We start from the raw sequence: 248,646 nt of genomic DNA on the forward strand, positions 1-248,646 counted from the left end.
AGTCCTATTTTAATGGCAATTCAAATAAACATCGGAGTCTCGGAAGTTATTCCGCCAGCTCTAACAAAAGACAGTCTTTCCAAAGGGCCAATTTCCCTTTGGGTACCATAGTGTTTATTTAACTGGTCTTATAATTTAATGCACGATTCTATGTCAAATCTCACACCGATAACTACGAGTGAGAAGGGTACATTAGACCAGCACTCAGATAGTGCAGGGTTGTTGCCAACATACATTGATAAATTACAGTGAGTCAATGTCTCCATTGTTACACTTAGTAGACTTTGACCACTAATTAATCGTTTCCAAGATGACGCCATCCGCCATTGGTAAATGCGTCTGTGTCAAACATTATAAAGACCCAAGAAACATTTGGGTCACTAGACTATGTATGGAAACAATGACATTACTGTTAAAAGAAGCTGCAGAGTATATCTGTAAAGCCTCTTCTAACGACGGTACTTCGATTCTCACTTTTCATCGTCGCTAGTTCAGCACGACAAGGCCACAGCTTGTTGGTCCTAAATTTGATATTCAGCCATTACCGCATCCAGTATCAAAACGGAATACTTGTGCCGGCGTTTAATCCCTTTAGACTTCAGTTTTTCAAGGCGGTGGTACAAAACACTCACGCCTTGTAACGACAGGACGCTACGGTCAGCAAGCCAGTAGTTTGATGATCTCTTTTCCAATTGTGGAAGCGCGTCTTTACATGTTACTTTTGCGGGGTTTCCAGACTTCAACTCATGGAGGTCTCAGCTAGTTACAAATTAAAGGACATAACTGCCTCAGTCGAACGGTTTGGCAGGTAGTCATTTGGTCTCTGCTGGGTTTTCAGCTGTCTTTATAATACAGGCAGTAGTACAACAACAGAGTCAGGGTTGCTTATTCCCCTCTGTTTGGGGTAACAAAACCATACAGCTACGTCGCAGTTTCAATCAGCAAGTCACTTACTGCAGTTTGAAAATAGATTTGCTGCGGTTAGTATTGGCAGATTGGAGCCACAAAATTGCATACTTGCACTTGATCTGCACAATGCAGATATACCCATTCCGGTTTGTTCATCACAGGTTTTAGCGTTTGCAAATCGCCACAACCATTAACCATTTCAGGTCTACCGTTTCTTATACTCTGGTATTTACCAAAGTGATGTTGGAAGATGATAGTTCATCTCACATAAGAACTCTGTCGCAACAGAGTTTCTCTATCTTAGATGATCTGCTCATAAGAACTCTGTATCAACAAAGTTCCTCTAACTTGCGCTACTAATGTATACTGCGGTGGCAGATCACGTTCACAATTCCTAGGTAAGATTATAAATACGGTAATTCAAAGCATTTACCTACTACACCAGCAAGAACAAATGTACATCTAGTAATTAGTGCAATTCACGCACACTAACGGTACATTGGTGTATTCACCTAGTTAAGATAATAATGCGTTTTAAGCGATTTAGTTCGCCGCCCTTCACTCGCGGTTCCCACAGAGGGGCGAGGGTGTCTGGACGAGAGTCGCAGAGGTTCAGGAGTTGTAGTTTACAAAAAATCAGCGACAGAGGTTCTAAAACACGATAGATTGCTGTCGATAAATGTCCTGGAACTACGTGAATTTTACAATGCACTACATGCTTCGCTTTCAGTCTGACCACGGGCAGTCAGACAACGCAACGGCAGTTGCATACAGAGAACAAAAAAGCCGCATGGCAATGCGGCAGGTAACTCCAATCCTCAATGGCTCAGAACACCATTATGTGAAAATGTCAAGAGATTATTCCGTGAGTGGACATCTGTTAGACAGATGATCTCACCCGTCAGAATTTGGATCCTGAAAACTGGACATTAAATCCAGAGGTGTTTCATATGTGAGTCCACAGAAGGGGGTTACCCTCAGGTATACATGATGGTATCTCGCCACAATTACAAAAGCTCAGTATGTGTACAAAACAACAGATCACAAGGGCAGTGGCGGTGGAGTCTCTCACATTCATGTGGTCATTCAGCATCGTGTATCTGGCTCCACCATTTTCCGCTGCTCTCTCTCTCTCTCTCCGTTGTCAAAACGGATCATAAGACAGTTCGTCACAGTCATACTGATGGTATCTCATGTGTGTCAGAGAAGTTGCTTCTCGAATTTCCAAGGAATACTTGCACACGATCTTGGGCCGCTCATAATACGTCCAACCTGGTACATCAGGGAACGTTTTTTTACCCATAGTTACCTATGTACTTGTTACCTATGTACCGCAGCTGCGGTTGATGGGGTGAGGGTTCAAACCGCCCTCTTAAGAAATAGAGCATTACAGTGTCGGTTATACCAACCAGGTTACGAGCTAGTAGACCGCTTAAGGCAGCTCATTATTACAAAATTTCGTGTGCTTACATAAGTCGTAAACCTCGGAAGTTTCCGACATCATCCTTCAAGTTATCCGTATTCTGTTAAACGGGGTGGTATGGAAAACTGCGTTTACTTGCACGGAGGGTGCAGGTATCTGTGTAGTAAACTTATCTTCAAAGACGTTTGTCTTTATTGCGTCTGTACACACCGTTATACAAGGTGTCACCAAAGTTCAGATTCTATTTATCTCACCTACAGCGCCAGGTGGCTTGAGGTTGGGTTCAGATTTCTTACAGTTTTCATATTTTGAACCCTTACAACAAATGGGGATTAAGTTTCTCACTTTGGAAAACATTTTTATTCTAGCCTTGGCTTCGGCAAGGGTTTTGTTTTCATATTTGGGTGCCTTGTATTCCAAGCCACCGTATTTGAGTTTTCTCATGACAAAGCAGATCTTCGGACGAATTCCGCTTTCGTATTCTTCACATCAATATACCAATAGTGGTTCCTGTGTGGACAGCACATTCTAGAATTCTGAATGTGGTACACGCATTACGCGTTTATATATGTCCCGAATGTCTACAGTACGTGATATCAATACGTTGTTTGTTCTCTATGATTCTGCCAACTGGGGTTAGCCAGTTTCTCAGCAGACATTATCCAGTGGGATAATAATAATGACTACAAGTCAGGCTTACTTTAAGGCTAAGTTACAATCGCCTACGTCAGTAATAGCTCATCCCACAGGTTCTGTGGGAATGTCAGACCCAGCGGGTCGTGGAGCGTCTACGACGCGGCTACATAGCCGTGCACGTTTACACGTTATGAATGGTGGCGCCATCAGCATCTAGCTTTGGCCTGCCTACTGTTACAAGTATCAAACAGCTCTCCCGCCCACGAGGGAAGCTTTGGTACGTCCCAAGAGTACTCCAGTGACCCCTAGTGGATGATAAAGAAAATAGGATTTTGGTACTTACCAGGTAAATCCTTTTCTTTGAATCCATAGGGGGCACTGGACGCCCACCCAGAGCAGTTTTACCTGGGTTGTTTTAAGCTCAAGGGAGCTTAGGGTAACAAGTTTTACTTGATTGATATTATGCTCAGAGGAGCTTATGGTAACACATTTTCACCGATTGGTTCAAATTTTAAAGTTCTATCGGTTATGGTGTCAACTGTTTAGTTGACCGTAAGGTTATGGGTCAACATTGTTGTTGTCCGTTATGTTATGGTTATGGTGTCAACTGTTTAGTTGACAGTAAGGTTATGGGTCAACATTGTGGTTGTCCGTTATGTTATAGGTATTCTCCATTGTCAACCTCTCTATATAGTTCCTGTTCGCTCAGTAAAAAACACTGAGAGAGTACACTGAGGTACTCGGGGATATGGAGGGGGGGGAGAGTCCTAAATTTAAATATTCAGTGCCTTTGTTCGGCTACGCCCGTCCATATCCCAAGAGTACTCCAGTGCCCCCTATGGATTCAAAGAAAAGGATTTACCTGGTAAGTACCAAAATCCTATTTTTTGTATGTCATTTTCACCATATATAGTGCACGTAAAGTACGTCTATATAGTTAGTCAGATCGCCATGGTCTATTATAAAATACAACCACTCTGTAGGCAGCGTCGGGCAACTTTTATGGCACATGTACAGTCCTTAATTAGTGATTAACGCGTTTCATCGTCCTCCGCAGATATCTGAACAGGGTCTCATAGAAATATTGGAGAAAGTGAGTCAGCAGATGGAGAAGAAGACAACGGTGAAGGTTAGATACGTGACATTACTTCCCTATTACAGGATTGCTGATGCTGCCTCACCTGTACCCCTGCCGTGAGAACTAGGGGTTACATATATAATGTGTGTCGGTGCCCAAAGCTTCATGCCAAACTGTGCTTACGGTGGTGCACTTGTGAATACGGACACAGGTCAAGATGGTCTCCACTATGTCAAGTAGTACAGTAATCAATTATTTGAAATGTTAGCTTAGACTACTTAGTTGTCTCCTCCTGTAATTAATCAGCCAATATATTTTTTAATTAAGGATGTTCCCTTGACACTGAGGTCATGTGATCATTCTGAGCCAATGTGTTGAGAGCTGGCAGCTGAATGATATCACACAATGTCTTTTGCTCCTCCCATTATACTTATAGCTGCCCCGAGGATGGATTATGGGCAGCACGGATGGTGCAGTGGTTAGCATTACAGCCTCACAGCACTGAGGTCAAGGGTTCAATTCCCACCTTGGTCCTAACTGTGTGGAGTTTGTATATTCTCCCCGTACATGCGTGGGTTTCCTCCGGGTACTCCAGTTTCCTCCCACAATCCAAAAATATAACTGGTAGGTTAATTGGTTCCCAACAAAATTAACTAACCCTAGCGTGAATGTGTCTGTATGTGTGTGTACGTGTGATAGGGAATATAGAGTGTAAGCTCCACTGGGGAATGGACTGATGTGAATGGGCAAATATTCTCTGTACAGCACTGCGGAATATGTGTGCGCTATATAAATAACTGGTAAGAATAATGCTATGTTGGCATGTAATAGGTGCGATGACTGACAATGATATTGCTTTTTCCAGTTTAACAGGAGAAAAGTGATGGACTCGGATGAAGAAGACGACTGATGGAGACTCCGCCATAGAGCGCTTGTGTTGCAATGCATGCATTTACCCAGAGAGGCACTGAATTAAGTTATACACTCACCTGAAAAAGACATGGTCTGCTTTTATGTGAAGATATTTTTTTTGTTTTAAGTGAGCAGCGAGTACGCTTACCCCGATAGTAAATAATCTGACTTGCTCATCTTCTCTGAGACCCTTCGTAAGCGTTCACTGACCCACAACCATGAAACTTTTGTACAAGAAGTGTAATTGTGCACAGAGCTGTGAGGATTGTGTATTGAATAATAAAATGTCTTTTTGTGCTGTACTAGCGTACTTGTAACTCTCTCGGACGTTGCTGTCTATTAGGACCATGTTCTTCTGTCCGGTTGTATCCTCCGTACCTTCTGCTGCTTCTGGGTGGAGATCTCAGATTTCACAGCAGAGAAATTCACTATTTGGGGTGGCAGGAGGTTGACAGTGAGCAGCAAGTGGCTGGGCCACGGAGGGTAGCAGTGAGACCTCCTCTGTGGCCCCGGGAAGACACGAGGTAGACTCTATGGTAGATATAATGTATTACAGAGTAGAATTATTAGCGAGGTATCTGTAGAAATGGGATACCTGAGCCGATTCGTCCACCCTGGGCTGCTGTAGTCATAATCGTCATACAAGTTTATTTTATAAAGACCTGTTCTAACTATTTTAGGCAAGTTGCACAGGGTAGAAGTAAGTACCCATTTCTTTTAGCCCCTTTGTGTTCAGGTTGAGCCAATAGTAAAGTAGCCAATCAGATCTTTAAGAGCAAAATTTACTTGAAAGATTGAGCATCTGAACGTCCTTATTGCTACTTCACTATGATATACTCACCTGGGCTCCGTAAGGTGTAGCTAAAGCCAACAATTGTTTCTCTGACGTCCTAGTGGATGCTGGGAACTCCGTAAGGACCATGGGGAATAGCGAGCTCCGCAGGAGACTGGGCACTCTACGAAAGAATTAGGACTACTGGTGTGCACTGGCTCCTCCCTCTATGCCCCTCCTCCAGACCTCAGTTAGAATCTGTGCCCTGCTCGAGCTGGTTGCACACTAGGGGCTCTCCTGAGCTTCTAGTAAAGAAAGTATATTTTAGGTTTTTTATTTTCTTTTTCATCCACTAGGGGTCACTGGAGTACTCTTGGGATATGGACGGGCTTCCGTAGGAACAGCACTGAATATTTAAATTTAGTAACACTCCACCCCTCCATATCCCCGAGCACATCTCAGTGTTTTTTCTGTGCTGAACGTGGCAACACCTGAATAACTGAAGTCACGGTTTTTTGAAGAAACTTTTATTTTTTATTTTTCTTTTTATTTTTTCTACTATTTGGACACATCCCTTTCCCCCTTCCAAAAGGCAGGGTCAGGGATAGTGCAGCTGCTGATAGCAGCACGGGCGTGTCGGGCCTCTCTGAAAGAGCTCCCTCACAGCCCACACATCCTCCTGCACAGGCTGGCCGGCGCTTGTTTAAGAAGCCCCGTCGGAGCCTCCGCACGTCTGCAGGAGTAAGGTATGTGAAACGGGGCGGTCAGCTCCCGCTGCCGCCCCGACGTGGGGGTACATAGTGCTTGGTGACGCCGCTGATCTCCCCTCTCAGGCGCCGCACGTTCGGCCACAGACCTCCGTGCAGGCACCGCGGCTCTCCCCTCTCAGGCGCCCGCACGTTCGGCCACAGACCTCCGTGCAGGCACCGCGGCTCTCCCCGCTCAGGCGCCCGCACGTTCGGCCACAGACCTCCGTGCAGGCACCTCTGATCGACTCTCACAGGCCGCCGGCCGCCGCAGCGCTAGCTTGATTAGCTGACGCTATTATACAGGAGCCCACCGCTGGGAAACACGAGGCACATAGCGCTCTACGATACCCGCTGGGGGCCCACACGCTGCGCTGCCGCTGTACTAAGTTAAAAGAGCAGGCAGCCATTACAGGGGGGACAAATAATAATGAAGCAGAGAAATACTGCAGCAGCAGATAAGAGGCTGCAGGGATTGTTACAGTATAATCAGTGAATGTAACCAGCACTAGGATTATATGTATAAGTTAGCAGGGCAGCCATTTTTAACCATGCTTCCTGTGTCTTCCTGCTGTGATTCCAGAACGTTCCAGTACTACATCTCTACTCCACCGGAGGCGCAGGGGTGTTAGTGGGAATTTGGGATCACATTTCATAGTACTGGCCACGTGTACTGCACTGGGCCAGATATATATACAGAGACACCTTATTGCTATTTTACTGAGTCGTGCAGGTGTCTGTTTTTTGTGTATTGTATTGTCTGTCGCCATAATGAGTAAGGCACCAGCAAAAACTAAAAAGCATATTTGCAAAGTATGTGGCAGTGTGTTACCGGTGCATCTACCACATGTAAAGTATGTTTTGTGGATTCCGTTCAGAATACCATTTCTGCTCCGGTTTTACAACCAATTTCCTCACCGGACCCTCCGTGGGGTATGTTAGTAAATGTACTGGAGAGATTTCAGACAGAAATGACCGCGGCTCGTCTGGAGCGAGAAACGTTAAGATCTGAGTCTAGGGTGAGACCGCCAGATCTACCGGAGGCGTCTCAGCCTTGCGTAAGGTCCAAATCCATTTTGGGCAAACGGGATAATTTTCATATGTCTTATGATTTTCCAGTGTCTGCTATGTTGCATTCTGACGATTCCATGCCAGACCTCACGGAACACGATGAGGGTGAGGAAGGCGAAGTGGAGTCAGATAACGAGGATGTTAACAGTTCCGGCATTGATGATCTCATCAGAGCGGTACGGCAGTCTCTAAGGTTTCCTGAAGCTGAGCAGCCTCTCACCAATGATCAGGTCGTATTTACTAAACGACGGAAGACGCCAGTAAGTTTTCCTGTGTCGGATTCTCTAAATCAGATGTTAGTAGAAACACGACAGAATCCAGATAAACGGTTTTCTATACCTCGCAGATTTAAGTCTAGTTATCCGTTTCCAGACTCGGTAACGTGTACATGGGAGAATCCACCAATAGTTGATTCTTCAGTGTCAAAGCTTACCAAGAAATTAACCATACCAGTGCCAGCAGCTACTACGCTTAAAGATCCTTCAGATCGCAAGATAGAAACTATGCTAAAAACCATGTATGTAGCAGCAGGTGTGATGCTAAGACCTGGATTGGTTGGCATTTGGGTAACTAAGGCGCTCATAATATGGCTTACAGAACTCAAATCTGCTTTACAGGACGAAAACCTGATAGTTCTGGTAAATCAAATGATTGAGGCTGTAGAGTATCTCTGTACAGCGTCTACTGACGTCTGTCAGCTCACTTCTCGTATTTCATCTTCGCTAGTTACGGCACGAAGAGCACTCTACCTGCGTACTTATCAAGCGGAGGCAGAGGTCAAACGAAGTATAGAGGCGTTGCCTTACGATGGCAAGAAGTTGTTTGGTCCAGAATTGGACGCATGGATTAAGGAGGCTACGGGAGGTAAGTCTGTTTTCTTACCATTGCCTCCACCTGCGCCAAGAAGAAGGTACGCTGGACCTTCGTTCAAATCCTTTAGACCTCAGCCCTTTCGAGGACGTGGCAGAGGATCAGCCACGCCTGCTAGACGTGGTCGAGGACGTGGTTTCCATCAAACCAACACAACTCGCCAAGACGCTAAGGTTACCGACAAGCCAGTGGCATGACGGGTTACCAGCCCATCTCGGTTCTCCAATTGTGGGAGCACGCCTTCAGACGTTCCATGGGGCGTGGTTCCACACATCCGCGGAGGGCTGGATTCGCAATTTAGTGTTAAAAGGTTACAAAATAGAGTTCGACTGTCTGCCGCCTCTGCGGTTTTTCAAGACAGGATTGCCTCTGTCGGACGACAAGAGGAGAGTTTTGCAAATTGCCATTCAGTCCTTACTGGATTCGGCAGTGTTGATTCCGGTCCCTGTACACCAACAGGGTCAGGGTTATTATTCAAGCCTGTTTGTGGTCCCGAAGCCGGATGGCTCAGTCAGACCAATATTGAACTTAAAGGGCCTCAATCAGTACGTAACTTACTACAGATTCAAAATGGAGTCTCTACGTTCGGTGATTGCGGGGTTAGAGACCAAGGAGTTTATGATTGCCTTAGACCTCAAGGATGCGTACTTACACATTCCAATTTGGCAGCCTCATCAGAAATTCTTACGGTTTGCAATACGCCAGAACCATTACCAGTTTCAGGCTCTGCCGTTTGGCCTGTCATCAGCGCCTCGGGTATTCACCAAAGTAATGTCTGTGATGATAGCTCACCTCAGATCCCTGGGAGTGACAATAGTTCCGTATTTAGACGATCTGCTCATCAAAGCTCCGTCTCAACAGATACTTACCCAACATGCGCTGCTAACATACAATGTACTGGTTCACCACGGTTGGATTGTAAATTTCAAGAAATCACATCTAATTCCGTCTCAACGCCTTCAGTTCCTAGGTATGATTCTCGATACGGTCAATCAAAGGATTTACCTACCACAACAGAAAGTACAAATGCTACGCCATCTAGTACAATTAGTGCTCAAGCCACGCACAGTGTCGGTACACTTGTGCATTCGCCTGTTAGGCACAATGGTGGCAGCGTTCGAGGCGCTTCAGTTCGGAAGATTTCACTCTCGTCCATTTCAGCTGAACGTGCTTGCCCAGTAGTCGGGCTCGCATCTGCAGATTCACCACAGGGTGAGGTTGTCACCAATAGCAAGAGTATCTCTGCTATGGTGGCTCAAGGAACACAATTTAACCGCAGGAAGACGGTTCGGAGTTTGCAATTGGATAATTCTAACTACGGACGCCAGTCTCAGAGGTTGGGGAGCGGTAATTCAAAATTGTCAGCTCCAGGGTCTCTGGGCGGATCACGAGAAATTGCTGTCTATAAATGTTCTAGAACTCCGCGCAATTTTCAATGCGCTACGACAAGCAGTGCACATGATTCGCTCTCAGCCTGTCCAAGTGCAGTCGGACAATGCGACAGCGGTCGCATACATCAACAAACAAGGAGGAACGAGAAGCCGCATGGCAATGCGGGAAGTAGCTCGAATCCTCAATTGGGCGGAATGCCACCAGGTGATATTGTCGGCCGTGTTCATTCCGGGAGTGGACAACTGGGAAGCGGATTATCTCAGTCGTCGGGATTTTCACCCAGGCGAATGGTCATTAAATCCAGAAGTGTTTCACATGTTGGTTCAGCGATGGGGTTATCCTCAGGTGGACCTGATGGCATCTCGACACAATCATCAAACGCCCCAGTATGTGTCCAGAACAAGAGATCCAAAGGCAGTCGCGGTGGATGCTCTCACTGTCGCGTGGCCGTACAGTCTTGTGTATCTGTTTCCACCGTTTCCGCTGCTCCCTCTGGTGCTAAAACGGATCAAAAGAGAGTCGCTCACAGTCATACTAGTGGCGCCTCATTGGCCTCGGAGAGCTTGGTTCTCGGATCTTCGAGGATTACTCGCAGACGATCCGTGGCCGCTCCCAATACGTCCAGACCTGTTACAACAGGGTCCGTTTCTTTACCCCGATTTAGCGCGGCTGCGTTTGACGGGGTGGCTGTTGAGACCGCCCTCTTAAGAAGAGAGGGCATTCCAGATTCAGTTATACCAACCATGTTACGAGCTAGGAAGCCGGTTACGGCAGCTCATTATTACAGAATATGGCGTGCATATATAGGTTGGTGTGAAGCTCGGCAATTTCCGACATCAGCTTTCAAAGTATGCCGCCTGTTGTTGTTTCTACAAACAGGGTTAGATGGAGGATTGCGTTTATCTACACTAAAGGTGCAGGTATCTGCTTTGTCAATTTACTTTCAAAGACGATTGGCTCTATTGCCGTCTATACGCACTTTTCTCCAAGGTGTACTCAGGGTACAGCCTCCATTCATTCCACCTACAGCGCCATGGGACTTGAATCTGGTTTTGGAGTTCTTACAGTCTTCATATTTTGAACCCTTACAACAAGTGGATATAAAGTTTCTCACTTGGAAAACAATTTTTCTCTTAGCCTTAGCTTCGGCAAGGCGTGTTTCGGATTTGGGTGCCTTCTCATGCAAGCCACCGTATTTGGTGTTTCATGATGACAGAGCGGAACTTCGGACGAATCCCGCCTTCTTACCAAAGGTAGTGTCATCTTTTCACATCAATCAACCAATAGTAGTTCCTGTGTTGACAGCACATTCTGGAACTCTGGATGTGGTTCGCGCATTACGCGTTTATGTATCCCGAACGTCTTCAGTTCGTAAGACGGATACGTTATTTGTTCTTTATGATGCTGCCAAGATTGGTTGGCCAGCATCTAAACAAACTTTATCCAGAGGGATAAAACTGACCATACGTCAGGCTTACCTTCATGCTAGGTTACAACCGCCTACGTCAGTAACCGCTCATTCCACACGTTCTGTGGGAACTTCATGGGCAGCTGGTTGTGGGGCTTCTGCGACGCAGCTTTGCCGGGCGGCTACATGGTCTTCAGTGCACACGTTTGTGCGCTTTTACAAGTTTGATACTTTTGCGGCATCAGCATCTAGCTTTGGCCGCCTAGTGTTACAAGTGCCAAACAGCTCTCCCGCCCACGGGGGAAGCTTTGGTACGTCCCAAGAGTACTCCAGTGACCCCTAGTGGATGAAAAAGAAAATAGGATTTTGGTACTTACCAGGTAAATCCTTTTCTTTGAATCCATAGGGGGCACTGGACGCCCACCCAGAGCAGTTTTACCTACTTGTGGTTAGTTCTGAGGATCTTATGGTAACACACTTTCACCGACTGGTTCAAGTTACAAGTGCTGGTTAGGGTGTCAACTGTTTAGTTGTCAGTAACGTTATGTGTTAACAACGTTAGTGTCAGTTATGTTATATGTAATACTCCATTATCAACCTCTCTTAATTCCTGTTCGGCTCAGTAAAAAACACTGAGATGTGCTCGGGGATATGGAGGGGTGGAGTGTTACTAAATTTAAATATTCAGTGCTGTTCCTACGGAAGCCCGTCCATATCCCAAGAGTACTCCAGTGCCCCCTATGGATTCAAAGAAAAGGATTTACCTGGTAAGTACCAAAATCCTATTTTCAGTGAGATCTGCTGGCAACAGACTCACTGCTACGAGGGACTTAGGGGAGAGAAGCGAACCTACCTGCTTGCAGCTAGCTTGGGCTTCTAGGCTACTGGACACCATTAGCTCCAGAGGGATCGAACACAGGCCCAGCCTCGGTCGTCCGGTCCCGGAGCCGCGCCGCCGTCCCCCTTGCAGAGCCAGAAGCAAGAAGAACGTCCTGGAAATCGGCGGCTGAAGGAAGTACGCGACAGTGTCAACTCCTTACATAAAAGGTTTGATGACATAGCAGATGTGGGACAGCCGGCTTCTCAGCCCGTGCCTGCCCAGGCGTCTCAAAAGCCATCAGGGGCTCAAAAACGCCCGCTACCTCAGATGGCAGACAGATGTCGACACGGATACTGACTCCAGTGTCGACAACGACGAGACTAGTGTACATTCCAAAAGAGCCACCCGTTGCATTATTACGGCAATGAAAAATGTATTGCACATTTCTGACATTAACCCTGGTACCACAAAAAAGGGTATTATGTTTGGGGAGAAAAAGCAACCAGTGGTTTTTCCCCCTTCAGATGAGTTAAATGAAGTGTGTGAAGAAGCGTGGGCTTCTCCTGATAAAAAATTAGTGATTTCTAAAAAATTACTGATGGCGTACCCTTTCCCGCCAGAGGACAGGCTACGTTGGGAGACATCCCCTAGGGTGGATAAAGCGCTCACACGCTTGTCAAAAAAGGTGGCACTACCGTCTCAGGATACGGCCGCCTTAAAGGAGCCTGCGGATAGAAAGCAGGAGGCTATCCTGAAGTCTGTATATACACACTCGGGTACTATACTGAGACCTGCTATTGCTTCAGCATGGATGTACAGTGCTGCAGCTGCGTGGTCGGATTCCCTGTCTGATAATATTGATTCCCTTGACAGGGACACTATATTGCTAACTATAGAGCACATAAAAGACGTAGTCTTATACATGAGAGATGCACAGAGTGATATTTGCCGGCTGGCATCTAGAATAAATGCAATGTCCATTTCTGCCAGGAGAGTATTATGGACTCGGCAGTGGACAGGTGACGCTGATTCTAAAAGGCACATGGAGGTTCTGCCTTACAAGGGTGAGGAATTGTTTGGGGATGGTCTCTCGGACCTCGTTTCCACAGCGACAGCTGGGAAGTCGACATTTTTACCCCAGGTTCCCTCACAGCCAAAGAAAGCACCGTATTATCAGGTACAGTCCTTTCGGTCCCAGAAAGGCAAGCGGGTTAAAGGCGCGTCCTTTCTGCCCAGAGGCAGGGGTAGAGGGAAAAAGCTGCACCATACAGCCAGTTCCCAAGAACAGAAATCCTCCCCTGCTTCCACTAAATCCACCGCATGACGCTGGGACTCCACTGGTGGAGCCAGGTACGGTGGGGGCCCGTCTCCGGAACTTCAGCGACCGGTGGGTTCGCTCACAGGTGGATCCCTGGGTTCTACAAGTGGTATCTCAGGGATACAAGCTGGAATTCGAGACGTCTCCCCCTCGCTGTTTCCTCAATTCGGCCTTGCCAGCTACTTCTCCGGACAGGGAGGTAGTGCTGGCAGCAATTCACAAGCTGTACCTCCAGCAGGTGATAATAAAAGTTCCCCTCCTTCAACAAGGACGGGGTTACTATTCCACAATGTTTGTGGTACCGAAACCGGATGGTTCGGTGAGACCCATTTTAAATTTAAAATCCTTGAACACTTATATAAGAAGGTTCAAGTTCAAAATGGAATCGCTCAGGGCGGTTATTGCAAGCCTGGAAGAAGGGGATTACATGGTATCACTGGACATCAAGGATGCTTACCTGCATGTCCCCATTTACCCACCTCACCAGGAGTACCTCAGATTTGTGGTACAGGACTGTCATTACTAATTCCAGACGTTGCCGTTTGGTCTGTCCACGGCACCGAGGGTATATACCAAGGTAATGGCCGAAATGATGATACTCCTTCGAAAAAAGGGAGTCATAGTTATCCCGTACTTGGACGATCTCCTTATAAAGGCGAGGCCAGGGAGCAGTTGTTGGTCGGAGTAGCACTCTCTCAGGAAGTGCTACAACAGCACGGCTGGATTCTGAATATTCCAAAGTCTCAGCTGGTTCCTACGACACGTCTGCTGTTCCTGGGTATGATTCTGGACACAGAACAGAAGAAGGTGTTTCTCCCGGAGGAGAAGGCCAAGGAGTTGTCATCTCTGGTCAGAGACCTCCTAAAACCAAAACAGGTGTCTGTGCATCACTGCACGTGAGTCCTGGGAAAGATGGTAGCTTCTTACGAAGCAATTCCATTCGGCAGGTTCCATGCAAGGATCTTTCAGTGGGATCTGCTAGACAAGTGGTCCGGATCGCATCTTCAGATGCATCGGCTGATCACCCTGTCCCCGAGGGCCAGGGTGTCTCTGCTGTGGTGGCTGCAGAGTGCTCATCTTCTCGAGGGCCGCAGATTCGGCATACAGGACTGGGTCCTGGTGACCACGGATGCAAGCCTCCGAGGTTGGGGGGCAGTCACACAGGGAAGAAACTTCCAAGGACAATGGTCGAGTCAGGAAACTTCCCTACACATAAATATCCTGGAACTAAGGGCCATTTACAATGCCCTAAGTCAGGCAAGACCCCTGCTTCAAAACCAGCCGGTGCTGATTCAGACAACATCACGGCGGTCGCCCCATGTAAACCGTCAGGGCGGCACAAGAAGCAGGATGGCGATGGCAGAAGCCACAAGGATTCTCCGATGGGCGGAAAATCACGTGTTGGCACTGTCAGCAGTGTTCATTCCGGGAGTGGACAACTGGGAAGCAGACTTCCTCAGCAGGCACGACCTCCACCCGGGAGAGTGGGGACTTCATCCAGAAGTCTTCCGAATGATTGTAAACCGTTGGGAAAAGCCACAGGTGGACATGATGGCGTCCCGCCTAAACAAAAAGCTAAACAGATATTGCGCCAGGTCAAGGGACCCTCAGGCGATAGTTATGGACGCTCTAGTGACACCGTGGGTGTACCAGTCGGTGTATGTGTTCCCTCCTCTTCCTCTCATACCAAAGGTGCTGAGGATAATAAGAAAGAGGAGTAAGAACTATACTCATTGTTCCGGATTGGCCAAGAAGGACTTGGTACCCGGAACTTCAAGAAATGATCTCAGAGGACCCTTGGCCTCTACCTCTCAGACTGGACCTGCTACAACAGGGGCCCTGTCTGTTCCAAGACTTACCGCGGCTGCGTTTGACGGCATGGCGGTTGAACGCCGGATCCTGATGAAAAAGGGCATTCCGGTTGAGGTCATTCCTACGCTAATAAAGGCTAGGAAAGATGTGACAGCAAAACATTATCACCGCATATGGCGGAAATATGTTGCTTGGTGTGAGACTAGGAGGGCCCCCACAGAAGAATTTCAGCTGGGTCGCTTGCTGCACTTCCTACAGTCAGGAGTGACTATGGGCCTAAAATTGGGATCCATTAAAGTCCAGATTTCGGCCCTGTCTATTTTCTTTCAAAAAGAACTGGCTTCACTGCCTGAAGTTCAGACGTTTGTTAAGGGAGTGCTGCATATTCAGCCCCCTCTTGTGCCCCCAGTGGCATCTTAACGTTGTGTTGGATTTCCTAAAATCACATTGGTTTGAGCCACTTCAGACCGTGGAATTAAAATATCTCCCGTGGAAAGTGGTCATGCTTTTGGCCTTGGCTTCGGCTAGGCGGGTGTCAGAATTGGCGGCTTTGTCCTGTAAAAGCCCCTATCTGATCTTCCATATGGACAGAGCAGAATTGAGGACGCGTCCCCAATTCCTCCCTAAGGTGGTATCAGCATTTCTCTTGAACCAACCTATTGTGGTGCCTGCGGCTACTAGGGACTTGGAGGCTTCCAAGTTGCTGGACGTAGTCCGGGCCCTGAAAATATGTTTCCAGGACGGCTGGAGTCAGAAAGACTGACTCGCTGTTTATCCTGCATGCACCAACAAGTTGGGTGCTCCTGCTTCTAAGCAGACTATTGCTCGCTGGATCTGCTCCACGATTCAACTTGCACATTCTGCGGCTGGACTGCCGCATCCTAAATCGGTAAAAGCCCACTCCACGAGGAAGGTGGGCTCTTCTTGGGCGGCTGCCCGAGGGGTCTCGGCTTTACAACTTTGCCGAGCTGCTACCTGGTCGGGTTCAAACACTTTTGCAAGATTCTACAAGTTTGATACCCTGGCTGAGGAGGACCTTGAGTTTGCTCATTCGGTGCTGCAGAGTCATCCGCACTCTCCCGCCCGTTTGGGAGCTTTGGTATAATCCCCATGGTCCTTACGGAGTTCCCAGCATCCACTAGGACGTCAGAGAAAATAAGAATTTACTCACCGGTAATTCTATTTCTCGTAGTCCGTAGTGGATGCTGGGAGCCCATCCCAAGTGCGGATTGTCTGCAATACTTGTATATAGTTATTGCTTAACTAAAGGATTATTGTTATGAGCCATCTGTTCGTGAGGCTCAGTTGTTATTCATACTGTTAACTGGATATAGTATCACAAGTTGTACGGTGTGGCTGGTATGAGTCTTACCCGGGATTCCAAATCCCTTCCTTATTGTGTCAGCTCTTCCGGGCACAGTTTCCCTAACTGAGGTCTGGAGGAGGGGCATAGAGGGAGGAGCCAGTGCACACCAGTAGTCCTAATTCTTTCTTAGAGTGCCCAGTCTCCTGCGGAGCCCGCTATTCCCCATGGTTCTTACGGAGTTCCCAGCATCCACTACGGACTACGAGAAATAGAATTACCGGTGAGTAAATTCTTATTTTTTTCCTAGTAGCCAAGGAGCGATAGAGCAGCAGAAAATGAATCCATAGTTGCTCAATGCATGCTTCCGAGTGCATGCATCGTTCTTTGAACATCGACCTCATGTCATTCAACAACTCATCAATGAGTGTTATCAGGAATATTCTTCACACAAAATAGGAATGGGAGTAAGGCAGAGATGGGGAACCTTCGGCCCTCCAGCTGGTGTTGAACTACACATCCCAGCATGCCCTGCAACTGTTTTAGCACAGCCAAATAGCAAAACTGTAGCAAGGCATGCTGGTATGTGTAGTTCAACAACAGCTGGAGGGCTGAAGGCTCCCCGTCCCTGGAGTAAGGTGTTCCCTTTATAGAATTTTCTTTGCTCTTTATCTATAGGTAACAGGTCACCCACGGAGCTAGCTCATTATTACAGCTCACTAATGTGGTTTATTGCAGGAACTGTTTTAAGTGACTGTAAACATAATTATTACATGTAAGGAGTGATGTGCACCAAAAGCATCTCCAAAGCAAAGGCTGGCAACAATTGTGCCAATAACAAACCGGCAAGATCAGGGTTTAATATAAAAATGCTGGACTACCCAGGCTGTCTGCAAGAAGGGGAACTCATCCCCCATACATCTCCAATCAATTGTTGCAATTCCCTGGTTCTCCAAAGCCTAGGTCGGGGAATCAGGTAAATTCAGTATGTTGAATTTTTCCGATTTATCAATCTCGACCCAAAAAAATTGAGATCAGAAAACTTGGGAATTTTAAGATGGAGCATTTTCCAGCCAGGTCACCAATCAGCAAAACGGATCAGATTGGGGAAAGCCATCGCAAATGTATGTGGCCCTTGAGAAACAGGTGGGATCAGTGAGGTGCACTCAATAGGCATTTTATACAGCTCAACTTGTTAATGTTTTACAAGCAGGGTGACCTCACACGGTTGCAACACGGAAAAAAATGTCTTCTGCCAAGAGTAACAGTGTGGACCCCATGAATGTGCATTATAGGGAAGCGCACACGTCGCAGGTGCATTATAGGGAAGTGCACACGTCGCAGGTGCATTATACGGAAGCGCACACGTCGCAGGTGCATTATACGGAAGCGCACACGTCGCAGGTGCATTATACGGAAGCGCACACGTCGCAGGTGCATTATACGGAAGCGCACACGTCGCAGGTGCATTATACGGAAGCGCACACGTCGCAGGTGCATTATACGGAAGCGCACACGTCGCAGGTGCATTATACGGAAGCGCACACGTCGCAGGTGCATTATACGGAAGCGCACACGTCGCAGGTGCATTATACGGAAGCGCACACGTCGCAGGTGCATTATACGGAAGCGCACACGTCGCAGGTGCATTATACGGAAGTGCACACGTCGCAGGTGCTCATTACAACCAGTCTATAATTGAAATAACAGACTTGGCCAAATTACTCCTTCACCATCTCAGCAGACAGACAATGATGTCTGTGAAGCACCAGTCTAATGTACTATACAGATCAGAGTGCTTGTTCCCAACAGTGACGCTTCTAGTATAGTGGCAGGAGGGGTGTCTTCTAGGATGACCGTGCCTCAGCTAGCACATGTGTAATGATTTGATGAGAATGACACCATTGTTGTTGCCTTCTCAGACACCAGATCCAATTCCACTCAAGGACTATGCTGGAACGACACTGGAGTCAGCAATTTACCATCACCAGAAGCATTAGGTTTTTTTAATGCTGCATCCTTCCTGCACACCGCCATACACCGGTGATCTCAGTGCCCCAGAGCGTACCGGCCACATCCCCTGGCCAGCAATCTAATGCTGCTTCCTTCCTGCACACCGCCATACACTGGTGATCTCAGTGCCCCAGAGCGTACCGGCCACAGCCCCTGGCCAGCAATCTAATGCTGCTTCCTTCCTGCACACCGCCATACACTGGTGATCTCAGTGCCCCAGAGTGTACCGGCCACAGCCCCTGGCCAGCAATCTCCTAATGCTGCATCCTTCCTGCACACCGCCATACACCGGTGATCTCAGTGCCCCAGAGCGTACCGGCCACAGCCCCCAGCCAGCAATCTCCTAATGCTGCATGTTTCCTGCACACCGCCATACACTGGTGATCTCAGTGCCCCAGAGTGTACCGGCCACAGCCCCCAGCCAGCAATATCCTAATGCTGCATTCTTCCTGCACACCGCCATACACCGGTGATCTCAGTGCCCCAGAGTGTACCGGCCACAGCCCCTGGCCAGCAATCTCCTAATGCTGCTTCCTTCCTGCACACCGCCATACACTGGTGATCTCAGTGCCCCAGAGCGTACCGGCCACATCCCCTGGCCAGCAATCTAATGCTGCTTCCTTCCTGCACACCGCCATACACTGGTGATCTCAGTGCCCCAGAGCGTACCGGCCACAGCCCCTGGCCAGCAATCTAATGCTGCTTCCTTCCTGCACACCGCCATACACTGGTGATCTCAGTGCCCCAGAGTGTACCGGCCACAGCCCCCAGCCAGCAATCTCCTAATGCTGCATGTTTCCTGCACACCGCCATACACTGGTGATCTCAGTGCCCCAGAGTGTACCGGCCACAACCCCTGGCCAGCAATCTAATGCGGCTTCCTTCCTGCACACCGCCATACACCGGTAATCTCAGTGCCCAAGAGCGTACCGGCCACAGCCCCCAGCCAGCAATCTCCTAATGCTGCATCCTTCCTGCACACCGCCATACACCGGTGATCTCAGTGCCCCAGAGCGTACCGGCCACAGCCCCTGGCCAGCAGTCTAATGCTGCATGTTTCCTGCACACCGCCATACACCGGTGATCTCAGTGCCCCAGAGCGTACCGGCCACAGCCCCTGGCCAGCAATCTAATGCGGCTTCCTTGCTGCACACCGCCATACACTGGTGATCTCAGTGCCCCAGAGCGTACCGGCCACAGCCCCTGGCCAGCAATCTAATGCTGCTTCCTTCCTGCACACCGCCATACACTGGTGATCTCAGTGTACCGGCCACAGCCCCTGGCCAGCAATCTAATGCTGCTTCCTTCCTGCACACCGCCATACACCGGTGATCTCAGTGCCCCAGAGTGTACCGGCCACAGCCCCTGGCCAGCAATCTAATGCTGCTTCCTTCCTGCACACCGCCATACACTGGTGATCTCAGTGCCCCAGAGCGTACCGGCCACAGCCCCCAGCCAGCAATCTCCTAATGCTGCATCCTTCCTGCACACCGCCATACACCGGTGATCTCAGTGCCCCAGAGCGTACCGGCCACAGCCCCTGGCCAGCAATCTAATGCTGCTTCCTTCCTGCACACCGCCATACACTGGTGATCTCAGTGTACCGGCCACAGCCCCTGGCCAGCAATCTAATGCTGCTTCTTCCCTGCACACCGCCATACACCGGTGATCTCAGTGCCCCAGAGTGTACCGGCCACAGCCCCTGGCCAGCAATCTAATGCTGCATCCTTCCTGCACACCGCCATACACTGGTGATCTCAGTGCCCCAGAGCGTACCAGCCACAGCCCCTGGCCAGCAGTCTAATGCTGCATGTTTCCTGCACACCGCCATACACCGGTGATCTCAGTGCCCCAGAGCGTACCGGCCACAGCCCCTGGCCAGCAAACTAATGCTGCTTCCTTCCTGCACACCGCCATACACCGGTGATCTCAGTGCCCCAGAGTGTACCGGCCACAGCCCCTGGCCAGCAATCTCCTAATGCTGCATCCTTCCTGCACACCGCCATACACCGGTGATCTCAGTGCCCCAGAGCGTACCGGCCACAGCCCCCAGCCAGCAATCTCCTAATGCTGCATCCTTCCTGCACACCGCCATACACCGGTGATCTCAGTGCCCCAGAGCGTACCGGCCACAGCCCCTGGCCAGCAATCTAATGCTGCTTCCTTCCTGCACACCGCCATACACTGGTGATCTCAGTGCCCCAGAGTGTACCGGCCACAGCCCCTGGCCAGCAATCTAATGCTGCTTCCTTCCTGCACACCGCCATACACCGGTGATCTCAGTGCCCCAGAGTGTACCGGCCACAGCCCCTGGCCAGCAATCTCCTAATGCTGCATCCTTCCTGCACACCGCCATACACCGGTGATCTCAGTGCCCCAGAGTGTACCGGCCACAGCCCCTGGCCAGCAATCTCCTAATGCTGCTTCCTTCCTGCACACCGCCATACACTGGTGATCTCAGTGCCCCAGAGTGTACCGGCCACAGCCCCCAGCCAGCAATCTCCTAATGCTGCATCCTTCCTGCACACTGCCATACACTGGTGATCTCAGTGCCCCAGAGCGTACCGGCCACAGCTCCTGGCCAGCAATCTAATGCTGCTTCCTTCCTGCACACCGCCATACACCGGTGATCTCAGTGCCCCAGAGTGTACCGGCCACAGCCCCTGGCCAGCAATCTCCTAATGCTGCTTCCTTCCTGCACACCGCCATACACTGGTGATCTCAGTGCCCCAGAGTGTACCGGCCACAGCCCCCAGCCAGCAATCTCCTAATGCTGCATCCTTCCTGCACACTGCCATACACTGGTGATCTCAGTGCCCCAGAGCGTACCGGCCACAGCTCCTGGCCAGCAATCTAATGCTGCTTCCTTCCTGCACACCGCCATACACCGGTGATCTCAGTGCCCCAGAGTGTACCGGCCACAGCCCCTGGCCAGCATTCTCCTAATGCTGCATCCTTCCTGCACACCGCCATACACTGGTGATCTCAATGGATATGACATTGTATGATGGAGAGAAGGTACAGAGGGTGGATTGGACACTGGGGCAGATGTATTAACCTGGAGATGGCATAAGAAAGTGATAAACCAGTGATAAATTCAAGGTGATAAACACACCAGCCAATCAGCTCCCATATGTGAATTAAAAGATAGGAGCTGATTGGCTGGTGTGTTTATCACCTTGCATTTATCACTGGTTTATCACTTTCTTATGCCATCTCCAGGCTTAATACATCTGCCAAATGAGCCAATTAGGAAAATTCAGTACAGGCGCTATGAATGTAGAAAAACCACACTAGTATATTTAACTTATTTTTGCAGCTTTCACACAGTGATCTGAAACAACTGGGAAGATAAAAATAAAAAACATATAGACTAGACTATATAAGAGAGCGCAAAAATAATGTAGTATAGAAACAATTTATTATCATAAAAAAACAATTGGTAAATAAATCAAGCTTTGTTATAAGAATAAAAACCACATCACATCACTTGAACCATTATATATAGCAGTGAACTTATATCCATGACCAGTCTCAATTCAAACGTATTTGTAAATGTCCAATAGTTCTTACATGGACAGGGATGTAAATAATTTTCCCGGACCAGTCAATAGCTCCCTGTATTTGGAGAATAGAATGAATGTAAACCCTATTAAGGATACTGGCCTTTTTAATGTATTAGAGATATGTGCCGAAGTGAAGCTAAACACTTCAGCGGAGTATCCTTAATAAGGTTTACATTCATACTATTCTCCAAATACAGGGAGCTATTGACTGGTCCGGGAAAATTATTTACATCCCTGTCCATGTAAGAACTATTGGACATTTACAAATACGTTTGAATTGAGACTGGTCATGGATATAAGTACACTGCTATATATAATGGTTCAAGTGATGTGATGTGGTTTTTATTCTTATAACAAAGCTTGATTTATTTACCAATTGTTTTTTTATGATAATAAATTGTTTCTATACTACATTATTTTTGCGCTCTCTTATATAGTCTAGTCTATATGTTTTTTATTAATACATCTGCCCCAGTGTCCAATCCACCCTCAGTTCCTTCTCTCATCCATCTCCACTGTTCCGTATGATGGAGAGAAGGAACAGAGGGTGGATTGGGCACCGTATGATGGAGAGAAGGAACAGGGGGTGGATTGGGCAGCGTATGATGGAGAGAGAAGGAACAGAGGTTGGATTAGGCAGCGTATGATGGAGAGAGAAGGAACAGAGGTTGGATTAGGCAGCGTATGATGGAGAGAGAAGGAACAGAGGTTGGATTAGGCAGCGTATGATGGAGAGAGAAGGAACAGGGGGTGGATTGGGCAGCGTATGATGGAGAGAGAAGGAACAGAGGATGGATTGGGCAGCGTATGATGGAGAGAGAAGGAACAGAGGATGGATTGGGCAGCTTATGATGGAGAGAGAAGGAACAGAGGTTGGATTGGGCAGCGTATGATGGAGAGAGAAGGAACAGAGGTTGGATTGGGCAGCGTATTATGGAGAGAAGGAACAGAGGGTGGATTGGGCAGCGTATAATGATGGAGAGAGAAGGAACAGAGGTTGGATTAGGCAGCGTATTATGGAGAGAAGGAACAGAGGTTGGATTGGGCAGCGTATGATGGAGAGAGAAGGAACAGAGGATGGATTGGGCAGCGTATGATGGAGAGAGAAGGAACAGAGGTTGGATTGGGCAGCGTAAGATGGAGAGAGAAGGAACAGAGGTTGGATTGGGCAGCGTATGATGGAGAGAGAAGGAACAGAGGTTGGATTGGGCAGCGTATGATGGAGAGAGAAGGAACAGAGGATGGATTGGGCAGCGTATGATGGAGAGAGAAGGAACAGAGGTTAGATTGGGCAGCGTATGATGGAGAGAGAAGGAACAGAGGTTGGATTGGGCAGCGTATGATGGAGAGAGAAGGAACAGAGGTTGGATTGGGCAGCGTATTATGGAGAGAAGGAACAGAGGTTGGATTGGGCAGCGTATGATGGAGAGAGAAGGAACAGAGGTTGGATTGGGCAGCGTATGATGGAGAGAGAAGGAACAGAGGTTGGATTGGGCAGCGTATGATGGAGAGAGAAGGAACAGAGGATGGATTAGGCAGCGTATGATGGAGAGAGAAGGAACAGAGGTTGGATTGGGCAGCGTATGATGGAGAGAGAAGGAACAGAGGTTGGATTGGGCAGCGTATGATGGAGAGAGAAGGAACAGAGGTTGGATTGGGCAGCGTATGATGGAGAGAGAAGGAACAGAGGATGGATTGGGCAGCGTATGATGGAGAGAGAAGGAACAGAGGTTGGATTGGGCAGCGTATGATGGAGAGAGAAGGAACAGAGGTTGGATTGGGCAGCGTATGATGGAGAGAGAAGGAACAGAGGTTGGATTAGGCAGCGTATGATGGAGAGAGAAGGAACAGAGGATGGATTGGGCAGCGTATGATGGAGAGAGAAGGAACAGAGGTTGGATTGGGCAGCGTATGATGGAGGAAGAAGGAACAGAGGGTGGATTGGACACTGATGGAGAGAAGGAACAGAAGGTGGATTGGACACTGATGGAGAGAAGGAACAGAGGGTGGATTGGACACTGATGGAGAGAAGGAACAGAGGGTGGATTGGACACTGATGGAGAGAAGGAACAGAGGGTGGATTGGACACTGTATGATGGAGTGAAGGAACAGAGGGTGGATTGGGCACCAAGAGAATGAACAGAGGGTGGATTCAAGATTCATCAGATTGCTAAACTACGCAGGATTGGCCTGTTTTATCACAGTGTTCCAGTATCTCTGTGGGCCCCACAACTCACTCATACAGCGGGAGAGGCATTCTTCCAACAAATGGACATGCTTTAGTCCTTACTGTAGACAAGAGGCAAAATGTCTCCTCTCTAGGCTGAATCCTGGTTCTGCCTCACTGTGAGCAGATGTTGTGAGACAGTGTCACACCCAAAGCTCAAAGTAACACAGTCACATGCGTTATACGGTCCCTTTGTTATTATTATGTTGAACGATTAGTATTTGGCATATTAGAAAAATTCAGAAAACATAAACTTAGAAAAATACTTGTATTTATTTAGTGCAGTAAAATACAGCCACTTACCAACAGTCTAAGTAAGTTTTGCTAATATAATATCCCTAACCAGAAATAGCCACAGGTACTAGTCGCTCTTAATCAAAGATTCTTTCCACCTGCAGGTGAATTTAATGTACCGGCTTGTACATACTCTTTACTATTTACAGCCATTACTTTCAAGATAGTATTCCAATCATGGAGGAGATCCACAGAGTACGTCGTATCTCAGGGTAACAAAATACACAGCTTTGTGCGACAGGAAGACCGGATGGAAAACCACAAGAGGAGGCCACAAAGCTAAAACAATCTATGTTTTATACGATAAAAGTAGTTGGTATAAACAAGCCAATACATTAAAGTCATCTTCTGGCGGACAACTTTAAAAGTGTCAAGTAAACCATAGAAAGCTAGGGAAAATCTATTTTCACCATTTCTCCAGATCAGCCACGTGTTTTATAGACATGAGAAAATATATACCTGTGCAACACTGATGAGGACACGGAAATAGGGACAGCAAATGTTGATTCTTAAGCGTGATTACTATCGGATCAGTATTGCATATTCCTAGCTCAGCAATAATATTAAATATCAGGACTAGTCTGTGCTACTATCACTATTCTTCTATATAAATTCACAAACCCCTTAAATGTGAACAGTCGTGGGCGTGAGGCTGTGTAAATGTGCAAATTTAGTATTCAAGATTGGTTACCCCGTAAAACAGTGTTTGGCCTAGTGATACAATCATCTGATATGAAAACTCCACAATGACAACAGACATTGGTTACAGGGATTACTGGTTGTACACCAGCAATTTCCTGATCTCCCACACTTATCAAATTCGGTAACGGCATTTCCTGGATAGGATACGGTTAAACCACAGCAGCATGGTTAATGTGTCAGCAAAACCCTAAAAGTATAGTTAGCGAGCAGGTGGGGACAGGCACAGCTAAGCACTGACGCCACTGAGGTCCTCCTGTTCGGATCCATCACAGCAAATCGGACTCGAAGAGTCAACCAAGGACCACGGAGATTCTAGAGCTAAAGTACAAGCCACGCAGCAACATTCCGGCTTTCCAGAACACTCCAGGTCGTCAAGTTTCTGGAGATTATTTCTGGAGTTCATGTCAGACAGTTCTTGGTTGCAGACTTCTTTCTCCAAGTCGTCACAGGTTTCGGACAGTGGAGAGCTTGTGTTTGTCCCATTAAGTGTGTCACTGAGGGTATCCTCGCTGTCCACAACACAAGCTACATTTAGGCTGTGCCTTCTGGCTGTAAACTTCGTCTTTAGCACAGAGTCCAGTTCATCGGCCTTTGAACCTTCCTTGAATTCAGCAGCGCTTCTGGCAGTATCGAGGTTGACATTCCCATCTTCCAGTCTATTTATGGAGAGCTGAAAGTGAAGGGGGAGGTTTAAAGACATAAAATGCGCAATAAAAAAAAAAAGGGGACAACGGCATCAAAGGTCCCATTGCTTAATTGAGTTTAGTGCAGATTAAAGCATATTAGATGTAATTTATTAATGTCCTACGCAGGTTGCGAGATCAGGGATATGGATATGGGGGAGGGAGGGAGGCTGTGACAATAGATAATAGGATTTTGGTACTTGCCAGATAAATCCTTTTCTTGGAATCCACAGGGGGCACTGGAGTACTCACTGTATTGCGTCATGCACACAGACAGACAATAATACAGTAAGTACTCCAATGACCCCTAGTGGATGAAAAAGAAAAAGGCAATGTGGGAAAGAAAAAGCGTGTAAGTGTTCATACTGAATTGGGGGCTCGTCCAGTGCAGTTCTTCAGAAAATAGTTTAAAACAGCAATATTGGCTACGTGGTTACAATCTTGCACCAACAAACACTGGGATCCTTGTCCTGTACTAGAAGCCCAAAATTCTGGTCATTTCTTTCAATGATCTTAATAAACTTCTGTCAGGAAATGGAGGAACATGGGTTGTGAAATGCATCAACAAGGCCCGACAACTGGCGAAAGATGCCAAAAATAGCGCCATTGTGCAAAGGGGGCAGTGCCATGACCATGTGAGTCACGTCATGGTCTCTGCACAAGCCACTTAGATATCCCCTCTGGGATCTCCCAAAAGTAGGCAAGTATGCCTAAGTGCAATGCCAGTGAATGAGCTGAGTCAGGCGCCCACACATCCTATTCATTATATTGATAACAAAATTATACTTTAGCTACATGGACCGTGAAGCAGATCCAAACCTAATTTTTCTACTAAGACGCAAATTATGGCCCCAGCTTTGCTACAAAGAGAAAATACAGAGCTGTGGTTTCAAAAGACAATCTGAAAAATCGTGTTTTTTAAATGAAGAGAAAAAACAACAACCAGTTTTCTATCCAAATCACCAAGTGCAGACTGAGAGGCAATCATCAATAAACTGACTCTCACCTGATTTATTAAATTCTCATCAAAGTTTGGCATGCTCTGATCTCTTCGGATTGATCTTTTCTCATTTGTGACTCTACAAAAAAAGCATAAAAAAAAAAAAATGAGCTCCCACAAATGCAACAACTTTTATAAATGTTAATAACTTATGTTACCAGATCTAGAGAAACAATAAATTTGGTAAAGACTTTCAGCTGAACACGTATTTATAATCTGGAGTCGCTACAACCAGCTCCGATTACGCGTAATTTACTTTTACGGGGGGAAATGTTACAACTGAATCTTTCTGCTGGGTAGATGGATACATATAAATGTGTCGCAGATTTGCAAATTGCCATCATCGCAGCTATTCTCAGTAATACCGCACTTACTTAGTATATGTAACGTCCGCTTTTCCCGGTGTCAGAGCCGTCACTGAGCCAATCGGACTGGAGTTGGCTGCTTTAAAAAAAACAAAACACCATGTCCAATTTAAGCCACATACATGGATACATTAAAGTTCATAAGTTACAATAAAACCGGTTAATAGTGAAGACACCTTGCACATAGACTTAAAATATAGTATTAAGCCTTTTGTTATCATGAACACAGATAATGAAATGAATCCTAAGATTATGGATGGGTAAGATGCTGGGTTTATGAACATGAAGCATATAAGTCTACCACACGCTACAATAACGGTTAGCCGGAACCCGTTTTTTCCCACATTCTTTAGAACCCTTGGAAGCTTTGTTACTGACAGGAACAGGTAAATGGGATGACACTTCTGTGTCCAACAGGACAGAAAAAAAGGGTATAATAGGAAAAAAAAGGAGAGGTGTAGAACACAAACATGAAGGAATGATAGTGACCCTACTAGGGTTGGCTATGAGTTGTCCGGGGTCCGTTAGCAAAAGGTCTTTGCAGTTCCTGAAGGTTCAGGAATCCTGAGCTGGTTTTTAAACGACAAAAACTAGAGCGCTCTGGTCTGACAGGAAGGTAACTAAAAGTCCACCGTCAACCACCTGTACACCTGACGCGTTCCGTCACGATTCTTCTGCAACTTCCTCCGAGGTGAGGACACTTTGTTAACCTAAGGCCACAATACCACCCCAACCTATTACCGCTATCAGAGATGTTTAGAAGGGTAGTTCTGAAGATCTCTGCATGGCTGTCCAATCTGGTTGGCTTATCACAGGGAATGAATGTACAACCAAGGAGCAGCGACTGGCTGTGAGGGGTAAGACATCTCCCCCCAGGGCCCAGCTCAGACCTGGCAGACTTCTCCCTCCTGGTAAGTCCTTTACTCTTGGTGTCTGTGTCACCCGATGACAGGCGTGAGAATAGGTTTTATTAGTAGCCAGTTGTGTCCATTCTTACCGCCCCATAGTAATATTCTTTGGTCAACAACTGTAACTTGGATAATAATTATTTTTCTAATTAGACAAAAGCTCTGACAATATGGAGTAAAACCCTCTTCATCCTAATCTAAAGACATTGAGAAGGGGATGATAGGGTTAAAGCGAAACAAGATGGACATTTGGAGAGCACCGGGTCTAATCCATATACAGTACATAGGCCCAAATGTATTAAGCCTTAAAAAGTGATAGACTGATAAAGAGAAATAAAGGGGGTAATTCAGACCTGATCACACGCTAGTTTTTTCCGCTGCGCTGCGATCAGGTCAGAACTGCGCATGCATATGCACCGCAATGCGCAGGCGCGTCGCTCGGGTGCAAAGCGGATCGTTGCTGTGCGATAGGTTTTACGAAGAATCCATTCACAGCCGATTGCAAGGAGATTGACAGGAAGAGGGCATTTGTGGGTGGCAACTGACCATTTTCAGGGAGTGGTTGGAAAAACGCAGGCGTGTCCAAACGTTTGCATGGCGGGTGTCTGACGTCAATTCTGGGACCGGACAGGCTGAAGTGTTTGCAGCGGCTGAGTAAGTCCTGGGCTGCTCAGAAACTACAAAAGATCTTTTTGTACCGCTCGGCTGCACATGTGTTCGCACACTTGCACACTAAAATACACTCCCCTGTAGGCGGCGACTATCTGATCGTAGATCTGCAAAAAAAACCCTAGCGAGCGATCAAGTCTGAATTAGGCCCGAAGTACCGGACAATCAGCTCCCAACTGTCAATTTTCAAACACAGCCTGTGACATGTTAGGAAGGGATTAGATGGTACTTTATCTCTCTTTATCAGTCTCCACTTTGTCACTTTTTAAGGCTAAATACATTTGGCCCATAGACTTTAGAAAGCATACGCTATGGCGTTATAATCCCATCTTACATTTCTTCCTGATGCAGCCGGGAAGCTCGTCCGATGTCACAGACCCATCGTCTGTAGTCGTGTTGGCGGCAGAGAGGAGGAACTGTTTGATTCTGCTGTTCTGAAAACACAATGAACTCGCTGAATGGGAAATTCATATAAGGCCCAGGAGGGAATACAGAATCACACTGGATACTGTAAGGAATACAGAATCACACTGGATACTGTAAGGAATACAGAATCACACTGGATACTGTAAGGAATACAGAATCACACTGGATACTGTAAGGAATACAGAATCACACTGGATATTGTAAGGAATACAGAATCACACTGGATACTGTAAGGAGTACAGAATCACACTGGATATTGTAAGGAATACAGAATCACACTGGATATTGTAAGGAATACAGAATCACACTGGATATTGTAGGGAATACAGAATCACACTGGATAATAAGAATTTACTTACCGATAATTCTATTTCTCATAGTCCGTAGTGGATGCTGGGAACTCCGTAAGGACCATGGGGAATAGCGGCTCCGCAGGAGACTGGGCACAAAAAGTAAAAGCTTTAGACTAGCTGGTGTGCACTGGCTCCTCCCCCTATGACCCTCCTCCAAGCCTCAGTTAAGATACTGTGCCCGGACGAGCGTACATAATAAGGAAGGATCTTGAATCCCGGGTAAGACTCATACCAGCCACACCAATCACACCGTACAACTCGTGATCTGAACCCAGTTAACAGTATGATAACCGTAGGAGCCTCTGAAAAGATGGCTTCCAACAATAAACAACCCGATTTGTTTGTAACAATAACTATATACAAGTATTGCAGACAATCCGCACTTGGGATGGGCGCCCAGCATCCACTACGGACTATGAGAAATAGAATTATCGGTAAGTAAATTCTTATTTTCTCTGACGTCCTAGTGGATGCTGGGAACTCCGTAAGGACCATGGAGATTATACCAAAGCTCCCAAACGGGCGGGAGAGTGCGGATGACTCTGCAGCACCGAATGAGAGAACTCCAGGTCCTCCTCAGCCAGGGTATCAAATTTGTAGAATTTAGCAAACGTGTTTGCCCCTGACCAAGTAGCTGCTCGGCAAAGTTGTAAAGCCGAGACCCCTCGGGCAGCCGCCCAAGATGAGCCCACCTTCCTTGTGGAATGGGCTTTTACAGATTTTGGCTGTGGCAGGCCTGCCACAGAATGTGCAAGTTGAATTGTACTACAAATCCAACGAGCAATCGTCTGCTTAGAAGCAGGAGCACCCAGCTTGTTGGGTGCATACAGTATAAACAGCGAGTCAGATTTTCTGACTCCAGCCGTCCTGGAAACATATATTTTCAGGGCCCTGACTACGTCCAGCAACTTGGAGTCCTCCAAGTCCCTAGTAGCCACAGGTACCACAATAGGTTGATTCATGTGAAACGCTGAAACCACCTTAGGGAGAAATTGAGGACGAGTCCTCAATTCCGCCCTATCCGAATGAAATATCAGGTAAGGGCTTTTATAGGATAAAGCCGCCAATTCTGATACGCGCCTGGCTGAAGCCAGGGCCAACAGCATTACCACTTTCCATGTGAGATATTTCAAATCCACTGTGGCAAGTGGTTCAAACCAATGTGATTTTAGGAACCCTAAAACTACATTGAGATCCCAAGGTGCCACTGGAGGCACAAAAGGAGGCTGTATATGCAGTACCCCTTTGACAAACGTCTGAACTTCAGGCACTGAAGCCAGTTCTTTCTGGAAGAAGATCGACAGGGCCGAAATTTGAACCTTAATGGATCCTAATTTTAGGCCCATAGACAATCCTGCTTGCAGGAAATGTAGGAAACGACCCAGTTGAAATTCCTCTGTAGGGGCCTTCTTGGCCTCACACCACGCAACATATTTTCGCCAAATGCGATGATAATGTTTTGCAGTTACATCCTTCCTGGCCTTGATCAGGGTAGGGATGACTTCATCTGGAATGCCTTTTTCCTTCAGGATCCGGCGTTCAACCGCCATGCCGTCAAACGCAGCCGCGGTAAGTCTTGGAACAGACAAGGTCCCTGCTGGAGCAGGTCCTTCCTTAGAGGTAGAGGCCACGGGTCCTCCGTGAGCATCTCTTGCAGCTCCGGGTACCAAGTTCTTCTTGGCCAATCCGGAGCCACGAGTATCGTTCTTACTCCTCTCCTTCTTATGATTCTCAGTACTTTTGGTATGAGAGGAAGAGGAGGGAACACATATACCGACTGGAACACCCACGGAGTTACCAGAGCGTCCACCGCTATTGCCTGAGGGTCCCTTGACCTGGCGCAATATCTGTCCAGTTTCTTGTTGAGACGGGACATCATCATGTCCACCTTTGGTTTTTCCCAACGGTTTACAATCACTTGGAAGACTTCTGGATGAAGTCCCCACTCCCCCGGGTGGAGGTCGTGTCTGCTGAGGAAGTCTGCTTCCCAGTTGTCCACTCCCGGAATGAACACTGCTGACAGTGCTATCACATGATTTTCCGCCCAGCGGAGAATCCTTGCAGCTTCTGCCATTGCCCTCCTGCTTCTTGTGCCGCCCTGTCTGTTTACGTGGGCGACAGCCGTGATGTTGTCCGACTGGATCAATACCGGTTGACCCTGAAGCAGAGGCCTTGCTTGACTTAGGGCATTGTAAATGGCCCTTAGCTCTAGGATATTTATGTGAAGAGACGTTTCCATGCTTGACCACAAGCCCTGGAAATTTCTTCCCTGTGTGACTGCTCCCCAGCCTCTCAGGCTGGCATCCGTGGTTACCAGTATCCAATCCTGAATGCCGAATCTGCGGCCCTCTAGAAGATGAGCCTTCTGTAACCACCACAGGAGAGATACCCTTGTCCTTGGAGATAAGGTTATCCGCTGATGCATCTGAAGATGCGATCCGGACCATTTGTCCAGCAGATCCCACTGAAAAGTTCTTGCATGGAATCTTCCGAATGGAATCGCTTCGTAAGAAGCCACCATTTTTCCCAGGACTCTCGTGCACTGATGCACTGACACTTGTCCTGGTTTTAGGAGGTTCCTGACTAGCTCGGATAACTCCCTGGCCTTCTCCTCCGGGAGAAACACCTTTTTCTGGACTGTGTCCAGAATCATCCCTAGGAACAGTAGACGTGTTGTTGGAATCAGCTGTGATTTTGGGATATTTAGAATCCACCCGTGCTGACGTAGCACTACCTGAGATAGTGCTACTCCGACCTCTAACTGTTCCCTGGACCTTGCCCTTATCAGGAGATCGTCCAAGTAAGGGATAATTAATACGCCTTTTCTTCGAAGAAGAATCATCATTTCGGCCATTACCTTGGTAAAGACCCGTGGGGTGCCGTAGACAATCCAAACGGCAGCGTCTGAAACTGATAATGACAGTTTTGTATCACAAACCTGAGGTACCCTTGGTGAGAAGGGTAGATTGGGACATGGAGATAAGCATCCTTGATGTCTAGAGATACCATATAGTCCCCTTCTTCCAGGTTCGCTATCACTGCTCTGAGTGACTCCATCTTGAATTTGAACCTTTTTATGTAAGTGTTCAAAGATTTTAGATTTAAAATTGGTCTCACTGAGCCGTCCGGCTTCGGTACCACAAACAGCGTGGAATAATACCCCTTTCCCTGTTGTAGGAGGGGTACCTTGATTATCACCTGCTGGGAATACAGCTTGTGAATAGCTTCCAATACTGCCTCCCTGTCGGAGGGAGACGTTGGTAGAGCAGACTTCAGGAACCGGCGAGGGGGAGACGTCTCGAATTCCAATTTGTACCCCTGTGATACTACCTGCAGGATCCAGGGGTCCACTTGCGAGTGAGCCCACTGCGCGCTGAAATTCTTGAGACGGCCCCCCACCGTGCCCGAGTCTGCTTGCAGAGCCCCAGCGTCATGCTGAGGACTTGGCAGAAGCGGGGGAGGGCTTCTGCTCCTGGGAAGAGGCTGCATGGTGCAGTCTTTTTCCCCTTCCTCTGCCCCGGGGCAGGAACGAGCGGCCTTTTTCCCTCTTGCCCTTATAGGGACGAAAGGACTGGGTTTGAAAAGACGGTTTCTTTTTCTGCTGAGAGGTGACCTGGGGTAAAAAGGTGGATTTTCCAGCCGTTGCTGTGGCCACCAGGTCCGATAGACCGACCCCAAATAACTCCTCCCCTTTATACGGCAATACTTCCATATGTCGTTTGGAATCCGCATCACCTGACCACTGTCGCGTCCATAACGTTCTTCTGGCAGAAATGGACATCGCACTTACTCTAGATGCCAGGGTGCAAATATCCCTCTGTGCATCTCGCATATATAGTAATGCATCCTTCAAATGCTCTATAGTTAATAATATACTGTCCCTATCCAGGGTATCAATATTTTCAGTCAGGGAATCCGACCAAGCCACTCCAGCGCTGCACATCCAGGCTGAGGCGATCGCTGGTCGCAGTATAACACCGGTATGTGTGTATATACCTTTTAAGATATTTTCCAGCCTTCTATCAGCTGGTTCCTTGAGAGCGGCCGTATCAGGAGACGGTAACGCCTTTTGATAAGCGTGAGCGCCTTATCTACCCTAGGGGGTGTTTCCCAACTTGCCCTAACCTCTGGCGGGAAAGGGTATAGTGCCAATAATTTATTAGAAATCAGCAGTTTTTTATCGGGGGAACCCACGCTTTATCACACACCTCATTTAATTCATCTGACTCAGGAAAAACCACTGGTAGTTTTTTCACACCCCACATAATACCCTTTTTTGTGGTACTTGTAGTGTCAGAAATGTTCAATGCCTCCTTCATTGCCGTGATCATGTAACGTGTGGCCCTACTGGACATTACGTTTGTCTCGTCACCGTCGACACTGGATTCAGTATCCGTGTCAGGGTCTGTGTCGACCATCTGAGGTAACGGGCGTTTTAGCGCCCCTGACGGTGTCTGAGACGCCTGAACAGGCACTAATTGATTTGTCGGCTGTCTCATGTCGTCAACAGTTTTTTGCAAAGTGCTGACATTGTCACGTAATTCTTTAATTACTACCATCCAGTCAGGTGTCGACTCCCTAGGGGGTGACATCACTAACACAGGCAATTGCTCTGCTTCCACATCATTTTCCTCCTCATACATGTCGACACAATCGTACCGACACCCAGCACACACACAGGGAATGCTCTGATAGAGGACAGGACCCCACTAGCCCTTTGGGGAGACAGAGGGAGTGTTTGTCAGCACACACCAGAGCGCTATATATATATATATACAGGGATAACCTTATATAAGTGTTACTCCCTGTTATAGCTGCTGTATTTATATATTAGCTGCCAATAGTGCCCCCCTCTCTGTTTTACCCTGTTTCTGTAGTGCAGGACTGCAGGGGAGAGTCAGGGAGCCGTCCTTCCAGCGGAGCTGTGAAAGAAAATGGCGCTTGTGTGCTGAGGAGAAAGGCGCTTTTTTCAGGAAACTGGCAGGGGATAAATGCATCCATATAGCCCAGGAGCTATATGTGATGCATTTTTTTTTTAGCCATATAAGGTTTTTATATCGTTTTTATTGCGTCTCAGGGCGCTCCCCCCCAGCGCCCTGCACCCTCAGTGACCGGAGTGTGAAGTGTGCTGAGAGCAATGGCGCACAGCTGCAGTGCTGTGCGCTACCTTATTTGAAGACAGGAACGTCTTCTGCCGCCGCTTTCTCCGGACCTCTTCGCTCTTCTGGCTCTGTAAGGGGGCCGGCGGCGCGGCTCCAGGACCCATCCAGGCTGAACCTGTGATCGTCCCTCTGGAGCTAATGTCCAGTAGCCAAGAAGCCCAATCCACTCTGCAGTCAGGTGAGTTCGCTTCTTCTCCCCTTAGTCCCACGATGCAGTGAGCCTGTTGCCAGCAGGACTCCCTGAAAATAAAAAACCTATTTAAACTTTTACTTCTAAGCAGCTCAGGAGAGCCACCTAGCTTGCACCCTTCTCGTTCGGGCACAAAAATCTAACTGAGGCTTGGAGGAGGGTCATAGGGGGAGGAGCCAGTGCACACCAGCTAGTCTAAAGCTTTTACTTTTTGTGCCCAGTCTCCTGCGGACCCGCTATTCCCCATGGTCCTTACGGAGTTCCCAGCATCCACTAGGACGTCAGAGAAATTGTAGGGAATACAGAATCACACTGGATATTGTAAGGAATACAGAATCACACTGGATATTGTAGGGAATACAGAATCACACTGGATATTGTAAAGAATACAGAATCACACTGGATATTGTAAGGAATACAGAATCACACTGGATATTGTAAGGAATACAGAATCACACTGTAGGGAATACAGAATCACACTGGATATTGTAGGGAATACAGAATCACACTGGATATTGTAAGGAATACAGAATCACACTGGATACTGTAAGGAATACAGAATCACACTGGATACTGTAAGGAATACAGAATCACACTGGATACTGTAAGGGATACAGAATCACACTGGATATTGTAAGGAATACAGAATCGCGCTGGATACTGTAGGGAATACAGAATCACGCTGGATACTGTAGGGAATACAGAATCACGCTGGATACTGTAAGGAATACAGAATCACACTGGATACTGTAAGGAATACAGAATCACACTGGATACTGTAAGGAATACAGAATCACACTGGATACTGTAAGGAATACAGAATCACACGGGATACTGTAAGGAATACAGAATCACACGGGATACTGTAGGGAATACAGAATCACGCTGGATACTGTAAGGAATACAGAATCACACTGGATATTGTAAGGAATACAGAATCACACTGGATATTTTAAGGAATACAGAATCACACTGGATACTGTAAGGAGTACAGAATCACACTGGATACTGTAAGGAATACAGAATCACACTGGATATTGTAAGGAATACAGAATCACACTGGATATTTTAAGGAATACAGAATCACACTGGATATTGTAAGGAAGACAGAATCACACTGGATATTGTAAGGAAGACAGAATCACACTGGATATTGTAAGGAAGACAGAATCACACTGGATATTGTAAGGAAGACAGAATCACACTGGATATTGTAGGGAATACAGAATCACACTGGATATTGTAGGGAATACAGAATCACACTGGATATTGTAGGGAATACAGAATCACACTGGATATTGTAAGGAATACAGAATCACACTGGATATTGTAAGGAATACAGAATCACACTGGATATTGTAAGGAATACAGAATCACACTGGATATTGTAGGGAATACAGAATAACACTGGATATTGTAAGGAATACAGAATCACACTGGATATTGTAAGGAATACAGAATCACACGGGATACTGTAGGGAATACAGAATCACGCTGGATACTGTAAGGAATACAGAATCACACTGGATATTGTAAGGAATACAGAATCACACTGGATATTTTAAGGAATACAGAATCACACTGGATATTGTAAGGAGTACAGAATCACACTGGATACTGTAAGGAATACAGAATCACACTGGATATTGTAAGGAATACAGAATCACACTGGATATTTTAAGGAATACAGAATCACACTGGATATTGTAGGGAAGACAGAATCACACTGGATATTGTAAGGAATACAGAATCACACTGGATATTGTAAGGAATACAGAATCACACTGGATATTGTAAGGAATACAGAATCACACTGTAGGGAATACAGAATCACACTGGATATTGTAGGGAATACAGAATCACACTGGATATTGTAAGGAATACAGCATCATACTGGATACTGTAAGGAATACAGAATCACACTGGATATTGTAAGGGATACAGAATCACACTGGATACTGTAAGGAATACAGAATCACACTGGATATTGTAAGGAATACAGAATCACGCTGGATACTGTAGGGAATACAGAATCACGCTGGATACTGTAAGGAATACAGAATCACACTGGATATTGTAAGGAGTACAGAATCACACTGGATACTGTAAGGAATACAGAATCACACTGGATATTGTAAGGAGTACACAATCACACTGGATATTGTAAGGAGTACAGAATCACACTGGATATTGTAAGGAGTACAGAATCACACTGGATATTGTGGGGAATACAGAATCACACTGGATATTGTAAGGAAGACAGAATCACACTGGATACTGTAAGGAATACAGAATCACACTGGATATTGTAAGGAATACAGAATCACACTGGATACTGTAGGGAATACAGAATCACGCTGGATACTGTAAGGAATACAAAATCACACTGGATATTGTAAGGAATACAGAATCACACTGGATACTGTAGGGAATACAGAATCACGCTGGATACTGTAAGGAATACAGAATCACACTGGATATTGTAAGGAATACAGAATCACACTGGATACTGTAGGGAATACAGAATCACGCTGGATACTGTAAGGAATACAGAATCACACTGGATACTGTAAGGAATACAGAATCACACTGGATATTGTAAGGAATACAGAATCACACGGGATACTGTAGGGAATACAGAATCACGCTGGATACTGTAAGGAATACAGAATCACGCTGGATACTGTAAGGAATACAGAATTACACTGGATATTGTAAGGAATACAGAATCACACTGGATATTTTAAGGAATACAGAATCACACTAGATATTGTAAGGAGTACAGAATCACACTGGATACTGTAAGGAGTACAGAATCACACTGGATATTGTAAGGAGTACAGAATCACACTGGATATTGTAAGGAGTACAGAATCACACTGGATATTGTAAGGAGTACAGAATCACACTGGATATTGTGGGGAATACAGAATCACACTGGATATTGTAAGGAAGACAGAATCACACTGGATACTGTAAGGAATACAGAATCACACTGGATATTGTAAGGAATACAGAATCACACTGGATACTGTAGGGAATACAGAATCACGCTGGATACTGTAAGGAATACAGAATCACACTGGATACTGTAAGGAATACAGAATCACACTGGATATTGTAAGGAATACAGAATCACACTGGATATTGTAAGGAGTACAGAATCACACTGGATACTGTAAGGAATACAGAATCACACTGGATATTGTAAGGAATACAGAATCACACTGGATATTGTAAGGAATACAGAATCACACTGGATATTTTAAGGAATACAGAATCACACTGGATATTTTAAGGAATACAGAATCACACTGGATATTGTAAGGAGTACAGAATCACACTGGATATTGTAGGGAATACAGAATCACACTGGATATTGTAAGGAAGACAGAATCACACTGGATATTGTAGGGAATACAGAATCACACTGGATATTGTAGGGAATATAGAATCACACTGGATATTGTAGGGAATACAGAATCACACTGGATATTGTAAGGAATACAGAATCACACGGGATACTGTAGGGAATACAGAATCACACTGGATATTGTAAGGAAGACAGAATCACACTGGATATTGTAAGGAAGACAGTCACACTGGATATTGTAAGGAATACAGAATCACACTGTAGGGAATACAGAATCACACTGGATATTGTAGGGAATACAGAATCACACTGGATATTGTAAGCAAGACAGAATCACACTGGATATTGTAAGGAATACAGAATCACACTGGATATTGTAAGGAATACAGAATCACACTGGATATTGTAAGGAATACAGAATCACACTGGATACTGTAAGGAATACAATCACACTGGATATTGTAAGGAATACAGAATCACACTGGATATTGTAGGGAATACAGAATCACACTGGATATTGTAAGGAATACAGAATCACACTGTAGGGAATACAGAATCACACTGGATATTGTAGGGAAAACAGAATCACACTGGATATTGTAAGGAAGACAGAATCACACTGGATATTGTAAGGAAGACAGAATCACACTGGATATTGTAAGGAAGACAGAATCACACTGGATATTGTAAGGAAGACAGAATCACACTGGATATTGTAAGGAAGACAGAATCACACTGGATATTGTAAGGAATACAGAATCACACTGGATATTGTAAGGAATACAGAATCACACTGGATACTGTAAGGAATACAGAATCACACTGGATATTGTAAGGAATACAGAATCACACTGGATATTGTAAGGAATACAGAATCACACTGGATATTGTAAGGAATACAGAATCACACTGTAGGGAATACAGAATCACACTGGATATTGTAAGGGATACAGAATCACACTGGATATTGTAAGGAATACAGAATCACGCTGGATACTGTAGGGAATACAGAATCACGCTGGATACTGTAAGGAATACAGAATCACAATGGATACTGTAGGGAATACAGAATCACGCTGGATACTGTAAGGAATACAGAATCACAATGGATACTGTAAGGAATACAGAATCACACTGGATACTGTAAGGAATACAGAATCACACTGGATACTGTAAGGAATACAGAATCACACTGGATACTGTAAGGAATACAGAATCACACTGGATATTGTAAGGAATACAGAATCACACGGGATACTGTAGGGAATACAGAATCACGCTGGATACTGTAAGGAATACAGAATCACACTGGATATTGTAAGGAATACAGAATCACACTGGATATTTTAAGGAATACAGAATCACACTAGATATTGTAAGGAGTACAGAATCACACTGGATACTGTAAGGAATACAGAATCACACTGGATATTGTAAGGAGTACAGAATCACACTGGATATTGTAAGGAGTACAGAATCACACTGGATATTGTAAGGAGTACAGAATCACACTGGATATTGTGGGGAATACAGAATCACACTGGATATTGTAAGGAAGACAGAATCACACTGGATACTGTAAGGAATACAGAATCACACTGGATACTGTAAGGAATACAGAATCACACTGGATACTGTAGGGAATACAGAATCACGCTGGATACTGTAAGGAATACAGAATCACACTGGATACTGTAAGGAATACAGAATCACACTGGATATTGTAAGGAATACAGAATCACACGGGATACTGTAGGGAATACAGAATCACGCTGGATACTGTAAGGAATACAATCACACTGGATATTGTAAGGAATACAGAATCACACTGGATACTGTAAGGAATACAATCACACTGGATATTGTAAGGAATACAGAATCACACTGGATATTGTAGGGAATACAGAATCACACTGGATATTGTAAGGAATACAGAATCACACTGTAGGGAATACAGAATCACACTGGATATTGTAGGGAAAACAGAATCACACTGGATATTGTAAGGAAGACAGAATCACACTGGATATTGTAAGGAAGACAGAATCACACTGGATATTGTAAGGAAGACAGAATCACACTGGATATTGTAAGGAATACAGAATCACACTGGATATTGTAAGGAATACAGAATCACACTGGATACTGTAAGGAATACAGAATCACACTGGATATTGTAAGGAATACAGAATCACACTGGATATTGTAAGGAATACAGAATCACACTGGATATTGTAAGGAATACAGAATCACACTGTAGGGAATACAGAATCACACTGGATATTGTAAGGGATACAGAATCACACTGGATATTGTAAGGAATACAGAATCACGCTGGATACTGTAGGGAATACAGAATCACGCTGGATACTGTAAGGAATACAGAATCACAATGGATACTGTAGGGAATACAGAATCACGCTGGATACTGTAAGGAATACAGAATCACACTGGATACTGTAAGGAATACAGAATCACACTGGATACTGTAAGGAATACAGAATCACACTGGATACTGTAAGGAATACAGAATCACACTGGATATTGTAAGGAATACAGAATCACACGGGATACTGTAGGGAATACAGAATCACGCTGGATACTGTAAGGAATACAGAATCACACTGGATATTGTAAGGAATACAGAATCACACTGGATATTTTAAGGAATACAGAATCACACTAGATATTGTAAGGAGTACAGAATCACACTGGATACTGTAAGGAATACAGAATCACACTGGATATTGTAAGGAGTACAGAATCACACTGGATATTGTAAGGAGTACAGAATCACACTGGATATTGTAAGGAGTACAGAATCACACTGGATATTGTGGGGAATACAGAATCACACTGGATATTGTGGGGAATACAGAATCACACTGGATATTGTAAGGAAGACAGAATCACACTGGATACTGTAAGGAATACAGAATCACACTGGATATTGTAAGGAATACAGAATCACACTGGATACTGTAGGGAATACAGAATCACGCTGGATACTGTAAGGAATACAGAATCACACTGGATACTGTAAGGAATACAGAATCACACTGGATATTGTAAGGAATACAGAATCACACGGGATACTGTAGGGAATACAGAATCACGCTGGATACTGTAAGGAATACAGAATTGCACTGGATATTGTAAGGAATACAGAATCACACTGGATATTTTAAGGAATACAGAATCACACTAGATATTATAAGGAGTACAGAATCACACTGGATACTGTAAGGAATACAGAATCACACTGGATATTGTAAGGAGTACAGAATCACACTGGATATTGTAAGGAGTACAGAATCACACTGGATATTGTGGGGAATACAGAATCACACTGGATATTGTAAGGAAGACAGAATCACACTGGATATTGTAAGGAAGACAGAATCACACTGGATATTGTAAGGAATACAGAATCACACGGGATACTGTAGGGAATACAGAATCACGCTGGATACTGTAAGGAATACAGAATCACACTGGATATTTTAAGGAATACAGAATCACACGGGATACTGTAGGGAATACAGAATCACGCTGGATACTGTAAGGAATACAGAATCACACTGGATACTGTAAGGAATACAGAATCACACTGGATATTGTAAGGAATACAGAATCACACTGGATACTGTAAGGAATACAGAGTCACACTGGATATTGTAAGGAATACAGAATCACACTGGATATTGTAGGGAATACAGAATCACACTGGATATTGTAAGGAAGACAGAATCACACTGGATATTGTAGGGAATACAGTATTAATATCTAAGAATATAGATGGTCTATAGTATAGGCTATATCAAACATTTAAATAATATAAAGAAATGGTCAGGAAAATGTTAAACATACCATAACCGCACCCCCCCCCCCCCCCTCCCTCCCCGCATTTGCCTATGACCTGAATTGGAAATTCAGACTCGGCAGGCTGTTCTACCTTTGTGCATGCAATCTAGGATTTAACAAATCGTATGTGGCTTCACTAAGAGACTTCATTATCTGCTATATTCATCATAAAATTGACATTTTTAAATTACTTTATCTGTAGGACCAAAATCCTTAAAAAAAAACCCCAATCACTTATAGCCAATTACCTAGTTACATTAATGCTAGTCTAAAGCAATCTCTTAGACCGAACAACACATACTTCCTTTGCAAAGTCCAGCGGAGAGTACTGGCGTTTGTTCCGCACGTCCACCAAAGCTCCGTACATCAGAAGCAGCTTCACTAAAGCCTCGTGGCTCCTGCGGACCGACTCGTGTAGCGCGGTGTTTCCTTTCGTATTGCAGAGGTTGACAGACGCTCCGTGCTAAGATCAGAGTAGAAAGGACTTAAGTCATTACTTATACCCTGATCAGCAATGCCGGAAGCAAACACGCGCCTTTGCACTGGGGTACAGCCACACGATGCTGATCCCCAGGATCACTCATCAGCTCTAAACTCCAAGATCTTCATCTAACACTTGAAGGAAATGTCTGCCTTTTTTTCATATATGATACAGACAAATTATTATAGGGCAAGATAGCTATAGACTACACATTATTGGATATCTGGCAGTTTGGGTCTAAGGGGGGTATTCAATTAGTTCTGTTTTTTCGACCAGTCGAACAAAAATTGCACTTTTCGCCCGTTTTTAGGTCGAATTTACATTCGAACTATTCAATGCCCCTGATGTTTTTTCAACTGGTCGAAAAATCTGGCATTGGCAAAAACCATGTGTATTGGCGAATTTGCTGCTGATACACTTGTTTTGGCAAATTCGCGGGGCGTTTTCACCCGTTTTTGGCGCAATTTTTGCCCATGCCGATTTGAGAGAGAAAAAAAAAAAAAAAAGAGAGAGAGAGAGAAAATAGGATTTTGGTACTTACCAGGTAAATTATTTTCTTTGAATCCATAGGGAGCACTGGAATACTCTTGGGATATGGACGGCTTCCGCAGGAACAGGGCACTGAATATTTAAATTTAGAACTCTCCACCCCTCCATATCCCAGAGTACCTCAGTGTTTTTTACTGAGCCGAACAGGAGCTAGAGAGGTTGACAATGGAGAATTACATATAACATAACAGACAACAATAAAGTTGACACATAACGTTACTGACAACTAAACAGTTGACACCATAACCAGCACTTGATAATTTGAACCAGTCGGTGAGAGTGTGTTACCATAAGATCCCCTGAACTTACCACAAACCAGGTAAAACTGCTCTGGGTGTGCGTCCAGTGCCCCCTATGGATTCAAAGAAAAGGATTTACCTGGTAGGTACCAAAATCCTATTTTCTTTTTCATCCACTAGGGGTCACTGGAGTACTCTTGGGACGTACCAAAGCTTCCCCCGTGGGCGGGAGAGCTGTTTGGCACCTGTAACACTAGGCGCCCAAAGCTAGATGCTGATGCCGCAAACGTATGAAACTGTTAAAAGCGCACAAACGTGTGCACTGAAGACCATGTAGCCGCACGGCAAAGCTGCGTCGTAGAAGCTCCACGACCAGCTGCCCATGAAGTTCCCACAGAATGTGTGGAATGAGCTGTTACTGATGTAGGCGGCTGTAACCTAGCATGAAGGTAAGCCTGACGTATGGTCAGTTTTATCCATCTGGATAAGGTCAGCTTAGAAGCTGGCCAACCCATCTTGGCAGCATCAGAGAGAACAAACAACGTATCCGTTTTACGAACAGTAGACGTTCGGGATACATAAACGTGCAGTGCGCGTACCACATCTAAAGTTCCTGAATCTCCTGTTAACACAGGAACTACTATTGGTTGATTGATGTGAAAAGATGACACGATCATTGGTAAGAAAGCGGGATTCGTCCGAAGTTCCGCTGTGTCATCATGAAACACCAAATACGGTGGCTTGCAGGACAAGACACCCAAATCTGAAACAAGCTAAGGCTTGGAGCAAAATTGTTTTCCAAGTGAGAAACTTAATATCCACTTGTTGTAAGGGTTCAAAAATAGGATTTTGGTACTTACCAGGTAAATCCTTTTCTTTGAATCCATAGGGGGCACTGGAGTACTCTTGGGATATGGACGGGCGTAGCCGAACAAAGGCACTGAATATTCAAATTTAGGACCCTCCCCCCCCTCCATATCCCCAAGTACCTCAGTGTACTTTGCCAGTGTTTTTTACTGAGCGAACAGGATATTTAGAGGTTGACAATGGAGAATCCCTATAACATAACGGACAACCACAAAGTTGATCCGTAACCTTATTGTCAACTAAACAGTTGACACCTTAACCGATAGAACTTTATAATTTGAGCCAATTGGTGAAAATGTGTTACCCTAAGCTCCTTCGAGCTTAATACCATCCAAGTTAAATTTGTTCACTAAGCTCCCTTGAGCTTACAACAACCCAGGTAAAACTGCTCTGGGTGGGCGTCCAGTGCCCCCTATGGATTCAAAGAAAAGGATTTACCTGGTAAGTACCAAAATCCTATTTTCTTTATCATCCACTAGGGGTCACTGGAGTACTCTTGGGACGTACCAAAGCTTCCCTCGTGGGCGGGAGAGCTGTTTGATACTTGTAACAGTAGGCAGCCAAAGCTAAATGCTGATGGCGCCACCATTCATAACGTGTAAACGTGCACAAACGTGGTGCACTAAAGGCTATGTAGCCGCGTCGTAGACGCTCCACGACCCGCTGGGTGTGACATTCCCACAGAACCTGTGGGATGCTATTACTGACGTAGGCGATTGTAACTTAGCCTTAAAGTAAGCCTGACTTGTAGTCATTATTATCCAACCGGATAAAATCTGCTGAGAAACTGGCTAACCCCAGTTTGCAGTATCATATAGAACAAACAACGTATTCATATCACGTACTACATATATAAACGCGTAACGCGTGTACCACATTCAGAATTTTAGAATGTGCTGTCCCCACAGGAACCACTATTGGTATATTGATGTGAAGAATACGAAAGCGGATTTCGTCGGAAGATCTGCTATGTAATGAGAAAACTCAAATACGGTGGCTTGGAATACAAGGCACCCAAATATGAAAACAAAATCCTTGCCGAAGCACCCTTGGCGAAGCCAAGGCTAGAAGAAAAATGTTTTCCAAAGTGAGAACTTAATACCCATTTGTTGTAAGGGTTCAAAAATATGAAACTTAATTCCCATTTGTTGAAAGGATTCCAAAATATGAAAACTAAGAAATCTGAACCCAACCTCAAATCGCCTGGCGCTGTAGGTGGGATAAATAGAGTCTGAACTTTGGTGACACCTTGTAGAAAGATGTTTACAGACGTAAATAGAGGCAAACGCTTTGAAAATAAGTTTACCACACAGATACCTGCACTCTTAGTGCAGATGAACGCAGTTTTCCATCCCATCCCGTTTAACAGAATACGGGTACTTGAAGTATGATGTTGGAAACTTCCGAGGTTTATAACCTATGTAAGCACACGAAATTTTTTTTTTTTTAATTATGAGCTGCCTTAAGCGGCTTACTATTTCGTAACATGGTTGGTATAACCGATACTGTAATTCTCTATTTTTTAAGAGAGCGGTCTGAACTCTCACCCCGTCAACCGCAGCTGCGGTACATAGATAATAGGTACATAGGTAACTATGGGTAAAAGAACGTTCCGTGATGTAACAGGTTGGCCGTATTATGAGCGGGCCAAGATCGTGTGCAAGTATTACTTGAAAATACGAGAAGCAAACTTCTCCGAAACCCATGAGATACCACCAGTATGACTGTGACGAACTGTCTTCTGATCCGTTTTGGCAACGAAGAGAGAAGCGGAAAATGGTGGAGCCAGATACACGATGCTGAATGACCCCATGAATGTGATGTACACATACTGAGCTTTTGTAATTGTGGCGAGATGCCATTATGTATACTTGGGGTAACCGCCTTCTGTGGACTCACATATGAAACACCTCTGGATTTAATGTCCAGTTTTCAAGATCCAAACCCTGACGGGTGAGATCTTTTGTCTAACAAATGTCCACTCACGGATTGATGTCTTGATATTTTCACATAATGGCGTTCTGAGCCATTGAAGATTTGAGTTACCTGCCGCATTGCCATGCGGCTTCTTGGTTCTCACTGGTTGTTGTGTATGCAACTGCCGTTGCTTTGTTTGACTGCTTAAGGGCAGCGTGAGCCAGGCATGAAAAAACAAATTTACATGAAACTCACGGTTGTTCCTGTCCACAGAAATCTTTAGTAAAAAGCGAAAGATTTATTCGTTCTGAAGAGAACCCAGAGTCTATCCCTGGTCAGACTGAAAACGAATCATTTATTGCATTGTAAAATGCACAGAGTTCTAGGACATTTATTGACAGCAATCTGTCGTGTTTTAGAACCTTTGCGTTGAAAACACATCTTTATTCTTAATAAGTGAATACACCAATGTACCGCTGTGCGTGTACCTTTGTTCTTGCTGGTGTAGTAGGTAAAAGTCTTTGATTTACCTTATTTATAATCTTACCTAGGAATTGACATCGTTTAGACCGACTTAGATGTGATTGTTTTCAAACTTAATCTGCTACCGCAGTATACCTTAGTAGCGCAAGCTAGAGGAACTTTGTTGATACATAGTTTTTATGTGAGATGAGCGATTATTCCAACATCACTTTGGTAAATACCGGAAGCGATAAGCAACGGTATAAATGAAATGGTTAATGGTTGTGGCTATTTGCAAACGCTAGAACCTGTGATGAAGAAACCGGACTGGGTAAATACGCATTGTGAAGATCAAATGCAATTATACAATTTTGTGGCTGCAATAAGCAAAAACTAACTGCAGAAAATCCATTTTCTAACTGTAGTAAATGACTTGCTGATTGATACTGCAACGGAGCTGTTTGATTTTGCTCAAACAGACGGGAATAAGTAATTTTGACTGTGTTGGCGTACTATTGCCTGGTTTATAACCCAGCAAAGACTAAATGACAACCTGCCAAACCGTTCGCCAGAAGCAGTTTTGTACTCTAAGCTGTAAATAGCTGAGACATATATGAGTTGAAGTCATGAAACCTCGCAAATGTAACCTGAAAAGACGCACTTCCACAATTGTAAAAGAGGTCATCAAACCACTGGCTTGCTGACTGTAACGTCCTGTCGTTACAAGGTCGTGAGTGATTTTTATAAAGGAATAAAACGCCGTTACAAGTATATTGTATGCGCTAATGGCAGAATATCGTAAAGGGATAAAATGTCGTTACACATATATCCAATTTAGGAGCAAACAAGCTCTGGCCTTGTCGCGCTTAACTAGCGACATTGAAAATAACCGGCGTTAGCAAAAGCTTTACAGATATACTCTGCAGCTTCTTTTAACCGTGATCGGCATGGTTTCATACATATATTCTAGTGACCCAAATGTATCTGTGGTTTTTATAATGTTTGACAGAAACGCATATACCAATGGCGGATCGCGTCCTTTTGGAAACGATTATGTATGGTTGTCCAAAACCCCGCACTATCTGAATGCTGGACTAATGTACCCTTCTCACTTGTAGTTATCGGTGTGAGATTTGACATAGAATCGTGCATTAAATTATAAGACTAGTGAAATAAACACTCTGGTACCCAAAGGAAAATTGTCACTTTGGAAAGATTGTCTTTTGTTAGCGCTGGCGGAGTTATTCTGAGACTCCGATTACCGCTGTTTTAATTTGAATTGCCAATGTTAACATTTTTAGTCTGCACTAGAGCCTTATTCGCTATGTAGACAGACATCATAAAAGGCAACAGACAGACACTTGCACGACTTAATAACATTATTATATGGCATATATATCTATATATATATGTTATTGCTGAACAGCATATGTATTAGGAAACTAAAGTCTTTATGTGAAAAGCAGTTCACATGGGCATGAAACCCGAACCAAATTCCTACTAACACCCCTGCGCCTTCTGGCATTGTTTAACGTGCTGCGCTGCTTGTGTATTTTGAACCCCTGCAGCCTTTGCTGCTGCTATGGGTATTATTCCCCCCCCCCCCCCCCCCTGCATCCCTTACCTGCAGCGTACGGAGATCGGGAGCAGGGAGAGCAGGAGAGCCTGAATCTAGCGCCGGGGAGCCGTCCGGCAGCTGCTCCTACAGCAGTACACAGTCTCCCTGTGTCTGCGGTGTCTCTCTGGAAGAGTGGCCTGCGTCCTTTAGTGACGTGCGGCCGCTCTCTTTAGTAGAGGAGCGTCTCGGCGGCGTGTAGCGGTGCCGGGCCATCAGAGCAGTGAGAGCGGCCGGCGTCTGAGTGACGTGCGGCCGCTCTGCTTAGTTGAGCGCCCGGAGAATGTCGGCGGCGTGTAACGGTGCCGCATCAGAGCAGTGAGAGCGGCCGGCGTCTGAGTGACGTGCGGCCGCTCTGCTTAGTTCAGCCCAGGAGAATGTCGGTGGCGTGTAGCGGTGCCGTGCCCTCAGAGCAGTGAGAGCGGCCGGCGTCTGAGTGACGTGCGGCCGCTCTGCTTAGTTCAGCCCAGGAGAATGTCGGTGGCGTGTAGCGGTGCCGTGCCCTCAGAGCAGTGAGAGCGGCCGGCGTCTGAGTGACGTGCGGCCGCTCTGCTTAGTACAGCGCACGGAGATTCTCGTACCGGGCCATCAGCGCAGTGAGAGCGGCCAACGTCTGAGTGACGTGCGGCCGCTCTGTTCAGCAAGACCTTCAGCGGCGTGCTCAGCGGCTATGGCATTTCTACAGTATAACACTCACACACAGCAGGGCGGCAGCGTGAGCTGACCGCCCTGACACTCATACCTTGTGCCGCCTTCTCTTCTCTCTGCAAGCTCCGTTTCAGCCTCATCTTGGCTGTGACGGAGCTTCTGTAAGCTCCTTGCAGCTGTAGATCCTTCCAGCTCTTTGTCTTATCCTGGCTGTGACGGAGCTTCTTTCTGTAAGCTCCGTTCAGTTTGCAGGAGACAGTGGCTGCCTGTGGCTGTGAGGGTGCTCTTTGTGAGGACCGACACGCCATGCGCTTGCCTATAGCGCCTGTGGCTGTGAGGGTGCTCTTTGTGAGGACCGACACGCCATCCGCTGCCTTGCAGCGGCACCATCCCGGACCCATGTTTTTCCATAAACTGAGACGGGAAGTGTAAAAATTAAAATAAAAATAAAAATCTGAAAAGTGGCCATTGCCACAAGCCGATGTTCATCTGTGAGCACCGAAAAAACACTGGCAAAGTACACTGAGGTACTTGGGGATATGGAGGGGGGGGAGGGTCCTAAATTTGAATATTCAGTGCCTTTGTTCGGCTACGCCCGTCCATATCCCAAGAGTACTCCAGTGACCCCTAGTGGATGATAAAGAAATATGAAGACACTAAGAAATCTAAAACCAGATTCAAGTCCCATGGCGCTGTAGGTGGAATGAATGGAGGCTGTACTCTTAGGACACCTTTGCAGAAACGTGTGTACAGACGGCAATAGAGCCAATCGTCTTTGAAAGTAAATTGACAAAGCAGATACCTGCACTTTTAGTGTAGATAAACGCAGTCCTCCATCTAACCCCGTCTGTAGAAATAACAAAAGACGGAATAACTTGAAAGATGATGTCGGAAACTTCCGAGCTTCACACCAACCTATATAGGCACGCCAAATACTGTAATAATGAGCTGCCGTAACCGGCTTCCTAGCTCGTAACATGGTTGGTATAACCGAATCTGGAATGCCCTCTCTTCTTAAGAGGGCGGTCTCAACAGCCACCCCGTCAAACGCAGCCGCGCTAAATCGGGGTAAAGGAACGGACCCTGTTTTAACCGGTCCGGACGTAGTGGGAGCGGCCAAGGATCTTCTGCGAGTAGTCCGCGGAGATCCGAGAACTAAGCTCTCCAAGGACAATGAGGCGCCACTAGTATGACTGTGACGGACTCTCTTTTGATTCGTTTTAGCAACAGAGGGAGCAGCAGAAACGGTGGAACCAGATACACGAGGCTGTGCGGCCACGCGATTGTGAGAGCATCCACCGCCACTGCCTTTGGATCTCGCGTTCTGGACACATACTGGGGCGTTTGGCGATTGTGGCGAGATGCCATCAGGTCCACTTGAGGGTAACCCCACCTCTGGACCAACATGTGAAACACCTCTGGATTCAATGCCCATTCTCCTGGATAAAAATCCCGACGGCTGAGATAATCTGCCTCCCAGTTGTCCACTCCCGGAATGAAGACTGCAGACAATATCACTTGGTGATGCTCGGCCCAATCGAGGATTCGAGCTACTTCCCGCATTGCCATGCGCCTTCTCTTTCCTCCTTGTTCGTAGAAGTACGCGACTGCCGTCGCGTTGTCTGACTGCACCTGGACAGGCTGAGACCGAAGTATGTGCACTGCTTGTCGCAGCGCATTGTAAATTGCCCGGAGTTCCAGGACATTTATAGACAGCAATCTTTCGTGATCCGCCCAGAGACCCTGGAGCTGATAATTTTGAACTACAGCTCCCCAACCTCTGAGACTCACGTCGGTCGTTAGAATTATCCAATTCCAGGCGCCGAACCGTTTCCCTGCAGTTAGATTGTGTACTTTGAGCCACCACAGTAGAGAGACTCTGGCCCGTGGCGACAACCGCACCCTGTGGTGAATCTGCAGATGCGAGCCCGACCACTGTGCGCGCACATCCAGTTGAAAAGGACGTGAGTGAAATCTTCCGAACTGAAGCGCTACGAAAGCCGCCACCATGGTGCCTAAGAGGCGAATGCACAAATGTACCGAGACTGTGCGTGGCTTGAGCACTAGTCCTACCAGATGACGAATGATCTGTACTTTCTGTTCTGGTAGGTAAGTTCTCTGATTTACCGCATGGAGGATCATACCTAGGAATTGCAGTCGTTGAGACGGAATCAGATGTGATTTCTTGAAGAGGACAATCCAACCGTGCTGAACTAGTATATCGTACGTCAACAACGCATGTTGGACGAACATCTGTTGAGACGGAGCTTTGATGAGCAGATTGTCCAAGTACGGAACTATTATCACTACCAGGGATCTGAGATGTTTGGTGAATACCCGAGGCGCTGACGAGAGGCCAAACGGTAGAGCCTGAAACTGGTAATGGTTTTGCCGTATTGCAAACCACAAGAACCTCTGATGAGGTGGCCAAATCGGAATGTGTAAGTACGCATCCTTGAGATCCAGCGCAATCATGAATTCCTGTGGCTCTCAACCTGCAATTACTGACGGCAGAGATTCCATCTTGAATCTGTAGTAAGTGACGTACTGATTGAGGCCCTTCAAGTTCAATATTGGCCTGACCGAGCCATCCGGCTTTGGTACCTACAAACAGACTGGAATAATAACCCTGACCTTGTTGGTGTACAGGGACCGGAATCAAAACTGCTGACTCCAGCAGGGACTGAATGGCAATTTGCAGAATCGCCCTCTTGTCGTCCGACACAGGCAGTCCGGTCTTGAAAAACCGCAGTGGCAGGGGTTTAAACACTAAATTGCGGATCCACCCATCTGTGGACGTCTGGAACCACGTCAAATGGAACGTCTGAAGGCCTGCTCCCACAATTGGAGATCCAAGATGGGCTGGGAGTCCGTCATGCCACTGGCTTGTCGGTGACCTTAGCGCCTTGACGACTGGCGTTGGTTTGTTGGAAACCACGCCCTCGACCTCGTCTACCGGGCATGGCTGGTCCTCTACCACGGCCTCAAAAGGGCTGAGGCCGAAAGGATTTGAACGCCGGGCCCAAGTATTTCCGTCTAGGTACCGTTGGAGGCAATGGTAAGAAAACCGACTTACCTCCCGTGGCCTCAGCAATCCATTTGTCCAATTCAGGACCAAACAACTTCTCGCCACTGTAAGGTAACGCCTCTATACCTCTTTTGACCTCTGCCTCCGCTTGCCAAGAGCGCAGCCAGAGTGCTCGTCGTGCTGTAACTAGCGACGATGAAAGGCGAGAAGTGAGCTGTCAGACGTCAGTAGAAGCTGTACATAGATAATCAGCAGCTTCCCAGATTTGATCAGCGAGAAGTATAAGGTGATCCATGTAGGGCAGACTTGAGTTCTGTTATCCATACCATCAGCGCCTTAGTAACCCAAATGCCAACCAACCCAGGTCTAAGCAACACTCCTGCTGCTATATACATGGATTTTAGCATAGCTTCTATTTTACGGTCTGAAGGGTCTTTAAGCGTAGTATCGTTGGTACTGGTATGGTTAATTTCTTAGTAAGTTTAGACACAGACGAATCCACCAATGGCGGATTCTCCCATGTAGCTGTCACAGCCTCTGGAAACGGGTAACTAGACTTAAATCTGCGAGGTATAGAAAACCGTTTATCCGGATTCTGTCGCGTTTCCAGTAACATCTTATTAAGAGATCCCGAAACAGGAAAACACATCGGAGTCCTCTGCCGTTTAGCAAAGACGACTTCATTATTTGTCAGAGGCTCCTCAGTTTCCGTAAACTTCAGAGACTGATGCACCGCTCGGATGAGATTATCAATGCCTGGGCTGTCAAAACAAATGAAATTTATCCCTACTACCCAAAATGAACTTGGACTTTTGGCAAGGCTGAGACCCCTCCGGTAGTTCTAGTGGTCTCACCCTAGACTCAGATCTTGCCGCTTCCAGCTCCTGTCGAGCGGCGGCCAATTCTGATTGCAATCCAGCCATGACATCCGCTAGCGTAGCCCATGGCGGGTCCGGGGATGAAACCGGTTTTGAAACCGGAGTAGAAATTGTATTCGTAGCTGAATCCACAAAACATACTGTACATGTGGTATTGTTACAGACATGGCAGGGAAACTGCTTTTTTTGGTTTTGCTGGTGCCTTACTCATTATGCAGACAGACAATACAATACAATACAATACAATACAATACACAAAGACAGACAACTTGCACGACTCAGTAAAATAGTACTAAGGTGTGTCTATATATATATCTGGCCAAGAGCAGTGCACGTGGCCACTACTATATGAAACCTGATCCCAAATTCCCACCAACACTCCTGCGCCTCTGGTGGAGTAGAGATGTAGGACAGGAACGTTCTGGAATCACAAAAGGAAGACAGGAAGCATGGTTAAAATGGCCCCCATGCTTCACAGCGCAGGGTATATTTAGCAAGTGCAGCAAACCCGTTAATATAGGCTTAACAGCCTATGTCATTAATGCTGTCACCCCCTTTTTGCAGCCCTCCGCTAAAGTGTACCTTCCCCCCCTTCTGCTCCCTCCCCTGTGGCCCGTGTACCGCTGTCTGAGCGGGAGTTACCGGGGAGCGGGTCCGCGATCGGGTGCAGGGAGCCGGGGAGCGCTGTAATGGAGAGCGGTCCTGCAGCGGCGGCCGGCAAGTGAGAGCGGCGGCCAGCTGGGTGAGAGCGGCGGCCGGCGGGGTCTTAGCGGCGGAGGAGCGCGGCGCTGATCGGAGCGGTTGCCGGGGCGGCCAGTTAGGAGAGGCGGGTGCGGGCGCAGCGGCGCCGGCTCTGAACATTGTCCCCACACAGCGGGGCGGCAGCGTGCGCTGACCGCCCCGTCCCCCCAGCATACCTGACTCCAGAAGAGATGGCTGTGACGGGGCTTCTATCTGCAAGCTCCGTCCAGCTGTAGCAGCAGGCTTGTGAGCTGTGTGTGGCTGTGAGGGTGCTCTTTGTGAGGACCGACACGCCATGCGCTGCTCCGTGCAGCGGCACTATCCCGGACCCACGTTTTTACAGAAGCTGGGAAGGGATGTGCTTAGGTTGTAAAAAATAAAAATAAAAATGAAAAATTAAATTAAAAAATATTCACTAAGTGTGGCAGCCCCACACCAGCCCTGTTGCTCCGATGAGCACAGAAAAAACACTGAGGTACTCTGGGATATGGAGGGGTGGAGAGTTCTAAATTTAAATATTCAGTGCCCTGTTCCTGCGGAAGCCGTCCATATCCCAAGAGTACTCCAGTGACCCCTAGTGGATGAAAAAGAAACAGCACAGGCGAAAATGTATTAAAAAACGGACGAAAATGCATACAATTGAATGTGTCGAATTAGTGCTGTTTATTCGCACTTAATTGAATACCCCCTAAGTGAAAACTGTGCAGTAACAAATGAAATATGAGTAGTTACAGTGGAAACCCCGGGAAAGCACCACCATTATATTGGACAGGAAGTGTTCAGCTTTGCCGTACCTCCAGTAAGAGTGAGGCTATTTCCAAATGCCCCCCCAGACACGCGTATATGAGTGGTGTATTCCCGTTCATATCCTTCTTATTTTTTCCTGTGCTATACTCCATCAAAAGCTTCACAACCTGGGAAAACAAAAAAGTGTCATCTTGTCAGTATGCACTGGGGTCTCCGAGTGTGCCCCCGTTACCTACGGAGGAGGGCATTTTCTGGACTAAATCAATAGTTGTGAGAGAATTAACTGCAAAGCACTTGGAGACCTCATCTACATGGATTTAAACACCTGTTTAGGCCTAGACTTATCAAGCCTTGGAGAGTGATGAATTGTACGGTAATAAAGTACCAACCAATCAGCTCCTGTCATGTTACAGGCTGTGATTGAAAAATGACACTTGGAGCTGATCGGTTGGTACTTTATCACCGTGCAATTTATCACTCGCCAAGGCTTGATAAGTCTGGGCATAAACTGGTGTTTAAATCCATGTAGGTGAGGCTGCTAAGTGTTTTGCCAATCTGGGCATTAGATTGCAAAATGGCTGCCTCCGTCCGCACTGTACCTCCCAAAGAGCCTCAATGATGTCTATACACCAGATGCATTCTCAGAACTGATGGCTCAGTTCACAAAATGGCTGCCTCCGTCCACACTGTACCTCACAAAGAGCCTCAATGATGTGTATACACCAGATGCATTCTCAGAACTGCTGGCTCAGCTCACAAAATGGCCGCCTCTGCTGTGTTTAGATGACAGGTATATTAAATAGCAAAGTAGCTGCGACCAACACAATACAGAAAGTAATTTAATAGGCTGCATTATGTGCCATCACTGAGACACGAGGTACAGAACGCCTCATGTCTCAGTGACGTACGATATTTTCCAGTGGCTACACAGGCTGCAGTGTAATGTATACTGGTTTAGCCCAGTAATGGCCGCTTTAACGGTGACCAGGTTATTGGTGCAGGGAGAGAAGTGAGATGTGTTCCCACCTAACACGCAAGGTCATTGCCTGACATATATATTTTTCCTCATGCATAAACAGAATGACCGAGCTGTACTGTAAGTGTTCAGGGCCCCCTATAGCAGACTCTAAGCTCACCTCAAGATGCCCCTTGAGGCACGCGAGGTGCAGAGGTAACGCACGGGTCCCGTTCTTCGCATCCACGTGAGCCCCGTGCTTCAGGAGCAGAGACACGAGGACAGAATGACCTTGCAGGGCCGAGACGTGGAGCGGCGTGAACCCATCCGAACTGGTGACATTCACCCCAAGGCCGCTGGCCGGAATCTTGCTGAACTTCTGCACACATGCAAAAAAGAGATAAACCCCAAAATCAGCTTGTACGTAGGAGTGAGAGTGATGCCATGAATTACATTTGCACATAGATTCTACCCATCAGGGTAAGTGCGTATGTTGGTAGACAGAAGAAGGGCAAATAATCCAGGGGTAACAACCAGTGGCACGGTACAGTACCCCCACTTTGGTTGGCGTTTTAGAAGCACAGAATACAAGGAGTTACTATTTAAAGATTGCAACTTGATTAGTCAAACTGGTCAACCATTGTTATACATGCGTCCACATCTAGAGAGTTCCAATCCAATCCGAATCTGTGGGGATACCTGCGCAATGCCTAGATGCGCCCATTACAGTTTTATATGGGAGGCAATCTTCACTCCTATACCCGCTCACCTCTATGTACGCTTGTGAACATTTATCTGTAAGTCCCAATGAGCACCCTGGACGGGCATCACCTGAAGCACAACGTACCTTTTGTACAGGGCCACACGTCCGACACTGGCACAAAGGGTGGCAGAACTCTTTATTTCCAGCCAGAGAATCTTCTGATTCATCCTCAAAGTCGTCCTCCACCCACTCTAACAGATAACGGACCTGCGGGGACAGCAGCCAGATGGTACAGTCAGTGAGAAACATTCGCTGATGTCAGGGTCTCATTGCCTTTATGTGGTAAATACATCGTACAGGAAATTGTACGGTAGCACTGACATTACGTGAAATCGTTACCCGGGACTAATACAATATAGATCATTGCTGTTTTATACACATGTTCCATTGGTTCCCAAGAATATCCCTCATATACACATGGGGACGGACAAGCAGCCCCCTCCCATGACCCATGGATTCAAACTGAAATTAAAATAATGTGAGAGGTGGTCAGTATTGCAAGTAAAACTTCCAGAGCGACGCACATAGCCACCTACCATTTCCAAGTCCCCATCAGAAACTGCCCGTAAAAGTTTTTCCACCTAAAGATAAAAAATAAATAGATAATGAATTAATTATCTCCAGGGACACAAATGTGATTGTGCAGTCAGACGAGGACGATTACACCAGCTTGTGCCATTGTGTCCTTCCAGCGCCATTCTCAGATTCCTGCCTATTGCAGACGGCATCTCGTCTCCGCGGTCAGTCGTCTGCAGGACCCTACAGCAGGCACTCTGCACCTGCAACGTCCTGACACCAAGTGTGACATTATCAATGGGGGCATTACTGTGTAACATAAATGATCAATTGGGGCGGTATAGAATGGTATATTATCAATGGAGCATAACTATGTGGCATTACTATGAAACGGGGGTCACAGATGTGTGGCATTACTATGAAACGGGGGTCACAGATGTGTGGCATTACTATGAAGGGGGGTCACAGATGTGTGGCATTACTATGAACGGGGGACACCGCTGCCGGGCCATATTATGAACGGGGGAAACACCTCTGCCGGGCCATATTATGAACGGGGGAAACACCGCTGCCGGGCCATATTATGAACGGGGGAAACACCGCTGCCGGGCCATATTATGAACGGGGGAAACACCGCTGCCGAGCCATATTATGAACGGGGGAAACACCGCTGCCGGGCCATATTATGAACGGGGGAAACACCGCTGCCGGGCCATATTATGAACGGGGGAAACACCGCTGCCGGGCCATATTATGAACGGGGGAAACACCGCTGCCGGGCCATATTATGAACGGGGGAAACACAGCTGCCGGGCCATATTATGAACGGGGGAAACACAGCTGCCGGGCCATATTATGAACGGGGGAAATACAGCTGCCGGGCCATATTATGAACGGGGGAAACACCGCTGCAGGGCCATATTATGAACGGGGGAAACACCGCTGCAGGGCCATATTATGAACGGGGGAAACACCGCTGCAGGGCCATATTATGAACGGGGGACACCGCTGCCGGGCCATTTTATGAACGGGGGACACCGCTGCCGGGCCATTTTATGAACGGGGGACACCGCTGCCGGGCCATTTTATGAACGGGGGACACCGCTGCCGGGCCATATTATGAACGGGGGACACCGCTGCCGGGCCATATTATGAACGGGGGACACCGCTGCCGGGCCATATTATGAACGGGGGACACCGCTGCCGGGCCATATTATGAACGGGGGACACCGCTGCCGGGCCATATTATAAACGGGGGACACCGCTGCCGGGCCATATTATAAACGGGGGACACCGCTGCCGGCCATATTATGAACGGGGGACACCGCAGCCGGCCATATTATGAACGGGGGACACCGCTGCCGGCCATATTATGAACGGGGGACACCGCTGCCGGCCATATTATGAACGGGGGACACCGCTGCCGGCCATATTATGAACTGGGTACACCGCTGCCGGCCATATTATGAACGGGGGACACCGCTGCCGGGCATATTATATATCATCACAGTCAATAAAACTGAAATCCAACATCATTAAAAATGTGTATGAGCAATGAGACAGAATTTACCTCTTTATATTTACCCCTCACGTCATCGTGTCTGGTGTTGGCCGATGAGGAGGATTGACTGGACTCTGAGGAATCTTGGCTAATCGTGTCCGCAGACCGCGGTGGGGACCGGCTGGGTGACTGCACCAAGACCCACAGTGAGAGAGACAACGCAGAAAATAAGAATTTACTTACCGATAATTCTATTTCTCATAGTCCGTAGTGGATGCTGGGGACTCCGTAAGGACCATGGGGAATAGCGGCTCCGCAGGAGACTGGGCACATCTAAAGAAAGCTTTAGGACTAACTGGTGTGCACTGGCTCCTCCCCCTATGACCCTCCTCCAAGCCTCAGTTAGGATACTGTGCCCGGACGAGCGTACACAATAAGGAAGGATTTTGAATCCCGGGTAAGACTCATACCAGCCACACCAATCACACCGTATAACCTGTGATCTGAACCCAGTTAACAGCATGATAACAGAGGAGCCTCTGAAAGATGGCTCACAACAATAATAACCCGATTTTTGTAACAATAACTATGTACAAGTATTGCAGACAATCCGCACTTGGGATGGGCGCCCAGCATCCACTACGGACTATGAGAAATAGAATTATCGGTAAGTAAATTCTTATTTTCTCTAACGTCCTAAGTGGATGCTGGGGACTCCGTAAGGACCATGGGGATTATACCAAAGCTCCCAAACGGGCGGGAGAGTGCGGATGACTCTGCAGCACCAAATGAGAGAACTCCAGGTCCTCCTCAGCCAGGATATCAATTTTGTAGAATTTTACAAACGTATTTGCTCCTGACCAAGTAGCTGCTCGGCAAAGTTGTAAAGCCGAGACCCCTCGGGCAGCCGCCCAAGATGAGCCCACCTTCCTTGTGGAGTGGGCATTTACAGATTTTTGGCTGTGGCAGGCCTGCCACAGAATGTGCAAGCTGAATTGTACTACAAATCCAACGAGCAATAGTCTGCTTAGAAGCAGGAGCACCCAGCTTGTTGGGTGCACACAGGATAAACAGCGAGTCAGATTTCCTGACTCCAGCCGTCCTGGAAACATATTTTCAGGGCACTGACAACGTCTAGCAACTTGGAGGCCTCCAAGTCCCTAGTAGCCGCAGGCACCACCAATAGGTTGGTTCAGGTGAGACGCTGAAACCACCTTGGGGAGAAACTGAGGACGAGTCCTCAATTCCGCCCTGTCCGAATGGAAAATCAGATAAGGGCTTTTCCAGGATAAAGCCGTCAATTCTGACACGCGCCTGGCCCAGGCCAGGGCCAACAGCATGACCACTTTCCATGTGAGATATTTTAACTCCACAGATTTAAGTGGTTCAAACCAATGTGACTTTTGGAACCCAAAACTACATTGAGATCCCAAAGTGCCACTGGAGGCACAAAAGGAGGCTGTATATGCAGTACCCCTTTTACAAACGTCTGAACTTCAGGGACTGAAGCTAGTTCTTTTTGGAAGAAAATTGACAGGGCCGAAATTTGAACCTTAATGGACCCCAATTTCAGGCCCATAGACACTCCTGTTTGCAGGAAATGTAGGAATCGACCCAGTTGAATTTCCTCCGTCGGGCCTTACTGGCCTCGCACCACGCAACATATTTTCGCCAATTGCGGTGATAATGTTTTTGCGGTTACATCCTTCCTGGCTTTGATCAGGATAGGGATGACTTCATCCGGAATGCCTTTTTTCCTTCAGGATCCGGCGTTCAACCGCCATGCCGTCAAACGCAGCCGCGGTAAGTCTTGGAACAGACAGGGTCCTTGCTGGAGCAGGTCCCTTCTTAGAGGTAGAGGCCACAGATCCTCCGTGAGCATCTCTTGAAGTTCCGGTTACCAAGTCCTTCTTTGCCAATCCGGAGCCACGAATATAGTGCTTTCTCCTCTCCATCTTATCAATCTCAGTACCTTGGGTATGAGAGGCAGAGGAGGGAACACATACACTGACTGGTACACCCACGGTGTTACCAGAGCGTCTACAACTATTGCCTGAGGGTCTCTTGACCTGGCGCAATACCTGTCGAGTTTTTTAATCATGTGGACGACTTCTGGGTGAAGTCCCCACTCTCCCGGGTGGAGGTCGTGCTGAGGAAGTCTGCTTCCCAGTTGTCCACTTCCGGAATGAATACTGTTGACAGTGCTATCACATGATTTTCCGCCCAGCGAAGAATCCCTGCAGCTTCTGCCATTGCCCTCCTGCTTCTTGTGCCACCCTGTCTGTTTACGTGGGTGACTGCCATGATGTTGTCCGACTGGATCAACACCGGCTGACCTTGAAGCAGAGGTCTTGCTAAGCTTAGAGCATTGTAAATGGCCCTTAGCTTCAGGATATTTATGTGAAGTGATGTATCCAGGCTTGACCCTAAGCCCTGGATATTCCTTCCCTGTGTGACTGCTCCCCAGCCTCGCAGGCTGGCATCCGTGGTCACCAGGACCCAGTCCTGAATGCCGAATCTGCGGCCCTATAGAAGATGAGCACTCTGCAACCACCACAGGATGGATACCCTTGTCCTTGGTGACAGGGTTATCCGCTGATGCATCTGAAAATGCGACCCGGACCATTTGTCCAGTAGGTTCCACTGGAAAGTTCTTGCGTGGAATCTAACGAATGGGATTGCTTCGTAGGAAGCCACCATTTTTACCCAGAACCCTTGTGCATTGATGCACTAAGACTTGGTTCGGTTTTAGGAGGTTCCTGACTAGCTCGGATAACTCCCTGGCTTTCTCTTCCGGGAGAAACACCTTTTTTCTGGACTGTGTCCAGGAACATCCCTAGGAAACAGAAGACAAGTCGTCGGAACCAGCTGCGATTTTGGAATATTGAGAATCCAATCGTGCTGCCGCAACACTACCTGAGATAGTGCTACACCGACTTCCAACTGTTCCCTGGATCTTACCCTTATCAGGGAATCGTCCAAGTAAGGGATAACTAAAATTCCCTTCCTTCGAAGGGATATCATTTCGGCCATTACCTTGGTAAAGACCCGGGGTGTCGTGGACCATCCCTACGGCAGCGTCTGAACCGATAGTGACAGTTCTGTACCATAACCTGAGGTACCCTTGGTGAGAAAGGTAAATTTTGACATGAAGGTAAGCATCCTGGATGTCCCGAGACATCATGTAGTCCCCTTCTTCCAGGTTCGCAATCACTGCTCTGAGTGACTCAATCTTGAATTTGAACCTCTGTATGTAAGTGTTCAAAGATTTTAGATTTAGAATCGGTCTCACCGAGCCGTCTGGCTTCGGTACCACAATAGTGTGGAATAATACCCCGTTCCCTGTTGCAGGAGGGGTACCTTGATTATCACCTGCTGGGAATACAGCTTGTGAATGGCTTCCAAAACTGCCTCCCTGTCAGAGGGAGACGTCGGTAAAGCCGACTTTTGGAAACGGCGAGGGGGAGACGTCTCGAATTTCAATATGTAACCTTGAGATATTACCTGAAGGATCCAGGGGTCTACTTGCGAGTGAGCCCACTGCGCACTGAAATTCATTGAGAACGGGCCCCCACAGTGCCTGAGCTTGTAAGGCCCTAGCGTCATACTGAGGGCTTTGCAGAGGCGGGAAAGGAGTTCTGTTCCTGGGAACTGGGTAATCTCTTCAGCCTTTTTCCTCTCCCTCTGTCACGAGCAGAAAAGAGGAACCTTTTGTCCGCTTGCCAACAAAGGACTGCGCCTGATAATACGGCGTCTTATTTTGAGAGGCGACCTGGGGTACAAACGTGGATTTCCCAGTTGTTGCCGTGGCCACCAGGTCTAAAAGACCGACCCCAAATGTCCCCTTTCAAAAGGCAATACTTCCAAATGCCGTTTGGAATCCGCATCACCTGACCATTTTACTGGTAGAATTGGACAACGCACTTATACTTGATGCCAGTCGGCAAATATTCCGCTGTGCATCCTGCATATATAGAAATGCATCTTTTAAATGCTCTATAGGCAATAATATACTATCCTTATCTAGGATATCAATATTTCCAGTCAGGGAATCCGACCATGCCAACCCAGCACTGCACCTCCAGGCTGAGGCGATTGCTGGTCACAGTATAACACCAGTATGTGTGTGAATACATTTTTGGATACCCTCCTGCTTTCTATCAGCAGGATCCTTAAGGGCGGCCATCTCATGAGAGGGTAGAGCCCTTGTTCTTACAAGCGTGTGAGCGCCTTATCCCCCCTAGGGGGTGTTTCCCAACGCACCCTAACCTCTGGCGGGAAAGGGTATACAGCCAATACTTTTTAAGAAATTATCAATTGTTATCGGGGGGAAACCCACGCATCATCACACACCTCATTTTATTTCTCAGATTCAGGAAAACTACAGGTAGTTTTTCCCTCACCGAACATAATACCCCTTTTTGGTGGTACTCGTATTATCAGAAATGTATAAAACATTTTCCATTGTCTCAATCATGTAACGTGTGGCCCTACTGGAAATCACGGTTGTCTCTTCACCGTCGACACAGGAGTCAGTATCCGTGTCGGCGTCTGTATCTGCCATCTGAGGTAACGGGCACTTTAGAGCCCCTGACGGCCTATGAGACGTCTGGACAGGCACAAGCTGAGTAGCCGGCTGTCTCATGTCAACCACTGTTTTTTTATACAGAGCTGACACTGTCACGTAATTTTCAACAGTACATCCACTCAGGTGTCGACCCCCTAGGTGGTGACATCACTGTTACAGACACTCTGCTCCGTCTCCACATCATTTTTCTCCTCATACATGTCGACACAAACGTACCGACACACAGCACACACACAGGGAATGCTCTGATAGAGGACAGGACCCCACTAGCCCTTTGGGGAGACAGAGGGAGAGTATGCCAGCACACACCAGAGCGCTATATATATATATACAGGGATAACCTTATATAAGTGTTTTTCCCCTTACAGCTGCTGTATGTTTTAATACTGCGCCTAATTAGTGCCCCCCTCTCTTTTTTTAACCCTTTCTGTAGTGTAGTGACTGCAGGGAAGAGCCAGGGAGCTTCCCTCCAACTGAGCTGTGAGGGAAAATGGCGCCAGTGTGCTGAGGAGATAAGGCCGCCAAAAAGGGGGCGGAGCCTATCACCCGTTTTTCTGTATTTTCTGGCAGGGGTTAAATGCATCCATATAGCCCAGGAGCTATATGTGATGTATTTTTTGCCATGTAAGGTATTTATATTATGTTTTATTGCGTCTCAGGGCGCCCCCCCCAGCGCCCTGCACCCTCAGTGACCGGAGTATGAAGTGTGCTGAGAGCAATGGCGCACAGCTGCAGTGCTGTGCGCTACCTTATTGAAGACAGGAACGTCTTCTGCCGCCGATTTTTCCGGACCTCTTCGCTCTTCTGGCTCTGTAAGGGGGCCGGCGGCGCGGTTCCGGGACCCATCCAGGCTGGGCCTGTGATCGTCCCTCTGGAACTAATGTCCAGTAGCCAAGAAGCCCAATCCACTCTGCACGCAGGTGAGTTCGCTTCTTCTCCCCTTAGTCCCTCGATGCAGTGAGCCTGTTGCCAGCAGGTCTCACTGAAAATAACAAACCTAAACTAAAACTTTCACTAAGAAGCTCAGGAGAGCCCCTAGTGTGCACCCTTCTCGTCGGGCACAGAAATCTAACTGAGGCTTGGAGGAGGGTCATAGGGGGAGGAGCCAGTGCACACCAGTTAGTCCTAAAGCTTTCTTTAGATGTGCCCAGTCTCCTGCGGAGCCGCTATTCCCCATGGTCCTTACGGAGTCCCCAGCATCCACTTAGGACGTTAGAGAAATATAAGTTACAGAGGAAGGGGGCAGATGTCTCATTCAGTACAGTACTCGGAGGCCGGCTGTTACCTCTGAATTACTCGCCATCCTCGTGTCTTCAACATGCGCAATTTCCATGATGGACAGGATCTAGGAGCAGAAGTAACGGATTAATCCACCGCTTCCTTCTATGCTCTCCGCACTGACATAGATGTAACATCCACAACCCACACAATGATACGGTGATTACTTTACCATCAAACCCTTATCTCCAAAGCCAAACATAGGACACAGACATCCCTAGCTGGATTCAAGCACCCAATTCCCCCCCCACAGGAGGCCGGACTTTTAACAGCAGAGCTCCTCCTCCAATGGTTTAGCCCAGAGGTTCTCAAACTCGGTCCTCGGGAGCCCACACAATGCATGTTTTGCAGGTAACTCAGCAGGTGCACAGGTGTATTAATTACTCACTGACACATTTTAAAAGGTTCACAGGTGGAGCTAATTATTTCACTTGCGATTCTGTGAGGAGACCTGCAAAACATGCACTGTGTGGGCCCCCGAGGACCGAGTTTGAGAACCTCTGGTTTAGCCCATCCCACTCCAAAATTCTGGTTAGTTCTCTGTCCATGTTTAGCAACAGGGACATTCCAGAAGAACAGAGGTCGGGTCCTTAATTATCTTCAAAGAAAGGGACTTGTACTTAACATAATTGTAATAATTGTAATTAAGTATTTTTTAAAAAACCCCGCTTCTTTAATCTGAAGTCATGTAGGAGACACAGTCACTATCCCTAGCTGGGGAGTCACAGAAGCAGCCTATTCTTGTGGCTGCAGCATACTGTCATTACTGCCCCCCCCTCGGTGGAAACGGACACTACCTAGTGTGTGTCACTCTACGGCTAAAGGAGACACGCACCCAATTAAAAAAAAGTAATTAACAAAACAGTTACCCTTTTTAAAATTGACTGAAGAGTCTGCAATTTCTTTCTTTTATTTCAGGTTAGTCTCTGGGTATTTACAGTTCCCAACACTTGATCGGACCTTATAATGCATGTAAATGATCCAATAACTGCACTATGTAATTTAAGGTTATATAATATTTGTAAAATTACTAGTGTTTTACTAGTGTAAAATTCAGTGGCGAGATAAAGACCAGAGTGTGCTAGAAGCACCAGAGCATAGAGACACTCCAAGCAGGAAAGAGGAACTGCACGGGTTGCGACAGGTGTAGGGTGCTAGAATGAGCAGTAGTTACAATATTTTGGGGATCCCACCCCTTGCACACACAATGAGCCAGCATTTACAGGTCTTACCGCCACGTCAGCGTTCACAGGACCCGTTACCTTGGAGTTGAGAGCACACTGCAGCGGGGTCTCCTTCCTCTTGTTCAGTATGCCGGTGCTAGCTCCATTCTGTAACAGTACTTCAATGACTCCTTGGTATCCCCAGCGGGCGGCTATGTGCAGCGCCGTGTCACCTTTCTCATTACCACAATCCATTCTACAAGAGTTTACATCGTAATAGACTAAAGCCTTCACGCACTGGAAGAAGAGGAGAGGCAACAAGTCACACAGGCCAAATATGTCCACACTATACAAGAGACAGATCACTTCTGTTCCTACAAAAGGGAATACTCAAATATTTATATTTTATAATGTTATTTCCCCTAAATAATCAGATAAACACAAAGTGCATACTACAAATATATATATATTTTTTTAATAAGATTTTAAACCTACCAGTAAATCTATTTCTCCTAGTCCGTAGAGGATGCTGGGGACTCCGTAAGGACCATGGGGTATAGACGGGCTCCGCAGGAGATAGGGCACCTAAAAAGAACTTTGACTATGGGTGTGCACTGGCTCCTCCCTCTATGCCCCTCCTCCAGACCTCAGCTAGAGAACTGTGCCCAGAGGAGATGGACAATACAAGGCAGGATTTAGAAATCCAAGGGCAAGATTCATACCAGCCCACACCAATCATACCATGTAACCTGGAACATACATAGCCAGTTAACCGTATGAACAACAACAGTAACGGTCCAAGACCGATGTCAACTGCAACATAACACTTATGTATGCAACAACTATATACAAGTCTTGCAGAGTTTCCGCACTGGGACGGGCGCCCAGCATCCTCTACGGACTAGGAGAAATAGATTTACCGGTAGGTTTAAAATCTTATTTTCTCTTACGTCCTAGAGGATGCTGGGGACTCCGTAAGGACCATGGGGTTTATACCAAAGCATCCAATCGGGCGGGAGAGTGCGTATGACTCTGCAGCACCGACTGAGCAAACGCTAGGTCCTCATCAGCCAGGGTATCAAACTTGTAGAATTTAGCAAAAGTGTTTGACCCCGACCTAGTCGCCGCTCGGCAAAGTTGTAATGCAGAGACGCCTCGGGCAGCCGCCCAAGAAGAGCCCACCTTCCTAGTGGAATGGGCCTGAACCGAATTTGGTACCGGCAATCCAGCCATAGAGTGAGCCTGCTGAATCGTATTACAGATCCAGCGAGCAATAGTTTGCTTCGAAGCAGGTGCGCCAATCTTATTGGCCGCATACAGGACAAACAGAGCCTCTGTTTTCCTAATTCAAGCCGTCCTGGCTACATAAATCTTTAAGGCCCTGACTACGTCCAGGGATCTGGAATCCTCCAGGTCACTTGTAGCCACAGGCACCACAATAGGTTGATTTACATGGAATGAAGAAACCACTTTAGGCAAAAATTGCGGACGTGTTCTCAATTCAGCTCGATCCACATGAAAAATCAAGTAGGGGCTTTTGTGTGACAAAGCCGCCAATTCTGATACTCTTTTTACTGATGCCAAGGCCAACAACATGACCACCTTCCAAGTAAGAAATTTCAACTCAACCTTGTTAAGCGGTTCAAACCAGTGTGATTTTAGGAACTGCACCACCACGTTGAGGTCCCACGGTGCCACTGTGATGTGTAGCACTCCCTTTACAAACGTCTGGACTTCTGAAAGAGAAGCCAATTCCTTCTAAAAGAAAATCGAGAGGGCCGAAATCTGTACCTTAACAGAGCCTAATTTCAGGCCCATATCCACTCCTGTCTGTAGGAAGTGGAGAAAACGACCCAGATGAAAATCTTCCGTAGGTGCATTCTTGGTCTCACACCAAGACACATACTTTCGCCAGCTACGGTGATAATGCTTAACCGTCACCTCCTTCCTAGCCTTTATTAAAGTAGGGATGACGTCTTCCGGAATCCCCTTTTTCGCTAGGTTTCGGCGTTCAACCGCCATGCCGTCAAACGTAACCGCGGTAAGTCCTGAAATACACAGGGCCCCTGTTGCAAAAGGTCTTCCCTCAGAGGAAGAGGCCAGGGATCTCCTGTGAGCATCTCTTGTAGATCTGAGTACCAGGCCCTTCGAGGCCAGTCTGGGACAACGAGTATCGTCTGTACTCTTCTTTGCCTTATGATCCTCAACACTTTTGTGATGAGAGGAAGAGGAGGAAACACGTAGACCAATTTGAACACCCACGGTGTTATCAGAGCGTCTACTGCCACTGCCTGAGGGTCCCGAGACCTGGCTCAATACCTCCGAAGCTTTTTGTTGAGGCGTGACGCCATCATGTCTATTTGAGGAGTTCCCCAAAGACGTGTTATGTCTGCAAAGACTTCTTGATGAAGTCCCCACTCTCCTGGATGGAGATCGTGTCTGCTGAGAAGTCTGCTTCCCAGCTGTCCACTCCCGGAATGAAGACAGCCGACAGAGCGCTTACATGATTTTCCGCCCAGAGAAGAATCCTGGTGGCTTCCGCCATTGCGACTCTGCTTCTTGTCCCGCCTTGGCAGTTCACATGAGCCACTGCTGTGACATTGTCTGATTGAATCAGAACCGGTAGGTTTCGAAGAAGACTCTCCGCTTGTCGAAGGCCGTTGTAAATGGCCCTTAGTTCCAACACATTGATGTGTAGACAGGACTCCTGTCTGACCAAAGTCCCTGAAAATTTTTTCCCTGTATGACCGCTCCCCATCCTCGGAGGCTCGCGTCCGTGGTAACCAGGATCCAGTCCTCAATTCCGAACCGGCGACCCTCCAGCAGGTGAGCACTTTGCAACCACCACAGGAGAGACACTCTGGCCCCTGGGGACAAAGTTATTTTCCGATGTAAGTGCAGATGGGACCCGGACCACTTGTCCAGAAGGTCCCATTGAAAAGTCCTTGCATGGAACCTTCCGAAGGGAATGGCCTCGCAGGCCGCCACCATTTTTCCCAGAACTCGAGTGCATTGGTGAACTGACACCCTTTTCAGTTTTAGCAGGTCTCTGACCATGTTCTGGATGTCCTGGGCTTTCTCTATTGGGAGGAAGACCTTCATTTGTTCCGTATCCAGTATCATACCCAGGAACACCAGTCGAGTTGTCGGAATCAACTGTGACTTTGGTAGATTTAGAATCCAACCGTGTTGCTGGAGCACTCCCAGAGAGAGCGCCACACTGCTCAGCAATTTCTCTCTTGATCTCGCTTTTATCAGGAAATCGTCCAAGTATGGGATAATTGTGACTCCATGCTTGCGCAGGACCACCATCATCTCCGCCATTATCTTGGTGAAAATCCTCGGGGCCGTGGAAAGTCCAAACGGCAACGTCTGAAATTGGTAATGACAATCCTGTACAGCGAATCTCAGGTATTCCTGATGGGGGGCATATATGGGGACATGAAGGTACGCATCCTTTATGTCCAGAGACACCATAAACTCCCCCTCCTCCATGTTGGCTATTATCGCTCTGAGTGATTCCATTTTGAATTTGAATCTTTTTATGTACAGGTTTAGGGATTTCAGATTCAAAACAGGTCTGACCGAACCATCCGGTTTCGGGACCACAAATAGGGTGGAGTAGTAACCTCTTCCCTGCTGGTGCAGGGGAACCTTGATTATCACTTGCTGTATACACAGCATTTGAATAGCAGCTAACACTACATCCCTTTCCGATGTGGAAGCTGGTAGGGCCGATTTGAAAAATCGGCGCGGGGGCACCTCCTCGAATTCCAGTTTGTAACCCTGGGAAACTATTTCCAAAACCCAGGGATTCAGGTCTGATCTGACCCAGGTCTGACTGAAAAGTCGAAGACGTGCCCCCACCGGTGCGGACTCCCTCAGGGGAGCCCCAGCGTCATGCTGTGGGTTTTGGAGCAGCCGGGGAGGACTTTTGGTCCTGGGCACCTGCCGAAGCAGGTGCTCTTTTGGCTCTGCCCTTACCTCTGGCGAGGAAAGAGGATCCCCGACCTCTTCTGGACTTGTGCGACCGAAAGGACTGCATCTGATAGGGTGTTACTTTCTTTTGCTGTTGGGGAATACATGGTAAAAAATTTGATTTACCTGCTGTAGCTGTGGAAACCAGGTCCGTCAGCCCATCCCCAAACAATACCTCACCCTTATAGGGTAGTACTTCCATATGTTTTTTGGAATCCGCATCACCCGTCCATCGGCGAGTCCATAAGGATCTTCTCGCCGAGATAGATATGGCATTGGCCCTAGAAGCTAGCAGTCCAATGTCCCTTTGAGCATCCCTCATAAATAAGACTGCGTTTTTAATATGGGCTAGAGTTAAGAAAATAGTATCCTTATCCATATTATCAAATTCATCTGTCAGCTCATCTGTCCAAGCTGCAATTGCGCTACACACCCATGCCGACGCAATTGTCGGTCTTAGCACAGCACCCGTATGAGAATAAATACACTTTAAGGTAGTTTCTTGCCTGCGATCTGCAGGGTTCTTAAGGGCCGCTGTGTCAGGAGACGGTAGCGCCACTTTCTTGGACAAGCGCGTCAGAGCCTTGTCCACAGTGGGAGATGATTCCCAAATCTCCCTGTCCTGCTTAGGGAAGGGGTATGCCATATAAATTCTTTTGGGGATCTGCGGTCTCTTTTCGGAGTCTCCCAAGCTATTCCAAAGAATTCATTTAATTCATGAGATGTGGGAAAATTAATAATCTGTTTCTTTTCCTTAAACATGTGTACCCTTGTGTCGGGGACTGAGGGTTCATCCTCAATATGTAGCACATCCCTTACTGCCATAATCATACACTGAATGGTTTGAGTCACCCTAGGGTGCAATTTTACTTCGTCATAGTCGACACTGGAATCAGAATCCGTGTCGGTAGTAGTGTCGTGTGTTAAGGGACGCTTTTGAGATCCCGACGGGCCCTGTGAGTCGGTCCAATCCGAGGATTGACCCCCTGATGTCCCCCCTAATTCAGCCTTATTAAGCCTTTTATGTAAAGATGCCACACTTGCATTCAACATATGCCACATGTCCATCCATTCCGGAGTCGGCACAACCGACGGGGACACACCACTCATTTGCTCCACCTCCTCCTTGGAGAAGCCTTCCGCTTCAGACATGTCTACACCACGTACTGACACCCCCCACACACAGAGATTAACCTACAAGGGGACAAAACCCCAACCAGGCCCTTAGGAGAGACAGAGAGAGAGTATGCCAGCACACACCCAGCGCTTAATAACACTGTGGAAAAATATGACCAGATAGCGCTTTTTTATATAATAATATTCCAATTCCCACTCACTGCGTCGCCAATGTGCACCCTCCTCCTTTTTCCAGCCTGTGAAGTTCAGCAGGGGAGAGACCAGGGAGCCAGCGTTCAGCATGCAGCTTCTGTGGAGAAAATGGCGCTGGTTAGTGCTGAGGATCAAGCACCGCCCACCCAACGGCAGGCTTCGGTCCCAGTGCTTTTTTTATTAAAATCGCGGGGGATTCTTGGATTTACTGCCTCTGCAGCCTAATCCATCTTAACATGCCCAGAAGTGAGGAATATTGCTGCCCAGGGCGCCCCCCCCAGCGCTCTGCACCCTTCAGTGCTGCTCTGTGTGTGTATATGTATAGTGGGAGCAATGGCGCGCAGCCTTACCTCATGAAGATCTGATGTCTTCTGCCTTCTCATACTCACCCGGCTTCTATCTTCGGCATCTGTGAGGAGGAGGGCGGCGCGGCTCCGGGACGAACCCCAGGTGAGACCTGTGTTCCGACACCCTCTGGAGCTAATGGTGTCCAGTAGCCTAGAAACAGAGCCCAACCGTAAAGCCAGCTCTGCTTCTCTCTCCTCAGTCCCACGGTGCAGGGAGCCTGTTGCCAACAGGACTCCCTGAAAATAAAAAACCTAACAAAATTCTTTTAAAACAGAAAACTCTGGAGCTCTCTGCAGTGCACCCTTTCTCCTCTGGGCACAGAATCTAACTGAGGTCTGGAGGAGGGGCATAGAGGGAGGAGCCAGTGCACACCCATAGTCAAAGTTCTTTTTAGGTGCCCTATCTCCTGCGGAGCCCATCTATACCCCATGGTCCGCACCTCCCACCACGCTGTCCGGCACCCTCCCCTGTCTGTCCCCAGAGTGCACTGGGCAGCACCCCCCGTGACCGGATCCCACTGGCCACACCACCTCCGGCTCTACATGGCGCAGTGTGTATGAGAGGCTCTACCTGGCGCAGTGTGTATGAGAGGCTCTACCTGGCGCAGTGTGTATGAGAGGCTCTACCTGGCGCAGTGTGTACGAGAGGCTCTACCTGGCGCAGTGTGTATAAGGGGCGCCAAAGGAAATGTTCGCCCTGGGCAGTGGGCACCACAAGGTCTAGAATTGGCCCGGTTTCTTGATTTATATATTAGTGCATACAATCACCAATGTGTTGTCCCCTGTATCTGTGCCGGTGTATATCCTATAAGTGTGTGTTACATTGCACTACATGTGCTGGTGAATGCAGCGGCTAGAAACACTGCACAGGCCCCATTCTGGCCATATCACCAGACTCTGCTGCGGAGAGAGGAGCGGCCAGGGCTTCCCCCAGGTGGAGGAGGGGCTGGCAGGGGCGCCGGCTGTGGGGGACAAATGACTTGTATGGAAGCAGCACTATAAAATTACCTCCTAGAATTGTTCCACCATGCGCTGAATGCTGTACAGTGTTCCATGCTCAGCATAGGTTTCCCCCCAGTGATCTCACTTATATATAGGTTACTTAAGTTTCACAAATCAACATATATGGAACCCTGTGATACTTACGTCTTCGTGTCCGTACGTGCAGGCAAGGTGCAGCGCGGTGTTCCCATTATTATCCTGTATGTCCCTGCTTGCCTTATAATGTAACAAGAGAAGCTTAACAGAGGAAGACAGAAAACATATTTAATAGGAACAGAGCCCCAGAAACAATGGGAGAAAGGCTTATGGACAATATACACTTTCACCATTAATACCCGTCAAACCCACATACACACAAGTATACAAAGTGTGCGGACATGACGGGTGTGAGCGGCGCAGTGTGGGGTCTCTGCACAGCGTCACACAGCTCACCCACAGAGACAGCTGCCGCAGCCGCCAGCAGACAGAGACACATAGGGCATTGCATCACCTTGCTATCCCCCCTGGGATTCATCACCTGGTCTGTGCCCCTCTCCTCCCGCTCATATAGCCAGGCTGCTGCACCCCCTTATTGTGTAGTGGGGGTGCCCCCCATCCGGGTGTGCCGCACCATAGTAGGATATGGGGGAGAGAACATTCATGTACAAATAAGATTTTACTTACCGATAAATCTATTTCTCGGAGTCCGTAGTGGATGCTGGGGTTCCTGAAAGGACCATGGGGAATAGCAGCTCCGCAGGAGACAGGGCACAAAAAGTAAAGCTTTTTCAGATCAGGTGGTGTGCACTGGCTCCTCCCCCTATGACCCTCCTCCAGACTCCAGTTAGGTACTGTGCCCGGACGAGCGTACACAATAAGGGAGGATTTTGAATCCCGGGTAAGACTCATACCAGCCACACCAATCACACCGTACAACTTGTGATCTAAACCCAGTTAACAGTATGATAACAGCGGAGCCTCTGAAAGATGGCTTCCTTCAACAATAACCCGAATTAGTTAACAATAACTATGTACAATTTATGCAGATAATCCGCACTTGGGATGGGCGCCCAGCATCCACTACGGACTCCGAGAAATAGATTTATCGGTAAGTAAAATCTTATTTTCTCTATCGTCCTAGTGGATGCTGGGGTTCCTGAAAGGACCATGGGGATTATACCAAAGCTCCCAAACGGGCGGGAGAGTGCGGATGACTCTGCAGCACCGAATGAGAGAACTCCAGGTCCTCCTTAGCCAGAGTATCAAATTTGTAAAATTTTACAAACGTGTTCTCCCCTGACCACGTAGCTGCTCGGCAAAGTTGTAATGCCGAGACCCCTCGGGCAGCCGCCCAAGATGAGCCCACCTTCCTTGTGGAGTGGGCCTTTACAGATTTAGGCTGTGGCAGGCCTGCCACAGAATGTGCAAGTTGGATTGTGCTACAGATCCAACGAGCAATCGTCTGCTTAGACGCAGGAGCACCCATCTTGTTGGGTGCATACAATATAAACAACGAGTCAGATTTTCTGACTCCAGCTGTCCTTGCAATATATATTTTTAATGCTCTGACAACGTCCAGTAACTTGGAGTCCTCCAAGTCACTTGTAGCCGCAGGCACTACAATAGGCTGGTTCAGATGAAATGCTGACACCACCTTAGGGAGAAAATGCGGACGAGTCCGCAGTTCTGCCCTGTCCGAATGGAAAATCAGATATGGGCTTTTGTAAGATAAAGCTGCCAATTCTGATACTCTCCTGGCAGAAGCCAGGGCTAGAAGCATGGTCACTTTCCAAGTGAGATATTTCAAATCCACCTTATTTAGTGGTTCAAACCAATGAGATTTTAGAAAGTCCAAAACCACATTGAGATCCCACGGTGCCACTGGAGGCACCACAGGAGGCTGTATATGCAGCACTCCCTTAACAAAGGTCTGGACTTCAGGGACTGAAGCCAATTCTTTTTGAAAGAAAATCGACAGGGCCGAAATTTGAACCTTAATAGATCCCAATTTGAGACCCATAGACAATCCTGATTGCAGGAAATGTAGGAATCGACCCAGTTGAAATTCCTCCGTCGGAGCACTCCGATCTTCGCACCACGCAACATATTTTCGCCAAATTCGGTGATAATGTTGCACGGTTACTTCCTTCCTTGCTTTAATCAAAGTAGGAATGACTTCTTCCGGCATGCCTTTTTCCTTTAGGATCCGGCGTTCAACCGCCATGCCGTCAAACGCAGCCGCGGTAAGTCTTGAAACAGACAGGGACCCTGCTGAAGCAAGTCCCTCCTTAGAGGTAGAGGCCACGGATCTTCCGTGATCATCTCTTGAAGTTCCGGGTACCAAGTCCTTCTTGGCCAATCCGGAACCACTAGTATCGTTCTTACGCCTCTTTGCCGTATAATTCTCAATACTTTTGGTATGAGAGGCAGAGGAGGAAACACATACACCGACTGGTACACCCAAGGCGTTACCAGCGCGTCCACAGCTATTGCCTGCGGATCTCTTGACCTGGCGCAATACCTGTCCAGTTTTTTGTTGAGGCGAGACGCCATCATGTCCACCATTGGTCTTTCCCAACGGGTTACCAGCATGTGGAAGACTTCTGGATGAAGTCCCCACTCTCCCGGGTGAAGATCGTGTCTGCTGAGGAAGTCTGCTTCCCAGTTGTCCACTCCCGGGATGAACACTGCTGACAGTGCTATCACATGATTCTCTGCCCAGCGAAGAATCCTTGCAGCTTCTGCCATTGCACTCCTGCTTCTTGTGCCGCCCTGTCTGTTCACATGGGCGACTGCCGTGATGTTGTCCGACTGGATCAATACCGGTTTTCCCTGAAGCAGAGGTTCTGCCTGGCTTAGAGCATTGTATATTGCTCTTAGTTCCAGAATGTTTATGTGAAGAGACGTTTCCAGGCTCGTCCATACTCCCTGGAAGTTTCTTCCTTGTGTGACTGCTCCCCCGCCTCTCAGGCTGGCGTCCGTGGTCACCAGGATCCAATCCTGTATGCCGAATCTGCGGCCCTCCAATAGATGAGGACTCTGCAACCACCACAGAAGAGACACCCTTGTCCTTGGAGACAGGGTTATCCGTAGGTGCATCTGAAGATGCGACCCTGACCATTTGTCCAACAGATCCCTTTGGAAAATTCTTGCGTGGAATCTGCCGAATGGAATTGCTTCGTAAGAAGCCACCATTTTTCCCAGGACTCTTGTGCATTGATGTACAGACACCTTTCCTGGTTTTAGGAGGTTCCTGACAAGGTCGGATAACTCCTTGGCTTTTTCCTCCGGGAGAAAAACCTTTTTCTGAACCGTGTCCAGAATCATCCCTAGGAACAGCAGACGAGTTGTCGGCATTAACTGGGATTTTGGAATATTCAGAATCCACCCGTGCTGTTTTAGCACTTCTTGAGACAGTGCTAATCCCATCTCTAGCTGTTCTCTGGACCTCGCCCTTATTAGGAGATCGTCCAAGTATGGGATAATTAATATGCCTTTTCTTCGAAGAAGAATCATCATCTCGGCCATTACCTTTGTAAAGATCCGAGGTGCCGTGGACAATCCGAACGGCAGCGTCTGAAACTGATAGTGACAGTTTTGTACAACGAACCTGAGGTACCCCTGGTGTGAGGGGTAAATTGGAACGTGGAGATACGCATCCTTGATGTCCAAGGATACCATAAAGTCCCCCTCTTCCAGGTTCGCTATCACTGCTCTGAGTGACTCCATCTTGAACTTGAACTTCTTTATGTACAGGTTCAAGGACTTCAGATTTAGAATAGGCCTTACCGAGCCATCCGGCTTCGGTACCACAAAAAGAGTGGAATAATACCCCTTCCCTTGTTGTAGAAGAGGTACCTTGACTATCACCTGCTGAGAGTACAGCTTGTGAATGGCTTCCAAAACCGTCTCCCTTTCGGAGGGGGACGTTGGTAAAGCAGACTTCAGGAAACGGCGAGGTGGATCTGTCTCTAATTCCAACCTGTACCCTTGAGATATTATCTGCAGGATCCAGGGATCTACCTGCGAGTGAGCCCACTGCGCGCTGTAATTTTTGAGACGACCGCCCACCGTCCCCGAGTCCGCTTGAGAAGCCCCAGCGTCATGCTGAGGCTTTTGTAGAAGCCGGGGAGGGCTTCTGTTCGTGGGAAGGAGCTGCGTGTTGCTGTCTCTTCCCTCGACCTCTGCCTCGTGGCAGATATGAATAGCCCTTTGCTCTCTTATTTTTAAAGGAACGAAAGGGCTGCGGTTGAAAAGTCGGTGCCTTTTTCTGTTGGGGAGTGACTTGAGGTAGAAAGGTGGATTTCCCGGCTGTAGCCGTGGCCACCAAATCTGATAGACCGACTCCAAATAACTCCTCCCCTTTATACGGCAAAACTTCCATATGCCGTTTTGAATCCGCATCGCCTGTCCACTGTCGCGTCCATAAAGCTCTTCTGACCGAAATGGACATAGCACTTACCCGTGATGCCAGTGTGCAGATATCCCTCTGTGCATCACGCATATAAAGAAATGCATCCTTTATTTGTTCTAACGACAGTAAAATATTGTCCCTGTCCAGGGTATCAATATTTTCAATCAGGGACTCTGACCAAACTACCCCAGCACTGCACATCCAGGCAGTCGCTATAGCTGGTCGTAGTATAACACCTGCATGTGTGTATATACTTTTTTGGATATTTTCCATCCTCCTATCTGATGGATCTTTAAGTGCGGCCGTCTCAGGAGAGGGTAACGCCACTTGTTTAGATAAGCGTGTTAGCGCCTTGTCCACCCTAGGAGGTGTTTCCCAGCGCTCCCTAACCTCTGGCGGGAAAGGGTATAATGCCAATAATTTCTTTGAAATTATCAGCTTTTTATCAGGGGCAACCCACGCTTCATTACACACGTCATTTAATTCTTCTGATTCAGGAAAAACTATAGGTAGTTTTTTCACACCCCACATAATACCCTGTTTAGTGGTACCTGTAGTATCCGCTAAATGTAACGCCTCCTTCATTGCCAAAATCATATAACGTGTGGCCCTACTGGAAAATACGGTTGAATCGTCACCGTCACCACTGGAGTCAGTGCCTGCGTCTGGGTCTGTGTCGACCGACCGAGGCAAAGGGCGTTTCACAGCCCCTGACGGTGTTTGAGTCGCCTGGACAGGCACTAATTGATTGTCCGGCCGCCTCATGTCGTCAAACGACTGCTTTAGCGTGTTGACACTATCCCGTAGTTCCATAAATAAAGGCATCCATTCTGGTGTCGACTCCCTAGGGGGTGACATCCTCATATTTGGCAATTGCTCCGCCTCCACACCAATATCGTCCTCATACATGTCGACACACACGTACCGACACACAGCAGACACACAGGGAATGCTCCTAACGAAGACAGGACCCACTAGCCCTTTGGGGAGACAGAGGGAGAGTTTGCCAGCACACACCAAAAGCGCTATATATATATCAGGGATAGCCTTATAATAAGTGCTCCCTTATAGCTGCTTTGTTATATCAAAATATCGCCATAAATTTGCCCCCCCCTCTCTGTTTTACCCTGTTTCTGTAGTGCAGTGCAGGGGAGAGACTTGGGAGCCGTCCTGACCAGCGGAGCTGTGAGAGGAAATGGCGCCGTGTGCTGAGGAGATAGGCCCCGCCCCTTTTCTGGCGGGCTCGTCTCCCGCTATTTAGAAAAATCAGGCAGGGGTTAAATATCTCCATATAGCCTCTAGGGGCTATATGTGAGGTATTTTTAGCCTTTATATGTATTCATTTGCCTCCCAGGGCGCCCCCCTCCCAGCGCCCTGCACCCTCAGTGACTGCCGTGTGAAGTGTGCTGAGAGGAAAATGGCGCACAGCTGCAGTGCTGTGCGCTACCTTTAGAAGACTGCAGGAGTCTTCAGCCGCCGATTCTGGACCTCTTCTGACTTCAGCATCTGCAAGGGGGCCGGCGGCGCGGCTCCGGTGACCATCCAGGCTGTACCTGTGATCGTCCCTCTGGAGCTTGATGTCCAGTAGCCAAGAAGCCAATCCATCCTGCACGCAGGTGAGTTGACTCCTTCTCCCCTCAGTCCCTCGCTGCAGTGATCCTGTTGCCAGCAGGAATCACTGTAAAATAAAAAACCTAGCTAAACTTTTTCCAAGCAGCTCTTTAGGAGAGCCACCTAGATTGCACCCTTCTCGGCCGGGCACAAAAATCTAACTGGAGTCTGGAGGAGGGTCATAGGGGGAGGAGCCAGTGCACACCACCTGATCTGAAAAAGCTTTACTTTTTGTGCCCTGTCTCCTGCGGAGCCGCTATTCCCCATGGTCCTTTCAGGAACCCCAGCATCCACTAGGACGATAGAGAAAATATGATACAGTTGTGCGGACGGGGAAATCATGGAAAACAAATCGAAAATGTTTTTTCTCATCTTTTTAACATACTGGGGGAAATGTACCAAACCTTGGAGAGAGAGAGAGAGAGAAAGTATAGCAGTTACCCAAAGCAAGCAATCAGCTTACAACTGTCATTTCAAAGACTCAAAGACTAGATACATGACAGATGCTGAATGCTTTGAGCAACTTCTCCACTTTGTCACTCTCCAAAGCTTGAAACATCTCCCCCAGAATCAACTAGACCAGCATAAACTCTGTCTCCCCATCACGTACGGATGGCAGTCGCACCATAGGCCGGGATTGGACACAAATTACACTTCTAGATGTTTCTAAAGCCACCACAAAGGACTGGGAGATAGTAGGAGAGTAGTACTCTCACGGTGCGGCATCCGTCCACAAGCAAAAAGGAACGGGAGTCTGATATAATGGGGCCGACGCAGCACTGAACGCATCCCCGAGCGGTGGGGCGTATATATTGCGCAGTTTTGCACTGTGCCCCAGGACTGGACATAGGGGAATGCAGTTGTATGTACGCATTGCAAGCACATCTCTACCTGGAAGTGGGTAACTGGGCTGTCATGGGGTGTGCTTGCGTAGATAAAGTTCAGCGAATGCGCTGCAACAACTGCGGGCGATGCAGAGTTGGGCGTTTGTGTAAATACACCTGTTTCCAGCTACATCCTTTTCACCATGTATGTAATTAGTGTTGGTCATCCTATATTGTCACTACGGCATGATTCCTCCCTATTCCCACCTCTACCTGCCCTGGTAGGTGCTAGGATCATACAGGACCCAGCTGTACAGGGAAGAGCAGAGACACAATCACCATCGTGTCTGATCAGCCATGCTCAGAGATTGTGGTAAGGCGGAGACAGGACACACATAAAGAGGTGACTGGATGAAGGTGTTATGTTACGTTTAGTAATAATCACAGTTAACGATTAATTATTAGAACTGAAGAACTGGACACGGCACTTTTATCAAAAAATAGACTACTAATATTTAATATAACATTGTTACTATGATCCCTAGGTCACCACCCCTTCATCCATTAAAAAAACGAGTTTTATGGTAAGAACTTACCCTTGTTAAAACTCTTTCTGCGAGGTACACTGGGCTCCACAAGTCTGGACAATGGGGTGTAGAGTAGGATCTTGATCCGAGGCACCAACAGGCTCAAAGCTTTGACTGTTCCAAGAATGCACAGCGCCGCCTCTTCTATAACCCCGCCTCCCAGCACAGCAGCTCAGTTTAGTTAACCAGGGCAATGCAGTAGCAGGAAAAGAGACGACAACGGTTAGCAGACACATACACCACACTCTCACGACAAGAGAAGTGTCAGCGGCTAATGCCATATCAACCCAAAGAAGCTAAGTGCGTCAGGGTGGGCGCCTTGTGGAGCCCAGTATACCTCGCAGAAAGAGTTTTAACAAGGGTAAGTTCTTACCACAAAACTCGTTTTCTGCTGCGGGGTACACTGGGCTCCACAAGTCTGGACAATGGGGATGTCCTAAAGCAGTTCCTTATGGGAGGGGACGCACTGTAGCGGGCACAAGAACCCGTTGTCCAAAAGGAAGCATCCTGGGAAGCGGCAGTATCGAAGGCATAGAACCTTATGAACGTATTCCCGGAGGACCACGTAGCCGCCTTGCACAATTGGTCAAGGGTCGCACCACGTTGGGCCGCCCAAGAAGGTCCAACAGACCGAGTAGAATGGGCCGTAATGTGAACAGGAGCTGACACACCAGCCTTCACATAAGCATGCGCAATCACCATTCTAATTCACCTGGCCAGGGTCTGCTTGTGAGCAGGCCAGCCACGTTTGTGAAATCCAAACAAAACAAAAAAAGAGAATCAGACTTTCTAATAGAAGCAGTTCTCTTCACATAGATTAGGAGAGCCCGTACCACATCCAAAGACCGCTCTTTGGGAGACAAATCAGGGGAAACAAAAGCTGGAACCACAATCTCCTGATTAAGGTGGAACGAAGAAACCACCTTAGGTAAATATCCGGGACGAGTCCTAAGAACCGCCAGGTAACGGTGAAAAATCAGATATGGGGAACTACAAGACAAGGCACCCAAATCCGACACTCTTCTAGCAGAGGCAATAGCCAGCAAGAACACCACCTTAAGGGAAAGCCACTTAAGGTCAGCTTGAACCAAGAGGTTCAAATGGAGGCTCCTGCAACGCCTCCAAAACCACCGACAAGTCCCAAGGAGCCACAGGCGGGACATAGGGAGAGGTTGAATACGCAACACACCCTGAGTGAAAGTATGAACATCAGGTAAAGTCGCAATTTTTCTCTGAAACCACACCGACAAGGCAGAAATATGAACCTTGAGGGAGGCCAGACGCAGGCCTAAATCTAGGCCCTGCTGTAGAAAAGCCAAAAGTTTGGCTGTACTAAACTTGGAAGCGTCATAATGGTTAGATGCGCACCAAACAAAGTAGGAATGCCAGACCCAATGGTAAATCCGAGCAGAGACCGGTTTCCGGGCCCGCAACATAGTTTTAATGACCTCTTCAGAAAAACCCTTAGCTCTTAAGACGGAAGCTTCAAGAGCCACGCTGTCAAAGACAGCCGGGCTAGGTCCTGGTAGACACAGGGGCCCTGAACGAGGAGGTCTGGGCGTTGTGGAAGTAGAAGTGGACGCTCTGACGATAGGTCTTGCAGGTCTGAGAACCAGTGCCGTCTGGGCCAAGCCGGAGCTATGAGAAGCAGATTTCCTTTTTCTTGCTTGAACTTCCGAATTACCCTGGGCAGGAGTGACACCGGAGGGAACACGTACGGCAGCCGAAACATCCACGGCACTGCCAGCACATCCACGAATGCTGCTTGAGGATCCCTTGTCCTTGCTCCGAAGACCGGAACCTTGTGATTGCGTCGAGACGCCATCAGATCCACATCTGGAAGACCCCACCTTTCCACGAGGAGTTGAAACACTTCTGGATGGAGGCCCCACTCGCCGGCATGCACGTCCTGACAACTGAGAAAGTCCGCTTCCCAATTCAGGACTCCCGGAATGAATATTGCCGTAGATGGCGTTCTGCCCAACGTAGAATCCGTGAGGCTTCCTTCATTGCCAAACGGCTTCGAGTGCCGCCTTGATGATTTATGTAAGCCACTGTGGTGGCGTTGTCCGACTGTACTTGAACAGGACGGTTCTGAATTAAATGCTGGGCCAGGTTCAACGCATTGAAGACCGCCCACAATTCCAGAATGTTGATCGAGAGGAGAGATTCCTCCTTGGTCCACCGACCCTGCAAGGAGTGCTGCTCCAGCACCGCGCCCCAACCTCTTAGACTGGCATCTGTCGTCAACAGGACCCAGCTGGATATCCAGAAGGGACAGCCTCTGCACAATTGTCGGTCCAGGAGCCACCAGAGCAGCGACAGACGGACCTCCGGAGTCAAAGAGATCATGTGAGACCTGATCCGGTGAGGCAGGCCGTCCCACTTGGCTAGAATCAGCTTCTGGAGGGGGCGAGAATGGAATTGAGCATACTCCACCATCTCGAATGCTGACACCATGAGGCCCAGCACATGCATTGCCGAATGTATCGACACTTGCGGACGAGAAAGGAAGCAACGAATCCTGTCCTGAAGTTTCAGGACTTTCTCCTGAGACAAGAACAACCTCTGGTTGTGAGTGTCCAACAGCGCTCCCAGATGCACCATGCTCTGAGCAGGGACCAGGGAGGATTTCTTCCAGTTGATGAGCCACCCGTGGGCTTGTAGAAACCGGACCGTCATATCCAGATGACGCAGGAGAAGATCTGGGGAATTTGCCAGGATTAACAAGTCGTCCAGATACGGCAGTATCCTGACCCCTTGACGGCGGAGTACCACCATCATCACCGCCATAACTTTGGTGAAGATTCGCGGAGTCGTTGTTAAACCAAAAGATAATGCCCGAAACTGGTAATGGAGGTTGCCAATAGCGAACCTCAGGTATTGTTGATGTGACACTGCTATAGGAATATGCAGGTAAGCATCCTGTATATCCAGGGAGACCATGTAGTCCCCATGTTCCAAGGCCAGAACTATAGAGCGAAGGGTTTCCATACAGAACTTGGAAACCTTCACAAATTTGTTCAGTGCCTTGAGGTTGAGAATGGGCCGGGAGGACCCATTCGGTTTCGGGACTAGAAACAGCGGAGAATAGTACCCCCGGCCCCTCTGAGCAAGAGGTACCTGTACTACGACTCCTGTATCCAGGAGGGTCTGTACCACCGAATGCAGCGTGTTTGCCTTTGTCTGGTCCGACGGGACGTCTGTCTGGCAAAATCGATGAGGGGGTCGGTTTTTGAAGGCTATGGCGTAACCTCGAGTGACGACTTCCCATACCCAGGCATCTGAAGTGGTCTTTAACCATTCCTGGGTATACCCTAGAAGCCGGCCCCCCACCCTGGGATCCCCCAGGGGGAGGCCCGCCCCGTCATGTGGCAGGCTTATCGGTCTTGGCTGCTGGCTAACTGGCAGCCCAGGCTCTTTTGGGCTTCGGCTTACCCGGTTTAGAAGTGCGGGCCTGCTTATGGTACGCCTGACCTTTTGCTTTACCTGAAGGACGAAAGGACAGGCAGTTTTGGCAGTAGCCAAGTCAGCCACTATCTTATTTAAGTCCTCTCCAAACAGAATATCCCCCTTGAAAGGGAGTACCTCCAGGGTTTTTCTAGAGTCCAGATCCACAGACCAGTATCTCAGCCACAATATCCTGCGAGCCAGGACTGACGTAGTAGAGGCCTTGGCTGCTAGGATACCGGCATCAGAAGCCGCCTCTTTAATATAGCGAGAAGCTGTGACAATATATGACAAGCATGGTCTAGCATGGTCAGAGGAGATTTCAGCCTTTAACTCCAAGGCCCATGCTTCAGTAGCCTCTGCTTCGCCCATGTTGCTGCAATAGTGGGTCTTTGTGCAGCACCCGTGAGGGTGTAAATCGCTTTTAGACAACCCTCCACACGTTTATCCGTAGGCTCTTTAAGAGACGTGACGGTAGTGACAGGTAGAGCTGAGGAAACCACCATCCTAGCCACATGTGAGTCCACTGGAGGAGGCGTTTCCCAATTATTAGACAGCTCTGGCGCGAGGGGATAGCGAGCCAGCATCTTCTTTTGAGGCACAAACTTCGTACCCGGGCTTTGCCAGGGTTCCTGACGTATATCCACTAGGTGGTCAGAGTGAGGTAAAAATAGGATTTTGGTACTTACCAGGTAAATCCTTTTCTTTGAATCCATAGGGGGCACTGGAGTACTCTTGGGATATGGACGGTTTCCGTAGGAACCAGGTACTGAATATTAAAATTTAGAACTCTCCTCCCCTCCCCTCCATATCCCAGAGTACCTCAGTGTTTTTTACTGAGCCGAACAGGAGCGATAGAGAGGTTAACAATGGAGAATTACATATAACAGAACGGACAACAATAAAGTTGACACATAACGTGACTGACAACTAAACAGTTGGCACAATAACCGATAGAACTTGAAACTTGAACCACTCTGTGAGAATGTGTTACCATACGATTCCCTGAACTTACCTCAAACCACGTAAAACTGCTCTGGGTGGGCGTCCAGTGCCCCCTATGGATTCAAAGAAAAGGATTTACCTGGTAAGTACCAAAATCCTATTTTCTTTTTCATCCACTAGGGGTCACTGGAGTACTCTTGGGACGTACCAAAGCTTCCCCCGTGGGCGGGAGAGCAGTTTGGCACCTGTAACACTGGGCGGCCAAAGCTAGATGCTGATGCCGCAAACGTATCAAACTTGTAAAAGCGCACAAACGTGTGCACTGATGACCAGGTAGCCGCACGGCAAAGCTGCGTCGTAGAAGCCCCACGACCAGCTGCCCATGACGTTCCCACAGAACGTGTGGAATGAGCTGTTACTGATGTAGGCGGCTGTAACCGAGCATGAAGGTAAGCCTGATGTATGGTCAGTTTAATCCATCTGGATAAGGTCTGCTTAGAAGCTGGTCAACCCATCTTGGCAGCATCATACAGAACAAACAACGTATCCGTCTTACGAACTGTAGACGTTCGGGACACAAACGCGTAATGCGCGTACCACATCCAAGGTTCCAGAATTTCTTGTCAACACGGAAACTACTATTGGTTGATTGATGTGAAAGGATGACACTACCTTTGGTAGGAAAGCTGGATTCGTCCGAAGTTCCGCTCTGTCATCATGAAACATCAAATACGGTGGCTTGCATGACAAGGCACCCAAATCGGAAACACGCCTTGCCGAAGCCAAGGCTAGTAGGAAAATTGTTTTCCAAGTTAGAAACTTAATATCCACTTGGTGTAAGGGTTCAAAATATGAAGACTGTAAGAAATCTAAAACCAGATTCAAGTCCCATGGCGCTGTAGGTGGAATGAATGGAGGCTGTACTCTGAGGAAACCTTGCAGAAAAGTGTGTACAGACGGCAATAGAGCCAATCGTCTTTGAAAGTAAATTGACAAAGCAGATACCTGCACCTTTAGTGTAGATAAACTCAGTCCTCCATCCAGCCCCGTCTGAAGAAATAACAAAAGACGGGATAACTTGAAAGATGACGACGGAAACTTCCGATCCTCCCACCAACCTATATAGGCACGCCAAATTCTGTAATAATGAGCTGCCGTAAGTGGCTTCCTAGCACGTAACATGGTTGGTATAACAGATTCTGGAATGCCCTCTCTCCTTAAGAGGGCGGTCTCAACAGCCACCCCGTCAAACGCAGCCGTGGTAAAGGAACGGACCCTGTTGTAACAGGTCCGGACGAAGTGGGAGCGGCCAAGGCTCGTCTGCGAGTAGTCCTCGGAGATCCGAGAACCAAGCTCTCCGAGGCCAATGAGGCGCCACTAGTATGACTGTGACGGACTCTCTTTTGATCCGTTTTAGCAACAGAGGGAGCAGCGGAAACGGTGGAAACAGGTACACGAGGCTGTACGGCCACGCGACGGTGAGAGCATCCACCGCCACTGCCTTTGGATCTCGCGTTCTGGACACATACTGGGGCGTTTGGCGATTGTGGCGAGATGCCATCAGGTCCACTTGAGGGTAACCCCACCTCTGGGCCAACATGTGAAACACTTCTGGATGTAATGCCCATTCTCCTGGATGAAAATCCCGACGGCTGAGATAATCCGCCTCCCAGTTGTCCACTCCCGGAATGAACACTGCCGACAACAGCACTTGGTGACGCTCGGCCCAATTGAGGATTCGAGCTACTTCTCGCATTGCCATGCGGCTGCTCGTTCCTCCTTGTTTGTTGATGTATGCGACCGCCGTCGCATTGTCCGACTGCACCTGGACAGGTTGAGACCGAAGAATGTGCACTGCTTGTCGTAGCGCATTGTAAATTGCCCGGAGTTCCAGGACATTAATAGGCCGCAATCTTTCGTGAGCCGCCCAGAGACCCTGGAGCTGACAATTTTGAACTACAGCTCCCCAACCTCTGAGACTCGCGTCCGTCGTTAGAATTATCCAATTCCAGGCGCCGAACCGTTTCCCTGCGGTCAGATTGTGTACATTGAGCCACCAGAGTAGAGATACCCTGGCCCGTGGCGACAACCTCACTCTGTGGTAAATCTGCAGATGCGAGCCCGACCACTGTGCGAGCACATCCAGTTGAAAAGGACGTGAGTGAAGTCTCCCGAACTGAAGCGCTTCGAAAGCCGCCACCATTGTGCCTAAGAGGCGAATGCACAAATGTACCGAGACTGTGCGTGGCTTGAGCACCAATCGAACCAGATGACGAATGATCTGTACTTTCTGTTGTGGTAGGAAAATTCTTTGATTTACCGTATCGAGAATCATACCTAGGAATTGCAGACGTTGAGACGGAATCAGATGTGATTTCTTGAAGCTGACAATCCAACCGTGCTGAACTAGGACATCGTACGTTAGCAACGCATGTTGGAGGAGCATCTGTTGAGACGGAGCTTTGATGAGCAGATCGTCCAAGTACGGAACTATTATCACTCCCAGGGATCTGAGATGAGCTATCATCACAGACATCACTTTGGTGAATACCCGAGGCGCTGACGAGAGGCCAAACGGTAGAGCCTGAAACTGGTAATGGTTCTGCCGGATTGCAAACCGCAAGAACCTCTGATGAGGTGGCCAAATCGGAATGTGTAAATACGCATCTTTGAGATCCAGCGCAATCATGAATTCCTGTGGCTCTAAACCTGCAATTAACGACCGCAGAGATTCCATCTTGAATCTGTAGTAAGTGACGTACTGATTGAGGCCCTTTAAGTTCAATATTGGCCTGACCGAGCCATCCGGCTTTGGTACCACAAACAGACTGGAATAATAACCCTGCCCCTGTTGGTGTACAGGGACCGGAATCAAAACTGCTGACTCCAGCAGAGACTGAATGGCAAGTTGCAAAACCGCCCGTTTGTCGTCCGACACAGGCAGTCCTGTCTTGAAAAACCGCAGTGGCGGGAGACAGTCGAACTCTATTTTGTAACCTTTGAGCACTAAATTGCGGATCCACCCATCTGTGGACGTCTGGAACCACGCCAAATGGAACGTCTGAAGGCGTGCTCCCACAACTGGAGATACAAGATGGGCTGGGAGTCCGTCATGCCACTGGCTTGTCGGTGACCTTCGCGTCTTGACGACTGGCGTTGGTTTGTTGGAAACCACACCCTCGACCTCGTCTACCGGCCGTGGCTGGTCCCCTACCACGGCCTCGAAAGGGCTGAGGCTGAAATGATTTGAACGCCGGGCCCGAGTATTTCCGCCTAGGCGCCGTTGGAGGCAATGGTAAGAAAACAGACTTACCACCCGTGGCCTCAGCAATCCATTTGTCCAATTCAGGACCAAACAACTTCTCGCCACCGTAAGGTAACGCCTCTATACCTCTTTTGACCTCCGCCTGCCAAGAGCGCAGCCAGAGTGCTCGTCGTGCTGCAACTAGCGACGATGAAAGGCGAGAAGTGAGCTGACAGACGTCAGTAGAAGCTGTACATAGATAATCAGCAGCTTCCCAGATTTGATCAGCGAGAAGTATAAGGTGATCGTCATGTAGACCAGACTTGAGCTCTGTTATCCATACCATGAGCGCCTTAGTTACGCAAATGCCTACCAACCCAGTTCTAAGCAACACTCCTGCTGCTACATACATGGATTTTAGCATAGCTTCAATTTTACGGTCTGAAGGGTCTTTAAGCGTAGTAGCAGTTGGTACTGGTATGGTTAATTTCTTTGTAAGTTTAGACACAGACGAATCCACCAATGGTGGATTCTCCCATGTAGCTGTCACAGACTCCGGAAACGGGTAACTAGACTTAAATCTGCGAGGTATAGAAAACCGTTTATCCGGATTCTTTCGTGTTTCCAGTAACATCTTATTAAGAGATTCCGAAACCGGAAAACACATCGGAGTCCTCTGTCGTTTAGCAAAGACGACTTCATCATTTGTCAGAGGCTCCTCAGATTCTGTAAACCTCAGAGACTGACGCACCGTTCTGATGAGATTATCAATGCCTGGGCTGTCAAAATCTTTACTATCGGACTCCAGGTCTACTTCGCCCTCCTCACCGTCATCTTGCGCAGTGAGGTCTGGCATAGAATCATCAGACTGTAACATAGCAGAAAATAAGAATTTACTTACCGATAATTCTATTTCTCATAGTCCGTAGTGGATGCTGGGGACTCCGAAAGGACCATGGGAATAGCGGCTCCGCAGGAGACTGGGCACAAAAGTAAAAAGCTTTAGGACTACCTGGTGTGCACTGGCTCCTCCCCCTATAACCCTCCTCCAAGCCTCAGTTAGGATACTGTGCCCGGACGAGCGTACACAATAAGGAAGGATTTTGAATCCCGGGTAAGACTCTTACCAGCCACACCAATCACACCGTACAACTTGTGATCTGAACCCAGTTAACAGCATGATAACAGAAAGAGCCTCTGAAACGATGGCTCACAACAACAATAACCCGATTTTTGTAACAATAACTATGTACAAGTAATGCAGACAATCCGCACTTGGGATGGGCGCCCAGCATCCACTACGGACTATGAGAAATAGAATTATCGGTAAGTAAATTCTTATTTTCTCTAACGTCCTAGTGGATGCTGGGGACTCCGAAAGGACCATGGGGATTATACCAAAGCTCCCAAACGGGCGGGAGAGTGCGGATGACTCTGCAGCACCGAATGAGAGAACTCCAGGTCCTCCTCAGCCAGGGTATCAAATTTGTAGAATTTAGCAAACGTGTTTTCCCCTGACCAAGTAGCTGCTCGGCAAAGTTGTAAAGCCGAGACCCCTCGGGCAGCCGCCCAAGATGAGCCCACCTTCCTTGTGGAATGGGCTTTTACAGATTTTGGCTGTGGCAGGCCTGCCACAGAATGTGCAAGCTGAATTGTACTACAAATCCAACGAGCAATAGTCTGCTTAGAAGCAGGAGCACCCAGCTTGTTGGGTGCATACAGGATAAACAGCGAGTCAGATTTTCTGACTCCAGCCGTCCTGGAAACATATTTTCAGGGCCCTGACTACGTCCAGTAACTTGGAATCCTCCAAGTCCCTAGTAGCCGCAGGCACCACAATAGGCTGGTTTAAGTGAAATGCTGAAACCACCTTAGGGAGAAATTGAGGACGAGTCCTCAATTCTGCCCTGTCCGTATGAAAAATTAGGTAAGGGCTTTTATAGGATAAAGCCGCCAATTCTGAAACAGGCCTGGCTGAAGCCAGGGCTAACAGCATTACCACTTTCCATGTGAGATATTTTAAGTCCACAGTGGTGAGTGGTTCAAACCAATGTGATTTTAGGAACCCCAAAACTACATTGAGATCCCAAGGTGCCACTGGAGGCACAAAAGGAGGCTGTATATGCAGTACTCCCTTGACAAACGTCTGAACTTCAGGAACAGAAGCTAGTTCTTTTTGGAAGAATATTGACAGGGCCGAAATTTGAACCTTAATGGACCCTAATTTGAGGCCCATAGACAGTCCTGTTTGCAGGAAATGCAGGAATCGACTCAGTTGAAATTCCTCTGTAGGGGCCTTCCTGGCCTCGCACCACGCAACATATTTTCGCCAAATACGGTGATAATGTTGTACGGTCACATCCTTCCTGGCTTTGATCAGGGTAGGGATGACTTCATCCGGAATGTCTTTTTCCTTCAGGATCCGGCGTTCAACCGCCATGCCGTCAAACGCAGCCGCGGTAAGTCTTGGAACAGACATGGTCCCTGCTGGAGCAGGTCCTTTCTTAGAGGTAGAGGCCACGGGTCTTCCGTGAGCATCTCTTGAATTTCCGGGTACCAAGTCCTTCTTGGCCAATCCGGAGCCACGAGTATAGTCTTTACTCCTCTCCTTCTTATGATTCTCAGTACTTTTGGTATGAGAGGAAGAGGAGGGAACACATACACTGACTGGTACACCCACGGTGTTACCAGAGCGTCCACAGCTATTGCCTGAGGGTCCCTTGACCTGGCGCAATATCTGTCCAGTTTTTTGTTGAGGCGGGACGCCATCATGTCCACCTTTGGTTTTTCCCAACGGTTCACAATCATGTGGAAGACTTCTGGGTGAAGTCCCCACTCCCCCGGGTGAAGATCGTGTCTGCTGAGGAAGTCTGCTTCCCAGTTGTCCACTCCCGGAATGAACACTGCTGACAGTGCTATCACATGATTTTCCGCCCAGCGAAGAATCCTTGCCACTTCCGTCATTGCCCTCCTGCTTCTTGTGCCGCCCTGTCTGTTTACGTGGGCGACTGCCGTGATGTTGTCCGACTGGATCAACACCGGCTGACCCTGAAGCAGAGGTCTTGCCTGACTTAGGGCATTGTAAATGGCCCTGAGTTCCAGGATATTTATGTGAAGTGACGTTTCCATGCTTGACCACAAGCCCTGGAAATTTCTTCCCTGTGTGACTGCTCCCCAGCCCCTCAGGCTGGCATCCGTGGTCACCAGGACCCAATCCTGAATGCCGAATCTGCGGCCCTCTAGGAGATGAGCACTCTGTAACTACCACAGGAGAGACACCCTTGTCCTTGGAGACAGGGTTATCCGCTGATGCATTTGAAGATGCGATCCGGACCATTTGTCCAGCAGATCCCACTGAAAAGTTCTTGCGTGGAATCTGCCGAATGGAATCGCTTCGTAAGAAGCCACCATCTTTCCCAGGACCCTTGTGCATTGATGTACTGACACTTGGCCTGGTCTTAGGAGGTTCCTGACTAGGTCGGATAACTCCCTGGCTTTCTCTTCCGGGAGAAACACCTTTTTCTGTACTGTGTCCAGAATCATTCCTAGGAACAGCAGACGTGTCGTCGGAATCAGCTGCGATTTTGGAATATTTAGAATCCATCCGTGCTGTCGTAGTACTACTTGAGATAGTGCTACTCCGACCTCTAACTGTTCTCTGGACCTTGCCCTTATCAGGAGATCGTCCAAGTAAGGGATAATTAAGACGCCTTTTCTTCGAAGAAGAATCATCATTTCGGCCATTACCTTGGTAAAGACCCGGGGTGCCGTGGACAATCCAAACGGCAGCGTCTGAAACTGATAGTGACAGTTCTGTACCACAAACCTGAGGTACCCTTGGTGAGAAGGGCAAATTGGGACATGGAGGTAAGCATCCTTGATGTCCAGAGACACCATATAGTCCCCTTCTTCCAGGTTCGCTATCACTGCTCTGAGTGACTCCATCTTGAACTTGAACCTTTTTATGTAAGTGTTCAAGGATTTCAGATTTAAAATGGGTCTCACCGAGCCGTCCGGCTTCGGTACCACAAACAGCGTGGAATAATACCCCTTTCCCTGTTGTAGGAGGGGTACCTTGATTATCACTTGCTGGGAATACAGCTTGTGAATGGCTTCCAATACCGCCTCCCTGTCGGGGGGAGACGTTGGTAAAGCAGACTTTAGGAACCGGCGAGGGGGAGACGTCTCGAATTCCAATTTGTACCCCTGAGATACTACCTGCAGGATCCAGGGGTCCACTTGCGAGTGAGCCCACTGCGCGCTGAAATACTTGAGACGGGCCCCCACCGTGCCTGAGTCCGCTTGTAAGGCCCCAGCGTCATGCTGAGGACTTGGCAGAAGCGGGGGAGGGCTTCTGTTCGTGGGAAGAGGCTGTCTGCTGCAGTCTTTTTCCCCTTCCTCTGCCCCGGGGCAGATATGAGTGGCCTTTTGCCCGCTTGCCCTTATGGGGACGAAAGGACTGAGCCTGAAAAGACGGTATCTTTTTCTGCTGTGAGGTGACTTGGGGTAAAAAGGTGGATTTCCCAGCCGTTGCCGTGGCCACCAGGTCCGATAGACCGACCCCAAATAACTCCTCCCCTTTATACGGCAATACTTCCATATGCCGTTTGGAATCCGCATCACCTGACCACTGTCGCGTCCATAACCCTCTTCTGGCAGAAATGGACATCGCACTTACTCTTGATGCCAGAGTGCAAATATCCCTCTGTGCATCACGCATATACAGAAATGCATCCTTTAAATGCTCTATAGTCAATAATATATTGTCCCTGTCCAGGGTATCAATATTTTCAGTCAGGGAATCCGACCAAGCCACCCCAGCACTGCACATCCAGGCTGAGGCGATTGCTGGTCGCAGTATAATACCAGTATGTGTGTATATACTTTTTAGGATATTTTCTAGCTTCCTATCAGCTGGTTCCTTGAGGGCGGCCGTATCAGGAGACGGTAACGCCACTTGTTTTGATAAGCGTGTGAGCGCCTTATCCACTCTAGGGGGTGTTTCCCAACGCGCCCTAACCTCTGGCGGGAAAGGGTATAATGCCAATAATTTTTTAGAAATTAGCAGTTTTTTATCGGGGGAAACCCACGCTTCATCACACACCTCATTTAATTCATCTGATTCAGGAAAAACTACGGGTAGTTTTTTCACACCCCACATAATACCCTTTTTTGTGGTACTTGTAGTATCAGAAATGTTCAAAACCTCCTTCATTGCCGTGATCATGTAACGTGTGGCCCTACTGGAAAATACGTTTGTTTCCTCACCGTCGACACTGGAGTCAGTGTCCGTGTCAGTGTCTGTATCGACCTGAGGTAACGGGCGTTTTATAGCCCCTGACGGTGTTTGAGACGCCTGTACAGGTATTAACTGATTTGCCGGCTGTCTCATGTCGTCAACAGTCTTTTGTAAAGTGCCGACACTATCACGTAATTCTTTCCATAAGACCATCCAGTCAGGTGTCGACTCCCTAGGGGGTGACATCACTAACACAGGCAATTGCTCCGCCTCCACACCATTTTCCTCCTCATACATGTCGACACAGCGTACCGACGCACAGCACACACACAGGGAATGCTCTGATAGAGGACAGGACCCCACTAGCCCTTTGGGGAGACAGAGGGAGAGTTTGCCAGCACACACCAGAGCGCTATATATATATATATATATATATATATATATATATATATATATATATATATATATATATATATATATATATATATATATATATATATATATATACATACACACAGGGATAACCTTATATAAGTGTTTTTCCCTAATATAGCTGCTGTATATATTAATATGCCAATTTATTGCCCCCCCTCTCTTGTTTTACCCTGTTTCTGTAGTGCAGGACTGCAGGGGAGAGTCAGGGAGCCTTCCTCCAACGGAGCTGTGAGGAAAAAATGGCGCCAGTGTGCTGAGGAGATAGGCTCCGCCCCCTTCTCGGCGGCCTTTCTCCCGCTTTTTAATGGAAAAATTGGCAGGGGTTAAATGCATCCATATAGCCCAGGAGCTATATGTGATGTATTTTTTGCCAAAAAAAGGTTTTTTATTGCGTCTCAGGGCGCCCCCCCCAGCGCCCTGCACCCTCAGTGACCGGAGTGTGAAGTGTGCTGAGAGCAATGGCGCACAGCTGCGGTGCTGTGCGCTACCTTATTGAAGACAGGAGTCTTCTGCCGCCGATTTTCCGGACCTCTTCACTCTTCTGGCTCTGTAAGGGGGCCGGCGGCGCGGCTCCGGGACCCATCCATGGCTGGGCCTGTGATCGTCCCTCTGGAGCTAATGTCCAGTAGCCTAAGAAGCCCAATCCACTCTGCACGCAGGTGAGTTCGCTTCTTCTCCCCTTAGTCCCTCGGTGCAGTGAGCCTGTTGCCAGCAGGTCTCACTGAAAATAAAAAACCTACTTTAAACTTTTACACTAAGCAGCTCAGGAGAGCCCCTTAGCCTGCACCCGTCTCGTTCGGGCACAAAAATCTAACTGAGGCTTGGAGGAGGGTCATAGGGGGAGGAGCCAGTGCACACCAGGTAGTCCTAAAGCTTTTTACTTTTGTGCCCAGTCTCCTGCGGAGCCGCTATTCCCATGGTCCTTTCGGAGTCCCCAGCATCCACTAGGACGTTAGAGAAACTGGTAAATCATAAGACAAAGTAAATTTATCCCTACTACCCAAAATGGACTTAGACCGTTGGCAAGGCTGAGACCCCTCCGGTAGTCCTAGCGGTCTCACCCTAGACTCAGATCTTGCCGCTTCCCGCTCCTGTCGAGCGGCGGCCAATTCTGATTGCAATCCAGCCATGACATCTGCCAGCATAGCCCATGGAGGGTCCGGGGATGAAACCGGCTTAGACAGCGGAGCAGAGATTGTATTCGTAGCTGAATCCACAAAACATACTGCGTATGTGGTAGAACCATCCGGTAACACACTGTCACAGACATGGCAGTGCTTTTTTGGTTTTGCCGATGCCTTACTCATTATGCAGACAGACAACCTGCACGACTCAGTAAATAGTACTAAGGTCTCTCTCTCTCTCATATATATATATATATAATATATATATATATATATATATATATATATATATATATATAATTATATATATATATATATATATATATATATATATATATATATATATATATATAAAGTAGTGTCCACACTCACGTGTTTAGAGAAGCTTGCTGGGGTGGCATCCAAATAGATAGGAACAAAGTCCCATTCCAACACAAATCCAATAGAAAAGCAGGAGCACTCACCAGTCTTCAAGGTAGCAAAAAGATTTTTATTCAGGTCATCAGTGCAGAATTCAGATCAACGTTTCGGTCTGTATGTTGACAAAGGTCTACATACAGACCGAAACGTTGATCTGAATTCTGCACTGATGACCTGAATAAAAATCTTTTTGCTACCTTGAAGACTGGTGAGTGCTCCTGCTTTTCTATTGGATAGATATATATATATCTGGCAACGTGTAGTGCACGTGGCCAGTACTATATGAAACTGATCCCAAATTCCCACCAACAGCCCTGCGCCTCCGGTGGAGTAGAGATGTAGTACAGGAACGTTCTGGAATCACAAACTGGAAGACAGGAAGCAAGATTAAAATGGCCACCATGCCTCACAGTGCAGGGTATATGTAACAAGCCAACCCTGTAATATAGGCTTAACAGCCTATTTCAGCAATGTCACCCCCCTCATCTAATGTCATCTCCCCCCCCCTTCTGCTCCCTCCCCCGTAGCCCGTGTACCGCTGTCTGAGCGGGAATTACCGGGCGCGGGTATTTCACTCGCAATCAGGGTGCAGGGAGCCGGGGAGCGCTGTAATGGAGCGCGGTCCTACAGTGGCAGCCGGCGGGTGTGAGCGGTGGAGGCGGCGCTGCTCGGAGCGGTTGCCGGGCGGCCTGTCAGGAGAGGCGGGTGCGGGCGCAGTGAGAGCTCAGTGAACCTTGTCCCCCCCCAGCATACCTGACTCCAGAGGCGAAGGCTGTGACGGGGCTTCTATCTGTAAGCTCCGTCCAGCTGTAGCAGCAGTCAGGGAATGAGCTGCGTGTGGCTGTGAGGGTGCTCTTTGTGAGGACCGACACACCATGCGCTGCTCCGTGCAGCGGCACTATCCCGGACCCAAGTTTTTACAGAAACTGGGAAGGGATGTGCTGTGAGCAAAAATGTAAAGGTAGAAAAAAAAAATTTTTTAAATAAAAATATTCAAAAGTAGTGTGGTTAAGCTCCACACAAGCCTGTTGCTACGAGAAGCACAGAAAAAACACTGAGGTACTCTGGGATATGGAGGGGAGGAGAGTTCTAAATTTTAATATTCAGTGCCTGGTTCCTACGGAAACCGTCCACATCCCAAGAGTACTCCAGTGACCCCTAGTGGATGAAAAAGAAACTTGTTTAATCACCTTCTGACGCTTGAACCTATCTGGTTTCTTAGGAGGAACGGATGGCTCGGGATCATCCGTAATCTGCAGAATTAATTTAATAGCCTCCAAAAGATCAGGAACATCCACATGTGAACTACCCTCCCCATCAGCCGTATCTGAGTCAGAACCTGTGGGGTCAGTGTAAGTGCCGTCTTCATCAGAAGAGGTGTCAGTGACAGCAGTGGATTGTGAGGAGACTAGCGCTCGCTTAGAGGACTTAGGCGAGCGATGGTCAGACTTTTTAGTAGTCGGGGACTGGTTCAACTTCTTTAATTGAGCAGATAAATCATCCGCCCACGGCGGGTTAGCTGCAGGGACCACATACGGTTGTACCGGCATTGGGGGTCCCATAGGAGGTGTTAGTTTATGAACTAGCGTATGCAGAAGCGTGGAAAAAGCGGCCCACGGAGGGTCAGTATGTGCCTCCGTTGCCACAGTCCCACTGGGGGGCAAGAAGCCCCCAGAACCAGAGCCCACAGCTGCTATATTCTCCCCATATGTGCCTGTGGCTTCAGCAACACCAGCAGTGTGTTCAGCCCCAGAACCGTTACCCTCAGAAGCAGATATGATATAACTTGCAGTATCAGGTAACACAGTACAATTATTAGCAGCACAATATCCCAAACCCAAACCCCTGCGCAGTGTAGTCAGCACCAGCAGAGATAAAGGAGAGATATGGTGACTAAATCACAGAGAAAAATACGTAATACAGTATATCTTTGTGAAAATCCTATATTAGATAACACCTGACGCACCAAGCCCCCTCAGGTTATAGAATATAGGGATAGCAAGTTGAGTGAAAGACACGAGATGGACACCACTCAGCTATCAATGCACACACAGATAGTCACAGTTTGTACAATGCAGAGGTTATTACTGACAATAATACTGCACTGGACTAGCTTACACAGATATATAACAATAGATATAACAGTACACAGTAAGAACTGGATGTATATCACAGGGTAATTGTACTATAAACCCTGACTAAATGCACTATTTCTTACCAACACTGACTAAAAAGGCAGGTAGAATACTTAAGTGTCATGTAAAGGCACAGCACTGACAACCAGGCGGCTTTACATAGGAGGATTTGCCCAAGCATTCCCAGGAACAGTGAGCTGAGGGATAATGGCGCCGCAGACACCGACAGGGAGTGAGGAAAAGACAGATATGCAGCTCCAGGGCGGGAACACTTGCTAGAAATGGCGCCCTGAGGCTGGGGGAGGGGCTTCAGGTCTAAGCCTTTTCCCCTCAGCTGGCAAAACCACCGGGTACTGTGGGCGATATTAAAATCAGTTTTAAGAGAAAACCTGACCTGCGCCCATACCCTGGTGATCTAGTGGGATCGCCTGTATCCACAGTGTCCACCGCCAGCGCGCGCGGCCCGTCTCCCACTGACCGCGCCGGATCGCGAGCTGGACCCACTTACCACCCCCCTAAGCGCGGCCATGTGATCCTGGAGAGCCCCAGCCGTGTGTGCCTAACGTGAAGTAAACCGGAGCCTCCGCTGTAGGTACCCGGCAACCAGGGCTCGGGAGTGTACAGCGCCGCTGGGGAGAGCTGGAGCTGCAGCAGTGAATGTCACAAGACATTTACCACCGCTGCTGCCCTTGAAGTCTTCACTTTTTACCTCATAAAAAGCTTTTCTCAGGGCTGCTTGGAGCAGCCCCTCTGTTATGTGCCTGCTTACTGCAGCACCAGCTGACAAACTGAGCTCCTGTGCTGGGAGGCGGGGTGATATAGGGGGCGGCGTTGTGCATTCTGGGAACAGTCAAAGCTTTGAGCCTGTTGGTGCCTCGGATCAAGATCCTACTCTACACCCCATTGTCCAGACTTGTGGAGCCCAGTGTACCCCGCAGCAGAAAAAAAAATCCTCGTAAAATACATAACGCCTTCATCCACTCGCCTCTACAAATATAAAATGATATTTCTTTCTGACACCAAGTAGCACAGAGCCCAGTGTTAGGGCCACACGGACAGATCATTAGAGAGATCTGTGTGTCTGAACGTCTAAGCCACTGTCTCACCGATATGTTCTGTTGGCCTTTCTGGCAAGCGAGGTGCAGAGGCGTGGACCCGTGGTAATCCGTGGCATTAACCAGCGCTCCTTTAGAGATCAGTAGATCAATGCACCGAGACTGACCTAGAGAAAGGAATACAAACAGGAGCTGTGACTGGGTGACCGCTGCCTGACCACAATACAAACAGGAGCTGTGACTGGGTGACCGCTGCCTGACCACAATACAAACAGGAGCTGTGACTGGACGACCGCTGCGTGACCACAATACAAACAGGAGCTGTGACTGGACGACCGCTGCCTGACCACAATACAAACAGGAGCTGTGACTGGGTGACCGCTGCCTGACTACAATACAAACAGGAGCTGTGACTGGACGACCGCTGCCTGACCACAATACAAACAGGAGCTGTGACTGGGTGACCGCTGCCTGACTACAATACACACAGGAGCTGTGACTGGACGACCGCTGCCTGACCACAATACAAACAGGAGCTGTGACTGGACGACCGCTGCGTGACCACAATACAAACAGGAGCTGTGACTGGACGACCGCTGCCTGACCACAATACAAACAGGAGCTGTGACTGGGCGACCGCTGCCTGACCACAATACACACAGGAGCTGTGACTGGACGACCGCTGCCTGACCACAATACAAACAGGAGCTGTGACTGGACGACCGCTGCCTGACCACAATACAAACAGGAGCTGTGACTGGACGACCGCTGCGTGACCACAATACAAACATGAGCTGTGACTGGACGACCGCTGCCTGACCACAATACAAACAGGAGCTGTGACTGGACGACCGCTGCCTGACCACAATACAAACAGGAGCTGTGACTGGGCGACCGCTGCCTGACCACAATACAAACAGGAGCTGTGACTGGACGACCGCTGCGTGACCACAATACAAACAGGAGCTGTGACCGGGCGGCCGCTGCGTGACCACAATACAAACAGGAGCTGTGACTGGGCGACCGCTGCGTGACCACAATACAAACAGGAGCTGTGACTGGACGACCTCTGCCTGAGCACAATAGAAACAGGAGCTGTGACTGGACGACCGCTGCCTGACCACAATACAAACAGGAGCTGTGACTGGACGACCGCTGCGTGACCACAATACAAACAGGAGCTGTGACTGGACGACCGCTGCGTGACCACAATACAAACAGGAGCTGTGACTGGGTGACCGCTGCGTGACCACAATACAAACAGGAGCTGTGACTGGGTGACCGCTGCGTGACCACAATACAAACAGGAGCTGTGACTGGGCGACCGCTGTCTGACCACAATACAAACAGGAGCTGTGACTGGACGACCTCTGCCTGAGCACAATACAAACAGGAGCTGTGACCGGGCGGCCGCTGCCTGACTACAATCCAAACAGGAGCTGTGACCGGGCGACCGCTGCCTGAGTACAATACAAACAGGAGCTGTGACCGGGCGGCCGCTGCCTGACTACAATCCAAACAGGAGCTGTGACCGGGCGACCGCTGCCTGACCACAATACAAACAGGAGCTGTGACTGGACGGCCGCTGCGTGACCACAATACAAACAGGAGCTGTGACTGGACGACCGCTGCGTGACCACAATACAAACAGGAGCTGTGACTGGACGACCGCTGCGTGACCACAATACAAACAGGAGCTGTGACTGGACGACCGCTGCGTGACCACAATACAAACAGGAGCTGTGACTGGACGACCGCTGCGTGACCACAATACAAACAGGAGCTGTGACTGGACGACCGCTGCCTGACCACAATACAAACAGGAGCTGTGACTGGACGACCGCTGCCTGACCACAATACAAACAGGAGCTGTGACCGGGCGACCGCTGCGTGACCACAATACAAACAGGAGCTGTGACTGGACGACCGCTGCCTGACCACAATACAAACAGGAGCTGTGACTGGACGACCGCTGCCTGACCACAATACAAACAGGAGCTGTGACCGGGCGACCGCTGCGTGACCACAATACAAACAGGAGCTGTGACTGGACGACCGCTGCCTGACCACAATACAAACAGGAGCTGTGACTGGACGACCGCTGCCTGACCACAATACAAACAGGAGCTGTGACTGGACGACCGCTGCCTGACCACAATACAAACAGGAGCTGTGACTGGACGACCGCTGCCTGACCACAATACAAACAGGAGCTGTGACTGGACGACCGCTGCGTGACCACAATACAAACAGGAGCTGTGACTGGACGACCGCTGCCTGACCACAATACAAACAGGAGCTGTGACTGGACGACCGCTGCGTGACCACAATACAAACAGGAGCTGTGACTGGACGACCGCTGCCTGACCACAATACAAACAGGAGCTGTGACTGGACGACCGCTGCCTGACCACAATACAAACAGGAGCTGTGACTGGACGACCTCTGCCTGACCACAATACAAACAGGAGCTGTGACTGGACGACCGCTGCGTGACCACAATACAAACAGGAGCTGTGACTGGGTGACCGCTGCCTGAGCACAATACAAACAGGAGCTGTGACTGGGCGACCGCTGCCTGACCACAATACAAACAGGAGCTGTGACTGGACGACCGCTGCCTGACCACAATACAAACAGGAGCTGTGACTGGACGACCGCTGCGTGACCACAATACAAACATGAGCTGTGACTGGACGACCGCTGCCTGACCACAATACAAACAGGAGCTGTGACTGGGCGACCTCTGCCTGACCACAATACAAACAGGAGCTGTGACTGGACGACCGCTGCCTGACTACAATACAAACAGGAGCTGTGACTGGACGGCCGCTGCGTGACCACAATACAAACAGGAGCTGTGACTGGACGACCGCTGCGTGACCACAATACAAACAGGAGCTGTGACTGGACGACCGCTGCATGACCACAATACAAACAGGAGCTGTGACTGGACGACCGCTGCCTGACCACAATACAAACAGGAGCTGTGACTGGACGACCGCTGCCTGACCACAATACAAACAGGAGCTGTGACTGGACGACCGCTGCCTGACCACAATACAAACAGGAGCTGTGACTGGACGACCGCTGCCTGACCACAATACAAACAGGAGCTGTGACTGGACGACCGCTGCCTGACCACAATACAAACAGGAGCTGTGACTGGACGACCGCTGCCTGACCACAATACAAACAGGAGCTGTGACTGGACGACCGCTGCCTGACCACAATACAAACAGGAGCTGTGACTGGACGACCGCTGCCTGAGCACAATACAAACAGGAGCTGTGACTGGACGACCGCTGCGTGACCACAATACAAACAGGAGCTGTGACTGGACGACCGCTGCGTGACCACAATACAAACAGGAGCTGTGACTGGACGACCGCTGCGTGACCACAATACAAACAGGAGCTGTGACTGGACGACCGCTGCCTGACCACAATACAAACAGGAGCTGTGACTGGGTGACCGCTGCGTGACCACAATACAAACAGGAGCTGTGACTGGGCGACCGCTGTCTGACCACAATACAAACAGGAGCTGTGACTGGACGACCGCTGCCTGACCACAATACAAACAGGAGCTGTGACTGGGCAACCGCTGCGTGACCACAATACAAACAGGAGCTGTGACTGGGCAACCGCTGCGTGACCACAATACAAACAGGAGCTGTGACTGGACGACCGCTGCGTGACCACAATACAAACAGGAGCTGTGACTGGGCGACCGCTGCCTGACCACAATACAAACAGGAGCTGTGACTGGGCGACCGCTGCCTGACCACAATACAAACAGGAGCTGTGACTGGACGACCGCTGCCTGACCACAATACAAACATGAGCTGTGACTGGACGACCGCTGCCTGACCACAATACAAACAGGAGCTGTGACTGGGCGACCGCTGCCTGACCAACACTGGCGTTCTCCCATCTCCAGGTCTTACCACAAATAGCTGCGATGTGTAGGGGAGTGTAACCTCGATCGTCCCGAGAGAATGGGGTGACAATAGAAGGGTCATTCAGCTTCCTGTAGAAGAAAAATATAAATATTTCTTTATATAAAAAAAAACCAAGCATATATATATATATATAGAAAAATAAGCGGGTAAGGGAAGTTTGTGTCTAATCTCCTGCAACCAGCAGATCCTAAGGGTGACTGTTGCAGAGCCTGGCGGAACGTCAGTGGACGTCACTGGTTTCTGCTGGCAGATGAATGAATACACGCATTAACCCTACGGACACTGCATTAGCATATAGTAAATTAGGTTTCCGCGTCTGGTCGCAGCTACAGCCCGTTACTGCGTCTATAATAGGATCTCTGTTTTAACAAGAATCTCTACTTTAAGTGACGCTACTGACTTCTGTATATGTATATATGTGCGTGCAAAGAACCACTGTAACAGCGAGATCGTTACCCAGAAGCCAACTTGTCACAGTTATCACAGGAGCAGAGCGGATGACACATCTTCTGTACCACCACTTCATCCGCGTCACCCTGGTTCAACATTTTCTCCACTTCTTCCTGATTCCCGGAGGCTATGTGCTACACACGGGGAGACGGAAACAGATTGAACTGGGAAGAAGAAATGGCCAAAGCAGCAATCGTATGCTTTACATTGGAAATAAAATCATTGCATTGCTGCCTGGGGAGTTTTGGGCTTTTTGCAGTGTAATAAAATACAATACTTAAAGAAAAAAAAAGAAAAAGAAAAAAAAACAACAAAAAAAACAACAGTTAAAACTTTTAAAAGTGAAGATACTCTTAAGGTGGGCTGGTGCAATTTTCAAGTTAACCACTAGGGTACTGTTCCATTGGTGGCTAGGTCTGAGGTCACTTCCCACAACGGTGAGGTCACAGATCTTAAAGCCAGCATTTCCATGAATATTGGTCCAGCCCACAGAATGGCTGACCCCAGAGCCGGCCCTAACCAATTCTAGGCAAGATTTTGGCTGGTGAGCCTTAGCACCGCCGCTAGTTGCGCCTCTGACCCAACACAGAGACCGTCCAGGACCAGGCATAGTCAGGGGCATGGCCTAATCACGGAAGCTCCATGGCCACGCCCCCTTTAAACATTTTTTTTACAAATTCTATCCTCCAATGCAGCAGACACCTCGAGCCGGCCCAGGAGAGGCGGCACAGGACCTGCCCAGTGGCAGATCAGTCAGGTACCGCACAAAATCGCGGCTGCCCAAGTCAAGCTGAGCTGGCCCTAGGCTTGGAATGCATGCCCCTAGGCTTTTGCCTAGCTTTCTTATGCCGAAGGTCGGCTCTGGCTGCCTCCACTGCGACAGAGCATAAGTTATCTAGAGCATTCACCTTGAATAAGCAATCGATGGGGGCGGAGGAGGATCGCGACATAGAGTTCATTCTCTGCCATAGCAACGATTTATCATTCCCCTCAGCGTCCTACAGAGCAACATAAAAACACACTGTGACATCGCCACATGAAAACATGGACTGCACATCAGACTGATCCTAAGCAAAGAAAAAAGAAAACTTTTCAACAGAGAACTTTAATTATTTGGACGTTACAAGGATCGTTTTCATGTCTGAGCGCATTATCGTGCATATAAAATAGTGATATACTGTAGTAACATTTAAAGAAAAAGAATCACCAGATAATTTTTAAAAACTTCCGATTATGAGGATCCAGAAGAAGAGAAAACCCCAAGTGGGATAGTGACCAATGTAGCCCCACAGTGGGGAGATTATCTCATATTACCCTAAAACGTCAAACTGGATAAAACTCCACACATCAATTAAATCAAAACAAGGGAAATAACTTTATATCTGGAACCAACCATGCCAAACTGCAACGCAAGGGGTGCAAATGATTATTTTTCCATGCCCACAAAAGGCTGGCCCGCTTTATTTTTACAATGCAATTTAGATTTCAGTATCTCTGCACGTTACACCTGTCCCCACCCTACTGTGCAGTATGGTACTCAGTCCCTCTGCACATGTTACACCTGCCCCCACCCTACTGTGCAGTATGGTACTCAGTCCCTCTGCACGTTACACCTGCCCCCACCTACTGTGCAGTATGGTACTCCGTCACTCTGCACGTTACACCTGCCCCCACCTACTGTACAGCAAGGTACTCAGTCTCTCTGCACATGTTACACCTGCCCCCACCTACTGTGCAGCATGGTACTATCAGTCTCTCTGCACATGTTACACCTGCCCCCACCTACTGTACAGCATAGTACTCTCAGTCTCTCTGCACGTTACACCTGCCCCACCTCCTGTGCAGCATGGTTTTACCAAGATGCAGTTACTTGATCTTTTTTGCCTTACTCAGAATCGCACCCATAATATGCACAGATACAAATTTTTCTAAGAAAGGAACCCAATACTATTTGTGATTGTGCCACCATCCCCTCATGCATCCTCCAGCTTCTCTACCCTTACAGTAAAGAACCCTTCCTATGTAGATGGTGGTTTGTCTGGGAATCATCGCAAATGGGGTGGAGGAGACAATCCAGGCCCGTAAGGGCAGCAAATGATTGTGGTGAGCAGCAGGAAACCACTTTCACCCTCTCCGGCCCTGAAACCCCAAACCGACTTACACAATTTCCTCGGCCCACCCCCTACAAGTACAGCAATCGGCTGTTACCGCTACCTTACAACATACTAAAACAGCGTCATGTCCACGAATTAGCCCCATTACCACATATTTTATGGCACCTCTCTCTTCCCCGAATTTTCTTTCCCACCCAACACAACGCCCTCCCATTCCTGGCTCCGCTAATGCACTGAACAGAAATGAATTGTAGCATCGGGGAGATTAAACATTTATTTTTGCTAAATACGTTACATTAGCAGACTGCGCGGCTTGCACTACAGATAACAGCGAAGGCTGGAGTGAATACAGTTGCATAGACGTGTCGTAGTCCTGATGCCTTCAGAGCTTGTGGCTGAGCAAACACTTAGCTCGGTCTGGTGAAACCAGTGATCTCTCACACGTATATTGGAGTCACACAGTCAGAGAATTCCTGGACTTTACATCCAGACTCTGTGGGACTCCCAACGCCCATCACAATAAACCGAAACGGTTACTTGACAAGTTGCAGCCTCCTACTCACTGCTGGCAGCTCGGTCAGGCTTCCTTGCCGGATAAACTCAATGGCGGCCTCCACGGACGTCAAGCAATAGCCCAGTTCGTCCTTCGGGGTGCTGCAGAATCGGAAGTTCTTGATATAGCTCAAGTTTGCCATCCTGAAAATGAATAAAGCCGCACACATCAGTGAATTGCTAGAACCCCCTCCTCCAGAGACTACGCCCCTGAAGCCGCACACATCAGTGTAATGCTAGAACCTCCTCCTCCAGAGACTACGCCCCGAAACCGCACACATCAGTGTATTGCTAGAACCCCCTCCTCCAGAGACTACGCCCCGAAGCCGCACACATCAGTGTATTGCTAGAACCCCCTCCTCCTGAGACTACGCCCCGAAGCCGCACACATCAGTGTATTGCTAGAACCCCCTCCTCCAGAGACTACGCCCCGAAGCCGCACACATCAGTGTATTGCTAGAACCCCCTCCTCCAGAGACTACGCCCCGAAGCCGCACACATCAGTGTATTGCTAGAACCCCCTCCTCCAGAGACTACGCCCCGAAGCCGCACACATCAGTGTATTGCTAGAACCCCCTCCTCCAAAGACTACGCCCCGAAGCCGCACACATCAGTGTATTGCTAGAACCCCCTCCTCCAGAGACTATGGAAGGGGGGGGGGGGTTAATTAAGACCTGATCGCACGCCAGGATTTTTTGCTGCGCTGCGATCAGGTCAGAACTGCGCAGGCGTATGCACCACAATGCACAGGCGCGTCGCACGGGTACAAAGCGGATCGTTGCTGTGCGATGGATTGTAGGAAGAATCCATTCGCACAGGCGATCACAAGGAGATTGACAGGAAGAAGGCGTTTGTGGGTGTCAACTGACCGTTTTCTGGGAGTGTTTGGAAAAACGCAGGCGTGTCCTGGCGTTTGCAGGGCGGGTGTCTGACGTCAGTTCCGGGACCGGACTGGCTGATGTGATCGCAGCGGCTGAGTAAGTTCTGGGCTACTCAAACTGCACAAAACTTTTTTGTACCGCTCGGCTGCACATGCGTTCGCACAATTGCAAAGCAAAAATACACTCCTCTATGGGCGGCGACTATCTGCTTGCAGCAGTGCAAAAAAACCCCTAGCGAGCGATCAGGTCTGAATTAGGCCCAATGCCCAGAAGCCGCACACGTCAGCGTAATGCTAGAACCCCCTCCTCCAGAGACTACGCCCAGAAGCCGCACACGTCAGCGTAATGCTAGAACCCCCTCCTCCAGAGACTACGCCCAGAAGCCGCACACGTCAGCGTAATGCTAGAACCCCCTCCTCCAGAGACTACGCCCAGAAGCCGCACACGTCAGCGTAATGCTAGAACCCCCTCCTCCAGAGACTACGCCCAGAAGCCGCACACGTCAGTGTAATGCTAGAACCCCCTCCTCCAGAGACTACACCCAGAAGCCGCACACGTCAGTGTAATGCTAGAACCCCCTCCTCCAGAGACTATGCCCAGAAGCCGCACACATCAGTGTAATGCTAGAACCCCCTCCTCCAGAGACTACGCCCAGAAGCCGCACACGTCAGTGTAATGCTAGAACCCCCTCCTCCAGAGACTACGCCCAGAAGCAGCACACGTCAGCGTAATGCTAGAACCCCCTCCTCCAGAGACTATGCCCAGAAGCCGCACACGTCAGCGTAATGCTAGAACCCCCTCCTCCAGAGACTATGCCCAGAAGCCGCACACATCAGTGTAATGCTAGAACCCCCTCCTCCAGAGACTATACCCAGAAGCCGCACACGTCAGTGTAATGCTAGAACCCCCTCCTCCAGAGACTATACCCAGAAGCCGCACACATCAGTGTAATGCTAGAACCCCCTCCTCCAGAGACTATACCCAGAAGCCGCACACATCAGTGTAATGCTAGAACCCCCTCCTCCAGAGACTACGCCCCGAAGCCGCACACATCAGTGTATTGCTAGAACCCCCTCCTCCAGAGACTACGCCCAGAAGCCGCACACATCAGTGTATTGCTAGAACCCCCTCCTCCAGAGACTACGCCCAGAAGCCGCACACATCAGTGTAATGCTAGAACCCCCTCTTCCAGAGACTGCGCCCAGAAGCCGCACACGTCAGGGTAATGCTAGAACCCCCTCCTCCAGAGACTATGCCCAGAAGCCGCACACATCAGTGTAATGCTAGAACCCCCTCCTCCAGAGACTACGCCCAGAAGCCGCACACATCAGTGTAATGCTAGAACCCCCTCCTCCAGAGACTACGCCCAGAAGCCGCACACGTCAGTGCCCATAGCAACCAATTGACTTCAAGGTAGCAATCATCAAGTACATTCTATAAAATTAAAACCGCTCCACTGTCCTGCTTCTCCAAGGCTTGATACAACCCCCACTTAGCTTTCTATGGGCACTTGCAGTACATAAGCACTGTTATTAATGGCCCATCTTTCAATCCCCGACGTTTAGCATCAGTTCCCCCACGCCGTCACACTGCTCCCAGGGCCCAGGCATTACGCAGGACAGGCTGAACACTAGTCGGCGACTACTTACCAATTTGGAATCTCTGTTTTTACGAGCAAGTAAAGCAACACAGACAGGAGGTCGTCGGCGCACATCGTCTCCATGTTCACTAAAAAGACATAAAAGAAAGAATATAAATACGTATCAATACGCTGACCAAGGACTGGCAGGTCTGTGGCAAACTGCTATCTCCAGTGGAAGGCGAGAGCTACTTTATAAAGGATCGCATCACCTCCCACCATCCTCCATGCTCTATTACTACCAAAACCGGATAAAGCATGACTAATCCATCGCCCCCTTTACAGCACAGAAAAGTGAGATCTTGGGAACCCTCCCCAAAGCTCAAATCAGGAACGGCTGGTAATTAAAACGACTGGCGTCCTCTACGGCTTTGCCAGGATAATCCTCACTGGTTGACTGAGGACGCGTGTCCCTGGGGCAAGCCCAGAAAAGAAGCTAGCTACTGATAAGAAGACAGCTGTGCCTGTCCAATCAGGAACCCGATATCTTCTCTACCCCTCAGTCAGATCCTCTACCACCCAGAACAATATGGAGGCTGGAACCAGACGTTCCTTTAAACTGTAAGCACGGGGACCCCGCTGAACTGAGTACATGAAGCCCAAAGTGCAACCGCGGAGAAAGGCGTAAAAGAAAAAAGATAGAAAGCCGCTTTAATGTTACCACTGCATAACAAGAATAAAAGCAATGTTACGCTATTGTCACGATTCTTAGCTCCACAATGTTCTAAGTTCTAACAAATGAGAAATGCATTAAAGCCATGTACGTGGTCATTCACTTTGTTTCATTGATACAGCAGCAGCAAACCAGAACCACGTGGCCAGAATACGGTTCCCATCACCCATTATTGCCGGCCGCCTAATGTCCGCGACCTGCGGCACTTACCTCTCTGGCTGGGTGACAGCATGATGGTGTGCACCACTTTCTTCAGGCAGATCAGCTTCTGCTGAGGGGAGGTGCAGCAATTCACCTGGCCCAAGACTCTCTTAGCGCGAGGGATGTTAATGCTGCAGGAGAAAAGACAATAAACATTATTATTACCTCCCGGTCCCATCAGTACTTCAGTCCCCAGCAGATAACAGAGAACTGATCCCATAAAGGTTCCTGGGAAGGACAGTGAGTGGCCAATACGTGGGATGGGTCGCAGTACGTTACCTACAGCCCGGGGAAGATATAGTAACGTAGATAGAAAGTAGATCAGGCCACAGTATAAACATGGCCTTGTGTTAGGATATTAGTGATTGTATGAGTTCCAGACTTCATAGGAGGAAAATCAACGTAAATTCTAAGAGCTCCACTATAAACGTTAGGCTAAAATAGTGAAAAATGACTGCCGACGTTCGAACGTGTTAACGTTTCTGTATGTCATCATGTTACATGTCGACAGTCCTGTAGACCTATCATACCACACCTCTGCAGAGCTTTTCTACCACGTACTCACGTCTCGCACAAGTCTGCGGAGCGTTTCCCCTACCAGACGACAACGCCTGTCCATGACAAAAATTGTGAAAGAAAGTAATTTACACACTGTAACTGCAGAGGACGTGCGGGCACAGCGCTGTGTATATACAGACTCTCTCACATTATCTCCAGCCCTCAGCAGGTGAGATGGGAACACGATTACTAGAATAATAACTAAGGATTATACAACGGGACAAAGCTAGATAATGGTTTCCCATCCTGTTGTATGCGTACCACCTGGGTTCCTGCAGCCAAAGTCTCGGGACAAGTGTTTGTTCTCAATTGTACAGCGCAGCGGAATACGTTGCCGCTATATTAATAAATGTTGATCATACTCCTTTTTTTTTATTATTTTTATACACTTAAGAACATTCTATCCGACACTTCTGAAATCCTTTTCTTTTTCCAGTTACATCCTCTGGCCATTTACTAGCAATCCCTCCTGTGTAATGAGCCAGATCTGGGATCCACTTGTCACAGGTCGCCTCTTCTGGCCTGCCGGCAGCTCTCCCTTACCTGAACTCAGTCTTAATCCCGATATCCTTCTGCTGGACGTCTTGGAGACTTCTGGTAATCTTGTTAAACGCAGCATCCTGACAATTAAACCCAGACTGATAATTAGTGAGGGACGACGCTGGTTACGTTCTCTACAGTCTCATAAAGAATCATTTATTAATGTCCGGGTGATTACCGTTACTGCAGACATGGGACAGATGTAGAGAGAGACAGCGGTACACAGGATACAGGTTTAATCTATACACTAGCCCTTGAATACCCCTTTCACCTGGGTTATTGCCGGATTAATCCGGATCACGCCTCGGTGTGAAAGGGTCCTCAAAAAATAACATGGGTCCAGTGACCCGGAAATCCAGCTTGCAGGGATGAACACGGGAAGGACAATGGTAAATGGGCAGTGTGAACATATAACCCAGGTCACCTGACCCAGGTCCCGTTACAGCATATGGAGAGCAGGATTCCCAACGCTTTGAGAACATGTCATCTCCAATCGCCAACAGAAGAGTTAACGGGGCGGACCCGGGAATAACCAGGGTTGGAGCCGCGCTGTGAACGAGGTCTGTTTGGGGTCTCTCATGGATTGGAACCGTGTTCCAAATCCCGGATTGGACCAGGGATTTTGGTGTGAAAGCGGTATGACACTTTGCACTTAAACATCAGGGCTGGATGAATCTCTGTATTCTGTCTATGGACTGCGAGGGGAAAATCCCTTTATCTGTCATGTGTGACGACTGCGCGCATCATGGATAATTACGGGAGCAGAATCACTCCTATTACGTCGCACCCCTATGAGGACGGGAGGTAAAACGTGCGCGGTTAGGACCACGGCACATTGCCAGTTTTGCAAATAATTGAATTGCCCCCTAAAAGTTTTTGAAAGTTTCCCTTGGAACTCACCTCACTGGCTTCAATGGTTCCCACTTGCTTGAAGATGAGATCATATATTCCATGGTGTACATACATCTGCGGAAACACAAACATTCAGGGTTCAAGGCGACCTACCGTAGAGACGGTGCAGAAGGAACCGAACGTGCAGCAGCTAGGAAATACAATAGCAGGAATCAGCAATGCCCTCACCTCTACCGCCTGCTTCATCAGATTCATCTGCGTCTCCTGCTTCGCTATTGATCTCTGCAACCCAAGCAAATAGTACAGAGATCACTAAAAGGACCAATACTACTTACAGCGTATGAGAGAGACTGAAGGGGCTATTCATCACCACTAGACGCTGGTTTAAGCATGTTTTCGGAAGGTGTAATGTTCCGCATGTTTGGGGCAGCACGGACAGGGTAGGGGTTAGCATTACTACCTCACAGCACTGAGGTCATGGGTTAGATTTCAACCATGGCCCTAACTGTGTGGAGTTTGTATATTCTCCCCGTACTTGCGTGGGTTTCCTCCGGGTACTCCGGTTTCCTCCCACAATCCAAAAATATACTGGTAGGTCAATTGGATCCCAACAAAATTAACCCTAGTGTGAATGTGTGTACATGTGGTAGGGAATATAGATTGTAAGCTCCACTGGGGCAGGGACTGATGTGAATGGCCAAATACTCTCTGTAAAGCGCTACGGAATATGTGTGCGCTTTATAAATAACTGGTAATAAATAATAAATAGTTTTCAGTGACTGACTCATCCGTTATTAGGAGCTTGATGGGTCGATTAGCATTCGGGGCGGGATGTATTACCATAGATCGCCGCCCCTCACAGAGATGTTGATCGTATATGTACTAACATATGCGATCAACAGCGCAATGTGGTGACGGAGGCCCCCCGCGATACCTGTGAGGTGGTGTGCGGGGGGTCTTCGTCATCTCCCAGGGGTCTCCACATTCCCCGCACGCCGGGAAGCAGCAGCAGGATGTCCCCGGCGCCTCCTTCTCTCCCCTGCAGCTGGAAGGACCTCCAGCTGCATTGCTAGGGGGAGGAGGCGATTACCTTCTGGGTCCAGGCTGCCTGGAGGAAGGTATGCCGAGGGTATGGGGAGGTATCTGCGGCGGGGGCGGCGGCTGGCGAAAAGAAGTCCATAGGCTTCTATAGGGTATCGCCATCCAAAGATGGCGATACCCTTGGCGGCGAAAACCCGGCGGCCGGGTCTTAGTACATTTGAAAATGCAGTAAAGAAAACCAAAACGGGGGTTTTACCGCATTTTTCCCTTAGTACATCCCGCCCTCGGTCCTGAAATAAAGCTACAGCAGGTGGGATCTTACCAAGTGAGAGTCTCGCAGCAAATGCTGAAGGCATTTCGTGTACAGCGCATTTACGGTGTCCTGAGGGGAAAATAAGAATTGTATGTCAGAATTACACTCCCAAAGCACACGAGGAAAAAATACAAAAATACAAATAGGTCATCAAAATGATAAAAGATTGTCCCCACACCTGGGGGACATTCCCCTCCACCCGTCCTTTATGGGGTCAGGTCCATACTCTAAGTACCCACACTGTTGGAACTGGGGTAACTCTTGAACCTGTTGTGGCCCCATTAAACACCCCTGTACGTGGGATTTTCAAACCCCAAGACAAACTGCTCACTCACACCTGCCCTGATGGCGAAGCACTGGGAAGGCCACCACCCACCTTTGCTGACCGCCCTTGTGGCAAAGACTTACAATCAGCCACAGATACCACTACGGGACAGGAGCGCACTCACTATGTAATGACGAAGGCTCTTCCTTTCATGAACTTTAAATGTATTGCGGAAGGATGTAATGTTTTTATCAAACTTCTCCACGTGTCTTCCCAGGAATTCTTTCACATCTTCTATGTTCTTTAACGTGCAAGTAGAAGACGATGATGCGGCGGGTTCATCTGAAATACGCAGAGAGGAAAACTATAAGCCCAGGTCACACCGGAAGCAGTTACAAAGCCTGGCAATGCCATATATGCATACGCTGGACTCGGCACCTGCAATGTAGGTGAGGCTTTACAACCCCCGACATAACACAGACTAAGGACAGTGGACAAACCTGGATTCTCGTCTTTCTCCAGAGACCGGGCGATACACAGGATGCTGAAACTTTCCTCTCTCTCATTGTAGAAGGTCTCCTCAAAGAGAATGGGCACAGAGAGAGAATAACCAAACCCTACGCCAACCTTAACCAGGTTCCCCTGAATAAAAATCTCCTAGAGAAAAAAATACAGACACAAAATACATTATGTATCAAACAAGGGGACGAGGGAGGGGGGGGAAGATATCAGCACCAGGAAAAGAAATACAACACTTAAAGTACTTTTCAGAAGATTTTTGCCATCCTGTGTATGATGGCCAATTCCGGGATCGGCAGGATCCCTGGATTTAGGGCCAAAAAAATGTCTGGGATTCAATCCCGGGGATTGAGGGATCAGCGTTGAGCGTCCACAGGACGCTCAGACGCTGCCCACAGGACGCTCAGACGCTGCCCGGCTTCCTTCTTCCAGCTCCCCAACGCAGCGTGAGGGGTCACGCTGCACCGTCACACGCCGCTGGGAGCCGCCAGGAGAGAGCGGAGGATGTTCCCCGTCCGCCCTCCCCCGGTATATGGTGAGTTATGTGTGCGGGGCGGCGGGCGGGCGGGAGGGAAGGGGAGAGGGGGCGGCCACATAGTTAAGAGACAATCCCAGGTATCCTGGGATTGGCCATTTTTCAATCCCGATACCTTGGATTGAAAAAATGGCCAGGGATTGGCTTCCCTAATCCTGCGGGATGGGAGGGATAGGGCTAGGCTAGAGGACGGGTGGGTTAGGCTATAGGGGGGAGGGATAGGCTGCAGGACGGGTGGGCTAGGCTATAGGGGGGAGGGCTAGGCTGGAGGACGGGTGAGTTAGGCTATAGGGGGAGGGTTAGGCTAGAGGACGGGTTAGTTAGGCTATAGGGGGGAGGGTTAGGCTGGAGGACGGGTGGGTTAGGCTATAGGGGGGAGGGTTAGGCTGGAGGACGGGTGGGTTAGGCTATAGGGGGGAGGGTTAGGCTATAGGGGGGAGGGTTAGGGTGCAGGATAGGTGGGTTAGGCTATAGGGGGAGGGCTAGGCTGGAGGACGGGTGGGTTAGGCTATAGGGGGAGGGCTAGGCTGCAGGACGGGTGGGTTAGGCTATAGGGGGGAGGGCTAGGCTGGAGGACGGGTAGGTTAGGCTATAGGGGGGAGGGTTAGGCTAGAGGACAGGTGGGTTAGGCTATAGGGGGGAGGGTTAGGGTTAGGCTGCAGGACAGATGGGCAGATGGGTTAGACTATAGGGGGGAGGGTTAGGCTGCAGGACAGGTGAGTTAGGCTATAGGGGGGAGGGTTAGGGCTAGGCTGCAGGACGGGTGAGTTAGGCTATAGGGGGAGGGTTAGGCTGCAGGACAGGTGAGTTAGGCTATAGGTGGAGGGTTAGGCTGCAAGACAAGTGAGTTAGGCTATAGGGGGAGGGTTAGGCTGCAGGTCGGGTGAGTTAGGCTATAGGGGGAGGGCTAGGCTGCAGGACAGGTGAGTTAGGCTATAGGGGGAGGGTTAGGCTGCAGGACGGGTGGGTTAGACTATAGGGGGGAGGGTTAGGCTGCAGGACAGGTGAGTTAGGCTATAGGGGGGAGGGTTAGGGCTAGGCTGCAGGACGGGTGAGTTAGGCTATAGGGGGGAGGGTTAGGCTGCAGGACAGGTGGGTTAGGCTATAGGGGGGAGGGTTAGGGCTAGGCTGCAGGACGGGTGGGTTAGGCTATAGGGGGGAGGGTTAGGCTGCAGGACGGGTGGGTTAGACTATAGGGGGAGGGTTAGGCTGCAGGACAGGTGGGTTAGGCTATAGGGGGGAGGGTTAGGCCGCAGGACGGGTGGGTTAGACTATAGGGGGGAGGGTTAGGCTGCAGGACGGGTGAGTTAGGCTATAGGGGGGAGGGATAGGCTGCAGGACAGGCGAGTTAGGCTATAGGGGGAGGGTTAGGCTGCAGGACGGGTGGGTTAGACTATAGGGGGGAGGGTTAGGCTGCAGGACAGGTGGGTTAGGCTATAGGGGGGAGGGTTAGGCTGCAGGACGGGTGAGTTAGGCTATAGGGGGAGGGTTAGGCCGCAGGACGGGTGAGTTAGGCTATAGGGGGGAGGGTTAGGCTGCAGGACAGGTGGGTTAGACTATAGGGGGAGGGTTAGGGCTAGGCTGCAGGACGGGTGGGTTAGACTATAGGCGGGAAGGTTAGGCTGCAGGGCGGGTGGGTTAGACTATAGGGGGGAGGGTTAGGCTGCAGGACAGGTGAGTTAGGCTATAGGGGGGAGGGTTAGGCTGCAGGACGGGTGAGTTAGGCTATAGGGGGGAGGGTTAGGCTGCAGGACAGGTGGGTTAGACTATAGGGGGGAGGGTTAGGGCTAGGCTGCAGGACGGGTGGGTTAGACACTAGTTGATGGGTTAAGGTTAGGCAGTAAGGGGAGAGTTAGGCAGCGGGACGGAGGGTTACGATTAGGCAATAGGGGGAGGTTAGGGTTCTGGGAGGGGTTAAGGTTTTTGGGAGAATACTCACGGAAAGTGCTGCTCCATCAGAAGTCTGATGGAATCCACTAGGATGTGGGAATCGCCGGTGACGTTGGGAGCAGGTAAGTAATTCTATAATGTCAACATTTTAGCAGTGTCCTCATGATGAATGTCAACACGTTACGCATAGTGACAGGAATATAGACCTTAAATTCCACTCCCCCATGTGGAAGTGACCTGTTAAAGCTTTGTACATACAACACGCCCATCACTAGCTCAGACGTTCTCAAACGCAATTCTCATGGCACCCTAGCGGTCCAGGGTTTACGTATATCCATGGCTCAGCACAGAATGTTAAATCAAATTGACGGAAGTGATAATTAAGTCACCTGTGGCCAAGCATGGATATACTTAAAACCTGGAATGCTGGGGTGCCTTGAGGACCGCATTTGAGACCCTCTGGTCCAGTTCATTCTTAGGAGGATTCATTCGGACAACTTATAAGTGGGCAGAGTATCAGTAGGTGGTCTCACAAGTTTCCCTCTCCTATACAGGAATAGGGTCACCTACTCCCAGCACTGAAGGACACTCCGCCCATTGCGCCCCATCGGCGGAGGGGCCGTCCATCTCCAGGTAATGGGCAGCGGAGGTGGGCGAGTTATACTCTGCAGGAGTTTCCTATAACTGAACATCCCAGTAAAGGACAATGTTCTTACCCGTCCATTTTCGGTCAGAAAGCCTCTCTCGTTAGGTCGGAGTACATAGGATTCAATATGTTGGTTCGTGCACAAGTTGCTGGACAGGCTTCCCTTGCATGGGACCAGGACCTTCAGGGACAGAATTATATGTTATATTGGGACAGACAGAACCATACTTCCACAAGCACCACCTCTAAATACCCTATGGATCTTTGCACCTATGGAACAAGGGGATGTAACTCTGGATTTTATGGCACTTTATGTACAGTCATCTAATGTAAAGTGCCTGCACATTAAATCAATCTGGGTATCCCAGGTCTCTTCCTCGGATGAGTGATTGGGATGATGCGTCAGAGGAGCCTTTATCATCTTCACCACCAGCCGGGAACATTTAACAGCACAAAATCAGGACAACATAAGCTCCTCCCCTTCCAAACATCTTTTCTGGACCTTGTAATTTTCAGGGTCCAAGAATCAGGACTGTCCACTACGAGAGCGCAGGTATAAGGTGTGTAGTGAGGAAGAGGCCGGCACTGACAGCGCAGGTATAAGGTGTGTAGTGAGGAAGAGGCCGGCACTGACAGCGCAGGTGTAAGGCGTGTAGTGAGGAAGAGGCCGGCACTGACAGCGCAGGTATAAGGTGTGTAGTGAGGAGGAGGCCGGCAGTGACAGTGCAGGTGTAAGGTGTGTAGTGAGGAGGAGGCCGGCAGTGAGAGTGCAGGTGTAAGGTGTGCAGTGAAGAGGAGGCCGGCAGTGACAGCGCAGGTGTAAGGTGTGTAGTGAGGAGGAGGCCGGCAGTGACAGCGCAGGTGTAAGGTGTGTAGTGAAGAGGAGGCCGGCACTGACAGCGCAGGTATAAGGTGTGTAGTGAGGAGGAGGCCGGCAGTGAGAGCACAGGTGTAAGGTGTGTAGTGAGGAGGAGGCCGGCAGTGACAGCGCAGGTGTAAGGTGTGCAGTGAGGAGGAGGCCAGCAGTGACAGCGCAGGTGTAAGGTGTGTAGGGAGGAAGAGGCCGGCAGTGACAGCGCAAGTGTAAGGTGTGTAGTGAGGAGGAGGCCAGCAGTGACAGCGCAGGTGTAAGGTGTGTAGTGAGGAAGAGGCCGGCAGTGACAGTGCAGGTGTAAGGTGTGTAGTGAGGAGGAAGCCGGCAGTGACAGCGCAGGTATAAGGTGTGTAGTGAGGAGGAGGCCAGCAGTGACAGCGCAGGTGTAAGGTGTGTAGTGAGGAAGAGGCCGGCAGTGAGAGAGCGCAGGTGTAAGGTGTGTAGTGAGGAAGAGGCCGGCAGTGACAGCGCAGGTGTAAGGTGTGCAGTGAAGAGGAGGCCGGCAGTGACAGCGCAGGTATAAGGTGTGTAGTGAGGAGGAGGCCGGCAGTGACAGCGCAGGTGTAAGGTGTGCAGTGAGGAGGAGGCCGGCAGTGAGAGTGCAGGTGTAAGGTGTGCAGTGATGAGGAGGCCGGCAGTGAGAGTGCAGGTGTAAGGTGTGTAGTGAGGAGGAGGCCGGCAGTGAGAGTGCAGGTGTAAGGTGTGTAGTGAGGAGGAGGCCGGCAGTGAGAGTGCAGGTGTAAGGTGTGCAGTGAAGAGGAGGCCGGCAGTGACAGCGCAGGTGTAAGGTGTGCAGTGAAGAGGAGGCCGGCAGTGACAGCGCAGGTGTAAGGTGTGTACTGAGGAGGAAGCCAGCAGTGACAGCGCAGGTATAAGGTGTAGTGCGGAGGCCGGCAGTGACCACGCAGGTGTAATGTGTGTAGTGAGGAGGAGGCCGGCAGTGACAGCGCAGGTGTAAGGTGTGTACTGAGGAGGAGGCCGGCAGTGACAGCGCAGGTATAAGGTGTGTACTGAGGAGGAGGCCGGCAGTGAGAGTGCAGGTGTAAGGTGTGCAGTGAGGAGGAGGCCGGCAGTGAGAGTGCAGGTGTAATGTGTGAAGTGAGGAGGAGGCCGGCAGCGACAGCGCAGGTAATAAGTGTGTACGGAGTAGGAGAGCAGTGATGGGGTGCAGGTAATAAGTGTGTACGGAGTAGGAGAGCAGTGGTGGGGGTGCAGGTAATAAGTGTGTATGGAGTAGGAGAGCAGTGGTGGGGGTGCAGGTAATAAGTGTGTATGGAGTAGGAGAGCAGTGGTGGGGGTGCAGGTAATAAGTGTGTACGGAGTAGGAGAGCAGTGGTGGAGGTGCAGGTAATAAGTGTGTACGGAGTAGGAGAGCAGTGGTGGAGGTGCAGGTAATAAGTGTGTACGGAGTAGGAGAGCAGTGGTGGGGGTGCAGGTAATAAGTGTGTATGGAGTAGGAGAGCAGTGGTGCTGGTGCAGGTAATAAGTGTGTATGGAGTAGGAGAGCAGTGGTGGAGGTGCAGGTAATAAGTGTGTATGGAGTAGGAGAGCAGTGGTGGGGGTGCAGGTAATAAGTGTGTATGGAGTAGGAGAGCAGTGGTGCTGGTGCAGGTAATAAGTGTGTACGGAGTAGGAGAGCAGTGGTGGGGGTGCAGGTAATAAGTGTGTACGGAGTAGGAGAGCAGTGGTGGGGGTGCAGGTAATAAGTGTGTATGGAGTAGGAGAGCAGTGGTGCTGGTGCAGGTAATAAGTGTGTACGGAGTAGGAGAGCAGTGGTGGAGGTGCAGGTAATAAGTGTGTACGGAGTAGGAGAGCAGTGATGGGGTGCAGGTAATAAGTGTGTACGGAGTAGGAGAGCAGTGGTGGGGGTGCAGGTAATAAGTGTGTATGGAGTAGGAGAGCAGTGGTGGGGGTGCAGGTAATAAGTGTGTATGGAGTAGGAGAGCAGTGGTGGGGGTGCAGGTAATAAGTGTGTACGGAGTAGGAGAGCAGTGGTGGAGGTGCAGGTAATAAGTGTGTACGGAGTAGGAGAGCAGTGGTGGGGGTGCAGGTAATAAGTGTGTATGGAGTAGGAGAGCAGTGGTGCTGGTGCAGGTAATAAGTGTGTATGGAGTAGGAGAGCAGTGGTGGAGGTGCAGGTAATAAGTGTGTATGGAGTAGGAGAGCAGTGGTGGGGGTGCAGGTAATAAGTGTGTATGGAGTAGGAGAGCAGTGGTGCTGGTGCAGGTAATAAGTGTGTACGGAGTAGGAGAGCAGTGGTGGGGGTGCAGGTAATAAGTGTGTACGGAGTAGGAGAGCAGTGGTGGGGGTGCAGGTAATAAGTGTGTATGGAGTAGGAGAGCAGTGGTGCTGGTGCAGGTAATAAGTGTGTATGGAGTAGGAGAGCAGTGGTGGAGGTGCAGGTAATAAGTGTGAATGGAGTAGGAGAGCAATGGTGGGGGTGCAGGTAATAAGTGTGTATGGAGTAGGAGAGCAGTGGTGCTGGTGCAGGTAATAAGTGTGTACGGAGTAGGAGAGCAGTGGTGGAGGTGCAGGTAATAAGTGTGTATGGAGTAGGAGAGCAGTGGTGGGGGTGCAGGTAATAAGTGTGTATGGAGTAGGAGAGCAGTGGTGGAGGTGCAGGTAATAAGTGTGTATGGAGTAGGAGAGCAGTGGTGGAGGTGCAGGTAATAAGTGTGTATGGAGTAGGAGAGTAGTGGTGCTGGTGCAGGTAATAAGTGTGTACGGAGTAGGAGAGCAGTGGTGGGGGTGCAGGTAATAAGTGTGTACGGAGTAGGAGAGCAGTGGTGGAGGTGCAGGTAATAAGTGTGTATGGAGTAGGAGAGCAGTGGTGGAGGTGCAGGTAATAAGTGTGTATGGAGTAGGAGAGTAGTGGTGCTGGTGCAGGTAATAAGTGTGTATGGAGTAGGAGAGCAATGGTGGGGGTGCAGGTAATAAGTGTGTATGGAGTAGGAGAGCAGTGGTGGGGGTGCAGGTAATAAGTGTGTACGGAGTAGGAGAGCAGTGGGGAGGGTGCAGGTAATAAGTGTGTATGGAGTAGGAGAGCAGTGGTGGGGGTGCAGGTAATAAGTGTGTATGGAGTAGGAGAGCAGTGGTGGGGGGTGCAGGTAATAAGTGTGTATGGAGTAGGAGAGCAGTGGTGAGGGTGCAGGTAATAAGTGTGTATGGAGTAGGAGAGCAGTGGTGCTGGTGCAGGTAATAAGTGTGTACGGAGTAGGAGAGCAGTGGTGGGGGTGCAGGTAATAAGTGTGTATGGAGTAGGAGAGCAATGGTGGGGGTGCAGGTAATAAGTGTGTATGGAGTAGGAGAGCAATGGTGGGGGTGCAGGTAATAATAAGATTTTACTTACCGATAAATCTATTTCTCGTAGTCCGTAGTGGATGCTGGGACTCCGTAAGGACCATGGGGAATAGCGGCTCCGCAGGAGACAGGGCACAAGAATAAAAGCTTTAGGATCAGGTGGTGTGCACTGGCTCCTCCCCCTATGACCCTCCTCCAAGCCTCAGTTAGGATACTGTGCCCGGACGAGCGTACACAATAAGGAAGGATATTGAATCCCGGGTAAGACTCATACCAGCCACACCAATCACACCGTACAACTTGTGATCTGAACCCAGTTAACAGTATGATAAAACGAAAAGGAGCCTCTGAAAAGATGGCTCACAACAATAATAACCCGAATTTTTGTAACAATAACTATATACAAGTATTGCAGACAATCCGCACTAGGGATGGGCGCCCAGCATCCACTACGGACTACGAGAAATAGATTTATCGGTAAGTAAAATCTTATTTTCTCTGACGTCCTAGTGGATGCTGGGACTCCGTAAGGACCATGGGGATTATACCAAAGCTCCCAAACGGGCGGGAGAGTGCGGATGACTCTGCAGCACCAAATGAGAGAACTCCAGGTCCTCCTCAGCCAGGGTATCAAATTTGTAGAATTTTGCAAACGTGTTTGCCCCTGACCAAGTAGCTGCTCGGCAAAGTTGTAAAGCCGAGACCCCTCGGGCAGCCGCCCAAGAGGAGCCCACTTTCCTTGTGGAATGGGCTTTTACCGATTTTGGCTGTGGCAGGCCTGCCACAGAATGTGCAAGCTGAATTGTACTACAAATCCAACGAGCAATAGTCTGCTTAGAAGCAGGAGCACCCAGCTTGTTGGGTGCATACAGGATAAACAGCGAGTCAGATTTTCTGACTCCAGCCGTCCTGGAAACATATATTTTCAGGGCCCTGACAACGTCAAGCAACTTGGAGTCCTCCAAGTCCCTAGTAGCCGCAGGTACCACAATAGGTTGGTTCATGTGAAATGCAGAAACCACCTTAGGTAGAAATTGAGGACGAGTCCTCAATTCTGCCCTGTCAGAATGAAAAATTAAGTAAGGACTTTTATATGATAAAGCCGCCAATTCTGACACACGCCTGGCTGAAGCCAGGGCTAACAGCATCGTCACCTTCCATGTGAGATATTTGAAGTCCACAGTGGTGAGTGGTTCAAACCAATGTGACTTTAGAAAACTCAACACAACATTGAGATCCCAAGGTGCCACTGGAGGCACAAAAGGAGGCTGTATATGCAGTACCCCTTTTACAAATGTCTGAACTTCAGGCATTGAAGCCAGTTCTTTCTGGAAGAAAATCGACAGGGCCGAAATTTGAACCTTAATGGACCCTAATTTTAGGCCCATAGATAGTCCTGTTTGCAGGAAATGGAGGAAACGACCCAGTTGAAATTCCTCTGTAGGGGCCTTCTTGGCCTCACACCACGCAACATATTTTCGCCAAATGCGGTGATAATGTTTTGCGGTTACGTCCTTCCTGGCCTTGACCAGGGTAGGGATGACTTCATCTGGAATGCCTTTTTCCCTCAGGATCCGGCGTTCAACCGCCATGCCGTCAAACGCAGCCGCGGTAAGTCTTGGAACAGACAGAACCTGCTCCAGCAGGGGCCTTTTCTCAGAGGTAGAGGCCACGGTTCGTCCGTGAGCATCTCTTGAAGTTCCGGGTACCAAGTCCTTCTTGGCCAATCCGGAGCCACGAGTATAGTTCTTACTCCTCTCCTTCTTATGATTCTCAGTACCTTTGGTATGAGAGGCAGAGGAGGGAACACATACACTGACTGGTACACCCCCGGCGTTACCAGGGCGTCCACCGCTATTGCCTGAGGGTCCCTTGACCTGGCGCAATATCTGTCTAGTTTTTTGTTTAGACGGGACGCCATCATGTCCACCTTTGGTTCTTCCCAACGGTTTACTATCAGGTGGAAGACTTCTGGGTGAAGTCCCCACTCTCCCGGGTGGAGGTCGTGTCTGCTGAGGAAGTCTGCTTCCCAGTTGTCCACTCCCGGAATGAACACTGCTGACAGTGCTATCACATGATTTTCCGCCCAGCGAAGAATCCTTGCAGCTTCTGCCATTGCCCTCCTGTTTCTCGTGCCGCCCTGTCTGTTTACGTGGGCGACTGACGTGATGTTGTCCGATTGGATCAATACCGCCTGACCCTGAAGCAGGGGTTTCGCTTGACTTAGGGCATTGTAAATGGCCCTTAGTTCCAGAATGTTTATATGAAGAGATGCTTCCATGCTTGACCACAAGCCCTGGAAATTTCTTCCCTGTGTGACTGCTCCCCAGCCTCTCAGGCTTGCATCCGTGGTCACCAGGATCCAATCCTGAATGCCAAATCTGCGGCCCTCTAGTAGATGAGCACTCTGCAGCCACCACAGAAGAGACACCCTTGTCCTTGGCGACAGGGTTATCCGCTGATGCATCTGAAGATGCGATCCGGACCATTTGTCCAGTAGATCCCACTGAAAAGTTCTTGCATGGAATCTTCCGAATGGAATCGCTTCGTAAGAAGCCACCATTTTTCCCAGGACCCTCGTGCACTGATGCACTGACACCTGGCCTGGTTTTAGGAGGTTCCTGACTAGCTCGGATAACTCCCTGGCCTTCTCCTCCGGGAGAAACACCTTTTTCTGGACTGTGTCCAGAATCATTCCTAGGAACAGTAGACGTGTCGTAGGAATCAGCTGCGATTTTGGAATATTTAGGATCCACCCGTGCTGACGTAACACTACCTGAGATAGTGCTACTCCGACTTCTAACTGTTCCCTGGACCTTGCCCGCATCAGGAGATCGTCCAAGTAAGGGATAATTAAAATGCCTTTTCTTCGAAGAAGAATCATCATTTTGGCCATTACCTTGGTAAAGACCCGAGGTGCCGTGGACAACCCAAACGGCAGCGTCTGAAACTGATAATGACAGTTTTGTACTACAAACCTGAGGTACCCTTGGTGAGACGGGTAGATTGGGACGTGGAGATAAGCATCCTTGATGTCCAGAGACACCATATAGTCCCCTTCTTCCAGGTTTGCTATCACCGCTCTGAGTGATTCCATCTTGAATTTGAACCTCTTTATGTAAGTGTTCAAGGATTTCAGATTTAAAATTGGTCTCACCGAGCCGTCCGGCTTCGGTACCACAAACAGCGTGGAATAATACCCCTTTCCCTGTTGTAGGAGGGGTACCTTGATTATCACCTGCTGGGAATACAGCTTGTGAATGGCTTCCAAAACTGCCTCCCTGTCGGAGGGAGACTTTGGTAGAGCAGACTTCAGGAACCGGCGAGGGGGAAACGCCTCGAATTCCAGTTTGTACCCCTGCGATACTACCTGTAGAATCCAGGGGTCCACTTGCGAGTGAGCCCACTGCGCGTTGAAATTCTTGAGACGGGCCCCCACCATGTCTAAGTCTGCTTGTAAAGCCCCAGCGTCATGCTGAAGACTTGGCAGAAGCAGGGGAGGGCTTCTGCTCCTGGGAAGCGGCTGCATGGTGCAGTCTTTTTCCCCTTCCTCTGCCCCGGGGAAGGAAGGAATGGCCTTTAGCTCGCTTGTACTTATGGGAACAAAAGGACTGAGTTTGAAAAGACGGTGTCTTTTTCTGCTGATGTGAAGTGACCTGGGGTAAAAAGGTGGATTTTCCAGCCGTTGCCGTGGCCACCAGGTCCGATAGACCAGCCCCAAATAACTCCTCCCCTTTATACGGCAATACTTCCATATGTCGTTTGGAATCCGCATCGCCTGACCACTGTCGCGTCCATAACGCTCTTCTGGCAGAAATGGACATAGCACTTACTCTTGATGCCAGGGTGCAGATATCCCTCTGTGCATCACGCATATATAGTAATGCATCCTTCAAATGCTCTATAGTTAACAGTATATTGTCCCTATCCAGGGTATCAATATTTTCAGTCAGGGAATCCGACCACGCGACTCCAGCACTGCACATCCAGGCTGAAGCGATTGCTGGTCGCAGTATAACACCAGTATGTGTGTATATACTTTTAAGAATATTTTCCAGCCTTCTATCTGCTGGTTCCTTGAGGGTGGCCGTATCAGGAGACGGTAACGCTACTTGTTTAGATAAACGTGTGAGCGCCTTATCTACCCTAGGGGGTGTTTCCCAACGCGTCCTAACCTCTGACGGGAAAGGATATAGTGCCAATAATTTTTTAGAAATTAGCTGTTTTTTATCGGGGGAAACCCACGCTTTATCACACACCTCATTTAACTCATCTGACTCAGGGAAAACTATTGGTAGTTTTTTCACACCCCACATAATACCCTTCTTTGTGGTACTTGTAGTGTCAGAAATGTTCAATGCCTCCTTCATTGCCGTGATCATGTAACGTGTGGCCCTACTGGACATTACGTTTGTCTCCTCACCGTCGACACTAGACTCAGTATCTGTGTCTGGGTCTGTGTCGACCCACTGAGGTAACGGGCGTTTTAGGGCCCCTGACGGTGTCTGAGACGCCTGGACAGGCACTAATTGATTTGCCGGCTGTCTCATGTCATCAACCGTTCTTTGCAAAGTGCTGACATTATCACTTAATTCTTTAAATACGATCATCCAGTCAGGTGTCGACACCCTAGGGGGTGACATCACTAACCCAGGCAATTGCTCCGCCTCCACATCATTTTCCTCCTCATACATGTCGACACACACGTACCGACACACAGCACACACACCGGGAATGCTCTGATAGAGGACAGGACCCCACAAGCCCTTTGGAGAGACAGAGGGAGAGTCTGCCAGCACACACCAAGTGCTATATATATATATATATATATATATATATATATATATATATATATATATATATATATATATATATATATATATATATATATATACAGGGATAACCTTATATAAGTGTTATTCCCTTATAGCTGCTGTTTATATAATTTTTAGCTGCCAATAGTGCCCCCCGTCTCTTTTTTACCCTGATTCTGTAGCAAGTCTGCAGGGGAGAGTCAGGGAGCCGTCCTTCCAGCGGAGCTGTGAGGGAAAATGGCGCTTGTGTGCTGAGGAGATAGGCTCCGCCCCTTCACGACGTCCTTATCTCCCGCTCTTTTCTGTAAAAATGGCAGGGGTTAAAATACATCCATATAGCCCAAGAGCTATATGTGATGTATTCTTTTGCCAACCTAAGGTATTATCTGTTATATTGCGTCTCAGGGCGCTCCCCCCCAGCGCCCTGCACCCTCAGTGACCGGAGTGTGAAGTGTGCTGAGAGCAATGGCGCACAGCTGCGGTGCTGTGCGCTACCTTAGTCTGAAGACAAGATCGTCTTCTGCCGCCGATTTCACCGGACCTCTTCGCTCTTCTGGCTCTGTAAGGGGGCCGGCGGCGCGGCTCCGGGACCCATCCAGGCTGAACCTGTGATCGTCCCTCTGGAGCTAATGTCCAGTAGCCTAAGAAACCCAATCCACTATGCACGCAGGTGAGTCCGTTTCTTCTCCCCTTAGTCCCACGATGCAGTGAGCCTGTTGCCAGCAGGACTCACTGAAAATAAAAAACCTAAAATACACTTTTATTCTAAGCAGCTCAGGAGAGCCACCTAGCCTGCACCCTTCTCGTTCGGGCACAAAAATCTAACTGAGGCTTGGAGGAGGGTCATAGGGGGAGGAGCCAGTGCACACCACCTGATCCTAAAGCTTTTATTCTTGTGCCCTGTCTCCTGCGGAGCCGCTATTCCCCATGGTCCTTACGGAGTCCCAGCATCCACTAGGACGTCAGAGAAAAGTGTGTACGGAGTAGGAGAGCAGTGGTGGGGGTGCAGGTAATAAGTGTGTACGGAGTAGGAGAGCAGTGGTGGGGGTGCAGGTAATAAGTGTGTACGGAGTAGGAGAGCAGTGGTGGGGGTGCAGGTAATAAGTGTGTACGGAGTAGGAGAGCAGTGGTGCTGGTGCAGGTAATAAGTGTGTATGGAGTAGGAGAGCAGTGGTGGAGGTGCAGGTAATAAGTGTGTATGGAGTAGGAGAGCAATGGTGGGGGTGCAGGTAATAAGTGTGTATGGAGTAGGAGAGCAGTGGTGAGGGTGCAGGTAATAAGTGTGTACGGAGTAGGAGAGCAGTGGTGGGGGTGCAGGTAATAAGTGTGTATGGAGTAGGAGAGCAGTGGTGGAGTGCAGGTAATAAGTGTGTATGGAGTAGGAGAGCAGTGGTGAGGGAGCAGGTAATAATAAGAATTTACTTACCGATAATTCTATTTCTCGTAGTCCGTAGTGGATGCTGGGGACTCCGTAAGGACCATGGGGAATAGCGGCTCCGCAGGAGACTGGGCACAAAAGAAAAGCTTTAGGACTACCTGGTGTGCACTGGCTCCTCCCCCTATGACCCTCCTCCAAGCCTCAGTTAGGATACTGTGCCCGGACGAGCGTACACAATAAGGAAGGATTTTGAATCCCGGGTAAGACTCATACCAGCCACACCTATCACACCGTATAACTTGTGATCTAAACCCAGTTAACAGCATGATAACAGAGGAGCCTCTAGAAAAGTTGGCTCACTACAGCAATAACCCGATTTTTGGTAACAATAACTATGTACCAGTATTGCAGACAATCCGCACTTGCGATGGGCGCCCAGCATCCACTACGGACTACGAGAAATAGAATTATCGGTAAGTAAATTCTTATTTTCTCTGACGTCCTAGTGGATGCTGGGGACTCCGTAAGGACCATGGGGATTATACCAAAGCTCCCAAACGGGCGGGAGAGTGCGGATGACTCTGCAGCACCAATTGAGAGAACTCCAGGTCCTCCTCAGCCAGGGTATCAAATTTGTAGAATTTTACAAACGTATTTGCTCCTGACCAAGTAGCTGCTCGGCAAAGTTGTAAAGCCGAGACCCCTCGGGCAGCCGCCCAAGATGAGCCCACCTTCCTTGTGGAGTGGGCATTTACAGATTTTTGGCTGTGGCAGGCCTGCCACAGAATGTGCAAGCTGAAATGTACTACAAATCCAACGAGCAATAGTCTGCTTAGAAGCAGGAGCACCCAGCTTGTTGGGTGCATACAGGATAAACAGCGAGTCAGATTTTCTGACTCCAGCCGTCCTGGAAACATATATTTTCAGGGCCCTGACAACGTCTAGCAACTTGGAGTCCTCCAAGTCCCTAGTAGCCGCAGGCACCACAATAGGTTGGTTCAGGTGAAACGCTGAAACCACCTTAGGGAGAAACTGAGGACGAGTCCTCAATTCCGCCCAGTCCGAATGGAAAATCAGATAAGGGCTTTTACAGGATAAAGCCGCCAATTCTGACACGCGCCTGGCCCAGGCCAGGGCCAACAGCATGACCACTTTCCATGTGAGATATTTTAACTCCACAGATTTAAGTGGTTCAAACCAATGTGACTTTTGGAACCCAAAAACTACATTGAGATCCCAAGGTGCCACTGGAGGCACAAAAGGAGGCTGTATATACAGTACCCCTTTTACAAACGTCTGAACTTCAAGGACTGAAGCTAGTTCTTTTTGGAAGAAAATTGACAGGGCCGAAATTTGAACCTTAATGGACCCCAATTTCAGGCCCATAGACACTCCTGTTTACAGGAAATGTAGGAATCGACCCAGTTGAAATTCCTCCGTCTGGCCTTACTGGCCTCGCACCACGAAACATATTTTCTCCAAATGCGGTGATAATGTTTTGCGGTTACATCCTTCCTGGCTTTGATCAGGATAGGGATGACTTCATCCGGAATGCCTTTTTCCTTCAGGATCCGGCGTTCAACCACCATACCGTCAAACGCAGCCGCGGTAAGTCTTGGAACAGACAGGGTCCTTGCTGGAGCAGGTCCCTTCTTAGAGGTAGAGGCCACGGATCCTCCGTGAGCATCTCTTGAAGTTCCGGTTACCAAGTCCTTCTTGGCCAATCCGGAGCCACGAATATAGTGCTTACTCCTCTCCATCTTATAATTCTCAGTACCTTGGGTATGAGAGGCAGAGGAGGGAACACATACACTGACTGGTACACCCACGGTGTTACCAGAGCGTCTACAGCTATTGCCTGAGGGTCCCTTGACCTGGCGCAATACCTGTCGAGTTTTCCCCAACGGTTTATAATCATGTGGAAGACTTCTGGGTGAAGTCCCCACTCTCCCGGGTGGAGGTCGTGTCTGCTGAGGAAGTCTGCTTCCCAGTTGTCCACTCCCGGAATGAATACTGCTGACAGTGCTATCACATGATTTTCCGCCCAGCGAAGAATCCTTGCAGCTTCTGCCATTGCCCTCCTGCTTCTTGTGCCACCCTGTCTGTTTACGTGGGTGACTGCCGTGATGTTGTCCGACTGGATCAACACCGGCTGACCTTGAAGCAGAGGTCTTGCTAAGCTTAGAGCATTGTAAATGGCCCTTAGCTTCAGGATATTTATGTGAAGTGATGTCTCCAGGCTTGACCATAAGCCCTGGAAATTCCTTCCCTGTGTGACTGCTCCCCAGCCTCGCAGGCTGGCATCCGTGGTCACCAGGACCCAGTCCTGAATGCCGAATCTGCGGCCCTCTAGAAGATGAGCACTCTGCAACCACCACAGGAGGGACACCCTTGTCCTTGGTGACAGGGATATCCGCTGATGCATCTGAAGATGCGACCCGGACCATTTGTCCAGCAGGTCCCACTGGAAAGTTCTTTCGTGGAATCTGCCGAATGGAATTGCTTCGTAGGAAGCCACCATTTTTCCCAGAACCCTTGTGCATTGATGCACTGAGACTTGGCTCGGTTTTAGGAGGTTCCTGACTAGCTCGGATAACTCCCTGGCTTTCTCCTCCGGGAGAAACACCTTTTTCTGGACTGTGTCCAGGATCATCCCTAGGAACAGAAGACGAGTCGTCGGAACCAGCTGCGATTTTGGAATATTGAGAATCCAACCGTGCTGCCGCAACACTACCTGAGATAGTGCTACACCGACCTCCAACTGTTCTCTGGATCTTACCCTTATCAGGAGATCGTCCAAGTAAGGGATAACTAAAACTCCCTTCCATCGAAGGAGTATCATCATTTCGGCCATTACCTTGGTAAAGACCCGGGGTGCCGTGGACAAGCCAAACGGCAGCGTCTGAAACTGATAGTGACAGTTCTGTACCACAAACCTGAGGTACCCTTGGTGAGAAGGGTAAATTGGGACATGAAGGTAAGCATCCTTGATGTCCAGAGACACCATGTAGTCCCCTTCTTCCAGGTTCGCAATCACTGCTCTGAGTGACTCCATCTTGAATTTGAACTTCTGTATGTAAGTGTTCAAAGATTTTAGATTTAAAATCGGTCTCACCGAGCCGTCCGGCTTCGGTACCACAACAGTGTGGAATAATACCCCTTTCCCTGTTGCAGGAGGGGTACCTTGATTATCACCTGCTGGGAATACAGCTTGTGAATGGCTTCCAAAACTGCCTCCCTGTCGGAGGGAGACGTCGGTAAAGCCGACTTTTGGAAACGGCGAGGGGGAGACGTCTCGAATTCCAATTTGTACCCCTGAGATACCACCTGAAGGATCCAGGGGTCTACTTGCGAGTGAGCCCACTGCGCGCTGAAATTCTTGAGACGGGCCCCCACCGTGCCTAAGTCCGCTTGTAAAGCCCCAGCGTCATGCTGAGGGCTTGGCAGAGGCGGGAGAGGGCTTCTGTTCCTGGGAACTGGCTGATTTCTGCAGCCTTTTTCCTCTCCCTCTGTCACGGGGCAGAAATGAGGAACCTTATGCCCGCTTGCCCTTATGGGAACGAAAGGACTGCGCCTGATAATACGGCGTCTTCTTATGTTGAGAGGCGACCTGGGGTAAAAACGTGGATTTCCCAGCTGTTGCCGTGGCCACCAGGTCTGAAAGACCTACCCCAAATAACTCCTCCCCTTTATAAGGCAATACTTCCATATGCCGTTTGGAATCCGCATCACCTGACCACTGTCGTGTCCATAACCCTCTTCTGGCAGAAATGGACAACGCACTTACTCTTGATGCCAGTCGGCAAATATTCCGCTGTGCATCACGCATATATAGAAATGCATCTTTTAAATGCTCTATAGGCAATAATATACTGTCCCTATCTAGGGTATCAATATTTTCAGTCAGGGAATCCGACCACGCCAACCCAGCACTGCACATCCAGGCTGAGGCGATTGCTGGTCGCAGTATAACATCAGTATGTGTGTAAATACATTTTAGGATACCCTCCTGCTTTCTATCAGCAGGATCCTTAAGGGCGGCCATCTCAGGAGAGGGTAGAGCCCTTGTTTTTACAAGCGTGTGAGCGCTTTATCCACCCTAGGGGGTGTTTCCCAACGCACCCTAACCTCTGGCGGGAAAGGATATAATGCCAATAACTTTTTATCGGGGGAAACTCACGCTTCATCACACACCTCATTTAATTTCTCAGATTCAGGAAAACTACAGGTAGTTTTTCCTCACCGAACATAATACCCCTTTTGGTGGTACTCGTATTATCAGAAATGTGTAAAACATTTTTCATTGCCTCAATCATGTAACGTGTGGCCCTACTGGAAGTCACATTTGTCTCTTCACCGTCGACACTGGAGTCAGTATCCGTGTCGGCGTCTGTATCTGCCATCTGAGGTAACGGGCGCTTTAGAGCCCCTGACGGCCTATGAGACGTCTGGACAGGCACAAGCTGAGTAGCCGGCTGTCTCATGTCAACCACTATCTTTTGTAAAGAGCTGACACTGTTAATTTCTTCCAACAGTTCACCCACTCAGGTGTCGACCCCCTAGGGGGTGACATCCCTATTACAGGCAATTTGCTCCGCCTCCACATCATTTTCCTCCTCATACATGTCGACACAAACGCACACACACAGGGAATGCTCTGAGAGAGGACAGGACCCCACTAGCCCTTTGGGGAGACAGAGGGAGAGTTTGCCAGCACACACCAGAGCGCTATATATATACAGGGATAACCTTATATAAGTGTTTTTCCCCTTATAGCTGCTGTATTGTTAATACTGCGCCTAATTAGTGCCCCCCTCTCTTTTTTTTAACCCTTTCTGTAGTGTAGTGACTGCAGGGGAGAGCCAGGGAGCTTCCCTCCAACGGAGCTGTGAGGGAAAATGGCGCCAGTGTGCTGAGGAGATAGGCTCCGCCCCTTTTTCGCGGACTTTTCTCCTGCTTTTTTATGGATTCTGGCAGGGGTTAAAATTCATCCATATAGCCCTGGGGGCTATATGTGATGTATTTTCGCCAGCCAAGGTGTTTTTATTGCTGCTCAGGGCGCCCCCCCCTAGCGCCCTGCACCCTCAGTGACCGAAGTGTTAAGTGTGCTGAGGAGCAATGGCGCACAGCTGCAGTGCTGTGCGCTACCTTGGTGAAGACAGGATGTCTTCTGCCGCCGATTTTCCGGACCTCTTCTTGCTTCTGGCTCTGTAAGGGGGCCGGCGGCGCGGCTCTGGGACCGGACTCCATGGCTGGGCCTGTGTTCGATCCCTCTGGAGCTAATGGTGTCCAGTAGCCTAAGAAGCCCAATCCACTCTGCACGCAGGTGAGTTCGCTTCTTCTCTTCTTAGTCCCTCGATGCAGTGAGCCTGTTGCCAGCAGGTCTCACTGAAAATAAAAAAACCTAAAACTAATTTTTCACTAAGCAGCTCAGGAGAGCCACCTAGTGTGCACCATTCTCGTTCGGGCACAAAAATCTAACTGAGGCTTGGAGGAGGGTCATAGGGGGAGGAGCCAGTGCACACCAGGTAGTCCTAAAGCTTTTCTTTTGTGCCCAGTCTCCTGCGGAGCCGCTATTCCCCATGGTCCTTACGGAGTCCCCAGCATCCACTAGGACGTCAGAGAAAAGTGTGTATGGAGTAGGAGAGCAGTGGTGGGGGTGCAGGTAATAAGTGTGTATGGAGTAGGAGAGCAGTGGTGGAGGTGCAGGTAATAAGTGTGTATGGAGTAGGAGAGCAGTGGTGGAGTGCAGGTAATAAGTGTGTACGGAGTAGGAGAGCAGTGGTGGGGGTGCAGGTAATAAGTGTGTATGGAGTAGGAGAGCAGTGGTGGAGGTGCAGGTAATAAGTGTGTATGGAGTAGGAGAGCAGTGGTGGGGGTGCAGGTAATAAATGTGTATGGAGTAGGAGAGCAGTGGTTGAGGTGCAGGTAATAAGTGTGTATGGAGTAGTAGACCAGTGGTGGGGGTGCAGGTAATAAGTGTGTATGGAGTAGGAGAGCAGTGGTGGGGGTGCAGGTAATAAGTGTGTACGGAGTAGGAGAGCAGTGGTGGGGGTGCAGGTAATAAGTGTGTACGGAGTAGGAGAGCAGTGGTGGGGGTGCAGGTAATAAATGTGTATGGAGTAGGAGAGCAGTGGTGGGGGTGCAGGTAATAAGTGTGTACGGAGTAGGAGAGCAGTGGTGGGGTGCAGGTAATAAGTGTGTATGGAGTAGGAGAGCAGTGGTGCTGGTGCAGGTAATAAGTGTGTACGGAGTAGTAGACCAGTGGTGGAGGTGCAGGTAATAAGTGTGTACGGAGTAGGAGAGCAGTGGTGGAGGTGCAGGTAATAAGTGTGTATGGAGTAGGAGAGCAGTGGTGGAGGTGCAGGTAATAAGTGTGTATGGAGTAGGAGAGCAGTGGTGGGGGTGCAGGTAATAAGTGTGTACGGAGTAGTAGACCAGTGGTGGAGGTGCAGGTAATAAGTGTGTACGGGGTAGGAGACCAGTGGTGGGGGTGCAGGTAATAAGTGGGCACTTTTACCCATGGCCGCCTCCTCTGTACAGTAATAATATACCAAGAGCATGAACTCTGGGAGTGCTGAACATCTAAATAACATTTCAGATAAAATCTCTACAACATCCTAATTGGGAAGAGCGTCTTATTTGCATGACAAGATTAATAAGGGCTCTAGGAAAACAATTTCAGCATAATTCTGTTTTTGTCAGCATGTAATTTCCTCCAGGAAACAATATCAGATAATATTTGTGTACAGGCCGTCCCCAAAATAATCCCAAATGTCATTATCATCCAGAGCTCTTTAAAGTGGAACTTGCTTGAAGCTTTCCTTTGAACCTAATAAGGCAAGAAATTACAGCATTTCACGGCCGTCAGGCCGCACTCTGTCTGATGGATGGAAGATGACATTTCCTGAATTAGGAGCAATTCTACAGAGCACCAACGGCGAGGGTCAGAGGACTCGTAAAGGGCCCTGGGTATACAGGCTACATGCTCACTGCTGGATTTTCCCACGCACAAATGATAGAGCTATCAGCACGCATACAAGCCGACTCGGGCACTGCAAATAATTAAGTGGTGGGTTTAGGAATTAAGTAGAGTTATCAGGAACAGAGGAAGAAGCGTATCACGCAGTCACACCCGCTCAATGAATGAACAGAGACGGCCTCAGGACCATCATAAGACTATTCACAAGACTAGGGTCAGACAGCCCATCCGCGGAGGTCACTGCCTCAAATTTTCCGCCAACTCCTACCAGGGAATCTAAATTACACAACATACAGATATAGAATTTCTTTGCTTTATTGTAGTAACGTAAATGCTCAGTGCAAACAACGCTGTATATATGTTATTCTACAACTAGAACCTGGCTCTTTCCTCCCCCCCCCCCCCCCCCCCCGGTATCCCCCCAGCACACTGACAATTATCTGTAACAATAGTTGAACCTATCTGGTAATAGAAGTTCAGAGAAATTGGTTGCATGTGTTTGCAAAGACATATTTAGCTGCTGAGCAGCTTCGAGGCTTCTCCGACATCAGCAGTCCTAACACTACATAATGGCAGTGCCCACATAGGGCCATGTGATTTGTCTACAGTAAGGCCTCATGATTGAGGCTTATATAAAAACGCACCCAGACAGAGAGCTAACTTACCCGGGAGCCACCCCCAGTATCTCCAATTAGCACTACAAGGACCTGTAGTTTGTCTGCATTTCTGTATTACCCATCATGGTTGGTGTAGTGGTTAGCATTGCTGCCTCACAGCGCTGAGGCCTTGGGTTAGATTTCCACCATTGAATGTTTGTGGAGTTTGTATGTTCTCTCAGGTGTTTGTGTGGGCTTCCTCCAGGTGCTCCGGTTTCCTCATATACTCCAACAACATACTGGTCGGATAAAAGGATCGGACAACGTGTTTTAAAACTTGTGTATGATTAATGGAGCTCCGGCCAATCAGCTCCTGACTGTCATTTTTCTAACACAGAACAGGAGCGGATTGGCTGGAGCATCATTTATCATATGCAACCAATTTTAAGCCACGTTGCGTATGATAAAACTCGTTGATAAATGTGCCCCTTAGATTGTAAGCTCCACTAGGGCAGGGACTGTCCAAATATGTCTCTGTAAAGCGCTACAGTATATGTGTGTGCTGCATAAAGAACTTTAATAAAGTAAACAAAATAACACAAATTAATCAGATACGTTAATAGGTTTCAACAGACTAGTGACACCTAGTGGCCCATTTATCCTGAAATGCACACTCCACTACAATCTGATTGGTTGCTAGGAGTTACAGCACAATTTTATTAATGGATGCGTCAATTTTTGGACACAAAATCATACTACAACCTATTGAACCCCCCCATTGCACGTAGAAGCTTTCAGAAGAGAGTCCCCGCAATGCCCCATTTAGGCCTGGCCCTTTAAGTAATCGCTAGGGAATTTAAAATAACACTAGCACAGAGTATGCAAAGAGAATTCCGTCCCCCACTAGGTAAAGGCGTGTTACACTGTACGCGGTTACCAACAAGACAGACCTCACCTTCCTCATGTGTTTTGATCCAGCGAGTTTAATTTAATTAAAGGAAAAAGGAATAAAGGAAACATCCGGAATGGATACACACGCCAGGATTGTAAGCTGCATCCCACCCACCTGTGCGACACCAGAAAGTGAGAGCACCAATTACAGCACGCCATCGCATTCTGTCACTCCGCAGGCCGGTGGCACATGGGGGGAGACTTTCAATTAATTCTCAAATTAAAGGGCAACTGTAACACAACAAATGACGTGTAATTAATATTGTAGATGGTTATACAGGGGCAGCAGGTCAAATATGACACGTGCGATTATCAGGTTAGTAGAGGGGATCAGACATAGGGTCTAATTCAGACACGATCGTAGTCCTGCACAATTTTGCCCGGCTACGATCGGGCACACTGACATGCAGGGGGAAGGGGGACGCCCAGCACAGGGCTAGGCTTTTCTGGGGGATCACATATTTATGGAATGAAGTCTGCCAGTTTAAAGAAGCCTAAAGTGCCCCATACTCTAGAACGATAATGCCCGATTTCATTCGATTTCAGGCATTCGGCCAATATATCGGGTGAAATCGGGCATTTTGGAAGCGCATCGGATCGGATCCCTAGATTGAATATGCTACACTAACAATAATGTCCGACCCGCAGGCATGGCTGGGATTGCATACATCGTATGCAAAAGGACCGCATACGATGTATCGTACGCGATCCTGCCGCCCGGGAAGCGTTGTAGCGTATGGGACCCTTAAGACAGGGACTCGCATCCAACAGTTCAGGTTTTACAGATATAGGCCGGATGGAATGAAGTTAACGTTTACATATATAATACAGTCCACCAATAAATAAATCCGCTTATTGCGCTGGAACGCCAAATCTGGAGCGGTTTGAACAGAAACGGTTTGTTATAACAATTCCCATTACTACAAATATTGTAACATTTCAAGAATAAATCCCAGGATAAAAGGTTATTTTGTGAAACATGAAATCTGTCCGGTATCCAGTATTACAGTAACTGGCGCAGAATAATTATAGTTATACCCAAAGAATTTATTACTTACTCTCCTGACCCAATCTCCTCTCAGCAAATGACTGCAAATGTACAAATCTGGATTTACACCCCAGTGCACAGCTCTAGGGCATAATTCAGACCGCATTTGCAGAGGTTTACGATTGGACAGTCGCCGCCCTGGCAAAGTGAATTACACCCCCCCCCCCCCCCCGTGCAAGTCTGTGTACCCCGTTCGAAAAGCTTTGCAAATGCCGGCCAGCTGCAAATCCGTTCGCAACTCACTATCAAATTATTTTTCCAGTCTGGACGCAGCCCAGGACTTACTCCTACAGTACGATACATACAGGCTGATCGGGCCGGAGTTGACACCCGCCCCCCCCTCCCCCTGAAAACGCTTGGGAACGCCTGCGTTTTTCCTGGCACTCCCAGAAAACGACCAGTTACCACCCACAAACGTCCGCTTCACCCTGCGTTCGCCTAGCGATTACAAATAAGAAAGATTTTTTCGCAGTTTGGCCTCGTGCCTGCACATTTTGATCCGATCGCATACGCAGTTGTTCGATAAACGGCCGCTCCGCGATTACGCACAACGGGGATCAGATATGAATTAGGCCCCTAATTCCTTAGGTGATGACGGATGGAATACCTGTAGTATAACTAATCCAAGTAGCAACAGTAGATATTCACTTTGACTTAGCGGAGTAAAAGAATGGTTCTTATATATAATAGTAATAGCAGTTGGATGGCACTCAGAGTCTAATCAATCATTGGAAACATTGGGACTAATTCAGACCTGATCATAAAATCTCTCTCTAATGGGCAAAACCATGTGCACTGCAGGTGGGGCAGATGTAACTTGTGCAGAGAGTTAGATAAGGAGGCGATGGGATGAAGAGTAAAACAATGGCTCTCTAGTGCATAGTACGGGCTGCAAGCACGTATAGGGAAGCAAGCTAAAACCAGTCTCTCCCTCGCTAAAATATATATACATACATATAAGATTTTAAAATTACCTACCGATAAATCCTTTTCTCGTAGTCCGTAGGGGATACTGGGAATCCTTTTAGTACCATGGGGTATAGACGGGTCCACTAGGAGCCATGGGCACTTTAAGAATTTGATCGTGTGCGCTGGCGCCTCCTTCTATGCCCCATCTATTAGACTCAGTCTAGGAAACTGTGCCCGAAGAGATTGACATACTTTGAGAGAAGGATAAATAAGGAAAGTGGTAAGATTACGAACCAGCACACACAGAACAAAATGATTTACCGGTACGTTATTAAAATCCTATTTTCTCTTACGTCCTAGGGGATACTGGGAATCCATTTAGCACCAAGGGGAAGTACCAAAGCTTCCAAACCGGGTGGGAGAGTGCGGAGGTTCCTGCCGAACTGATTGGCCTCTGAGGACCTTCAGTTTGGTCAAAGTATCGAACTTGTGAAACTTAGCAAACGTGTTCAAACCTGACCGAGTAGCTGCTCGGCAGAGCTGTAAAGCCGAGACACCCCGGGCAGCCGCCCAAGAAGAACCCACTGACCTAGTAGAGTGGGCCTGTACAGATTTTGGAACCGGCAAGCCTGCCATGGAATAAGCCTGCTGGATAGTGAGCCTGATCCAGCGTGCAATTGTCTGCTTTGAAGCAGGACACCCAATCTTATTGGGATCATAGAGAACAGTGAGTTCGATTTCCTGCGACAAGCTGTTCTCTTTACATATACCTTCAATGCCTTTGCATCATCCAAAGACTTTGAATTAGCAGAGGTGTCCGTAACAACCGAAACCACAATAGGTTGGTTGATGTGAAATGCGGACACCACCTTAGGAAGAAATTGCCGACGAGTTCTGAGTTCAGCTCTGTCCTCGTGGAAGATAAAGAGGGGCTCTTGTAAGACAACGCCCTCAACTCCGACACCTGTCTTGCTGAAGCCAAGGCCAACAGTGTGACAGTCTTCCACGTAAGGTACTTTACGTCTACCTCTTGTAACAGTTCAAACCAGTCTGATTGGCGGAACTGCAGCACTAAATTGAGATCCCAAGGTGCCGTGGGAGGCACAAAGGGAGGTTGGATGTGCAGAACACCTTTCAGGAACGTCTGGACCTCTGAAAGTAAATAGACAAGGCCGATATCTGGACTTTAATGGAGCCTAGACGTAGGCCCACATCCACTCCTGACTGCAGAAAGAGCAGAAAACGTCCCCAGGTGAAATTCCACCGCAGAACATTGTCTGCTCTCACACCAAGAAACATATTTCTTCCAGATACGATGGTAATGTTTAGACGTTACCCCCTTCCTGGCTTGGATCATAGTCAGGATGACCTCGTCAGGAATCCCTCTTCTTCCATGCCGTTAAACGTAGCCGCGGTAAGTCTTGATAGACGAACGGGCCCTGGCGTAGAAGATCCTCACGCAGAGGTAGAGGCCACGGATAGTCAATCAGCATCTCGAGAAGATCCGCGTACTAGGCCCTTCGAGGCCAATCTGGAGCAATGGAGGATTGCTTGAACCTTTTCCCTTTTTAGAATTTGTGGGATCACAGGAAGTAGAGGAAGTGGAGGAAACCCGTACACCAGCTGGTAGACCCAAGGAGTGGTCAGAGCGTCTACCGCCACTGCTTGCGGGTCTCTCGACCTGGAACAATGCCACTTGAGCTTCTTGTTGAGTCGAGGGCCATCATGTCGATCTGTGGATATCCCCACCGACATTTCTACCACCGAGACACCTCCGGGTGAAGGCCCTACTCCCCCGGGTGTAGGTCATGTCTCGTGAGGAAGTCTGCTTTCCAGTTGTCTACTCCCAGAGTGAAGACCGCCGACAACGAGACGGCGTGTTTTTCCGCAGAGAGGAGAATTCTTGACACCTCTGACATTGCTGCTCTGCTTTTCGTTCTGCCCTGTCGGTTTATGTACGTTACCGCCATCACATTGTCTGACTGGACTTGAATGGCCTGATCCCGAAGTAGAGATGAGGCCTGGAAGGGTGTTGTAGATAGCCCTGAGTTTCAGGATGTTTAGTGGAAGGACGACTTCTTCACTTGACCATCTTCCCTGAAACTGCACCCCCTGGGTGACTGCTCTCCAACCTCTGAGGTTTGCATCTGTGGTAAGCAGAACCCAATTCTGAATCCTGAACCTTCGACCCTCGATGAGGTGAGAAGTCTATAGCCACCACAGAAAGGAGATCCTGGCTGTTGGCGACAGACGGATCATCTGGTGCATGTGAAGATTCGATCCGGACCATTTGTCCAATAGATCTAGCTGGAAGGGCCTCACATGAAACCTTCCGTACTGAAGCGCCTCATAAGAGGCCACCATTTTCCCCAGAAGGCGAATGCATAGATGCACCGAGATCCGGGTTGGCTTCAGGACAGCCCGAACCATCGACTGGATTACCAATGCCTTTTCCAAGGGAAGGAACACTCTATGAGACTCTGTGTCCAGTATCATTCCCAGTAAAGGAAGCTTCTGTGTCGGTTCCAGGTGAGATTTTGGTAGGTTCAGAAGCCACCCGTGATCCAGGAGTAGTCTGGTTGAGAGGCCAATGCTGTCAAACAACCGCTCCCTGGACGGAGCCTTTATCAGAAGATCATCCAGGAATTATGTTCACTCCGTTTGCAGAGTAGAAACATCATCTCTGCCATCACTTTGGTGAACACTCTCGGTGCCGTGGAGAGACCAAATGGCAGGGCCTGAAACTGGTAGTGACAGTGCTGCAGTGCAAACCGAAGATGAGCCTGATGAGGCGGCCAGATCGGAATGTGAAGGTACGCATTCTTGATATCCAGAGACACTAGGAATTCCCCCTCCTCCAGACATGAGATCACCGCTCTCAGACTCCATCTTGAATTTGAACACTCGTAAGTACGGGTTCAACGACTTGAGGTTCTGAATCGGCCTCATCGAACCGTCCAGTTTCGTTACTACAAACAAGTTGGAATAGTATCCCTTGTTTTGCAGATGAGATGGAACTGGAACATTGACCCGAGTCTGTACCAGTTTTTGAGTGGCATCCTGTAAGGTTATACTTGCCTCTTGTTAAACTGGTAATCCTGATTTGAAGAATCTGTGAGGTGGAAGCTCCTGGAACTCCAGTCTGTAGCCCTGGGAAATAAGAGCTATGACCCAAGTATCCTGGCACGACGTTGTCCAGATGTGACTGAAGAATTTTAGCCGAGCGCCCACATGCCAGTCTTCCAGGCATCTCGGTTCACCGTCATGCTGAAGGTTTTGAGGAAGCAGAACTGGAGCCCTGTTCCTGTGAACCGGCAGTTGCTGGTTTGCGTGGTTTACCTCTAGCGCCTCTGGTGGCGGTAGAACTTCTGGGCTTGCCCCTAAACTTGGCAGTCCGAAAGGACTGTAAATTGGGTCCTGAGTAGGCCTTCCTAGCAGGGGGAGCAGCAGAAGGAAGATATGTGGACTTACCCGCAGTAGCTTTGGAGATCCATTTGTCTAGTCCATCTCCAAATAAGGCCTCGCCTGTGAAAGGTAGGACTTCCACGCCTTTCCTGGAGTCCGCATCCTCAGTCCACTTGTGTAGCCATAGACCCCTGCGTGGAGACACTGCCAAAGCTGTAGTGCATGCATTAAGCAAGCCTATTTCTTTTATGGCTTCCACCATAAAGTTCGCAGAGTCCTGTATATGTTGCAGGAGCAAAACAATCTCCCCTTGAGGTAAGGTATCTAACCCCTCAATTAGGTTACCCGACCCTTTACCAATGGCTAGCGTAATCCACCCACATGCTATAGCGGGTCTCTGGGCCACCCCCGCAGCTGTATACAAAGATTTGAGCATAGTCTCAATTTTGCGGTCAGCCGCGTCTTTTAGGAGCCTGCTCCCGGGACAGGCAATACAGTTTTCCATGAGAGCCTGGATACTGATGCATCAACTATCAGTGGATTTTTCAAATTTTCTCCTATCCTCAGGAGGAAAAGGAAAGGATAACAACCAGGTATTTGAAATTTCCTATCAGGATTAACCCATGATTCTTCAAACAGGGTATTTAGGGGCAGATGTATTAACCTGGATAATGTATAAGGAAGTGATAAACCAGGGATAAATGCAAGGTGATATACGCACCAGCCAATCATATCCAATATGTAAATTAACAGTTAGGAGCTGATTGGCTGGTGTGTTTATCACCTTGCATTTATCACTGTTTTATCGCTTCCTTATGCCATCTCCAGGTTAATACATCTGCCCCTTAGTTCCTTTGACCCAGGAAAAGTGGCTGAAGATTTCTTTTTTATATTAAAATAAGATTTTACTTACCGATAAATCTATTTCTCGTAGTCCGTAGTGGATGCTGGGACTCCGTAAGGACCATGGGGAATAGCGGCTCCGCAGGAGACAGGGCACAAAATAAAAGCTTAAAGATCAGGTGGTGTGCACTGGCTCCTCCCCCCATGACCCTCCTCCAAGCCTCAGTTAGGATACTGTGCCCGGACGAGCGTACATAATAAGGAAGGATATTGAATCCCGGGTAAGACTCATACCAGCCACACCAATCACACCGTACAACTCGTGATCTGAACCCAGTTAACAGTATGATAAACGCAAAGGAGCCTCTGAAAAGATGGCTCACAACAATAATAACCCGAATTTTTGTAACAATAACTATATACAAGTATTGCAGACAATCCGCACTAGGGATGGGCGCCCAGCATCCACTACGGACTACGAGAAATAGATTTATCGGTAAGTAAAATCTTATTTTCTCTGACGTCCTAGTGGATGCTGGGACTCCGTAAGGACCATGGGGATTATACCAAAGCTCCCAAACGGGCGGGAGAGTGCGGATGACTCTGCAGCACCGAATGAGAGAACTCCAGGTCCTCCTCAGCCAGGGTATCAAATTTGTAGAATTTAGCAAACGTGTTTGCCCCTGACCAAGTAGCTGCTCGGCAAAGTTGTAAAGCCGAGACCCCTCGGGCAGCCGCCCAAGATGAGCCCACTTTCCTTGTGGAATGGGCTTTTACTGATTTTGGTTGTGGCAATCATGCCACAGAATGTGCAAGCTGAATTGTACTACAAATCCAACGAGCAATCGTCTGCTTTGAAGCAGGAGCACCCAGCTTGTTGGGTGCATACAGGATAAACAGCGAGTCAGATTTTCTGACTCCAGCCGTCCTGGAAACATATATTTTCAAGGCCCTGACAACGTCAAGCAACTTAGAGTCCTCTAAGTCCCTGGTAGCCGCAGGTACCACAATAGGTTGGTTCATGTGAAATGCAGAAACCACCTTAGGTAGAAATTGAGGACGAGTCCTCACTTCCGCCCTGTCAGAATGAAAAATTAAGTAAGGGCTTTTATATGATAAAGCCGCCAATTCTGACACACGCCTGGCTGAAGCCAAGGCTAACAGCATCGACACCTTCCATGTGAGATATTTTAAGTCCACAGTGGAAAGTGGTTCAAACCAATGTGACTTTAGAAAACTCAACACAACATTGAGATCCCAAGGTGCCACTGGAGGCACAAAAGGAGGCTGTATGTGCAGCACCCCTTTTACAAAAGTCTGAACTTCAGGTACTGAAGCCAGTTCTTTCTGGAAGAAAATCGACAGGGCCGAAATTTGAACCTTAATGGACCCCAATTTTAGGCCCATAGACAGTCCTGTTTGCAGGAAATGAAGGAAACGACCCAGTTGAAATTCCTCTGTAGGGGCCTTCTTGGCCTCACACCACGCAACATATTTATGCCAAATGCGGTGATAATGTTTTGCGGTTACGTCCTTCCTGGCTTTGACCAGAGTAGGGATGACTTCTTCTGGAATGCCTTTTTCCCTCGGGATCCGGCGTTCAACCGCCATGCCGTCAAACGCAGCCGCGGTAAGTCTTGGAACAGACAAGGCCCCTGCAGTAGCAGGTCCTTTCTTAGAGGTAGAGGCCACGGTTCGTCCGTGAGCATCTCTTGAAGTTCCGGGTACCAAGTCCTTCTTGGCCAATCCGGAACCACGAGTATAGTTCTTACTCCTCTCCTTCTTATGATTCTCAGTACTTTTGGTATGAGAGGCAGAGGAGGGAACACATACACTGACTGGTACACCCACGGCGTTACCAGAGCGTCCACTGCTATTGCCTGAGGGTCCCTTGACCTGGCGCAATATCTGTCCAGTTTTTTGTTTAGACGTGACGCCATCATGTCCACCTTTGGTTTTTCCCAACGGTTTACAATCAGGTGGAAGACTTCTGGGTGAAGTCCCCACTCTCCCGGGTGAAGGTCGTGTCTGCTGAGGAAGTCTGCTTCCCAGTTGTCCACTCCCGGAATGAACACTGCTGACAGTGCTATCACATGATTTTCCGCCCAGCGAAGAATCCTTGCAGCTTCTGCCATTGCCCTCCTGCTTCTCGTGCCGCCCTGTCTGTTTACGTGGGCGACTGACGTGATGTTGTCCGATTGGATCAACACCGCCTGACCCTGAAGCAGAGGTTTTGCTTGACTTAGGGCATTGTAAATGGCCCTTAGTTCCAGAATGTTTATATGAAGAGATGTTTCCATGCTTAACCACAAGCCCTGGAAATTCCTTCCCTGTGTGACTGCTCCCCAGCCTCTCAGGCTGGCATCCGTGGTTACCAGGATCCAATCCTGAATGCCAAATCTGCGGCCCTCTAGTAGATGAGCACTCTGCAGCCACCACAGGAGAGACACCCTTGTCCTTGGCGACAGGGTTATCCGCTGATGCATCTGCAGATGCGATCCGGACCATTTGTCCAGTAGATCCCACTGAAACGTTCTTGCATGGAATCTTCCGAATGGAATCGCTTCGTAAGAAGCCACCATTTTTCCCAGGACCCTCGTGCACTGATGCACTGAGACCTGTCCTGGTTTTAGGAGGTTCCTGACTAGCTCGGATAACTCCCTGGCCTTCTCCTCCGGGAGAAACACCTTCTTCTGGACTGTGTCCAGAATCATTCCTAGGAACAGTAGACGTGTCGTTGGAATCAGCTGCGATTTTGGAATATTTAGAATCCACCCGTGCTGACGTAACACTACCTGAGATAGTGCTACTCCGACTTTTAACTGTTCCCTGGATCTTGCCCTTATCAGGAGATCGTCCAAGTAAGGGATAATTAAAATGCCTTTTCTTCGTAGAAGAATCATCATTTCGGCCATTACCTTGGTAAAGACCCGAGGTGCCGTGGACAATCCAAACGGCAGCGTCTGAAACTGATAATGACAGTTTTGTACTACAAACCTGAGGTACCCTTGGTGAGAAGGGTATATTGGGACGTGGAGATAAGCATCTTTGATGTCCAGAGACACCATATAGTCCCCTTCTTCCAGGTTCGCTATCACTGCTCTGAGTGACTCCATCTTGAATTTGAACCTTTTTATGTAAGTGTTCAAGGATTTCAGATTTAAAATTGGTCTCACCGAGCCGTCCGGCTTCGGTACCACAAACAGCGTGGAATAATACCCCTTTCCCTGTTGCAGGAGGGGTACCTTGATTATCACCTGCTGGGAATACAGCTTGTGAATGGCTTCCAAAACTGCCTCCCTGTCGGAGGGAGACTTTGGTAAAGCAGACTTCAGGAACCGATGAGGGGGAAACGCCTCGAATTCCAGTTTGTACCCCTGCGATACTACCTGTAGAATCCAGGGATCCACTTGCGAGTGAGCCCACTGCGCGTTGAAATTCTTGAGACGGGCCCCCACCATATCCGAGTCTGCTTGTAAAGCCCCAGCGTCATGCTGAAGACTTGGCAGAAGCAGAGGAGGGCTTCTGCTCCTGGGAAGCGGCTGCATGGTGCAGTCTTTTTCCTCTTCCTCTGCCCCGGGGCAGAAAGGAGTGGCCTTTTGCTCGCTTGTACTTATGGGAACGAAAGGACTGAGTTTGAAAAGACGGTGTCTTTTTCTGCTGATGTGGAGTGACCTGGGGTAAAAAGGTGGATTTTCCAGCCGTTGCCGTGGCCACCAGGTCCGATAGACCAGCCCCAAATAACTCCTCCCCTTTATACGGCAATACTTCCATGTGCCGTTTGGAATCCGCATCCCCTGACCACTGTCGCGTCCATAACGCTCTTCTGGCAGAGATGGACATAGCACTTACTCTTGATGCCAGGGTGCAAATATCCCTCTGTGCATCACGCATATATAGTAATGTATCCTTTAAATGTTCTATAGTTAACAAAATATTGTCCCTATCCAGGGTATCAATATTCTCGGTCAGGGAATCCGACCATGCGACTCCAGCACTGCACATCCAGGCTGAGGCGATTGCTGGTCGCAGTATAACACCAGTATGTGTGTATATACTTTTTAGGATATTTTCCAGCCTTCTATCAGCTGGTTCTTTGAGGGTGGCCGTATCAGGAGACGGTAACGCTACTTGTTTTGATAAACGTGTGAGCGCCTTATCTACCCTAGGGGGTGTTTCCCAACGCGCCCTAACCTCTGGCGGGAAAGGATATAATGCTAATAATTTTTTAGAAATTAGCTGTTTTTTATCGGGGGAAACCCACGCTTTTTCACACACCTCATTTATTTCCTCTGACTCAGGAAAAAATATTGGTAGTTTTTTCTCACCCCACATAATACCCTTCTTTGTGGTACTTGTAGTGTCAGAAAGGTTCAATGCCTCTTTCATTGCCGTGATCATGTAACGTGTGGCCCTACTGGACATTACGTTTGTCTCGTCACCGTCGACACTAGACTCAGTATCTGTGTCAGGGTCTGTGTCGACCCACTGAGGTAACGGGCGTTTTAGCGCCCCTGACGGTGTTTGAGACGCCTGGACAGGCACTAATTGATTTGCCGGCTGTCTCATGTCGTCAACAGTTTTTTGCAAATTGCTGACATTATCACTTAATTGTTTAAATACAATCATCCAGTCAGGTGTCGACTCCCTAGGGGGTGACATCACCAACACAGGTAACTGCTCCGCCTCCACATCATTTTCCTCCTCATACATGTCGACACACGCGTACCGACACACAGCACACACACCGGGAATGCTCTGATAGAGGACAGGACCCCACTTAGCCATTTGGAGAGACAGAGGGAGAGTCTGCCAGCACACACCCAGCGCTATATATATATATACAGGGATAACCTTATATAAGTGTTACTCCCTTATAGCTGCTGTTAATATATTTATTTGCTGCCAAACGTGCCCCCCTTTCTCTTTTTTACCCTGATTCTGAAGCAGGACTGCAGGGGAGAGTCAGGGAGCCGTCCTTCCAGCGGAGCTGTGAGGGAAAATGGCGCTTGTGTGCTGAGGAGATAGGCTCCGCCCCTTCACGACGTCCTTATCTCCCGCTTTTTTGTGTAAAATGGCAGGGGATTAAAATACATCCATATAGCCCAGGAGCTATATGTGATGTATTCTGTTTTGCCACCTAAGGTATTCTGTTATATTGCGTCTCAGGGCGCTCCCCCCCCAGCGCCCTGCACCCTCAGTGACCGGAGTGTGAAGTGTGCTGAGAGCAATGGCGCACAGCTGCGGTGCTGTGCGCTACCTTAGTCTGAAGACAGGATGTCTTCTGCCGCCGATTTCACCGGACCTCTTCGTCTCTTCTGGCTCTGTAAGGGGGACGGCGGCGCGGCTCCGGTGACCCATCCAGGCTGAACCTGTGATCGTCCCTCTTGAGCTAGTGTCCAGTAGCCTAAGAAACCCGATCCACTCTGCACTCAGGTGAGTCCGTTTCTTCTCCCCTTAGTCCCACGATGCAGTGAGCCTGTTGCCAGCAGGACTCACTGAAAATAAAAAAACCTAACTAAACGTTTATTCTAAGCAGCTCAGGAGAGCCACCTAGATTGCACCCTTCTCGGCCGGGCACAAAAATCTAACTGAGGCTTGGAGGAGGGTCATGGGGGGAGGAGCCAGTGCACACCACCTGATCTTTAAGCTTTTATTTTGTGCCCTGTCTCCTGCGGAGCCGCTATTCCCCATGGTCCTTACGGAGTCCCAGCATCCACTAGGACGTCAGAGAAAATAAGATTCCTCACTCTCCTCTGTCACCTTATCAGGGATATTCAGAACTTCTCTGACAGCTTCTATAAGAGTCTCTATTCCCTGCGACAGAGTACCCTCCCCCACCTCGGAGTCCACATCACCCTCCTCCATGTCTGACCCCTCATCATCCGAGTCAGACTGCAGGATATGGACCAAAGTGCGTTTTTGCAGACAAATGGCAGGGGACTGAGACTCTGGTTTGGGTACCGAGTCTCTTTTCATAAACTCAAGTCATAGATTGTCTTAAGTATTGCATCTCTTTCTCATTCCGAGACAACTTAGTAGAGATTGTGGAAATCATTCCCCTAATGGAGTCCATCCATGCTGGCTCTGCCCCACTAGCCTGGGAAGGGATACTACATTGAGTACACACTAGTGAACCCCCTGGGGAAAAGGAGCACTGGGGGTCATTCCGACCCGATCGCTCGCTGCAGTTTGTCACAGTGCAGCAATCGGGTCGGAACTGCGCATGCGCCGGCGCATGGCAGCTTTCGTTACCTAGCGATCGCCTCTGAGACAGAGACGGTCGCTAGGCGGGAGGGGGCTGAACGACGGCGTTAAGCCGCCGTTTAGGGGGAGCGGTCCGGCCAACGCAGGCGTGGCCGGACCGCTGGGGGGACGTGTCACGCAGCCGCTGCGGCCAGCGGGAGCGACGAGTAATCCCTGCCAGCCGCAGGAGCTGTGCTGGCGGGGAGTTACTCCTCAAATACAAAGCCATCGCCTCTGTGCGATGCTTTTGTATTTGTGCAGGGGGGCCGGCACTGACATGCAGGGCGGACGAGCCCTGTGCTGGGCGTCCCCCCGCACAGCTACAATCAACTCGGAATGACCCCCACTGTGCCTTACATGAAACACACTCTTTGCTTGTCATGCAACAGTGACAGCACACACACACAGGAAAAGGTTAAATGCACAATTAACCCACAAAGAGCCCTTCCAGGGAGACACAGAGGGAGTATGGAACCTGCACACGGCGCCCTTATCGCTAATGCCAAGCTTAGCCGGGTCGCAGACTAAGTACCCTGATAGGGGAGTTAGAACACTAATAAATCGCTCCCCCCCTGCTATGACCCACTGGTACCTCTGAGGTAATCTGGAGTCACACTGGAGGAGCTGTGCGTTCCTGTCAGTCAGCGTCTGTCAGCTGCGGAGGGAAAATGGCACTGGTGAGCTGCTGGATCTGCTCATAGTGAAGCCCCGCCCCTTCAATGGCACGCGGCCTTCCCTTTCTTTTTTATACTGGCTGTATGTGTCTTGTGCATAAAATGGAGACAGACTCCTTTTATGGCTTTGTTGCCAGTCTGGGTACTGTGTCCGCTGTTCAGCACCTGTGTCTGTACAAAGCGGGAGACGCAGTCTGTCCCGTTTAGAAGCCGTGCGTCTCTGTACCCTCATGCCGCCATAATGGCCGGCGACCCGCTAACCGGGACGCCGGCCTAGTACTCACCACTCTATCTTCTGGCTGTTAGGGGTGGCGGCGTGCTGCGGGAATGTACGCTCGCCGTGGTGGGGCTTGCGAATAGTTCCCTCAGGAGCTCAGTGTCCTCTCAGCGGGGAACGGGACCATTAACCCTTCAAGAGGTTGAGCCCCCCCCTCCCCTAAGTCTCACAAAGCAGGCAGGCTGGTGCCATCCAGTCCTGCCTGAAAACAACAAACACAGAAAATAAATGCAGAAAACTCTGCAGGAGCTTCCAGAGATGTGACCGGCTCCTCTGGGCACATTTTCTAAACTGAGTCTGGTAGGAGGGGCATAGAGGGTGGAGCCAGTCCACACTATCAAATTCTTAAAGTGCCCACGGCTCCTAGTGGACCCGTTTATACCCCATGGTACTAAATGGATTCTCAGTATCCCCCAGGAAGTAAGAGAAACTAGATTTTTGCCCGCAACTTCGCCAGTGTGGAAACTTTAACGCAATAAGATAATTTTCATTGCGCCCATCATCAATTTTAAGTTCACTACCCAACCCCTAACCGTGAAGATACACAGCCTACATGTTAACGGACAGTCTAAGGAACATCTCAATTGTAAAAATGCGTTCAGCAGTTCCTGAATTTATCTTGTACAAACAACCAAACGTTCCTTATCCAGCGTTGCCCAGGTATTTAGAGTTCTATTCGACTAAACTTGGGCTTACATGTCATCAAGACGGTCCCCAATCAGCTTAGCTACCCCGAAAACTATGGATTTTACACTAATGTCGGTCATGTTGGACATTTTAGACAACACTGAACTATTATATATGCATGGACTAGAGAGACAACACTGAACTATTATACAGATGTGTCCACTTACATTTTTGCTTTTTTACAAATTTGGCACAACATGCAAAACACGGCTAAGCTGTTTTTCACGAGTCACTCCAGTATATACCACGATATTTATGCAAAGGACAGTCTATTATGTATTTCACTCCAAAAAATGAATTTTTCAATGCAGATGTCAGAAAAGTTTAAAAAAAAACAAACACACTTTATTTAAAAAAAACCGCTTTTAAAACAGGATCCGTACTTTGCAAAATCCACTGCATAAAAAATATATCTTCCTTCTTATATACAGCAGTATTCAGTGAACATTCGGTCTAGCAGTAGGGTTCTGGGATAGATGGATATTCCCAGGTGGGAGCTCACCAGGTCCGCTGGACGCCGATCTCTTTAGCGGGGGCTCTCTACTCGGGAATTGCGTTACCCGTGAAACACTGCCGTTCCCTCCGCTGGCTGTCCTCCGGCTGTGAACCTCCCGGCGCTGCACGCGCTTCTGGCCGCTCTGCTCTCCTCCGGTCCCTGAATGCTTTCTGCTGTTGTCGGATAGTGACCACGTCCACCTGCTGCCGCCGACGCGTTTCTACCTAATTGGGTCTTTGTCAAGGCACAGGTGGACATGGTCTGGTCACTCTCTTTATACTACCTATAAGGTATATGTTATACTCTCTCCTGGGTATATCCAGCCATAGACCAGGGTTCTCTTAAAGTTACATGTGGTTTTTAGATATATACATTGTAAATAAATATTCACTCAGAAAACACTTTAAAAAGACATCTTTTCCATAAGGAAATGCATATGGAAACACATAAATGTTCTTACAGATAAGATTTGATATGCTTAATCGTTTTAATTAAGGAACCACTTCAGCTCGAAGCTGCCATTCAAACCCCTCGGCTGAAGCGTTTTGAGTTCGTGTATCCACCACATTTCCTTTTTTGCCAATGCTGTGGCTACATCATTTCTTCTCCAGTTACCTTTTACCTGATCAATAACTTTAAAACTTTCAATGCTATCTGTAGAACAATTATGTGCCTCCTTACAATGTGCAGATAAACAGTGATTCTCTACACCTTTTTTAATATTTTTAAGGTGCTCGCCCATTCTTATTTTAAATGGGCGGCTCGTTCTTCCCACATATTGTCGATGACATTTGCATTGTAGCAGATAAATTACATTATTGCTCCCACATGTCAGAAATTTTGTGATCTTATATTCCTTCTTAGTATTATTCGACATAAAAGAATCTATTTTACTTCCTCCTTTACTTTTAACCCCTCGACACCCCACACATAACCCACATCGATAAAAACCCTTCGATTTAACTCTAGTGGTCATCGTGGGTTTGGGGGCAATTGCACTTTTAACTAAACAACTTTTTAGATTAGGAGCACGTTTATATATATATATAACTTGTGGATTATCGGGTAAAAATTTTTCCAGAATGGGGTCTGTTTTCAAGATTCGCCGATGTTTTTTTAGTGTTGCTTCAACCTTCTTATATTCACTGTTAATTGTGGTTTTAAAGGGTATCGTGGGCTTACTCTCTTTCCTTTGACTGGACTTATTTAGTAAATTATCTCTATCAACTGTTTCTACTTCATTCAGGACTCGCTCCAAATTACTTTGTTTGTAACCCTTATTTAGAAATTGTTCTTTCATTGTATGGGCTTGTTCTTTGTATATTTCATTTTCAGTGCAATTCCTCTTAAGGCGCCTAAATTGACTGCCTGGGACACCTTGTAGCCAGCTAGGGTGATGATTACTATCATTCCCTATAAAGGAATTACTATCGGTTGGTTTAGAGAAATTTCTTTGAAATCTTTGAAAAAAAATTTCTATAAGGAAGGTGATGAAAGTATAGAAAATATGGAATACAGAAAGGAGTTTAAAAAGAAATCTAATTTCAACCCTGTACACTGTAGAGGTCCAGCAGTAGAAACTTTTGGAAAAATGGTCATAAAAGATCTAGAAGAAGTATGCAATAGAGAGGGCAAAGGTGGAAGATGTAATAGAGGTATGAGAAAGAAAGGTAATATGACTAGAAAAGAAAGAGGCGTTAAAAAGCCTACAAGACAATTCCTCTATTACTATCAAACCGGCTGATAAGGGGGGTGGGGTTGTGATTTTAGACACAAACGTATGAAAATAAAGTCAAATTGATGCTTTCTGATAATCTGACCTATAATACCTTAAAGAAAAACCCTATGGTTAGAATCAAAAGGGAATTATACACGCTTGTAGACAAATACTGTGAGATGGGGGTAATAACGGAAAGTGAAGGGGATTTTTTGAAAATAGAAGACCCATCTCTTCCAGTGATGTACGGTCTGCCTAAAGTTCATAAGAACGTAGTGGACCCCCCCCCCCCCCCTACGTCCCATCATAGCAGGGGTGGAATCCATCACTTCAAATCTATCCCAATTAATTGACTCATATTTACAACCCATAGTATGTAAGGGTAAGGCATATTTGAAGGACACCATCCATGCCATAAATAGTTTGAAGGACATTAGTTGGCAACAGGGAGATATTTTAGTGACTGCAGACGTAGGATCTCTGTATTCGATCATAGAGCATAACTGTGGTTTACAAGCGGTGAAGAATGCTTTGGAAAAAGAAAATATGGATTCGGGTCTAAAAGATTTTATACTGGAAAGTATAGATTTTATTTTGAAAAATAACCATTTCTTTTTTAAAGATACCCATTACATACAGCGTCTTGGGACCGCGATGGGTACGAGATTCGCGCCCAGCTTCGCGAATATCTTCATGAATTGGTGGGAGGAACAGTTTGTGTGGAGCGAGCTGGGTGCGGGTCTCGTACAATACCACCGGTACATAGACGATATAATCTTTGTATGGAGGGGAGGTGTTAACTCCCTACAGAGGTTCCAGGAAATTTTGAATGACAATAATTTTGGTGTATGTTTGACTTTTGTGAATAGTGAGACCCAGGTGAATTATTTAGATCTAACGGTGTATATTAAAGATTCAGATATATGCACAAAAAATTTCTCTAAACCAACCGATAGTAATTCCTTTATAGGGAATGATAGTAATCATCACCCTAGCTGGCTACAAGGTGTCCCAGGCAGTCAATTTAGGCGCCTTAAGAGGAATTGCACTGAAAATGAAATCTACAAAGAACAAGCCCATACAATGAAAGAACAGTTTCTAAATAAGGGTTACAAACAAAGTAATTTGGAGCGAGTCCTGAATGAAGTAGAAACAGTTGATAGAGATAATTTACTAAATAAGTCCAGTCAAAGGAAAGAGAGTAAGCCCACGATACCCTTTATAACCACATTTAACAGTGAATATAAGCAGGTTGAAGCAACACTAAAAAAACATTGGCGAATCTTGAAAACAGACCCCATTCTGGAAAAAATTTTACCCGATAATCCACAAATTATATATAAACGTGCTCCTAATCTAAAAAGTTGTTTAGTTAAAAGTGCAATTGCCCCCAAACCCACGATGACCACTAGAGTTAAATCGAAGGGTTTTTATCGATGTGGGTTATGTGTGGGGTGTCGAGGGGTTAAAAGTAAAGAAGGAAGTAAAATAGATTCTTTTATGTCGAATAATACTAAGAAGGAATATAAGATCACAAAATTTCTGACATGTGTGAGCAATAATGTAATTTATCTGCTACAATGCAAATGTTAATCGACAATATGTGGGAAGAACGAGCCGCCCATTTAAAATAAGAATGGGCGAGCACCTTAAAAATATTAAAAAAGGTGTAGAGAATCACTGTTTATCTGCACATTGTAAGGAGGCACATAATTGTTCTACAGACAGCATTGAAAGTTTTAAAGTTATTGATCAGGTAAAAGGTAACTGGAGAAGAAATGATGTAGCCACAGCATTGGCAAAAAAGGAAATGTGGTGGATACACGAACTCAAAACGCTTCAGCCGAGGGGTTTGAATGGCAGCTTCGAGCTGAAGTGGTTCCTTAATTAAAACGATTAAGCATATCAAATCTTATCTGTAAGAACATTTATGTGTTTCCATATGCATTTCCTTATGGAAAAGATGTCTTTTTAAAGTGTTTTCTGAGTGAATATTTATTTACAATGTATATATCTAAAAACCACATGTAACTTTAAGAGAACCCTGGTTCATGGATGGATATACCCAGGAGAGAGTATAACATATACTTTATAGGTAGTATAAAGAGAGTGACCAGACCATGTCCACCTGTGCCTTGACAAAGACCCAATTAGGGTAGAAACGCGTCGGCGGCAGCAGGTGGACGTGGTCACTATCCGACAACAGCAGAAAGCATTCAGGGACGGGAGGAGAGCAGAGCGGCCAGAAGCGCGTGCAGCGCCGGGAGGTTCACAGCCGGAGGACAGCCAGCGGAGGGAACGGCAGTGTTTCACGGGTAACGCAAATCCCGAGTAGAGAGCCCCCGCTAAAGAGATCGGCGTCCAGCGGACCTGGTGAGCTCCCACCTGGGAATATCCATCTATCCCAGAACCCTACTGCTAGACCGAATGTTCACCGAATACTGCTGTATATAAGAAGGAAGATATATTTTTTATGCAGTGGATTTTGCAAAGTACGGATCCTGTTTTAAAAGCGTTTTTTTTTTTAAATAAAGTGTGTGTTTTTTTAAACTTTTCTGACATCTGCATTGAAAAATTCATTTTTTGGAGTGAAATACATAATAGACTGTCCTTTGCATAAATATCGTGGTATATACTGGAGTGGCAGTATAAAGACAATACTGTGAGTCTTTTGTCCATTGACAGTGGATAAGACATATGAACGACTTATTTTTTATTTTTAAGCTGTGGTATCCCTTAGAGACTGATTATAAGAGCAGCGCTGTGAAAGTCTTTATTGATTTGTGTTTTTCTAAAATTGTGTCCAAGCAGTTCTGAGGCTGATCTGCTATATATAAAGCAACACAGCTGCAAGCTGAAAGAAGCGCTTTTAAAGGGGACTGACATCCTTTTTGTTTTTCACGAGTAGCGGGTGGATGAATTTTAAAATTTTTGTTTGCCATAATAGAATATGTATAAAGTAACATATTAAAGAAGCAAATTAAGAAAAATCACAAGGCATGGCTAAATCTCTGAGTCTATGGCATGCAAAACTGTGCCATACATGGTGGGCTATAGCAAAGATGTATGTGGACACATCTGTATATGCACGGACTAGAGAGACAACACTGAACTATTATTATATATGCACGGACTAGAGAGACAACACTGAACTATTATATATGCATGGACTAGAGAGACAACACTGAATTATTATTTATACACATGGACTAGAGAGACAACGCTGAACTATTATATATGCATGGACTAGAGAGACAACACTGAATTATTATTTATACACATGGACTAGAGAGACAACGCTGAACTATTATATATGCACGGACTAGAGAGACAACACAGGTATTATATATGCATGGACTAGAGAGACAACACTGAACTATTATATATGCATGGACTAGAGAGACAAAACTGAACTATTATATATGCATGGACTAGAGAGACAAAACTGAACTATTATATACACATGGACTAGAGAGACAACACTGAATTATTATATCTACACATGGACTAGAGAGACAACACTGAACTATTATATATGCACGGACTAGAGAGACAACACTGAGGTATTACATATGCATGGACTAGAGAGACAAAACTGAACTATTATATATGCATGGACTAGAGAGACAAAACTGAACTATTATATATGCATGGACTAGAGAGACAAAACTGAACTATTATATATGCATGGACTAGAGAGACAAAACTGAACTATTATATATGCATGGACTAGAGAGACAACACTGAATTATATATACACATGGACTAGAGGGCAACGCTGAACTATTATATATGCATGGACTACACTACTTAGGAATAGGATTACCTTTGCACAGACAGAAATAAAAAGCATTATGCATAAGTCACAACATAACAATTCACATCTGCTGCCGCCAACCCTTGAACCGTCCAGTACTTACAATGCCATGAACTTCTGCAACTTTGTTGATCAGGTCTGGTCTCTGCTTCTGTATGGCTATGTAGAAAGCGTTGTTGGAGAGGTCCTCATCATACATTGCCATAAGAGCTGTCAGTTCTGCAGGCTGCGCAATAGCTGGAGGGTGATCGCTGTCATGTCTGCTCCTTCATGTCGTCTTACTATCCGAAACCGAGACGTTGGGAATATCCTGGCGGTTGCACCTAGGAAGGCCTGGGAAGACCATACAAAATAAATTTAAAAAAAAAAAACACAAACACCACCATCATTAATGAATGAGGCGGAGCCCCCTTTAATATCCGAAAGCCCACTTTTCCCCCGCAGCATGCATAATGCGCCGAGCGCAACAGAAAAAGCCGATGACGTGAGCGAATAGAGCGCAGGAACATCAAACACAACGCAATGCTTAGTAGTGTACACGGACTAAAACCATATAATCATTACTAAAAAAACAACAAAGTAACCAAAGGCTGAAAAGAATAGCAGCGCTGCAATTAGGTGTGGTATGACATGTCGGCAGTCAGAATTTCAACACGGACATGTAACATGTCGACATAACCTTTTCACTATTTTAGCCTGACCCTAAATTTAGCATTATAAGGCTAGGTCACCATTTTGACATAAGAATGTCGACAAAACGCCTAAGTCGACATTCTGACTGGAAACCCTCTTCTCAGCGATATGATCCCTATATCCTCTACAATAAATAACAGATGAATCCGCTCTAGGCTGCGTACCCCATTCCTTTCCAGCATCAGAGAGAGACGGTTTACCATAGCTGTGTCATGGCTCTGCTATAATGAGAGGGATCGCCCAGCAGCAGCGTCACCAGACCTGTTTTACACAGCGCACCCTCGGCCTGTACCGCTCCCAGCATGCAACACTAGACCTTTACCACCACTTAGGATGGAGCGGCCGTCAGTGATTTACAAGCTAGATTGAACATTGATTTGTGTGTTTACAGGAGAATATTATCTAGCCGAGTGAGGGGGAAGAACCGGAGGCTCAGTATGTGTAACTGCCTAACGTAACAAACCTAGTCTTATTTTGACAAAAATGCACCTTATTTGCAACACAATGCAAATAGGACGCACAAGGAGACTGCGCTGAGTAATGCCACACTTGTATATCTGTGAGACTGAGACTCTGAATCTGTACAGGAAGTGCTACAATGCAGCAGCCGCAGCTTTTCTCCAATGCAAGTTCTGTTCTGCTCAGTATACAGACTCAACTGCACACAGTATACAAGTGTCATATATCCCATTAATCAGCCCAGTCTCCTGATGCGTCCTAGCTGCAATGTGTTGCACATAAGATGCATTTTCTGCAACAACAAAAAAAAGGCACCCAATGTCAGCAGAGTTGCAAGGTGGCTCACTCACACCAGGTATCTCGTATTGCGTGGCGTATACAGGCTGGATGTATGAGGACGCATCTGTATATACAGAAAACAATGCAATTGCTTTCTTTGTTATATTTCACTGTCCATTTCCCAAGTAGATATTGCTAGAACTGCAGTAAAGCCGTTTGAGTAGCACAATGGTTAGCACTGCTGCATCACATTGGGACATAACTGCCTATTCGCCCAGACTTCTGAATTAGCCAGCCACCCACCTGTAGCGAGGGAATGGGCGAGACTTGATGACGCAATACTCTGCAAATCACGTCTACAAAGCAGTGTATATAGTATTTATATTATAATAGATACACACTAGGCACGACGATACCTCTGGACATGATATTCATAGATTAAAGGAGACTGTACGCGGCTTTGCTGTTCCTCACTATCCTTTCACTAGTGATATCTGCCGTCCTCCATCCATATGTTATACCTGTCCTTACTGCATGTATATTGTGAGATTTTGCAATGTTATATATTTCTATTATGTCTTTACTGCTGACTTATTGTTGTTGATCAAAACAATAAAAATTACTTAATACCAGATTGTATTATCAAGTCTCCTGGGCTCCAACAAAAATGTCAGCAAGTATGCAGTAGGGTCACAGGATGGAGTCAGACCAAAGCTCCATCTGTGAGGAGTTTGTACGTTCTCCCAGCGTTTGTGTGGGTTTCCTCGGTGTGCTCCACAGTACAAAGACATACTGGCAGTCTTCTCCTACGCACAGACCCTTTTTCTGTGACGTCCTGTGGTCAATGTGCCTGCATTGATTCAGAAACAATGGGCAGGAGATGAGATATTGGGATTGTACATCCTGTAGCCAACAAGAGCTTTCAAAAAGTTAGCAGCAGCAGCACAGAGTACTTAAGGTCGCGGAGGTCCTGCATGTTCTTGTTGCAGGCAAGTCTCACATTGGAGGGGTTAAAGCAACACGTCACCATATGCATTACCAGCACAGAGTAGTGACGCGGCGGTCCGGTCAGAAGGATGACGATGAATTGTGGCGCCAAACGCTGTAGGAAACGCAGTTAATGCATCGGATTGTGAGCTCTCCTGGCTCGCAGTCAGACATATCCCACTTCTCTGCCCGCAAAGCTTATTGTAATCAGAAAATCTCACGGCACAATTGGCGCAGCCGTGACTCCAGTTATTCGGGCCTAGTGAGAGCCCGGGGTCTGGCGTCATTTTTGTTGTTGGCTAATGTTCTCCCGTCCACAGGGCATTTCTTAGAAGAAAGAAAGATGACCGGAAGAGTGGCGCTTCCGCATCTGATATGGTTTATGGACAGCGCTTAAGTTGGTGATTTAACAATTCCATTATAGTCCGCAAGTAATTCTGAGAGCCTCTGGGAATAAAACCAATTATGATTTTTACTTTTCCATTAATAGAAGTAGTTTCCTTTACTAAGATGAAGCTTGTGGCAACAGAGTGATCTCGAATCAAACATCAGCAGCCGGAGAGGGGAAGAATCTCAGCAGCACATTTCATTAAGGGGGACTTTTTACATACTATATACATTATTACATACTATATACATTATTACATATTATATACATTACATATTATATACTATATACATTACATACTATATACATTATTACATACTATACACATTACATACTATATACATTATCTAATCACACTAGCTTCCAGCCTGGCACATCCAAGCATGTTATCAGCAGTGAAAGGAATCCATCCATGTTAATCAAATATCCAGGACTAGCGTACGGAGCGGCTAATTGGATTGGTTCTAGCTCTTGACCAATCAGCAGCTCCTTACGGTACATACCTACACAATTCCCATCAGTACCAACCTTTACAATACCGACCAACTGCATAGTGCAGGCCCTCTTGGGGGCAGATGTATTAAGCCTGGAGAAGTGATAAAGCAGTGATAAGCGCAAGGTGATAACACACCAGCCAATCAGCTCCTAACCAAATCCGTAATGATTGGCTGGTGTGTTATCACCTTACACTTATCACTTCTCCACGTTTAATACATCTGTCCCCTTATTCTGTACACTGGATGCAGTTGTCGCCATCTATTTTTAATCTCTGGGCCTTAAACGTAAATGTATTCTTTGTTGCGTTGAAATCTTTCACCAATGTACGGCACAGTTTATCCAGCAAATACAGTTTTATCCCCATTGCTAATCTGTTTACACAAAGAGACCCTGCAAACCACTGCGGCATGCCAATCTTTAAGCGTATCACGGCGCTAAGGTATGCTGGCACCGCTATAAAGACGGCCCATTAATGTCTGCTCTCTAACAAACCTTTTCTTGGCATGGCATGGCATAAACAAAAGTAAATTATTAAAACCATTCCGCTCCCTGCAGTATCCGCCAGGCAGAAGAGCGAGGCAGCACTGACCCACTTGACGAGAAAAAAAAAAAAAAAAATACTTGACTTTTTCAAAGAATTTAAATATTTTAAGACCCTTGCACAAAACTAGTACGTTTGCTCAAGCTTGCAAAAAAAATGAAAAAAAATGAAAAAACTCAAAACGTATGTACGTCTGTTTTAGGCTATCCCTTCAGTTGTGCTATTTGGTGCATCGGGAACACAGGCCACTACTGAAAGAAACATAAAACAAACAGAAATGTAACGATGTTATAAATAAAATAAAAATCACTAAAAAATAAATAAATCCAGACTAGGACTAACCCACAACAAAAACGTAGATTTGTCCGGAATTATTTTGATAAGTGTGTCACTCATTTAGCTGCAGTCAGGCTCATGTGAAGTGGTGTGGTATTTATGAACGCGACTGTATATATACAATCTACCACTGTGGCCATTATGTGGGTTTAACCACTAGGAGCTTGTGAAGTAACACTGAGGCACACACTGTCTCACCTTTCAACAAGCCCTAATAAGAAGATGCAGTATGAAGCGCTCTCACATACCATGGGCGAGACACGACATTAAATGGGGAGAGCAACATTCATTTTTTTATGGCCGTCGTTGTTCCCAATTTAAGTAAGGGGTAGATTTACTAAAAGTACTAAAAAAGAAAGACGAAGTTGCTGGGTACTGCAACCAATCAGATTCTAGTTATTTTCTAGAAAGTACTAGATAAATGAGAGCCAACATCTTTTCACTTTTAGTAAATTTACTCCTGAGAGAGGGAGGGTGTGGCACAAGATGTCAGCATCAGAATGTCGACAGAGGAGGCGATTTAATTGTTTATCGTTCCCGTCTAAAGTGACTGGGAGGGAGAGTTGGCTGGTTTAAACCAAATGTTTTTTATTTTTTAAACAGTCTGTTTTTTTGGGCACGGCACTGTGACCTCCTTAAAAAAAAGGCAGATTATAAGGGCCTTCTGTGAGGTTAAACGCCCAAAGCCCCGAACTGGGCCTAAAAGGATGGAGAACCCGCCCTTTCTACTCACATCCAACCCCAGGACCCCTTATCTAGTTCTTACCAAAAGCTCTCACCAGAGCCAACGCACTATTCCAGGGGTTTTTAAAACACATAGGTAAGAAACCTGGGGCAATTAAACCTGCCTTCCACTACTATTCCAGTGATCTTGTCACATATATACCATTTTGACATTCATATTAGATATATGCCACGTGAAAGTTACATGTTTTATCACGTTCTGTATCAACAAGCGGTCCTGTGAAACTACACATCCCTGCATGCCCTGACAGTTTTAGCCTGCCCTAATAGCATAACTGTGGCAGGACATGCTGGGGTATGTAGTATCACAGCAGCTGGAGGGCTGCATGTTGAATGCCCCTTCTCTGTACAAGGTACAACCCATGCCACTGACATTATATGTAATTAGATACTGATTTAATGAGGTCAGCACACACACACACACACACATATATTACCTTAAGTCTATTACAACAAAGGTCTAGTTTTGTAAGTATCTATACAGTAGGACTTTCTTGCTCATTCACATAGAAAAAGTGGGTAGAACACATGGAAAATAACACACAGTTATAATAACGCATTTACGGATTTTCCGGGCACTTCCCCTACATTTACAAAAACTGCAAACTTTACAGACACCTACTGTCCTGCCGGCACGCGTTAGTGCATGATAAATAGGTCATGCCGCGTTCTAAAATTTTAAATACGCCATCCAAATTTTACAATCTCACGGTGGGAAGGAGACATAAGCCTATTAATAAAGTGGTTTTCAGGCGTGGATTAGCAGATAAAACCTCATGAACAACAGATCGCACCGAACGAGCCCCACAACGCCAGGGACAGTTAGTAACTTATATCTTTATCAGTGATGTGCAGTAAAGTAGATGCTATTTTACATTTTTCTCATATTTAAATAGCCAACTTATTACAACAATGGCATTTAGGGGTAGATTCAATTATCTGGCCATCGTAAAAGCAGAGTAGGCCCTGGACAAAGCAAAGCACTGGGGCCCCTACCCACCCATTCACGGGAATAAATGGGGAAAATCACAGGAATAAATGGTGACTTTTTTTTTTATCCCTGCTAGGGTCCCGCTGCGTCTCTCCACATGCTTCCATACAGTGAATGGCTGTCAGTACTCTGATTGGTCTATAGCTCCAGCCATCCATCAATCTACATACCGTCTGGCTGCAGGCTAGGGGTCAGAATGCCGTCTGGCTGCTTTGACTGTGTGCAATTCACAATCAGAGACTAGGCAGAATACTCCACCTGCCTCCCAAGAAGCTCTGGAGGCACCAGTCCAGGGGGTCCTCAAGGCACCAGCCCGTCCCTGTTCAAAAGCCCCTAGTATCGTGGGGCCCTGGGCAGCTGCCCCGTGTGCCTATACGGTAAGATGACCCTGGACGTAGCCCTTTCCCAGGGATGCACCGAGAAGCCAAACCCAGCCAGTGCTAGTATCAAAATTTGGAATGTCATTTTCATTTGTCAGACGTACCAATGGGCTACATACGGTAGGCGGTAAGCGGACTAAGGGCCTAATTCAGATCTAATCGCTGTTGTGTGAAAATCGCACCGCGACGGATTATCGAATGACTGCGCATGCATACGGATCGTAATGTGCAGGCGCGAGGCCAAACTGCGAAAGAAATCAGCATCTCTTTTGATCTCTAGGCGAACGCAGGTTGATTGACAGGAAGCGGAAGTTTGGGAGTGGTAACTGGCTGTTTTCTGGGAGTGTCTGGAAAAACGCAGGCGTTCCCAAACGGTTTCAGGGCGGGTGTGACGTCAGCTCCGGCCCACGATCAGCCTGATTCTTTCGCACTTACGCACACACTGGAAAAAATATTCGATTTGTAGCTGACCGGCGCATGCAAAGCTTTTCACGCGGCGTACGCAGACTTGCACGGGGCGGACTATCACAGTGTCTGGGCGGCCACTATCCGATCGCACACCTCTGCAAATTTGCATAGGAGCGTCAGGTCTGAATTAGGCACGAAGTGTGTAATGTCTTCTTAGTGGACTCTGCTCTCATATGCAATAAGAAGCAGAAAGGGATTGCTCGCTCTCTATCTCTTGGCAGAACCTCGGACACTCAGAAAACAATGGTTCCTCTACCAACAAGGCAAGCGAGCCCAGGGAATTATGTGATGCACTGAAAAATGATCATAGAATATAAGATACAGTATTCCTTGTATGTCTGACTTTGCTCTGACTGCAGAGTAAAAATGATGCCAATACGTCTGAGCAGTCTTTTGTTGAATGGTGTTGAATAATGTTATTTTCCAATGTCCATGATATCTTGCCACAGGGAGACAGTGGGCAGCCGGAGGCCAACCATGGCGTTTGGTTCACACTGGCCGTGCCGTTTACTTATCACATCGACTGTATGAGACTTATTTTCATTTTAAAGGATAACTCCATCCAAAACTACAAATTCCATTTTAGGTGGCGTTCCATAAATTAAACATTAATCAAAATTAATGTTTTACCCTTCCACTCACCCCCGGCCGACAATAAGCCGCCTAAATGGAGAATCGTGCATCTGGCGGACTGTCGCAGGTAAGGAGGGGGCTACCTGGATGGGGGGGGAATGCTGGACACCTGGTAACAAGCATTTTGGGATAATGTTTAACTTCTGAGCTGCTGCAAAAAAAATAAGTCACATACAGTTGATGTGGTGTTAAATAAACGGCACGGCCAGTGTGAAACATTCACTTTATTTACCCTTTAATATTTCCTTTGAAGAGAATCCCAGACATAATTCTTCTCATTACTCAGAAAACAAAACTGATTCTGCACATGGAACCTTTAGGTCTACAGTCATACAAATTAGTGAGGGCTGCAGGAATATAGGGGGGTAATCAGGCCCGGCAGCAAGAGCGGCCAGCAGCACAGTTTGCAGGTGGCGGCAAACTACGCGTCCTTCCAGGGGCGGAGGTTCAGCGTTGCCGGGGTACATCGCCACAAGAAAAAGGGGCGGGCTGGGACATCAGGCGCAGCTGCTCCGAAAAGAAAAAATGCCCGCTGACCACCTGGCTGCCAAGGGTTGACCTTAGATCCGATACGTTCGCAATAAGATTTGTAAGTACAAATACGATGTTGTGTGGTCTACACACATGCAGAACAGGTCTTACGAGATGCCATGCTGTGATGTTTGGGGGAGGCAACCAGCACTAGTCTTCAAAATAGGGGGGGGGGGGGTCGCCCCTATTATGTAGTTATGCAGGGCACAAAGTATACGCCATTGGACGCAGACTTCCTGGTCCCTGGAACAGACGACCATTCTGCATAAGATTTGGCTTACGTAGACTGTCCGCGGTCTGCTACCATCGCAAGTCGCAACGGGGATCTGATGCTGCGCCCTCAGATGCATTTGCATTTTATTTGTACAGAACTGAACAGAAGCTTCCCTACAGGAATCAGACTCAGGCCCAGTCTTATGAGCAAATAGTGGAATACAGCCCATGGCTAAAACACAGGACATCACGTATAAAAGGTATAGAACAGAGGATCCCAAACTCGGTCCTCGGGGGCCCACACGGTGCATGTTTTGCAGGTGTCCTCACAGAATCACAAGTGAAATAATTAGCTCCACCTGTGGACCTTTTAAAATGTGTCAGTGAGTAATTAATACACCTGTGCACCTGCTGGGTTACCTGCAAAACATGCACTGTGTGGGGTCCTGAGGACCGAGTTTGAGAACCTCTGGTGTAGAATATAGCCCAAGATCAGTAAAGAGAATGCTGCAATATGCCTAACCATCCGCCCCAGCTCTCACTCTCTGGGATCACCCCCATCCTCCCACAGCTCTCACGCTCTGGGATCCCCCCCCCATCCGCCCCAGCTCTCACTCTCTGGGATCACCCCCATCCTCCCACAGCTCTCACTCTCTGGGATCCCCCCCCATCCGCCCCAGCTCTCACTCTCTGGGATCACCCCCATCCTCCCACAGCTCTCACGCTCTGGTGTCACCCCCATCCTCCCCCAGCTCTCACTCTCTGGGATCCCCCCATCCTCCCCCAGCTCTCACTCTCTGGTATCCCCCCATCCTCCCCCAGCTCTCACTCTCTGGGATCACCCCCATCCTCCCACAGCTCTCACTCTCTGGTATCCCCCCATCCTCACCCAGCTCTCACTCTCTGGTATCCCCCCATCCTCACCCAGCTCTCACTCTCTGGTATCCCCCTATCCTCCCCCAGCTCTCACTCTCTGGTATCCCCCCATCCTCCCCCAGCTCTCACTCTCTGGTATCACCCCCAGCTCTCACTCTCTGGTATCACCCCCATCCTCCCCCAGCTCTCACTCTCTGGTATCACCCCCATCCTCCCCCAGCTCTCACTCTCTGGTGTCACCCCCATCCTCCCCCAGCTCTCACTCTCTGGTGTCACCCCATCCTCCCCCAGCTCTCACTCTCTGGTGTCACCCCATCCTCCCCCAGCTCTCACTCTCTGGTATCACTCCCATCCTCCCCCAGCTCTCACTCTCTGGGATCCCCCCCATCCTCCCCCAGCTCTCACTCTCTGGGATCCCCCCCATCCTCCCCCAGCTCTCACTCTCTGGTGTCACCCCATCCTCCCCCCGCTCTCACTCTCTGGTGTCACCCCATCCTCCCCCAGCTCTCACTCTCTGGGATCACCCCCATCCTCCCACAGCTCTCACTCTCTGGTATCACCCCCATCCTCACCCAGCTCTCACTCTCTGGTATCCCCCCATCCTCACCCAGCTCTCACTCTCTGGTATCCCCCTATCCTCCCCCAGCTCTCACTCTCTGGTATCCCCCCATCCTCCCCCAGCTCTCACTCTCTGGTATCACCCCCATCCTCCCCCAGCTCTCACTCTCTGGTATCACCCCCATCCTCCCCCAGCTCTCACTCTCTGGTGTCACCCCCATCCTCCCCCAGCTCTCACTCTCTGGTGTCACCCCATCCTCCCCCAGCTCTCACTCTCTGGTGTCACCCCATCCTCCCCCAGCTCTCACTCTCTGGTATCACTCCCATCCTCCCCCAGCTCTCACTCTCTGGGATCCCCCCCATCCTCCCCCAGCTCTCACTCTCTGGGATCCCCCCCATCCTCCCCCAGCTCTCACTCTCTGGGATCCCCCCCATCCTCCCCCAGCTCTCACTCTCTGGTGTCACCCCATCCTCCCCCCGCTCTCACTCTCTGGTGTCACCCCATCCTCCCCCAGCTCTCACTCTCTGGGATCCCCCCCATCCTTCACCAGCTCTCACTCTCTGGTATCACTCCCATCCTCCCCCAGCTCTCACTCTCTGGGATCCCCCCATCCTCCCCCAGCTCTCACTCTCTGGTATCCCCCCATCCTCCCCCAGCTCTCACTCTCTGGTATCACTCCCATCCTCCCTCAGCTCTCACTCTCTGGGATCACCCCATCCTCCCCCAGCTCTCACTCTCTGGTATCACTCCCATCCTCCCCCAGCTCTCACTCTCTGGTATCACTCCCATCCTCCCCCAGCTCTCACTCTCTGGTATCACTCCCATCCTCCCCCAGCTCTCACTCTCTGGTGTCACCCCATCCTCCCCCAGCTCTCACTCTCTGGGATCTCCCCCATCCTCCCCCAGCTCTCACTCTCTGGGATCTCCCCCATCCTCCCCCAGCTCTCACTCTCTGGGATCCCCCCATCCTCCACCAGCTCTCACTCTCTGGGATCCCCCCATCCTCCACCAGCTCTCACTCTCTGGGATCACCCCATCCTCACCCAGCTCTCACTCTTTGGTATCACCCCCATCATCCCCCAGCTCTCACTCTCTGGTATCACCCCCATCCTCCCCCAGCTCTCACTCTCTGGTATCACCCCCATCCTCCCCCAGCTCTCACTCTCTGGTATCACCCCCATCCTCCCCCAGCTCTCACTCTCTGGTATCACTCCCATCCTCCTCCAGCTCTCACTCTCTGGTATCCCCCCATCCTCACCCAGCTCTCACTCTCTGGGATCACTCCTATCCTCCCCCAGCTCTCACTCTCTGGGATCACCCCCATCCTCCCCCAGCTCTCACTCTCTGGTACATCCTCCCCCAGCTCTCACTCTCTGGTATCACCCCCATCCTCCCCCAGCTCTCACTCTCTGGGATCACCCCCATCCTCCCCCAGCTCTCACTCTCTGGGATCACCCCCATCCTCCCCCAGCTCTCACTCTCTGGGATCACTCCCATCCTCCCCCAGCTCTCACTCTCTGGTATCCGCCCATCCTCTCCCAGCTCTCACTCTCTGGTATCACCCCCATCCTCCCCCAGCTCTCACTCTCTGGTATCACCCCCATCTCTCACTCTCTGGTATCACCCCCATCCTCCCCCAGCACTCACTCTCTGGTATCCCCCCCCCCCATCCTCCCCCAGCTCTCACTCTCTGGTATCCCCCCATCCTCCCCCAGCTCTCACTCTCTGGTATCCCCCCCATCTCTCACTCTCTGGGATCACCCCATCCTCCCCAGCTCTCACTCTCTGGTGTCACCCCATCCTCCCCCAGCTCTCACTCTCTGGTGTCACCCCATCCTCCCCCAGCTCTCACTCTCTGGGATCCCCCCATCCTCCCCCAGCTCTCACTCTCTGGGATCCCCCCATCCTCCCCCAGCTCTCACTCTCTGGTATCCCCCCATCCTCCCCCAGCTCTCACTCTCTGGTATCCCCCCCATCCTCACCCAGCTCTCACTCTCTGGTATCCCCCCCATCCTCACCCAGCTCTCACTCTCTGGTATCACCCCATCCTCCCCCAGCTCTCACTCTCTGGTATCCCCCCATCCTCCCCCAGCTCTCACTCTCTGGGATCCCCCCATCCTCCCCCAGCTCTCACTCTCTGGTATCACCCCCATCCTCCCCCAGCTCTCACTCTCTGGTATCCCCCCCATCTCTCACTCTCTGGGATCACCCCATCCTCCACAGCTCTCACTCTCTGGTGTCACCCCATCCTCCCCCAGCTCTCACTCTCTGGTATCCCCCCCATCTCTCACTCTCTGGGATCACCCCATCCTCCCCAGCTCACACTCTCTGGTGTCACCCCATCCTCCCCCAGCTCTCACTCTCTGGTGTCACCCCATCCTCCCCCAGCTCTCACTCTCTGGGATCCCCCCATCCTCCCCCAGCTCTCACTCTCTGGGATCCCCCCATCCTCCCCCAGCTCCCACTCTCTGGGATCCCCCCATCCTCCCCCAGCTCTCACTCTCTGGTATCCCCCCCATCCTCCCCCAGCTCTCACTCTCTGGGATCATTCCCATCCTCCCCCAGCTCTCACTCTCTGGGATCCCCCCATCTTCCCCCAGCTCTCACTTTCTGGGATCCCCCCATCTTCCCCCAGCTCTCACTCTCTGGTATCCCCCCCCCCCCAGCTCTCACTCTCTAGGATCCCCCCCATCCTCCCCCAGCTCTCACTCTCTGGGAGTTGGAAGAGATTCTGCAGCAGCTGCTTTGTGGCCATAAAAGAAGCAGAGGCTGCTACTCCCCCACATGTGGGGCCCTATGTGTGGCCCTCAGGATCTGCCCCCTGTCATAGGGCCCTATGTGTGGCCCTCATTATCCATACCTCCCAACATGACCCTCTCCAGGAGGGACACAATGCTCTGCTCCTGGACTCGCCTCTTAATTTATGACTGCAGACACCTGTGTTGAACAGGTGAATGGATAAGAAAGGTGTTTCACTACAGGTGCTGGCAATCATAAATTAAGAGGGAATTCCAGAAGCTGAGCATTCTGTCCCTCCTGGAGAGGGTCATGTTGGGAGGTATGCATTATCTGTCCCGTCATGTGACAGGCATGTATGTAAATGGTGCTAGACTAGAGGGACAGACACAGCTGGACACTCACTGACAGTCGCGATACTCACTCAGCGATGTGACAGTCCCGACCCTCACTCACTCAGCAGAGTGACATTTCCCCGCTTCCTCCTCGCCCTCAGCTCCCCAGAGAGCACGACACGCAGTGGGGCGAACAACACACCAGCAGCCAATGAAAGCGGCCCCCCAGCGTGACCGGCACTTCGCTGGGCCAATAGGAGCGACGCGTGGGCGGTGCCCCAAGCAAAGCGCCTTCAGAAGACATGGGGTGGTGTACGTCACTGACCCGCAAGTGCCGGCCGCCATCTTTGTTCCTGGAAAATAAAATCGCTCGTCGTTTGACTGAAAGCGCATCGTGTGAGTAAATAACTCCGCTAGTAAATCACAGTGTCATCAGCAGCAGTATACAACGCTTTCTCCGTAGCCGCCTAGAAACAAGCCCTTCGTTTTCCATCAGAAACACAATAACTCTATTTAATTCGCGTCAGTATAGGTGACCTTCGCTTTACGGCGGCTGAATCCTACGCTCTTTCCGAGGAAAAAGGCGTCTATAAAGCGACCCGAATTGCCCTCACCAAAGATGGCGGCGCAGGGGGGCTCGGCCAGCGGTCACGTGCGCCCTCCCTGCTGTGTTGTCCTCACGTGACTCCTCCAGGTGCTGCTGCTGTTGCTGGCTGCTGCTGCTATGTGAGGCTGCACAGAGCTGAGAGAGAAGCAGGAGGTGTGGGAAGCTCCCTGCTGGGGACCTGGAGACTACAACCAAGTGCTCTGCATGGCTGTAGGGCTGGATCCATCCACTGCATCTGCATGAGGACATGTCCAGAGCTCTGGGACAAGGTTGTGTTGCAGATTCTAAGCTGATGTAACAGCATTGGAGAATCCATTGGCTCGTCGGATGGGCAGCGTCCCAGCGGCTCGTTATTCCCAGAACTCTGCTTTGGAATATAACGTATATTGATGCGACTGGTACTTTCGGATGCATTTTTCTGTTGCACGTTACCGACCGTCAGTGCAGAGGGTACAATGTAGGATCTTGGCACAGCTGAGCTTGCGGATGAGTAGGGTATCATCTTCTTAGAGCCTTCTGCAGCGTCCTCCAGTTGCCAAATAATGGAAGACCTGAAATCCCCAAATAACCTTCCCGCCATTGCACTCTGGTTGCAAACGTTTTGAGAGCCCTGTCTGGTTGGCCATCCTTTGAGCTTCCACCAACCCATTACTGGTTGGCATTGCAAGGTTTCCCGGGGAGATGCTGAAGGAGGAGTGTAAGGCGCTGCTGGCCGCTTTGAATAAGGTGACGGCGTGTTACAGGCATCTGGTGCTCACGATAGGTGGAACGTCCGACTCGCAGAACCTACGTGAGGAGCTGAAGAAGACCAGGCAGAAAGCTCAGGAGCTGGCAGTGGCCAATAGGAACAAGCTCACCAGCACGCTCAAGGACACCACCCTAAGCAAAGAGGACAAAGCGGAGTTTGAGAGGCTATGGGTTATCTTCTCCACCTGCATGGACATCTTGGAGATCGACATGAGGCGAGCTTTGGAACTCGGGCATGAGTTCCCGCTAAACATCCCCAAGAAGCACATCATACAGAGCGGCATGAATGGGGGCACCTCCGGGGTGGCTGCTCGGGCCATGAGCATCCAGAACATGAAATACGACGCCGAGCACAACATTGACGTCTTGGACCTCAAGGATCTGGAGAACGAGATCAACCAAGTGGATGAGATGATGTACGAGATGGAAATGAAAGTCAGCGTCCCCCAGTGGTCTGTGGAAGCCAAGCAGAATCTGGGGGCTGAACTGAAATGCGCCGCCAGCGCCGGAGCTTCCTCGCCTGGCACTGTATCCACAGAGGAACGCAAGGCCTTCTGCGACCTGAGCAAACTCTTAGCCGGGTCGGTCTTTAGCGTGGTCCTCATCATCGCCATTATATTGGCGGTCTGCGTGGTAAAACTGTCTTGAGCGCACTTTTTTTTTTTTTTCGGTGGAGTCGCAGAGTAACACTGTACATTTTATTTATTTATTTGGTTTTATTTATTCTGTTTGCATTGAGCCAAATATCCCATTCCTTCTGACTCTAGAGCCCGGCAGGATCTATATTTCACGTGGTTTTTGAACCGTTGAGCATGGACTCCGTGTTCTCTGTCTATCTATCGTTCATTCCATCTGCCAACTGCCCTGCGAGCTGCTAGTGACTCCTCGTTACCTACAGACATTAACCTCCTTTTATTGGGTCACTTTGTTCTGTCTGCACCGGTTTCTCCTGCACCGCTAGAGTAGATATGGTTAAAAAAAAGGAACCAAAAAAATTCCGATGTCAGCTTAGTTCATTCTAATCATGCATGAAAAGGATTTAGGCTTGGAAGACTGATGTATCATACAAAATCAATGCCATCTTTCCCTTTGCACTAAACCACTAAATCCTTAATGCATCTGTGTTAACTCATTCATTGCAATGCATACATCGTCTTTCTCTGGCAGCTGAAGGGTTTATAGGGAGGGGAGCACCGATTACAATAAGCCTCCGTCTGCTATTTGTGTATTATGCTTCGCCGTTCCTTGCTGTGACTGAAGGTGGCAAGGTGCCCCCCCCCCCATGCACTGTGTGTCATATAGATCTTTATACTTGATGTGGTTGTCTATAGCAACCTTGGATCTGACAGCCGTCCTCATAATCTATGCATGGCACCCGTGTTATTAACGGTAGAGCGATGATGGAGGGGCCTGTTGTGTAACCGAGGCACGGCCATTGAGAGGCACGGTGCACGGACACAAATCCCTGTGCCGTTCCAACCCTCTAGCAATACAATGGGCATATATATATATATATATATATATATATATATATATATATATATATATATATATATATATATATAGTCTCAAAGTCACAAGTTTGGCTCCTTCATATAGTAATTATGTAGCAAGTTTATGTACATAAAAAAATTGTTGCAATTTTTTTTCTCAACCTTTTTGGATTTTGTATATTTTATTTTGACATTAATGACCGTCAGGTTGTTGGGTAGCTGTGTGACTCCTCGGTTGCTGCTGATGTGATTGGCTGCAAGTTTTTGGCCCGTCTAATGCTTCCGTGTACAGTATTTAGTCATTACTGAATATGGTATGCTGCTACTGTATTACATCGGTCATCCACATCAACGCCTCTCCTCTCCAGTCCTCCGGTAACCCCAACAGGTCATGTTTTCAGGCTTTCTGTCTATGCAAACAAATGGGACAATTACTGACCCAGAAAAATACATCAACTCACTTGTGTATGATTCAAGAAAATACAGAAAACATGACCTGTTGAGTGTACTTTGAGAACTTGCGTTGAAAACCACTGATCTACATGAACCGGAGGCAGTAAGCAATATCTATAGGAAGGCGTCTACCCGTTACTGAACCAGTGAGATCACAGTCGGATTTGTGTCTCGGAATTCTCACCAGTTGCTGGTGAATGGTTGGGTTTCAGGTTTCAGAATATTGGTTTGGCAAATTGGCGCCCTTCTGTGTTACAGTTCCCACCTGGCCTTTCTCCAGTCCATATATTGCTATGTGGCTGCCTCTTCCCCAGAAAATACAGCGCTCAGAAGGGCCTGGAATCCTCTTTATGTCGGAGGGCCCTGCCATAATGAGGACCAATAATTGGCCACGCTGCATGACCTTTATATAAAGTGTTCCCTTTTGTATTCCTAGCACATAATAAGATGTATTTTGTGATAAATATGCCACAAGTAGCAAATATATATATATAAAATATATGAAAGTGCCGGTTTATATCTACTGTCAGATAGGTGGTGTTAATACGTAAGGAGGAAGGATAGTGGTCTAGGTGTACTCAAGGTATATGTATTGTGCTGGTTGGGTATATAGTGGTCTTAAATTCTAGTATTCTAAGTTGGAAGGCTGGAATAGTCCGTAACCGTAAGAGTGCGTTCTTGCTGTTATCACCAGGCTTCCCCGTGCCAACGTGAAGAAGATCATTGACTCAGCGCAAACTGCAAACGTTCTTAATATTTTCCAAATAATTGTAGAGGTCTCACCCATTCTCTGCTTGTCACGTTTCTATTATCGCTAAACCCTTTTCCCCAGGGTTTTTGCCATGAGATTGACAGCAGGGCAAGTTACCAAAATTGTTGACCAATATTTGCAATCTATTTTTCCCTCCCCTGGTGATATTTGTAATTTTACAAACCGTCCGCTTGGGAAAATGCTGCACAAGGCCGCTTTGCTGTCGTGCCGGTTCCTGTGAGTTTCTCGGGGTCTGTCTTGCCAAGACCCGTTAGGGGGAGAAGTTGCCCGTCCAAGCCTTCACGTGCAGTCCCCAGATCGTTCCTGCTCTGTCGTATTTGTTTGTTATAGCTGGTAAAACTTGTTTGAAAGGCCTGTTGAAATCTTACTACATTTTGGAGTCTCTTTCCTTGATTAAATATATTAACTTAACTTGCTAATGAGATTAACGATAATGGAGGTCATTCCGAGTTGATCGCATGCTAGCTATTTTTTGCAGCGCTGCGATCAGGTCAAAACTCGGCAAAACTGCATATGCACTGCAATGCGCAGGCGCGTTGTACGGGTACAAAGCGGATCGGTGCTGGGCGATGGATTTAACGAAGAATCCATTCGCACAGCCGATCGCAAGAAGATTGACAGGAAGAAGGCGTTTATGGGTGTCATCTGACCATTTTCAGGGAGTGGTTGGGAAAACGCAGGCGTGTCCAGGCGTTTGCAGGGCGGGTGTCTGACGCCAATTCCGGGACCGGACAGGCTGAAGTGATCGCAGCGGCTGAGTAAGTTCAGACCTACTCAGAAACTGCACAAACTTTTTTTGTACCGCTCGGCTGCACAGGCGTTCGCACACTTGCAAGCGAAAATACACTCCCCCATAGGCGGCGACTATCTGATCGCTGCGCTGCAAAAAATAGCGAGCGATCAACTCGGAATGACCCCCAATGTCCGTCCCTGTTGAAGGTTAGAGGGCCGCCCAATGTGTCTCCCAAAGTATACCCGTTTTCCTGTCACTGCTTTAGAAGGTTTCAGACATCTCATTCCAAGGGGAGATGTATCAAAGCTTGGAGATGAAGTATCGCCAATCATATTCTGTATTTGTACAGATAATTGGGTCTATTCATGAAGCAGTGAAAAGTGTGGAGAATTGAGCCAGTGGAGAAGTTGCCCGTGGCAACCAATCAGTGTTGAGGTAACATAAAGTGCATTCTGTAAAATTATAGGTAGCAGCTGATTGGTTGCCATGGGCAACTTCTCCACAGGCTCACTTCTCCACTCTTTTCACTGCTTCATACATAGACTCCCCTCCCCCCCAAGTGAGCGTGTCCCACTCCTGCGGCTCAGTCTGAGATGGTTGAGGGGATAAGATCCTCGTTGAGTTTGGATGATATTCGGGTGGAGGAGAGAGATAAAGTGGAGACGTTGCACATAGCAGCCAAACAAAATGACAGAAGCTGATTGGTTGTTTTTCCACTTTACCTCTCTCCAAGGCTTGATCTATCTCCCCCTGGATAAATTCCAGCTGTTCAACTCTTTGGATAAATGAATTATTTTAGTAACTACGACTCTGAGGGGTCATTCTGACCCGTTCGCTCGCTGCTTTTTGTCGCAGCCGAGCGAACGGGTCCCTACTGCGCATGCACCGGCGCCGTAGTGCGCCGGCGCTCCGTAGCAGAGCTGCGATCGCCTCTGCCTGATTGACAGGCAGAGGCAATCGCTGGGCGGGAGGGGGCGGAACGGCGGCATGTGGCCGCCGTTTCGTGGGAACGGTCCAGTCAACGCAGGCGTGGCCGGACCAAACGGGGGGCGGGCCGCAGCAGCTGCGTGACGTCACACGCAGCCGCTGCGGGCCGGGGAGCGACGAGTAGCTCCCGGCCAGCACGCTAAAGCTGCGCTTGTCGGGAGCTACTCTAGAAGTGCAAAGGCATCGCCGCTGTATGATGCTTTTACACTTCTGCGGGGGGGGGGGGCGGCACTGACATGCGGGCCAGGCAAAATATAGAATATATAATCCTCCTTAATAAATGCTGCAACATTTAAATGCATCAGGCACGACACACCGGGCTGACGCTTGGTATATGCACTTATGGATAGATCGGCCAAACGCCCAGGTGTGTACCCAGCTTAAGCGTTGACAACTTGCTACGTACAGTCCATTTATTTATTAGAATAAAATGTATATTTTAATATAACAATCCCTTTGAGAACAGTTGGCACCTATTGATAATAACAGAAGACGCGGGGTGTTCCGGTGAGGCTGGCCGGCCGCACGGTTCATCGTTTTAACCTAGAGACCGATAGGCAAGGTGATATGGGGGAGACCCCGCTGCGAGTTTCATGCACTTTTCTGGTCTTCCTTAGCTTGTGCCTCTATGGGACATAACCAAAAACAAGGTTTCCCTGCCGCATACAGGGCTCGCGACTAACAGAATCTGCGCAGATTACGGATAATCACAATTCTTAACAAACAATAAAACAAGACTGGGAAGTAACAAACATACAGAGGTCCGGGACCCCCGCTCGGAAGTTTACAACTTATAGGATTTACGGGTGTGGTATGGAAGGTAGATAGTAACTAGGTCGACACTGTCTAGGTCGACCACTATTGGTCGACAGTAACTAGGTCGACAGGGTCTCTAGGTCGACAGAGTCTAGGTCAAAAGGTCGACATGAGTTTTTAATGTTTTTTTGGTGTCGTTTTCTTCGTAGAGTGACCGGGAACCCCAATTAGTGCACCGCGTCCCCTCGCATGGCTTCGGGCAGCTTACCATTCCAATCGTAGTCCACGTGGATCGTTAAGTATGAAAAGTTTAAAAAAAAGAAAAGAAAATCGTGAAAAACTCATGTCGACCTTTTGACCTGTCGACCAAGAACATGACGACCTAGAGACCCTGTCGACCTAGTTACTGTCGACCTAGAGACCGGATCCCAGGATTTACAGGCGTTAAACAGCAGCATATTCTCCTGTATGTGCTTGTAAAAGGACTGTGAGTGGTTCTCCATTGACCCGAATGCGTCCTAATTGGTTTGGTTGGTATCGCACGCAGATTCATGAGCTCCTCCTCCGCTGTTTTTTTTTTTTTTTTTTTTGCTTTTTGTCTATTTCACGTCTGGGAGGGGGGAAAAAAAGTTTTGCAATGAATAATGTAAACTGTGCTGCTTAATTATTAAAACACATTCACTCCGAACAGCATCCTCTCTGTAAGTTATCGTGGTAGCTTGTCAAAGTGCAATCCTCGTGCGTTCCGTAATACGCTGCTCTCCTGCCCTGACGGAGGCTTTAGGCCATTTTAGTGGCAAAGTCTAATCTCTCCGTAGCCACTTACGGGTCATACGGTGGCATATCCTCCAACATTTTACACTCGGAAACCGGTACTAATTAGGAAAAGGGGTATGGCCATGTGTAAAGGGGGCGTTTCCTATACTTTCAATGGAGATGTTCTGTGTCAAAAATCGGTACAAAGCCCTTTTTGGCCGGTACAGACCATAAGAAAAAACATTAAAAAAAACGGTACTGTACCAGCCAAAAAGGTACAGTTGGAGTGTATGCGATGGTCCTGCACTCACAAACTCTGCACATTGAGCCTAATTCAGATCTGATCGCAGCAGCAAATTTGTTAGCTAATGGGCAAAACCATGTGCACTGCAGGTGGGGCAGATGTAACATGTGCAGAGAGAGTTAGATTTGGGTGTGGGTTATTTTGTTTATGTGCAGGGTAAATACTGGTTGCTTTATTTTTACACTGCAATTTAGATTTCAGTTTGAACACACCCCACCCAAATCTAACTCTCTCTGCACATGTTACATCTGCCCCGCCCCCCCCCCTTCCCCTGCAGTGCACATGGGGGGTCATTCCGAGTTGTTCGCTCGGTAAATTTCTTCGCATCGCAGCGATTTTCCGCTTAGTGCGCATGCGCAATGTTCGCACTGCGACTGCGCCAAGTAAATTTGCTATGAAGTTAGGAATTTTACTCACGGCTTTTTCATCGTTCAGGCGAACGTAATGTGATTGACAGGAAGTGGGTGTTTCTGGGCAGAAACTGGCCGTTTTATGGGTGTGTGTGAAAAAACGCTACCGTTTCTGGGAAAAACGCGGGAGTGGCTGGAGAAACGGAGGAGTGTCTGGGCGAACGCTGGGTGTGTTTGTGACGTCAAACCAGGAACGACAAGCACAGAACTGATCGCAGATGCCGAGTAAGTCTGGAGCTACTCAGAAACTGCTAAGAGAGGTGTAATCGCAATATTGCGAATACGTCGTTCGCAATTTTAAGATGCTAAGATTCACTCCCAGTAGGCGGCGGCTTAGCGTGAGTAAATCTGCTAAAAGCAGCTTGCGAGCGAACAACTCGGAATGAGGGCCATGGTTTTTGCCCAACTGCTAACAAATTTGCTGCTGCAATCAGGTCTGAATTAGGCCCCTTATTTGGAGACGTTGCTAAATGCAGTATTTGTGTATTGCAGGAAAATGCTTTCTGGCCACGTGAGTGACGCTTTGCGTAAAAGATATTGCACAAAAGTACCAACGTTTCCCGTAGTAGCATTGAGTGTCTGCTTAATTGGAGTCTGTGGGCCACCCATGATCTTACAAAGTGCAAATAACATAGGTTGAAGGCATGTGTTTATTGCATGCTAAGATACTACTACAAAGATACCCAAGATTTCTTTATTATTTATTTATTAACAGTGTCTTATATAGCGCAGCATATTCCGTTGCGCTTTACAATTAGAACAACAGTAATAGAACAAAACTGGGTAAAAACAGACAGACATAGAGGTAGGAAGGCCCTGCTCACAAGCTTACACTCTATAGGGAAATAGGCATTGATACACAAGGATAGATGCTACCTGTCACATAATGATCCACCAGATTGCTAGGTTCTTAATGGATTGTATGTTATGATCATCCCGCAATGTTGGCCAAGTGTCAGGAGGGTGTGAGAGTAAAGAAAGACAAGATATGTGATGTTATGTGGAATGTACAGAGAGGATGTAATTAGATAGGTAGGCAGTGAAGGTTATGTGTACTGTACAGAGAGGATGTAATTAGATAGGGAAGCACTGAAGGTATTTACATTGACAAAATGCATTTTATTTTCTACAAGTCAGGAATGTGTCATTTAAGCTGCTGCGAAACTACAAGTCCCAGCATGGTTTCACAGCCAACAGCTTCTGGAGTTTTATAACCATGGGAGAGCCTCTGACGAAATTGAGTCCATGTTCTCTTCTTCAAATGGTGCTTTTTCTTTTCAGACAACTTTAATTTATTGACTTATATTGTCACTAATGTATTTTATGTAGCGCCAGTATAGACTAGGCTGTAGTAAAGCATTGCTGGGTAATAAGAAATAAGTAAGAGGTATCTGCTTGCAGATTGCAATCTATATACCCTCCTATACCTTTCACTGAATGCCTTTCATCTGTACTTCCTAACAAGATCTATGTATCATCTAAGTAGCAATGATTAGTTTTGATATCCCTTGGACATGATGCATTGCTGCTCTGTAGACACAGTGTTAGCCAAGGCAGAGAGCAGAGCAGTTGTTTCATGTCCAAGGTTAGCAATAATTCTGCCTAGTTTTGTCACCACGTTTTCTGAGCTTATCACTGTGTTGCAAAGTATGTTATTACTTATTTGTAAAATCCTCTGATAGGCCCTATAACAAAGGGCCAGGATGGATATGAGAAGACGTAATTGCAGTACAATAAACGGTAATCTTGTCTGTCTCTTTTAATTGCCTTATCGAGAGTGTGCAAGTATATATCTGTATATTTTATAGTCTTTGGTAAAAAGTTCACCCTTATACTGTGTCAATAATGTGTGCCTGACACTTACTGTACAGGGTCTTGTTTTCATGGGAGTAACTGTTAATGAAAACCGCTCTGTCTGTGATAATAAAGTTATTGACATTACGTCTCTCACTTCATTAAAGTTTTATTTTATTTTTCGGTGGTACTGATTGCATGAACGCATTGGGCAGTTTATATAAACTACTGTGATAGGAAATGTCCAACTGATACTTCTCACGGTGTCCTTTGCATCGCTATAGATAATACACATGATACATTGCAGAAATTATTGTTTTTATTCCTGCAGGGATGGGTCGTAATTCCATTTTAATTCCTGCTGGTCAGTTCCCGGATACCCAGCAATTTCCTGCCCATACTTGTTGGCCAACCTCCTGGTCCGTTCCCGGGTACCCAGCAATCTCCTACCCATCCTTGTTAGTCAGCCTCCTGGTCCGTTCCCGGGTACCCAGCAATCTCCTACCCATCCTTGTTAGTCAGCCTCCTGGTCCGTTTCCGGGTACCCAGCAATCTCCTACCCGTCCTTGTTGGCCAACCTCCTGGTCCGTTCCCGGGTACCCAGCAATCTCCTACCCGTCCTTGTTGGCCAACCTCCTAGTCCGTTCCCGGGTACCCAGCAATCTCCTACCCATCCTTGTTAGTCAGCCTCCTGGTCAGTTCCCGGGTACCCAGCAATCTCCTACCCATCCTTGTTAGTCAGCCTCCTGGTCCGTTCCCGGGTACCCAGCAATCTCCTACCCGTCCTTGTTGGCCAACCTCCTGGTCAGTTCCCGGGTACCCAGCAATCTCCTACCCATCTTTGTTGGCCAACCTCCTGGTCAGTTCCCGGGTACCCAGCAATCTCCTACCCATCTTTGTTGGCCAACCTCCTGGTTAGTTCACGAGTACACAGCAATCTTCTACCCATCCTTGTTGGCCAACCTCCTGGTCAGTTCCCGGGCACCCAGCAATCTTCTACCCATCCTTGTTGGCCAACCTCCTGATCAGTTCCTGGGTACCCAGCAACCGTCTACCCATCCTTGTTGGCCAACCTCCTGGTCAGTTCCCGGGTACCCAGCAATCTTCTACCCATCCTTGTTGGACAACCCCCTGGTCAGTTCCTGGGTACCCAGCAATCTCCTATCCATCCTTGTTGGCCAACCTCCTGGTCAGTTCCTGGGTACCCGGTAATCTTTTACCCAACCTTGTTGGCCAACCCCCTGGTCAGTTCCCGGGCACCCAGCAATCTCCTACCCATCCTTGTTAGTCAGCCTCCTGGTCCGTTCCCGGGTACCCAGCAATCTCCTACCCATCCTTGTTAGTCAGCCTCCTGGTCAGTTCCCGGGTACCCAGCAATCTCCTACCCATCCTTGTTAGTCAGCCTCCTGGTCAGTTCCCGGGTACCCAGCAATCTCCTACCCATCCTTGTTAGTCAGCCTCCTGGTCCGTTCCCGGGTACCCAGCAATCTCCTACCCGTCCTTGTTGGCCAACCTCCTGGTCAGTTCCCGGGTACCCAGCAATCTCCTACCCATCTTTGTTGGCCAACCTCCTGGTCAGTTCCCGGGTACCCAGCAATCTCCTACCCATCTTTGTTGGCCAACCTCCTGGTTAGTTCACGAGTACACAGCAATCTTCTACCCATCCTTGTTGGCCAACCTCCTGGTCAGTTCCCGGGCACCCAGCAATCTTCTACCCATCCTTGTTGGCCAACCTCCTGATCAGTTCCTGGGTACCCAGCAACCGTCTACCCATCCTTGTTGGCCAACCTCCTGGTCAGTTCCCGGGTACCCAGCAATCTTCTACCCATCCTTGTTGGACAACCCCCTGGTCAGTTCCTGGGTACCCAGCAATCTCCTATCCATCCTTGTTGGCCAACCTCCTGGTCAGTTCCTGGGTACCCGGTAATCTTTTACCCAACCTTGTTGGCCAACCCCCTGGTCAGTTCCCGGGTACCCAGCAATCTCCTACCCATCCTTGTTAGTCAGCCTCCTGGTCCGTTCCCGGGTACCCAGCAATCTCCTACCCATCCTTGTTAGTCAGCCTCCTGGTCAGTTCCCGGGTACCCAGCAATCTCCTACCCATCCTTGTTAGTCAGCCTCCTGGTCAGTTCCCGGGTACCCAGCAATCTCCTACCCATCCTTGTTAGTCAGCCTCCTGGTCCGTTCCCGGGTACCCAGCAATCTCCTACCCGTCCTTGTTGGCCAACCTCCTGGTCAGTTCCCGGGTACCCAGCAATCTCCTACCCATCTTTGTTGGCCAACCTCCTGGTCAGTTCCCGGGTACCCAGCAATCTCCTACCCATCTTTGTTGGCCAACCTCCTGGTCAGTTCCCGGGTACCCAGCAATCTCCTACCCATCTTTGTTGGCCAACCCCCTGGTCAGTTCCCGGGTACCCAGCAATCTCCTACCCATCTTTGTTGGCCAACCTCCTGGTCAGTTCCCGGGTACCCAGCAATCTCCTACCCATCTTTGTTGGCCAACCCCCTGGTCAGTTCCCGGGTACCCAGCAATCTTCTACCCATCCTTGTTGGACAACCCCCTGGTCAGTTCCTGGGTACCCAGCAATCTCCTATCCATCCTTGTTGGCCAACCTCCTGGTCAGTTCCTGGGTACCCGGTAATCTTTTACCCAACCTTGTTGGCCAACCCCCTGGTCAGTTCCTGGGTACCCAGCAATCTTCTACCCATCCTTGTTGGCCAACCCCCTGGTCAGTTCCTGGGTACCCAGCAACCGTCTACCCATCCTTGTTGGCCAACCTCCTGGTCAGTTCCCGGGTACCCAGCAATCTCCTACCCATCTTTGTTGGCCAACCTCCTGATCAGTTCCTGGGTACCCAGCAACCGTCTACCCATCCTTGTTGGCCAACCCCCTGGTCAGTTCCTGGGTACCCAGCAACCGTCTACCCATCCTTGTTGGCCAACCTCCTGGTCAGTTCCCGGGTACCCAGCAATCTTCTACCCATCCTTGTTGGCCAACCTCCTGATCAGTTCCTGGGTACCCAGCAACCGTCTACCCATCCTTGTTGGCCAACCTCCTGGTCCGTTCCCGGGTACCCAGCAATCTCCTACCCATCCTTGTTAGTCAGCCTCCTGGTCAGTTCCCGGGTACCCAGCAATCTCCTACCCATCCTTGTTAGTCAGCCTCCTGGTCAGTTCCCGGGTACCCAGCAATCTCCTACCCATCCTTGTTAGTCAGCCTCCTGGTCCGTTCCCGGGTACCCAGCAATCTCCTACCCGTCCTTGTTGGCCAACCTCCTGGTCAGTTCCCGGGTACCCAGCAATCTCCTACCCATCTTTGTTGGCCAACCTCCTGGTCAGTTCCCGGGTACCCAGCAATCTCCTACCCATCTTTGTTGGCCAACCTCCTGGTCAGTTCCCGGGTACCCAGCAATCTCCTACCCATCTTTGTTGGCCAACCCCCTGGTCAGTTCCCGGGTACCCAGCAATCTCCTACCCATCTTTGTTGGCCAACCTCCTGGTCAGTTCCCGGGTACCCAGCAATCTCCTACCCATCTTTGTTGGCCAACCCCCTGGTCAGTTCCCGGGTACCCAGCAATCTTCTACCCATCCTTGTTGGACAACCCCCTGGTCAGTTCCTGGGTACCCAGCAATCTCCTATCCATCCTTGTTGGCCAACCTCCTGGTCAGTTCCTGGGTACCCGGTAATCTTTTACCCAACCTTGTTGGCCAACCCCCTGGTCAGTTCCTGGGTACCCAGCAATCTTCTACCCATCCTTGTTGGCCAACCCCCTGGTCAGTTCCTGGGTACCCAGCAACCGTCTACCCATCCTTGTTGGCCAACCTCCTGGTCAGTTCCCGGGTACCCAGCAATCTCCTACCCATCTTTGTTGGCCAACCTCCTGATCAGTTCCTGGGTACCCAGCAACCGTCTACCCATCCTTGTTGGCCAACCCCCTGGTCAGTTCCTGGGTACCCAGCAACCGTCTACCCATCCTTGTTGGCCAACCTCCTGGTCAGTTCCCGGGTACCCAGCAATCTTCTACCCATCCTTGTTGGCCAACCTCCTGATCAGTTCCTGGGTACCCAGCAACCGTCTACCCATCCTTGTTGGCCAACCTCCTGGTCAGTTCCCGGGTACCCAGCAATCTTCTACCCATCCTTGTTGGCCAACCCCCTGGTCAGTTCCCGTGTACCCAGCAATCTCCTACCCAACCTTGTTGGCCAACCCCCTGGTCAGTTCCCGGGTACCCAGCAATCTCCTACCCATCCTTGGATTAAATCTTATTTGCACAGTGCGATCACTGCGTTTGCTTATTCAACTTCAATAACCTCTACTGAGTTACTGAACTGGAACATTGCACCCAGCACTATACAGAACCTGGCTGGACAATATGCCACTGCAGGTAGAAATAGTCACTTGAAAGGATTGGGCGTCCTTGCCTGGATAAAATCAATTGCAGAAAGGGCTTCAGTCTGCGGTCACTGCCGTTGCAGCAATCCGGTCTGAATTAGGCCCTCAGTGCAGAGGTAACTGTCACCCATAGCAACCAGTCAGATGATGCCATTTTCTGGCGCACTCTGCAAAATAAAACCACATTATCTGGTTGCTATGGGTCACAGCAAGGGCAGGCAACCTGTGGCATTCCAGCTGCTGTGGAACTACATATCCCAGCATGCCCTGCTACAGTGTTGCTGTTAGATCCTGCTAAAAGTGTGGCAGAGCTTGCTGGAATGTGTAGTTCCACAGCAGCTGGATTGCTACAGGTTGCCTACCCCCGGTTTACAGCTAATTTTCCTTCCACTACCCACGCGCCGGCTGTTGTAAAGGGGTGGTCTTCAGTATGCCAGCGGTCGGGCTCCCGGCGACCAGCATACCGGCGCCGGGATCCCGGCAGCCGGCATACCGACACTTATTCTCCCTCGTGGGGGTCCACGACCCCCCTGGAGGTAGAATAAAATAGTGTGGCGCGCGTAGCGAGCCCGCAAGGGGCTCATTTGCGCTCGCCACACCGTCGGTAAGCCGGCGGTCGGGCTCCCGGCGCCGGTATGCTAGTCGCCGGGAGCCCGACCGTCGGCATATCGTAGTGAACCCGATGTAAAGGACTACGTAATATTGCTTTGGACTTTATCTCTCTCCAACGCTTAGTACATAGGTGGTCATTCCGAGTTGATCGCTAGCTGCATTCATTCGCTGTGTAGCGATGAGGCAAAAAATCGGCACTTCTGCGCATGCGTATGCGGCGCAATGCGCGCGAACGACGTACTATTACAACGAACAATGTAGTTTCACACAAGGTCTAGCGATGCTTTTCAGTCGCAATGGCCGCAGTGTGATTGACATGAAGTGGGCGTTTCTGGGTGTCAACTGACCGTTTTCAGGGAGTATTCGAGAAAATGCAGGCGTGCCAGGAAAAACGCAGGCGTGGCTGGGCGAACGCAGGGCGTGTTGGTGACGTCAGAACAGGAACTAAATAGTCTGAAGTGATCGCAAGCGCTGAGTAGGTTTTGAGCTACTCTAAAACTGCACAAAAAAACTTTCTAGCCGCTCTGCGATCTTTTCGTTCGCACTTCTGCTAAGCTAAAATACACTCCCAGTGGGCGGCGGCATAGCGTTTGCACGGCTGCTAAAAATTACTAGCGAGCGTACAACTCGGAATGACCCCCATAGACCATTCTATCTCTCTCAAGGCATAGTACAACTGCCCCTAAATGCTAAGTTTATCGTTAGACTCGCTGGTGTTTCCTGAATAGCAAAGAAAATGCTGCGTGTAATCAGGATTTGCTCTCGGTGGCAGAGAAGAGATTAAGATGTCATTTGCTTCCTGCGATTAATATTAGTATGTGCGGGTGACAGTGTCTGAACGTTATAAATCATCATTTCTGTCCGAGCCCTGAATTATATCTCCTCGTCAACACTTTAACCTTCACAGATTGTCATTACGTAAAAAGTCAGTTTGGAAGGGCGTGGGATTAGAGCTGCTTCCTCTCCTAATGCGATTACACTAGTCCCTTAATGCCTGGCCAGCGTGACATTCCTGCGTGTGCTGCGTCGTCCCGAGCGGTGGCAGCGGGGTTAGTCCTTACCGCAGGATGCTATCATGCAGGCCGCCTTTTGTCATGTTTGACAGCACTGGAGAACGTACTAATTGGATTGCAAATAACGTATTGTCTGACCCGGAGTTTCCGGCTTATTTGTCCCGATAGTAAAACATTTCCGCACTTAGGAGAAGATACCGTAGAAAAATGGTAATACTCAGGGGTTAAAGTGGGCCGGAACGGGGCGGAACTGCGTTCCGGCACTTGCAATTGGAGGCGGAACGCAGTTCCGCCGCCGTCCCGCCCACTTTTTTCAAGTTGTTAGTTAGGATATCTACAGCACAGCACTATTGTCTGTCTGTACATGTACAGTCAATGAGTCAATGTTCTGCCGCGCCCCCAGCCCACACAGAGTGAGCAATGAACAGCATTGAAGTCACCGTAGTCACGGAAGCGATTCACTGACCCGGCGTCTAGCACCCGCCCCCTGTCACCGTCTTACTGGCTGACAACGTGCTCGACTCCGCCCCCTTCTCTCGCTGCTTACTGTGTTGCTGGAGGCGCTGATAGCACTGCAGCCATAAGCAGATCGCAGATGTATAGTCGGAGTCTCGGTTATAAGCACAGAGAGATGGGGGCGGAGTCGGTCACTTCGGCAGCCAGTAATGCGGATGGGGGGCGGAGTAATACGGAGGGGGGCAGAGTCGTGCACTTCGGCAGCCAGTAATGCGGATGGGGGGCGGAGTAATACGGAGGGGGGCAGAGTCGTGCACTTCGGCAGCCAGTAATGCGGATGGGGGGCGGAGTAATACGGAGGGGGGCAGAGTCGGGCACTTCGGCAGCCAGTAAGACGGGGGGCGGCCGCCTGGGTAATGAGGCTCAGGTCAGTGAATCGCATTCGTGATGGTGAGCACTGCAGCCCTGACAGAGTGACTGTGACTACTCAGCTCACTGTGTCAGGCTGACACAGCAGCTTAGCTGTATATAGTGTTTTAGAGTGTTTATCTTTGTGCAGGCTGTCAGGCTGAGACTGGCTTCTTCTCTACTGCTATGGCTGTGCTGTGTCACTGGACGTAGTGAGAGGGGGGTGGGCAGTGCTAAAGATTAACCCGCCCATTTCTGGCGGCGGGAAAGAGTGATGTCGTCACATCACCTCCTCCTCACGTGTCCTTGTCTTCTGATGTGAGGCGGGAGAAAAGCCACCGCTCTGACAGAGTGCCCATGCGGATGCTGATAGAAGGGAGACTGACTGGGAGAGAGACTGGTAAAAGTTAAAACTGAGTAACTTTCTCCTTCCTAGCTATTTCAGCTATATCATGGAGTCCAAATATAAAAAAAATAGGAATGTGCTATAATAATTTATTATAACGTTCCCCTTCCCACCTCCACTGCATATTATTATACTAAATTACCCTGCTCTGCTTCCAGTGTATCTCCCCTCCACCTTATGCTGCCTCAGTCTACTCTGTCCCCTATGAGTATTATATTATTACATTGCTCTGCTGCTACCAGTGTACCCCCCCCCCCCCCCTTCTGTTGCCTCAGGCTGTCCCCTTATAAGTGAACTCCTTGTAACAGCTGCACTGCCTCTGTGTCCACTTGTATATAAGGGGAATTGTGGACAGACAGTACACTCTGTATCCAGTTAGTGAATGTGAACGTTCCAGACCTACTCCTTCCTTGCGATCACTGCAGTCAGTTTAGTTCCTGGTTTGACGTCACAAACACGCCCTGCGTTCGGCCAGACACTCCCCCGTTTCTCCAGCCGCTCCTGCGTTTTTCCCTGGCAAGCCTGCGTTTTTCAGCACACTCCCTGAAAACGCTGTGTTGCTGCCCAGAAACACCCACTTCCTGTCAATCATACACTTGAGCGACTGAAAAACATCGCTCGAGCTTGGGTAAAAATACAAACTTTTGTGTGAAAGTACTTAGCGCATGCGCGCTGCGTACCATGCGCATAAATGCCGATTTTTTTACCTAATCGATGCGCTGCGAAAAACGTCAACGAGCGATCAACTCGGAATGACCACCTTCGAGAGCTCACGGGGACATAAATGTTAAATGGCTCAAGGGAGGCCCATTTACCACTGTTTGCATTTTCAATGCAATCTGGGTGTGACAATAGCACCCAGGATCGCACTGTGGAATGCTATCACATCGGTCAAATGTATCATCCAATGCATACAGGGGGTCATTCTGAGTTGTTCACTCGCTAGCAGTTTTTAGCAGCTGTGCAAACGCTATGCCGCCGCCCTATGGGAGTGTATTTTAGCTTAGCAGAAGTGCGAATGAAAGGATCACAGAGCGGATACAAAATATTTTTGTGCAGGTTCAGAGTAGCTTCAGACCTACTCAGCGCTTGCAATCACTTCAGACTGTTCAGTTCCTGTTTTGATGTCACTAACACGCCCTGTGTTTTTCCTGGCACGCCCTGCATTTTTACGAACACTCCCTGAAAACGGTCAGTTGACACCCAGAAACGCCCTCTTCCTGTCAATCACTCTGCGGTCAGCAGTGCGACTGAAATGCTTCGCTAGACCTTGTGTGAAACTACATAGTTCGTTGTAATAGTAAGATGCGCGTGTGCATTGCGCCGCATGCGCAAAAGTGCCGTTTTTTTGCCTGATCGCTGCGCAGCGAACCAAAGCAGCTAGCGATCAACTCTGATTGACCCCCACAGATACAGGGGCTCCGAAGGGAGCCAGCAATGTGCTGAGTGTGCTGCCGGGGTTACTGCATGTGTGGTAATCGGGGAATCCTGCTGGAACTACATGCCCTAAGTGTAGGCCATAAGCTACAATGGACTACCACAGTCTGAAGATTGTAGTAGCAGCAGAGATCAATAACAGGAATGCTTCTCATTCCTGTTATCTATACATCTGGCAGCATCGTATCTCCAATAGAAACCTATGGGGGATGCGGATGCCGGCAGGAAATTAGATTGCAGCAGGGATCTGATATACCTGCTGCAATTCCTCTGTCTGACATACGGAGGATACTTAAAATTTACGGCTAATCCCCAAAAATGGGTGTTTTGGGGGGCTTAGCTGCAAATATTTTTTAGATTGTAAGCTCATAAGAACAGGGCCTTCTCCCCTCATGTGCCTTTCCTTCTCTTCCATACACTACAGTATCTTTTACTCAGTACTGCCTTTGAGTGCACCAAACATCTGGTTTTCTGTATATACCTTGTAGTTTTCCTATATTGTCTCAAACTGAAAGTGCTTTTTTCTTGTTTTACTCATTTATGTACCCTGTAATGGGCGCTGCAGATCCCCTGTTGTGCCATATAAATAAAAGATAATAATAAAAATAAATATTGTTTGATAAATGGGGCTTTCTGGCACTGAGTGAAAGAAGCATTGGGCTGTCTGCTGGTAGAGAGGTCACAGGAACAGAGCATGTGGTAAATTTACTAAGATGGGAGTTCTATTTAAGATGGCATGTTGCCCATAGCAACCAATCAGATTTCAGATATTATCTTCTAGAAGGTGCTAGATAAATGAGAAGTAGAATCGGATTGGTTGCTATGAGCAACATCACATCTTAAATAGAACTTCCATCTTAGTAAATTTACGTGTGTGTGTGTGTGTGTGTGTGTGTGTGTGTGTGTGTGTGTGTGTGTGTGTGTGTGTGTGTGTGTGTGTGTGTGTAAGCTTAGGCTGCCTGCTGGTAGAGAGAGCTCTTGTCTCACCTCCATTTGTCTTGTTTAAGGCGCATGTGGGGTGAATTTTATACTAGCGTGGATAGTGTAAGGCAGGCATGTCCAAACTGCGGCCCTCCAGCTGTTAAGAAACTACACATCCCAGCATGCCCTGACACAGCTTTAGTATTCTCTGACAGCAAAACTGTGTCAGGGCATGCTGGGATATGTAGTTTCACAACAGCTGGAGAGCCGCAGTTTGGGCATGCCTGGTAAGGGATATGGAATTAATCTGCAATCACTGAAAAATCACTTTAGTAACATTTTTCTGTACTGCAAATTGCTGAAAAGGTTATTAATTTGCTTGATAAAAAACTTTCTAGTTGTCATTTTCCAACATTAAAAAATATATTTTTAATACCATTTTTAATACCATTTTAATAACCTCCAGTACTTTCTTTATGGCCACTAACATACTACCATATGGTCCTGCAACAGTATCTCAATTGCTTCTTCTTAGGGGTTCAGTATAATTTACCCACTTTCTCATACACTTCTATGTTGTGTATTGAAGAAAAGTCATGTGTACTCAGCCAGTGTCACAAAACATGTATTCTAATAGCTTGCAGTTTTTAGGTGCACGCATTTTTGCAATGTATTAAAAAATGCAGATTTGCTTTAGCAAATTTGCATTATTGACCACTTTCTATTTTTTCATTTTATATCTGCTTTTTATATTTAACTATCACTGAATTGCAAATGCAATTTTCTCTATATTTTCTTGTGCTTATGGCTTAGTTTTTTCTATGAGCAAATTGTTTACTCTTGATTTATGTCACTCTTCGATATTTTTTTAAAATCTGTAATTATAGTGTACAAAGTGGTAATAAAACTGTATATTTATGGACCTCGAAGAAAGAGATAACAAAGGTAAGTTTTTCCATAAAAAACATCACACCAGGTGATCTCTGCTTCTCCATACAGTGGAACTGACTGCCCATTTGCCTGCCGTTGGATGGAAGCAGATCTTTGCGTCACCGTAGAGTGGAACTCGCTACCCATTTGCCTGCCGTTCACAGACTTAAGCACGGTAAGTCACTCCTAAAGATCCTTTTTTTGTTTTTTTTTAAATGTGTAATTAGTGTACAAGGTGGTAGTAAAAATGTCTATTCTTTTTCATAGGACCCGTGTACAGAAAGGACATCACACCTGCCGATCTTTGCATCTCCATACAGTGGAACTCGCTGCCCATTTGCCTGCCGTTGGATGGAAGCAGATCTTTGCGTCACCGTAGAGTAGAACTCGCTACCCATTTGCCTGCCGTTCACAAACTGAAGCACGGTAAATCACTCTCCTAAAGATCCTTTTTGTTTTTTGTTTTTTTTAAATGTGCAATTAGTGTACAAGGTGGTAGTAAAAATGTATATTCTTTTTCATATGACCCGTGTACAGAAAGGACATCACACCTGCCGATCTTTGCATCTCCATACAGTGGAACTCGCTGCCCATTTGCCTGCCGTTGGATGGAAGCAGATCTTTGCGTCACCGTAGAGTGGAACTCGCTACCCATTTGCCTGCCGTTCACAGACTGAAGCACGGTAAATCACTCTCCTAAAGATCCTTTTTGTTTTTTTTTGTTTTTTTTAAATGTGCAATTAGTGTACAAGGTGGTAGTAAAAATGTCTATTCTTTTTCATAGGACCCGTGTACAGAAAGGACATCACACCTGCCGATCTTTGCATCTCCATACAGTGGAACTCGCTGCCCATTTGCCTGCCGTTGGATGGAAGCAGATCTTTGCGTCACCGTAGAGTGGAACTCGCTACCCATTTGCCTGCCGTTCACAGACTGAAGCACGGTAAATCACTCTCCTAAAGATCCTTTTTGTTTTTTGTTTTTTTTAAATGTGCAATTAGTGTACAAGGTGGTAGTAAAAATGTCTATTCTTTTTCATAGGACCCGTGTACAGAAAGGACATCACACCTGCCGATCTTTGCATCTCCATACAGTGGAACTCGCTGCCCATTTGCCTGCCGTTGGATGGAAGCAGATCTTTGCGTCACCGTAGAGTGGAACTCGCTACCCATTTGCCTGCCGTTCACAGACTGAAGCACGGTAAATCACTCTCCTAAAGATCCTTTTTGTTTTTTGTTTTTTTTAAATGTGCAATTAGTGTACAAGGTGGTAGTAAAAATGTCTATTCTTTTTCATAGGATCCGTGTACAGAAAGGACATCACACCTGCCGATCTTTGCATCTCCATACAGTGGAACTCGCTGCCCATTTGCCTGCCGTTGGATGGAAGCAGATCTTTGCGTCACCGTAGAGTGGAACTCGCTACCCATTTGCCTGCCGTTCACAGACTGAAGCACGGTAAATCACTCTCCTAAAGATCCTTTTTGTTTTTTGTTTTTTTTAAATGTGCAATTAGTGTACAAGGTGGTAGTAAAAATGTCTATTCTTTTTCATAGGACCCGTGTACAGAAAGGACATCACACCTGCCGATCTTTGCATCTCCATACAGTGGAACTCGCTGCCCATTTGCTTGCCGTTTATGGATGGAAGCACAGTAAGTCACACTCCTGAAGAAATGTTTTTGTTTTTTTTGGTTTTTTTTAAGTAATTGTAATATACAAAGTGGTAATAAAACTATATATTTTTGTCCCAGGCTAGGACCTGTGTACAATAAAGACAGTCTTTGGAATAATAAGTAATCGCAAGCTAATTCACAGATACATAATGAAAAGAAATTTGCTAAGTTATTTCAAGCCAAAAAATAAGGAAGTCATCGAAATAGAAAGTGTTGAAATTAGTGACAGTGACGAGTCCCATCATGGTGCTTCAGAGGATGCGAGTGGGAGTACCATAGACCCAAGTGTTGAACAGATAAATGCAGATTGTGAACAGCGTAAGAAAAGAGTACGAGATGAAAATGGGAGTTCCATACCCGACTGCTGGACAGATGAACAGGCATCCCAGTTTAAAGATAAATATGCCTGGCTAAAAATATCCAAAGGAAAAATTGGGTGTGATATTTGTGCTAGAGTTCAGACACTAGGATCTGGGGCTGAAACATTACGTGGATGTAGTAAAACATTATCCGTAGAATGGGCAACAAGCAATGTAGGTCCGTATGGTGACACAAAATCAAAGCAGCAATTATCGCTGCGTAAAAAAATTCATGACCACCGTTATTCAAAAGCACATGAGGCAGCAGTTAAGATGTTACAGGAAAAAAACAATAATGTTTTACCACAGTTAGTTGCCCAACAATACAACGAACATATTCAAACAACTGTAAGAGTTTTCAGAACTGCTTACCATGTTGCTAAAAATAACCGTCCATTCACAGATCATCCACAGTTAATTGACCTACAGGAAGCCAATGGATGTGATCTAGGAAAAATATTGCAGAGCAACGTTGTATGCACAGATATAGTTACTCATATTTCATCAGAAATGAGAAAGCGACTCATTCAGAATATAGTAACCTTAAAACCAAAAGTCAGCATTCAAGTTGATGAAAGCACAAGTGTCTCTAAAAAAACCACACTGATCTTATATGTGCGAGCAATTATGGTGGCAATGGCAGGTGAAAGTTCTGAAGATTGCCAACCCACAACTTTTTTTCTTGATTTAGTTGAGCTTGAAAGTACAACAGCCCAGGGCATTTATGATTCCATACTAGCCACTCTGAGCAAACATGGCTTATCAAAAAGTCTTTTGTCAGAAATTCTAATTGGTTTTGGAAGTGACGGAGCAGCAGTAATGCTTGGTTCTAAGTCTGGAGTTGCCACAATTCTACGTAAGGAGTTTCCAAACCTCATCAGTTGGCACTGCCTAAACCACCGCCTAGAGCTAGCTGTTTCAGATACAGTGAAGGATCTCACAGAGATATTTCACTTTCAGTCTTTTGTAGATAGTCTGTATACACTATACAGCCGTTGTCCAAAGAATTTGAGAGAGTTACAGAAGTGTTCAGCAGAACTCCATGACATTGTTTTAAGTATAGGTCGTGTACTTGATACCAGATGGGTTGCCTCAAGTTTCAGAACAGTATATGCTATATGGCGTTCATATCCTGTGTTGTTCAAGCATTTTCAAGAACAGGTGCAATGCAAAAGTAAAGAAAGCACAACGTTTTACTCATTGAGTAGGCAATTGCAAAGTGAGGAGTTCCTTATGAATTTAGCCTTAATGTGTGATGCTCTGTCAGAACTTCATGACCTTTCATTAGCTTTACAAGACCGAAATATTCACTTAGTAAAAGCTCAAAGGCTATTAGTGAGGCAGGTTCATGTTTTTGAGTCACGCATTGACAATGTAACAGGAATGTTCTCAAATGAGGCTTCTGAATCTATCTCGACAGGACATTTCAAAGGAGTAGAACTTATTAAAAATTCGAAAGTAAAAACCATCAGACGTGGACAGTTTTATGCTAGCCTAAAATCTAATATTGAAAATCGCTGTCTGTCATCAGAAGACAAAAAGTTTTACGAAGTTGTTAAAGTTATTTACAAAGACTTCTGGCCTGATGTCTTGCCAATGGAGTTTGGTGAAAAAGAGTTGAAAACCTTATATGACCGTTTCCAAATTAATTTTGGAAAAACAAAGATGGCTTTCCGAGACTTCAAACACAACGGAGGCAAAAGTGTACCATCATATTTGTTGCCACTTCTCCACTGCATACAAACGGTGCCAGTTAGCAATGCAGAATGTGAAAGAGGTTTCAGTGTGATGAACATAATAGCTACCAAGATAAGGAGTTCTCTTTCCATTCCTCACCTAGCAGAACTTATGATGATTAGCATATGTGGTCCTCCACTTCACTTATGGAATCCAGTGCCTTATGTGAAATCTTGGTTAGCAAAAGGCAGACGAAGTGCTCTTCAAGATGTCTGCCTAACATGACGGAGAAAAGAGGATAGCTCCAGTTTCCAGCACTTGTGGCGTTTGTTATAGGTGAGTCAAACATTATTGCTAATTCTTGCTTTGTCCTAATCATTATATACATTGATCTCACTCACTAAAGTGCATCTTTTACATGCTATAGGGTCCCCTGAATGCGGTTGTTTCCATTAGGGTTAGGCAGTGTAATGACTGGACCAATAGCTGCCATACAGTATCTTCATATAGAATGGCTTGGTCTTCAGGTTGCTCAGTTTAAGAGAAGAGGCTAAGGCACCTTTCTTATACCATCCATATTTAAGGGGCATTTAATGAGGGGAATCAGATTAATATTTTAGGGTTCTGTGGGTAGATCTGATGCCATGGTTTTATTAATTTTCAAATAATATGTAATTGTATGACATGTACAATCCTCCCTAATGTTTACTCTCCTTTAGGAACAGGACAATGTTATAAAAGCACTGGGGCAGGCAAATCCCTGCAACCCGAATTGACACCTCATCTCCTACTTCCTCTGCGGGATGAACCTTCCAAAGACCACCACCTTGTTAGGACTCAGTCACCTGGGAATGGCAATGACCACCATCAAAAGACTTCGTCACCAGGGAATCACAGACTCAATGTGGTAAGCAGGGGTTAAAGTGGGCCGGAACGGGGCGGAACTGCGTTCCGGCACTTGCAATTGGAGGCGGAACGCAGTTCCGCCGCCGTCCCGCCCACTTTTTTCAAGTTGTTAGTTAGGATATCTACAGCACAGCACTATTGTCTGTCTGTACATGTACAGTCAATGAGTCAATGTTCTGCCGCGCCCCCAGCCCACACAGAGTGAGCAATGAACAGCATTGAAGTCACCGTAGTCACGGAAGCGATTCACTGACCCGGCGTCTAGCACCCGCCCCCTGTCACCGTCTTACTGGCTGACAACGTGCTCGACTCCGCCCCCTTCTCTCGCTGCTTACTGTGTTGCTGGAGGCGCTGATAGCACTGCAGCCATAAGCAGATCGCAGATGTATAGTCTGAGTCTCGGTCATAAGCACAGAGAGATGGGGGCGGAGTCGGTCACTTCGGCAGCCAGTAATGCGGATGGGGGGCGGAGTAATACGGAGGGGGGCAGAGTCGTGCACTTCGGCAGCCAGTAATGCGGATGGGGGGCGGAGTAATACGGAGGGGGGCAGAGTCGTGCACTTCGGCAGCCAGTAATGCGGATGGGGGGCGGAGTAATACGGAGGGGGGCAGAGTCGGGCACTTCGGCAGCCAGTAAGACGGGGGGCGGCCGCCTGGGTAATGAGGCTCAGGTCAGTGAATCGCATTCGTGATGGTGAGCACTGCAGCCCTGACAGAGTGACTGTGACTACTCAGCTCACTGTGTCAGGCTGACACAGCAGCTTAGCTGTATATAGTGTTTTAGAGTGTTTATCTTTGTGCAGGCTGTCAGGCTGAGACTGGCTTCTTCTCTACTGCTATGGCTGTGCTGTGTCACTGGACGTAGTGAGAAGGGGGGTGGGCAGTGCTAAAGATTAACCCGCCCATTTCTGGCGGCGGGAAAGAGTGATGTCGTCACATCACCTCCTCCTCACGTGTCCTTGTCTTCTGATGTGAGGCGGGAGAAAAGCCACCGCTCTGACAGAGTGCCCATGCGGATGCTGATAGAAGGGAGACTGACTGGGAGAGAGACTGGTAAAAGTTAAAACTGAGTAACTTTCTCCTTCCTAGCTATTTCAGCTATATCATGGAGTCCAAATATAAAAAAAATAGGAATGTGCTATAATAATTTATTATAACGTTCCCCTTCCCACCTCCACTGCATATTATTATACTAAATTACCCTGCTCTGCTTCCAGTGTATCTCCCCTCCACCTTATGCTGCCTCAGTCTACTCTGTCCCCTATGAGTATTATATTATTACATTGCTCTGCTGCTACCAGTGTACCCCCCCCCCCCCCCCCCCCCCCTTCTGTTGCCTCAGGCTGTCCCCTTATAAGTGAACTCCTTGTAACAGCTGCACTGCCTCTGTGTCCACTTGTATATAAGGGGAATTGTGGACAGACAGTACACTCTGTATCCAGTTAGTGAATGTGAACGTTCCAGACCTACTCCTTCCTTGCGATCACTGCAGTCAGTTTAGTTCCTGGTTTGACGTCACAAACACGCCCTGCGTTCGGCCAGACACTCCCCCGTTTCTCCAGCCGCTCCTGCGTTTTTCCCTGGCAAGCCTGCCTTTTTCAGCACACTCCCTGAAAACGCTGTGTTGCTGCCCAGAAACACCCACTTCCTGTCAATCATACACTTGAGCGACTGAAAAACATCGCTCGAGCTTGGGTAAAAATACAAACTTTTGTGTGAAAGTACTTAGCGCATGCGCGCTGCGTACCATGCGCATAAATGCCGATTTTTTTACCTAATCGATGCGCTGCGAAAAACGTCAACGAGCGATCAACTCGGAATGACCATCTTCGAGAGCTCACGGGGACATAAATGTTAAATGGCTCAAGGGAGGCCCATTTACCACTGTTTGCATTTTCAATGCAATCTGGGTGTGACAATAGCACCCAGGATCGCACTGTGGAATGCTATCACATCGGTCAAATGTATCATCCAATGCATACAGGGGGTCATTCTGAGTTGTTCACTCGCTAGCAGTTTTTAGCAGCTGTGCAAACGCTATGCCGCCGCCCTATGGGAGTGTATTTTAGCTTAGCAGAAGTGCGAATGAAAGGATCACAGAGCGGATACAAAATATTTTTGTGCAGGTTCAGAGTAGCTTCAGACCTACTCAGCGCTTGCAATCACTTCAGACTGTTCAGTTCCTGTTTTGATGTCACTAACACGCCCTGTGTTTTTCCTGGCACGCCCTGCATTTTTACGAACACTCCCTGAAAACGGTCAGTTGACACCCAGAAACGCCCTCTTCCTGTCAATCACTCTGCGGTCAGCAGTGCGACTGAAATGCTTCGCTAGACCTTGTGTGAAACTACATAGTTCATTGTAATAGTAAGATGCGCGTGTGCATTGCGCCGCATGCGCAAAAGTGCCGGTTTTTTGCCTGATCGCTGCGCAGCGAACCAAAGCAGCTAGCGATCAACTCTGATTGACCCCCACAGATACAGGGGCTCCGAAGGGAGCCAGCAATGTGCTGAGTGTGCTGCCGGGGTTACTGCATGTGTGGTAATCGGGGAATCCTGCTGGAACTACATGCCCTAAGTGTAGGCCATAAGCTACAATGGACTACCACAGTCTGAAGATTGTAGTAGCAGCAGAGATCAATAACAGGAATGCTTCTCATTCCTGTTATCTATACATCTGGCAGCATCGTATCTCCAATAGAAACCTATGGGGGATGCGGATGCCGGCAGGATATTAGATTGCAGCAGGGATCTGATATACCTGCTGCAATTCCTCTGTCTGACATACGGAGGATACTTAAAATTTACGGCTAATCCCCAAAAATGGGTGTTTTGGGGGGCTTAGCTGCAAATATTTTTTTAGATTGTAAGCTCATAAGAACAGGGCCTTCTCCCCTCATGTGCCTTTCCTTCTCTTCCATACACTACAGTATCTTTTACTCAGTACTGCCTTTGAGTGCACCAAACATCTGGTTTTCTGTATATACCTTGTAGTTTTCCTATATTGTCTCAAACTGAAAGTGCTTTTTTCTTGTTTTACTCATTTATGTACCCTGTAATGGGCGCTGCAGATCCCCTGTTGTGCCATATAAATAAAAGATAATAATAAAAATAAATATTGTTTGATAAATGGGGCTTTCTGGCACTGAGTGAAAGAAGCATTGGGCTGTCTGCTGGTAGAGAGGTCACAGGAACAGAGCATGTGGTAAATTTACTAAGATGGGAGTTCTATTTAAGATGGCATGTTGCCCATAGCAACCAATCAGATTTCAGATATTATCTTCTAGAAGGTGCTAGATAAATGAGAAGTAGAATCGGATTGGTTGCTATGAGCAACATCACATCTTAAATAGAACTTCCATCTTAGTAAATTTACCCGTGTGTGTGTGTGTGTGTGTGTGTGTGTGTGTGTGTGTGTGTGTGTGTGTGTGTGTGTGTGTGTGTGTGTGTGTGTAAGCTTAGGCTGCCTGCTGGTAGAGAGAGCTCTTGTCTCACCTCCATTTGTCTTGTTTAAGGCGCATGTGGGGTGAATTTTATACTAGCGTGGATAGTGTAAGGCAGGCATGTCCAAACTGCGGCCCTCCAGCTGTTAAGAAACTACACATCCCAGCATGCCCTGACACAGCTTTAGTATTCTCTGACAGCAAAACTGTGTCAGGGCATGCTGGGATATGTAGTTTCACAACAGCTGGAGAGCCGCAGTTTGGGCATGCCTGGTGTAAGGGATATGGAATTAATCTGCAATCACTGAAAAATCACTTTAGTAACATTTTTCTGTACTGCAAATTGCTGAAAAGGTTATTAATTTGCTTGATAAAAAACTTTCTAGTTGTCATTTTCCAACATTAAAAAATATATTTTTAATACCATTTTTAATACCATTTTAATAACCTCCAGTACTTTCTTTATGGCCACTAACATACTACCATATGGTCCTGCAACAGTATCTCAATTGCTTCTTCTTAGGGGTTCAGTATAATTTACCCACTTTCTCATACACTTCTATGTTGTGTATTGAAGAAAAGTCATGTGTACTCAGCCAGTGTCACAAAACATGTATTCTAATAGCTTGCAGTTTTTAGGTGCACGCATTTTTGCAATGTATTAAAAAATGCAGATTTGCTTTAGCAAATTTGCATTATTGACCACTTTCTATTTTTTTCATTTTATATCTGCTTTTTATATTTAACTATCACTGAATTGCAAATGCAATTTTCTCTATATTTTCTTGTGCTTATGGCTTAGTTTTTTCTATGAGCAAATTGTTTACTCTTGATTTATGTCACTCTTCGATATTTTTTTAAAATCTGTAATTATAGTGTACAAAGTGGTAATAAAACTGTATATTTATGGACCTCGAAGAAAGAGATAACAAAGGTAAGTTTTTCCATAAAAAACATCACACCAGGTGATCTCTGCTTCTCCATACAGTGGAACTGACTGCCCATTTGCCTGCCGTTGGATGGAAGCAGATCTTTGCGTCACCGTAGAGTGGAACTCGCTACCCATTTGCCTGCCGTTCACAGACTTAAGCACGGTAAGTCACTCCTAAAGATCCTTTTTTTGTTTTTTTTTAAATGTGTAATTAGTGTACAAGGTGGTAGTAAAAATGTCTATTCTTTTTCATAGGACCCGTGTACAGAAAGGACATCACACCTGCCGATCTTTGCATCTCCATACAGTGGAACTCGCTGCCCATTTGCCTGCCGTTGGATGGAAGCAGATCTTTGCGTCACCGTAGAGTAGAACTCGCTACCCATTTGCCTGCCGTTCACAAACTGAAGCACGGTAAATCACTCTCCTAAAGATCCTTTTTGTTTTTTGTTTTTTTTAAATGTGCAATTAGTGTACAAGGTGGTAGTAAAAATGTATATTCTTTTTCATATGACCCGTGTACAGAAAGGACATCACACCTGCCGATCTTTGCATCTCCATACAGTGGAACTCGCTGCCCATTTGCCTGCCGTTGGATGGAAGCAGATCTTTGCGTCACCGTAGAGTGGAACTCGCTACCCATTTGCCTGCCGTTCACAGACTGAAGCACGGTAAATCACTCTCCTAAAGATCCTTTTTGTTTTTTTTGTTTTTTTTAAATGTGCAATTAGTGTACAAGGTGGTAGTAAAAATGTCTATTCTTTTTCATAGGACCCGTGTACAGAAAGGACATCACACCTGCCGATCTTTGCATCTCCATACAGTGGAACTCGCTGCCCATTTGCCTGCCGTTGGATGGAAGCAGATCTTTGCGTCACCGTAGAGTGGAACTCGCTACCCATTTGCCTGCCGTTCACAGACTGAAGCACGGTAAATCACTCTCCTAAAGATCCTTTTTGTTTTTTGTTTTTTTTTAAATGTGCAATTAGTGTACAAGGTGGTAGTAAAAATGTCTATTCTTTTTCATAGGACCCGTGTACAGAAAGGACATCACACCTGCCGATCTTTGCATCTCCATACAGTGGAACTCGCTGCCCATTTGCCTGCCGTTGGATGGAAGCAGATCTTTGCGTCACCGTAGAGTGGAACTCGCTACCCATTTGCCTGCCGTTCACAGACTGAAGCACGGTAAATCACTCTCCTAAAGATCCTTTTTGTTTTTTGTTTTTTTTAAATGTGCAATTAGTGTACAAGGTGGTAGTAAAAATGTCTATTCTTTTTCATAGGACCCGTGTACAGAAAGGACATCACACCTGCCGATCTTTGCATCTCCATACAGTGGAACTCGCTGCCCATTTGCCTGCCGTTGGATGGAAGCAGATCTTTGCGTCACCGTAGAGTGGAACTCGCTACCCATTTGCCTGCCGTTCACAGACTGAAGCACGGTAAATCACTCTCCTAAAGATCCTTTTTGTTTTTTGTTTTTTTTAAATGTGCAATTAGTGTACAAGGTGGTAGTAAAAATGTCTATTCTTTTTCATAGGACCCGTGTACAGAAAGGACATCACACCTGCCGATCTTTGCATCTCCATACAGTGGAACTCGCTGCCCATTTGCTTGCCGTTTATGGATGGAAGCACAGTAAGTCACACTCCTGAAGAAATGTTTTTTTTTTTTTTTTTTTAAGTAATTGTAATATACAAAGTGGTAATAAAACTATATATTTTTGTCCCAGGCTAGGACCTGTGTACAATAAAGACAGTCTTTGGAATAATAAGTAATCGCAAGCTAATTCACAGATACATAATGAAAAGAAATTTGCTAAGTTATTTCAAGCCAAACAATAAGGAAGTCATCGAAATAGAAAGTGTTGAAATTAGTGACAGTGACGAGTCCCATCATGGTGCTTCAGAGGATGCGAGTGGGAGTACCATAGACCCAAGTGTTGAACAGATAAATGCAGATTGTGAACAGCGTAAGAAAAGAGTACGAGATGAAAATGGGAGTTCCATACCCGACTGCTGGACAGATGAACAGGCATCCCAGTTTAAAGATAAATATGCCTGGCTAAAAATATCCAAAGGAAAAATTGGGTGTGATATTTGTGCTAGAGTTCAGACACTAGGATCTGGGGCTGAAACATTACGTGGATGTAGTAAAACATTATCCGTAGAATGGGCAACAAGCAATGTAGGTCCGTATGGTGACACAAAATCAAAGCAGCAATTATCGCTGCGTACAAAAATTCATGACCACCGTTATTCAAAAGCACATGAGGCAGCAGTTAAGATGTTACAGGAAAAAAACAATAATGTTTTACCACAGTTAGTTGCCCAACAATACAACGAACATATTCAAACAACTGTAAGAGTTTTCAGAACTGCTTACCATGTTGCTAAAAATAACCGTCCATTCACAGATCATCCACAGTTAATTGACCTACAGGAAGCCAATGGATGTGATCTAGGAAAAATATTGCAGAGCAACGTTGTATGCACAGATATAGTTACTCATATTTCATCAGAAATGAGAAAGCGACTCATTCAGAATATAGTAACCTTAAAACCAAAAGTCAGCATTCAAGTTGATGAAAGCACAAGTGTCTCTAAAAAAAACACACTGATCTTATATGTGCGAGCAATTATGGTGGCAATGGCAGGTGAAAGTTCTGAAGATTGCCAACCCACAACTTTTTTTCTTGATTTAGTTGAGCTTGAAAGTACAACAGCCCAGGGCATTTATGATTCCATACTAGCCACTCTGAGCAAACATGGCTTATCAAAAAGTCTTTTGTCAGAAATTCTAATTGGTTTTGGAAGTGACGGAGCAGCAGTAATGCTTGGTTCTAAGTCTGGAGTTGCCACAATTCTACGTAAGGAGTTTCCAAACCTCATCAGTTGGCACTGCCTAAACCACCGCCTAGAGCTAGCTGTTTCAGATACAGTGAAGGATCTCACAGAGATATTTCACTTTCAGTCTTTTGTAGATAGTCTGTATACACTATACAGCCGTTGTCCAAAGAATTTGAGAGAGTTACAGAAGTGTTCAGCAGAACTCCATGACATTGTTTTAAGTATAGGTCGTGTACTTGATACCAGATGGGTTGCCTCAAGTTTCAGAACAGTATATGCTATATGGCGTTCATATCCTGTGTTGTTCAAGCATTTTCAAGAACAGGTGCAATGCAAAAGTAAAGAAAGCACAACGTTTTACTCATTGAGTAGGCAATTGCAAAGTGAGGAGTTCCTTATGAATTTAGCCTTAATGTGTGATGCTCTGTCAGAACTTCGTGACCTTTCATTAGCTTTACAAGACCGAAATATTCACTTAGTAAAAGCTCAAAGGCTATTAGTGAGGCAGGTTCATGTTTTTGAGTCACGCATTGACAATGTAACAGGAATGTTCTCAAATGAGGCTTCTGAATCTATCTCGACAGGACATTTCAAAGGAGTAGAACTTATTAAAAATTCGAAAGTAAAAACCATCAGACGTGGACAGTTTTATGCTAGCCTAAAATCTAATATTGAAAATCGCTGTCTGTCATCAGAAGACAAAAAGTTTTACGAAGTTGTTAAAGTTATTTACAAAGACTTCTGGCCTGATGTCTTGCCAATGGAGTTTGGTGAAAAAGAGTTGAAAACCTTATATGACCGTTTCCAAATTAATTTTGGAAAAACAAAGATGGCTTTCCGAGACTTCAAACACAACGGAGGCAAAAGTGTACCATCATATTTGTTGCCACTTCTCCACTGCATACAAACGGTGCCAGTTAGCAATGCAGAATGTGAAAGAGGTTTCAGTGTGATGAACATAATAGCTACCAAGATAAGGAGTTCTCTTTCCATTCCTCACCTAGCAGAACTTATGATGATTAGCATATGTGGTCCTCCACTTCACTTATGGAATCCAGTGCCTTATGTGAAATCTTGGTTAGCAAAAGGCAGACGAAGTGCTCTTCAAGATGTCTGCCTAACATGACGGAGAAAAGAGGATAGCTCCAGTTTCCAGCACTTGTGGCGTTTGTTATAGGTGAGTCAAACATTATTGCTAATTCTTGCTTTGTCCTAATCATTATATACATTGATCTCACTCACTAAAGTGCATCTTTTACATGCTATAGGGTCCCCTGAATGCGGTTGTTTCCATTAGGGTTAGGCAGTGTAATGACTGGACCAATAGCTGCCATACAGTATCTTCATATAGAATGGCTTGGTCTTCAGGTTGCTCAGTTTAAGAGAAGAGGCTAAGGCACCTTTCTTATACCATCCATATTTAAGGGGCATTTAATGAGGGGAATCAGATTAATATTTTAGGGTTCTGTGGGTAGATCTGATGCCATGGTTTTATTAATTTTCAAATAATATGTAATTGTATGACATGTACAATCCTCCCTAATGTTTACTCTCCTTTAGGAACAGGACAATGTTATAAAAGCACTGGGGCAGGCAAATCCCTGCAACCCGAATTGACACCTCATCTCCTACTTCCTCTGCGGGATGAACCTTCCAAAGACCACCACCTTGTTAGGACTCAGTCACCTGGGAATGGCAATGACCACCATCAAAAGACTTCGTCACCAGGGAATCACAGACTCAATGTGGTAAGCAGGGGTTAAAGTGTGCCGGAACGGGGCGGAACTGCGTTCCGGCACTTGCAATTGGAGGCGGAACGCAGTTCCGCCGCCGTCCCGCCCACTTTTTTCAAGTTGTTAGTTAGGATATCTACAGCACAGCACTATTGTCTGTCTGTACATGTACAGTCAATGAGTCAATGTTCTGCCGCGCCCCCAGCCCACACAGAGTGAGCAATGAACAGCATTGAAGTCACCGTAGTCACGGAAGCGATTCACTGACCCGGCGTCTAGCACCCGCCCCCTGTCACCGTCTTACTGGCTGACAACGTGCTCGACTCCGCCCCCTTCTCTCGCTGCTTACTGTGTTGCTGGAGGCGCTGATAGCACTGCAGCCATAAGCAGATCGCAGATGTATAGTCTGAGTCTCGGTCATAAGCACAGAGAGATGGGGGCGGAGTCGGTCACTTCGGCAGCCAGTAATGCGGATGGGGGGCGGAGTAATACGGAGGGGGGCAGAGTCGTGCACTTCGGCAGCCAGTAATGCGGATGGGGGGCGGAGTAATACGGAGGGGGGCAGAGTCGTGCACTTCGGCAGCCAGTAATGCGGATGGGGGGCGGAGTAATACGGAGGGGGGCAGAGTCGGGCACTTCGGCAGCCAGTAAGACGGGGGGCGGCCGCCTGGGTAATGAGGCTCAGGTCAGTGAATCGCATTCGTGATGGTGAGCACTGCAGCCCTGACAGAGTGACTGTGACTACTCAGCTCACTGTGTCAGGCTGACACAGCAGCTTAGCTGTATATAGTGTTTTAGAGTGTTTATCTTTGTGCAGGCTGTCAGGCTGAGACTGGCTTCTTCTCTACTGCTATGGCTGTGCTGTGTCACTGGACGTAGTGAGAGGGGGGTGGGCAGTGCTAAAGATTAACCCGCCCATTTCTGGCGGCGGGAAAGAGTGATGTCGTCACATCACCTCCTCCTCACGTGTCCTTGTCTTCTGCTGTGAGGCGGGAGAAAAGCCACCGCTCTGACAGAGTGCCCATGCGGATGCTGATAGAAGGGAGACTGACTGGGAGAGAGACTGGTAAAAGTTAAAACTGAGTAACTTTCTCCTTCCTAGCTATTTCAGCTATATCATGGAGTCCAAATATAAAAAAAATAGGAATGTGCTATAATAATTTATTATAACGTTCCCCTTCCCACCTCCACTGCATATTATTATACTAAATTACCCTGCTCTGCTTCCAGTGTATCTCCCCTCCACCTTATGCTGCCTCAGTCTACTCTGTCCCCTATGAGTATTATATTATTACATTGCTCTGCTGCTACCAGTGTACCCCCCCCCCCCCCCCCTTCTGTTGCCTCAGGCTGTCCCCTTATAAGTGAACTCCTTGTAACAGCTGCACTGCCTCTGTGTCCACTTGTATATAAGGGGAATTGTGGACAGACAGTACACTCTGTATCCAGTTAGTGAATGTGAACGTTCCAGACCTACTCCTTCCTTGCGATCACTGCAGTCAGTTTAGTTCCTGGTTTGACGTCACAAACACGCCCTGCGTTCGGCCAGACACTCCCCCGTTTCTCCAGCCGCTCCTGCGTTTTTCCCTGGCAAGCCTGCGTTTTTCAGCACACTCCCTGAAAACGCTGTGTTGCTGCCCAGAAACACCCACTTCCTGTCAATCATACACTTGAGCGACTGAAAAACATCGCTCGAGCTTGGGTAAAAATACAAACTTTTGTGTGAAAGTACTTAGCGCATGCGCGCTGCGTACCATGCGCATAAATGCCGATTTTTTTTACCTAATCGATGCGCTGCGAAAAACGTCAACGAGCGATCAACTCGGAATGACCACCTTCGAGAGCTCACGGGGACATAAATGTTAAATGGCTCAAGGGAGGCCCATTTACCACTGTTTGCATTTTCAATGCAATCTGGGTGTGACAATAGCACCCAGGATCGCACTGTGGAATGCTATCACATCGGTCAAATGTATCATCCAATGCATACAGGGGGTCATTCTGAGTTGTTCACTCGCTAGCAGTTTTTAGCAGCTGTGCAAACGCTATGCCGCCGCCCTATGGGAGTGTATTTTAGCTTAGCAGAAGTGCGAATGAAAGGATCACAGAGCGGATACAAAATATTTTTGTGCAGGTTCAGAGTAGCTTCAGACCTACTCAGCGCTTGCAATCACTTCAGACTGTTCAGTTCCTGTTTTGATGTCACTAACACGCCCTGTGTTTTTCCTGGCACGCCCTGCATTTTTACGAACACTCCCTGAAAACGGTCAGTTGACACCCAGAAACGCCCTCTTCCTGTCAATCACTCTGCGGTCAGCAGTGCGACTGAAATGCTTCGCTAGACCTTGTGTGAAACTACATAGTTCGTTGTAATAGTAAGATGCGCGTGTGCATTGCGCCGCATGCGCAAAAGTGCCGTTTTTTTGCCTGATCGCTGCGCAGCGAACCAAAGCAGCTAGCGATCAACTCTGATTGACCCCCACAGATACAGGGGCTCCGAAGGGAGCCAGCAATGTGCTGAGTGTGCTGCCGGGGTTACTGCATGTGTGGTAATCGGGGAATCCTGCTGGAACTACATGCCCTAAGTGTAGGCCATAAGCTACAATGGACTACCACAGTCTGAAGATTGTAGTAGCAGCAGAGATCAATAACAGGAATGCTTCTCATTCCTGTTATCTATACATCTGGCAGCATCGTATCTCCAATAGAAACCTATGGGGGATGCGGATGCCGGCAGGAAATTAGATTGCAGCAGGGATCTGATATACCTGCTGCAATTCCTCTGTCTGACATACGGAGGATACTTAAAATTTACGGCTAATCCCCAAAAATGGGTGTTTTGGGGGGCTTAGCTGCAAATATTTTTTAGATTGTAAGCTCATAAGAACAGGGCCTTCTCCCCTCATGTGCCTTTCCTTCTCTTCCATACACTACAGTATCTTTTACTCAGTACTGCCTTTGAGTGCACCAAACATCTGGTTTTCTGTATATACCTTGTAGTTTTCCTATATTGTCTCAAACTGAAAGTGCTTTTTTCTTGTTTTACTCATTTATGTACCCTGTAATGGGCGCTGCAGATCCCCTGTTGTGCCATATAAATAAAAGATAATAATAAAAATAAATATTGTTTGATAAATGGGGCTTTCTGGCACTGAGTGAAAGAAGCATTGGGCTGTCTGCTGGTAGAGAGGTCACAGGAACAGAGCATGTGGTAAATTTACTAAGATGGGAGTTCTATTTAAGATGGCATGATGCCCATAGCAACCAATCAGATTTCAGATATTATCTTCTAGAAGGTGCTAGATAAATGAGAAGTAGAATCGGATTGGTTGCTATGAGCAACATCACATCTTAAATAGAACTTCCATCTTAGTAAATTTACCTGTGTGTGTGTGTGTGTGTGTGTGTGTGTGTGTGTGTGTGTGTGTGTGTGTGTGTGTGTGTGTGTAAGCTTAGGCTGCCTGCTGGTAGAGAGAGCTCTTGTCTCACCTCCATTTGTCTTGTTTAAGGCGCATGTGGGGTGAATTTTATACTAGCGTGGATAGTGTAAGGCAGGCATGTCCAAACTGCGGCCCTCCAGCTGTTAAGAAACTACACATCCCAGCATGCCCTGACACAGCTTTAGTATTCTCTGACAGCAAAACTGTGTCAGGGCATGCTGGGATATGTAGTTTCACAACAGCTGGAGAGCCGCAGTTTGGGCATGCCTGGTGTAAGGGATATGGAATTAATCTGCAATCACTGAAAAATCACTTTAGTAACATTTTTCTGTACTGCAAATTGCTGAAAAGGTTATTAATTTGCTTGATAAAAAACTTTCTAGTTGTCATTTTCCAACATTAAAAAATATATTTTTAATACCATTTTTAATACCATTTTAATAACCTCCAGTACTTTCTTTATGGCCACTAACATACTACCATATGGTCCTGCAACAGTATCTCAATTGCTTCTTCTTAGGGGTTCAGTATAATTTACCCACTTTCTCATACACTTCTATGTCGTGTATTGAAGAAAAGTCATGTGTACTCAGCCAGTGTCACAAAACATGTATTCTAATAGCTTGCAGTTTTTAGGTGCACGCATTTTTACAATGTATTAAAAAATGCAGATTTGCTTTAGCAAATTTGCATTATTGACCACTTTCTATTTTTTCATTTTATATCTGCTTTTTATATTTAACTATCACTGAATTGCAAATGCAATTTTCTCTATATTTTCTTGTGCTTATGGCTTAGTTTTTTCTATGAGCAAATTGTTTACTCTTGATTTATGTCACTCTTCGATATTTTTTTTAAATCTGTAATTATAGTGTACAAAGTGGTAATAAAACTGTATATTTATGGACCTCGAAGAAAGAGATAACAAAGGTAAGTTTTTCCATAAAAAACATCACACCAGGTGATCTCTGCTTCTCCATACAGTGGAACTGACTGCCCATTTGCCTGCCGTTGGATGGAAGCAGATCTTTGCGTCACCGTAGAGTGGAACTCGCTACCCATTTGCCTGCCGTTCACAGACTTAAGCACGGTAAGTCACTCCTAAAGATCCTTTTTTTGTTTTTTTTTTAAATGTGTAATTAGTGTACAAGGTGGTAGTAAAAATGTCTATTCTTTTTCATAGGACCCGTGTACAGAAAGGACATCACACCTGCCGATCTTTGCATCTCCATACAGTGGAACTCGCTGCCCATTTGCCTGCCGTTGGATGGAAGCAGATCTTTGCGTCACCGTAGAGTAGAACTCGCTACCCATTTGCCTGCCGTTCACAAACTGAAGCACGGTAAATCACTCTCCTAAAGATCCTTTTTGTTTTTTGTTTTTTTTAAATGTGCAATTAGTGTACAAGGTGGTAGTAAAAATGTCTATTCTTTTTCATAGGACCCGTGTACAGAAAGGACATCACACCTGCCGATCTTTGCATCTCCATACAGTGGAACTCGCTGCCCATTTGCCTGCCGTTGGATGGAAGCAGATCTTTGCGTCACCGTAGAGTGGAACTCGCTACCCATTTGCCTGCCGTTCACAGACTGAAGCACGGTAAATCACTCTCCTAAAGATCCTTTTTGTTTTTTGTTTTTTTTTAAATGTGCAATTAGTGTACAAGGTGGTAGTAAAAATGTCTATTCTTTTTCATAGGACCCGTGTACAGAAAGGACATCACACCTGCCGATCTTTGCATCTCCATACAGTGGAACTCGCTGCCCATTTGCCTGCCGTTGGATGGAAGCAGATCTTTGCGTCACCGTAGAGTGGAACTCGCTACCCATTTGCCTGCCGTTCACAGACTGAAGCACGGTAAATCACTCTCCTAAAGATCCTTTTTGTTTTTTGTTTTTTTTTAAATGTGCAATTAGTGTACAAGGTGGTAGTAAAAATGTCTATTCTTTTTCATAGGACCCGTGTACAGAAAGGACATCACACCTGCCGATCTTTGCATCTCCATACAGTGGAACTCGCTGCCCATTTGCCTGCCGTTGGATGGAAGCAGATCTTTGCGTCACCGTAGAGTGGAACTCGCTACCCATTTGCCTGCCGTTCACAGACTGAAGCACGGTAAATCACTCTCCTAAAGATCCTTTTTGTTTTTTGTTTTTTTTAAATGTGCAATTCGTGTACAAGGTGGTAGTAAAAATGTCTATTCTTTTTCATAGGACCCGTGTACAGAAAGGACATCACACCTGCCGATCTTTGCATCTCCATACAGTGGAACTCGCTGCCCATTTGCTTGCCGTTTATGGATGGAAGCACAGTAAGTCACACTCCTGAAGAAATGTTTTTTTTTTTTTTTTAAGTAATTGTAATATACAAAGTGGTAATAAAACTATATATTTTTGTCCCAGGCTAGGACCTGTGTACAATAAAGACAGTCTTTGGAATAATAAGTAATCGCAAGCTAATTCACAGATACATAATGAAAAGAAATTTGCTAAGTTATTTCAAGCCAAAAAATAAGGAAGTCATCGAAATAGAAAGTGTTGAAATTAGTGACAGTGACGAGTCCCATCATGGTGCTTCAGAGGATGCGAGTGGGAGTACCATAGACCCAAGTGTTGAACAGATAAATGCAGATTGTGAACAGCGTAAGAAAAGAGTACGAGATGAAAATGAGAGTTCCATACCCGACTGCTGGACAGATGAACAGGCATCCCAGTTTAAAGATAAATATGCCTGGCTAAAAATATCCAAAGGAAAAATTGGGTGTGATATTTGTGCTAGAGTTCAGACACTAGGATCTGGGGCTGAAACATTACGTGGATGTAGTAAAACATTATCCGTAGAATGGGCAACAAGCAATGTAGGTCCGTATGGTGACACAAAATCAAAGCAGCAATTATCGCTGCGTAAAAAAATTCATGACCACCGTTATTCAAAAGCACATGAGGCAGCAGTTAAGATGTTACAGGAAAAAAACAATAATGTTTTACCACAGTTAGTTGCCCAACAATACAACGAACATATTCAAACAACTGTAAGAGTTTTCAGAACTGCTTACCATGTTGCTAAAAATAACCGTCCATTCACAGATCATCCACAGTTAATTGACCTACAGGAAGCCAATGGATGTGATCTAGGAAAAATATTGCAGAGCAACGTTGTATGCACAGATATAGTTACTCATATTTCATCAGAAATGAGAAAGCGACTCATTCAGAATATAGTAACCTTAAAACCAAAAGTCAGCATTCAAGTTGATGAAAGCACAAGTGTCTCTAAAAAAACCACACTGATCTTATATGTGCGAGCAATTATGGTGGCAATGGCAGGTGAAAGTTCTGAAGATTGCCAACCCACAACTTTTTTTCTTGATTTAGTTGAGCTTGAAAGTACAACAGCCCAGGGCATTTATGATTCCATACTAGCCACTCTGAGCAAACATGGCTTATCAAAAAGTCTTTTGTCAGAAATTCTAATTGGTTTTGGAAGTGACGGAGCAGCAGTAATGCTTGGTTCTAAGTCTGGAGTTGCCACAATTCTACGTAAGGAGTTTCCAAACCTCATCAGTTGGCGCTGCCTAAACCACCGCCTAGAGCTAGCTGTTTCAGATACAGTGAAGGATCTCACAGAGATATTTCACTTTCAGTCTTTTGTAGATAGTCTGTATACACTATACAGCCGTTGTCCAAAGAATTTGAGAGAGTTACAGAAGTGTTCAGCAGAACTCCATGACATTGTTTTAAGTGTAGGTCGTGTACTTGATACCAGATGGGTTGCCTCAAGTTTCAGAACAGTATATGCTATATGGCGTTCATATCCTGTGTTGTTCAAGCATTTTCAAGAACAGGTGCAATGCAAAAGTAAAGAAAGCACAAAGTTTTACTCATTGAGTAGGCAATTGCAAAGTGAGGAGTTCCTTATGAATTTAGCCTTAATGTGTGATGCTCTGTCAGAACTTCGTGACCTTTCATTAGCTTTACAAGACCGAAATATTCACTTAGTAAAAGCTCAAAGGCTATTAGTGAGGCAGGTTCATGTTTTTGAGTCACGCATTGACAATGTAACAGGAATGTTCTCAAATGAGGCTTCTGAATCTATCTCGACAGGACATTTCAAAGGAGTAGAACTTATTAAAAATTCGAAAGTAAAAACCATCAGACGTGGACAGTTTTATGCTAGCCTAAAATTTAATATTGAAAATCGCTGTCTGTCATCAGAAGACAAAAAGTTTTACGAAGTTGTTAAAGTTATTTACAAAGACTTCTGGCCTGATGTCTTGCCAATGGAGTTTGGTGAAAAAGAGTTGAAAACCTTATGTGACCGTTTCCAAATTAATTTTGGAAAAACAAAGATGGCTTTCCGAGACTTCAAACACAACGGAGGCAAAAGTGTACCATCATATTTGTTGCCACTTCTCCACTGCATACAAACGGTGCCAGTTAGCAATGCAGAATGTGAAAGAGGTTTCAGTGTGATGAACATAATAGCTACCAAGATAAGGAGTTCTCTTTCCATTCCTCACCTAGCAGAACTTATGATGATTAGCATATGTGGTCCTCCACTTCACTTATGGAATCCAGTGCCTTATGTGAAATCTTGGTTAGCAAAAGGCAGACGAAGTGCTCTTCAAGATGTCTGCCTAACACGACGGAGAAAAGAGGATAGCTCCAGTTTCCAGCACTTGTGGCGTTTGTTATAGGCGAGTCAAACATTATTGCTAATTCTTGCTTTGTCCTAATCATTATATACATTGATCTCACTCACTAAAGTGCATCTTTTACATGCTATAGGGTCCCCTGAATGCGGTTGTTTCCATTAGGGTTAGGCAGTGTAATGACTGGACCAATAGCTGCCATACAGTATCTTCATATAGAATGGCTTGGTCTTCAGGTTGCTCAGTTTAAGAGAAGAGGCTAAGGCACCTTTCTTATACCATCCATATTTAAGGGGCATTTAATGAGGGGAATCAGATTAATATTTTAGGGTTCTGTGGGTAGATCTGATGCCATGGTTTTATTAATTTTCAAATAATATGTAATTGTATGACATGTACAATCCTCCCTAATGTTTACTCTCCTTTAGGAACAGGACAATGTTATAAAAGCACTGGGGCAGGCAAATCCCTGCAACCCGAATTGACCCCTCATCTCCTACTTCCTCTGCGGGATGAACCTTCCAAAGACCACCACCTTGTTAGGATTCAGTCACCTGGGAATGGCAATGACCACCATCAAAAGACTTCGTCACCAGGGAATCACAGACTCAATGTGGTAAGTATCACTAGTGGTGTTCTGTGTGTAACTTCCCCCACCAAGCTTTAAAAGTTTATATAAAACACACTATTCTCTTCATGTTCAGCTCCATCCACAGTGCCAACATAACAGCCTGACCACTCATCTCCTACTTCCTCTGTGGGGTGAACTTTCCAAAGACGACCACTGTATTAAGACTCCGTCACCTGGCAATGGCAACGACCACCATCAAAAGACTTCGTCTCCAGGGAATCAAAGACTCAATGTGGTAAGTATCACTAGTGGTGTTCTGTGTGTAACTTCCTTTAAAAGTTTTTCTAAAATACCATATTCTCCATTTTCAGCTCATAAGGTTTTGAAACTCCTTACGTAGAATTGTGGAAAATCCAGACTTAACAAATTGACCCCTCATCTCCTACTTCCTCTGCGGGATGAACCTTCCAAAGACCACCACCTTGTTAGGATTCAGTCACCTGGGAATGGCAATGACCACCATCAAAAGACTTCGTCACCAGGGAATCACAGACTCAATGTGGTAAGTATCACTAGTGGTGTTCTGTGTGTAACTTCCCCCACCAAGCCTTAAAAGTTTATATAAAACACAGTATTCTCTTCATGTTCAGCTCCATCCACAGTGCCAACATAACAGCCTGACCACTCATCCCCTACTTCCTCTGCGGGGTGAACTTTCCAAAGACGACCACTGTATTAAGACTCCATCACCTGGCAATGGCAACGACCACCATCAAAAGATTTTGTCAACTGGCAATGGCAACGACCACCATAAGAGGACTCTGTCACCTGGTAATTAGACTAATTGTGATTTGCATTAAACCTTTATTTTATATCATTACATTAAAAATACACTAACACCAGAATGTGACCTATTAAAAGTTCATAAGATCCTGTTTAGCACAGGATCAAATGTACTGATGAGAAAAATGTTCTAGTAACGCTGCAATGGGTGTGTTTGTAAATACAAATTTTGTGAAATTACAATGATTTTCTATATTATATCTTTTAAGGATAAAAAAAATCTTGTGATTTGTAAAATTAAAAAATAAAAGAACAGCTGATTAACATATACTGTATGGCTTTATAATTTAAAGTCCAACATCAAATGCAAAAACAATGGATATACTTGAAGGGGAGGGGCAGGGGTGTGTGGCATCTGACAGGTGGGAGGAGTTGGGGGTGTGGTATCTGCCAGGTGGGAGGGGTCGGGGGTGTGGCAACCAAGGATAGGACAAGGGGGGTGAGTTCCACCACCTCTCTAGGACCACTTTAAGCACTGGTAATACTGCAATATAGTAGGAGTGGGCTAAGAAGGCTGTTCTAGGATGCCATGTGGAAACATATCCCATGTAAAGGACGGTATAGAACACCTTCCAAAGCAGATACAAATAAGTATTACATTTATATTCAATTTAAACTGCTTTTATTGAGCGTACTTACTAACACTGGTGCTTATACAATGAATATGTATACTAATTATAACGGCTGACTGAGTTGGAAGGAACACCGTTGTTTCAGTTGTTGACTTTATAGCAGCCAGGTTGGCACAGTGGCGGCGATGCGAGGGTGGGGGGCGGCACAAGAGGCTGTGGGTGGGGGCGTGACTGCGCATTCTTGTCACCATAGCCACGTCCCCGCTATACAATGCTGAGATTACCGGCATTGCATAGCATGGGGCTTGGCTACGATGAGAGCAAATCGCGTCATCGGCCAATTGGTTCGTCCACTTTAATCTGTTAGTGGACAGCGGAGTGCGGGTGGCTTCGGGAGACTTGCCCACTTTCCCTGGAGAGGGGGGAGGGGACCCTTAGTAACACCATGCTGCACTGTTCTGAGGTATGCTATAAGGATTTGCGGAGGCTGATGAGCCTGGACAGAAGTCACTCTCCTTGCCCTTGGTGGAACCCTGGCTGCAGTGAAGAATCCAAAGAATCGGGAGATTTGCTTTATAATGCAGGGTAGCAGGAGATATGAGATTCAAACTGGAGTCTCTCGCAGGATCCTGGAGGATAGGTAACTATACATTAGATTCTGTGCCTCAGGCAGGGGCGTTTTAAGAGAGGAGGTGACCTGTGTGCAGCCTCCGTTGTGGGCCTCCTCTTCTCCGGCAGCTAGTAGACTCTTGCATAATGCCAGATTCTACTGCGCATGCGCAAGTCTCCAGGAACATGGCGTCCGCGCCTTGTTCCCGGGGACATCACCAGTGCGAATGTGCAAATCACTCGGAAATGGCCGAGGGGTAAAAATACTATATGGGTGCAGTGTGTGCGGTGTAGGCCCCCCAGGCCCGCCATCAGGGGGTTGCTGCAGGCAAAGCTGGCCCGAGCCTGGCCTCTCTAATAGAGAGGGGAGGGCCCAGGCCGCTCATGCCGCTGCCTACCGCCGTACGTCCTCCTGCCGCCGCCACTGCCATTGTTAGCCCGCAGGCTAATGAAAATGTCCCTCTCAAAATGGCCACCGCCTCAGAGGAGACAGTAATTAAAGATACTAGAGAAGGCTCTAGTATCTTTAATAACTGTCTCCTCCGAGGCGGCGGCCATTTTGGAAAGGACATTTTCATAAATTTTACTTGAAGCATGCTGCCAAACAGTCTGCAGCAGCGTCAGGGGGGGAGGGAGGGAGGCGAGCAGAACCCCTGACAAGCAATACCCCAATGAGCAAGTACTGGGGCATTACTGTGTGGGGCATAATATGGTGCTGGGGGCAAAACTGTGTGGACATTTTTTATTTTTTTTTAATTTTTTTGGGGGGGGGCGCTGCTTATTTTGCCAGGCCCCATAATTTCTGATGGCAGCCCTGCCCCCCCCTGTCCTAGGGGCCCGTGTGTACCGCACACACTGCCCCCATTATAGAAATGACTATGGCCTCAGGTAATCCAGTGTCAATGTTTAATGGCTCCGATGTTCCCTATACATCGTCCTGTCCCATTTACAGGAAAAGGTTTTTCTTTTTCATCCACTAGGGGTCACTGGAGTACTCTTGGGATATGGACGGCTTCCGTAGGAAACAGCACTGAATATTTAAATTTAGAACACTCCACCCAGGGCCGAAACTAGGGGGGGGGCTAGGGGGGCAGGCGACCTGGGCGCCGGATTGGAGGGGGCGCCGAGACCCCCTAACACCCTCTCCCTATTCTTTGTACTTTGAAACCCCGTTCTCCCTCCTCCCGCGTGCCCAGCTCGGGGGGCGGGGTTTCGCGGAATGACGCGATTGCAGGTGCAATGCAAAAGTAAAGAAAGCACAAAGTTTTACTCATTGAGTAGGCAATTGCAAAGTGAGGAGTTCCTTATGAATTTAGCCTTAATGTGTGATGCTCTGTCAGAACTTCGTGACCTTTCATTAGCTTTACAAGACCGAAATATTCACTTAGTAAAAGCTCAAAGGCTATTAGTGAGGCAGGTTCATGTTTTTGAGTCACGCATTGACAATGTAACAGGAATGTTCTCAAATGAGGCTTCTGAATCTATCTCGACAGGACATTTCAAAGGAGTAGAACTTATTAAAAATTCGAAAGTAAAAACCATCAGACGTGGACAGTTTTATGCTAGCCTAAAATTTAATATTGAAAATCGCTGTCTGTCATCAGAAGACAAAAAGTTTTACGAAGTTGTTAAAGTTATTTACAAAGACTTCTGGCCTGATGTCTTGCCAATGGAGTTTGGTGAAAAAGAGTTGAAAACCTTATGTGACCGTTTCCAAATTAATTTTGGAAAAACAAAGATGGCTTTCCGAGACTTCAAACACAACGGAGGCAAAAGTGTACCATCATATTTGTTGCCACTTCTCCACTGCATACAAACGGTGCCAGTTAGCAATGCAGAATGTGAAAGAGGTTTCAGTGTGATGAACATAATAGCTACCAAGATAAGGAGTTCTCTTTCCATTCCTCACCTAGCAGAACTTATGATGATTAGCATATGTGGTCCTCCACTTCACTTATGGAATCCAGTGCCTTATGTGAAATCTTGGTTAGCAAAAGGCAGACGAAGTGCTCTTCAAGATGTCTGCCTAACACGACGGAGAAAAGAGGATAGCTCCAGTTTCCAGCACTTGTGGCGTTTGTTATAGGCGAGTCAAACATTATTGCTAATTCTTGCTTTGTCCTAATCATTATATACATTGATCTCACTCACTAAAGTGCATCTTTTACATGCTATAGGGTCCCCTGAATGCGGTTGTTTCCATTAGGGTTAGGCAGTGTAATGACTGGACCAATAGCTGCCATACAGTATCTTCATATAGAATGGCTTGGTCTTCAGGTTGCTCAGTTTAAGAGAAGAGGCTAAGGCACCTTTCTTATACCATCCATATTTAAGGGGCATTTAATGAGGGGAATCAGATTAATATTTTAGGGTTCTGTGGGTAGATCTGATGCCATGGTTTTATTAATTTTCAAATAATATGTAATTGTATGACATGTACAATCCTCCCTAATGTTTACTCTCCTTTAGGAACAGGACAATGTTATAAAAGCACTGGGGCAGGCAAATCCCTGCAACCCGAATTGACCCCTCATCTCCTACTTCCTCTGCGGGATGAACCTTCCAAAGACCACCACCTTGTTAGGATTCAGTCACCTGGGAATGGCAATGACCACCATCAAAAGACTTCGTCACCAGGGAATCACAGACTCAATGTGGTAAGTATCACTAGTGGTGTTCTGTGTGTAACTTCCCCCACCAAGCTTTAAAAGTTTATATAAAACACACTATTCTCTTCATGTTCAGCTCCATCCACAGTGCCAACATAACAGCCTGACCACTCATCTCCTACTTCCTCTGTGGGGTGAACTTTCCAAAGACGACCACTGTATTAAGACTCCGTCACCTGGCAATGGCAACGACCACCATCAAAAGACTTCGTCTCCAGGGAATCAAAGACTCAATGTGGTAAGTATCACTAGTGGTGTTCTGTGTGTAACTTCCTTTAAAAGTTTTTCTAAAATACCATATTCTCCATTTTCAGCTCATAAGGTTTTGAAACTCCTTACGTAGAATTGTGGAAAATCCAGACTTAACAAATTGACCCCTCATCTCCTACTTCCTCTGCGGGATGAACCTTCCAAAGACCACCACCTTGTTAGGATTCAGTCACCTGGGAATGGCAATGACCACCATCAAAAGACTTCGTCACCAGGGAATCACAGACTCAATGTGGTAAGTATCACTAGTGGTGTTCTGTGTGTAACTTCCCCCACCAAGCCTTAAAAGTTTATATAAAACACAGTATTCTCTTCATGTTCAGCTCCATCCACAGTGCCAACATAACAGCCTGACCACTCATCCCCTACTTCCTCTGCGGGGAGAACTTTCCAAAGACGACCACTGTATTAAGACTCCATCACCTGGCAATGGCAACGACCACCATCAAAAGATTTTGTCAACTGGCAATGGCAACGACCACCATAAGAGGACTCTGTCACCTGGTAATTAGACTAATTGTGATTTGCATTAAACCTTTATTTTATATCATTACATTAAAAATACACTAACACCAGAATGTGACCTATTAAAAGTTCATAAGATCCTGTTTAGCACAGGATCAAATGTACTGATGAGAAAAATGTTCTAGTAACGCTGCAATGGGTGTGTTTGTAAATACAAATTTTGTGAAATTACAATGATTTTCTATATTATATCTTTTAAGGATAAAAAAAATCTTGTGATTTGTAAAATTAAAAAATAAAAGAACAGCTGATTAACATATACTGTATGGCTTTATAATTTAAAGTCCAACATCAAATGCAAAAACAATGGATATACTTGAAGGGGAGGGGCAGGGGTGTGTGGCATCTGACAGGTGGGAGGAGTTGGGGGTGTGGTATCTGCCAGGTGGGAGGGGTCGGGGGTGTGGCAACCAAGGATAGGACAAGGGGGGTGAGTTCCACCACCTCTCTAGGACCACTTTAAGCACTGGTAATACTGCAATATAGTAGGAGTGGGCTAAGAAGGCTGTTCTAGGATGCCATGTGGAAACATATCCCATGTAAAGGACGGTATAGAACACCTTCCAAAGCAGATACAAATAAGTATTACATTTATATTCAATTTAAACTGCTTTTATTGAGCGTACTTACTAACACTGGTGCTTATACAATGAATATGTATACTAATTATAACGGCTGACTGAGTTGGAAGGAACACCGTTGTTTCAGTTGTTGACTTTATAGCAGCCAGGTTGGCACAGTGGCGGCGATGCGAGGGTGGGGGGCGGCACAAGAGGCTGTGGGTGGGGGCGTGACTGCGCATTCTTGTCACCATAGCCACGTCCCCGCTATACAATGCTGAGATTACCGGCATTGCATAGCATGGGGCTTGGCTACGATGAGAGCAAATCGCGTCATCGGCCAATTGGTTCGTCCACTTTAATCTGTTAGTGGACAGCGGAGTGCGGGTGGCTTCGGGAGACTTGCCCACTTTCCCTGGAGAGGGGGGAGGGGACCCTTAGTAACACCATGCTGCACTGTTCTGAGGTATGCTATAAGGATTTGCGGAGGCTGATGAGCCTGGACAGAAGTCACTCTCCTTGCCCTTGGTGGAACCCTGGCTGCAGTGAAGAATCCAAAGAATCGGGAGATTTGCTTTATAATGCAGGGTAGCAGGAGATATGAGATTCAAACTGGAGTCTCCCGCAGGATCCTGGAGGATAGGTAACTATACATTAGATTCTGTGCCTCAGGCAGGGGCGTTTTAAGAGAGGAGGTGACCTGTGTGCAGCCTCCGTTGTGGGCCTCCTCTTCTCCGGCAGCTAGTAGACTCTTGCATAATGCCAGATTCTACTGCGCATGCGCAAGTCTCCAGGAACATGGCGTCCGCGCCTTGTTCCCGGGGACATCACCAGTGCGAATGTGCAAATCACTCGGAAATGGCCGAGGGGTAAAAATACTATATGGGTGCAGTGTGTGCGGTGTAGGCCCCCCAGGCCCGCCATCAGGGGGTTGCTGCAGGCAAAGCTGGCCCGAGCCTGGCCTCTCTAATAGAGAGGGGAGGGCCCAGGCCGCTCATGCCGCTGCCTACCGCCGTACGTCCTCCTGCCGCCGCCACTGCCATTGTTAGCCCGCAGGCTAATGAAAATGTCCCTCTCAAAATGGCCACCGCCTCAGAGGAGACAGTAATTAAAGATACTAGAGAAGGCTCTAGTATCTTTAATAACTGTCTCCTCCGAGGCGGCGGCCATTTTGGAAAGGACATTTTCATAAATTTTACTTGAAGCATGCTGCCAAACAGTCTGCAGCAGCGTCAGGGGGGGAGGGAGGGAGGCGAGCAGAACCCCTGACAAGCAATACCCCAATGAGCAAGTACTGGGGCATTACTGTGTGGGGCATAATATGGTGCTGGGGGCAAAACTGTGTGGACATTTTTTATTTTTTTTTATTTTTTTGGGGGGGGGGGCGCTGCTTATTTTGCCAGGCCCCATAATTTCTGATGGCAGCCCTGCCCCCCCCTGTCCTAGGGGCCCGTGTGTACCGCACACACTGCCCCCATTATAGAAATGACTATGGCCTCAGGTAATCCAGTGTCAATGTTTAATGGCTCCGATGTTCCCTATACATCGTCCTGTCCCATTTACAGGAAAAGGTTTTTCTTTTTCATCCACTAGGGGTCACTGGAGTACTCTTGGGATATGGACGGCTTCCGTAGGAAACAGCACTGAATATTTAAATTTAGAACACTCCACCCAGGGCCGAAACTAGGGGGGGGGCTAGGGGGGCAGGCGACCTGGGCGCCGGATTGGAGGGGGCGCCGAGACCCCCTAACACCCTCTCCCTATTCTTTGTACTTTGAAACCCCGTTCTCCCTCCTCCCGCGTGCCCAGCTCGGGGGGCGGGGTTTCGCGGAATGACGCGATTGCGTCGTGACGTCACGACGCAAACGCGTCATTCCGTGAAACCCCGCCCCCCCGAGCTGGGCACTCGGGAGGAGGGAGAAGGGGGAGCCGCGCAGACGAGGAGGGAGAGGCGGCTGAAGAGCGGCGAGAACCGCTTCAAATGTAAGTCAGCCCCTCTCTCTCTCTCTCTCTCTCTCTCTCTCCCTCCCTCTCCCCACCACCTGCCGGAATGTGTAAAATGGGGACCTGTCTGCCGCAATGTGTAAGATGGGGACACTTTTTCCTGCCGCAATGTGTAAAATGGGGACACTTTTTCCTGCCGCAATGTGTAAAATGGGGTCACCTGTCTGCCGCAATGTGTAAAATGGGGACACTTGCCTGTCGTACTGTGTAAAATGGGGACACGTGCCTGCCGCAATGTGTAAAATGGGGACACGTTTTCCTGCCGCAATGTGTAAAATGGGGACACTTTTTCCTGCCGCAATGTGTAAAATGGGGACACTTGCCAGCGTACTGTGTAAAATGGGGACACTTTCCTGCCGCAATGTGTTAAATGGGGACACTTGCCTGTCGTACTGTGTAAAATGGGGACACGTGTCTGCCGCAATGTGTAAAATGGGGACACTTTTTCCTGCCGCAATGTGTAAAATGGGGACACTTTTTCCTGCCGCAATGTGTAAAATGGGGACACTTTTTCCTGCCGCAATGTGTAAAATGGGGACACCTGTCTGCCGCAATGTGTAAAATGGGGTCACCTGTCTGCCGCAATGTGTAAAATGGGGACACTTGCCTGTCGTACTGTGTAAAATGGGGGCACGTGTCTGCCGCAATGTGTAAAATGGGGACACTTTTTCCTGGATATGAAATTTATGTTAGAAAAGGCAATTTTTCAGGTAAAAAAGTTCTGAAAGAGATATATATATATATATATATATATATATATATATATATTTTTTTTTTTTTAATTCATTTATTTATTTTAAAATGTTTATTTTTTTTATTTTTTTATTTATTTATTGTAAAAAAAAAATCTTTTTTTTTTTTTTTTGGGGGGGGTGTCAAATGACTACCTTGCCCCGGGTGACAAAAATCCTAGTTTCGGCCCTGACTCCACCCCTCCATATCCCCGAGTACCTCAGTGTTTTTTCTGTGCTCGAAGTAGTAACAGCTCTGTGGCTGAGTCCACAATTACTTTGAATTATTATTATTTTTTTTTTGAATATTTTTTCTATTTTATACACATCCCTTTTCCCCTTCCAAAAGGCAGGGTCAGGGATAGTGCAAGCTGCTGATAGCAGCAGTGGCGTGTCGGTCCTCACTGAATGAGCACCCTCACAGCCACACAGAGATCTCCTGCACACAGGCTGGCCGGCGCTTGTACAGAAGCCCCGTCGGAGCCTCATCACAAGCAGCAGGAGTGAAGGTATGTGTACGGGGCGGTCAGCTCCCGCTGCCGCCCCGAGGTGTGGGGACATTGATTTCAGGCGCTGGGATCCCTCTACTGACGGCCGCCCGCCGCCGCTTCTCCGAGCCCCACCGCTGCTCAGGCCGCTGCTTCTCCGAGCCCACCGCTACTCATAGCGCTTCACAGCGCGCTCCCCATCCCGCTTCCCGGCTCCCGCTGGCGGCCCCACGCTACCCGCTGCCCGGCCCGCACTGCAATGGAGCAGACAGGGTGGCGGGGGGGGGGGGGGGGGTCATTACAGGGGCTAATAACAGAATAGAAGGGAAAGCAGCAGCATCAGCAGTATGACAAGCTGTTTTATACTGGCAGGGATTTTACACAGGCTGTTTATAATATCAGTTAAGAATAGAATCTGCACTGTGATTATAAGTGTAAGCATGGCAGCCATTTTTAACCATGCTTCCTGTGTCTTCCTGCTGTGATTCCAGAACGTTCCAGTACTACATCTCTACTCCACCGGAGGCGCGGGGGTGTTAGTGGGAATTTGGGATCACATTTCATAGTACTGGCCACGTGTACTGCACTTGGCCAGATATATATATATAGAGACACCTTACTACTATTTTACTGAGTCGTGCAAGTGTCTGTTTTTTTTTGTGTATTGTATTGTCTGTCACCATAATGAGTAAGGCACCAGCAAAAACTAAAAAGCATAATTGCAAAGTGGATCTACCACATGTAAAGTATGTTTTGTGGATTCGGTTCAGAATACAATTTCTGCTCCGGTTTTACAGCCAATTTCCTCACCGAACCCTCCTTGGGAAATGCTAGCCAATGTACTGGCTGGGTTGCAATCAGAATTGGCCGCCGCTCGACAAGAGCGGGAAACGGCAAGATCTGAGTCTAGGGTGAGACCGCCAGAACTACCGGAGGCGTCTCAGCCTTGCGAAAGGTCTAAATCCAGTTTGGGTAAACGGGATAAATTTCATATGTCTTATGATTTTCCAGTTTCTGCTATGTTGCATTCTGACGATTCCATGCCAGACCTCACGGAACAAGATGAGGGTGAGGAGGGCGAAGAGGAGTCAGAGAGTGAGGATTTTAACAGCTCCGGCATTGATAATCTCATCAGAGCGGTGCGTCAGTCTCTGAGGTTTACTAAACTGAGGAGCCTCTCACAAATGATCAGGTCGTATTTACTAAACGACAAAGAACTCCAATAAGTTTTCCTGTCTCGGAATCTCTTAATCAGATGTTAGTAGAAACACGACAGAATCCAGATAAACGGTTTTCTATACCTCGCAGATTTAAGTCTAGTTACCCGTTTCCAGACTCTGTAACATGTACATGGGAGAATCCACCAATAGTTGATTCGTCAGTGTCGAAGCTTACCAAGAAATTAACCATACCAGTGCCAGCGGCTACTACGCTTAAAGACCCTTCAGATCGCAAGATAGAAACTATGCTAAAGTCCATGTATGTAGCAGCAGGAGTGATGCTGAGACCTGGCTTGGTTGGCATCTGGGTCACTAAGGCGCTCATAATATGGATTACAGAACTCAAATCTGCCTTACATGACGAAAACCTGATACTTCTTGCAAATCAAATGTGTGAGGCTGCAGAGTATCTCTGTACAGCGTCTACTGACGTCTGTCAGCTCACTTCTCGTATTTCATCGTCGCTAGTTACGGCACGACGAGCACTCTGGCTGCGTGCTTATCAAGCGGAGGCAGAAGTCAAACGAGGTATAGAGGCGTTGCCTTACGATGGCAAGAAGTTGTTTGGTCCTGAATTGGACGCATGGATTGCTGAGGCTACGGGAGGTAAGTCGGTTTTCTTACCATTGCCTCCACCAGTACCAAGAAGGAGGTACGCTGGACCTTCGTTCAAATCCTTTAGACCTCAGTCCTTTCGAGGACGTGGCAGAGGAACAGCCACGCCTGCTAGACGTGGACGTGGTTTCCAACAAACCAACACAAGTCGCCAGGACGCTAAGGTTACCGACAAACCAGTGGCATGACGGGCTACCAGCCCATCTCGGTTCTCCGATTGTGGGAGCACGCCTTCAGACGTTCCATTTGGCGTGGTTCCACACATCCGCGGATGGGTGGATCCGCAATTTAGTGTTAAAAGGTTACAAAATAGAGTTCGACTGTCTTCCGCCTCTGCGGTTTTTCAAGACAGGATTGCCTCTGTCGGACGACAAGAGGGCGGTTCTGCAAATTGCCATTCAGTCCCTACTGAATTCAGCAGTTTTGATTCCGGTCCCTGTACATCAACAGGGTCAGGGTTATTATTCAAGTCTGTTTGTGGGACCGAAGCCGGATGGCTCAGTCAGACCAATATTGAACTTAAAGGGTCTCAATCAGTACGTAACTTACTACAGATTCACGATGGAATCTCTGCGTTCCGTGATTGCGGGTCAGGCTCTACCGTTTGGTCTGTCGTCAGCGCCTCGGGTATTCACCAAAGTGATGTCTGTGATGATAGCTCATCTCAGATCCCTGGGAGTGACAATAGTTCCGTATTTAGACGATCTGCTCATCAAAGCTCCGTCTCAACACATGCTTCTCCAACATGCGCTGCTAACGTACAATGTACTGGTTCACCACGGTTGGATTGTCAACTTCAAGAAATCACATCTAATTCCGTCTCAACGCCTTCAATTCCTAGGTATGATTCTCGATACGGTCAATCAAAGAATTTACCTACCACAACAGAAAGTACAGATTCTACGCCATCTAGTACAATTAGTGCTCAAGCCACGCACAGTGTCTGTACATTTGTGCATTCGCCTCTTAGGCACAATGGTGGCAGCTTTCGAAGCACTTCAGTTCGGAAGATTTCACTCGCGTCCATTTCAACTGAATGTGCTCGCACAGTGGTCGGGCTCGCATCTGCAGATTCACCACAGGGTGAGGTTGTCGCCAAGGGCAAGGGTGTCTCTACTCTGGTGGCTCAAGGAACACAATTTAACCGCAGGGAGACTGTTCGGCGGCTGGAATTGGATAATTCTAACGACGGACGCCAGTCTCAGAGGTTGGGGAGCGGTAGTTCAAAATTGTCAGCTCCAGGGTCTCTGGGCGGATCACGAAAGATTGCTGTCTATAAATGTCCTGGAACTCAGCGCAATTTACAATGCGCTACGACAAGCAGTGCACATGCTTCGCTCTCAGACTGTCCAAGTGCAGTCAGACAATGCGACGGCGGTCGCATACATCAACAAGCAAGGAGGAACGAGAAGCCGCATGGCAATGCGGGAAGTAGCTCGAATCCTCAATTGGGCGGAATACCACCAGGTGATATTATCGGCCGTGTTCATTCCGGGAGTGGACAACTGGGAAGCGGATTATCTCAGTCGTCGGGATTTTCATCCAGGAGAATGGGCATTAAATCCAGAAGTGTTTCACATGTTGGTTCAGCGATGGGGTTATCCTCAGGTGGACCTGATGGCGTCTCGACACAATCACCAAACGCTCCAGTATGTGTCCAGAACAAGAGATCTAAAGGCAGTGGCGGTGGATGCTCTCACCGTTGCGTGGCCATACAGCCTTGTGTATCTGTTTCCACCGTTTCCGTTGCTCCCTCTGGTGCTAAAACGGATCAAAAGAGAGGCTGTCACAGTCATACTAGTGGCGCCTCATTGGCCTCGGAGAGCTTGGTTCTCGGATCTCCGCGGACTACTCGCAGACGAACCTTGGCCGCTCCCTCTGCGTCCGGACTTGTTACAACAGGGTCCGTTCCTTTACCCCGATTTAGCGCGGCTGCGTTTGACGGGGTGGCTGTTGAGACCGCCCTCTTAAGAAGAGAGGGCATTCCAGAATCGGTTATACCAACCATGTTACGAGCTAGGAAGCCAGTTACGGCAGCTCATTATTACAGAATTTGGCGTGCCTATATAGGTTGGTGTGAAACTCGGAAGTTTCCGACATAATCTTTCAAGTTATCCCGTCTTTTGTTATTTCTACAGACGGGCTTAGATGGAGGACTGCGTTTATCTACACTAAAGGTGCAGGTATCTGCGTTGTCAATTTATTTTCAAAGACGATTGGCTCTATTGCCGTCGGTACACACTTTTCTGCAGGGTGTCCTCAGAGTACAGCCTCCATTCATTCCACCTACAGCGCCATGGGACTTGAATCTGGTTTTAGATTTCTTACAGTCTTCATATTTTGAACCCTTACAGCAAGTGGATATTAAGTTTCTCACTTGGAAAACAATTTTTCTTCTAGCCTTAGCTTCGGCAAGGCGTGTTTCAGATTTGGGTGCCTTGTCATGCAAGCCACCGTATTTGGTGTTTCATGATGACAGAGCGGAACTTCGGACGAATCCCGCTTTCTTACCAAAGGTAGTGTCATCTTTTCACATCAATCAACCAATAGTAGTTCCTGTGTTAACAGCACATTCTGGAACTCTGGATGTGGTACGCGCATTACGTGTTTATGTATCCCGAACGTCTTCAGTTCGTAAGACGGATACGTTGTTTGTTCTCTATGATGCTGCCAAGATGGGTTGGCCAGCGTCTAAACAAACCTTAGCCAGATGGATAAAACTGACCATACGTCAAGCTTACCTTCATGCTAGGTTACAGCCGCCTACATCAGTAACAGCTCATTCCACACGTTCTGTGGGAACTTCATGGGCAGCTAGTCGGGGAGCTTCTACGACGCAGCTTTGCCGTGCGGCTACATGGTCTTCAGTGCACACGTTTGTGCGCTTTTTCAAGTTTGATACGTTTGCGGCATCAGCATCTAGCTTTGGCCGCCTAGTGTTACAGGTGCCAAACAGCTCTCCCGCCCACGGGGGAAGCTTTGGTACGTCCCAAGAGTACTCCAGTGACCCCTAGTGGATGAAAAAGAAAATAGGAGTTTGGTACTTACCAGGTAAATCCTTTTATTTGAATCCATAGGGGGCACTGGACGCCCACCCAGAGCAGTTTTACCTGGTTTGTGGTAAGTTCAGAGGATCTTATGGTAACACACTCTCACCGACTGGTTCAAATTTATCAAGTGATGGTTATGGTGTCAACTGTTTAGTTGTCTGTACCGTTATGGGTCAACTTCGTTGTTGGCCCTTATGTTATATGTAATACTCCATTGTCAACCTCTCTATAGTTCCTGTTCGGCACAGTAAAAAAACACTGAGGTACTCGGGGATATGGAGGGGTGGAGTGTTCTAAATTTAAATATTCAGTGCTGTTTCCTACGGAAGCCGTCCATATCCCAAGAGTACTCCAGTGCCCCCTATGGATTCAAAGAAAAGGATTTACCTGGTAAGTACCAAAATCCTATTTTCTGAACAGGGGAAAATTTCCCTTGAAATTACAGATTTATATATTTTTTATCTTCTTAGCGTTGTAATGCTAGGTACACATTAGACGACTGGCAAACGATGCAATGTCGTCAACGATTTCCTCTGAACACCCGGACAAATGCTATAGTGCGTACACATAATGCAATCTAACAAAATATATCATCAGTGGCCACATCCAGGAGTCTGCTGTTATTAACCAGATTTTCCTGCATGTGCAAAAGATCTAGCTACGAACAAAACAGCGGGAGCGCTCAAAGGGGGTCATTCCGACCTGATCGGACGCTGCCGTGTTTTGCAGCACAACGATCAGGTCACCACTGCATATGCACTGCAATGCGCAGGCGCGTTGCACGGGTACAAAGCGGATTGTTGCTGAGCGATGGATTGAACGAAGAATCCATTCGCACGGCCGATCGCAAGGAGATTGACAGGAAGAAGGCGTTTGTGGCAACTGACCATTTTCCGGGAGTGGTTGGAAAAACGTAGGCGTGTCCAAGCGTTTGCAGGGCGGGTGTCTGACGTCAATTCCGGGACCGGACAGGCTGAAGTGATCGCAGCGGCTGAGTAAGTTCAGACCTATTCACAAACTGCTGTTGTACCGCTCGGCTGCACAGGCGTTCGCACACTTGCACAGCTAAAATACACTCCCCTGTGGGCGGCGACTATGCGTTCGCACGGCTGCTAAAAACAGCTAGCAAACGATCAACTCGGAATGACCCCCATAGTTCATACACATTAGGACAATTTGAAGAATTCGTCATTCTGATGTGTCGGAATCGGCCAAATAGTTAAAAATATTCCCTGATGTGTTCCCAGGTTTTGTTTACATGTTCTATATGTACCACAGAATTTTCAGTGCAAATTTGTCAGAGAATTTGAGCAAGACAGACAGATAGAGACTGGGACATCTGGAAATTAGAGACACTAGGGATGGGCTATAGAAAGAAAACTTTGGTAAACATAGAATCTAACGGCAGATAAGAGCCACTTGGCCGATCTTATCTGACCCTTTTTTTGTTACCATGGGGGTCATTCCGACTCGCTCGCACGCAGCGGTTCTTCGCTGCGGTGCGAACGGGTCTGGAATGCACATGTGCGGTGTGCGCATTGCCCGGCGACAGGGGTCGCCGGGCAACAATGCTGGCAAAGAAGAAAGCGGTTGCAGCGGCGACCGCAAGAATATGGACGGCAAGAGGGCGTTCCGGAGCGTCAACTTACCGTTTGCTGCCGTTTTCGGGGAGTGGTAAGTAAAACGCAGGCGTGTCCAGGTGAATGGAGGGCGGAGGTGTGACGTCAAAGCCGGCTCCATCATCGCTGGATCCGTCACACAGGTTAAGTAACTCTTACCCTGGTCTTGTTTTGAGTGAAACTTTTTTAGCATAGCAGCCCTGCTATGCGAAAATACACTCCCCCATAGGCGGCGTCTAGTTGATCGCACCAGCAGCAAAAAGTTGCTAAGTGCAATCAACTCGGAATGAGGGCCCATATTTTTATCTCTGACCTTATTTGATCCTTATTTCTGTTTAAGGATATCCTTATGTCTATCCCATGCATGTTTACATTGATCTACTGTCTTAGCCTCTACCACCTCCGATGGGAGGCTATTCCACTTGTCCACTACCCTTTCTGTGAAGTAATTTTTCCTCATACTTCCCCCCCTTCCAGTCTCAGTGGGGATACGGTCATTAGGTTGACCACTATTGGTTGACATGGTCACTAGGTCGACATGTAATGTAATGTTTTTTTTTATTTTTGTTAACTTTTTCATACGTTACGATCCACATGGACTACGGTTGGGAATGGTAACCTGTGTCGAGCGCCGCGGTAGCGGAGTGAGGCACCTTGCCCAAAGCATGGCGAGCAAAGCGAGGGGACACGGTGCACTAATTGGGGTTCACCATCACTTTACGAAGAAAACGACATCCAAAAAACTTGTATTGACCTTTTTCCATGTCGACCATATGACCATGGTGACCTAATGCATGTCAGCCAAAAGTGGTCGACCTAATGACCCATAATCCCTCAGTGCATGTCCTCGTGTCCTATTGCTTTTCTTCATTTGGAGAATGTTTCCCTCCTGTACCTTAGTAAAACCCTTGATATATGTGACAGTTTCTATCATGTCCCCCCTTTCCCTTCTCTCCTCCACACTATACATTTTAAGATTATTTAGTCTTTCTGGGTAAGTTGTGTGATGTCGGCCATGCACCATTTTAGTTGCCCTTCTTTGTACAGTACTACCGATGTTTTAGCCCTAAAGATTGGTACTGGAACCGATGTTAAGCAATGTTTCTATTTTTATTAGTATTTGTAAACTCACTACTTTAGCAATCTCAAGATCAGAGGTATCCCGGAGTCGGTGGCCCCTGCCGAGTTGAAAGGCTATGTCACCAAACTTTTCTGGAAATTGCTCCCTTCAGCAATGTCAGGTCTGTAGCTTTGTCTGTCCCCGGAGGGGGCACTAGTGGGTCAGTGTAGGTGTGATAGCGGAAAGGAGGAGGCTGAAGAAAAGTCCTGCGCATGTGCGCCTGATATTTATTATCACACAGGGATATCACAGCAACTGAACAAAATGATTGAAAAATGGTGATTGACTTGGAAGTCAGCAACAGCAGGAATGATATAGAAATGGTGAACTGGTACAAATGATGACAGGAGTAATGAATAACAACTTAATCCGATGAAATGAATATTCAAAAGTCACTGATAACAAATGAGTAATGATGATGAACTTGAAGGTTGATATAAATGGTAATGGTAATATTGAAATCGGAAGAAAGTAAACAAAACTCCGGTGTATAATGAATAGCAATAGAAAGCACACAGTCTCTGTAGAAGCACACGTTCATTAAGCCAAGCAGGGGACGGCTCTAACACAGCAAGTTGTAATATTAAGTGCTGAATGCAATGCACAATGCTGAATGCTGGTAATTAGCGGCACAGGCTGAGTAATGAAGAAACACCTGGAGAAAGTCTCTTAAGGCCCGTACACACTGGTCGATATATCGGCCGTTCTCATCAACGGCCGATATATCGCGGGACCGTCGGCCAGTGTGTACGGCCGATACGTCTGTGAACTCCGTCGTTCACAGACGTATCGCGTCGGCCGCGCAGCACAGCCGACGGCCAATATATCTACCGATATATTGGCGCGTCGCTGTGTGTGTACGGGCCGTACACATGCTGCGGCGGCCGGCGGTGATTGACAGCTGAACTGGGCGGGCGTGTGTACACGCCCGCCCAGTTCATGACGTCAGTCCCCGACGGATCGGGCAGTGTGTATGCACAGCACACTGCCCGATCTGTCCATAGATATGTCTGCAGATCAATTGATCTGCAGATATATCTATTAGTGTGTACCCACCTTTACTGCAAGTTGTTAGTGGCTGACTGTGGCTGGAGTTCGTAGCAAGCTGGAATACTGAAGACTGAAGATCAAACGACGGAGAAACCACTGGAAACAGGAACCAGGAGAACTTGTTCACTGAATGTGACTCGTCCGATGCAATGAGACTGAGCCACGGACTGGAACTTATACCCCTTGCTCTGCGGTGATTGGTTGCTGGGCTCTGTGTGCAAACACCTTGCAGGATTGGATGGCACACAGCAGGGCACACACTATATGCGGTTCTGGGGTACTTAGCGACACTGAACATGACGCTCGCGGACAGCGCATTCATACAGCCGCGAATGGGGCCGTGACCTCCGGAGACCTGCACACCAGCGTGCGGGTTAGTGAGATGCTGCTGAACACCGATTCCTGACAGGCAACAACCCAAGATCTTATCGTGGATCGGGTCCACCGACTGCCTAAACCAAGGAGAGGATACGCCTCAAACTATTCAGGGACACATTGTTAAGAGTCCACTTTTTCCACATTAAAGAAGACATCTTGAAAGCTGCCAGACAAGCCGAAGATACAGATATATTGGGAGGCCTGCAAATTTACCCTGACCTTTCCCAATATACTTTAGCAAAACGGTGAGCATTCCACCCTATTACTGCGACTCTTCGTAACAACGACATCCAATACAGATGGGGATTCCCTGTGAAACTCATCGTCCGATACGACTCTTCTTCCTATGTGATATCGGACTTCGATGCTGGAACCAAACTCCTGGCAGATTGCGACATTTCAGTCCTCCCACCCAAATCCAACCCTTTGTCCCAGATTCCAGAGGGATAAGGAGACTGATGTTCGGGTATCCTTTTACCGATGTTTCCTTTTTTCATCTAAGTACTGTGTTTAGTTAGTGCATTGCGGTGCATGACACCGTTTACTGGCTTACTTTATAGCCAGTGGTTAACTTTCTGTGTTACGGCTTATATGTTGATTTCTAGCTTGCGGCTGACTCTTGTGGTACCGATGACTTGATGTTGAGTGCCGGAGATCGGTTTCATTGCAGTTGGTCTCTCGTTTACAAGAGTGCTTATGAACGTTATACTACAATTTATTGACTGTGTTGGTGTGTGGGGGTTTTCATCTAGTGTCCATCCCCCAATGTGTTTTGTTTTGTTGCCATGTTTTTTAGGCGACAAACACTGTAGCCCTAATTTTAGGGCTATTTCAGTTGTTTTTCTATCTGTTCTTCTTCCTTTTTTTGTTCTTTCTTTCCTGCTCTGTCTCTATATCTCTCCCTCGTCTGAGTCTTTGGCCTTTTCACCTACCACCCTTGGAGTCGTACTGCGCAGTATGGCACATCATTCTTTGCATGACATGTTTATTGATGTATTATGGCTTTTTATTCCTTGAATGTCCACGGCTGGAATTCCCCTAATGAGAGACGGTTAGCTCTGGAAACTTTCCATAAAGCTAGGGCGAAAGTGGTTTCACTTCAGGAGACACACTTCTCATCGATTGCCCCGCCCCTATTCAACAATTCTCGCTACCCTATCAGCTATTTTGCGAATGGTCCGCTTAAAAGACATGGTGTGGCCATTCTATTCCATAATTCTCTCCATTTTGAACTTGCCCATCAAACCGCAGATAAAGATGGACGATATTCAATCTTAGTGGGGAAACTGGAAGATAAGGATATAACGTTGGTATCTTTGTATGCCCCTAATTCTCGACAGATTCCCTTTCTGAGAGCCCTGTTTGAAGTCATACAAAAAGTCCAGAAAGGACACTTAGTTATTATGGGAGATTTTAATTTGGCCCCCGATGAGAAATTAGACAGATCACCGCCCTCTAAAGTATCTACTCCGGGTCCAGACTCTCGGAGAGGGCTTCAACCTTTATTGGCAGAATTTGACATCTATGATGTTTGGCATATTCGCTCCCCCAATGTAAAAGACTACACTTTTTTTTCGCATGTACACAACTCTTACTCCCGTATAGATCTGATATTACTAGATAAATGGTCGTTACAGCATACACGTCGAACTACTATTAGCCCGGTTGTTTGGTCTGATCACGCTGCAGTAACCTGCACATGGGACCACAGTTCCTCATCACTTCCCCCGCACCCATGGCATTTTCCAGAATACCTACTAACCTCACCTGAAGCGATCACAGCCATTACCGACACGTTAAATTTGTAGCTAGCCACTAACTCTCCTACTGATACTTCTGTTCCTAACCACTGGTGTGCTTTGAAGGCGGTCCTGCAGGGTTCTATAATCCAAGTAGGTGCCAGATTGAGAAGACAGTTTCTCCAACAACAGTCCACTCTAGAAGAGAGACTCCCCCAAGTAGAATCATTACATAGATCCCACCCTACTCGGCTTTTAAAACGTGAATTAGTGTCACTGCGTAACCAGATTCATACACTGTTTCTGAACCGCATGAAACATGCTTATGACAAAATGCAACAAAAATTCTACTCTTTAGACAATAAAGCGGGTACATTTCTAGCACGTAGACTCAGGTTAAGACAGACTAGGAACAGTATTAAAGCTCTGCACACCTCCGAAGGGACTATGGTACACTACCCAGCTGACATTTCCGAAACCGTTGCCCAGTATTACGCAAAACTGTATAATTTACACTCTGACTCCTCTCTGGCTCAACCTAACCCCTCATTAAAAGCCTCCTTTTTAAAAGACGTATCCCATCCCCAGCTCCCCGCAGAAGAGCTTGCAGTTTTGAACTCGGAATGGACGAGTAAGGAAATATTGACAGTGATTACTGCTCTACCTACTGGTAAAGCTCCAGGACCAGATGGTTTTACTAACTAATTTTATAAACGCTTTGCTCCCGACCTGACACCCTCTCTAACCTCCCTTTTTTGTTATGCCACTGAACAAGGAGAGTTCCCTGAAGAAATGCTACAGGCACGGATAATTACCATCCCCAAACAGGGGAAAGACCCTTGTCAGTGCCCGAACTACAGACCTATAGCACTTCTGAACACAGACTTAAAAATTTTTCTAAACTCATTGCAAATAGATTATCCGCTCTTATTCCCCAATTCATTCCCCCCCGATCAGGTAGGCTTTGTCAGAGGCAGACAAGCTTCGGACAACACAAGAAGGGTATTTGTTTTGGCGGAACACCTAGTGAGGACGGGAAGGGAAGCTATTTTTCTCTCGTTGGATGCAGAGAAAGCCTTTGACCGCTTGCACTGGGGATTCCTCAAGGAGATACTACTGAAGGCGGACTTACAAGAGGCTATTCTTTCCTCGATACTAGCACTATACAGTTCCCCATCAATATTTAGTAATGGCTTTACGTCCTCTCCCTTTCTAATTTCAAATGGTACCAGACATAGATGCCCTCTGTCCCCCTAATGTATCTCTTGGCCATAGAACCTTTTGCTTCTTCACTACGACAATCCCCATCATTCCCGGGAATACATGTAGGCTCTATCCACCATAAACTGACTCTTTTTGCAGATGATGTCCTGTTTTTTTTTTCACTGACCCTGATAATTCTTTCCCCGCTCTCCAAGATCTGATTAAACGATATAGTGAAATCTCGTTCTATAAACTTAAAACATCCAAAACGGAAGCTTTACCGTTTAATTTAAGCTCTGACACACTTTCTAGGTTTAAATCCCTTTATAAATACAATTGGAAGAAAGACCACATACTCTACCTGGGTATCAATATTCCGAACACACTTTCCACAATAGCCGAGATGAACTACGCGTCTCTCCTAGCTCACATAGAAGTGATTCTGAAGAGATGGGGTGGTCTAGAGATATCATGGCTGGGCAGACTGGCAGCATACAAAATGTCGATTCTCCCAAAACTCATGTATCTTTTCCGCACGATCCCATATATGGTCCCACGGAAGCCTATTAGACAAATCCAGACAGCATTAGGTAAACCTCCACGCATTGCCCTTAAACGACTAGCAAAAGCGAGGAAGCTGGATGGCCTGGAGGTACCCAACCTGAGCGCATATCAAACTGCATGCCTGGTAGCCCAAGTGAGGGATTGGTCCTTGCCTGAAGGTACAAAACAATGGGTAGAACTGGAGAAAGGACTGTATACACATGGGAGTCTTTTAGACCTTCTTTGGACCCCAGTACGACAAAGACCTCCCTTACATAACGCCCCCCGTACTATTATAGACGCTCTCAAAGCATAGGACAACGTAGAGATTCCTTCTAAAATACTCTCTTTACCATCTCGCAAATTGTCCTTAAAGGCCCTCACTACACTGATCCCTGATTTAAATATCTCCAAATGGTTGAGCTGCGGTATTGCTACAATTGCTGATCTAGTGGACGGATCTACCATTACCCCTTTCCCTACATTACAATGTAAATTTCATCTATCACTGAGCTATTTACATACAACCGAATAACACATTGGATTAAGGATTCGATAAAAATCTCGGGACCACTACTACTCCCCCCCAACCATTCTATCCAAAATAGCCACATGTAACCACAGAGGCTCGATCAGATTCTGGTACACCACTATTCAAGATAACCTGTTGTATGACAAGACCCCGGCCCAGCTACACTGGGAAACGGATTTGCACTGCACTTTTACACAACAATAGGAATCCAAATACTGTACCTCAACTAGTGATGAGCGGGTTCGGTTCCTCGAGATCCGAACCCCCCCCGAACTTCACCCATTTTACACAGTTCCGAGGCAGCTTCGGATCTTCCCGCCTTGCTTGGTTAACCAGAGCACCCCCCGAACGTCATCATCCCGCTGTCGGATTCTCGCGAGATTCGTATTCTATATTAGGAGCCGCTCGTCGCCGCCATTTTCACTCGTGCATTGGAGATGATAGCGAGAGGACGTGGCTGCGTTCTCTCAGTTTGTGTTCAGTGTGCTGCAAATATCTGTGCTCAGTGTGCTGCAAATATCTGTGCTCAGTATGCTGCAAAAATCTACGTTCTCTGCCTGAAAAATGCTCCATATCTGTGCTGCATTGTAGTATATAGTAGGAGGACAGTGCAGAATTTTGCTGACCACCAGTATATATATAGCAGTACATTATATATATATAGCAGTACGGTACAGTAGTCCATTGCTCTACCTCTGTGTCGTCAAGTATACTATCCATCCATACCTGTGCTGCATTTTAGTTGTGCGCAGTATATAGTAGGAGGACAGTGCAGAATTTTGCTGACCACCAGTATATATATAGCAGTACGGTACAGTAGTCCATTGCTCTACCGCTGTGTCGTCAAGTATACTATCCATCCATACCTGTGCTGCATTTTAGTTGTGCGCAGTATATAGTAGGAGGACACTGCAGAATTTTGCTGACCACCAGTATATATATAGCAGTACGGTACAGTAGTCCATTGCTCTACCTCTGTTTCGTCAAGTATACTATCCATCCATACCTGTGCTGCATTTTAGTTGGGCGCAGTATATAGTAGGAGGACAGTGCAGAATTTTGCTGACCACCAGTATATATATAGCAGTACGGTACAGTAGTCCATTGCTCTACCTCTGTGTCGACAAGTATACTATCCATCCATACCTGTGCTGCATTGTAGTTGTGCACAGTATATAGTAGGAGAACAGTGCAGAATTTTGATGGCCACCAGTATATATATAGTAGTATGGTACAGTAGTCCATTGCTCTACCTCTGTGTCGTCAAGTATACTATCCATCCATTTACAACAGAAAAAAGAGGAGGCTGCGCTTCAAGAGGAAATGAACAATATCCACTAAATGTGTAAAATTTATAACAATTTATTACAAAAAACACTAACTCATTAAAAGACAGTGATATTCTGTACAATTATATTGTGCCATGTGCATGCATAGAAAGAATTAATTTTTACCCAAGATGTTGTTTCAGGGCATGTATCATGTGAACTCTAAAAGGATCCGTTCCAAATATTGCCCTCAGATGGTGTATATCCAGTATTTTTCCACTATGTAAGTCCCGTTTAGATGATATAAAGAGAGTCCTTTATAAATTCCATAAGCCGCTAGAGGATTTTTGGATAGAATAAATGTCCCATAAGCAGTGGGTACCTCATGCAATGCGGTAATTGGATGGTGCCTCTCTGGGACTCCTCTGGGTAACTGGAAGTTGGTATGGGCTGGTTCGGATCCACTTGAAGAGAGTCCTGCTCCAAAGGTGAAGAAGCCTGACGCGTTTCGCTGCATATGCCTTGCAGCTTTTTCAAAGGTATACCTTTGAAAAAGCTGCAAGGCATATGCAGCGAAACGCGTCAGGCTTCTTCACCTTTGGAGCAGGACTCTCTTCAAGTGGATCCGAACCAGCCCATACCAACTTCCAGTTACCCAGAGGAGTCCCAGAGAGGCACCATCCAATTACCGCATTGCATGAGGTACCCACTGCTTATGGGACATTTATTCTATCCAAAAATCCTCTAGCGGCTTATGGAATTTATAAAGGACTCTCTTTATATCATCTAAACGGGACTTACATAGTGGAAAAATACTGGATATACACCATCTGAGGGCAATATTTGGAACGGATCCTTTTAGAGTTCACATGATACATGCCCTGAAACAACATCTTGGGTAAAAATTAATTCTTTCTATGCATGCACATGGCACAATATAATTGTACAGAATATCACTGTCTTTTAATGAGTTAGTGTTTTTTTTAATAAATTGTTATAAATTTTACACATTTAGTGGATATTGTTCATTTCCTCTTGAAGCGCAGCCTCCTCTTTTTTCTGTTGTAACTGCATATATATTGGGAGTGACTTCCCTCTTAATATTGGCTGCTGCTTAGCTGAGCACCTCATCTCACAGCGCCCGAATACCCCAGGGTATTTTTTTACCTTTTCTTTTGCATACTATCCATCCATACCTGTGCTGCATTGTAGTTGTGCACAGTATATAGTAGGAGGACAGTGCAGAATTTTGCTGACCACCAGTATATATATATATATATATATATATAGCAGTACGGTACAGTAGTCCATTGCTCTACCTCTGTGTCGTCAAGTATACTATCCATCCATACCTGTGCTGCATTTTAGTTGTGCGCAGTATATAGTAGGAGGACAGTGCAGAATTTTGCTGACCACCAGTATATATATAGCAGTACGGTACAGTAGTCCATTGCTCTACCTCTGTGTCGTCAAGTATACTATCCATCCATACCTGTGCTGCATTTTAGTTGTGCGCAGTATATAGTAGGAGGACACTGCAGAATTTTGCTGACCACCAGTATATATATAGCAGTACGGTACAGTAGTCCATTGCTCTACCTCTGTGTCGTCAAGTATACTATCCATCCATACCTGTGCTGCATTTTAGTTGTGCGCAGTATATAGTAGGAGGACACTGCAGAATTTTGCTGACCACCAGTATATATATAGCAGTACGGTACAGTAGTCCATTGCTCTACCTCTGTGTCGTCAAGTATACTATCCATCCATACCTGTGTTGCATTTTAGTTGGGCGCAGTATATAGTAGGAGGACAGTGTAGAATTTTGCTGACCACTAGTATATATATAGCAGTACGGTACAGTAGTCCATTGCTCTACCTCTGTGTCGTCAAGTATACTATCCATCCATACCTGTGCTGCATTGTAGTTGTGCACAGTATATAGTAGGAGGACAGTGCAGAATTTTGATGACCACCAGTATATATATAGTAGTATGGTACAGTAGTCCATTGCTCTACCTCTGTGTCATCAAGTATACTATCCATCCATACCTGTGCTGCATTGTAGTTGTGCACAGTATATAGTAGGAGGACAGTGCAGAATTTTGCTGACCACCAGTATATATATAGCAGTACGGTACAGTAGGCCATTGCTATTGATATATTACTGGCATATAATTCCACACATTAAAAAATGGAGAACAAAAATGTGGAGGGTAAAATAGGGAAAGATCAAGATCCACTTACACCTCGTGCTGAAGCTGCTGCCACTAGTCATGGCCGAGACGATGAAATGCCATCAACGTCGTCTGCCAAGGCCGATGCCCAATGTCATAGTAGAGAGCATGTAAAATCCAAAAAACAAAAGTTCAGTACAATGACCCAAAAATCAAAATTAAAAGCATCTGATGAGAAGCGCAAACTTGCCAATATGCCATTTACGACACGGAGTGGCAAGGAACGGCTGAGGCCCTGGCCTATGTTCATGGCTAGTGGTTCAGATTCACATGAGGATGGAAGCACTCATCCTCTCGCTAGAAAAATGAAAAGACTTAAGCTGGCAAAAGCACAGCAAAGAACTGTGCATTCTTCTAAATCACAAATCCCCAAGGAGAGTCCAATTGTGTCGGTTGCGATGCCTGACCTTCCCAACACTGGATGGGAAGAGGTGGCGCCTTCCACCATTTGCACGCCCCCTGCAAGTGCTGGAAGGAGCACCTGCAGTCCAGTTCCTGATAGTCAAATTGAAGATGTCACTGTTGAAGTACACCAGGATGATGATATGGGTGTTGCTGGCGCTGAGGAGGAATTTGACAAGGAGGATTCTGATGGTGAGGTGGTTTGTTTAAGTCAGGCACCCGGGGAGACACCTGTTGTCCATGGGACGAATATGGCCATTGACATGCCTGGTCAAATGACAAAAAAAATCACCTCTTCGGTGTGGAATTATTTTAACAGAAATGCGGACAACAGGTGTCAAGCCGTGTGTTGCCTTTGTCAAGCTGTAATAAGTAGGGGTAAGGACGTTAACCACCTAGGAACATCCTCCATTATACATCACCTGGAGCGCATTCATCAGAAGTCATTGACAAGTTCAAAAACTTTGGGTGACAGCGGAAGCAGTCCACTGACAACTAAATCCCTTCCTGTTGTAACCAAGCTCCTGCAAACCACACCACCAACTCCCTCAGTGTCAATTTCCTCCTTAGACAGGAAAGCCAATAGTCCTGCAGGCCATGTCACTGGCAAGTCTGATGAGTCCTCTCCTGCCTGGGATTCCTCCGATGCATCCTTGAGTGTACCAAATAGCATCTAGGCTCCACTTCTCTAGGCAGGCGATACCGATAATGTACACAGACGTCAGAAAAAGAGTCACCAGTGTTCTAAAAAATGCAGTTGTACCCAATGTCCACTTAACCACGGACATGTGGACAAGTGGAGCAGGGCAGACTCAGGACTATATGACTGTGACAGCCCACTGGGTAGATGTATTTCCTCCCGCAGCAAGAACAGCAGCGGCGGCACTAGTAGCAGCATCTCGCAAACGCCAACTCGTTCCTAGGCAGGCTACGCTTTGTATCACCGCTTTTCATAAGAGGCACACAGCTGACAACCTCTTACGGAAACTGAGGAACATCATCGTAGAATGGCTTACCCCAATTGGACTCTCCTGGGGATTTGTGACATCGGACAACGCCACCAATATTGTGCGTGCATTACATGTGGGCAAATTCCAGCACGTCCCATGTTTTGCACATACATTGAATTTGGTGGTGCAGAATTTTTTTTAAAACGACAGGGGCGTGCAAGAGATGCTGTCGGTGGCCTGAAGAATTGCGGGCCACTTTCGGCATTCAGCCACCGCGTGCCGAAGACTGGAGCACCAGCAAACACTCCTGATCCTGCCCCGCCATCATCTGAAGCAAGAGGTGGTAACGAGGTGGAATTCAACCCTCTATATGCTTCAGAGGATGGAGGAGCAGCAAAAGGCCATTCAAGCCTATACATCTGCCTACGATATAGGCAAAGGAGGGGGAATGCACCTGACTCAAGCGCAGTGGAGAATGATTTCAATGTTGTGCAAGGTTCTGCAACCCTTTGAACTTGCCACACGTGAAGTCAGTTCAGACACTGCCAGCCTGAGACAGGTCATTCCCCTCATCAGGCTTTTGCAGAAGAAGCTGGAGAGATTGAAGGAGGAGCTAAAACGGAGCGATTCCGCTAGGCATGTGGGACTTGTGGATGGAGCCCTTAATTCGCTTAACTAGGATTCTCAGGTGGTCAATCTGTTGAAATCAGAGCACTACATTTTGGCCACCGTGCTCGATCCTAGGTTTAAAGCCTACGTTGTATCTCTCTTTCCGGCAGACACAAGTCTGCAGAGGTGCAAAGACCTGCTGGTGAGACACTTGTCAAGTCAAGCGGAACGTGACCCGTCAACAGCTCCTCCTTCACATTCTCCCGCAACTGGGGCTGTGAGGAAAAGGCTAAGAATTCCGAGCCCACCCGCTGGCGGTGATGCAGGGCAGTCTGGAGCGAGTGCTGACATCTGGTCCGGACTGAAGGACCTGCCAACGATTACTGACATATCGTCTACTGTCACTGCATATGATTCTCTCCCCATGGAAAGAATGGTGGAGGATTATATGAGTGACCGCATCCAAGTAGGCACGTCAGACAGTCCGTACGTATACTGGCAGGAAAAAGAGGCAATTTGGAGGCCCTTGCACAAACTGGCTTTATTTTACCTAAGTTGCCCCCCCCTCCAGTGTGTACTCCGAAAGAGTGTTTAGTGCAGCCGCTCACCTTGTCAGCAATCGGCGTACGAGGTTACTTCAAGAAAATGTGGAGAAGATGATGTTCATCAAAATTAATTAGAATCAATTCCTCCGTGGAGGCATTCACCAACAATTGCCTCCAGAAAGTACACAGGGACCTGAGATGGTGGATTCCAGTGGGGACGAATTAATATTCTGTGAGGAAAGGGATGTACACAGTGAAAGGGGTGAGGAATCAGACGATGAGGAGGAGGTGGACATCTTGCCTCTGTAGTGTTATGATTCCTGTACTCCAGACCGGAGGAGATCTTATGGCAGAGGTCTGAGTACAGGGAAAATAAGCTGGTTGTGGGAGCAGGAGAGCCTAGTAACCCCTGGCACCCTAACTCCGTTGTCTCGCCCGTGTTATCAGAAATCCCCTGCGAGACTATGGTTGCTTGAGCCCATGGCAGCCGCGTTCGAAGGGCGGATTATGTCTGCCCAACCCCGATGCCCCCGCAGGTCTTAAAGGGAGACAAGGGGAAGTCCGAGACAGGGTGATAACAAGGGGCCCTCTGACTAAGCAACCAGGCCAGGGGTTACAAGCTAACTAACTTAAACCAAAGGTATGTGCGGACTAGCCGCCAGGGAAAAGGACAACCAAAGATCCCCTGATCCGTTACTCCTATCCAGCACCGCTGGATACCAGAGTGGATCTGTGGGAGCGGAATCCTCCGCAAAAGCTCCAGAACACAAGTAAACTAAATAATAAACAGTAAGCGGACAAGCCGCAACACACGGCTGAGCCGCGACTCACGAACACCACAAGATGTTAAAGGTGCTCGGTCAGACTCCAGGAACAGATGACAAACTTCCGAGTACAGGATCTCTGAGGACAGGAACAACCGGATTGAGCAGGACTGGAAACTCTCTGTAGCAGACACAGGCAAACAGGAAGCTATCACCGGCGTCTGTAAGGAGTCCTGAGGGTGCCTTTATTCAGGAACCCTCCAATCAAAATCCAGACAGGGTAATCAACTGAAATGCCGTGCAGCTTGCATGCTGCACGGCCAGCACACCATGAGGTAATCAGGACAGACCCAGCAACGGGGAACGCGGCTGAACGTGGCGTCCCCGTTGCTAAGGTCAGAGCGGCTCCGTGCGCCCGGCGTCTAGCGTTGCCAGGGAGCCGGCGGCTGTACGCGCACGGCGTCCCTGGTTGCTAGGCGCCGGGCCGCACCGACGAGCGGACCCCGGCGCCTAACATGTAGAGCCAGTTTGTGCAAGGAGAGATTGATTGCTTCTTTTTTGGTGGGGGCCCAAACCAACCAGTCATTTCAGTCACAGTCGTGTGGCAGACCCTGTCGCTGAAATGATGGGTTTGTTAAAGTGTGCATGTCCTGTTTGTACAACATAAGGGTGGGTGGGAGGGCCCAAGGACAATTCCATCTTGCACCTCTTTTTTCTTTCATTTATCTTTGCATCATGTGCTGTTTGGGGACTATTTTTTGAAGTGCCATCCTGTCTGACACTGCAGTGCCACACCTAGATGGGCCAGGTGTTTGTGTCGGCCACTTGGGTCACTTAGCTTAGCCATCCAGCGACCTTGGTGCACCTCTTTTTTTCTTTGCATCATGTGCTGTTTGGGGACTATTTTTTTGAAGTGCCATCCTGTCTGACACTGCAGTGCCACTCCTAGATGGGCCAGGTGTTTGTGTCGGCCACTTGGGTCGCTTAGCTTAGCCATCCAGCGACCTTGGTGCACTTCTTTTTTTCTTTGCATCATGTGCTGTTTGGAGACTATTTTTTGATGTGCCATCCTGTCTGACACTGCAGTGCCACTCCTAGATGGGCCAGGTGTTTGTGTCGGCCACTTGGGTCGCTTAGCTTAGCCATCCAGCGACCTTGGTGCACCTCTTTTTTTCTTTGCATCATGTGCTGTTTGGGGACTATTTTTTTGAAGTGCCATCCTGTCTGACACTGCAGTGCCACTCCTAGATGGGCCAGGTGTTTGTGTCGGCCACTTGGGTCGCTTAGCTTAGCCATCCAGCGACCTTGGTGCACTTCTTTTTTTCTTTGCATTATGTGCTGTTTGGGGACTATTTTTTGAAGTGCCATCCTGTCTGACACTGCAGTGCCACTCCTAGATGGGCCAGGTGTTTGTGTCGGCCACTTGGGTCGCTTAGCTTAGTCATCCAGCGACCTTGGTGCACCTCTTTTTTTCTTTGCATCATGTGCTGTTTGGGAACTATTTTTGAAATCTGCCATCCTGTCTGACACTGCAATGCCACTCCTAGATGGGCCAGGTGTTTGTGTCGTCCACTAGTGTCGCTTAGCTTAGCCATCCAGCGACCTTGGTGCACCTCTTTTTTTCTTTGCATCATGTGCTGTTTGGGGACTATTTTTTAAATCTGCCATCCTGTCTGACACTGCAGTGCCACCAGAGCCGTCTTAACAGCAGTGTAGGCCCCTGGGCACAGCAATGCACTGGGCCCCCTACCCATCCTCCAGCGGTAGAGGTGGGGGGTGCTATCAGTGGCAGCATTGATGTTCCGTGGGCGGTAGAAGGTGTTCTATCTACCGCTCAGCATGTAGGATCTGGAGCAGTAATTTCTGCTAATTACTCCTTTACTGCACAGATGGGGCTAAACTGAAGAAGGGGGCATTGGGCTGAATGAAGAAGCCCTGGTACATGACTTCCAGGGTGGTAGGTGGTGTTTAATACGTAGGGGAGGGGTGGCTAGTGGAGTGGGCTTAATATTTATCATTTTCTGGTGGGAGGGCAGCTTGCTTGACTGCAGATATCTCCAGTTCCTGAAAATATATTTCTTAGCTTTGGATGGGATAAAAAACTAAAGAGTCCCACCTATCAGGAGATACTGGGGACTTGGGGATCAGAGTTCAGAAGCCAGAACAATTCACCAATGAAAATCTAAAACTGCATATTAGGCGTGTGGAGCTGGAGCAAGGACCAGCTGCTGGAAGGCTGATATCTCTGGTTCTGGGCATAGTAGAGACAAGTTGCCAGTGTCCACCAAAAGGGGAGAGTCACAGCTTTTGGATTATAGCCTCAGAAATTTTCTAAGTTAGACAGAACCTGAGAGATCTGGCTGGGAACAGCAATTAACAGGTTTGGATGGGGGACCACTGCTTTCAAGTCGAATATCTCCGGTTCCCCAGGGCCGATTTAAAAAAATCTGGTACCCCTGGAAAGAGGGGACCCCCAGCCATCAGCCTAGGGCCATTATTCTCTTGGGGCCCTTGGGCAAGAGCCCATTGAGCCCATACGAAAAGACGGCCCTGAGTGCCACTGCTAGATGGGCCAGGTGTTTGTGTCGGCCACTTGGGTCGCTAAGCTTAGTCATCCAGCGACCTCGGTGCAAATTTTAGGACTAAAAATAGTATTGTGAGGTGTGAGGTGTTCAGAATAGACTGGAAATTAGTGGAAATTATGGTTATTGAGGTTAATAATACTATGGGATCAAAATGACCCCCAAATTCTATGATTTAAGCTGTTTTTGAGGGGTTTTTGAAAAAAAACACAGAATCCAAAACACACCCGAATCCGACAAAAAAATTTCAGGGAGGTTTTGCCAAAACACATCCGAATCCAAAACACGGCCACGGAACCGAATCCAAAACACAAAACCCGAAAAATTGCCGGTGCACATCACTAACCTCAACACCCATGCCATGTCCAAATGCAACAACCACAAAGAAATGCACTTTAAACTCCTACATCGGATATAGGCCCTCATTACGAGTTGATCGCTCGCTAGCTGCTTTTAGCAGCAGTGCAAACGCTAGGCCGCTGGCCCCTGGGAGTGTAACTTAGCTTAGCAGAAGTGCTCGTAAAAAATGTTATGCCGTTTCTGAGAAGCTCCAAACCTACTCCTACCTACCTGCGTTCGGCCAGCCACCCCCCCCCACCCCCCCGTTCCCCAGGCACGCCTGCGTTTTTACCTGACACGCCTGCGTTTTTTAGCCCACTCCCGGAAAATGGTCAGTTGCCTCCCAGAAACACCCACTTCCTGTCAATCACTCACCGATCAGCAGAGCGACAGAAAAGCGTCGCTAGACCTTGTGTAAAACTGCATAGTTTTGTCTGGAAGTACTTCGAGCGTGCACACTGCGCCGCATACGCATGCGCAGAAATGCAGATTTTTAGCCTGATCGCTGTGCTGCGAACAACGGCAGCTAGCGATCAACTCGGAATGAGGGACATACTTCACACCAGCCAAACTACACAAAATATGGCCTACACAATCGAAATTTTGCTGGAGAAATTGCTCTGAAATTGGAGATTTATATCATGTATTTTGGACGTGCCTCAAGATACGTCAACTGTGGAGCGAGGTCTTCACTTTCGCTGCTACAATGCTCAAAACCGCCTTTCAAGAAACCCCCTCATTAGCCCTCTTTCACATCAATCCTGAAGGTCTATCATCCGTGCAGTGGCAGAACTAGCGAGCAGTGGGCCCAGGTGCGACAAAATGCTTTGCCTCCCCCCCCCACCCCCCCATCCCATCCAAGTCCACCCCCTCACCCCTGGAGAGGATCTGGTGAGGGGGACCTGCTCAGGGCCAGAGAAATGGATACCTAGCAACAGTGCCGTAACTAGACATTTTAGCACTGTGTGCAAGAAACGGCATCGGAGCCCCACCCCTGCATGCAAAACAGGGGCAGTGCGCACCGTAGGCGCTAGCAAAAATACATAGGGGCATGGCTTCGTGGGGAAGGGGTGTGACCACAAAATAATACCAATTCATAAAACGGTGCACAGTAGTCTCCGTTATTCAAATTATGCCGCACAGTAGCACCACTACACCAGGTAGAGACCCTTTTACACCTTACAGCGGACAGATTCCCCTTTTTACACATTACGGCAGACAGCGTCCCCTTTTTACACATTTAGGCAGACAGCGTCCCCCTTTTTAAACATAACGGCAGACAGCATGCCCTTTTTACACATAGCAGCAGACAGCGTCCCCTTTTTACACATAACGGCAGACAGCGTGCCATTGTTACACATAACGGCAGACAGCGTCCCCTTTTTACACATAACGGCAGACAGCGTGCCCTTTTTACACATTACGGCAGACAGCGTCCCCTTTTTACACATTACGGCAGATAGCGTCCCCCTTTTTACACATTACGGCAGACAGCGTCCCCTTTTTAACATTACGGCAGACAGCGTCCCCCTTTTTACACATAACAGCAGACAGCGTCCCCTTTTTACACATAACGGCAGACAGCGTCCCCTTTTTACACATTACGGTAGACAGCGTGCCCTTTTTACACATTACGTCAGACAGCGTGCCCTTGTTACACATTACGGCAGACAGCGTGCCCTTGTTACACATTACGTCAGGCAGATTTCCCCTTTTTACACATTGCGGCAGACAGCGTCACCTTTTTACACATCACGGCAGGGAGATTCCCCCTTTTTACACGTTACGTCAGGCAGATTTCCCCTTTTTTACACATTACAGCAGACAGTCCCCCTTTTTGCACAGAAAGAAAGAAAGAAAGAAAGAAAGAAAGAAAGAAAGAAAGAAAGAAAGAAAGAAAGAATAAGAGAAAGAAAAAAAAAAAAAGAGAAAGAAAGAATTATACTTACCCTCTCCGCTGGCTCAGGCTCCTCGGTGCAGCTTCTGGCAGAGATCCCGGGCAGGAGAGGAGGAGGAGGAGGGAGGTGGAGGAGGGAGCCGCAGCAGCGCTGTGTTATTGGTGGAGGCGCTGCTGTTGCTGTCCCTCTGCTTCACCATAGGCTGTTCTCCGCCGGTGTGAATGCTGGGATGCACTTCACAGCGGCGGAAGACAGCCTATAGTGAGAGGGACAGCAGCAGCAGCGCCTCAACCAATGAAACAGTGCTGCTGCGGCTCCCTCCTCCACCTCCCTCCTCCTCCTTCCCCCCGTACCGCTGAGCTCCTCTCCTCTCTCTCCGGGCGGCTGTGTGCTGCGGGCAACGGTTACCCGCAGCACACAGCGGCATGTAATGAGTCAGTTTGACTCATTACATGCTTTGGGCCCCTGGACACACTGGTTGCACTGGTGGTAGTTCCGCCTCTGCATCCGTGGATTGTTATGTGCTAGGACACATTTTAATAGCCTCCAGAGCTGCAGTAGCTCAAAATTGGAAACTCCCCCTCGCCCCATCTATATTTAAAATAATTCGTAAAACCCACCACGCCTTTCTGATGGAAACCCAAGGCCTACCATACTCATATACGGCAAAGTCCCCCTTGGTACGGTGGTCCAGCTGTGTCAGGAATCTGCATTTTGCATCACGTCACTTACCACTGCTCTGATGTACTGGCCTCCGGAGGTCACATCCTCAGCCTGGCAGCGTATTCTATTATTGCCTGCAATGCGCAGAGACTCTCTTAAGTGTGTACCCCGCTTGCCACACAGCATGTACCCCGATGTATTCCCACCATCTCCAGAGTATAGGCGCCGCCATGACACCTGCAGTCAGCTGACTTGGTGCTATCCACTCCTGAGCATTGGGCGCTCACATGACTTGATTCTCCAATCCCTGCTGACCAGGGGGTATACACTCAGAGTTCCTGCTCAGTATCATGGCCTTGAACAACGCATCACATTCTATGAACAAGCGTCTCCTGGCTCCAGTATCCTCTCTTCAGAGATTCCCTTGTGTACCAGTCCTGTGGAACTACAGGTCCCAGCAGTTTCCAATCTCCAGTTTCCAGTCTCCAATTTCTAGTTCCAATCTCCAGTCTCCAGTCTTCATTCTCCTGTTTCCAGCGATCTCCTATTTCTGGCATCACCAAGGGATTTCCTGGTTCCAGTATTCCTGTGGAACTACAGGTCCCAGCAGTTTCCAGTCTCCAATCTCCAGTTTCCAGTCTCCAGTCTTCAGTATTCCATCTTGCTACGAACTCCAGCCACAGTCTGCCACAACTACTTGCAGTAAGAGACTTTCTCCAGGTGTTTTTTCATTACTCAGCCTATGCAGCTGATTACCAGCATTCAACACTGTGCATTGCATTCAGCAGTTAACAACTTGCTGTGTTAGAGCCGTCTCCTGCTTGGGCCTTGCTTGGCTTAAAGAATGTGTGCTTCTACAGAGACTGTGTGCTTTTATTGCCATTCATTACATACCGGAGTTCAGTGTTGTTTCATCTGATTTCATTATTGCCATTACCGTTTATTTCAAGCTTCAAATTCATTTTCAATACTCATTTTGTTATCAGTGACTTTCTGAACATTCATTTAATTGGATTAAGTTGTCATTTATTATTCCTGTCATCAGTTATACCAGTCACCATTCGTACTTCATTCCTGTTGTTGCTTTCTTCCAAGTCCATCATCAGTTGTTTCCATTCATCTGATATCAGTTTGTTCAGTTGCTGTGTTACCCCAGTGATAATAAATATCAAGCGCACATGCGCAGGACTTTTCTTCAGCCTTCTCGTTCCTCTATTATACCTACACTGACCCACTAGTGCCCCCTCCGGGGACAGACAAAACTACAGACCTGACAAGCTGGTTTGAATACTCAAGCACCAGTGAAGGAGTGGAGACATTGCTTGTAATGAACGACTGATGAGCCTTTACTAATTACGCACTGATAATTGTCCTTTCCTGTCTCTGCTATTCATTACATCTTCCATATACTTTTATTATAGTACACGATATTGCCTTTTGATTATGCATAAATTGTTATATATTATGTGATTTTTGTCAGAAGACTCCATGTACCCCCCCCCCCCTTTCTCCTCTTTCTCTACCCCACCCTTTCCGTATTTTCATAACAAAACTTAATAAAAACTATTGATAAAAATAAAGGATGTGAAGGACAGTTCTTCATTTAGTCTAGGTGCCACTGCCTCCAGATTGTAAATCCATTTACATTCTTTTTGTAGTAGACTTCTATTCCTGTCTCCTCCTCTACGTGAAGGGGGAACTTGCTCAATGGGCATTACTTTCAGATCCTTAATCATATGCTTGGCTGCTGCAAAGTGACGAGCTACTGGTGGGGGTGGTCTTCAGTATGCCGACTGTCGGGATCCCGGCGCACAGTATACCGGTGCCGGAATCCCGACAGCCGGCATACCAACACTTTTTCTCCCTTGTGGGGGTCCACGACCCCCCTGGAGGGAGAATAAAGTAGCGTAGCATGCCACCGTGCCCACAAGGGGCTCATTTGCGCTCGCCACGCTGTCGGTATGCCGGCGGTCAAGCTCCCGGCGCCGGTATTCTGGTCACTGGGAGCCCGGCCGCCGGCATACCATACTACACCCACTGGCGGTGTGCTGGTATCGACTTTTACCAAAGCTTTTTTTATTGAGCTGCGGTGCATTGCCACTCTTTCTTTGAGCATCCTCTGGGTTTTGCCCACATAGATCATATTGCACAGGCACCAGATAACGTATACAACATACTTAGTGTCACACGACATCCATTGTTTAATCTGATATCCCTTGTTCATGGTTGGATTCATAAAAATAGTCCCCGTGTTTAAAAAGCTGCAATTTGCACACCCTGCACATTTGTACACTCCCTTCTGTAACTGCAACCATCTGCTTTTGGTCATCACTCTTGGACTAATGTCCACCAATTGGTCTCTCAAATTTGTACTCCTTTTGTAGCAAAACAAAGGTTTATCATTGCAAGCTTGGCCAAGAACTGGATAACTTTGAATGATATGCCAATGTGACAAGATGGACCGTCTAATGGCCTCTGATGTAATCGAATATGTACTTGAAAGCAGTCATTTGCCGGCTTCCCCTATTTTTTCTTTAGGGTCCAACAGTTCTTTCCTGTCCAATTGGAGACATCTGTGTATGGCATCATCTACCTCATTCTTTCCATAGCCCAGGGGCGGGGCAAGGTTTCTTGTCACCCTAGGCAAAATTTCAGTCTACCCCCCCCCCCCCCCCCTCCTTCCTACACACATGCACACAGCAAAACCCACTTTTCAGCTCCTCAGGTAAATGTGTGGTGGTGGTGTCTTAGAAGTTCCACAGCCACCGCCTGCATTAAATGCTACAAGGGTGCCTCTCGGAGACATCCTTAATTTTGTGATAGCCAGACTTAGGGGAACCCCCCAGATCCCCGCACCATATGCAGCTACCTAATGACATCGGCCCTGGTCTCTGTGCATACGTCTCTATGACTATGGTGTCAGGAGTCAGTGCTATCCCTGTGCATGCCTCTTTATGACTATGGTGCAAGAGGATGCGGTCAGGATTCCGATGTTTAGAATTCTGGCGTTCGGAAGATCAATGCCAGAATAACGACATTGCTCGGAATACTGACGTCAGGATTCTGACATGGATTACAAAGATGGCGCAGCTATCCCGAATGCTGGGGTCCCGAACGAGGACCTGCCGCCACTCAGGAGAGGTAAGCAGCAGGGGGGAGGGGTGGGGGGTGGGGTTTAGATTTGGGCTGTGGGGGGGGGGGTGGCTTAGGCTGCAGGGAGGGAGGGTTTGGTACAAATAGGGGAGGTTAGGATTAAGTAGTGGACAGGGAGGGTTAGAGGGTAGGTGAGGGTAGTTAGGGTACCCTGCGCACCCTTGTTGTCATTGCCGTGATTGGAATGCTGGCGTCGGGATACTGATGCCAGCATCCCAACCGCCGCCTTTTCATACTGAACCCCATAGGAATATGCACAGATTATTGAGAAGTGTTAGGACACGAGGACATGCACTGAGACTGGAGGGGGGAGGATCAAGGGAAATTTGAGGAAAAATGACTTCACATAAAGGGTAGTTGACAAGTGGAATAGCCTCCCATCAGAGGTGGTAGATGACGCTAAGACAGTAGAGCAATTTAACATCATAGACCTCAGCTCTGTAGTGACAGGTGCTCACCTGTTCCTGCTCCATGGCATGCTATTCTCTATTAGAAGTGCTGTCAATTATTTGGGACTAGACCGATATAACACACTTCTCCAATGTTCCTAGCATTAATATGCTACTATTTCAGTATTCCTGTATCTGCTGCCCAGCTGGTATTCCTGCTTATGACCCAGACTCAGACTTGTATGCTTCCTGTACAGACCTTTGTTCTGTACCCCAATCCTGCACCTCTGCCTGGACCAATATCCTCTTTGTGACCTTTACGCTGCCTGCCACCATATGTGATAATGCTGTTAGGTAATGTCTGTCTCGGATGGAGCCTGAGTATGTGAACGTAGAGGAAAAGCGGCGTCCCCCCCGTGCAGTGTTGCCATATCTTCCATAAAGAATATTGACCTTACCTGGCTCACTGAGAAGTGGAACTGCTGACCAGCACGTGGGCAGAGGATCCCAGGAGGGACATGAGCAGAGGAGAATCAAGAAAAGGGCTTGTGCCACCATGGGAACAGGCCATCTGCAAGCCACACATGCTGACTAGACATGGCACTGACATCAGCAGCAGGTCAGAGGTGTCACCGCGTCTAGTGCCGAGTGTCTAGTGATATCTGGGTCGCACTTTGTATTCTCTGAGTGCCGAGTGTCGCGCAGGGGCGTAAAGGGGCGTGGCCTGTGTCGAAGGGGCGTGGCCTCAGTGGGAACATAGATTACATCAGTCAGTGGAATGCCAGCATCCCGGAGATGCTGCGCTGTCCCCCAGAGACTAGCGAATGGCTCCGCCTCCTCCTGATGCCACTGCTCCTGGTCCGTCTTCTTCTTCTGCCGCACTGCTGCTGGTACTGGGTATAAGGGCTCTGCTGTCAGACGCACGGCTCTCTGCTGCCACTGCGCTGCTGTCCACCTTCCCCTACCTCACACTGCCCCCTTGTGCTCAATACCCCACAGGACAGCCAGCACTGCTGGTGGTGAGGGTGACAAATTGCTGCGGCTGGCTGGACCCACGGCCGCTGCAAGGCTTGCCAATCTTCTAATTCAGAGGGAGTGTGCCGCCCTCAAATGGCCGGCGCCCATAGGCAGCTGCCTAAAGCTGCCTAATGGTGGCGCCGGCCCTGCATAGCCCCTCTGTAGGAATTTCCTTCCCATGCACTGTAGAGCTTCAGGCAATCTGTCTGGATCAGAGGTAGTTCTAACCACCCTCACCAATTGTGAGTAGGGT

The 248,646-nt window shown here is 47.7% G+C and overlaps 4 protein-coding genes, 2 long non-coding RNA genes and 1 other non-coding gene across 10 annotated transcripts in view; 5 read left to right on the top strand and 2 right to left on the bottom strand.

Annotated features, from left to right (window-relative positions):
• Nucleotides 1-5,260, top strand: part of PDCD5 (programmed cell death 5) — a 24,343-nt gene extending 19,083 nt beyond the window's left edge. Inside the window, exons 5-6 of the mRNA XM_063946002.1 lie at nucleotides 4,026-4,097; nucleotides 4,912-5,260. Coding sequence (XP_063802072.1) covers nucleotides 4,026-4,097; nucleotides 4,912-4,956 — 117 coding nt within the window. The 3' untranslated portion in view covers nucleotides 4,957-5,260. The remainder of the gene's footprint in view (nucleotides 1-4,025; nucleotides 4,098-4,911) is intronic.
• A 19,270-nt stretch (nucleotides 5,261-24,530) lies between these two features.
• ANKRD27 (ankyrin repeat domain 27) lies at nucleotides 24,531-166,849 on the bottom strand. Of its 4 annotated transcripts, none has more exons than XM_063946003.1 (29): nucleotides 166,703-166,848; nucleotides 154,070-154,299; nucleotides 115,023-115,133; nucleotides 111,863-112,019; nucleotides 111,547-111,704; nucleotides 111,107-111,166; nucleotides 109,972-110,025; nucleotides 109,792-109,857; nucleotides 108,895-108,971; nucleotides 107,803-107,924; nucleotides 106,930-107,008; nucleotides 104,411-104,543; nucleotides 102,642-102,731; nucleotides 101,740-101,867; nucleotides 101,269-101,351; nucleotides 97,371-97,486; nucleotides 72,002-72,094; nucleotides 65,301-65,498; nucleotides 64,046-64,105; nucleotides 58,242-58,376; nucleotides 56,692-56,736; nucleotides 56,240-56,362; nucleotides 55,574-55,771; nucleotides 54,485-54,604; nucleotides 42,567-42,728; nucleotides 29,232-29,331; nucleotides 27,330-27,399; nucleotides 26,962-27,034; nucleotides 24,531-25,942 (listed from the first exon to the last, which is right to left on the bottom strand). In XM_063946003.1, the coding sequence occupies exons 2-29, from the start codon at nucleotides 154,169-154,171 to the stop codon at nucleotides 25,499-25,501; spliced, it is 3,357 nt and encodes a 1,118-aa protein (XP_063802073.1). In that variant the 5' UTR covers nucleotides 154,172-154,299; nucleotides 166,703-166,848; the 3' UTR covers nucleotides 24,531-25,498. The 4 variants fall into 4 exon arrangements, with proteins under 4 accessions (XP_063802073.1, XP_063802075.1, XP_063802074.1 ...); XM_063946005.1 differs by having other exon boundaries at nucleotides 58,242-58,361; nucleotides 166,703-166,847; XM_063946004.1 differs by lacking the exon at nucleotides 166,703-166,848 and adding an exon at nucleotides 166,403-166,423.
• LOC134971068 (U5 spliceosomal RNA) lies at nucleotides 46,530-46,645 on the bottom strand. The gene has a single exon (XR_010190215.1). It is a non-coding gene; the product is annotated as a U5 spliceosomal RNA (small nuclear RNA).
• Nucleotides 166,850-167,142: 293 nt separating the features above from the next.
• On the top strand, nucleotides 167,143-176,581 carry RGS9BP (regulator of G protein signaling 9 binding protein). Its single transcript, XM_063946007.1, has one exon. The coding sequence runs from the start codon at nucleotides 167,902-167,904 to the stop codon at nucleotides 168,613-168,615; it is 714 nt and encodes a 237-aa protein (XP_063802077.1). The 5' UTR covers nucleotides 167,143-167,901; the 3' UTR covers nucleotides 168,616-176,581.
• Nucleotides 176,582-195,965: 19,384 nt separating this feature from the next.
• LOC134968796 (E3 SUMO-protein ligase KIAA1586-like) lies at nucleotides 195,966-200,584 on the top strand. Its single transcript, XM_063944279.1, has 8 exons — nucleotides 195,966-195,993; nucleotides 196,246-196,404; nucleotides 196,762-196,920; nucleotides 197,020-197,178; nucleotides 197,277-197,435; nucleotides 197,534-197,631; nucleotides 197,731-200,019; nucleotides 200,403-200,584. The coding sequence occupies exons 1-7, from the start codon at nucleotides 195,966-195,968 to the stop codon at nucleotides 199,966-199,968; spliced, it is 3,000 nt and encodes a 999-aa protein (XP_063800349.1). The 3' UTR covers nucleotides 199,969-200,019; nucleotides 200,403-200,584.
• Nucleotides 200,585-209,375: 8,791 nt separating this feature from the next.
• LOC134970268 (uncharacterized) lies at nucleotides 209,376-210,332 on the top strand. The gene is made up of 3 exons (XR_010189748.1): nucleotides 209,376-209,532; nucleotides 209,609-209,799; nucleotides 209,888-210,332. It is a non-coding gene; the product is annotated as an uncharacterized LOC134970268 (long non-coding RNA).
• Nucleotides 210,333-214,011: 3,679 nt separating this feature from the next.
• On the top strand, nucleotides 214,012-214,968 carry LOC134970269 (uncharacterized). Its single transcript, XR_010189749.1, has 3 exons — nucleotides 214,012-214,168; nucleotides 214,245-214,435; nucleotides 214,524-214,968. It is a non-coding gene; the product is annotated as an uncharacterized LOC134970269 (long non-coding RNA).
• Nucleotides 214,969-248,646: the final 33,678 nt, after the last annotated feature.

This window comes from Pseudophryne corroboree, chromosome 11, assembly GCF_028390025.1.
Source record: "Pseudophryne corroboree isolate aPseCor3 chromosome 11, aPseCor3.hap2, whole genome shotgun sequence".
Taxonomy (NCBI): Eukaryota; Metazoa; Chordata; class Amphibia; order Anura; family Myobatrachidae; genus Pseudophryne; species Pseudophryne corroboree.

Coding starts and splice junctions, on each gene's coding strand:
- RGS9BP (XM_063946007.1), top strand. CDS start 167,902: ATGCTGAAGGAGGAGTGTAAGGCGCTGCTGGCCGCTTTGAATAAGGTG.
- ANKRD27 (XM_063946003.1), bottom strand. CDS start 154,171: ATGGCAATGTATGATGAGGACCTCTCCAACAACGCTTTCTACATAGCC. Junction 104,544..106,929: donor AAAACAGAGATTCCAAATTG/GTAAGTAGTCGC, acceptor ATTCATTTTCAG/GATGGCAAACTTGAGCTATA. Junction 27,400..29,231: donor CGGCTGCATCAGGAAGAAAT/GTAAGATGGGAT, acceptor TTTTTTTTAAAG/CAGCCAACTCCAGTCCGATT.
- LOC134968796 (XM_063944279.1), top strand. CDS start 195,966: ATGGACCTCGAAGAAAGAGATAACAAAG. Junction 195,994..196,245: donor CGAAGAAAGAGATAACAAAG/GTAAGTTTTTCC, acceptor TCTTTTTCATAG/GACCCGTGTACAGAAAGGAC. Junction 197,179..197,276: donor CGTTCACAGACTGAAGCACG/GTAAATCACTCT, acceptor TCTTTTTCATAG/GACCCGTGTACAGAAAGGAC.